This window comes from Tursiops truncatus, chromosome X (assembly GCF_011762595.2).
Source record: "Tursiops truncatus isolate mTurTru1 chromosome X, mTurTru1.mat.Y, whole genome shotgun sequence".
Classification (NCBI taxonomy): Eukaryota; Metazoa; Chordata; class Mammalia; order Artiodactyla; family Delphinidae; genus Tursiops; species Tursiops truncatus.
This window is the reverse complement of record NC_047055.1, coordinates 73365039-73620368: the sequence shown is the minus strand read 5'-3', so window position 1 is coordinate 73620368 and position 255330 is coordinate 73365039. Positions and strand designations below refer to the sequence as shown.

Genomic DNA, 255330 nt, shown 5'->3' with positions numbered 1-255330 from the left:
CGGAGGGAGTCCGGGAAAAGTTCCGGAGCTGCCGAAGAGGCAAGAGACATTTTCTTCCCTACGGTCTTGTTTCCTGGTGCGAGAGGAGAGGGGTTAAAGCGCGGCTTAAAGGAGATCCCAGAGACGGGCGCGAGCCTCGCTAAAAGCGGGCCCCAAGACCACCTGAGATTCTAAGGCCTGCTGCTGCCACAAAACGGAGCCTGTGTGCAGCACCGTCACTATCCACACCCCCTTCCGGGAAGCTGTGCAGCCCGCCATGCCAGGGTCCGGGATGCCAGGGTCAAACTCCTCTGGGATAACGAATGGTGTCCTCAGGCTGGTGCAAACTCATCTGGCCTCTGGCCGCCGCAGGCTCACCCCGCTCCATGCTCCTCCCTCCCCCCAGCTTGAGTGAGCCGAGCCCCCCGAAGCAGCTGCTCCTTTAAAAAACCCCGTCCTGTCTGAGCGAATAAGACTTTGCCCTCCGGCGACATACCCTCCAAGAGGTAGGAGCAAATTCCCAAGTGCCCCTGTGGCTTGTGAGTACAAAGAAGAGACAGGGATATCTTTCCCGCAGCTTCAGAATCCGTGGATTTAAAGCCTCCACAATCAACTGATGTTACCCTGCATCTGTGGAGTCTGAATTACCAACTAATTCCCAAATTGAGGTGTGAACTTCGCGAACAGGTCTATGATTTTTTCCTCTTCTCCTCTTTTTGTGAGTGTGTATTGTATATCCTTCTCTGTGAGATTTTGTTCATGGAACGCTTTGCTTCCACACATTGATCCTAGAGTCTATCCTGTCTGTTTTTTTAAAAAAAATATTTTTCTTAATAATAATTTTAATTTTCATAATTTATTATAATTTACCTTCTTCTTTCTTCTTTCCTTCCTTCCTTCCTACTTCCTTCCCTTCCTTAGCTCCTTTAGACAATGAATCACCCCAAATTGAGGAGGTGGAATTTGAAGAGCACGATTTATCCCCCTTTACCTTCTTTTTGTGAGGGTTTATGTGTATGCTTCTGTGTAGATTTTGTCTGCACTAAGCTTTTTTTTTTGGCTTCCACCATTTGTCCTAAGGTCTATCCGTCCCTTTTATTTTTTCCTACTGATTATATTTTTTACTTTAAATACTTTATTATGACTTTTTTTATTTTACTATCTTCTTTCTTTCTTTCTATTTTCCTTCCTTCCCTCGTTCCTGCCTTCCTCCTCCCTCGTCCCTCCCTGCTTCCTTTACTTCTTTCCTTCTTTCTTTCTTTCTTCTCCTTCCTTCCCTCCTTCCTTCTTTCTTTTCTTCCTACTTGCTACTACTTCTATCTCGCTACTTTTTCTCCATTTTATTCTTAGCCATGTTGTGAAAGTGCATCTTGGTGCTGCAGCTATGCTCAGTGCTGTGGTCCCTCTGAGGTGGGAGAGCCAAATTCAGGACACTATTCAACAGAACAATCCCAGCTCCACATAATATCAACGGCAAAAAACTCCCAGACATCTCCATCATCAACACCAGGCCCAGCTTCACTCAACGACCAGCAAATCTACAGTGTCAGGCAACCTATGCCAACAACTAGCAAAACAGGAAACCGACACCCCCATTAGCAGAGAGTGCTGCCTAAAATCATAATAAGTCCACAGACACCCCAAAACACACCACCGAGAACTTGGACCTGCCCACTAGAGAACAAATCCACTAATCCAGCAGAACACAGGCCCTAGTCCCCTCCACAGAGCCTACACAACCCACTGAAACAAACCTTAGCCACTGGGTACAGACATCAAAAACAACGGAACTACGGACCTGCCAGCCTGCAAAAGGAGACCCCCAAACACAGTAAGATAAGCAAAATGAAAGACAGCCAAACCACCAGCAGATGAAGGAGCAAGATAAAAATACCCAGACCTAACAAATGAAGATGAAATAGGCAGTCTACCTGAAAAAGAATTCCGAATAATGATAGTAAAGATGATCCAAAATCTTGGAATAGAATGGAATAAATGCAAGAAACATTTACAGGGAACTATAAGACAACTAAAGATGAAACAAACAATGATGAACAACAAATAATGAAATGCAAAATACCTAGATGGATCATAGCAGAATACTGAAGCAGAAGAATGGATAAGTGACCTGGAAGATAAATAGTGTGGAAATAATACTGCAGAGCAGAATAACGATAAAGAATGACAAGAACTGAGGACAGTCTCAGAGACCTCTGGGACAACATTAAACACACCAACATTCGAATTATAGGGGTTCCAGATGAAGAATAGAAAAAGAAAGGGACGAAGAAATAATTGAAGAGATTATAGTGGAAAACTTCACTAATATGGAAAAGGAAATAGTTAATCAAGTACAGCAAGCACAGAGAGTCCCATACAAGAAATCAAAGAAAAAAAAATAGAAATATGCAAGACACATTTTAATCAAACTGTCAAAAATTAAATACAAAGAAAGCATATTAAAAGCAGCAAGGGAAAAACAACAAATAACACACACATGAAATTCACCCATAAGGTTAACAACCGATCTCTCAGCAGAAACTCTGCAAGCAGAATGGAGTGGCAGGACATACTGAAAGTGATGAAGGAGAAAACCTGCAACCAGATACTCTACACATCAAGGATATCATTTCAGATTTGATGGAGAAATTAAAATCTTTACAGACAAGCAAAAGCTGAGCGAGTTCATCACCACAAAACCGCTTTACAACAAATGCTAAAGAACTCTCTAGACAAGAACACAAGAGAAGAAAAGACCTATAATAATGACCCAAATAATTTAGAAAATGGAATAGGAACATACATATCGATAATTCCTTAAATGGAAATGGAAATATGCTCCACCAAAAGATACAGATTGGCTGAATGGATACAAAAAACAAGACCCATATTATTCTTGCTACAAGAGACCCACTTCAGACCTAGAGACACATACAGACTGAAAGTAAGGGGGATGGATAAAGATATTCATGCAAATGGAAACCCAAAAGAAAGCTGGAGTAGCAATTCTCATATCAACCAATAGACTTTAAATAACACTATTACAAGAGACAAGAAGGACACTACATAATGATCAAGGATCGATCCAAGAAGAAGATAGAACAATTGTAAAATATTATGCACCCACCATAGGAGCACCTCAATACATATGGCAAAAATAACAGCCAACGAAGGGGAAATCGGCAGTAACACATTCATAGTAGGGGACTTTAACACCCCCTCTTTCACAATGGACAGATCAATCCAAATTGAAAATAATAAGAAACACAGCTTTAAATGATACATTAAACAAGATGGACTAATTGATATTTATAGGACACTCCCTCCAAAAACAACAGAATACACATTTTTCTCAAGGGCTTATGAACATTCTCCAGGATAATCATATCTTGGGTCACAAATCAAGCCTTGGTAAATTTAAGAAAATGAAATTGTATCAAGTATCTTTTCCGACCACAACGCCATGAGACTAGATATCAATTACAGGAAAAGATCTGTAAAAAATACAAACACATGGAGGCTAAAAATACCACTTAATAACAAATGATCACTGAATAAATCAAGGAGGAAATCAAAAAAATACCTAGAACAAATGACAATGGAGACACAACGACCCAAAACTTATTGGATTCAGAAAAGCAGTTCCAAGAGGGAAGTTTATAGCAGTACAATCCCACCTTAAGAAGTAGGAAACATCTCGAATAAACAACCTAAGCTTGCGCCTAAAGCAATTAGAGGAGAAGAACAAAAAAAACCCCCAAAGTTAACAGAAGGAAAGAAATCATAACAATACGATCAGAAATAAAGAAAGAAGGAAAGATAGCAAAGATTAATAACACTAAAAGCTGGTTCTTTGAGAAATAAACAAAATAGATAAACCATTAGCCAGACTCATCAAGAAAACAGGGAGAAGACTCAAATCAATAGAATTAGAAATGAAAAAAGAAGTAACAACTGAACTGGAGAAATAAAAAGATCATGAGAGATTACTACAAGCATTGTATGCCATAAACTGGACAAACTGGAAGAATGGACAAATTCTTGAAAATGCACACTGCAGGACTGAATCAGAAAAAATGGAAATATGAACAGACCAATCACAAGCACTGAAATTGAGATTAAAAATCTTCTAACAAACAAAAGCCCAGGACAAGATGGCTTCACAGGCGAAATCTATCAAACATTTAGAGAAGAGCTAATACCTATCCTTCTCAAACTCTTCCAAATACAGCAGAGGGAGGAACACTCCCAAATTCCTTCTATGAAGCACCCTTCACCTTGATAAACCAAAAACCAAACAAGATATCAACAAACAAAGAAAACTACAGACCAATATCACTGATGAACATAGATGAAAAAATCTTCAAAAAATACTAGCAAACAGAATCCACAGCACATTAAAAGAATCGTACACCATGAACAAGTGGGGAGTTATTCCTGGAATGCAAGGATTCTTCAATATACGCAAATCTGTCAATGTGATAAACCATATTAACAATTGAAGGAGAAAAACCATATGATCATCTCAATAGATGCAGAGAAAGCTTTTGACAAAATTCAACACCCATTTATGATAAAAAACCCTGCAGAAAAGTAAGCATAGAGGGAACTTTCCTCAACATAATAAAGACCATATATGACAAGCCCACAGCCAACATCATCCTCAATGGTGAAAACTGAACGCATTTCCGCTAAGATCAGGAACAAGACAAGGTTGCCCACTCTCACTACTCTTATTCAACATAGTTTTGGAAGTTTTAGCCACAGCAATCTGAGAAGAATCCAAATCGGCAAAGAAGAAGTAAAGCTGTCACTGTTTGCAGATGACATGAGACTATACACAGAGAATCCTAAAGATGCTACCAGAAAACTACTAGAGCTAATCAACGAATTTGGTAAGTAGCAGGATACAAAATTAATGCACAGAAATCTCTGGCATTTCTATACAATAATGCTGAAAAATCTGAAAATGAAATCAGGAAAACACTCCCATTAACCATTGTAACCTAAAAGAATAAATATCTACGAATAAACCTACCTAAGAAGACAAAAGACCTGTACGCAGAAAATTATAAGACACTGATGAAGAAATTAAAGATGATACAAATAGATGGAGAGATATAGAATGTTCTTGTATTGGAACAATCAACATGTCAAAATGACTGTACTACCCAAAGCAATCTATAGATTCAATGCAATCCCTATCAAACTATCACTGGCATTTTTCACAGAACTAGAACAAAAAATTTCACAATTTGTATGGAAACACAAAGACCCCGAATAGCCAAAGCAATCTTGAGAACGAAAAACGGAGCTGGAGGAATCAGGCTCCTGACTTCAGACTATACTACAAAGGTACAGTAATTAAGACAGTATGGTACTGGCACATAAAGAGAAGACAGATGAATGGAACAGGATAGAAAGCCCAGAGATAAACCCACGCACATATGGACACCTTATCTTTGATAAAGTGGCAGGAATGTACAGTGGAGAAAGGACAGCCTCTTCAATAAGTGGTGCTGGGAAAACTGGACAGATACATGTAAAAGTATGAGATTAGATCAGTCTCCTAACACCATACACAAAAATAAACTCAAAATGGATTAATGACCTAAATGTAAGGCTAGAAACTATCAACTCTTAGAGGAAAACATAGGCAGAACACGCTATGACATAAATCACAGCAAGATCCTTTTGACCCACCTCCTAGGGATATGGAAATAAAAACAGAAATAAACAAATGGGACCTAATGAAACTTCAAAGCTTTTGCACAGCAAAGGAAACCATAAACAAGACCAAAGACAACCCTCAGAATGGGAGAAAATATTTGCAAATGAAGCAACTGACAAAGTATTAATCTCCAAAATTTACAAGCAGCTCATGCAGCTCAATAACAAAAAATCAAAAACCCAATCCAAAATGGGCGGAAGACCTAAATAGACTTTCTTCCAAAGAAGATATACAGACTGCCAACAAACACATGAAAGAATGCTCGACATCATTAATCAGTAGAGAAATGCAAATCAAAACTACAATGAGATATCATCTCACACCGGTCAGAATGGCCGTCATCCGAAAAATCTAGAAACAATAAATGCTGGAGGAGGGTGGGTAGAAAAGGGAACACTCTTTCACTGCTGTGGGAATGTGAAATGGTTCAGCCACTGTGGAGAACAGTATGGAGGTTCCTTAAAAAACTACAAATAGAACTACCATATGACCCAGCAATCCCACTACTGGGCATATACCCTGAGAAAACCAAAATTCAAAAGAGTCATGTACCAAAATGTTCATTGCAGCTCTATTTACAATAGCCCGGAGACGGAAAGAACCTAAGTGCCCATCATCGTATGAATGGATAAAGAAGATGTGGCATGTATATACAATGGAATATTACTCAGCCATATAAAATAATGACATTGAGCTATTTGTAATGAGGTGGATAGACCTCGAGTCTGTCATACAGAGTGAAGTAAGTCAGAAAGAGAAAGACAAATACCGTATGCTAACACATATATATGGAATTTAAGGGAAAAATGTCATGAAGAACCTGGGATAAGACAGGAATAAAGACACAGACCTACTGGAGAACGGACTTGAGGGTATGGGGAGGGCAAGGGTGAGCTTTGACAGGGCCAGAGAGAGGCATGGACATATATACACTAACAAACGTAAGGTAGATAGCTAGTGGGAAGCAGCCCCATGGCACAGGGATATCGGCTCAGTGCTTTGTGACCGCCTGGAGAGGTGGGATAGGGAGGGTGGGAGGGAGGGTGATGCAAGAGGGAGGAGATATGGGAACATATGTGTATGTATAACTGATTCACTTTGTTATAAATCAGAAACTAACACACCATTGTAAAGCAATTATACCCCAATAAAGATGTTAAAAAATAAATAAATAAAGACTGTTACAAGACAGGAAGGACACTGCATAATGATCAAGGGATCAATTCACGAAGATATGACACTTGTAAATATTTATGCACCCAACGTAGGAGTACCTGAATATATGAGGAAACTTCTGACACCCATAAAAAATGGAAATTGACAATAACACAATAATAGTGGGGAACTTTAACACCCCATTTACAACAATGGGCAGATCATCCAGACAGAAAAATTATCAAGGAAACACAATACTTTAGTGGAACATTAGACCAGATAGATTTAATTGATATTTATAGGACATTCCATGCGAAAACAGCATAATAAATTTTCTTTTCAAATGCACACAGAACATTCTCCTGGATATATCATATAGTGGGTCACAAATCAAGCCTCCGTAAATTGAAGAAAATTGAAAGAGTACCAAGCATCTTTTCTGACCACAATGCAATCAGATGAGAAATTAGTTACAGGAAAAAAGCTAAAAAAACAAAAGCACATGGAGGCTAAACAATATGATACTTAACAACCAACAGATCACTGAAAAAAATCAAAAAGGAAATCAAAAAATACCTAGAAACATGTCAATGATAACACGACTACCCAAAATCTATTGGATTCAGCAAACAGTTCTAAGAGGGAAGTTTACAGCAATATAATCCTACCTCAAGAAACAAAAGAAGTCTCAAATAGCAACCTAATTTTACCACTAAAGCAAATAGAGAAAGAACAACAAAAAACAATAACAAAAAAGTTAGTAAAAGGAGAGAAATCGTAAAGATCAGAGCAGAAATAAATAAAATAATAATTCATTTATATTTCAAATAAATTATATATACATAAACAAACAAAAAGATCAATTGAGCAAAGATCAAAAAAACTAAAAGCTAGTTCTTTGAGAAGATAAACAGAACTGATAAAACTTTAGCCAGACTCATCAAGATAAAAAAGGAGAGGATTCAAATCAATAAAATTAGAAATGAAAAAGGAGATATTAAAACTGACATTGCAGAAATACAATAGGTTATAATAGACTACTACAAGCAGCTCTATACCAATAAAATGGACAAACTGGAGGAAATGGGCAAATTCTTAGAAAAGTACAACCTGCCAAGACTGAGCCAGAAAGAAGTAGAAATATAAATAGACCAATCACAAGTAATGAAATTCAAACTATGATTAAAAATCTTCCAAAAAAATAAAAAGTAGAGGAACAGATGGCTTTACAGGCGAATTCTGTCAAACATTAGAGAAGAGCTAACACCTATCCTTCTCAAACTCTTCCAAAAAACTGCAGAGGAAGGAACACTTCCAAACTCGTTCTATGGGTCCATCATCAGGCTGATACCAAAACCAGACAAAAATATCACAAAAAAAGAAAATTGCAGTCCAATATCACTGATGAACACAGACACAAAAATCCTCAACAAGACACTAGCAATCCGAATCCAACAACACATTAAAAGCATCATACACCATGATCAAGTGGGATTTATCCCAGGCATGAAAGCATCCTTCAATAAATGCAAATCAATCATTGTGATACACCATATTAATAAATTGAAGAAAAAAAACACATGATCATCTCAATAGATGCAGAAGAAGCTTTTGACAAAATTCAAAACCCATTTATGATAAAAACTCTCCAGATAGTGAGCATAGAGGGAACCTAACTCATCATAATAAAGGTAATATAAAACAAACCCACAACAAACATTCTCAGTGGTGAAAAAATGAAAGCATTTCCTCTAAGATCAGAAAGAAGCAACGGTGTTCACTCTCACCACTATTATTCAACATAGTATTGTAAGTCCTACCCACAGAAATCAGAGAATAAAAAGAAATAAAAGGAATCCAAATTGGAAAAGAAAATTACAACTGCCACTGTTTGCAGATGACATGATACTATACATAGCAATCCTAAGTTGCCACCAGAAAACTACTAGAGCTAATCAATGAATTTGGTAAAGTTACAGGATACAAAATTAATACACCGAAATCACTTGCATTCCTATACACTAACAACGAAAGATCAGAAAGAGAAAATAAGGAAACAATCCATTCACCATTGCAACAAAAGAATAAAATACTTAGGAATAAAACTACCTAAGGAGGCAAAAGACCTGTATGCAGAAAACTATAAGAGGCTGATGAAATAAATCAAAGATGATACAATCAGATGGAGAGACATACCATGTTCTTGGATTGGAAGAATCAACATTGTGAAAATAACTATACTACCCAAAGCAATCGACAGATTCAATGAAATCCCTATCAAAATATCAATGACATTTTTCACAGAACTAGAAAAGGAAATTTTACAATTTGTATGGAAACACTAAAGACCACAAAGAGACAAAGCAATTTTGAGAAAGAAAAATGGAGCTGATGGAATCAAGCTCCCTGGTTTAAGATTATACTACAAAGCTACTGTAATCAAGACAGTACAGTACTGGCACAAAGAAACAGAAATATAGACCAATGGATCAGGATAAAAAACCCCAGAGATAAACCCACGCTCATATGATCACCTAATCTATGGCAAAGGAAGGAGTATACAATGGAGAAAAGACAGTAACTTCAATTAATGGTGCTGAGAAAACTGGACTGCTACATGTAAAAGAATGAAATTAGAACACTTGTTAACACCATACACAAAACTAAACTCAAAATGGATTAAGGACCTGGATGTACAGCCAGACTCTATAAACACTTAGAGAAAAACATAGGCAGAACACTCTTTGTCATAAATTGCAGCAGGATCCTTTTTGACCTACCTCCTAGAGTAATGAAAATAAAAACAAAAATAAACAACTGGAACCTAAGTAAACTTAAATGTTTTTCACAGCAAGGAAAAGCATAAACAAGTGGAAAAGACAACCCTCAGACAGAATGGGAGAAAATATTTACAAAGGATTAATCTCCAATTATAGAAACAGCTCATGCAACTCAATATCAAAAAAACAGACAACCCAATCCAAAAATGGACAGAAGGGGCTTCCCTGGTGGCGCAGTGGTTGAGAGTCCGCCTGCCGATGCAGGGGACACGGGTTCACGCCCCGGTCCAGGAAGATCCCACATACCACGGAGCGGCTAGGCCCGTGAGCCATGGCCGCTGAGCCTGTGCGTCCGGAGCCTGTGCTGCGCAACAGGAGAGGCCACAACAGTGAGAGGCCCGCGTACCGCAAAAAAAAAAAAAAAAAAAAAAAAAAAAAAAAAAAAAAAAAAAATTGCAGCTATAAAAAAAAAAAAAAAAAAAAAAAAAAAAAAAAAAAAAAAAAAAAAAATGGACAGAAGACCTAAATACACATTTCTCCAAAGAAGATATACAGATGGCCAAAAAACACATGAAAGGATGCTCAACATCACTAACCATTAGAGAAATGCAAATCAAAACTACAATGAGGTATCACCTCACACCTGTCAGAATGGCCATCATTAAAATCTACAACTGTTAATGTGCTGTTGGATTCTGTTTACTATTATTTTGTTGAGGATTTTTGCATCTATGTTCATCAGTGATATTGGCCTGTGCTTTTCTTTCCTTGTGACATCTTTGCCTGGTTTTGGTATCAGGGTGATGGTGGCCTCGTTGAATGAGTTTGGGAGTGTTCCTCCCTCTGCTATATTTTGGAAGAGTTTGAGAAGGATAGGTGTTAGCTCCTCTCTAAATGTTTGATAGAATTCACCTGTGAAGCCATCTGGTCCTGGGCTTTTTTTTCGTTAGTAAAATTTTTAATCACAGTTTCAATTTCAGTGCTGGTGACTGGCTTCTTTAGGCTTCCTGGTGGAGGGGACTGGTGCCTGTGTTTTGGTGGGTGGGGCTGTATCTTGTCTTTCTGCTGGGCAGGGCCATATCCAGTTGTGTGTTTTTGGGTGTCCTATGAACTTAGTATGATTTTATTTTTTTAAATTTATTTTTCAGGTTGTAAATTTATTTCCTTTTTTTTAACATCTTTATTGGGGGTGTAATTGCTTTACAATTGTGTGTTAGTTTCTGCTTTACAGCAAAGTGAATCAGTTATACATATACATATGTTCCCATATCTCTTCCCTCTTGTGTCTCCCTCCCTCCCACCCTCCCTATCCCACCACTCCAGGCGGTCACAAGCACCGAGCCGATATCCCTGTGCCATGCAGCTGCTTCCCACTAGCTATCTACCTTACGTTTGTTAGTGTATATATGTCCATGCCTCTCTCTCACCCTTTCACAGCTCACCCTTCCCCCTCCCCATATCCTCAAGTCCATTCTCCAGTAGGTCTGTGTCTTTATTCCTGTCTTACCCCTAGGTTCTTCATAACATTTTTTTCCTTAAGTTCCACATATATGTGTGAGTATACGGTATTTGTCTTTCTCTTTCTGACTGCACTCTATGACAGACTCTAGGTCTATCCACCTCATTACAAATAGCTAAATTTCATTTCTTTTTATGGCTCAGTAACATTCCACTGTATATATGTGCCACATCTTTATCCATTCATCTGATGATGGGCACTTAGGTTGTTTCCATCTCGGGGCTCTTGTAAATAGAGCTACAATGAACATTTTGGTACATGACTCTTTTTGAATTTTGGTTTTCTCAGGGTATATGCCCAGTAGTGGAATTGCTGGGTCATATGGTAGTTCTATTTGTAGTTTTTTAAGGAACCTCCATACTGTTCTCCATAGTGGCTAAACCAATTCACATTCCCACAAGCAGTGAAAGAGTGTTCCCTTTTCTCCACATGCTCTCCAGCATTTATTGTTTCTAGATTTTTTGATGATGGCCATTCTGACTTGTGTGAGATGATATCTCATTGTAGTTTTGATTTGCATTTCTCTACTGATTAATGATGTTGAGCATTCTTTCATGTGTTTGTTGCCAGTCTGTATATCTTCTTTGGAGAAAGGTCTACTTAGGTCTTCTGCCCATTTTTGGATTGGGCTGTTTGTTTTTTGTTATTGAGCTGCATGAGCTGCTTGTAAATTTTGGAAATTAATACTTTGTCAGTGCTTCATTTGCAAATATTTTCTCCCATTCTGAGGGTTGTCTTTTGGTCTTGTTTATGGTTTCCTTTGCTGTGCAAAAGCTTTGAAGTTTCATTAGGTCCCATTTGTTTATTTTTGTTTTTATTTCCATTTCTCTAGGAGGTGGGGCAAAAAGGATCTTCTTGTGATTTATGTAATAGAGTGTTCTGCCTATGTTTCCCTCTAAGAGTTTGATAGTTTCTAGCCTTACATTTACGTCATTAATCCATTTTGAGCTTATTTTTGTGTATGGTGTTAGGGAGTGATCTAATCTCATACTTTTACATGTACCTGTCCAGTTTTCCCAGCACCACTTATTGAAGAGGCTGTCCTTTCTCCACTGTACATTCCTGCCACCTTATCAAAGATAAGGAGTCCATATGTGCGTGGGTTTACCTCTGCGCTTTCTATCCTGTTCCATTGATCTATCTTTCTGTTTTGTGCCAGTGCCATACTGCCTTGATTACTGTAGCTTTGTAGTATAGTCTGAAGTCAGGGAGCCTGATTCCTACAGCTCCATTTTTCGTTCTCAAGATTGCATTGGCTATTCGGGGTCTTTTGTGTTTCCATACAAATTGTGAAATTTTTTGTTCTAGTTCTGTGAAAAATGCCAGTGGTATTTTGATAGAGATTGCATTGAATCTATAGATTGCTTTGGGTAGTACAGTCATTTTCAGAATGTTGATTCTTCCAATCCAAGAACATGGTATATCTCTCCATCTATTTGTATCATCTTTAATTTCTTTCATCAGTGTCTTATAATTTTCTGCGTACAGCTCTTTTGTCTCCTTAGGTAGGTTTATTCGTAGATATTTTATTCTTTTAGTTGCAATGGTTAATGGGAGTGTTTTCCTGATTTCACTTTCAGATTTTTCATCATTAGTATATAGGAATGCCAAAGATTTCTGTGCATTAATTTTGTATCCTGTTACTTTACCAAATTCATTGATTAGCTCTAGTAGTTTTCTGGTAGTATCTTTAGGATTCTCTATGTATATTATCATGTCATCTGCAAACAGTGACAGCTTTACTTCATCTTTTCCGATTTGGATTCATTTTATTTCCTTTTCTTCTCTGATTGCTGTGGCTAAAACTTCCAAAACTATGTTGAATAATAGTGGTGAGAGTGGGCAACCTTGTCTTGTTCCTGATCTTAGTGGAAATGCGTTCAGTTTTTCACCATTGAGGATGATGTTGGCTGTCGGCTTGTCATATATGGCCTTTATTATGTTGAGGAAAGTTCCCTCTGTGCCTACTTTCTGCAGGGTTTTTATCATAAATGGGTGTTGAATTTTGTCAAAAGCTTTCTCTGCATCTATTGAGATGATCATATGGTTTTTCTCCTTCAATTTGTTAATATGGTTTATCACATTGATAGATTTGCGTATAGTGAAGAATCCTTGCATTCCTGGAATAAACCCCACTTGATCATGGTGTATGGTCCTTTTAATGTGCTGTTGGATTCTGTTTGCTAGTATTTTGTTGAGGATTTTTGCATCTATGTTCATCAGTGATATTGGCCTGTAGTTTTCTTTCTTTGTGACATCCTTGTCTGGTTTTGGTATCAAGGTGATGGGTGCTTCATAGAAGGAATTTGGGAGTGTTCCTCCCTCTGCTATATTTTGGAAGGGTTTGAGAAGGATAGGTGTTAGCTCTTCTCTAAATGTTTGAAAGAATTCGCCTATGAAACCATCTGGTCCTGAGCTTTTGTTTGTTGGAAGAATTTTAATCACAGTTTCAATTTCAGTGCTTGTGATTGGTCTGTTCATATTTTCCATTTCTTCCTGATTCAGTCTTGGCAGGTGGTGCATTTCTAAGAATTTGTCCATTTCTTCCAGATTGTCCAGTTTATTGGCATACAGTTGCTTGTAGTAATCTCTCATGATCTTTTTTATTTCTGCAGTGTCAGTTGTTACTTCTCCTTTTTCATGTCTAATTCTATTGATTTTAGTCTTCTCCCTTTTTTTCTTGATGAGTCTGGCTAATGGTTTATCTATTTTGTTTATCTTCTCAAAGAAACAGCTTTTAGTTTTATTGATCTTTGCTATTGTTTCCTTCATTTCTTTTTCATTTATTTCTGTTTTGATTTTTATGATTTCTTTCCTTCTGGTAACTTTGGGGTTTTTTTTGTTCTTCTTCCTCTAATTGCTTAAGTTGCAAAGTTAGGTTGTTTATTCGAGATGTTTCCTTCTTCTTAAGGTGGGCCTGTATTGCTATAAACTTTCCCTTTAGAACTGCTTTTGCTTCATCCCATAGGTTTTGGGTCGTTGTGTCTCCATTGTCATTTGTTTCTAGGTAGTTTTTTATTTCCTCTTTGATTTCTTCAGTGATCACTTTATTATTAAGTAGTGTATTTTTTAGCCTCCATGTGTTTGTATTTTTTTACAGATCTTTTCCTGTAATTGATATCTAGTCTCATGGCGTTGTGGTCGGAAAAGATACTTGATACAATTTCAATTTTCTTATATTTACCAAGGCTTGATTTGTGACCCAAGATATGATCTATCCTGGAGAATGTTCCATGAGCCCTTGAGAAAAATGTGTATTCTGTTGTTTTTGGATGGAGTGTCCTATAAATATCAATTAAGTCCATCTTGTTTAATGTATCATTTAAAGCTTGTGTTTCCTTATTTATTTTCATTTTGGAAGATCTGTCCATTGGTGAAAGTGGGGTGTTAAAGTCCCCTACTATGAATGTGTTACTGTTGATTTCCCCTTTTATGGCTGATATTTTTTGCCATATATATTGAGGTGCTCCTATGGTGGGTGCATAAATATTTACAGTTGTTATATCTTCTTCTTGGATCAATCCCTTGATCATTATGTAGTGTCCTTCTTCTTGTGATAGTGTTTATTTTAAAGTCTATTTTGTCTGATATGAGAATCGCTACTCCAGCTTTCTTTTGATTTCCATTTGCATGGAATATCATTTTCCATCCCCTTACCTTTAGTCTGTATGTGTCTCTAGGTCTGAAGTGGGTCTCTTGTAGGCAGCATATATATGGGTCTTGTTTTTGTATCCATTCAGCCAATCTGTGTCTTTTGGTGGGAGCATTTAGTCCATTTATATTTAAGGTAATTATCGATATGTATGTTCCTATTCCTATTTTCTAAATTGTTTTGGGTTCGTTATTATAGGTCGTTTCCTTCTCTTGTGTTTCTTGTCTAGAGAAGTTCCTTTAGCATTTGTTGTAAAGCTGGTTTTGTGGTGCTGAACTCTCTCAGCTTTTGCTTGCCTGTTAAGGTTTTAATTTCTCCATCAAATCTGAATGATATCCTTGCTGGGTAGAGTAGTCTTGGCTGCAGGTTTTTCTCCTTCATCACTTTCAGTATGTCCTGCCACTCCCTTCTGGCTTGCAGAGTTTCTACTGAGAGATCAGCTGTTAACCTTATGGGGATTCCCTTGTGTGTTATTTTTCCCTTGCTGCTTTTAATATGCTTTCTTTGTATTTAATTTTTGACAGTTTGATTAAAATGTGTCTTGGCATATTTCTACTTTGATTTATCCTGTATGGGACTCTCTGTGCTTGCTGTACTTGATTAACTATTTCCTTTTCCATATTAGGGAAGTTTTCAACTATAATTTCTTCAAATATTTTCTCAGTCCCTTTCTTTTTCTCTTCTTCTTCTGAAACCCCTATAATTTGAATGTTGGTGCGTTTAGTGTTGTTCCAGCGGTCTCTGAGACTGTCCTCAGTTCTTTTCATTCTTTTTTCTTTATTCTGCTCTGCACTAGTTATTTCCACTATTTTATATTCCAGGTCACTTATCCGTTCTTCTGCCTCAGTTATTCTGCTATTGATCCCATCTAGAGTATTGTTAATTTCATTTATTGTGTTGTTCATCATTGCTTGTTTCATCTTTATTTCTTCTAGGTCCTTGTTAAATGTTTCTTGCATTTTATCCATTCTATTTCCAAGATTTTGGATCGTCTGTACTATCATTATTCTGAATTCTTTTTCAGGTAGACTGCCTATTTCCTCTTCCTTTGTTAGGTCTGGTGCATTTTTATCTTGCTCCTTCATCTGCTGTGTGTTTTTCTGTCTTCGCATTTTGCTTTTCTTACTGTGTTTGGGGTCTCCTTTTTGCAGGCTGCAGGTTCATAGTTCGCGTTGTTTTTGATGTCTGTCTCTAGTGGCTAAGGTTGGTTCAGTGGGTTGTGTAGGCTTCCTCGTTGAGGGGACTAGTGCCTGTGTTCTGGTGGATGAGGCTGGATCTTGTCTTTCTGGTGGGCGGGTCCACGTCTGGTGGTGTGTTTTGGGGTGTCTGTGGACTTGTTATGATTTTAGGCAGCCTCTCTGTTAATGGGTGTGGTTGTGTTCTTTTTTCGCTAGTTATTTGGAAAATGTTGTCCTGCACTGTAGCTTGCTGGTCGTTGAGTGAAGCTGGGTGCTGGTGTTAAGATGCAGGTCTCTGGGAGATTTTCGCCATTTGATATTATGTGGAGCTGGGAGGTCTCTTGTTGACCAGTGTCCTGAATTTGGCTCTCCCACCTCAGAGGCAGAGCACTGACTCCTGGCTGGAACACCAAGAGCATTTCATCCTCACAGCTCAGAATAAAAGGGAGAAATAGTAGAGAGAATTACTAGAAGTAGGAAGAAAGAAAGAAAGAAAGGAAGGAGGGAAGGAAGGAAGGAAGAGGAGAGAAAGAAAGAAAGAAAGAAAGAAAGAAAGAAAGAAGAAAAGAAGGAAAGAAGGCAAGAAGGAAAGAAAGGAGGGAGGGAGGGAGGGAGGAAGGAAGGAAGAATGAAAGGAGGGAAGGAAGGAAAAAAGACAAAGAAAGAAGATACAGTAAAATAAAATAAAGTATAATAAATTTATTGAATTAAAAAATAATTATTTAGGAAAAAAAGGGACTTATAGAACCTTAGGACAAATGGTGGAAGTAAAGCGATACAGACAAAATCTTACACAGAATCATACTCATACACCCTCACAAAAAGAGGTAAAGGGGTAAAAATCATAAATCTTGCTCTCAAATTCCACCTCCTCAATTTGGGATGATTCATTGTCTAAAGGAGGGAAGGAAGGAAGGAAAGAAAGAAAAAAAAAGAAAGAAACAAAGAAACAAAGAAAGAAAGAAAGTATAATAAAGTTAATAAAATTAAAATTAATTATTAAGAAAAAAATTAAAAAAAAACAACAATGGATGGATAGAACCTTAGGACAAATGGTGGAAGCAAAGCTATACAGACAAGATCGTACACAGAAGCATACACATATACATTCCCAAAAAGAGGAAAAGGGGAAAAAATCATAGATCTTGCTCTCAAAGTCCACCTCCTCAATTTGGGATGATTCGTTGTCTATTCATGTATTCCACAGATGCAGGGTACATCAAGTTGACTGTGGAGCTTTAATCCGCTGTTTCTGAGGCTGCTGGGAGAGATTTCCCTTTCTCTTCCTTGTTCTCACAGCTCACAGGGGCTCAGCTTTGGATTTGGCCCTGCCTCTGCATGTAGGTCGCTGGAGGGCGTCTGTTTTTTGCTCAGACAGGATGGGGTTAAAGGAACCGCTGATTCAGGGGCTCTGGCGCACTCAGCCCGGGGGGGAGGGAGGGGCATGATGTGCGGGGCGGGCCTCGGGGGCAGAGGCTGGCGTGACGTTGCACCAGCCTGAGGCCTGCCGTGCGTTGTCCCGGGGAAGTTGTCCCTGGATCCCGGGAACCTGGCAGTGGCGGGCTGCACAGGCTCCCCAGAAGAGTGGTGTGAATAGTGACCTGTGCTCTCACACAGGCCCCTTGGTGGCGGCAGCAGCAGCCTTAGCATCTCCCACCCGTCTCTGGGGTCTGCGCTTTTAGCCGCGGCTCGCGCCCGTCTCTGGAGTTCCTTTTAGCACCACTCTTAAACCCCTCTCCTCGCGCACCAGGAAAAAAAGAGGGAAGAAGAAGTCTCTTGCCTCTTTGGCAGGTGCAGACTTTTCCCCGAACTCCCTCCCGGCTAGCTGTGGTGCACTAACCCCTTCAGGCTGTGTTCAAGCTGCCAACCCCAGTCCTCTCCCTGTGCTCCGACCGACGCCCAAGCCTCAGCTCCCAGCCCTGCCCGCCTCGGCGGGTGAGCAGACAAGCATCTCGGCCTGGTGAGTGCCGGTCGGCACTGATCCTCTGTGCAGGAATCTCCCCGCTTTGCCCTCCGCATCCCTGTTGCTGTGCTCTCCTCCGTGGCTCCGAAGCTCCCCCCTCCACCTCCCGCAGTCTCTGCCCGCGAAGGGGCTTCCTAGTGTGTGGAAACCTTTCCTGCTTCACAGCTCCCTCCCACTGGTGCAGGTGCCATCCCTATTCTTTTGTCTCTGTTTTTTCTTTGTTTTCTTTTGCCCTACCCAGGTACGTGGGGAGTTTCTTGCCTTTTGGGAGGTCTGAGGTCTTCTGCCGGCATTCAATAGGTGTCCTGTAGGAGTTGTTCCACGTGTAGATGTATTTCTGTTGTATCTTGGGGAGGAAGGTGATCTCCACGTCTTACTCTTCCGCCATCTTCCCAGCACTCCAGTGAGGGTTTTATTGTTATTATTATTTGTTATTTTATTTTTCAGTTCTTTATTTGCCATGTGGACCTTTTTAATAATGATTATTTCTTTGCCATATTTTCTAGTTTGAAAATTTGATTCAGATATTTTGAAGTGGTTTGTTGAAGCACTGTTGTGATGGCTGCTGTAAAATATGTGTCAGACAGTCCCAGTTCTGATTCTTCTCAGTGTTAGCATCTGTTGTCTTTTCTCATTCATGTTGTGATTTTCCTGGTTCCTGGTATGATGAGTGATTTTCTGTTGTATCCTGCATATTTTGGATATTGTATTATTACACTTAGAAACCTATTTCATTCTGTTTTTTAGTAAGACATCCTTTTTTTGAGGTAGTATGAGATCTGGGTTGGTTTGTATGGTTAGCTTCCTGCTTGACCTTACTGACACCAACCCAGAAAACGTGGGGTGCTGATTTACACTGTCTTTGCAGATGGGTAGAGTGGATGCTCAGTTACTCCTGTAACCCTGATGACATTTTCTTGCTGAAAGTGGGGCTCCATCTAACAGTTTCTCATTGCCTCCATGTGGAGGTGTAAGATCAGCTTCTTTTTAGGCAACACTGCCAGCAGGGAAAGGGGAAGTTGAGGACTGATTCATACTGCTTTGTTGCTACAGGACAGATGTGGAAACTCAGCTCCTTACTGGACTCTGATGATATAAGAATAGGCAAGAATGCCTCACCATGCACCTCCAGGTTTATTCATATTGCTTCCAGCTGAGCTCCATCCTCAGCTCCCCACTGGGCCCCACTGACATGGAGATGGGCATGAAGTCTAGCGGTAATTAGCTTTGACTCATATTACCTCATTAATTCATATTACTGTTGGATGGGGATACAGATCCAGCTTTCTGCTGGATCCAACTGACTCTACCTTGGCAAGGGAAACAGAACATCACCTGATTTTTCTGGGTGAGGGTAGATCAGCTCCCCACTCAGCTTCACTGACACTACCCTGGTTCAAGAATTGGAGCACTGTCTAATTCTGGTGGGAGGGAGATATAAAATCAATTGCCTGCTCCATCCCCAAAACCACCCAATGAGGGACTCAGTGTACTACTGACTTCTGCAGGTGAGGGGTTTAGAAGATCAATTTCTCGCCTGTCTCTACTGAAACTGTGGAGGTGGTGGGCATGTAATTTTCCATAGGTGTTTGGCTGGAGTAGGATGAGTATTGCTCAAAACAGTTTCTGTTGTTAGGGCACATTTTCCCCTGTCCTTTCTAGGAGAAATAATCTCTTTCTGGAGTTTTCTGTCTGTGACCGTTAGCAGTTCCAGGTTGGATTTTTCTGCAGCACCATGTCTGGTATATATAAGAGACAACAAGGGAACTCACTAACATGTTGTTCTTCAAATCTCAAATTCTCTAGGCAGCCAGGCTTTATCTTTCCACCTTTAAGAGATTTTCTATGCTTGATTTTTGGATTATATCCAGGGTATTTTAGTTGTAAGGGGTAAACCTGAGGGGAATGAGGCTCTTGCATCTTGGCAGAACTGTAAATCTCTGCAGTTATTTTTAATTCAGGTATTCATTTACTAATTCAAAAACATTTATTGGGCTTCCCTGGTGGCGCAGTGGTTGAGAGTCCATCTGCCGATGCAGGGGACACAGGTTTGTGCCCCGGTCCGGGAAGATCCCACATGCCACAGAGCGGCTGGGCCCGTGAGCCATGGCTGCTGGGCCTGCACGTCCGGAGCCTGTGCTCCACAACAGGAGAGGCCACAACAGTGAGAGGCCTGCATACCACACAAAAAAAATTATTATTTACTATCTACTACACAAACTGTTAGATACTGGGGACTGGTATCATTTCTGCTCTCATGAATAAAACATCTTAATGGGGAAGAGAAAGACAATAAATACATAAACAAATACATTAAAAATAGTATTTCAAATAGTTTTATGTGCTATGAATAAATTAAGAGAAGGTATAGGGATAGTAATTTCATTGGGGATGTGTGAATGCATATGTGGCCTTGCTAGACAAGACTTCTATGAGAATATAACATTTTAGTTTGGGTTTGAGTAACAGGAAGCTATGCCAGCTATGCCAATATCTGGAATAAGGGTGTTTCAGGCAGAGCAAACATCACCTACAAAGACCTTGAGAAGAAAATAAGCTTACCAAGTGTGAAGAATAGAAAGAAGGTCAGTGGGGTTGTAAGACTGTTGGGAAATAAGTCAATGTGATAGGCAGGAGCCAGTTGATATACAGTTTTAGAGGGCAGTGTAAGAAGTTTCAATTTTATTATAACTATGATGAGGAGTTTTAAGAATGGGAGTGATATTACCCACTCTATCTATCTTTCTATCTAACTATCTATCTGTCTATCTATCTATCTATCTATCTATCTATCTATCTATCTATCTATCATCTATCTATCTGTATATGTATCTTAACATCATTATTGGAGTATAATTGCTTTAAAATGGTGTGTTAGTTTCTGCTTTATAACAAAGTGAATCAGTTATACATATACATATGTCCCCATATCTCTTCCCACTTGCGTCTCCCTCCTTCCCACCCTCCCTTTCCCACCCCTCTAGGTGGCCACAAATCACCAAGCTGATCACCCTGTGCTATGCGGCTGCTCCCCACTAGCTATTTTATGTTTGGTAGTGTATATATGTCCATGCCACTCTCTGACTTTGTCCCAGCTTACCCTTAGCCTTCCCCGTATCCTCAAGTCCATTCTCTAGAAGTTCTGAGTCTTTTTTCCCGTCTTGCCCCTAGGCTCTTCATGACCATATTTTATATATATATATATATATATATATATATATATATATATGGTCTACAATCTACAGATTCAGTGCAATACCTATCAAATTACCACTGGCATTTTTCTCATTTTATTTATCCTCTATGGGACTCTGTACTTCCTGGACTTTATTACTTATTTCCTTTCCCATATTAGGCAAATTTTTAACTATAATCTCTTCAAATATTTCTCAGTTCCTTTCTTTTTCTCTTCTTCTTCTGGGAGCCCTATAGTTCAAATGTTGGTGCATTTAATGTTGTCCCTGGAGGTCTCTGAGACTGTCCTCAATTCTGTTCTTTCTTTTTTCTTTATTCTGCTCTGCAGTAGTTATTTCCACTATTTTATCTTCCAGGTCACTCATCCGTTCTGCTGCCTTATTTATTCTGCTATTTACCCTTTCTAGAGAATTTTTAATTTCAGTTGTTGTGTTTTTCATCACTGTTTGTTTGCTCTTTAGTTCTTCTAGGTCCATGTTAAACGTTTCTTGTATTTTCTCTATTCTATTTCCAAGATTTTTGATCATCTTTACTATCATTATGCTGAATTGCTTTTCAGGTAGACTGCCTACTTCCTCTTCATTTGTTAGGTCTGGATGGTTTTTGCCTTGCTTCTTCATCTGTTGTGTGTTTCTCTGTCTTCTCATTTTGCTTAACTTACTGGGTTTGGTGTCTCCTTTTCGCAGGCTGCATGTTCGTAGTTCCCATTTTTTTTTTGTTTTCTGTCCCCAGTGCCTAAGGTTGGTTCAGTGGGTTCTGTAGGATCCCTGGTGGAGGGGACCAGTGCCTGTTTTCTGGTGGTGGAGGCTGGATCTTGTCTTTCTTGTGGGCAGGTCCACTTCTGGTGTTGTGTTTTGTGGTGTCTGTTGCCTTATTATAATTTTAGGCAGCCTCACTTCTAATGGATGGTGTTGTGTTCCTGTCTTGCTAGTTGTTTGGCCTAGGGTGTCCAGCACTGTAGCTTGCTGGTTGTTGAGTGGAACTGGGTCTTGATGTTGAGATTGAGATCTCTGGGAGATTTTTGCCGTTTGAAAATCCATGCAGCTGGGATGTCTGTTGTGGACCAGTGTTCTGAACTTGGCTCTCCCACCTCAGAGGCACAGCCCTGACGCCTGGTTGGAGCACCAAGAGCCTGTCATCCACACAGCTCACAATAAAAGGGACAAGAACAATAAAGAAAGGAATAAGACAATAAAATAAAATAAAAGAATGTTATTAAAATAAAAATTAATAATTAAAAAATGTTTAAGTAATAAAAAGAGAAAGAAAGAAGAGAGCAACGAAACCAAAAGACAAATTCACCGATGATAACAAGTGCAAAAAACTATACTAAAAAAAAACGGAGAGACAGAACCCTATGACAAATGGTAAAAGCAAAGCTATACAGACAAATTCATACACAGAAGTGTACACATACACACTCACAAAAAGAGAGAAAAGGAAAAATTATATATATATATATATATATCATTGCTCCCAAAGTCCACCTCCTCAATTTGGGATGATTCATTGTCTATTCAGGTATTCTACAGATTCAGGGTACATCAAGTTGATTGTGGCGATTTAATCTGCTGCTCCTGTGGTTGCTGGGTGGGATTTCCCTTTCTCTCCTTTGTTTGCATAGCTCCTGGGGTTCAGCATTGGATTTGGCCCCTCCTCTGCATGTATGTCCCCTGAGGGCGTCTTTTCTTTGCTCAGACAGGTTGGGGTTAAACGATCAGCTGATTCAGGGACTCTGGCTCACTCAAGCTGGGGTGAGGGAGTTGCACACAATGCAGGGCGAGCCTGCGGCGGCAGAGGCCAGTGTGAAATTGCACCAGCCTGAAGCACGCCGTGTGTTCTCCCTGGGAAGTTGTCCCTGGATAATGGGACCTTGGCTCTGGCGGGCTACACAGGCTCTTGGGAGCGGAGGTGTGGAGAGTGACCTGTGCTTGCAGACAGGCTTCTTGGTGGCTGCAGCAGCAGCCTTAGCATCTCATTCCCGTCTCTGGGGTCTGCACTGATAGCCGCGGCTCGCACCCGTCCCTGGACCTCCTTTAAGCGGCACTCTTAATCCTCTCCCCTCATGCACCAGGAAACAAAGAGGAAAGAAAAAGTCTCTTGCCACTGTGGCAGCTCCAGACTTTTTCCCGGACTCCCTCCCAGCTAGCCGTGGCGCACTAACCCCCTTCAGGCTGTGTTCAGGTAACCAACCCCAGTCCTCTCCCTGGGATCCAACCTCCGAAGCCCGGGCCTCAACTCCCAGCCCCCGCCTGCCCCGGCGGGTGATCAGAGAAGCCTCTCTGGCTGGTGAGTGCTGGTCAGCACCGATCCGCTGTGCAGGAATCTCTCCGCTTTGCCCTCCACACCCCTGTTGCTGCACTCTCCTCCATGGCTCTGAAGCTTCCCCCCTCTGCCACACAGTCTGCACCCACAAAGGGGCTTCTCATGTGTGGAAACATTTCCTCCTTCACAGCTCTCTCCCGCTGGTGCAGGTCCTATCCCTATTCCTTTGTCTCTGTTTTTTCTTTTTTCTCTTTTGCCCTACCCAGGTACGGGGGAGTTTCTTGCCTTTTGGGAGGTCTGAGGTCTTCTGCCAGCGTTCAGTATGTATTCTATAAGAGTTGTTCCACATGTAGATGTATTTCTGATGTATTTTTGGGGAGGAAGGTGATCTCCACGTCTTACTATTCTGCCATCTTGAAGCTCCTCTCCCAATCTATGTTTTTAAAAGTTCTCACAATTTGCAGTGGAAAGGATGTGTAGTGGGAAGGCAAGGGTAAAAGTATGAACAGGGAGGAGGTTATTGCTTTTGTTGAGTTGAAAGTTGATAGTGGCCTGTACTTGGCTGGGGGTGTACAAATGTTAAAAATAGATTGATTTTGGATACATTTTGAATATACTACTGGTAGAAATTATGGTTGTATTGGAAGTTAGGGGTGAGGGAAAGGGAGGGCTGAAGGATGACTCTTACGTTTCCATCTTGAATAGCTTAACAGATGGTGATACCATTTGCTGAAATGGGCTAGAATGGAGGAGCAGCACATTTAGTGGGAAAAAGCAATATTTCTCCATTAGACATATTAAAATATGAATTTCCTTTTCTACATCCTAAAGACACAATACATTCTCAAGCTCCCTGCTGTCATATATGCTGTTAGTCTGGCATAGAATGTTTTTTCACCTATCTACCAAGTTTCTCCTCATCCTTCAAGGTTCAGCTGAAGTATACTCTCTTTGTTATTCCTCCTGATCCCTCCCAGTTATCTGGTTCTTCCATCTGCTTTCAGAGCACTTTACTTATAACTGTCTTCTGCACTGGAAAATGAGCTTGAACAGTTTATCCCTGTATCCTTAGTGTCTAACATAATGTCTGAATTTTATTTTTTAATTGTAACATGAGACTGGATGTAGGTATGGACAAGACGGCTGACTAGGTAGACCCTGAACTCACCTCCTCCCATGGGCACAATGAAACTGCAACTATTCAAAGAGCAACTATCCATGACAGCAACCTGAAGACTAGCAGAAATGACATGCTACAGCTAAAGATATAAATAAGGAATCACAAGATGAGTAGGAGAGACAGAGCTTCCGTATAGTTGAGACCCATATTCCCTGGTATATGACCACAAAGGGAGAATAATCCCAATTGCACTGGTTCTTCCCACATTGGGCTCTCCAGCCGTGTGGTCCTGCACCAGTAAGATGAGCCTCCAGAACATTTGACATTGAAGGCCAATGGGGCTTTTTGGAGAGACAGAAGACTGTGGGAAACAGAGACTCCACCCTTAAAAGGCACACACAAAATTTAACATGCTCTGAGACTCAGAGCAGAATCAGTAATTTAAAAGAAACCTGGGTCAGACCTGCTTACTGATTTTGGAGAACCTCCTGGAGAGGCAGGAGGCAATTGAAACTCACCCTGGGGACACAGACACTGGCAGTAGCCATTTGTGGGAGCTCATCCCACCAAGAGTACACTGGTGCTGGTAAGCACCATTGTTGCTTATTAGTGCTGGAACCTGGCCCCACCCATCAGCCATTTGGCACCAGTTCTGGGATGCTCCATGTCAGTCAGCTAGCAGAGCAGGGACACAGCCCTACTCACCAGCAGGCCAGCTTCTGTAGGACCCCCCACCCCGAGACCCAAGCCCTCCCGGGATTGGACCCGCCCACCAGAGGACCCAGGAACCAACCCCACCCACTAGTGGATCGTTACTAACCCTGGAACCCAGCATCGCCCACCAGGGCATGGGCAAGAGCCCCAGGATCCCCTGAGCCTAGTTCCTACCCACCCTTGTACTGACAACATCTCTGGGACCACCAAGGTCATGCAGCCAAAGATGCTGGGACCCAGCTCCACCCACCAGTGGGCTCTCATTAGCCCCAGGACTTCCTGGGCCCTGGCACCACCCACCAGTAGGACAACTTCAGATCCAGAAACTCTGGGTCCCATAGCCAGAGACCCTAAGACCTGGCTTTGCCATCCTGTTGGCTGGCACTAGCTCTGGCACCAGGCCTCACCCACCAGCAGGCAGACTCCAGCCCCAGGATCATCAAGGCCCTGTAGGCAGCTGTGTCAACACACAGTGTAAACACCAGCAGCCTGGCACCAGCCCCAGGATTCCCTTGTCTCTTGCCCTATCCACCTACCTATACCAACTCTAGGGTACCCAGGGTCCTGCAGAGACCCACCAGTGTGTTGGCATTAGCCCTGGGTCATCCTTGGCCCTGGAGCTGGACACCAGTGGGCCAACACCAGCTCTGGGAACCCGTGCCCCACAGCCAGGTACCCCAGGACCTAACTCTTCAAGTCAGTTGACACCCAGGACTAAGTTTCAGCTGCTTCTGTGTGAGCACCAGCCCTGGGACCACGGCAGCCTTGCATCCAGCTGTGGCAAGAACCAGCCTGTCCTCTAGCAGGCCAACACCACCCCAGGACGTCCTGGGGCCCCACCCAACAGCAGGTCGACACTTGCTCTGAGATCCCTGGCACCAGAGCCAGCCACCATGGGACCTGGCTATACGCACTGGTGGACCAGCACTAGCCCTGAGATCCCTCTGGGCTCAGTAGCCAGTCAACCTATGACATGGCCACAACCATCTGTGGCTTGGCACCAGGACCTGGAATCCCCTGACTGTGAAAGCAGCCATACCAGGACATGGTCTTGATCACCTGTGGCTCACAGCCTCTGCACAAGGCAGTGTCTGGCAGCCAACTGGACAGGGGTACAGTCCCACCTACCAGTGTCCTCACAGTAATCAGCCCACCACAACAGAAGGACCCACACAGCCCACATAGAGGGAACCCAGAAAGTATACTGTCTTTTCTCATTCAAGTTGTGATTTTACTGATTCTTGGTATGATGGAACTCTGAATCATATTAAAACAATCTATTTTAGGAGGCAGTAACCCTGTTTATGTTTAGCATAAGTCCTGGCATAACTTTGTGTTCCAATGGCAATGTAACTTTCAGAGACTTTGCTGTGCTCTTCAGTTTTGCTTGGTCTCTCTGGTGTCACTGAGGTTCCTGTTGACCTCTGCCAGAACTATTATTGTCTCTGGGTAGGAAAAGGGATTCTCCAGCTTACAGGCACAAAGAGTGCTTCTTGGGCTGCAGCTTACTATGTTGGGATTCTCCTTGCAGTTGCTTCCTAATGTCTAACTGGGGGAGGAGAGTCTCTGGTCAACAGAGATGAAGAGCAGCTTCCATGGTTACTTGATGTAAGCAAGGTTCCTCCCCAGTCCCTCGTTCCAGAGTCCCAGGCCCATCTGGGCTGTCCCTAGGACTCCTTTTTGACTTTGGGCTGCATTCTTCTAGGTTAGGTGTTAGGAAGATGATTTGTTGCTATGTTTCTCTATTCTTCTTCAGGCTGCCTTCCTCTTCTCTATCTTTTTGAGCCCTTCTATTGTTGTCTTTTTTAAATTATTTCCAAGGTTTATTTATCTCCAGAGAGAGGTGAACCTATGGCATCTCATCTAAACTGGAAGTCCAATTTATGTTTTTCAAACATCACTTTTCTGCATGGAGAATCAATTGTAGGAGGCTGGAGTGAATGTAAGGTTATAAGCAGGAGGCTACCACACAAATCCTGGTAACAGATGGTTGTGCTTTAGTCTGGGGTGGTAGCAATGAAGATAGAAACAGATGAATAAATTAAAGATATTTTGGAGGAAAAGCAAACAAGGCTTACTTTGCGATTTCTGACTTGAGCAATTGAATGGATGGAAGTGCCACTTAATTGTCAAAAACATCTCCTACATCCCCACAGGGAGAACACCCACTACAAAAATGCATACTTTTCTGTAATACATGGGCTTGAGCTTACATTCCCCAACCAGGAGCAGAGTTACACATTCAGAAAAAACGTATCCCCATCCCACCTACTTCTCCTTGTCTCAGATTCGTGACTGAGACCACCTTCCATTTGCATACAGATTACAATAATTGAGTAGAGTCCCCAGAGTGCACTGAGTTTTCAATAACCTTCACGTTAACAATACACCAACAGAGTTCTGCTGTTAAGTGCATTGATTATGCAATGGTTTAAATACTCTCATTTGATTTTATCACTAAAAATCCAAATCTTCTCCCTACTCCACACCCTGTTATGTTTCTGAGACTTCCAGTAAAGCTCTCCACAGAGCCATTGACCACAGTAAACCAAGATGAATGATGGGCTCTGGCCTGTGTTTTACCCTCCAACTTTCAACATTATTTAGCACCTGAACACCAGCTTTGTGGGTTTCTACAGTTAATCTGCAAAGTGTTGCTAACTAGGCAGACAGTTTTGCTGGAAAGACAGGAAAAGGAAAGTTGGATTCAATATGGGTAACAAATGATGGAGATTAGTGGAGTTTCCATGATATAGAAGGATGAAGCAGGTATTTGGAGTCGAATAGATGAGGGCTTGAATCCCTACTCAATTTTTAGCTGAATGACCTGGGGTAAAATCACTTACTCTCTATAATAATTTGTTTACTAAAAGGTAAAACAAAGTATCACCCTGATAGAACTAAGGGAAGTAAAATGCAATCAGGTATTAGATGCTTTGTAAAGTGTAAAGCACTATGCATTTCAGTTATTATTTTAACTGTCCCTGATGCCTCTTCCATTTTCCACTTGCCATGTAAAATGGTATTATGGATACTATAGTAAGAATGGGCCATCTTATCCCATCCCTAATCTGTGTCTTGTCTGTGCTCTCTGACCAAGGTTTTAGAGAGGCTTGAACTTGTAAGTGACAAAGGAATATTGCTTTAAATTACCAGAGGAAGGACTCTACCCTATAAAGAGGCCCCCAAAATTGCAAGTAGACCTCTCATACCCCCAACTACCAAAAGAGCCCATTAGATCTGTGCCCACCTCTCCTTGCCCAGTGTAAAGGTTTGAGCTTAGTTTCAGCCCTTTATTTCCCTCTGGCAACTTTTCTTTGCATTCAGAATACTTTTGGCACTTATGGGTCAAAAGATGGTACCTACCACTCTGATTCTGAGGCTTCCTCTTGGGCAGCTTCTTCACTTCCAAAACACAAACCTGCAGGGTCCACAAAGGATAGGCAGACCCATTCTATGACCAACACTAGTCACCCCCACCAGTCTCGCTGAGTGCTCTCTTTTTCAATAACAGTCACAACTTCCCAGAGGCCACAGAGACAATCAAATTCACCAAGTTCACTCTTATGGTGTTCTAACAAGCACTTTAATGTGTAGGATTTTCTGACTAAAACATGGAGAGGACACTCAACATTCCCTTCAGTGCAAATGCACCAAGAACTTGGAGTACTGCCTTCCTGAGGAGCTTTTGCCTCCAAAGGTTGTAGTTGCTCATGACAACAATATTCCATCTACCCACTTAACCAAAACAGTCCACTGCCAAGAAGAATCAAAATACAAGTTGGATCTTAAAATCCCACCCCACCCATTCCCCATCAAGACTATGTTCTTAGTCCTAGTTTAGATTTGGATTATCATCACAGCTCACTTAGCCTCAGTTCAAACTGAACTTGCCTAAGTCCTGGAAAGCAGTAGAAACCTAATCAGTGAACCTTACTCTTGGTATCTACTTTGTGAGAGGAGTCAGTTTTTAGAAATTTCCAGACCTTCCAAGTGTCAGTGGGTGATATAATATAGCTGTTGAAATTTGTGATATTAGATACTAGGGGACTCAGCCCCAGGTGCCCAAGTGGAGTAAAGAAACTAAAGAAAAAGAAAGCATATCATTTCCATGTAAATAAATTAGTGAAGAAATACTCTTTTGAGTTTGATTCCCTCCTCTGCCTCATTAAAACCCATTCCCCTTTGACAATGACAATGAGGTCAGCTGCTAGTCCATGACCTGCTGGGAGTGTGTCCCAGATGTGCAGTTCCAGGATCCAGCTGTTATTGCTTGAGAGACAGAAGCTTGAAGCTGTCATCCAGGATGGACCTCCTGTTGCGCCGTAGCTTTCTCTGCCGATGCTGGTACCACACCACACCACCAAGAGCCAGAGCAATGAGCAGGAGAGTGACACCCATGGCAATCAAGACAGAAGTCAGTATCTCGATATCCTTTACAGGGATCTGCATGCCCAGCATCCTCACATTGCTTTCTCCAATGTCTCTGGGAATTGCTACTGAAATGGAACAAGAGGCAAGTGGGAACCCTGCGATGGAGAATATTCTAAAATGTCTTATTTTATAGTCAACTCTGGGAGAGGAGAAATAAGGTCATCCAAATAGGACAGAGGAACTATCCTTAGCCCTCAAAAGATCAGCCAATGATGACAGATACGGAGGTTACAGAGAACCAGCGTAACAAAATGTCATAGCTGAGAAAATTATTAGGAAGCATTGAGGCACCAGTCCCCCCATGGAAAGAGCTAACACTCAGAGTGAGAAGGGCCTTGACATATTTCTTTAAATATATAAAAACCTGTGATGTAGAAAAAAAAAAAAAGAATTGAATTTGGTTTGCGTGGTTCCAGAGGGTAGAACTGGGAGCAGTAAGTAGAAACTCCTGAGAAGCAGTTTGACTCAATTATCTAGCTTATCAATACTCACTTTGACCATTGGACCATGACAAGAGCCTGTCTCTGTGCTGTCTGGTCTCTCACATCTTTGCGTCATTATAACACTGATGTCACATTGATCTTTCTAGGTGAAATATCTAATTTTCTTAGTTCCTGGCATACAAACTTTTGATGATCTCCAATCAGCCTATGGAATAAAGCTCAGACTCAAGTCAGACATTGCAACTCTCACGATCAGGTTCTAACTTAGCCTACTCTTATTTACTATCTTCAGGGATAGCAACTCATTCTTTGTTCTACAGAATGGGTGAGCCTCTTCAGGCTTCCAAGACTTTCTCATGCTGCTCCCATTGCCTGAACACCCTTTCTTCTTCCTCACCATTCTATCCCTAGCTTAAACATTATATGTCTCAGCAAAGCTTTCTTCAATTCAGCTGTATAACTAACAATGGTCGTTTCTTTTGTGTGCCCAAAGTACCTGTACTGTTTGTACTCCCACAATTTACTTCCTTGGGCTAAGTGACCTAATCCACCCTCACTTCTGGATTTCAGTCTCCTCTTTTATAAAATGGGGATAATAACCATACTTAATTCAGTGGTTTATTGTGAGGCTTGAGTGAGTTGATATTTATAAAATATTTAACATAGCTACTGGAAGACATCAAATGCACAATAATTGATCCGTTGTTATTATTGTTTCCCCACTTTAAAAAAATAACATAGTATCCAGCACTGCAATTATTGTCTCTGTGTCTCATTCCACTTTTAGACATGAATCTCTTGGAAAATAGTGACTATGTCTTACTTTTTTGGTGTCTCTGGCAGTTAGTATGTGTTTGATGAATGTATAACTGGATGAATCAATATTCTTACAGAACTGAGAGAAGATGAAATATAATGAGTTCAAATGGAAGCTGGGAAACATTCTGGTTTTGAGTTTACATTCTACCACTTACTTCCCTTGTGACCTTGGAAAAATCACTTTCCATCTCTCAGAAAATATTGGGCTTTAGTAGACCACCAGTTTTGAGGGGTTTTCCTCACTGTTTAACGTTTTTAACAAACAAGAGCTTATGAGGATGTATGTATGTATGTACACACTGATATGTAAAAATGCATATACAAATGTATGCACAAAATATGTATATATAAAAATATATGTGTGTATATATATATATGTATATATATATACAAATACATATACATATATGTATGTCACTCTGCTCTCTCTGCTTCACCTTACCTCTCCCTAATCCTCCAGGACATACCCTAGTCCCCTGGTTGACTGTTTATAAGATACTTAGATCATTAGGACCTTTCCAAACAGAGCTGAAAAACCTCCAGACTAAACTGAAAATCTCTAACATCTATTCTAGCCTCTCACAACTTTATGAATCTTTCTCAGTTCAGGTACAAATGAGGTAGAGAGTGAAAGCATTATTTGAACCCAGCCTGGATAGAACAAGAAACTCTATTTTCTGGAAGTACAGAAATGGATGGTTCTAAAGTGTCAACTATTTAGTATTCTATAGATGAAAGATTAATTACCTGGTGCAGACTGAATGGCATTTGTCCTAGTTTCACACTGTCCTTGTGGGGAATTCATATCTGTACTATAGCACCTTCATTCACAACTCAGCAAGACCTTGAATTTTATTTCCCCTCATACATTAGTAAGAGGATAAGATAGCAGCCTTCACTGAGGATGAAGCAATTTTCCTCAACTCAGGAGGTTGGGCATGGGGGTCAGAGAGAATAAACCTGCTGAGGGAAGCTTAACTGGAAGCTTAACCTTAGATTCCTGGCTTCTGAAATCTTAAATAAATCTCAGGATGTTTTCTGCTAGTATTGAGGTCCACATTTCAGCCATATGAAACTCATCTTCTAGAGGCACTGAACTTTTCCCCAAATGCACAACATATATAACTACCCAATCTGTGTATCCTTCTCCCTACCTTTTCCAGTCTCTTCAGAGATGATGGTGGTAGTGCTTAAGTGTTCTGGAGGAAAAAGAGAAAAGAAGTTAGTCCTATTATTCTTCCTACTTATCCGCAGGCTTGTTGTAGGAGGTTAGCAATGGTTGGAGGACTCTCTGTGATATAGTAAGCAAAATGGAGGTGACTGGAATTAACTGTCTTGTGATCAAAGTCAGTATTGGTATGTGGATTTGATTTTGAGCAGTGACACAAAATATAAGCAAGAGCATAGTCTTAGGAGTCCAAAAGGTAAGTCACCCCTCTGCCAAAATTTACATATTTATTGACACTTTATCCTCATTATTGCTCTTTTTGCCACCTTTTCCCAGCCTTCCTTCAGGAAGCCCCTGTTCTTTGTCAAACCTGCATCCCTACATATTCAACCTTTTTAGAATACTTCTTCCTCTTCTTGCTTTAATGAGGCTGAGCTCTTTTCTGAGAACTATACTTCCTTTATATCTTCTCAATACTGTTTTGAGATTATTTATTATTCCTCCCCTTTTTGCAAAGATCCATCTCTTTTGGGGCTTATATTACTTGGCTAAAAAATCACAACCACTTCTTGTCACTGTTACCTAGCAGTTTTCATTCATGGAAGTCTTTGGTACGTGGCTCAGTCTTTCTTGTCTTCAATTCCCATCATAAGTGTCGACCTATCCAACACTTAAGCCTCACAGTTTTTAGACCTCTTAACTCTTAACAAATTTCAAATATACTCCAACTCTATCAACCACTCTTATGGTTACATTGGGCTAATTATGCAGACTTGCTCCATCTCATAAGTCTAAAATCTAACAACAGCCTCCTATTCTCTCCATGTTCTAATGCTATTTATTCTATTTCACCTGTTATTTTCTCCTCTCATGAAGACCTCTAGCTCCTGGACACTTCCATTTTTCTCACCTCACCAGTTTCATCCTGTTTTTTTTCTTCCATTCCTGGCCAGGCTGGACTCCATTGTCTATCACTTCAACTACTAACTTACCAGGAATATTATAATCATTTGCTGAAACCCCAGTAACTATACTTTCATTGTATTTTTTTCTGGTATTATGATGAATGCTGGTGGAGAAACATCACACAATTGTAAAGATCAGTATTCTTTGGGTCCAACTTCAACTAAGTCCTCAGTGCTGCTTGGCAATAATTAATTTATTTCCCATCACTCAGAGTAACTTTTCCCCCACCACCCAGAGTGGTTATTTCATAACCACTTTGCCCACTCTTCTAAAGCCCCTTACACTACCATCTATCTTTCATTCTTAGTAGATGACTCTGTCTCCTCCATCACAGATGAAACACAGACCATCAGACAGAAATATCTACCTTTTTGTCAAGCCTCTCACCCAAACCTACACATTGGTCTTTTCTGTTTTCTTTCTTCTTTTAGTAGAAAAAAATGACCTTACCCCACTCTAATATTTTTTTGTAGCTCTGACTTTCATCCCCTGCTTCTTCCCTGGGAAGCCCTTTCCAACAATTAGTCTTTTATTCCCTATCTGTCTTCAACTCTTCCCTCTGGTTGGCCTGTTAGCTTATATGTGATTGGAACAATATCAAATTAGACCATAGTCTGTCAAACAAACAAAAGGTAAATAGGTAAAATTTATGGACTGGCTCATTATTATAGAGAGAGGTAAGTTATTCTTATTCATGGAAGTTCCTTGATGATATGTATTGATGCAGTCTCTTATCTATTAGATGGTCCATATTTGACATGACCCGTTACTACACATGGAGAAAATCTATTGCTTTGGATCTATAGCATCTTGATGATATATCAATTCACCACTAGAGTTTGATTCTAAGGACTGACAGGATACAACAAAGAATTATGTGTGCCTGTCTGGGTGGTAGGGAATAGTACCACAGTAGTAACTGGAAGACACATTCTAGCAGTATGTGTTACCAGAGAACAAAGTTTTCCAAAGATATAGGAAATCATAATGTACAATTATTCGTCTTCCTCCCTGGGGGTAAATAACAGAGTTGTATTTTCTACCCTGGTTTGCTAGCCCTGTTTAAATGTCTAAAGACATTTTCCCACTTTCTATTCCTGCTGACAGAATGTCAATGGCTGGGAATCCCAGAATACCTACCTCAATATAACCAGTTTTCAAAACAGCATGACTTAAAAAAAAAAAAAGAACAGGAGAAAAAATACCTCTCTGGATTCATGTGGGTCCCTAGAGTTTCTATTGAGCCTCTTGCAAGGGGGATAATGATGAGTACTGGATTCAGGTTAAGAGACTTAAGAAGTGAGACTCAATGCTTTGATGACCCAAGGACACAAAATTCAACACAGCCTACTCTTCTATGTTATTGGTGGTGAACAAAGATTTATTGGTAAAGAAAATACCCTGGCTATTACGTCTCCATATAACAAATACAAGGAAAAAGTTTTTTCCATCCTTGTTAGCATCTGTCTGGGATTAGTTGTAATTGAAGGCTAATATCTCTTTCCAGCCTTAGACAATCCCCACAAAACAAACTAATTAAGGGGTGACTGTTGGAATTATATTTTTCCTTTTTATAAAAAAAGAACTCATTAATAAGATTCCTTTGAAATAGTTAATACCTCTAATAAACTCTAAAATAATAAATTTACATACAAATTAAATGTATTCAAAGGAAGCAAATCTACACTAAGCATCAATGCATACAGCCCAGCCAGGCTGAGTCAATTCATGTGAGCTCAACAAGTATCAAAGAAATTAGGAGGGGGCATGAGCAGGGGAGCAACAGGGAATGAGAAATATTGGTTGGGAGAACACTAGAAGGGGTCTGTTCTGTCTTCTTGGGATCAGAAGATGGATGCAAGTCACTTCTTGGATTATCTGGTTCTTACAGGCTAGATACAGTGCCAGAAGATATCCTAATTAGGCTTTACCTCTTTGGGACAAAACCATAAAGACAGTCTCCATGCCAGCATGGACATGGTCTGTAACATGACAGTGAAGCAGCCATGTCCCAGGGTTGCTGGTCACCATCTCCACAACCTCAAAGGTCCCTGGGAACAGATCCACCACGTCTGCCCGGTAACTCTCTCCACTCTGCAAGAGAGATTGTGGGTGAGAGAGAGAAAGTGAAGGGTAGAGATAGTCTCAGAACTTATAGGAATTAAAAGGCTTGGGTATCCACACCAGAGACATGGAATTTCAAGATTCACAGACCAGAGAACAGCTTAAAGATTCCATCTTATCCATCTCTTCTGTGAACCCACCCATACAAACTGACTCAACAGAGGAGACTCTCTCTCCTCCTACTTTTTCTTAAAGTGTCCCAAAGTAAAGTTCATTTAGTCTTTCATTAGGGGGATAAAAACTAGTATATCCATACATTTTAGCAGGCTTAAGCCTTGACCCCTAGGAAGGATCCACATATTTACTTTAGAAATGAAACTCAATTTAGTTTCTCCTCTATGCCACCACCTTTATCAGGACTTCTAAGTCTTTAAGTCCACATTAATGCCTACAACTCTGACCCCTTTTCCTAAGACAAAATTTCTTCTTCAAAACCCACATGTAGTCCCATGTAGGTCCTGAATTGAAGTTCAGGAATGGATTAAGGACTTTCAGAGATTGTGAGACACTACTCTGAAATTTCTTACTCAGGATGACTGCTTACGGGACCTCAAGTCCCTGACTGAGACCCAATTACATTTATTCCTTCAATCTCCTTATCACATAAATGAGCCATTCATTTCTTCTATATCATAGGGGAAAGCTAAGGCCTGGAGGGCAATGACTGACCTTGGGATACAAAGCCAAACTAGAATTCCCTGATCAATACTCCATGTACAAGACCTTTCTTCTTTTAACTGATTATTATCATGTTTCTTTTTATTCTCTTCTTTCTTAATGGATATCAAAGCACTCTGAGGGACTCAGCCTCTTTTCCAGCTCACCCGATAGAGAAAGCTTTCTGCATGGAAATGGACAGTGTGTAGGTCAATATCTTGTCCCATGGCCAGCATGTACCAAGCCACTCGTTCTCCTTGGTACATGGTAAGGCCCCTGAGGTTGGCATAGAGTTTTCCATTAATGGCTGTAAGAGAAGAAAACTATTTTATATCTCTCATTTTGACTTACCACTGCCACTACCCTAGAGCTAATCCCTATCATCTCTGATGATAGCAATACCCTCCTAAATTCTCTCATTTTTATTCCATTTGTCCCTCTCCAGTCTATCTTCCACATTGGTGTTACAAGAGTGGTCTTTCTAAATAACTAATATGATCATGTTATTCTGCTGCTTAAAATACTTTAATAGCTCCCTCCTGCCAAAAATATCAAGTCCATGACTCCTTAGCTCAGCCAACAAGGTCCTTCAAAATACAGCCCCAAACTACCTTCCCAAACTCATCTACCATTATCTAACATATTTATTTCAATTAAGGTGATTTTTTCACCATCCCCCCATATGGTCCCATATTCATGTTCTCTGTGTTCTTGCTTATGTTTCTGATCTTCCCTCCCAGAAATTTTCCCTACTTTTATCCATCTTTTCAAAGCCCAGTCATACCTTCACCTCTTCTAATAATACTTCCCTGATCTAGCGCCTCTCAGCACCTCTCATTGCCTGCATTCCTTTCCACAACTAAACTCCTCCAGTACTGTCTGTACCACCCTTTGGAACTCACTAGAAACTGCCTTATACATTTACCTATCTTTTAATTTGTGGAATTTTATATCCCCAACTAGGTTGTAGGTTTCTATTAGGCAGGACATAAATGTATATACTATATTCCTTGTATTCTTCAGAACACCCAGCAGACACCTGAGCCTACAATAAATGTTTAAAAAAATACCTGTCACATTCTTGGAATTTATAATGATATTAACACATGGGACTCATCATCTGCCTCTTCCCAGGCCACATCCTATGCTTTAAAAACAACAAACCACTCATCACCATGTTAATTCACACTGTCAAGACTATGCCCAGGATACACACCCCAACTTTTCATGTTCTCACAGAGGGAAGATGATTTATACTCTACATCCCAAGAGAGGAAATAATGGAAGGAACATTTATAGCCTATTTACTCTGGCCAAATTTTGTATTTGAGAGAAGGGACTAAATACGCTTAACTCAGTCTGACCATAGAAAGTGGTGCAGATGGATTTGTTATTCCATCATGGGGAAGATTTTATCCCTGTGAAGGAGGAGGGTATTGTTGTCCCTCTACGTCAATGACAGGATGAAAAATCTATCCATTGTTGGGGTAGTATTAGTAAGCCCATTTTGTTGCAGAACTAAATTCAGTTTGCAAATTAGCTTTCTCAGTAAGTTCACATTTGATCTTAAGCATCTCTGCCTCTTGCTCAATTGGTTCAGGAATCTGGAAGTGAGAGAAAGGGTATTATTTGTTTGCCCTCAGACACCAACATTATTTTTTTTCTCTAGTGTCAGCACTCAGAGAGTTTTCAACAAATATTTGATAGGTAGATAGATTGATACCTGAAGAGTTTGGATGAATAAACACATAAACAAAAAGATGGAAATGAGCATTATCTAAACCCCTGCACTAGCAAGATCTGTGTCCTCTTTTCATTTTGGTTTTGGGCAATTTATTTCTCTGATTTGAAAGGAGCTAAAAAAATTCATTTTGTAAAGTTTGTGAATCACTGGATTCAATGTGAATCACTCATATTTCCATCAAGGGGAAATAGCTAGAATCTGTGTGACTATGAGATACTACTTTTGAGTTCCAGTAGAGTCACTATAAAAGCTGCAACTTATCCTCAAATCAAAGAAATACTACACTAGAAGAGATAGTGAGAAATCACTTCATACATTCTGCTGCACTTAAATTCTCCCTCTTCTTTGAGATTTTCTCTATTTTTTTTAAAGATACACAAATCTCTAGAACAAAGGAAGGCTTGAGTGCACAATTTACCTCCAAAATCCATTTGAGCATCAAGAAGCTCTTATTTGTATGTAATATAACCCAGTATGCTGCTCTCTGAATGTCTCTCTCCAATCCTTCCATCTGTAAATTGAACCTTTGTTTTAAAAATAGATTAAAAGATAAGCTGTCCTTCATTTGACTATATTAGGATATATTGAGAAAACAGATCTCAGATCCAGAGTGGTAAGGAAATAAGATAATATTGAGAAACTAAACTCAGAATTTTTAAGTAGAGAGGCCCTAATCAGCCAGTGCACCAGGTACATTGAGGGTCATAAATGTCCATCTTGCCTTCTCTAATATGTTAAAATGTGCTAGTATCACCACAGCAACTTTACAGAGTCAGCTTCCTGCTTTCTGGGCACTTGAACTAACGTAGACCACATTACCTATTTTATGTATGAAATATATAATACTGTAGTAGGAGACATTTCTTTTAATTTGTCCCCATTCCACTTTCCTATCCTTTCAGAAAATATGCTCCCTTGGGTTGTGATGGGCCTATCAGATACCCCCATGCAGCCAGTAGGGACTTCTTTGGAAGAGGGTTAGGTTCTTTTCTACAGACCATGCATTTTATTGCTCTCCAAGAAAGTCTCATCCTGTAGGTTAACATGGCCTGGATCCTGGGGCCCATAAGTTTCCACATTCTCTTCCAGATACCAAGACTGGTTCTCATCAAAAATCAAGAATAACAAGGCAAATTCTCGGTCCATGTCATGCCGTCCTCCATTGGGCTCTAGGATGCCCTTTCGGCAGATAGCCAAGGGTCCCACCAGGCCACTGTACATGTCCTAAGGATAGGAGGAAGAGGGAGAGAGTGAACTAGATGGAGTTGTTTCTGGGTGGTAGTGCTCTACAGAGAGACAGGCTAACATCCAAGCCCATTGTGCCCTCAGCACTTCATCATAATGTCTTGTATTTATAAGTACCTCATCTATATTATCTGAATTCATCCTCACAACAATCTTGGGACATAGGAAAGATATGCTATCTCACTTATGATTTACCTCTGCTGGACTATTCGTTGATCTCCAAACTCACCAATCATTTTCACAACACAATGCCTTTTCTCAGGCTGTTTCTTCTTCCTGTAATGCCCCCCCACCACCATATCCCTATCTTTTATCATACTGCTATTCAGCTTTCAAGGCTCAATGTATGTCTACCTACCATTATGTTGCCTTCTCCAGTTTCCCCCTCATTCATCCTCTCCTCCAAGCAGAAGTAATCACTCTCTCATGGACCCCCACAGCAGTTTCTATTAAATGGTTTTATAGAGCTGCTAATACTATGCTATATTTAAATTTTATTCTGTGTATATATATATATATATAGTTATATTTTATATATTTAATGTCAATGTTATGTTTATATTCATCTGTCTCCCACAACTAGATCATACTCTTTGAAAATGGGAACTGTATCTTACATTTGTATCATCCAAAGCACCAGGTAAAATGTAGTAGGCTCTCAATAAATGATAGCTGACATCTGCCTGTGGATGGGTGGCTACATAGATAAGCCCATTTTCCAGGAAACAGAGGCAGAATGACTTGCCTAAAGTCACTTCAAAAGCAAGACAGAACAAAATTTGGGCTAGAAACCCAATCTCTTGACAACAAATTCTAGGCTTCTTGAATGATAACATACTGCCTTATATTATCCAAGAAGAAGAAATAAGGAAGAAAATCTTCAGAACTAACATGTGATGCTACCTATTCCTTTCATCCCTCCTCCTAACTACTAGAATAAGCCCAGCATTTGAGGAATTTCACCTGAACCCTGGACTTTAGTGCTGGGCTTCTTACTACATCTGTTTAATAACTTCTTTTTACTAGGCAGCCTGCCCAATTCTGAGACAACTCCAGGAAGCCAATATTGTCTTTACCTTGATGGGATCCACTGCAGAATAATAGATCCAGGAAACACAAGTAGAATCATTGGGCCCAGGGCCAGATCTCTCTGGGATGTTCCACTGGTAAGTGAGAACCTCACCTAGAAGTGGTAACAGGAGTCTCCAGTTAGACCAGATCAGAAATTTCTCCCAGTTCCCGGGTATCCCTAAGAGGCTGTGGCAGGTGAGTCCCAGGACCTTTAAGATATTTCTCCATCATTTCCATATCATTCTTCATTTTATTTTTGTGACTTTATTCTTATCCCTCCTGGGACACCCTCAACATCTCTTCTACTGTCCCTATCTTTAAATATTCAGGTCCAATACTCTAGTAAGGCAGTTCTGCTACTATTCTCCCTGCTTATAATGACCTTCCTTCTTTGGCTCTGTTTTGGTCTCCCTATCCTGCTGCTGCCTCCTAAATGCAGCTGTTTCTTCAAGGCTCTGTCTCTAGTCCTCTTCTCCTCTTTTTCCATACTGTCTCCATGGAAGATTTAAGCCATCTTTCTGATGTCAATTAATCTGCGTGTATTGATGCCTCAAATACTTAGCCAGACTTTCCTTGTCATTAAGCTCCAATCCAAAATGGGCATAGAGAGAACGTACCTCAACATAATAAAGGCTATATATGACAAATCCACAGTAGGCATCACACTCAATGGTGAAAACCTAAAGCATTTCCTCTAAGATCAGGAACAAGACAAGGATGTCCACTCTCACCACTATTATTCATCATAGTTTTGGAAGTTCTAGCCATGGCAATCAGAGAATAAAAAGAAATAAAAGGAATACAAGTTGGAAAAGAAGAAGTAAAACTGTCACTCTTTGCAGATGACATGATACTATACATAGAGAATCCTAAAAATGCTACCAGGAAACTACTAGATCTAATCAATGAATTTGGGAAAGTTGCAGGATACAAAATTAATGCACAGAAATCTCTTGCATTCCTATACATTAATGATGAAAAATCTGAAAGAGAAATTAAGGAAACACTGCCATTTACCATTGCAACAAAAAGAATAAAATACCTAGGAATAAACCTACCTCAGGACACAAAAGAATTGTATGCAGAAAACTATAAGACACTGATGAAAGAAATTTAAGATGATAACAACAGATGGAGAGATATACCATGTTTTTTTTTGGAAGAGTCAATATTGTGCAAATGACTCTATTACCCAAAGCAATCTACAGGTTCAATGCAATCCCTATCAAATTACCAATGGCATTTTTTACAGAACTAGAACAAACAATCTTAAAATTTGTACTGAGACACAAAAGACCCCGAATAGCCAAAGCAGTCTTGAGGGAAAAAAACGGAGCTGGAGGAATCAGACTCCCTGACTTCAGACTATTTATTTGTTTGTTTGTTTGTTTGTTTGATGGGATTAACAGAAACAAACTACTTTATATAAAATAGATATGCAAAGAGGATATACTGTATAGTACAGGGAATTATAGCAATTATCTTAAAATATCTTATAATGGAGTGTAATCTGCAAAAATATTGAATCATGATGCTGTATAACTAAAATTAACATAATATTGTAAATCAATGACTGAACATTGGGGACAGAGTCAAGATGGCAGAATAGGAGGATGTGGAGTTTGCATCTCCTCACAAATACATCAAGAATACATTGGAACAATTCTCAGAGAGCACCTACTGAACACTAGTGGAGGACCTCGGACACCTAAGGGGACAAAAAAATCCCCGAGCAACCAGGTAGGATGAAGGAAAGGGGGAAGAAAAGTGGAAACAGGATGAGACCAGTGCCCCTGAGGGGTAGCTAAAGGAGAGCAGAGGTTCCTACACTCAGAAAAGCTCACTTACAGCAAGGGGAACAGTGGTGACAGAGAGGGACTTTCAGGGGATTGGGAGATTGGAGGGGAATGCAGCAACCAGTATGTGTAAGGCAGGACAGAGTAATACCTATTCACATAGTCTGTGCCACAGCCCTGCACACCCCAGCCTGAGTTGTGTGTAGGAGGGCTGGGTGCTGGAGAGTGAGGTTTGGAGAGTGGACCCAGGGAGGGGGTAGCTGTTGGTTGTGAGGAGACAGCCTGAGGCAGCATGAGGGAAGGGCTCCATGGCCAGAAAAGTTTGCAGAGGAAGCCCAGGCCACTATGGAGGTGAGATGCAATTGTTGAGTGGTGTGCAAAGAGCAGGACTGCCATTGGAATGCCCTTTCCCACCCGTTTGGCTGGCCTCCTTGGGCAACGTAAGTTGTGCATGCCTGAGCAGGCTCACCCACCCTGAAAACCAGGGTTCCCCTCACCTGCTCAGGCCTTGGCAAGCCTGCTAGGGACCCAGGCCTGAGCCCTACCCCTGCCAAAACCTCCTCTGGCCACATGGGTTCAGGTGGACCTGAGCACAACTCCCCCAAAGCATCCATGGGCTGTGTGGGTCTTGGCAGCCTGCCACCACCCCTGACAAATCTTCCTTTGTCCACGGAGGTCCTGGCAGACTGAGCGCCACCTTTCTCCAAAGCCTCCTCCATCTGTGCCAGCCCCTGAAGCCATGCCCATGGAAGTCTGCACCCTGGCTGGCCTATGCAAGCATGTGTGCTCCAGGCCAGCTTCAGGAGCAGATGCTGGTGAGAGGAACACAAGCAGAGGTGGGGATGACACAGCTGGTCCAGAGACCTACCAAGAGGTCTTGGAGGAACTCCTGGGGAGGTGGGGGTTGGCTGTAGCTCACCGTGGGTGCAGGGACATTGATAGTGGAGGCATCACAGAAGTTTCCATTTTTAAATTTTTTATATTTTTATCTTTAACTTTATTTTTTAAACTTTTAAAATTATTTTATTTTATTTTATCTTTTTGCTGTTGTTCTATTTTGCTTTGTTATTTCATTTTTATTTTTTCTAAAATATTTTTTATTTTTCTAATTTTATTTTTCTTTTTATTCTTTGTTACTGTCCTGCTCTTTGTTATTTGTTGTCCCTTTCTTCCTGTTGGTTTGTTATTTTGATATTTTTGTTTAGTTTTGTTTTGCTTTGTTTATTATTTTCTTTTGTTTTTATCCTTTTTTTCTAGTTTTGATTTTTTGTGTGTGTGTCATTTTTGTGTGTTTGTCTTTTGTTCACTCAGCTTTTCTTTTAGTTTGTTTTTTGATTTTCTTTTGTTTTCAGTTTTCTGTTTGGGTTAGTTTTGTTTTTATTATTGGTTTTGGTTTGGGGGCTCTCTTGTTCATTTTGGTGTCTTCTTGTTTTTTTGCTTTCCTTGGGTTTTTTTCGTTGTTGTTGTTTGTTTGTTGTTTTGTCTTTCGTTTATTTTGATTTTTTTTGTTGTCTTTGGTTTTATTTGTCTGTTTGTTTTCTTTTGTTTGTGTGATTGTTACTTCTTATTTTTGTTGGTTCGGTTTTGTTTTTATTATTTGCCTTGGACTTTGTTTGTCTGCTTTTTGTTTGTTTATTTGTTTTTGTCACATTGTGCAACTTGCAGGATCTTGTTTCCCAGGCCAGGGGTTAGGCCTGAGCCCCTGTGGTGGGAGCACCAAATTCAAACTGCTGGGCTATCAGAGAACTACAGGTCCCAGGAAATATTCATTACTGTGAGGTCTCGAAGAAGTCCTCATCTCAGCACCAAGACCTGGCTCCACCTAACTGCCTGCAAGCTCCAGTGCTGGACGCCTCAGGCCAAACAACCAGCAAGAGAGGAAAACAGCTCCACACATCAACAAAAATGAGATGACAGAGAAATATGTTACAGATGAAGGAGCAAGGTAAAAACCTACAAGACCAAATAAATGAAGAGGAAATAGGCAACCTACCTGAAAAAGAATTCAGAGTAATGATAGTAAATATGATCCAAAATCTCGGAAATAGAATGGAGACACAGAACAAGACAAGGATACCCACTCTCACCATTTCTGTTCAGCACAGTATTGGAAATCCTAGCCACAGAAATCAGGTAAGAAAAAGAAACAAAATGTATCCAAGTTAGAAGAGAAGAGGTAAAATTCTCACTATTTCTAGTTGACATAATACTCTATATAGAGAACTCTATAGTCTCCACACAAAAACTATTAGAACTAATAAAGAAATTCAGCAAGGTTGCATGGTACAAGGTTAATATACAGAAATTTGTTGCATTTCTTTACACTAACAATGAAATATCAGAAAGAGAAAGTAAAAAGTAATCCTGTTTAAAATGGTGTCAAAAAATACCTAGGAATAAACTTAACCAAGGAAGCGAAAGACCTATACACTAAAAGTTATAAAACATTGAAAACAGTAATTGGAGATAATTCAAGGAAATTGAAAGATATCCCATGCTTTTAGATTGGAAGAATTAATATTGTTAAAATGGCCATACTACCCAAAGCAATCTACAGATTTAATGCAATCCCTATCAAAACACCCATGATATTTTTCACAGAACTAGAACAAATAATCTTAAAATTTATATGGAACGAAAAAAGACCCAAAAATTTCAAAACAATCCTAATAAAAAAGAACAAAGCTATACTTCCAGACTTCAGACAATACTACAAAGCTACAGTTATCAAAACAGCATGGTATTGGCACAAAAACAGACATATGGATCGATGGAACAGAATAGAGAGTCAAGAAATAAACCCACACACCTACAGTCAATTAATCTTTAACAAAGGAATCAAGACTGTACAATGGAAAGAAAGAAGTCTCTTCAACTAGTGGTGTTGGGAAAGCCAGATGGCCACATGTAAATCAATGAAAATAGAACACTCGAACACTTCCTCATACCATATTCAAAAATTACTCAAACTGGTTTAAAGACTTAGATCTAAGACATGAAAGCATAAAACTCCTAGAAGAGAACAGAGACAAAACATTCTCTGACATAAATCATAGCAATATTTTCTTAGTTCGGTCTCCCCAGGCAAAAGTAATAAAAGCAAAAATAAACAAATGGTACCTAATAAAATCTAAAAGCTTTTGCACAGCAAAGGAAACCATCAATAAAACAATAAGACAACCTGTGGAATGGGAGGAAATATTTGCAAACAATGGAACAAACAAGAGATTAATATCCAAAATATATAAACAGTTCATACAATGCAATATTGAAAAAAGAAAGAACACAATCAAAAAATGGGCAGAAGACCCAAATAGACATTTCTCCAAAGTAGACATACAGATGGCCAACAGTCACATGAAAAGATGCTCAACATCGTTAATCATTACTGAAGTGCAAATCAAAATCACAATGAGGTATCACCACACACTGGTCAGAATGGCTACCATCAAAAAGTCTACAAACAACCAATGCTGGAGAGGGTGCAGAGAAAAGGGAACCCTTGTACACTGTTGGTGGCAATGTAAATTGGTTCTCTCTCTATGGAAAACAGTAGTTTCCTTAGAAAACTAAAAATGGAGCTACAACATGATGCTGGGCATATATTCAGAAAAGGTGAAAATTCTACTTCAAAAGATATGTTCACCCCAACGTTCATAGTAGCATTATTTATAGTAGCCAAGACATAGAAAACACCAAATTGCCCATCACAGATGATTGGTTTAAGAAGATGTGGTATAGATATACAATGGAATATTACTCAGCCATAAAAAAGAATGAAATATTGTCATTTGGAAAAACATGGATGGACTAGAGAATATTACACTCAGTGAAGTAAGTCAGACAGAGAAAGACAAATACTATATGATGTCATTTATATGTGGAATCTAAAATATAATACAAATGAATCTATATACAAAACAGAAATAGACTCACAGATATAGAAAACAAACTTATGGTTACCAAAGGGGAAAGGGAGAAGGGAAGTGATAAATTTGGAGTATGGTATTAACAGATGCAAGCTACTGTACATAAAATAGATTATGAACAAGGGTTTACTGTATAGCACAGGGAAATATATCTATAGCTATCTATCTATATATAACTGAATCACTTTTCTGTACAATATTGTAAATCAATTATACTTCAATAAAAAAATCAGAAATAAAAAAACTAAAATCACAAGTGAATGTAGGGATATTTTACCAACCTCACAGAAATAAAAAGGATTATAAGAAAACACCAAAACAATTATATATCCACCAATTATATAACCTAGATGAAATACACAAATTCCTAGAAATATACAAATTACCTTTCAATACTATCAGTTTTTGATTTCATGTATGTTGGAGTTCTGTTGTTCAATGTGTGCATATTTAGGACAGTTTTTATTTTATTTTTGAGAATTGATCTCTTTATTATATTGTAATATCTTTCTTATCCTTGGTAGATTCCTTAGTCTAAAGTGTACTTTCCCTGACAGTAGTATTAGCCATGTTAGAGTTTACATGGTACATCTTTGTCCATTCTTTCACTTTTATCCTATTTTTGCCTTTACGTTTACAGTGAATTTATTTTATATAACATATAGTTGGGTAATCTTCTAAAATCCAGTATCACAATATACATCTGTTTTTATTGGTGTATTTATATTTGTTTAAATTTAAAATTATTATTGCTATTGTTGAAATAAAATCTATCATATTGGTAGATTTTTTTTTCTAGTTTTCTATTTCTTTTTGTTTTTTCCTTCTTTCTTGCTTTCTTTTGCATTAATTGAGCATTTTATGTGATTCCATTTTTTCTCTATTATTAATTCACTCTACCCCTTTAAAAATGATTTTACTTATTGCTCTAGAATTTATAACATATATTAGAATCTATCTTCAAATAATATTATATTGGTTACTATCTAGAAAGAGATCTTTGCAACTGTATATTCCCAATACATCACTTCCAATCATTGTGGCATTTTTTGTCATATATTTTATATTTGCATATACAAAAATACACTACATTGATAAAGTTTTCTTTTAGACAGTCTTTTGAGCACTAAAAATGAAAAAAAATTATCTTTATTTATTCTATTTCCAGCACTCTTTATTTCACTGTATAGTTACCACTTGCTTTCTGGTGTCATGTCAGTTCTTCCTGAAGTGCTTTCTTTAAAATTTCTTGTAATATAGATATACTAGCAATGAATTCTTATAGCCTTTTTTTCTGAGAATGTTTTTATTTTTCCTTATTAGTTTCACAGAATATATAATTCTTCATTGATAGCATTTTTATTTCAGCACTTTAAAAATGTTTCATTACTCTTTCTTGCTTTTATAGTTTCTGATGAGAAATCTGCCATAAGTTTTATCTTTGTTCCTTTGTATGTAATGTGCTTTTGTTCTATTTTTCTGGCTGTTTTCAAGATTTTTCTGATTGTCTTTGGTTTTAGTAGACTTTACATGGCATGACTAAGGGTGTTTGCAAGTGTGTGTGTGTGCATGTGTGTGTATGTGTGTGTATTTATTTGTTTGCTTTTGGTAATTATCCCCGTTGGTCTTCTCAGAGCTTCTTGATTCTGTAGTTCTATGTCTATGGTTGATTTTGGAAAAGTTTCAGCTATTATTTCTTTAAATCTTTTGCTTGTCCTATCTCTCTTTCTTCTCTTATGATTTCAATTTCATTTATGTTAGAGTGTCTGATATTATCACGCAGATCTTACATGCTTCATTCTGTTTCTTTTTCCTCTTTTTTGTCTCCTAGTGTTTCAGTTTTGGTAATTTTTACTGACCTATCTTCAAGGTCAGTAGTCATTTTCTCAGTTGTGTGAAGTCTACTGAAGAGACCAGAGAAGCCTCTCTCTCTCTCTATTTTTCATTTCTAGCATTTTCATTTGATTCTCTCTTATAGTTTTTAATTTCTCCACTGAAATTATCATCCCATTTTGCATGTTTGTCACCTTTTCCATTAGGGCCTTTAACATATTAATTGTAGATATTTAAAAATTCCTGTCAGGCAGTTCCAACATCTATGTTATATTTGAATTTGGTTTGTTGTTTTCTTTGTTTCTTAGAAGTATGGGCTGTCAAGGAACAGGAAGCTGGTGTTCCCTAATCTGCAAATTTTGCTATCCTCCAAATTCTTTTTTTAAGTGAAAAGAATCTAGAAGTCAAAAGCTAAACTGTATGATTCAACTTTTATGACATTGTACAACGGAAAACCATAGGGATGTAGAACATAAGGAAAGTGGTTGACAAAAGTGGTGGGATTGGGGGAAAGGCTTGACTACAAAGAGGCAGCCTGAAGAAGTTGTTTTGGGGTAATGGAACTGTTCTGTATCTCGGTTATGGTGGTGAATACACAACTGTATGCATTTTCAAAATCCATGAAATTCTACAGTATGAGTGAATTTTACTAAATATAAAGTTATTTTTAATTAAAAAAATTCTAAAACAGAAGTATTAGTCCTTCCCTCTGTTAGAACCATGGGTTGATTAGGCCATGATCTGTGTGGTCAGGCCTTAAACTCTGATGGGTAACATATTTTTCTTTGGCTGAGAGTCATGCAAGTTATCAGATGATGAAGTACAACACATGTATGGCTGAACAATTAAAATATCTGGGGCCCCTAAAATATTTATATTTGAAATGATTGTCACTTATACACAGAATTCTGCTCCAAGTATGGACAAGATCCTTAGTTATTTAAAAACATGGATTAATGGACCTCATCTACAATCATGATTGCTGAATTCTGAAAGTCAGGATTTTGGTGCATCATGGAAATTTGATAAAGGCCTTGATTTCCATTTTAGGCTTTTTAAAAGAGTATGATTTCAATTTAATTTCACTGTAAAATATATTCATTAATGTATAATATATACTTTCTTTAAAAAGCTAAAAAAATTCTTATAGCATGGAAAACAGATCACTTCAGTCACTGTTGAAGAAGCAATTTTTTCCCTGAGCTACTGAAGCTTTTTAATGCTGATGGGAGTGACAGTGAAGGATACAGAAGTAGCCTAAGAGTTGAACATTGGCCAAAAGAAAATGGATTGCCCAAAAAGAATTCTCAACAACTAGATCACTTATATCTGCTGTTGGAAAACTGCTTGCAAACATCTGGCTATTAAAGCAGACACAAAAAGCGACTCTCTTTACCAGAGGGTAAAGAAGCCTCATCATCACAGGGTTCTCAGGAGGCAGTCTAAGACACAATGTAGGAATATTCTGAACACAGTTCCTTTCAGGAAAACACCAAATCTAAATCTACTTATGGGAAAATTTCCTCTGAAAAGAGACCTGAAAACTGGCTGAGTGGTTCCTTCATATTGGCAAATGAGAAAAGGATCACATCGAGGCAGTAGGAGGGGCTGAGACATGGTCTTACCATAAATCCCACCCCAGCTCAACAATCCAGAATTAGGAGGGAACTCACACAACCGAAGCTTCTCCCTGAGGAGCAAAGTGTTCATACCTCATATCAGCACCCTCCCCCTTTAATACCTGAACCTGAAATATGAAGCTGTAAAATATCTGGCTTTTTAAACCAATGGGGCTCATGTTCATGAGATCCAAAGCGATGTAGTGAACTAAGAAATACCTTCTAAATGGCTCATATGCAGACTCACTCGCCCCAGGGCCCAGCACAGACGTAACCATTCGAAAAGCACTCAGACTTTATGTCAAAGCAATTCATTGCTAATCTTAAAGCACTGACCTGAGGAGCAGGGGCATGTTTGGATAATCTCCATGGATGAAGATGCTGGTGGACACCATTTTCACACTCTCGCTCTAAAATGCTAAAGCTGACAAGAGCTATTTTTTCTCAATGGGTGCCACCTCTACCCACCAATTGGTGGGCACCATCTCTGTGCTCCCTCTCTCTCTCTCTCTCTCTGCCTTGATAAAGCTGGCAGGCACTAAGTCTTTTTTCCCTCAGTAAGTGCCACCTTCACTGTTGCCCTCTGCTACTGTCCAGAATGCCAGTATCTCCCAGAGGGAAGCTTTTATACATGTCTGGTGCCCCAGTTTTTATATCTGGTGCCGTGGTTTATGTGGCTGCAGCCCAGGAGTTTCCCCTTAAATGCCTGGCTCTGGTGACTAGGGGGGGCTTGTGTTCCTGGGTCACATGGGATTGTCACAATTGGAGAGACAGTTCCTGGAAGGCTACCATCCCTGGGGTACTGCACACAGAGCAGACTGAAACAAACCCCCAGTCTTTCCTTGAAAGAGGCCTCTTTGTTTGTCCTGGAGTTTTAGCTTTGTGTGTGGAGGGGAGGGCTGTCTTCAGGTAAGATAAAGAGTTTTCCAGACAAGCAAAAATCTTAAGAAGTTCATCAGTACTAAACAAGAAAACTAGTATGGTAGATAAAAGACAAAAGTAGTTAAAATAACAATAACTACAATAATTAGTTAAGGGATATGCAAAATAAAAAGATATAAAATGTGACATCAAAAACATATAATTTGGGGGGGAAGAGTAAAAATGTAGAGTTTGAGAATGCATTCAAACATAAGTTGTTATCAACTTAAAATAGATGGTTATAAATAGAGGTTGTTATATGTGTTGTAGTAACTACAAAGGAAGACCTATAGTAAACACACAAAAGATAATGAGAAAGGAATCCAAGCATATCACTAAAGAAAGTCACCAAACCACAAAAGTGAGCATGAGAAGAAGAAACAGAGGAACTACAAAACAGCCAGAAAATAAACAAAATGGCAATAAGTACATGATAAACATAGGTTTATCATGAACATAGATGCAAAAATCCTCAACAAAATATTAGCAAACCAACATCAACAATACATTAAAAGGATCATACACCATGATAAAGTGAGATTTATTCCAGGGATGCAAGAATGGTTCAGTATCCACAAATCAGTCAACATAATTATACACCACATTAACACAATGAAAGATAAAAATCATATAATCATCTCAATAAATGCAGAAAAAGCGTTTGCAAAATTCAACATCCATTCCTGATAAAAAAAGCTCAACAAACTGAGAAGAGACGGAATATAAGTCAACATAATAAAGGCCATATATGACAAGCCCACATATAACATCATATTCAACGATGAAAAGCTGAAAGTTTTTCCTTTATGATCAGGAACAAAACAAGGATGCCCACTCTCACAATTTTTATTCAACATAGCATTGAGTCCTACCCAGGGCAATTAGGCAAGAAGAAAAAATAAAAGGTACTCAAACTATAAAGGAAAAAGTAAAACGGCCACTATTTGAGGATGACATGATCTTATATATAGAATACTCTAAAGACGCCACCAAAAAACTTTTAGAACTAATAAACAAACTCAGCAAAGTTGCAGGACACAAAATCAACATACAGAAATCCGTTGTGTTTCCATACACTAATAACAAACTGTCAGAAAGAAAAATTAATAAAATAATTCCCAGTTATAATTCCATCAATAAGAATAAAATACTTAGGAATAAAATTAACCAAGGAGATGAACGACCTGAAAAATAAAAACCATAAGACAATGAGGAAAAAAATTGAAGAATACACAAATAAATGGAAAGATCTTCACAGATTGGGAAGAATTAATATTGTTATAATGCTCATACTACCCAAAGCAATATGCAGATTTAATGCAATTGCTATCAAAATTTCAATGGCATTTTTCACAGAAATAGAACAATTCTAAAATTTGTTCAGAATCACAAAAGAATCTGAATAGCCAAAGCAATCTTAAGAAAGAAAAACAAAGCTGGAGGCATCATGCTCCCTGGTTTCAAATTATATTACACAACTACAGTAATCAAAACATTATGGTACTGGCATAAAAACAGATACATAGATCAATGAAATAGAATAGACAGCCCAGAAATAAATCCACACTTATATGGGCAATTGATCTACAACAAAGGAGACAAGAATATACAATGGTGAAAAGACAGCCTCTTCAATAAACGGTGTTGGGAGAACTGGACAGCTACATGTAAAAGAATCTAACTAAACTACTTTTCACACCATATACAAAAATAAACTCAAAATGGATATAGACTTAAATGTAAGACCTGAAACCATAAAAATCCTAGAAGAAAACATAGGTACTACACTCTTTGATGTTGGTCTTAACATTTTTTGGATCTGTTTCATCAGGCAAAAGCAACAACAAAAAAATAAGCAAATGGGACTACATAAAACTAAAAAGCTTTTGAATAAAAAACCCATTTTTTGAAAAGGCCACCTACTGAATAGGAGAATATATTTGCAAACAGTAGATTCAATAAGGGATTAATATACAACATATACAAAGAACTCATACAACTCAACATTCAGAAAAATGAACAACCTGACTAAAAAATGGGCAGAGGATCTGAATAGTCATTTTTCCAAAGAAGACATCAAAATGGCCAACAGGTACCTGAAAAGATGCTCAACATCATTAATTATTAGGGAAATGCAAATCAAAACCATGTTAGCAACTCATATCCATTAGAATGGCTATTATCAAAAAGGCAAGAAATAAGTGTTGGCAAGGATGTGGGAAAAAGGGAACCCTTGTGCATTGTTGATGGAAATGTAAATTGGTGCAGCCATATGGAAAATAGTATGGCAGTTCCTCAAAAAATTAAAAATAGAACTACCATATGATCAAGCAATTCCAATTCTGGGTGTTTATCCAGAGAAAACAAAACCCCTAATTCAAAAAGATATATGCACTCCCACATTTATTTCAGCATTATTTACAATATCCAAGACATGGGAACAACCTGAGTGTCCTTCAGTGGATAAAGTTGATGTGATATATACATGTGTGTGTATACACACACACACACACACACACACACACACACAAAAATGGAATTCTATTCAGCCATAAAAAAATAAAATCCTTCCATTTGTGACAAATGAATGGACCGTTAGGGCATTATGCTAAGTGAAATAAGTCAGAAAAAGTTCAATACCATATGTTCTCACTTATATCTTAAATTAGAAAAAAACAAGCAAAAAATAAACAACAAAAAACCCAAGATACAGAGAGCAGATTGGTGGTTGCCAGAGGCATGGGTTAGGAGTTGGGCAAAATGGGTAAAGGCAGTCAAAAGGTACAAACTTCCAGTTGTAAAATAAATGTCATGGGGATGCAATGTAAAACATGGTGACTATAGTTTATAATACTGTATTGCATATTTGAAAGTTGTTATGAGAGTAGACGTTCAAAGTTCTCATCACAAGAAAAAAATTGTAACTATGCATGGTGACGGATATTAACTACACTTATTATGGTGATCATTTCATAATGTATACAATTATTGAATTATTATATTGTACATCTGAAATGAATATAATGTCAAATGGCAATTATACTTCAATAAAAAAGAAGCCTCATCATGCAAATCCAAGATTGCTGTTGTCATTACCGTAGATGAACAGTGTCTCTGGGAAATCTGTTGTCTGGGGCTTCAAAACAGACTTGAGGTTCTGTAATGCAGTGATGGGTACCTTTCAGGAGCCTGGTGAAGCAGACCTGATGGTTGTTTTTTTCTCAAAATCCTAACTTGTGTGCATATTCAATAAGAAGTCTCTATCATATCCAGATATATCCAGTTGACCAATCTGTTACAGAGTTTTACTGAAGACAGTTTTTATGATGTTTTGTGATCAACTTTGTAAAGTGTTCCGGTTTTAACTTGAGATCTTTTTGTAATGAATTGTTCATAATATGTTGTAGCTGTACTTAACTCAGCCCATCTTTCACTTAAGATAGTTGTTTACAGACATAAGTATGTGAGCATTGTTGATTTGGAGTTGACCACCTGTTAATATGCGGAAGAGATAGATGATAGTTCTTGATTCTTGTGATGAATGTCTCTATATGTTAATGATTTGTTGGTGAGCACTCAAGGTAATAGAATTGATATACATGTAATATAGCATGCTTCTGAAATACAATTTATTATTTAATCTAGATGTTTAACACTATTAGAATATAAGCTTTTCCAAGGGTGTAATTTTTCCATGTATAATTTACAGTCTCTTTAAAAAATATATATGGTGTCTGTAGAATGTGCTATGTGTATTTATAACAACTATTTATATATTATGGTGTAAGTATTTTTAAATTACATGTTTTACATAGATATGTGGGAAAACATTTTTAAGGTGTGTGTACATTTACAACTCTAACTACATGATACTTGTTTTTATAGTAGTAAAATATTATGCTGCATTATTACTTGCATAATCCTCATTTCACCACAAGTTAACCAACACTCTAACTTATAATACAGACACTAAACTAGGATTTAATAAAGATTTTAGGTTAAAATACAAGTTGTTCATGCCAGTATTCTGAAGTAGTAAGTACAGTTTTTCAACAGTGGTGTGATTGGTCTCATAATTGGGTTAGGTTTTTCCTCTCTACTAAGAAGAAATTTACTGAATACAGGAAAATTTGTACGCCATGTGGGAGTATGTATTATAAAACCTTTAAATTTATTTGGGGAAGAGGGGGAGGTGTACAAATTCCAAGCTTATCAGAACCTATATCATTTAATATGGTTTGGGGATTAGGGCATGTCTGGTATAACCATCTTGGAAAGTGGTTTTAAAATGATCCTTCAAAGTGGTTTTAAAATGATCCTTCTATTAAAGGTTTTAGTCATTTACATTGACTAAAATTTAAATAAATTTATCATCTTCCTCCAAAAAAGATCCATAGCAAAGGGTGAGAAAAGTTAGTTGTATCCCCCTTGAGATTAGGAAAAAGCTAAAGGTTACCACCACTATCACTAATATTAGAGATCCTGGCAAACACATATGTCAAAAAGGAAATAATGAGTAGAAGGATAAAATACTCATTTTTTGCAGAATCAACAAACTACAGAATTAATAAGGAAATTCAGGAAGCCTACCAGATAAAAGATTAAATTATAAAAATCAATAGCATTTAACTACATTAGCAATAATCAATTAGAAATATAATTTAAAATTAGCAACAAAAGCAATAAAACATCTACAGATTAACTTAATTAGGCATATGTAAAACCTTAATGGGGAAAATTTCATAACACTATGAAAAAAGTGTTATGTGTCTTCACAGAGAAGACTATCTGAATAAACGGAAAGTTATTCCAACAAGTGAATAATATAAAAATGCCAATTTTCTCTAAAATAATCTATAAATTCAACACAATACAAATCAAAATCATAGTTGGATTTTGTTGTTGAACTTGATAAACTTACTCTAAAATTTATATGAAAAAATAACACATACTTCAGTCAATCTTGAACAAAGGAGGCCTATCCTCCAAATATTAAGACAAATTTCAAACTTATAATAATAAAAATAGTATGATATTTTTGCAATAACATAATAACATACAAATACAGCAGAATAAAAACTTGGAGTCAGATCTATTTATTTAAAGAAAGTAAACAATGAATGTCCATCAACAGAGGAATGGATAAAGAAGATGTGGTACCTATATACAATGGAATATTACTCAGCCATAGAAAGGAATGAAATTGGGTCATTTGTAGAGATGTGGATGGACCTAGAGAGTGCCATACAGAGTGAAGTAAGTCAGAAAGAGGAAAGCAAATATCATATAATAATATGTGATATATGCTTGCATATATGTGGAATCTAGAAAAATGGTATAGATGATATTATTTGCAAAGCAGAAATAGAGACACAGACGTAGAGAACAAATGTATGGATACCAAGGGGGAAAGGGGTGGGGTGGGAGGAATTGGAAGACTGGGACTGACACATATACGTTATTGATATTATGTATAAAAAAGACAACTGATGGGAACATACAATATAGCACAGGGAACTCTATCTAATGCACTGTAGTAACCTAAATGGGAGGGAAGGCTAAAAGGGAGGGGATATCTGTATGTGTATGGCTGATTCATTTTGTTGTGCAGTGGAGGCGAACACAACGTTGTAAAGCAACCATACTCCAATAAAAATTCATAAAAAAAGAAAGTAAACTATAAAGGTGGCAAAAACAAGTAAAATGGGGAAGAGCTGAGTTTTTTAAGACATGGTATTGAGAAAACTTGCTCGCTATATGGAGAAAAAAATTAAATGGATCCCTAGCTAATGGCACATAGAAAGGTAGATTCTGGCATTATTAAATATCTGAATGTGACAAAATTATAAATAGAAGATAATATAGCCCAATATCCTTATGACCAGAGGTGAAAAGGACTTTATAAACAAAACTTAAAAAGCACAAATCATGAGGCCAAAATTTGATTACAAATGATGTTCTGTTCAACAAACAACACCATGAACAAAATGAACAGATGAATGACAAATTGGGAAAAGATACCTGCAATGTATAAAACAGACAAGGAACTAATAAGTAAAATATAGAAACTCTTGAAAATCAGAAAGAAAAATCTATCTAGAAACCCCAATCTATCTAGAAACCCCAGAATCAGAACACTTCTTACTCCTTTCACTGTATTTGGCTGGCCTGAGCTGCCATCATTTCATACCTGGATTAATCTAATTATCTCGGTCACTCTTTATTGTCTAACTCACTCCCTAAGTGATCTCATGCATATTATATCTTTAAATATCATCTACATGCTGATGACTCTTAAATTTCTATCTCGAGTTCACACCTCTTCTCTAATTTGGCTACACGTGTAGCCAAATACCTACTTGATATTTCCACATCTTAAACTTTATTTCAAACTTCTCCATTTCATTGAATGACAACTATTTCCATTGGTCCAGACCAAAAACCTTGAAATCATCTTTTTCTGCTTTCCCCCTCCCATCTCACATCTAGACCATCAAAATATCTCATTGGATCTACCTTAAAAACCCATCCTAAGTATGACCACTGCTCATCACTTCCAAGCTACCATCATCTCATCATCTCTAAACAGAATTACTGCATTGCTTCCTAGATCATCTCCCTAATTCCTCCCTTGCCTACTTATAATCTCTCCTCAACACAGCAATCGGATTGATCCTGTTAAAATGTAAGTCAGATCATGTCGCTCCTCTGCTTAAAATCTTCCAATGGTTTCCCAATCCACTCAAAGTTCCTATTATGGCCTGTAAGACCCAACATAATCTGCTTCCTGCTCTTCTTCCACTTTTAACTTTCTGACCTTTTCGCCTACCCTTCTCCCTGTGGCCTACTCAATTCCAGAATACTAGCAGTCTTGCTCTTCTTGATCAGAACGAATACACTCTTGCTTCAGGGTCCTTACCCTTGCTGTTCCTTTTTCTTGGAATTTTCTCTCCTTCCTCAAATACTCTTTTCATAGTTGTCTCCCTATCTCCTTATATCCATCAGGTCTCAAATTAAACGTCATGGCCTCAGGAAGATTTATACACTTCTCCCTCCACCCTGTCACATTATCTTCTTCTGCTTCCTTCATAGAACTTACCAAATTTTGTAAATATGTATGTATCTATTGGTTTCTCACTTACTACCTGCTTTCTCCCCTAGACTGTAAAATTTATGAAGGCAGAGGTCACATTGGTTTTACTAACCAATTTGCACTGCAATATTTATTAGTGACCCCCCAATTTTTTTCATTAGACATTTGTATTTCTTCCTTCATAAATTTCCTGTCTATATACTCATTTTTCTTTTGCTACTCTTTAAAAAAAATAAGTTTCCTACCTGTAGTAACAATATCTTATGTGTTAAACATCTTTTTAGGGTCTCAAACTTAGAAAAATCTATCTCCACCCAGAATTCAGATATATTTTCTTTTAATTCTTTTATTTTTAAACTATTTTACCTTTAATCTGTTTGTAATTTATTTTAGCATATGGTAATAAACAGAGATCTAATTTTGTTTTTGGCAAGAGACAACTTGTCCTAAAGCCATATAGTCCTCTCTCGGTATCCATGGGGGATTGGTTCCAGGAACCACCATAGATACAAAAATCCATGCTTAAGTCTCTTATATAAATGGTACACTATTTGCATATAATCTACACACATCCTCTCATATACATTAAATCATCTCTAGATTACTTTTAATATCTAATACAATGTAAATACTATGTAAATAGTTGTAAATACAATGTAAATGCTATGTAAATAGTTCCTGGCCCATGGCAAATTAAAGTTTTGGTTTTTGAAACTTTCTGGAATTTTTTTCTGAATACAGTTGACCCATGAACAACACAGGGTTAAGGATGCCAACCTTCCACACAACTGAAAATCCACATATAAGGACTTCCCTGGTGGTGCAATGGTTAAGACTCTGTGCTCTCAATGCAGGGGGCCCAGGTTTGATCCGTCGTCAAGGAACTAGATCCCACATGCATGCTGCAAATAAGAGTATGCATGCCACAACTAAGGAGCCCACAATCCACAACTAAGGAGCCCGCTTGCTGCAACTAAGACCTGGTGCAACCAAATAAATAAATAAATATGTTTTAAAAATTATATAAAAAATGAAAATCCACATATAACTTTATGGTTGGCTCTCCATATTCATGGTTCCTCATCTGTGGATTCAACCAACCACAGACTGGGTAGTACTTTAGTACATATTTATTGAAAAAATCTGTATATAAGAGGACCTGTGCAGTTCAAATCCATGTTGTTCAAGGATCAACTATATTTTCAGTCTGTAGTTGGTTGAATCCATGGATGTAGTTCGTTGAACCAGTGGATATGGAGGGCTGACTGTATTGATCAATTTTTCCTTTCTGCCACTGAAATGCTAGATTTTTCTAATATTAAACTTTTATATACACTCAGCATTAGAGGCAAGAGGCAAGATTTCTATGCGCTTGTGATAATATTAATACAGGACCACAAGAATGTCTGACTTTTATTAATTACTCCTCTCCTTGAGGCTTCTGAAAAACTTTGACTTAAAGTCCTAAACAAAGCTTCCTCATTCCAGCCCCTTGAAACAGATAGCTTGATCTGCAGTGCAGGCATAACACAGAAAACCAGTTATATGAGTCTTAACTCATATAACCAGTTTACCCATTTGCAGGCACAGATCAACTTACCACATGGAAGAGTGAAATAGAGAGTGCTGAGATGAGAGAAAGAGTAACCCTGCCCACTAGTAAGGCATTGTCCAACAAATGTCCTGGGTTCTGACTAATCAGGTTAATAACATTTCCTTAGTGAGGAGACCTAAGGAGGGAGGTAGAAAGAAGACATGTGGGCTAGTATTGGAATAATTGTATTCCCACAGCTGTTGACAAAGGTAGAACTTTGAGTCTGTTTCAGGGATTTTTTTGTCCTATTAATTATTTTTTAACAGTACCATGCTGCTTTAATTATTGTACCTTTATAATATGCTGTAATATTGGGTTGTGCTAGTCTTCTCTCATTAATCTTTTTTATTAAAGAGTAGTTGATTTACAATATTGTGTTAGTTTCAGGTGTACAGCATAATGATTCAGGTTTTTTTCTGATTATATTCCATTATAGGTTATCACAGATATTGAATATAAATCCCTGTGTTATGCAGTATATCTTTGTTGTTTATCTATTTTATGTATAGTAGTTTGTATCTGTTAATTCCATACTCCTAATTTGTCCCTTCTTCCTTTCCTCTCCCCTTTGGTAACCATAAGTTTGTTTTCTATGTCTGTGAGTCTGATTCTGCTTTGTATATAGACTCATTTTATATTATTGTATTATTTTTTTAATTTCCACATATAAGTGTTATCATATAGTATTTGTCTTTCTCTGTCTGACTGACTTCACTATGTATTATATTCTCTAGGTCCATTCATCTCATTCATCTTTTAAAATACTTCTTGGATCTTCTTGTCCAGGCATTCCTTATTCTTCCAAATGAACTTTATATACAATCATTTCATTTAAGTATAAAAATGTCCAATTGTGCTTTTGATTAGAACTGCTTCAAATCTATAAATTATTTAAGGTATATCACCTCCTATTAAATAATGGTATTTGCAAAGTTCCATTCTCAGCTCAATGTTATTGTCGCTTTACACACTATCTCACTAGGTGATCTCACATATGACCATGATTTCAACTATCATTTATTGTAGTTACTGGTGACTGTTAAAGCTCCACATTTTTACAGATATTTCTTCCAAATTACAAACCCATACTCAAATTGAGTACAGCCTCCTATTTTTTTTTTTTTTTTTTTTTGCGGTATGCAGGCCTCTCACTGTTGTGGCCTCTCCCATTGTGGAGCACAAGCTCCGGACGCACAGGCTCAGCAGCCATGGCTCACGGGCCCAGCTGCTCCGCGGCATGTGGGATCTTCCCGGACCAGGGCGCAAACCTGCATCCCCTGCATCGGCAGGCGGACTCTCAACCACTGCACCACCAGGGAAGCCCAACCTCCTATTCTTTTCAGTGCTGTCTTTTCCACCTGGATGTCTTACAGGTACCTTATATTCAAGACAATCAAAAAAAAAAAACTTAATGGGCTTCTCTGGTGACACAGTAGTTGAGAGTCCGCCTGCTGATGCAGGGGACACACGTTCGTGCCCCAGTCCAGGAAGATCCCACATGCTGTTGAGCAGCTGGGCCCGTGAGCCATGGCCGCTGAATCTACGCATCCAGAGCCTGTGCTCCACAACAGGAGAGGCCACAACAGTGAGAGGTCTGTGTACTGCAAAAAAATAATAATAAAATAAATAAATAAACTTAATATCTTCCCCCTCTAAATAAACAAACAAAAACACCCCATACTTCGTGCTTTTTTATCTTCTTTTGTGAGTGGTACCACCATCTAGGTGCTTAATCCAAAAAATCAGTTTGTAATCCTTAACTCTCTCTTATCCCCTAACACCTGTACAATCATCGTGTCCTATTGATTATCCATTAACATCCCTCAAACCCAACTAATTCTCTCAATCCTCATTTCCTACCATTTTTGTTAAAGTCATCATCATCACTTGTATGTACAACAACCTTCTAAATGTTTTCCCTGCTTCCAATGTATCTCCTTTCTCCTTTTACTCATTTATTGATGATTTTAGTACCTGGATCACCATCTTCCTTTCCACCCCAATCTCTACCACTCTTCTGAGTAACTTTGAAGTCTATATGTATGACTCATCCAACACTCTAGCCTTTCAGTCCCTTGATCTCAATTCCATTAACTTTCACTTCCACTTTACTTTAGCCCCTGGTCAAACCCCAGACCATCTCGTCACCTGAAATTGCTCTTCTTAAGTCTTAAAATCAATCCACACTCACTGTTTCTACTCCCAACTCTCCCAATTACTCTTTATTCCATTATAATCTGGCTTCTTTTCCCACCAATTTATGAAAAGCACCAGCCATTCCTCTGTTGCTATATCCAATGGGAAATTTTATGTTATCTCATTTAATCCCTCTGAGGAAGCTGAAACTGTTGACCTCTTCATTTTTGAAATGATCTTTTAAACATTTTCGATACAATCTTATCATGGTTTTTCTTCTAACATCTTGCTCACTTTTTCTCACGCTTACCTTTCAATTAGTACCTCCCTTAAAAGTTGGTTTTCCTCAGGGTATCATTCTAGGATTCCTACTGTCCCAATGAATATACTCTTCCAGGGTGACTGTGCTTATTTCTTTGCCTTCAATTACTACTTAAATGTTGATGTCTTTCACACCTATTCCTTCAGATCCTACATTTCTTTTGAGCTTTGGACCTTTATGTCTATTAGATATCTCTATTTCGTTGTCTTACAGACATCACAAATTCAAGAAATTCCAATGTGAACTCACCATCATCCATTCTTCCCCATCCCAAATCAGTTTCTGCCCATGTTCCCTATAGTGGTGAATGACATTACCATATGTCTGGTTGTCCAGGCCAAAAATGTGGGAATCATTCCAGGATTTTCCTCCAAATATCTGGCTGTCATTCAAGAATCCTCCTTCTCACCTTCCATATCCAATTAATCAAATCCTGTTGATTCTACTTACTTGATCTTTTTAGAACCCATTCCTCAACATCAAATTTCTTCTTTTCTTCCACACTATCAATTTACCAATTTACCTGTATACTTACTTCTCATTTTTTAGATTAGTGGTTCTTAAGGTGTAGATCCTGATCCAGCAACATCAGAATCACCTAGGAAATTGTTTGAATAAGAAAATTCTTGAACCCTATCCCAGACCTACTGAATCAGAGGATCTGGGGATATTCCCAGAAATCTATGATTTAACAGACTTTCCAGGTGATTCTGATGCATGCTAAAGTTTGAGAACTACTGATTTAGATCTCAGCTATCACCTACTCTGGGAAACAATCCTTGACCATCCAAACTTTAGATTAGGTACCCTATTCTACACTTCCATGGTACATTTTTAAAGCCCCGATTTAACAGTTAAAACTGGGATTATAATTACTGGTTTACTTATCTATCCTACTAGCCCAAGTTTTTTTTTTAGGGTATGAAAAAGTATTATTCCCCACTCTTTCTATAATTTCTAAAATTTCTCCTGCACCCAGTAAGGCTCCAGTAAGTGTTAATTCAATGAATGAATGCATGGAAGATAATGTGGTCAGGAATATGGTAACACTACATTTAGCATTAGAAGTTTAGTATATGACTGAAGTTAGGATTTAGTCTGTACTAAGAGGACAAGAACTTTATCTATGGCTGGGTTTAAGGATCAGTTTGTGGTCTGGTACAGGTCACTCTCTAGTCATGATTAGGAGCTCAGACTATAGCCAAGTTCAACTTCAGATCTAGAGAGGGTTAGAAGCTCAATCTGTACTCAGTGCTAATGACAGTATAAGGCTCCATGTGTGGCAAGTGTTGAGCATGTCTTTGATTAAACAAAAGACCTAAGGTGGTGGAAGATGGCAGAAGAGTAAGATGCGGAGATCACATTCCTCCCCACAGATATATCAGAAAAACATCTACACGTGGAACTGCTCCTATAGAACACCCACTGAATGCTATCAAAAGACTTCAGACCTCCCAAAAGGCAAGAAACTCCCCACGTACCTGGGTAGGACAAAAGAAAAAAGAAAAAACAGAGACAAAAGAATAGGGATGGTACCTGCACCAGTGGGAGGGAGCTGTGAAGGAGGAAAGGTTTCCACACACTAGGAAGCCCCATCGTGGCCAGAGACTGTGGGTGGCAGAGGGGGGAAGCTTCAGATACATGTAGGAGAGCACAGCAACAGCGGTGCAGAGGGCAAAGTGGAGAGATTCCTGCACAGAGGATTGGTGCCAACCAGCACCAGCCCGAGAGGCTTGTCTGCTCACCCGCCAGGGCAGGTGGGGGCTGGGAGCTGAGGCTCGGGCTTTGGTCGGATCGCAGGGAGAGGATGAGGGTTGGCGGTGTGAACACAGCCTGAAGAGGTTAGTGCACCACAGCTAGCCAGGAGGGAGTCCAGGAAAATGTCTGGACCTGCCAAAGAGGCAAGAGACTTTTTCTTCCCTCTTTGTTTCCTGGTGCATGAGGAGAGGGGATTAAGAGCACTGCTTAAAGGAGCTCCAGAGATGGGCGCAATCCGCAGCTAACAGTGCGGACCACAGAGACGGAGATGAGATGCTAAGGCTGCTGCTGTCACCATCAAGAAGCCTGTGAGCGAGCACAGGTCACTATCCACACCACTCCTCCCGGGAGCCTGTGTAGCACGCTACTGCCAGGGTCCCGTGATCCAGGGACAACTTCCCCAGGAGAACACACAGCACGCCTCAGGCTGTTGCAACATCATGCCAGCCTCTGCGGCCACAGGTTCGCCCCGCATCTGTACCCCTCCTTTCCACCGACCTCAGTGAGCCAGAGCCCACAAATCAGTTGCTCCTTTAACCCCTTCCTGTCTGAGGGAAGAACAGACGCCCTCAGGTGACCTACATGGAGAGGCAGGGCCAAATCCAAAGCTGAAACCCGAGAGCTGTACGAAAAAAGAAGAGAAAGGGAAATTTATCCCAGCAGCCTCAGGAGCAGTGGATTAAATCTCCACAATCAACTTGATGTACCCTGCAACTGTGGAAAACCTGATTAGACAACGAATCATCCCAAATTGAGGAGATGGACTTTGAGAGCAAGATATATTATTTTTTCCCTTTTTCCACTTTTTGTAAGGGTGTACATGTATGCTTCTCTGTGAGATTTTGTCTGCAAAACTTTGCTTTCACCATTTGTCTGAGGGTTCTGTCCATCCATTTTATTTATTCATTTTTTATTTTTTTAAAAAAATTTCTTAATAATTACTTTTTATTTTAATAACTTTATTTTATTCTATTTTATCTTCTTTCTTTCTTTCTTTCTTTCTTTCTTTCTTTCTTTCTTTCTTTCTTTCTTTCTTTCTTTCTTTCTTTCTTTCTTTCTTTCTTCTTTCTTTCTATTTTTTCTCCCTTTTCTTCTGAGCCATGTGGATGAAAGGATCTTGGTGCTCCAGCCAGGAGTCAGTGCTGTGCCTCTGAGGTGGGAGAGCCAACTTTAGGACACTGATCCACAAGAGACCTCCCAGTTCCACATAATAACAAATGGTGAAAATCTCCCAGAGATCTCCATCTCAAGACCAAGACGCAGCTTCACTCAACGACCAGCAAGCTACAGTGCTGGACACCCTATGCAAAACAACTAGAAAGAAAGGAACACAACCCCACCCATAGCAGAGAGGCTGCCTAAAATCATAATAAGGCCACAGATACCACAAAATACACCACCAGACGTGGACCTGCCCACCAGAAAGACAAGATCTTACCTCAGCCAAGAGAACACAGGCACTAGTCCCCTCCAACAGAAAGTCTACACAACACATTGAACAAACCTTAGCCACTGGGGACAGACACCAAAAACAATGGGAACTACGAACCTGCAGAATGAAAACAGGAGACCCCAAACACAGTGGGATAAGCAAAATGAGAGGACAGAAAAATACACAGCAGATGAAGGAGTAAGGTAAAAACCCACCAGACGTAACAAATGAAGAGGAAATAGGCAGTCTACCTGAAAAAGAATTCAGAATAATGATAGTAAAGGTGATCCAAAATCTTGCAAACAGAAGTGAGAAAATGCAAGAAACATTTAACAAGGACCTAGAAGAACTAAAGAGGAAACAAGCAATGATGAACAACACAATAAATGAAATTAAAAATACTCTAGAAGGGATCAATAGCAGAATAAATGAGGCAAAAGAACAGATAAGTAACCTGGAAGATAAAATAGTAGAAATAATTACTGCAGAGGAGAATAAATGAAAAAGACTGTAAAGAACTGAGGACAGACTCAGAGACCACTAGGACAACATTAAACACACCAACATTCAAATTATAGGGTTGCCAGAAAAAGAAGAGAAAAAGAAAGGGACTGAGAAAATATTTGAAGAGATTATAGTTGAAAACTTCCCTAATATGGGAAAGGAAATAATCAAGTCCAGAAAACACAGAGAGACCCATACAGGATAAATCCAAGGAGAAACACGCCAAGACACATACTAAGCAAATTAACAAAAATTAAATACAAAGAAAACATATTAAAAGCAGCAAAGCAAAAACAACAAATAACACACAAGGGAATCCCCATAAGGGTAACAGCTGATCTTTCAGCAGAAACTCTGCAAGCCAGAAGGGAGTGGCAGAACATACTTAAGTGATGAAGGAGAAAAACCTACAACCAAGAATACTCTACCCAGCAATGATCTCATTCAGATTTGATGGAGAAATTAAAACACTTACAGACAAACAAAAGCTGAGAGAGTTCAGCACCAACAAATCAGCTTTACAACAAACGCTAAAGGAACTTCTCTAGGCAAGAAACACAAGAGAAGGGAAAGGCCTACAATTACAAACACAAAACAATTATAAAATGGGAATAGGAACATATATATCAATTATTACCTTAAAGGTAAATGGATTAAATACTCACACCAAAAGACAGAGACTGGGTGAAAGGATACAAAAACAAGACCCACATATATGCTGTCTACAAGAGACCGACTTCAGACTTAGGGACACATAGAAACAGAAAGTGAGGGGATGGAAAATGATATTCCATGCAAATGGAAATCAAAAGAAAGCTGGAATAGCAATTCTCATATCAGACAAAATAGACTTAAAAAAAAGACTATTAAAAGAGATAAAGAAGGACACTACATAATGATTACGGGATCGATCCAAGGAGAAGATATAACAATTGTAAATATTAATGCACCCAACATAGGAGCACCTCAATACATAAGGCAAATACTAACAGCCATAAAAGACATTAGCATAATCATAGTAGGGGACATTAACACACCACTTTCACCAATGGACAGATCATCCAAAATGAAAATAAATAAGGAAACAAAAGCTTTAAATGATACATTAAACAAGATGGACTTAATTGATATTTACAGTACATTCCATCCAAAAACAACAGAATACATATTTTTCTCAAGTGCTCATGGAACATTCTCCAGGATAGATCATATCTTGGGTCACAAATCAAGCTTTGGTAAATTTAAGAAAATTGAAATTGTATCAATTATCTTTTCTGACTACAACACTATGAGATTAGATATCAATTACAGGAAAAGATCTGTAAAAAATACAAACACAAGGAGGCTAAAAAATACACTACTTAATAACAAAGTGATCACTGAAGAAATCAAAGAGGCAATCAAAAAATACCTAGAAGCAAATAACAATGGAGACCCAACGACCCAAAACCTATGGGATGCAGCAAAAGTAGTTCTAAGAGTGAAGATTATAGCAATACAGTCCTACCTTAAGAAACAGGAAACATCTCAAATAAACAACCTAACCTTGCACCTAAAGCAATTAGAGAAAGAAGAACAAAAAAAACCAAAAGTTAGCAGAAGGAAAGAAATCATAAAGATCAGATCAGAAATAAATGAGAAAGAAATGAAGGAAACGATATCAAAAATCAATAAAACTAAAAACTGGTTCTTTGTGAAGATAAACAAAATTGATAAACCATTAGCCAGACTCATCAAGAAAAACAGGGAGAAGACTCAAATCAATAGAATTAGAAATGAAAAAGGAGAAGGAACAACTGACGCTGCAGAAATACAAAGGATCATGAGAGATTACTACTAGCAACTCTATGACAATAAAATGGACAACCTGGAAAAAATGGACAAATTCTTAGATATGCACAACCTGCTGAGACTGAACCTGGAAGAAATAGAAAATATGAACAGACCAATCACAAGCCCTGAAATTGAAACTGTGATTAAAAATCTTCCAACAAACAAAAGCCCAGGATCAGAGGGCTTCACAGGCGAATACTAACAAACATTTAGAGAAGAGCTAACACCTATCCTTCTCAAACTCTTCCAAAATATAGCAGAGGGAGGAACACTCCCAAACACATTCTACGAGACCACCATCACCCTGATACCAAAACCACACAAGGATGTCACAAAGAAAGAAAACTACAGGTCAATATCACTGATGAATATGGATGCAAAAATCCTCAACAAAATACTAGCAAACAGAATCCAGCAGCACATTAAAAGGATCATACAGCATGGTCAAGTGGGGTTTATTCCAGGAATGCAAGGATTCTTCAATATACACAGATCAATCAATGTGATACACCATATTAACAAAAAGAGGAGAAAAACCATATGATCATCTCAATAGACGCAGAGAAAGCTTTTGACAAAATTCAACCCCCATTTATGATAAAAGCCCTGCTTTCCTCAGGGAAAGCAGGGAAAATTTCCTCAACATAATAAAGGCCATATATGACAAACCCACAGCCAACTTCGTCCTCAATGGTGAAAAACTGAAACCATTTTCACTAAGTTCAAGAACAAGACAAGGTTGCCCACTCTCACCACTATTATTCAACATAGTTTTGGAAGTTTTAGCCACAGCTCTCAGAGGAGAAAAAGAAATAAAAGGAATTCAAAACGGAAAAGAAGAAGTAAAGCTGTCACTGTTTGAATATCACATGATAGTATACATAGAGAATCCTAAAGATGCTAGCAGAAAACTAGTAGAGCTAATCAATGAATTTGGTAAAGTAGCAGGATACAAAATTAATGCACAGAAATCTCTAGCATTCCTATACACTAATGATGAAAAATCTGAAAGTGAAATTAAGAAATCAATCCCATTTACCATTGCAACAAAAAGAATAAAATATCTAGGAATAAACCTACGTAAGGAGTCAAAATACCTGTACACAGAAAATTATAACACACTGAATAAAGAAATTAAAGATGATACAAACAGATGGAGAGATATACAATGTTCTTGGATTAGAAGAATCAATATTGTGGAAATGACTATACTACCCAAAGCAATCTACAGATTTAATGCAATCCCTATCAAACTACCACTGGCATTTTTCACAGAACTAGAACAAAAAATTTCACAATTTACATGGGAACACAAAGAACCTGAATACCAAAGCAATCTTGAGAAAGAAAAAAAAAATGGAGCTGGAGGAATCAGCCTCCCTGTCTTCAGACTATACTACAAATCTACATTCATCAAGACAGTATGGTACTGGCACAAAAACAGAAATATAGACAAATGGAACAGGGTAGAAAGCCCAGAGATAAACCCACGCACATATAGCCTCCTTATCTTTGATAAAGGATGCAAGAATATATAGTGGAGAAAAGACAGCCTCTTCAATAAGTGGTGCTGGGAAAACTGGACAGGTACATGTAAAAGTATGAAATTAGAACACTCCCTAACACCTTACACAAAAATATACTCAAAATGGATTAAAGACCTAAATGTAAGACCAGGCACTATCATAATCTTAGAGGAAAACATAGGCAGAATACTCTATGACATAAATCACAGCAAGATCCTTTTGACCCACCTCCTAGAGAAAAGAAAATAAAAACAAATATAAACAAATGAGACCTAATGCAACATAAAACTTTTACACAGCAAAGGAAACCATAAAGAAGACCAAAAGACAACCCTCAGAATGGGATAAATATTTGCAAATGCAGTCCCTGACAAAGGATTCATCTCCAAAATGTACAAGCCGCTCATGCAGCTCAATATCAAAAATACAAACAACCCAATCCACAAATGGGCAAAAGACCTAAATAGACATTTCTCCAAAGAAGATATACAGACTGCCAACAAACACATGAAAGAATCCTCACCATCTTTAATCATTAGAGAAATGCAAATCAAAACTACAATGAGATATCATCTCACACTGGTCAGAATGGCCATCAACAAAAAATCTAGAAACAATTAATTCTGGAGAGGGTGTGGAGAAATGGGAACACTCTTGCACTGCTGGTGGGAATGTGAATTGGTTCAGCCACTATGGAGAACAGTATGGAAGTTCCTTAAAAAACTACAAATAGAACTACCATATGACCCAGCAATCCCACTACTGGGCATATACCCTGAGAAAACCATAATTCTAAAAGAGTCATGTACCAAAATGTTCATTGCAGCTCTATTTACAATAGCCCAGAGATGGAAACAACCTAAGTGTCCATCATCAGATGAATGGATAAAGAAGATGTGGCACATATATACAATGGAATATTAGTCAGCCATGAAAAGAAACGAAATTGAGCTATTTGTAATGAGGTGGATAGACCTCGAGTCTGTCATACAGAGTGAAGTAAGTCAGAAAGAGAAAGACAAATACTGTATGCTAACATATATATATATATATGGAATTTAAGAAAAAATATGTCATGAAGAACCTATGGGTAAGACAGGAATAAAGACACAGACCTACTAGAGAATGGACTTGAGGATATAGGGAGGGGGAAGTGTAAGCTGTGACAAAGCGAGAGAGAGGCATGGACATATATACACTACCAAACGTAAGGTATATAGCTAGTGGGAAGCAGCCGCATAGCACAGGGAGATCAGGTCGGCGCTTTGTCACCGCATGGAGGGGTGGGATAGGGAGGGTGGGAGGGAGGGAGACCCAAGAGGGAAGAGGTATGGGAACATATGTATATGTATAACTGATTCACTTTATTATAAAGCAGAAACTAACACACCATTGTAAAGCAATTATACTCCAATAAAGATGTAAAAAAAAAAAAACTAAAAATAGAATTACCATACGACCCAGCAATCCCACTACTGGGCATATACCCTTAGAAAACCGTAATTCAAAAAGATTCATGGGGCTTCCCTGGTGGCACAGTGGTTGAGAGTCCGCCTGCCGATGCAGGGTCCACGGGTTCGTGCCTCGGTCCGGGAGGATCCCGCATGTAGCGGAGCGGCTGGGCCCGTGAGCCATGGCCGCTGGCCCTGCGCGTCCGGAGCCTGTGCTCCGCAGCAGTGAGAGGCCCGCGTACCGAAAAAAAAAAAAAAGATTCATGTACCAAAATGTTCATTGCAGCTCTATTTACAATAGCCAAGACATGGAAGCAACCTGTGTCCATCATCAGATGAATAGATAAAGAAGTTGTGGCACATATATACAATGGAATAATACTCAGCCATAAAAAGAAATGAAATTGAGCTTTTTGTAGTGAGGTGGATGGACCTCCAATCTGTCATACAGAGTGAAGTACGTTAGAAAGAGAAAAAAAATACCGTATGCTAACACATATATATGCAATCTAAGAAAAAAAATAAATAAAAAGGCCATGAAGTACCTATGGGTAAGCTGGGAATAAAGACACAGACCTACTACAGCATGTAGTTGAGGATATGGGGAGACGGATGGTAAGCTGTGACAAAGTGAGAGTGTGGCATGGACATATATACACTACCAAACGTAAAATAGATAGCTAGTGGGAAGCAGCTGTATAGCCCAGGGAGATCAGCTCGGTGGTTTGTGACCACCTAGAGGGGTGGGATAGGGAGTGTGGGGGGAGCGAGACACAAGAGGAAGAGGTATGGGAACATATGTATATGTATAACTGATTCACTTTGTTTTAAAGCAGAAACTAACACACCATTGTAAAGCAATTATACTCCAATAAAGATGTTAAAAAAAAGAATAAAAAAATAAAATAAAATTTACATACCTTAAAAAACAATGTTTTGTGTATATATATATATATATATACACACATATATATGTGGGGTATATATATAGTGTAATATTATTCAGCCTTAAAAAGGAAGGAAACCCTGTCACAAAATACAACATGGATGAACCATGAGAACATTATGCCAAGTGAAGTTATCTAGTCAGAAAAGGTCAAGTACTGTATGATTTTACTTACATGAGCTACCTAGGTCAAATCCATAAAGACAAGAAAGTAGAATGTTGGTTGCCATGAGCTGGGGAAGGAGGAATGGCAAGTTACTATTTAATGGGTATAGAGTTTCAGTTTTGCAAGATGAAAACAGTTCTATGGCTGGATGACAGTGATGGCTGCACAACAATGTGAATGTACTTAATGCCACTGAACTGTACACTTAAAATGGTTATGATAGCAAATTTTATGTTTGTTTTGCCACAAATATTTTAAATGGAAAAAGCAGGCAGAAAATCAGTGTTATAGTGACACAATGTGAAAAAGATTCATCCCACTGCTGCTGGCTTGAAGCTGGGGGAATCGGGTGTGAGCCAAGGAATGTGGGTGACCTCTAGAAGCTGGAAAGGACAAGGAAATGGATTCTCCCCTAGATTCTCTAGAAAAAACACAGGCCCTGCCAAAACCTTGATTCTAGTCCAGGAAGACCCATGTCAGACCTCTGACCTACAGAACCAGAAGATAATAAATTTGTATTATTTTAAGCCACACACACACACACACACACAAGACCTTAGGTGAACAGTCTGTTCTGAGATTGAAAAAATGAGTGTTTCATAGGGACAGATTCAGACTGGGGCTTAGTTCTGGTTAATATTCCTGTTTCTGTTCGCTAAGGACATATATATATATGTATATATATATATATATATATATATAGTTTTTAAAGGAACAAGCCAGAGAGCTGAAACAGAGATGCTTCACGTGTTCCTTCACTAAGTGTTCCCACTCACCAGGCTCAGCAGCCAGTGGCCAGCCGGTGCTAGATTCTAGCACTCCATGGGCATGCACAGAGTAGGGCCGGCTGGCATTGTTCTTGAATACCACAGTTAGAATATCACCAACCTCTCCTCTGATAAGTGGACCTAGTATACACAAAAGAAGAAAAAGTCTCATTAGTAGAATAGTGGAACAGGGACATTAAAGACATTAAAAAAGGGATATACATAGGAGCTCCCTAGATTTAGGAGTTTGCCTGGAGAAAGGGTCCCAAAACTGAAAGTCATGACTGACTCCATTTTTAAATTCAGAAGTCCTTGAGTTGATACTGCTACCCACAGGATAAAGGTACTTCAACAAGATTATGCCTCCAATTATCCCTACTTTTCCCACTCCAACTCTGTATAACAGCCCAAGTTTCTAGATATTCAGGGCTCTGTGGAATAATTGTTGGTAAGGAGTGAGAGTTTGACACAGAGTACAGAATTGCTGGGTTCCCTTCAAGGACCAGTGGGTCCCTTCTGTGTGAAGATAAGAATGATGAAACTCATTGGCTCCTATGAAAGTGAAAAAACTACAGCAATAATTGCAAGGGTGTAAGTGTCATACTAGTTCCCTGTACCATTTTTCCTACTCTTCGATGTTCCTAAGTTCCCTTGCTTTTAGCATTGAAAAAAAAACATCACCCTTACAGATCCCTAGATATAGAGGCCTGGAAATACCTGGTTTAGGTTGCAGCAGAATTCATGAATTACCCCCATATGATTGCTTATTTTCATGGATGATTTATAAAATATGACCATAGTTCCACTATAAGGAAAACTGATAATGGGGAATGGAGAGGCCTTCCTGATATGACATGACCTCCCTAAGAGCATAACAGGTTTCTAGACACTAGGAGGGAAGTGGAATTCCCTTACCTAAGATTCCCAAGTGTTCCTCTGATCCAGTCCTTGGCCGTCGGACCCTGAATGTACCATCAGTGTATTCCCTGAATACAGCTTTCTTGTATCTGGAACCCAGGAGTCCATCTTTGTTGCTCAGGAAGATGTGACCATAACTAGAGGAATCCAAAGAGTGGCATCAGCACCTTGCCCTTAACCCCTCATTTTCAAGTATGGGAAATCTATGTCAGACCCAACCTCATGTCACAGGTATAAGAAGGTGAGGCCTATTCATTCTAATATCAGATTACACACTTTGGATGCATATCTGCAGTTAAGGATGGCATATTTCAATATTTATTTATATTTCCTTGTTTGCCATCATCCAGTTATGAATTTATAGTAAAATTAATCTGGTAAGAATCAGAGCCCTGAACTCTAGCTCAAGCCTTAATGATGTATTAGATGGAATTAGTCTGACAAAGAACAAGGTACAGGTGGTAGGAGAATGGAGAATACTAACTGCTTCTGTTGTTGGTGGATAAGGGGTAGGGAGAGGTAGGAAGAAAATGAAATCTTACAGATTTCTCATTATGGGATGTTTTCCTGTTTACAGAGAACTTTACTATTCATTTTATCATTTGATCGTCCCAATAGGCTGATGAGGTATGTATGTCCTAGAGGTGGAATCCAGTGATCTAGAGGTGACAGGGCTTATCTTCATTGATACTATCAGCCAGAAAGGGAGCCAGGGCTTGGATTAAAGGCTGCTCAAGTTCTTTCAACTATACCACATCACTTTAAAGATGAGTAAGCCAGAGTCCAGAAAAGGGACTTAATTTTTTCTAGCTTGCAGTACAAGTTAGCAAGAAGGCTTCAACCTTCAAAAACCAACAGAAAGATTGGCAAAGGGTAGTGAGAACACCAAAAATAAACTATAGTTGAAATTGCTAAACTGTACCATAATTTCCATTCTCCACTCCTTCCTTTTTAGTAATAGAATCACCTAGGTTTTAGCTGAGCACATGGCTGCCTAACCAGAGATTACACTTCCTGGACTTTCTTGCAGCTAGGTATGGCCATATGAATAAGTTCAGGATAATGGGGTTTCAGAGAAAGTAATGTATTACAGCTTCAGGTCATTGCCTCACAGACAATGCTGCTTGCCATGGATTTAGTGTCCATTTCTTGATAGCTGGGAGTGACTACAACTGGAAGAGATGTCTTAGTTCCAGAGATGAAAGCAAGTGTTATGGGTAACTAGTTAACCTATTGGTCCCGAACTGCTCATATTTGTACTTAAGCAAGAAATAAAATTCTAACATATTTAAGCCACTCTATTTTGGCCTTTTTCTTCTATACAGCTTAGCCTCTATCTTAATGACATTTTGTCAAGGGACATCTGAGCTTGGGGACATTCAGTCCCTTGAGTAAATTCCCTATAAAGTTTAAGTCCCAATATCAGTGCTTCTGGCTAACCAGAGGAAAGGATGCCAAGACTGAGAGCATGAGGATGTGGGCAAGGTTTTACTTCAGCTCTACAGTATAACAACATAGACAAAGCACTGAGTACCAGCTTACCTGTGTTCTAGTCCTTCCTCTAGATTTGTTGGTATCTTATTAGTTGACTTCAGATAAGTGCCTCCACAGCTCAGAATTTCAGTATCCTCCTCCATTTCAGTAAAATGGTCCAGAGTCTTTGAAAGTGTGATCACTTCTTTTCTGAAGCCTTACCTGTCCTTCTCAGACTGGTTGTGCCATTCTAGTTCCCAGCTCCTATCAGGGCAATAGTCCCACTCCATCTCTTCTGCCATGATGTAGTAGATCCTTGCAGCTTGGTAATGTTGACGAGAGTTGGCTTGGTGGCCAGGACACTGGGAGACATTATAGATTGCCCTCATTCCTGCTTCTCTATGGCTGCCTGCCTGGCAGTAAATTTCAAATGTCCCTGAGGTAGGAACAGAGAGAAAAACCTGAATCAAAACACCCCTGTATAGTGTCTGAGGGAGTTCCTACTTCTCTCTAGGCATATTGCAGAGAGTGGGTAGTTTTAGATAAGGTTTTTCCATGCATTAGATAAAAGATTATTACAAGTTTATTGAGAGCAATGAGCACAGAGTTTAAGAGCTCTGGTGCCAAAGCTACATTGTCTGGGTTTAAAACTAAACCTGCCACTAGGATGACCAGCTCCTCCCTGTTTACCAAGGGCTTCTCTAGTTTTAGCACTGAAAGTCCCATGCCCCTGGAAACTCCTCAGTTCTGAGCAAACCGGGATGGTCAGTCACCCTATTTGACACTTATTTTCTATATAACCTTCAGGAAAATTTTAAGCCTCTGTATGTTTCAGTTTCCTCATGGTAAAGTGGGGAGCATTTTACTTAATAGGACTTTTTTAGAATTAAACACAATAATATGTAGATATTGCTTGGCACATTATAGAGTAAATGTTCAATAAGTGAAACTATAAGTAAGTAAATAAAGCTGTAATTATTATTTAAAGGAAGAAATTGACCAATTTTCTCCCTTCCTACCAAGTCTCAAAGAAATAAATGTGGACTTATATATATATATGAATTTCTTGATCACAAGAATTCTTACATCAGAGAGCTTTGGAATGGCTTCCCCTAGGTTTTTTACAATGAAATATTTGGATATCAGTCTTAAATGTCTGAATTGTAGAGCTGCCTGGATCTAATCTCAAGATCCAGATTTCTATGTCAAGGACACATAGGCTCATAGACTATTGATCAGGAGAAACTAACTTTTTTACATTTTCCCCAGTATTACTTCCTTTACTGCTGACTGCCTATACCACCACTACAAATTCCTCCTAGCTTTTAAAGGCCTCTATGAGCTAGCTGAAAACTATTGATGCAATCCCACTTACCACTCTGTCCCAAACTCATCAGTGCTTTAACTAAATCTGTCCCTGATTGCCCCTCTCACATATCTCATTCTTATCTTGGAATTTTCACTCATGTTATTTTTACTTTTCTGGAATAGACCTGCCCATCCCCTTCCCCATAAATATCTATAAGTGTTCACTCATTCTCCAAGACCCAATTCATGCTTCATCTCTTCCAGAAAGTCCTCGCTGACTACTCTGGCCCACATTGGACTTTATGTTCTTGACCTCTCTACTCTTAAAACACTTTACATATAAATCACATGGTTAAGGACTAAGTGCTCCTCTCTTTAAAAAACAGTCCTTTCCACTAGTTTATAGACTTCTTGAAAAAATCTAATATTTTCTTTCCATATCTACTTTCTGACTTTTCAATTTCCCTTATACCCCAAATCTATTCCATCAATAAATCCTATCATCTCTTCCCTCACAGTCATCCTTCTGTTTCCACTCTCACTTCCTTAGTCAAAGCCACTATCGTCTCTCACCTGGAAAACTTCAGTGGTCTCACAACTGTCTTCTCTGTTTCTCCCTCCCACCTCAAACATTCTCCAAACAAGATACAGGGTCCTCTTTAACAAATATGATCCAGAGCACATTGCTGCCTTGTTTAAATGCTCCATTCATACTCAGAATACAATTCAAGTTCCTGACTGTGGTCTATAAGGCCCTATATAATATGACTCTTGCCAACCTCTATGATTTCATATGATGTCAGGCTTCTCCTTGCTCACTACACTCCAACCATACTGGCCTTCTTTCTGACCCTTGAACAAACCACGTTTATTCCCACCTTGAGACATTTACACTTGCTTGTCCCTCTGCTCGGAATATTCTGCTCAGAGATCTTCATATAGCTCCTTCCTCCCCATTACTTAGATCTTAAATGTCACAATCTCAGAGTGGTCTTCCCTAAATAACTTCTCTAAAGCTCCAATCAGTTCATCACACCATTGTATTTTATTTCCTTCATGACATATATCATGATCTGAAATTATCTTATTATTTTATGTGTGTGTGTTTGTTGTAGATCTCCCCTGGGAGTAAGTATCATGTCTATCTATATCTTTTCACCTCTCTATCCCAGTCTTAGCACATGGAATGTGTGCAATAAATATGTGTTGAGTGAATGAATTTCTGTGCAAATGAATGACTGCATACACTGTCCAAACATCATAGCTTAGGGGTTGGTATGGAGAAGAAAGTCTGATGATCACTGGAGGGACTGGGAAAAGATAGAAGCCTTTTTGGGAGAATCATATGACCTAGGACTATCACATCATCTCATATGGACATTGTTGTCCAAGGTGATTCATTTTTTAAAAAAAATTTATTTATTAATTTGGCTTCACCAGGTCTTAGTTGTAGCACATGGGATCTTTAGTTGCACCATGTGGGTTCTAGTTCCCTGACCAGGGATTGAACCCGGGCCCCCTGCATTGAGAGTGTTGAGTCTTAGTCACTGGACCGTGAGGGAAGTCCCCAAGTTGCTTCTTTTTCAATGCTTTTCTGCCTTTGGCATATGAGTCTCCTCCTACCTCTGTGACCAATTTTTTTCTGTCTCCTTAACCTGGTTTGTCTTCTCCCTTCTACCACTTAAATGTTGATTTTTGCTTTAAGTTTTATTTCCTATAACTTTACATGCTAAAGGACTTCAACTATGAAAATACTCAAATCTCTCTCTCTAGCCTGGACTTTTCCTCCAATGTTTATATTTCTACCCACAGCTATCTGCTGTAAAGTCCACACCACTTGGACTTCACAAGAAATGTGAAGTAATAATGTGAAGTAATAAATGTTCTCTTTGCTGCTGAGAAATCTAACATGAAGTTGGTGGAAAATAGCACATTACAAGCTCTAGCCTCTTTTTCTGCCACTTTCCCTGGATATCAAAGCTCTAGTATCAGTGGTTCTTTCGGAAAAGCTGAGGTGTATTATTCGGGACATTTTTAAGTGCAAAATCATCATTTCTATTAAAGGTAATTAATATTTGAAATTAAAATATTATTAGAATTTAAAGCAAAGCAAAAACAGGATTAAAAATGTCACCGATAAACCCACAACACTCACACTCCTAGCATTTTGCTGCATTTTTTTCTGGGAATTTATTCTTCTGTTTTGTTAAACATAATTGTAAGCATCCAGCAAACAACATGTTGAATCTCCATGGTAATGCTTTAAGTCATCTGCAAAGCTGCTTAATTGCATATTTATATTTACCAATCTTCATTGCTACCCCTTTTTCTAGAATTCCAAAGCCAGATTCTGGTTCTGGCTTTTCCATTAACTTGGAAATTTTGTCCTGTCTTTGGGGAACTACTTACAATGGCCTCTCTCAGTCTTAATCAGAGACTAAACTCTCAAGGTAGAATGAAGGAGACTTCAGATTAAAGAGATTACCTAGGAGTAAGAATCAACAGGGGTTGATGAAGAAGGGGCAAGAGGAAAAAAATTTAGAGCTGACGTTCCTAACATGAGAAAATCATTTTCCCCCCTCCAGATCTCTGTCTCTTCCACCCATTAGCAAAATAAGTGAAAGATGATCTCGAAGGGGCTGTACCAGTTCAAACATTCTATGACTCGAGGATTGTTCAGAAAGAGGAGAGTTTGAAAGGACTGGAAAATGCAAAGGTAAAAAGAGCCTGGGCTTTTTCTAATAAGAAAACTCAGAAATCTTGACCAAGATTAACCTTTTAAGCCTTTACTGTTATAAACCCATTCACTGCCTCTCTTCCCATGTTTTTAAGCCATCTACAGTCACTCTCCTTGGGCCTTAGTGTGGCACAAAAATAATTTCACTCATCCAGAGTAAGAATGAGGCATATAAACCTGGCTGGGTAGCCTGGCTAATTTCATAGGAAGGATATTAAACCTAGGATTTGACTTTGGGACCAAGGCTAGAGAGATGGGTCTTTCTTTCTCAGAAGTTCCCCACCCTAGCACTCACTACAAGCACTTAATTCTATTGTCCCTTTCAGCCCCATTAATGGTTATTTCTAATTTGCTAACAACAACTCTTCTTGACCAAGAAAGTATCCGAGGTAGATGGGGAGAAATGAGGACCCAAGTGATGTTTTTTGTCAAGTTTTTGTCAAACCCAGTGCCAGGCTGAAATTGTTAATTTGTCAAGGAAACTTCCTTTGTTTAAGGATTTTTTTCTCAAATATGAATGGAATTTACAGAACTAAAATAAAACTTTCGTGGGAACTGCATTTAACTGACAGATTTTTCTTACCAACACTATTGCCACCTACTGCCTGGACAAAAGAATATACCTCAGGCACTGCAAAGAGAAATTACTATATTTCTGTTTTTAGTATAGATCAATGAGACAGGATAGAAACCCCAGAGATAAACCCATGCACATATGGTCACCTTATCTTTGATAAAGGAGGCAAGAATATACAATGGAGAAAAGAGAGCCTCTTCAATAAGTGGTGCTGGGAAAACTGGACAGCCACATGTAAAAGAATGAAATTAGAACACTTCCTAACACCATACACAAAAATAAACTCAAAATGGGTTAAAGACCTAAATGTAAGACTAGACACTATAAAACTCTTAGAAGAAAACAGGCAGAACACTCTATGACATAAATCACAGCAAGATCCTTTTTGACCAACCTCCTAGAGAAATGGAAATAAAAACAAAACAAAATTAAAAAAATGGGACCTAATAAACTTAAAAGCTTTTTCACAGCAAAGGAAACCATAAACAAGATGAAAAGACAACCCTCAGAATGGAAGAAAATATTTGCAAATGAAGCAACTGACAAGGGTTAATCTCCAAAATATACAAGCAGCTTATGCAGCTCAATAGCAAAAGAACAACAACCCAATCCAAAAATGGGCAGAAGACCTAAATATACATTTCTCCAAAGATATATAGATTGCCAAGAAACACATGAAAAGATGTTCAACATCACTAATTATTAGAGAAATGCAAGTCAAAACTACAATGAGGTATCACCTCACACTGGTCAGATGGCCTTCATCAAAAAATCTAGAAACAATAAATGCTGAAGAGGGTGTGGAGAAAAGGGAACACTCTTGCACTGCTGGTGGGAATGTGAATTGGTTCAGCCACTATGGAGAACAGTATGGAGGTTCCTTAAAAAACTACAAATAGAACTACCATATGACCCAGCAATCCCACTACTGGGCATATACCCTGAGAAAACCATAATTCAAAAAGAGTCATGTACCAAAATGTTCATTGCAGCTCTATTTACAATAGCCCGGAGATGGAAACAACCTAAGTGCCCGTCATCGGATGAATGGATAAAGAAGATGTGGCACATATATACAATGGAATATTACTCAGCCATAAAAAGAAACGAAATTGAGCTATTTGTAATGAGGTGGATAGACCTAGAGTCTGTCATACAGAGTGAAGTAAGTCAGAAAGAAAAAGACAAATACCATATGCTAACACATATATATGGAATTTAAGAAAAAAAAAAATGTCATGAAGAACCTAGGGGTAAAGCAGGAATAAAGACGCAGACCTCCTAGAGAACGGACTTGAGGTTATGGGGAGGGGGAAGGGTGAGCTGTGACAGGGCGAGAGAGAGTCATGGGCATATACACACTAACAAACGCAGTAAGGTAGATAGCTAGTGGGAAGCAGCACATGGCACAGGGATATTGGCTCGGTGCTTTGTGACAGCCTGGAGGGGTGGGATAGGGAGGGTGGGAGGGAGGGAGACGCAACAGGGAAGACATATGGGAACATATGTTTATGTATGACTGATTCACTTTGTTATAAAGCAGAAACTAACACACATTGTAAAGCAATTATACCCCAATAAAGATGTTAAAAAAAAATCTAGAAACAATAAATGCTGGAGAGGGTATGGAGTAAAGGGAACACTCTTGAACTGTTGGTGGGAATGTAAATTGATACTACCACTATGGATAACAGTATGGAGGTTTCTTAAAAAACTAAAAATAGAACTACCATACGACCCAGCAATCCCACTACTGGGTATATACCGTGTGAAAACCGTAATTCAAAAATAATCGTGTACCACAATGTTCACTGCAGCACTATTTACAATAGCCAGGACATGGAAGCAAACTAAGTGTCCATCGACAGATGAATGGATAAAGAAGATGTGGCACATATATACAATGGAATATTACTCAGCCATAAAACGAAACGAAATTGGGTTATTTGTAGTGAGGTGCATGGACCTAGATTTTGTCATACAGAGTGAAGTAAGTCATAAAGAGAAAAAAATTACCACATGCTAACGCATATATATGGAATCTAAAAAGAAAAAAAAAAGGTTCTGATTATCCTAGGGACAGGACAGGAATAAAGACACAGACGTTGAGAATCGACTTGAGGACACGGGGAGGGGGGAAGGTTAAGCTGGGACGAAGTGAGAGAGTAGCATTGACATATCTACACTACCGAGTGTAAAACAGATAGCTAGTGGGAAGCAGCTGCATAGTACAGGGAGATCAGCTCGGTGTTTTGTGACCACGTAGAGGCGTGGGAGAGAGTCTCAAGAGGGAGGGATTTTGGGGATATGTGTACACATATAGCTGACTCACTTTGTTACACAGAAGAAACTAACAGAGTATTGTAACCCAATTAAACTCCAATAAAGATGCTAAAAACATAATCAAAATATACAAAAAAGAGAAATGACTGCTACGTTATGAAATATCAGACACAGATGGAATCTGGAGAAACATTCTAGTCAAATTTCATCATAAAAGAAGGATAGGGAGAGGGAAAGGGAGGAGGAGAGGGAAGGAAGGAGGGACAGAGGAAGAAAGAGAAGAAAGGAAGAGAGGGAGAGAGGGGGAAGAATGAACAAAAAATAAAAAGAAGGAAGAAATCTAGCCACAGAGAGGGGAAGTAATTAGACAAAAATTGGACAGCAAGTTAATGAAAGAGCCTGGACTAGAAGTTCCTGTGTTCTGATCCCTAGGCTGCAAATGTTACAGCACACTTCGCCCCCCACTCCCACCAGAAGTTTGCAAAACTCCTCACAGAATATCAGAGTTGGAAGCACTTATAGGTACATCTCATGGACCTCTTTTCCAGTGCAAGAGTTAAATCTATAGAATCTCTACATGGCCAAGGGTCTATGCAACCAAGTCTACCCTCTGCCTATACAAGAATTGCCCTGATACTGGGCAGCATCCCTACTTCTCTCCTGTTGTTTCAGAAAAGAGCTTCCTCAGCTCTTTATTCTGCCTGCAACTGAGAAGAGAATCCAAATAACCAAAACATGGAGTACACATTGAGGAAGGAGAAGACACAACTGTTTTGAAAATTCACAAGTACCCTCAACATGACTTTCCTTTTCTCTTCACCAGCCCCCCACCTCACCCAGTCCAATGACCAATAAAGTTTCTCAGCCTAGGGCCAGCTGCTAAAGCACTTACCAGGGTTGTCAGGCTGCATGATGGCCATAACAAAAGTGTGAGGAAAGAGCATGGCTGCACTCTTTCTCATGCCCTGAAGCTGCACAGTGTTGCCCTGGAACGTGACCCCATGCACATCAGTCTCTGTGCCCAGGCCAACCAGGTGCCAGGCCACTGTGTCACCCTTGCACATGTCCAGCCTGGGCAAGTTAGAGAACAGAAACCCGTTAATGGCTGGAAAACAAAAACACAAGACAGGATGGGGAGGTGAGACCAGACTACTTGGGCACCAGCCAGCAGCATGGCATCAGCTCTGTACTAAGTTTTCCCACAACTTGAAATTTCTGAGTCATTCTCAACTCCTCTGCCTTCTTCCCTAAGCCACTTTAGTTCTACTTATGAAGATCTGCCTCTTGGGACGAGGGCCCTATTGTCCTTTCTGGCTTTACCTGCTGCCCCTCCTCCACCATACTTCACATCCTGGCAAAACTGAACTACTCTCCACTCCCACAACTCTTTCACACACTTACACACACACACACACACACACACACACACACACACACACACACACACACACACACACACACACACACACACACACACGTATTAATCTTTCCTATTCCCACTTTCTTGAAACTCTTCTCCTTTGGATTCTATAGCACCAAATGTCCCTGGGTCTCTTATAACTTTTCTGAATGTTCCTCCTCCATCTTATACTCATTCTCCATGCCTCTGTAAAGTGTTGGAGTTCCCCAAGGTTCCTTCCTCAGCTTTCAATCTGTTTCCTCCTTTTCATCTTCACTCCCACTGCCTTATTTCTGGCTCTCAACATCTCTGGTCTGAACTCCCACACGAAAGCCTCCTCCCTGGTACTCCTACCTATATCCTATCCTCTCACTCTCTTTCACACACACATACACACCTTTATCCTGTGAGCTCTATTTGCCTCTGTATTCCCAGGACCTTAAACATGGTAGGCACGTAGAAAATACTTGTTGATTTTTCACAGGCTGTTCCCTTTGCCTGGAATAAACTTTCCCTCTGGTTTCTCTCTACAGCAAATTACTACATATCCATCATGCACTAGCTCAAATATCATCTACCCTGTAAAGCAGTTTCTGCACTCTTTCTGGCTTCCTTGAAACTTTTCTCCCCACAAAATTCTGAAATGTCACTTACCACAGAGTCCAGTGATTTAAGTACAAATTTATCTCCCACACTAGATTGACCTAGCATGAAGCACATCATTTTTTCCAAGCACCTCGCATGTTACCTAGTACTTATCAGTTGTCAAATAAATTCATACTGGAATAAACTTGGTTTGTAGACTGTATTACTTTTTCCAACTGATGTAACTGACTGGTAATGAGAAGCAAGAGATAGAGCCAAAAGACAACACACTCGTTCTTGACCCTCTCCCACCCTGCATACTCCGCTCAAAAATACAGGGAGACCTGCTTGAAGCTGATCCCTTTTCAATGTTCCTACATCCACTGGAACCAGCTTTAATGAGTAACTTTATTTGATAATCCCCTGGGATGCTGATGGAACCATCGCTAACTGCTTGATTCTGCTTCCCCTACCTATAATGTTTGATTGCAAAGTTATTCAGACTTCAAGGCTCAGTCAAGCACTTCCTTCTTCCAGGAATCCTTTAACTGGATTGTTCCTCATTAATGTTCTCCTTTTCTGAATGCTATGTCACTTAAAAGCTGTTCCACACAATTTAGCACTTAATTATAGTCTGTCTTGAATATTCTATAATTGTTTCATGGGTGTTAGTTTCATTTCATTGCAAAATGCTGAGAGTTCCTTACAAGCTTGGACCATGACTCCCCATTAATTCACTCACCCACCCACCTATTCATTAATTTAGTAGTTCACTAGTTCAATAACTACTTACTATATATTAGACCATGTAAAAGATACACAGATAAACAACAAACAATACTCACCTTTAAGGAGACTACACTCTAGCAGAAGTCAAAAGGCACGTAACAAATAACTACAATATTTTGGAGTGTATGGAACTTGCTATTGAAAGAGTCTGATAAAAATACAATAGTAGTTAGTAAGAGGGTATCATCATCCTGGGACTTGGTAATAAGAAATGAGGAGGAGGTAGCTTTTGAGTAGGGCCTTAGAAAGTAGGGCCTTAGAAGAATTTCCACTGGCTAAGAGCAAAAATGTAAGGAGGGGTATTTCAAGTGGAGGACAAATCATTACAAAAGCATGGACTCAGAAGAGTACAAGGTATGTCTATATAGAGAAAATATCCCTATTTGGCTGGAGTATGGGGTTGGGAAGCAAGAATAGCGGGTGATAAGAAAGAAGAAGGTAAGACTGGAAAGGTATCATCCCAGCTTACTCTCCTCATTCTCTAGCGGATTCTTTGTGTGCAGTCCTCATTTTACAGTATCTTTTTCTAGTGTCTCCCATACTGTGTAACACAGAACAAAGCACAAGAAAGGACTAAGTATAAGATATGTTATCTTAGGTTTAATACCTTGATGTAGCTTGTCTCTTGGGAAGAGATGACCGATAGGATCAATGTTTTCAGGAATGGATCATGATTAAATCTAGGCTAGATTTTACTTATAATCTCTCAGTTGTAGCTTAGGGTAAAAGCACTCCCCATACCATGCATCCGATTAGAGTCTTGGAAACCCTTGAAATCCTCTGAGATCAGTCGGGAATCCAACATAGCAGCTGCTTGATTGGCATTGCTGTACCAGCTCTTGTTCTCATCCAACACAGTGAAAAGGAGAAAGAATTCTTTATCCACTCCTTTCTGTAGTCCCAGTGGAAGAAAACAGAGTGGGAATAACCACAGTTTCAGCAGTTGTGGACTGTGCAGCTCCAGAGCCCAATGATCCCTGATTATTTTCCATTTCCTTTTCCAAACACAGATCCAAGCCCATATCTCCTGCCTAGAGCTGCAGTTGCTTGCTGTAAAGTTTTTCCTCAGGTAACTTCAAATTGCAGGTGGGTGAAGGGGGTTAGAATAAAGTGATAAGACTGGAGGGGAGGGATGTATGAAAGAGGGCAGGGAAGAGGCACAAGATTGTGCACAAGATTGATGAAGAGGTACAGAGTGTGATAGAAGAGAGCCTGGAATCAATTAAGGGAAGGAGTGGGGAAAGACGGCTGGGAGATCGGGGAGGGGGTGGCAGAGGATTCTATGGGAATGGAGAAGCTAGAAAATAAAGAAAAAATAATTATACTAATTACTAACTTACTATTATTTTATTATTAATTTTAGTAATATTATTATTATTACTGCTAACATTTACTGAGTCTTTACTAGGTATCAGACACTGTGCCAAGCACTTTATATGGATTATTTTAATTAGTGTTCACAGAAACTCAAGATACCTTCTTCTATTGTTAACCCTTTACTGTAGATGAGGAAACTGAGACAAAGAGAGGTTAAGTAATTTGCTCAAGGTTTAAACAGCTAAGATTTATGGGCTGGTTATGAAAGAAGGCAAGAAAATAGTAGGGCAGAGTTAGGAATTAGGAGCAAGGTTTAAGGGCCACTGAGGTTAAAACAATGAGGAGATGTTGGGAGAATATAAAATAGAAAGGAATAGAGACTAAGGAAGATATGTGTTTGTGAATAAAAGAATAGCATGCAAGATAGCATGAAGTCACCAACTATTAATTTCTGATTCAATAACTTTTGTTTTTATTCCTTCACTACTAGAACCCAGTTCCATGCTTAACTCCTATTCAGCAACCCAACCTCATCATCTTCCCAGCAGGCTTTCCAGCCAGAAACCATGGCAATACCTGCTTGCCATCTGCACCCAAGGCACCAGCCTTGCACACAAGCAGGGGGCCCACCAGACCAGAATTTGTATCTCTTATGGGATCAGCAGCAGAGAAGTACATCCAGGTGAGACAGGCAGGATCCTGAGCAGTGGGGCCAGCATTGGGAGGGACTGTCCAGCGGTATGTTACTTTCTCAAAGGGCTTAGCCACCAACCCAGGGTGGGATGAGCCTATAGGAAAAGACATAGAATTCATTACTCACATTGGCTAGAGTGAGTATCATCATCTCCAAACAGTGAAGTAAAGATCATAATCTACAAATGCATTTTGGAGTAGCAGTAGGAGAAGCAGCAACATAAAATATAGAATATTAAAAAAAGGTTCTGAGTAGGAGTCAAGAGACTAGAGTTTGGTTTCTGGTTCTGCCACTACTTGTGATATGAACTGGGGAAATTTAAATTTCCCTAGGTTTCAGTTTTTCCAAACTCATAGGACCCAAGGATTGGAAAGAACTTTTTAAAACTTATTTGGAATATCCCTCACTTAAAAACATACATTCATCTCCTCTTGTAGTCCTACCTCTGCTTAAAAGTATCCAGAGATAGAAGACTCACTACCTACCATCATAGCCTGTTTAATCTTTGAATGGTTCTAACTGTTGAACATATTTTCCTCTCTATGTGTATTCATGTATGTATGGATGTGTATATGTTTTGTATGTATGTGTGTGCGTGTGTGTGTATATATGATACTAAGGCTGTAATTCCTTAATAGACACAAGTCATGGTCAGGCAATTCACAGAAATTTTCTTTTATATGTTCAAACCTATTAGTAATCAAATTAGTACAAGTGAAAATATAATTTTTTTGCCTGTCAAATTAACAAATTTTACAAATTATAATAATCAGTTCTGGTGATAAGTGGTTCAAATGGCACTTACTCCTCTCACTCACCTATTAAAAGGGTAAGTGTAAATAAAAATAACCATTTTAGAAAAAATGTTGACAGAATGTATCAAAAGCCTTAAAAAGTTTATGTCCACAAAAAAAGTAAGATACAAAATAAATACTGAAAAGAATGTTCAACCTAATGCAAATAGAAATAACAGTGAGTTTTGTTGTTTGCTTACAAGACTGACATTTTGACAATGATTAAAATGGCTGCCCTCTGCTGGTGAGGTTGTAAGAAAATGTGTCCTCCCTCTTGGTAACTGTTGATGGAATTCCAAATTGATGTGACTGCAAATTTTTCCAGAGAGCAATTTGGACATAGGTATCAGAAATTTTCATGTGTGCACCCTCTGATATTATTCCACATCTTAAATATATATTCTGATGAAATAATCATAAAAGTAGGCAAAGAAGCATACATAAGGATATTTGTAGTATAATTTATCATATGGTGGTATAATTTAGGATAGCTTTAACTTATTTTTTCTTATTCATTCATTGTTCCTAACTCTTTAAATTTTTAAACATACAAAAAACCTTAAAAGATAGTGCGATAATTACCCTACCACTTGGAGTTGATTGTTAACATTTGGCCACCTTTTTTCTCTTTGTATTTTTTTAAATTTATTTATTTATTTATTTATTTTTACAGTAGGTCCTTGTTGGTTATCTATTTTATCACAGACTTGGCCATCTTTAATTTATCTAAATCTATGTGTATGCTTACTTTTTCTAAATCATTTGGAAGTGAAATGCAAACATAATGACATTTTACTTCTAAATACATCAGTAAGTATCTGCTATATTACCATAATAACATTACCAGACCTAAGAAAATACCCTAATATCATCTAACATCCAGACAAGGTTTGCACATTGCCCTTGGTGTTGTCTCTTTAATTCTTTTCCCTATGGCATTGATTTCTTGAAGATACTAGACCAGATGCATTGTAGAATGTTCTTTTATTCCAGATTTGTCTGTAAGTTTGCCCTTTATGCTTTCAGTATTTTTTGGTATTTTTGGCTTGAGGTTAGCAGGTGTTAATATTATTCTCAGGGAAAACAAGAAATTAACTACCCAATAATCCCACTTCTTGGATTTTTTCCTAAGCTAGTAGTCCAAACCAAATATATATATTCATTCATTGCAACATGATTTACAATATTAAAAAATAATGAAAGCAACCTACATGTCCAAATAATAGAAGATAAGGTAAAATCTATGTGTTAGAGTATTATATAGTCATTAAAATGTTTGTAAAATTATAATGACATAGAAAATGGACACAATATAATGGTAAGTGAAAATAGTAAGACACCAAACTATACAAAATATATCATCACAAATTTTTAAATATATAAATTTGTATAAACACAGAAAAATGTTAAAAGGTATATAAAATATATTGGCAATTTACTTATGAATGAACTTTATTTATTTTATAATTTTCCATGTTTATCAAAATTCCATAATACATGTACTTTCATAATCAGAATATATTTAAATATATTTAAAAGTAGTTGTCTCTTATTGATCCCAGCTCTGTCTCACTAAAATATCATACATTCATTCAACAACATCCATCCATGGCAGTTAATTCTGCCTTCTTTTCTCTCTTTCACTCCTTTATTTATTTGTACTCTATAGGTACCTGTTATTATCTGTAGCCCACATTACTTGAAACCCTGCCTGCTCACCATCATTGTACACAGTTCCCTCGGAGTCTTTCTCATAAAAGACCCCATGAGGCTGTATGCTGAATGGCTGGGAGGCACGGTTGTAGAAGATCACCTGGATGGTGTCACCCACCTCAGCCCGGATCCACTGGCCCTGGAAAATGGGAAGGAGAGACAATGGTAATGTAAACAGGATGATCAGGTAGGATGGAAGTAGGAGAGGGAAGAAAAGTAAAAAAGAAGTGAAAAAGATAGAGAAGTTTTTCCTCTGCAATAAGAAGAATAATCTTTTCAAGTATATTGCAATTTACAGTTATAAAAAGCACTTTAAAGTCCACCACCTCATTTGATCTTCAATCACCATTCAAAGGTATAAAAAAACAGATGATATCATCATTTTTCAGATGAGGAAACCTGCAGCTCAGAGAGTTGGAACTGATCTGCCCAAATTCAAATGACTGATTAGGAAGAGAACCAGGTCCTGAAGTCAGGGTTTTCTCCTACTCCACTGTCAGGTCCAATCCCATTTCCCCAGTTCCCACAATTGCATTTCCTGGTAGAACTCAACTAAAAATCTGAGCTTGCCTCAATCCTAAACTGAATTGAAACAGATGAAATTATTATAACTTCTAGTCAGGTCCTGGACTAGGTAGTCTAGCCATCACTTCTACACTTACCTTTCTTCCATTACCTACCACATCTAACCTAGCCTGGAACAACTTTGAGATCAACAAGAAATACCAAGACAATACCTTGAGTACTTATGGTGGCTCTAACCCTAGTTCAGGGTTTCTGGCTTAGTTTTTACTCAATTGCTACTCCTAATGTTGCACTTCTGTTCAAAGACTAGGAACCTATACCCCACTTACAATAATGGAAAAAACAACTATACAAAAGATAAGCAATGAAATGAAGACAAAACACACGATAGACCAACTAGATATAATTTATACAGAACACTCTACCCAACAAGAACAGAATACACATTCTTCTCAAGTGCACAGAGGACACATTCCAAGATAAACCATAAGTTAGGTCACAGATTAATCTCAATAGACTTAAAAATATATCATACAAAGTATTGTCTCCATCCACAATGGGATAAAGTAAGAAAACAATAACAGAAGGAAAACTGGAAAATTCACAAAGTTGTGGAAATTAAGCAACACACTTTTAAACAACCATAATATCAGAAAAGAGATCATAAGGGAAATTACAAAATATGTAGAGGAAAATGAAAATGACCACACAACATACCAAAAGATGAGAGGTAGTAAAAGCAGTGCTAAGCTGGAAACTTATACCTATAAACACATTTAAGAAACAAGAAAGTTCACAAACCAACAACCCAACTTTACAACTTAAGGAACTAGGAAAATAAAAGCTAACAAAACCCAAAGCTAGCAGAAGAAAGGAAATTATAAAGATTAGAGCAGAAATAAATAAAATAGAGAATAGAAAAACAATTTTAAAAGTCAATGAAAATGAATATCGAGAACATTCAAGATGGTGAAGGAGTAAGACGTGGAGATCACCTTCCTTCCCACAAAACATCAAAAATACATCTACATGTAGAACAACTCCTACAGAACACCTACTGAATGCTGGCAGAAGACCTCAGACCTCCCAAAAGGCAAGAAACTACCCATGTGCCTGGGTAGGGCAAAAGAGAAAAGTGGAAAAAAAGACAAAAGAATAGGGATGGGACCTGCACTTCTGGGAGGGAGCTGTGAAGGAGGGAAAGCTTCCACACACTAGGAAGCCCCTTCACTGGCAGAGATGGTGGGTGGACAGTGGGGAAGATTTGGATCCATGGAGGAGAGCACAACAACAGGGGCACAGAGGGCAAAGCAGAGAAATTCCCACACAAGGATCAGTGCTGACCAGCACTCACCAGCCAGAGAGGCTTGTCTGCTCACCCACTGGAGCAGGAGGGGGCTGGGAGCTGAGGCTCTGGCTTTGGAGATCAGATCCCAGGGAGAGGACTGAGGTTGGCTGCATGAACACAGCCTGAAGGAGGCTAATGCACCACAGATAGCCAGAAAGGAGTTGGGAAAAAGTCTGGAACTGCCTAAGAGGCAAGAGACCATTGATTCGGGGTGTGCGAGGATAGGAGATTCAGAGCACTGCCTAGACGAACTCCAGAGATGGGCGCGAGCTGCAGCTATCAGTGTGGACAGCAGAGGCGGGTATGAAACACTAAGGGTTGCTGCTACAGGAGATCAGCTCGGTGCTTTGTGACCACCTGGAGGGGTGGGATAGGGAGGGTGGGAGGGAGGGAGACACAAGAGGGAAGAGATATGGGAGCATATGTATATGTATAACTGATTCACTTTGTTATAAAACAGAAACTAACACACCATTGTAAAGCAATTATACCCCAATAAAAATGTTAAAAAAAAGAAGCATGTGTGCAAGCACAGGTCACTATCCATACACACACACCTCTCCCCCCAGGAGCCTGTGCAGCCCGCCACTTCCAGGGTCCCGAGATCCAGGGACAACTTCCCTGGGAGAACAAACAGTGTGCCTCAGGCTGTTGCAACATCACACCAACCTCTGCCGCCTCAGGCTCACCCTGCATTCCAGACCCCTCCCTCCCCCTGGCCTGAGTGAGCCAGAGCCCCCTAATCAGCCACTCCTTTAACCCCATTCTGTCTGGGTGGGGAACAGATGGCCACAGGAGACCTACATACAGAGACAAGGCCAAAACGAAAGCTGGAGCTGTGCGAACAAATAAGAGAAAGGGAAATCTTTCCCAGCAGCTTCATGAGCAGTGGATTAAATCTCCATAATCACCTTAATGTACCCTGCATCTGCAGAATACCTGAATAGACAATTAATCATGCCAAAACTGAGGTAGTGGACTTTGGGAGCAACTGTAGACTTGGGGTTTCCTTTCTGTATCTAATTTTTTTCTGGTTTTATGCTTATTTTAGTTTAGTATTTAGAGCTTATTATCATTGGTAGATTTGTTTATTGATTTGGTTGCTCTCTTCCTTTTTTTAACATATATATTTTTTCCTTTTTCTCTTTCTGTGAGTGTGTATGTGTATGCTTTTTTGTGTGTGTTTGTCTGTATAGCTTTGCTTTTACCATGTGTCCTAAGGTTCTTCTCTCTGTCCGTTTCTCTTTTTCTTTTTGTATAGTTTTTAGCGGTTGTTATCATTGGTGGATTAGTTTTTGGGTTTGGTTGCTCTCTTCTTTCCCTCTTTTTTAAAAATATTTTTTACTTTTTATTTTTAATATTTTTTTCTTTTAAATATTTTATTTTTCTTTATTTTATTTTTTTCTCCCTTTTTTTGAGCTGACTGGCTGAGAGGGTCTTGGAGTTCCAGCGTGAGCCTCTGAGGCAGAAGAGCTGAGTTCAGGATATGAGTCTACCAGAGACTTCCCGGCCGCACCTAATATCAAAAGGCGAAAGCTCTCACATAGATCTCCACCTCAATGTTAAGACCCAGCTCCACTCAAAAAAACAGCAAGCTGCAGTGCTGGAAACCATAGGCCAAATAATTAACAGGACAGAAACACAACCCCACCCATTAGCAGAGAGGTCACCTAAAATCATAATAAGTTCACAGACACCCCAAAACACACCACTGGATGTGGTCTTGCCCAGCAGAAAGACAAGATCCTGTCTCATCCACCAGAACACAGGCACCAGTGCCCTCCACCAGGAATCCTACACAACCCACTGAAACAACCTTACCCACTGAAGGCAGACACCAAAAACAATGGGAACTACGAACCTGCAGCCAGTGAAATGGAGACCCCAAACACAGTAAGTTAAGCAAAATGAGAAGACAGAGAAATACACAGCACATGAAAGAGCAAGATAGAAACCAATCATCAGACCAAACAAATGAAGAGGAAATAAGCACTCAGCCTGAAAAACAACTCACAGTAATGATAGTAGATGATCCAAAATCTTGGAAATACAATGGAGAAAATACAACAAACGTTTAACAAGGACCTAGAATACTAAAGAGCAAACAAACAATGATTAACAGCACAATAAATGAAATTAAAAGTAATGTAGAAGGAATCAATAGCAGAATAACTGAGACAGAAGAATAGATAAGTGGCCTGCAAGATAAAATAATGGAAATAACTACCATAGAGCAGAATAAAGAAAAAAGAACAAAAAGAATTAAAGACAGTCTCAGAGACTTCTGGGACAATACTAAACACATCAACATTCAAATGATAGGGGTCCCAGAAGAACAAGAGAAAAAGAAAGGCACTGAGAAAATATTTGAAGAATTATAGTTGAAAACTTTCCTAATATGGAAAAGAAAAGAGTCAATAAATTCCAGGAAGTACAGAGAGTCCCATACAGGATAAATCCAAGGAGAAACATGCCAAAACATATATTAATCAAACTATCGAAAATTAAATACACAGAAAAAATATTAAAAGCAGCAAGGGAAAAGCAACAAAAAACATACAATAAAATCCCCATAAGGTTAACAACTGATCTTTCAGCAACAACTCTGCAGGCCTGAAGGGAGTGACAGGATATATTAAAAGTGATGAAAGGGAAAATACTACAACCAAGATTCCTCTACCCAGAAAGGATCTCATTCAGGTTCGATGGAGAAATTAAAAGCTTTACAGACAATAAAAGTTAAGAGAACCCAGCACAACCTACCAGATTTACAACAAATGCTAAAGAAACTTCTCTAGGCTGGAAACACAGGAAAAGGAAGAAACTTGCAAAAACAAACCCAACACAATTAAGAAAATCATAATAGGGACATACATATCAATAATTACATTAAATGTAGATGGATTAAATGCTCCAACCAAAAGACTGGCTACATGAATACAAAAACAAGACCCATATACATGCTGTTTACAAGAAACCCACTTCAGACCTAGGCACACGTACAGACTAAAAGCGAGGGGATGGAAAAATATATTACATGAAAATGGAAATCAAAAGGAAGTTGGAGTACTGATAGTCATATCAGACAAAATACACTCTAAAATAAAGACTACTACAAGAGACAAGGAAGGACACTATATAATGATCAAGGGATCAATCCAAGAAGAAGATATAACAATTGGAAATATTTATACACCCAACATAGGAACAGCTCAATACATAAGGGAAATGCTAATAACCATAAAAGGGGAAATTGACAGTAACCCAATAATAGTAGGGGACTTTAACACCCCACTTTCACCAATGGACAGATCAACCAAAATGAAAATAAATAAGGAATCACAAGCTTTAAATGATACATTTAACAAGATGGACTTCATTGATATTTATAGGACATTTCATCCAAAAACAACAGAATACACTTTCTTCTCAACTGCTCATTGAACATTCTCCAGGATGGATCATATCTTGGGACACAAATCAAGCTTTGTCAAATTTCAGAAAACTGAACACATATTAAGTATCTTTTATGACCACAACTCTATGAGGCTAGATATAAATTACAGGAAAAATGGCTAAAAATTAAAAACACATGGAGGTTAAACAATACACTACTTAATAACAAAGAGATCACTGAAAAAATCAAAGAGGAAATCAAAAGATACCTAGAAGCAAATGACAATGAAAACAAACCGACCCAAAACCTATGGTATGCAGCACAAGCAGTTCTAAGAGGGAAGTTTATAGCAATACAATGCTACCTTAAGAAACAAGAAAAATAAACAACCTAACCTTACACCTAAAGCAATTAGAGAAAGGAGAACAAAAAAAAAAAACCCAAAATTAGCAGAAGGAAAGAAATCATAAAGATCAGATCAGAAATAAATGAAAAATAAATGAAGGAAACGATAGCAAAGATCAATAAAACTAAAAGCTGGTTCTTTGGGAAGATAAACAAAATTGATAAACCATTAGCCAGACTCATCAAGAAAAAAAGGGAGAGGACTCAAATCAATAGAAGTAGAAAAGAAAAAGGACAAGAAAAAACTGACACTGCAGAAATACAAAGGATCATGAGAGATTACGAAAAGCAACTATATGCCAATAAAATGGACAATCTGGAAGAAATGGAGAAATTCTGAGAAAAGCACAACCTTCCAAGACTAAACCAGAAAGAAATAGAAAATATAAACAGACCAATCACAAGCACTGAAATTGAAACCATGATTTAAAATCTTCCAACAAAGTCCAAGACCAGATAGCTTCAAAGGCGAATTCTATCAAATATTTAGAGAAGAACTAACCTATCCTTCTCAAATTCTTCCAAGATATAGCAGAGGGAGGAACACTCCCAAACTAATTCTACAAAGCCACCATCACCCTGATACAAAACCTGACAAAGATGCCACACACACACACACACAAACAAAAACTACAGGCCAATATTGCTGATGAACATAGATGCAAAAATCCTCAACAAAATACTAGCAAACAGAATCCAACCGCACATTAAAGGGATCACACACCATGATCAAGTGGGGTTTATCCTGGAAATGCAGAATTCTTCAATATATGCAAATCAATCAATGAGATACACCATATTAACAAACTGAAGGATAAAAATCATATGATCATCACCATAGATGCAGAAAAATCTTTGACTAAGATCAACATGCATTTATGATAAAAACCCTCTGGAAAGTAGGCATACAGGGAACTTACCTCACCAAAATAAAGGCCATATATGACATACGCACAGCCAACATTATTCACAATGGTGAAAAACTGAAACAATTTTGACTAAGATCAGGAACGAGACAAGTTTGCCCACTCTCACCACTATTATTTAACATAGTTTTTCAAAGTTTTAGCTACAGCAATCAGAGAGGAAAAAGAAATAAAACGAATCCAAATCGGAAAAGAAGAGGTAAAACTGTCACTGTTTTGCAGATGACATAATACTGTACATAGAGTATCCTAAAAATGCCGCCAGAAAACTACTAGAGCTGATCAATGATTTGGTAAAGTAGTAGGATGTAAAATGGAGAGATATACCACATTCTTGGATTGGAAGAATCAACACTGTGAAAATGACTCTACTGCCCAAAGCAATCTACAGATTCAATGTAATCCCTATCAAACTACCAATGACATTTTTCACAGAAGTAGAACTTTTTTTTCACAATTTGTATGGAAACACACAAGACCACGAATAGCCAAAGCAATATTGAGAAAGAAAAACCAAGCTGGAGGAATCTGACTCCCTGACTTCAGACTATATTACAAAGCTACAGTAATCAAGACAGTATGGTACGGGCATAAAAGCAGAAATATAGATAAATGGAAGAGGATAGAAAGCCCAGAGATAAACCAATGGACTATGGTCACCTTATCTTTGACAAAGGAGGCAAGAATATACAATGGAGAAAAGACAGCCTCTTCAATAAGTGGTGCTGGGAAAACTGGACAGCTACATGTAAAAGAATCAAATTAGAACACTCCTTATCACCATACACAAAAATAAACTCAAAATGGATTAAAGACCTCAATGTAAGGCCAGACACTATAAAAGCCTCAGAGGAAAACACAGGCATAACACTCTGTGACATACATTGCAGCAGATCCTTTTTGATCCACTTCCTAGAGAAATGGAAATAAAAATAAATATAAACAAATGGGACCTAATGAAACTTAAAAGCTTTTGCACAGCAAAGGAAACTATAAACAAGATGAAAAGACAACCCTCAGAATGGGAGAAAATATTTGCAAATGAAGCAACTGACAAAGGATGAATCTCCAAAATATACAAGCAACTCATGCAGCTCAACAGCAAAAAAAAAAAAAAGCAATCCAATATAAAAATGTGTAGAAGACCTAAATAGACATTTCTCCAAAGAAGAGATACAGATTGCCAACAAACACATGAAAGGATGCTCAACATCACTAATCATTAGAGAAATGCAAATCAAAACTACAGTGAGATATCACCTCACAACAGTCAGAAAGGCCATCATCAAAAATCTACAAACAATAAATGCTGAAGAGGGTGTGGAGAAAAGGGAACCCTCTTGCACTGTTGGGGGGAATGTAAGTTGATACAGCCACTATGGTGAACAGTATGGAGGTTCCTTAAAGAAACTAAAACTAGAACTATCATATGACCCAGCCATCCCACTACTGAGCATATACCCTGAGAAAACCATAATTCAAAAATTGTCATATACCACAATGTTCATTGCAGCACTATTTACAAAAGCCAGGACATGGTATCAACCTAAATATCCATTGATAGATAAATAGATAAAGACGATGTGGCACATATATACAATAGAATAATGCTCAGCCATAAAAATAATTGAAATTGAGATATTTGCAGTGAGGTGGATGGACATAGAGACTGTCATACAGTGTGAAATAAGTCAGAAAGAGAAAAACAAATACCGTATGCTAACAAATATATATGTAATTAACGAAAATGGTTCTGAACAACTTAGGGGCAGGAGAGGAATAAAGACACAGACCTAGATAATTGGCTTGAGGACATGGGGAGGTGGATGGGTAAGCTGGGTGAAGTGAGAGAGTAGCATGGACATCTATACACTATCAAATGTAAAATATATAGCTAGTGGGAAGCAGCTGCAGAGCACAGGGATATCAGCTCTGTGCTTTGTGTCACTGTAGAGCGGTTGGATAGGGAGGGTGGGAGGGAGATGCAATAGCGAATGGATATGGGGATGTATGTATACATATAGCTGATTCAATTTGTTATACAGCAGCAACTAACACAACATTGTAAAGCAATTATACTCCAATAAACATATTTAAAAAAATCAATGAAACCACAAGTGGTTCTTCAAAATGGTCAACAAAATTGAAAAATCTTTAGTTAGATGGAGTAAGAAAAAAGTATAGGAGATTCAAATTACTAAAATCAGAAATGAAATTGGGGACATTACTACTGATTCTACAGAAGTAAAGAAAAAAATGTTTATAAGAGATTATATAAAAAGATTATAAGAAATATTATTTAAAAGATTATAAAAAGATTATAATTTGTTTGTAAACCAACAAATTGGAAAACCTAGATAAAATAGACAATTCCTAAAACAGAAAACCAACCAAGAATTAATCATAATGTAATAGAAAATCTGAAAGACCTATAAAGAGATTGAATCTGCCATCAAAAATCTGGGAATTAAGAAAAGCCCTGGACCTGATGGCTTTACTCGTGAATTCTACTAAACATTTAAAGAAGTAATACCAATTCTCAAATATTCCCAAAAAAATTGTAGAGGAGGGAATACTTCCTAAATCATTCTATGAGGTCAGCATTACACTGATATCAAAGCCAGGCAAAGATATTACAAGAACACCACGCACCAATATTACTTATGAACACTGATGCAAAAATCCTCAATGAAATACTAGCAAAACAAACTCAGCCACATATTAAAAATATTACACTGTAAAGCAATTATACTGCAGTAAAGATGTTAAAAAATAAAAATACATTCAATTCTAAAAAAAGCAAAAAAAAAAAAAAAAAAAAAACAAAAACATTACACACCATGACTAAGTCGGTTTTATTCCTGGAATGCAGGAATGTTTCAACTTACAAAAATTAATCAATGTAATATATTATGTTAAAAATGAAGGGAAATAATGATCATGTTAATTGATGCAGAAAAAACACTTGACAAAATTCAACACCTTTTAATAATTAAAAAAAAATCCAGAAACTAGAAATAGAAGGAGTCTACTTCTATATAATAAAAGCCATATATGAAAAACCCACAGCAAACATCATACTCAATGTTGAAAGACTGAAAAGTTTTCCTCTGAGATCAGGAAAGAACAAGGATGCCTGCTTTTACCACTTGTATTCAACATATTACTGGGGCTTCTAGCCAGATCAATTAGTCAAGAAAAAGAAATAAAAGATATCCAAATTGGAAATGAAGAAGTAAAATTATCTGTTTGCAGATGATAAGATCTTTATCATACTTATTTAGAAAATCCTAAAGTGCCCACAAAAAACTGTTAGAATCAATGAATTAGGCAAAGTAGTGAGATACAAAATCAACACACAAAAGTCAGTTGCACTAACATTGAAAAATCTGAAAAAGAAATTACAAAAGGAATTCCATTTATAATAACATGAAAAGAATAAAATACTTAGAATTTATTTAACCAAGGTTGTGAAAAACTTGTAGAATGAAAACTACAAAACATTGCTGAAATAAAATAGATATAAAAAATGGAAACAGGGCTTCCCTGGTGGCACAGTGGTTGAGAGTCCGCCTGCCGATGCAGGGGACGCGGGTTCGTGCACTGGTCTGGGAAGATCCCACGTGCCATGGAGTGGCTAGGCCCGTGAGCCATGGCCGCTAAGCCTGCGCATCCAGAGCCTGTGCTCCGCAACGGAAGCGGCCACAACAGTGAGAGGCCCGCATACCACACACACAAAAAAAGGAAACACATTGCATGTTCATAGATCAAAAGACTTAATATTGTTAAAATGTCAATACTACCTATAGATTCAGTGAAATTTCTATCAAAATCTCAATGATGATTTTGAAGAAGTGGAAAAAACCCTTTCTAAAATTCATATGTAATCTCAAGGGACTCCAAATAGCAAAATAATCTTGGGGAAAAAAGAACAAACTAGAAGACATCACATTTCCTGATTTTAAAACTTACTACAGAGCTATGGTAATCAAAACAGTGTGATATTGGCATAAAGACAGACATAGAGACCAAAGGAATAGTATAGAGAGCCCAGAAATAAACCCTTGCACATATGAGGATAGTCTTTTAAACAAATGGTGCTGGGAAAACTGGATTTCGATATGCAAAAGAATGAAGTTGAACCCTTACCTAACACCATATGCAAAAATTAAATAAAAGTAGATCAAAGATCTAAATGTACCTAAAACAATAAAACTCTTGGCAGTAAACATAGGGCAAAATATTCAGGATACTGGATTGGGCAATGATTTCTTGGCTATGACACCAAAGACACAGGTAACTAAAAAAATAAACATATTGTATTTCATGAAAAAAAATTTTAAGTGTGCATCAAAAGACACTACCAGCAGAGTGAAAAGGCAGCCCACAGAATGGGAGAAAATATTTGCAAATCATACATCTGACAGGAGATTAATATCCAGAATATATAGAGAACTCCTAAAACTCAACAACAAAAAAATAATCCAACTAAAGTTGCGCAAAGGACTTGAATAGACATTTTTCCAAAGCAGATATACAAACGGCCAATGGGCACATGGAAAGATGCTCAACGTCACTAATCATCAGGGAAATGCAAATCAAAACTACAATAAGCCAACTCCTCACACCCATTAGGATGGATACTATGAAAAAAATCAGAAAATAAGTGTTGTCAAGGATGTGTAGAAATTGGAACACTTATGCACTGTTGGTGGGATTGTAAAATGGTGCAGTCACTGTGGAAAACAGCATGGTGGTTCCTCAAAAAATTAAAACTAGAATTACCATAAGACCCAGAAATTCCACTTCTGTGTATATACCCAAAGTAATTGAAAGCATGTCTCAAAGAGACATTTGTACACCCATATTCATAGCAACATTATTCTAAACAGCTAAAACGTGGAAGCAAACCAAGTGTCCATTAATAGATGAGTGGATAAGCAAAACTACAATGGAAATTCTGCAATATACTACAACATGGATGGACCTTGAGGACATTATTCTAAGTGAAATGTTAGTCACAAAAGACAAATATTGTAAAATTCCACTTATATGAGGTGCTTAAGGTAGTCAAAATCATAGAGACAGAAAGTAGAATGGTGGTTGCCAAGCGCTGGGGGGAGGGAAGAATGGGTAGTTATTTTTTAATGAGTATAGTGATTCAGTTTTACAAGATGAAAAGAGTTATGGAGATGGATGGTGGTGATGGCTGTGCAATGCTATGAATGCATTTACTACCATTGAACAGTGTACTTTAAAATGGTTAAGATGGTAAATTTTATGTTATGCATATTTTACCACAATAAAATATTGAAGAAAAACAAGGACTGGGGACCAACACTGAATACCAGCTAATGATAGCTCCTTACTACTCGCCACCCACCCTCTTTCCCAAACCCAGGTGGGTTTCTTCTCCTTATATCTCCCTATCCAGCTAATGAAACAGCAATTGTCCATGTTCAGGTCTCCTAAAATCAACTGGCACAAACCTATCCCCAGAATATGGTCCATTACTTTATTTCATTTTCAAAGTTTTTTCCCATCTGATCTATCTTATTTCCTGCTCTACCAAGTGACTAAGCCACACCAAACCTTCCTATAGTAATTCAGTGCTATACTGTGATTTAGGCCTTCTAGATACCTTCTCTAAGGTCAGGCCCTAAGCTTTGTTCCACATCCCTCACCATAGCAAGCATGTCTGCATGTCATGCCAATCTGCTCCTGGTCCCGTATTGCCAAGAACATGAACTGTCTTACTGCCTTATATAGCCCTTCAGAAATACACCTAGAGAATAACGTTTAAAAGTGTGATATGGGGCTTCCCTGGTGGCGCAGTGGTTGAGAGTCTGCCTGCCGATGCAGGGGACATGTGTTCGTGCCCCCGTCCAGGAAGATCCCACATGCCGCGGAGTGGCTGGGCCCGTGAGCCATGGCCACTGAGCCTGCGCGTCCGGAGCCTGTGCTCCGCAACGGGAGGGGCCACAGTAGTGAGAGGCCCGCGTACCGCAAAATAAAAAAAAATAAAAATAAAAAAGTGTGATATGTACAACACTGCTATCAGAAGATGTTCAATGAAAAAAGGTTTCAGTAGCAAAGCAAATATAGAAATGCTATATACTCTACTCCCATCTTGGAGATTCATGATGAACAAAAATAAATCCAAGGCTCTGGGAAGCCCTGCATCAAAGAACACTATTTGACTGTTTAACTTAGTGTTTTGCAGACAAATTCAGACCTATAACACTTTCTCACAAAACACTCATCTCTTGGGACTCACTTTGGGAAATGTTGGTCTAGAGTGTGTTTCTGAGCTGTCATCAGCCTCCAGTTTCTAAGCCCTTCCCAATTCTCTGGCTCTAGTCAATTAAATTCACAAGTTAAGGATTCCTCACCCAGGATTCCAAGATGCTTATCTTCCTCCAGCTGCACCTTTTCCTGGAATGTCTCATCTTGGAAGGCTTCATATCGAACTTTCCAGTAAGTACCCCCGATTCGGCTGGAGCTCTTCTGGAAGAATTTATCTGAGCCACTGGCATACAAGGAGGCAAATTTCAAATTATTTAGCCATGTGTCAAATAGGTTTCCATCTCACCCTTTTTCTCATCAAGTTATGGATCTTTGTGATTAGGAAGGACCTCAGAGATCATCCAGGTTAACTTCCACCCACTGAAGGTATTTCCTCTGGTGACAACACAAATTAACAATACACAGCTTCTGCTTGAGCCTTTCCAAGATCAGGGAACTTATTTTCAGAGAAAGCAATTCCTTTTACTGTTGTATAGAAATAGGCTGAAATCTTCTTGCTTGTAAGTTCTAGACACTGGGATCAGTTTTGTTCTCCAGAGTTAAGTAGTCTTACATCTGTCCTTAATCATCCTCAGGTACTCAAGATCCTTTCTTCCCTTAATCAATAATATCTTTCTTTCAAAAATGAAAACCCACTAACTTAACAAGATGAGCTGCAGATTCTTAGAAGCCATGCTGACACCCAAGTGCCTACTTTCCTATGTTTTCTGCAGATTCATTCCATTATGTCCTACTGGAAGAATAAACATGATTGGGTGTCCTAGGATATTTCTCCATAAACTCTCTTAGTCATCTATCAAGTGCCTCTTTTGAAAAACCTTGAATCACTGATAGACCAGTGAGTAAGTATAACTTAAGGCTTAGCAACTGATTAGGGCACTAACCTTCTACTCTATCTTGCCCACATCTGAGTCATGGATGAGGCATGAGAATTTGGAGAAATTCCTCCAAAAGGATGAGCATGGAATGGCCACAGGCAGGTTGCTTCCCCTCTTCCTACACTTCTCAGAGTGCATTTTACACTTCAGCTTAAATGTCTCCTTCAGACTATGGTAAAGAAAGGAAGGAGCAAAGACGTAAATAATTAGTAAATTATTTTAAATGATCCGGTCCCACCTGGACCTTCTTTTCTGCTTGGACTCTTTGCTGGGAATATGACTCTTTGCTTGGACTCTTTGCTGGGAATATGACATAACCATACATAAAAGTTTTATAGCTCCCCAAGAGCAAGCACTTCTGGGGGCTACAAGAATTTGGCTATCAGTTGTGCCATGTAACTTCAGACAAACAATGATTGTGATCCCCAAGTGAAGTGAGAGATTTCTGAGAGGGAATAATAGGTGTGTGTTGTTGGGCCCAGGAGTAGGGAGAGGGAATACACTACCTCTTACCTGCCTGGCTCCCTCAAATTCTTCCCCGTACTCCCATCATGCCCCATTGGGCCGTAGTCCCATTGAATCTCATGGGCCTCAATGAAGTACTGCCGGACTTTGCCTGTGAGTAGGTTCATGGGAGGTGCCATGGAGCAAGACTTGATCTTGTAGAGTGCTTGCATGCCATCTGCAGGAAGAACATCATGGCTAGCTCCATTCCACCCAAAACATCTTCTACCCAGGTGACTCAGCTTTCTCCTTCTCCTAATGTTTCCCCCCTTCCACCTTCCACTAGGCTCTTTACCCCTGCCTCCAAATGGGCTACTTTCTCTCACTCCTAAAGAGCCTAGCTGGGAGAGAGAAAGCCTATGTGGGAATTCAAATATCTCCACCTGCTCACCACCATTGACTCATTTACCAGACCCTTGCTCTTGCCTCTGCAAAATGCTTACATTGTAGCAACATCACAGAGCTTGAAGTCAAAATACTTGAGTTCAAGTCCAAGACTTATCCTTATCTATAGGACCTTAGGCAAGTCACTTCCTAGACCTGAGCTTAACCCCTGATTTGTAAATGGGAGAATAGGGAAATCTACCACACTAGGCCCATGGGAGCATCAAATTTTAAAAAGAGGAGTAAGTTATTTGTAAAGTGGGAAGCTCCCAAAGTAATGGAACATCATCTACACATGAAGATGAAGCTTCACACTTGGGACTGTCAGGAAAATTCAGATTCTAAGTAGTGTTTCCAAATGTGGAAGATGTTACATTGAGGCATAATGGTAATGGATGATGCTGTGTTATATTTGCTTGGCTAATTATAGAGGTCATTCAGGTACATTATCTCATCTGAGTCTCACAACATCCCAAGGAGATTTGAAATTTGAAATCAGAAATCAGAGGTATGAAGAAGGAGGAGGTAAGGATATTCATTTTTGTTGAATGTGTACTATATGCCAGGCCCTGTGTCAGGTGATTTACATATGTTATCTCCTTCAGTCCTCATAACTAGCCTATGAAGCAGACTTTTAATGTCCCTTTTTTGAAGATTAAGAAATTTAAGGATCAGAGAGGTTAAGTAAATTGCCCAAGATTACATAGCTAGTCAGAGGTACAGTTGAGATTTAAGTGCCTATCTTTTAACTGCAAATTTGAGTACTCATTTTCTTCTCTTGTATCCAGGATCTTGGTCTCATCATTCCCCCATCGCTAAGATTCAAAATCCCATTATCTCTCTGAAACCTCATTACAACTTTATATGGTAGGAATCATTATTGCAATCCTCATGAGGAAACATAGACTCAAAAAAGTGATATGTCTTATCAAAGGTAACTAACTGGTGGAACCAGGTTTTGAATCCAGGCTTGTCTGGCTCTAAGGCTTATGTTTGTTTCACTATTGCACTGCATCCCTAACCTCCATCCACATTCATACTCTCTTATCCAGGTACATCTGGTACTGAGGGCAGACCCTGGACAATGGAACATGAATACCTGGCTCCTATTGGGTCAAACTTACCATTCCAGAATCAATATCCCACCAGTCTATAATTCCTCACCTACTCAAATCGACTTTCACATACTCACATATCATTTTCATGACTTTCACTTGATTTACCATACTTCAAATAATTCTAGAAAGTGAGAGCTGAAGATCTTAGAAACTATTTAAAACCCAATCCCGCATTATATATATATATATATATATATATATATATATATATATATATATATATATATAGCAAATGAAGCATAGAAGTGGGAAGGGATTTTTCCAAAATCACATAGAGATTTCTTCAGTTTTCCACAGAGCTGAGACAACTTGAACCTTCTAATCACCTACCTAATGCTCTTTCCATTGTCTCATAGGTTCCTCTGGTCCTCTGATGTTTCTCACTGCACAGGGCCATTACCTCAACCATTCTTCTTCTAAAAACCAAACCTTCTAAACCTATTGCTGTTGGATTCTAACTAGAGTGTCACTACTTGCCCACAATACTCCATGATCTCCTGAAAAAGCCTTACTCTTCTTTAACTAATTACTCCTTCACTCCCTGTTCAATCAGCAGCAAATACTATCAGCTCTTAATTCCTTAGAATTCTGAGCAAAAAAAAGGCAGCTTAAAAGTTCACTCATCCATTCCTATACCACCTTATGTTAGAGATGGGGAAGATGAAACTCAGAGAGTAATGCCCCAGGTCAACTTGCAATTTAATGGCTGAGCCAGGAAAGAACCTGGAATCCCAGAATTCTAGTCTAATGTTTCATCATTTATATCCAGCTATCTCACCTGAAAGACCAATTTTATGTCTCCAGGTCAGAAACCCAGCCTCCTGATAATCATCACTGCCACCTATGTCCTGTATCTGAAAGATCAGAGATGTTGGATCTCACCTTGCAAGTGACTATTCACTTGACAGCTAATTAACCAGGTGCCAGGTTCCCGGGGTACCATCTCAGCAGTCACAAAAGTGGCTGGAAAGATATGAGCCACATCAGTACGGTGGCCTCGGATGGTCAGCATCTGTCCATGGAAGAAAGCTGTGTGGACATCTACCTCGTTGCCCATGCCAAACAAGTGCCAGGCCACACGCTTCTGTGCACACATGCTCAGATCTGGTAAGTTTCCAAAGACAAAGCCATTGATTGCTGCAAAAGAAAATATCAGAGTTAGGAAAGGACAGCCCAATGAGAGAGGCCTTACCATCAGACAATAATAATAGATAACATTTAGATGAGGATTCAAAGAGCACACTGTGCTGACCATATGTATTATCTTATATAAATCTCACAAACATCCCTGGGAAAGAGGCAGAATTCACTGTTATTATGTAAAAAAATGTGAAAATCAAAGCTCAGAGAGCTAAAGTTACTTCTCTCCCAAGACCACAAATCTATTATGTGGTAGAGCCAGGATTCCAACCCAGAAATCTGAGGAAGCTTTCTAAGAAATGGAGTTTATTTTACAAACTTTCTGTCCATCTAAACCAATTTCCTTCTGAAATTTCCACAGGACAGCTGTCAAGTTAGCTAACTAATTATCATAGTTATTACAAGCAATTGGTTTAAAACTAAGGGAAATTTGAGCTGTCCAAGCCATACTTTGCATCTTCCCTCTGAGTTTTCACCTCCCCTTGGGACTCTCTCATTTTGCGCCCACCTCTGTCACCAAGTAAATCACTCCCAAAAATAAATGAAAGCAAAATCACTTACTTTCATTTCTAAACTCAGTTCTCTGTCCATGCCCCAGGCTTTCGTGCCTTTAGTTTGTTTTAAATTTAATTAAGATGGTCAACTCCCTTATGGGAAATCATTTATTTTCTCTACAAAATGTGTAATTTTAACAGTTTGCATCCTTTTTAGAACAAAGAAATGTTCACTAATTATATCAGTAGGCAATCCTCACCAAAGTGACCTGAGCATATAGTATATGATTTTGGAGTCCACAACCTGGGCTATTCCACTTTAGAAAGCAGGATACCTAATGGCAAGAGCATAGCCTACGCAGTCAGACATATCAGGGTTGGAATTTTAGCTGTGCCATTTATTTTCTGTGTAATCCTAGAGCCTCGGTTTCCTCATGAGTGAAACGGGAAAACCATCTAATACTCACGGTCTTTGTGAGAATTAAAAGGAACAAGGTATGTGAAAACATCCACCAAATGCTAGGCCCAGTGGAGACCCTCCATCAATGTTCACTGTCATAGTGTGGCCACATACTCCCACCTTACCATGCATCCTATTGCTCTCCTGAAAGGTCTCATCTTCTATGTCAACTGAGGCAGGGTCTGAGCAATAAGTGGCAATGTTCTCATTGATATGCCAGCTAAGGTTCTCATCTATCACACTAAAGAGGAGGAAGAAATCATTGTCCACATCCTGCCGCTGAGGAGGGAAATTCCCATCCAGGGTTCCTAGGGAAAGTAAGAAAAGAGCCTTTAAGAACCTTCTTTCTTGGAAGCGGAGGAAGATGGTAGAAGAGTAAAACGTGGAGATCACCTTCCTCCCCACAGATAAGTCAGAAATACATCTACACGTGGAACTGCTCCTATAGACCACCCACTGAACGCTGGCAGAAGACCTCAGACCTACCAAATGGCAAGAAACTCCCCATGTACCTAGGTGGGTTTAAAAAAAAGAAAAAACAGAAACAAAAGAATAGGGACGGGACCTGCACCAGTGTGAGGGAGCTGTGAAGGAGGAAAGGTTTCCACACACTAGGAAGCCCCTTCGTGGGCAGAGACTGTGGGTGGCTGAGGGGGAAAGCTTTGGAGCCACGGAGGAGAGCACAGCAACAGTGGTGTGAAGGGCAAAGTGGAGAGATTCACGCAGAGAGAATCATTGCCAACCGGCACTCACCAGCCCCAGAGGTTTGTCTGCTCACACGCCGGGGAGGGCGGAGGCTGGGAGCTGAGGATCGGGCTTCGGTCAGATCACAGGGACAGGACTGGGGTTGGCGGCGTGAACACAGCCTGGAGGGGTTAGTGCACAACGGCTAGCCGGGAGGGAGTCCGGGAAAAAGTCTGGATCTGCCGAAGAGGCAAGAGACTTTCTCTTCCCTCTTTGTTTCCTGGTACGCGAGGAGAGGGGATTAAGAACGCTGCTTAAAGGAGCTCCAGAGACAGGCGTGAGCCGCGGCTATCAACGCTGACCCCAGAGACGGGCATGAGACGCTAGGGCTGCTGCTACCACCACCGAGAAGCCTGTGTGCAAGCACAGGTCACTAACTACACCTCCCCTCCTGGGAGCCTGTGAAGCCCGTCACTGCCAGGGTCCGGTGATCCAGGGACAAGTTCCCCAGGAGAATGCACGGAGCGCCTCAGGCTGCTGCAACGTCATGCTGGCCTCTGCCGCCGCAGGCTCACGCCACAGCCGTACCCCTCCCTTGCCCCGGCCTGAGTGAGCCAGAGCCCCCGTATCAGCTGCTCCCTTAACCCCATCCTGTCTAAGCACAGAACAGATGCCCTCAGGCGACCTACACGCAGAGGCGGGACCAAATCCAAAGCTGAACCCCAGGAGCTGTGCAAACAAAGAAAAGAAAGGGAAATCCCTCCCAGCAGCCTCAGGAGCAGCGGATTAAACTGCCACAATCAACTTCATGTACCCTGCATCTGAGGAATATGTGAATAGACAACGAATCATCCCATATCGAGAAAGTGGACTTTCAAAGCAAGTTACATTATGTTTTCGCGTTTTCCTCTTTTTGTGAGTGTGTATGCGTATGCTTCAGTGTGAGATTTTGTCTGTATAGTTTTGCTTTCACCATTTATCCTAGGATTTCATCCTTCCATATGATATTTTTTTTACTTTTTAAAAAAAATATTTCCCTTAATAATTAGTTTTTTTAATAAATTTACTTTATTTTATCTTATTTTATTTTATCCTCCTTCTTTCTTTCTACTTTTTCTCACTTTTATTCTGAGCCATGTGGATGAAGGGCTCTTGGTGCTCCAGCCAGGAGTCAGTGCTGTGCCTCTGAGGTGGGAGAGCCAGCTTCAGGACACTGGTCCACAAGACACCTCCCATCTCCATGTAATCTCAAATGGCGAAAATCTCCCAGAGATCTCCATCTCAACACCAAGACCAAGCTTCCCTCAAGGACCAGCGAATTACAGAGCTAGACATCCTATGCCAAACAACTAGAAAGACAGGAACGCTACCCCATCCATTAACGGAGAAGCTGCCTAAAATCATAATAAGGCCACAGACATCCCCAAACACACTACCAGACACGGACATGCCCAACAGAAAGAAAAGATCCAGCCTCATCCACCAGAACACAGGCACTATTCCCCTCCATCAGGAAGCCTACACAACCCACTGAACCAACCTTAGCCATGGGGGACAGACACCAAAAACAACAGGAACTACGAACCTTCAGCCTGTGAAAAGGAGACCCCAAACACAGTAAGATAAGCAAAATGAGAAGACAGAAAAACACACAGCAGATGAAGGAGCAAGGTAAAAGCCCACCAGACATAAAAATTGAAGAGGAAATAAGCAGTCTACCTGAAAAAAATTCAGAATATTGATAGTAAAGATGATCCAAAATCTTGGAAATAGAATAGACAAAATGCAAGAAACATTTAACAGGACCTAGAAGAACTAAAGAGGAAAAAAGCAACGATGAACAATGGAATAAATGAAATTAAAAATACTCTACAAGGGATCAATAGCAGAATAACTGAGGCAGAAGAACGGATAAGTGACCTGGAAGATAAAATAGTGGAAATGACTACTGCAGAGCAGAATAAAGAAAAAAGAATGAAAAGAACTGAGGACAGTCTCAGAGACCGCTGGAACAACACTAAACGCACCAACATTCAAATTATAGGGGTTTCAGAAGAAGAAGAGAAAAAGAAAGGGACTGAGAAAATATTTGAAGAGATTATAGTTGAAAATTTCCATAACATGGGAAAGGAAATAGTTAATCAAGTCCAGGAAGCACAGAGAGTCCCATACAGGAAAAATCCAAGGAGAAACCCGCCAACACACATATTAATCAAACTATCAAAAATTAAATACACAGAAAACATATTAAATTCAGCAAGGGAAAAACAACAAATAACACACAAGGGAATCCCCATAAGGTTAACAGCTGATCTTTCAGCAGAAACACTGCAAGCCAGAAGGGAATGGCAGGACATATTTACAGTGATGAAGGAGAAAACCTGCACCCAAGATTACTCTACCAAGAAAGGATCTCATTCAGATTTGATGGAGAAATTAAAAGCTTTACAAGCAAGCAAAAGCTGAGAGAGTGCAGCACCAACAAACCAGCTTTAGAACAAATGCTAAAGGAACTTCTCTAGGCAAGAAACACAAGACAAGGAAAAGACCTACAATAACAAACTCAAAACAATTAAGAAAATGGGAATAGGAACATACATATTGATAATTACCTTAAATGTAAATGGACTAAATGCTCCCACTAAAAGACACAGACTGGCTGAATGGATACAGAAACATGACCCATATATATGCTGTCTACAAGAGACCCACTTCAGACCTAGGGACACATACATACTGAAAATGAGGGGATGGAAAAAGATATTCCATGCAAATGGAAATCAAAAGAAAGCTGGAGTAGCAATTCTCATATCAGACAAAATAGAGTTTAAAATAAAGACTATTACAAGAGACAAAGAAAGACAGTACATAATGATCAAGGGATTGATCCAAGAAGAAGATATAACAATTGTAAATATTTATGCACCCAACATGGGTGGACCTCAATACATAATTCAAATACTAACAGCCATAAAAGAGGAAATCGACAGTTAACAATCATAGTAGGGGACTTTAACACCCCACTGTCACCAATGGATAGATCATCCAAACTGAAAATAAATAAGGAAACACAAGCTTTAAATGATATATTAAAAAGATGGACTTAAGCGATATTTATAGGACATTCATTCAAAAAGCAACCAAATACACACTTTTCTCAAGTGCTCATGGAACATTCTCCAGGAGAGATCATATCTTGGGTCACAAATCAAGCCTTGGTAAATTTAAGAAATTTGAAATCGTATGAAGAATCTTTTCTGATCCCAATTCTATGAGACTAGATATAAATTACTGGAAAAGATCTGTAAAAAATACAAGTGCATGGAGGCTAAATGAAACACTACTTAATAACCAAGAGATCACTGAAGAAATCAAAGAGGAAATCAAAAACAATTGACAATGCAGACACAACGACCCAAAACCTATGTGATGCAGCAAAAGCAGTTCTAAGAGGGAAGTTTATAGCAATACATTCCTACCTTAAGAAACAGGAAGCATCTCAAAGAAACAACCTAACCTTACACCTAAAGAAATTAGAGAAAGAAGAAGAAGAACAACAACAAAAAAAAAATTAGCAGAGGGAAAGAAATCATAAAGATCAGATCAGAAATAAATGAAAAAGAAATGAAGGAAATGATAGCAAAGATCAATAAAACTAAAAGCTGGGTCTTTGAGAAGATAAACAAAATTGATAAACCATTAGCAGACTCATCAAGAAAAACAGGGAGAAGACACAGAGAAATAGAAATGAAAAAGGAGTAGTAACAACTGACACTGCAGAAATACAAAGGATCATGAGAGATTACTACAAGCAACTGTATGCCAATGAACTGGATGACCTGGAAGAAATGAACAAATTCTTAGAAACACACAACCTACTGAGAGTGAACCAGGAAGAAATATACAATATGAACATATCAATCACAAGCACTGAAATTGAAACTGTGATTAAAAATCTTCCAACAAACAAAAGCCCAGTACCAGATGGCTTCATAGACGAATTCTATCAAACATTTATAGAAGAGCTAACACCTATCCTTCTCAAATTCTTCTAAAATATTGCAGATGTAGGAACAGTCCCAAACCCATTCTATGAGGCCACCATCACACTGATACCAAAACCAGACAAAGATGTCACAAACAAAAAAATCTACAGGCCAGTATCACTGATGAACATAGATGCAAAAATCCTCAACAAAATACTAGCAAACAGAATCCAACAGCACATTAAAATGATCATACACCATGATCAAGTGGGATTTATTCCAGGAATGCAAGGAGTTTTCAACATACACATAACAATCAACGTGATACACCATATTAACAAGTGAAGGAAAACAACCATATGATCATCTCAATAGATGCAGAGAAAGCTTTTGAGAAAATTCAACACCAATTTATGATAAAAACCCTGCAAAAGTAGGAACAGAGAGAACTTTCCTCAACATAATAAAGGCCAAATATGACAAACCCACAGCCAACTTCGTCCTCAATGTTGAAAAACTGAAACCATTTCCACTAAGATCAGGAACAAGGCAAGACTGCTCACTCTCACCACTCTTATTCAACATAGTTTTGGAAATTTTAGCCACAGCAATCAGAGAAGAAAAAGAAATACAATGAATCCAAATCAGGATAGAAGAAGTAAAGCTGTCACTGTTTGCAGCTGACATGATACTCTACATAGAGAATCCTAAAGATGCTACCAGAAAACTACTAGAGCTAATCAATGAATTTGGTAAAGTAGCAGGATAAAAAATTAATGCACAGAAATCTCTTGCATTCCTATACACTAATGATGATATATCTGAAAGTGAAATTAAGAAAACACTCCTATTTTCCACTGCAACAAATAGAATAAAATATCTAGGAATAAACCTACGTCAGGAGACAAAAGACCTTTATGCAGAAAATTATAAGACACTGATGAAAGAAATTAAAGATGATACAAAGATATGGAGAGATATACCATGTTCTTGGATTGGAAGAATCGACATTGTGAAAATGACTCTACTACCCAAAGCAATCTACAGATTCAATGCAATCCGTATCAAACTACCACTGGCATTTGTCACAGAACTAGAACAAAAAATTTCACAATTTGTAGGGAAACAGAAAAGACCCCATATAGCCAAAGCAATCTTGAGAATGAAAAATGCTGGAATCAGGCTCCCTGACTTCATACTATACTACAAAGCTACAGTAATCAAGACAGTATGGTACTGTCACATAAACAGAAATACAGATCAATGGAACAAGATAGAAAACCCAGAGATAAACCCATGCACATATGGTCACCTTATCTTTGATAAAGGAAGCAAGAATATACAGTGGATAATAGACAGCCTCTTCCCGTGAGCCATGGCCGCTGAGCCTGCGCGTCCGGAGCCTGTGCTCCACAGCAGGAGAGGCCACAACGGTGAGAGGCCCGCATACAGCAAAAAAAAAAAAAAAAAAAAAGACAGCCTCTTCAATAAGTGGTGCTGGGAAAACTGGACAGGTACATGTAAAAGTATGAAATTAGAACACTCCCTAACACCATACACAAAAATTAACTAAAAATGGATTCAAGACCTAAATATAAGGCCAGAAAACTATCAGACTCTTACAGGAAACATAGGCAGAACACTCTATGGCATAAATCACAGCAAGATCCTTTTTGACCCACCTCCTAGAGAAATGGAAATAAAAACAAAAATAAAAAAATGGGATATAATGAAACTTACAAGCTTTTGCACAGCAAAGGAAATGGTAAACAAGACCAAAAGACAACCCTCAGAATGGGAGAAATATTTGCTAATGAAGCAACTGACAAAGGATTAATCTCCACAATTTACAAGCAGCTCATGCAGCTCAATAACAACAACAACAAAAAACCCAATACAAAATGGCAGAAGACCTAAACAGACATTTCTTCAAAGAAGATATACAGATTGCCAACAAACACATGAAAGAATGCTCAACATCATTAATCATTAGAGAAATGCAAATCAAAACTACAATGAGATATCATCTCACACCAGTCAGAATGGCCATCATCAAAAAATCTAGAAACAATAAATGCTGGAGAGGGTGTGGAGAAAAGGGAACACTCTTGCACTGCTTGTGGGAATGTGAATTGGTTTAGCCACTATGGAGAACAGTATGGAGGTTCCTTATAAAACTACAAATAGCACTACCATATGACCCAGCAATCCCACTACTGGGCATATACCCTGAGAAAACCAAAATTCAAAAAGAGTGATGTACCAAAATGTTCATTGCAGCTCTATTTACAACAGCCCAGAGATGCAAACAACCTAAGTGCTCATCAACAGATGAATGGATAAAGAAGATGTGTTACATATACACAATGGAATATTACTCAGCCATAAAAAGAAATGAAATTGAGCTATTTGTAATGAGGTGGATAGACCTAGAGTCTGTCATACAGAGTGAAGTAAGTCAGAAAGAGAAATACAAATACTGTATGCTAACACATATATATGGAATCTAAGAAAAAAAAAAGTCATGAAGAACCTAGATGTAAGTTGGGAATAAAGACCCAGACCTACTAGAGAATGGACTTGAGGATATGGGGAAGGGGAAGTGTAAGCTGTGACAAAGTAAGAGAATGGCATGGACATATATACACTACGGGACATAAAATAGATAGCTAGTGGGAAGCCGCCACATAGCTCAGGGAGATCAGCTCGGTCGTTTGTGACAACCTAGAGGGGTAGGATAGGGAGGGTGGAGGGAGGGAGTTGCAAGAGGGACGAGATATGTGAACATATATATATGTATAACTGATTCACTTTGTTATAAAGCAGAAAGTAAACACACCATTGTAAAGCAATTATACCCCAGTAAATATGTTAAAAAAAAAAAAGAAGATGTGGCACATATATACAATGGAATATTACTCTGCCATAAAAAGAAACGAAATTGAGTTATTTGTAGTGAGGTGGATGGACCTGGAGTCTCTCATACAGAGTGAAGTAAGTCAGAAAGAGAAAAACAAATATCATGTGCTAACACATATATATGGAATATAAGAAAAAAAAAGTCATGAAGAACCTAGGTGTAAGTTGGGAATAAAGACCCAGACCTACTAGAGAATGGACTTGAGGATATGGGGAAGGGGAAGGGGAAGCTGTGACAAAGTAAGAGAATGGCATGGACATATATACACTACCAGACGTAAAATAGATAGCTAGTGGGAAGCCGCCACATAGCTCAGGGAGATCAGCTCGGTCGTTGGTGACAACCTAGAGGGGTAGGATAGGGAGGGTGGGAGGGAGGGAGTTGCAAGAGGGAAGAGATATGTGAACATATATATATGTATAACTGATTAACTTTGTTATGAAGCAGAAACTAACACACCACTGTAAAGCAGTTATACTAGAATAAAGATGTTAAAAAAACCTTTATTTAGCAACAGTTAGCTGTAAGGGGTACTCATAAGTAAAGGATAGAAAGAGAGGGGCCTTAAGAGTCTATCAGCAACAGAAAAGTAGGTAGAGACTTCTGCTGCTAATTTGTATTTCTGAATTCTCCACATGAAACCACCAATTCAGTTGAGCCTGTGACTTGAAGATGAGGTACATAGGATCTAGAATAATTCCTTCCCACCATCCCTGCCTATGTCTTCAACTCAGGGCCTTGATCTAACCACACTCCTGTAACACACAGGTCTTCAGGCCTGACTACACCTTAAACATACCATATTTCAAACGAAACCCACAATCCTCCCCAAATTCTGATGACTACACTTTCAATCCTATCCAACAGGCTATTAACACATACCTTAGTCTTATGTAACTTGACATCCATCATTACTAATTCGAGTTTTTTAAGTAAAATAAGAAAAAAAGAAAGTAGCAAAGTGTTTTTAAGTATTTTGTTTCTGTTTTTTGTTTGTTTTTAGAAAAAAAGTAGTGAAATAGAAAAAACAGTGAAAAAGGGAGTTTGGCAGGATTTATTCCTGTTAATAAACTAGGGTGCTAAATTAACACTCCCCAGCCTGCTGCTTAATATGTAGGTGAGTCAACAATATCACTGCTTCCCCTAGATATCCCAAACTGTATCTCACAGCTCACATTTGGGGCTTATACCTCTTTTACAGGTTATAAGGGGTCCAATAAGGCCAGTAGCAATGTCTCGTGGAGCATCTACGTGAGAATGATAGATCCAGGTGAGGCACGCTGGGTCAGCATCAGTGGGTGCATGGCCTTCTGGAATGGTCCAGTTGTAGATGTGGCTGCCTCCCGGGGGAACAGAGTCATCAGCTTTCAGCCAACCAGAGGAACCATCTGGATATAAGGATCCTAGAAAATGAAATTGCATATGTTTAGTCCCAGGGTGAGTGAGAAGGAGCCTGGCAGATGTAGAAGCCAGGAGAGGGACGTATGGAATACCTAGTTCCAGTCTTGTGGAAGGTAGAGTTCTAAAGTTCAGCACAGTGTTCCTCACAACCTAAGGAAGGCACAGATTCAGGTAATATCTAGCCAAGAAACCTAGACCTCAAATCAACAGTGGGTAGAATGCTAGCAGCCCTTGGGGAAGGAGCTATGACCATAGAAAGTGCTATACAGCCTAACCTAGTAAGGCTCTAGTGCAAAGCCAATGGAGGCAAGAGAGAAGAAAATATTCCCTTCCTTCAAGCACTCACTTTGAAAAACAGAAAGCAGACAATCACAGAATTTCCATTTAAAAGCAACTTAGTGATCAATTGATCTATTCCCATGTTATGAAAAAGAAAACAGAGGAAAAATAACTTGTCCACAGGGAGTTAATGGTCAAGTCAAGACCTTCTGAGTTTGCTCTCTATTCCCCTCACTCACCGTTGTGTCAGTACTATAGGCCATTGGGCCTGGGATAGTAGGAGATACAGATGAGTAAACTGATCTCCCTCTTAAGAAAAACAATGGGCCTTTTGGAAGACTGTGGCACAAGAATAATGCTCCCTTACATTCACAGAACACCCCTCTCTTTTCAAAACACAGTCAAATATTTTACGGAAATGCCATTCAAGTAATTCTTTGTGATAAAAGGTAAATTGAATCTCTACATTCTTAATGAAGAATTTGAGGTTCAGAGAGGGACAGTGACTTGCCCAAAGTGACAGTGTGTGAATAGCAGAACTGATAACAGTACCCAGCCATATTTTCTCTGAGGAGAGTCCCTGCCACTTCAGATCAAAAAGGAACACTATCTTCATTCCCAGCTCCTCTCCCATGGCAGCAAAGAAAAAGCGATATTTGTTGTAGGTAGGAGAAAAAGGATGGGCTGATTTACCTTCTGAGTCTTTCTCATAGAAAACACCATGGGGGTGGATTGTGTAGGGACGAGTGGCAAAATTCTTCAGGTGGATAAGAATAATATCTCCCACCTCAGCCTTCAACACTGGCCCCAGGAAGCCCAGCCAGGCTGGCTGAACCATTTCATCCATGTATGAACCATCCCTGTATTCCTTGTAGATGGTCTTCTTGTAGCTGCTCCCTATTCGGTTCTTGTCAGACTTCAGGAAGTTGGAAGCTACTCTGGGAAGGAAGGAAAGGGAAAGTCACAATTTTGCCTTTTTCCAGAGGTGGCTGACCAAAATGTGTCCATCTTTGTTTAGGGCAAAACAAGAGGAAATGGGATTGTACTGATCAAAACATGAAATCTTTACGTTAGAATCTAATTGTTAGACAATGAGAAGTATTAAGTTAAACCATATGAATTTGCTGATATTTGAGCAATTTTAACCTACAAAATAGACAATTTCACTCAGTAAATCCTAATATATAATAATGTGGAGGCAACCAACTATGGACAGACTCTTTTTAAGTGATCAACTCCCTATCCAGGTGGCCTAACTTAGTGCTGCCCTTCTGTATATGGGAAGTCTTATAACATAGTGGTTAAGTTCACAAACTCTGGAGCCAGGGAGTTTCAATTAAATGCCAATATTGCCATTTCCAAATCTGTAGGACTTTGAGCAGGTTACTTAACTTCTCTATGCATATTTTCTCCATCTGTAAAAGGAGATAACCATGGTACCACTTATTACTGGTGACTAAAATAATTAAAATACATAAAGAATTTAGAAAAGTACCTGGAAAATAGTAAAATCTTAATAAATGTTAACTATTACTTCAAGGTATTGGAGAAGGGGATAACAAAGTTATCCCTCAAAGATACTTTTAATACAGACTCTGTGACGCCAAAACTAGATGAGTAGAAAAATGGTTTGTTAAAAAAGAGAGCTGTTTTTCTTACTCTAATTCTTCCTAGAGAGCTCTGAGATGTTACAGTCAACTTTGGAAAACTTTGAGGCTTTGGAGAGACAAATCAATTCATGATCACAAAAGATTTTTTAATACATAAATTCGATTTTTTTTCAATGGGCATTTGTGGAACACCTGCAAAGCTCTAAAATCAAGAAAGGTTAATCCTGGGCTTCCCTGGTGGCTCAGTGGTTGAGAGTCTGCCTGCCGATGCAGGGGATACCGGTTCGTGCCCCAGTCCGGGAAGATCCCACATGTTGTGGAGCGGCTGGGCCCGTGAGCCATGGCTGCTGAGCCTGCGCGTCCAGAGCCTGTGCTCTGCAACGGGAGAGGCCACAACAGTGAGAGGCCCGCGTACCGCAAAAAAAAAAAAAAAAAGAAAGGGTAATCCTGTAGGATCTGTGAGAGGCAGAATGGTGAGAAGAGTACCAGCTTTGCATCCACATTACCCAGGTTCAAATCCTAGCTGTCTGTTTACTAGCTCTTGGACTTGAGCAAGTCATTTGATCTCCCTGAGCCTCAGTTTTTTCATCTATAAGATGAGAATATTCATACTCACCTCCTAAAGTTTCTGTAAGAATTAGGTGGGACAAAGTATATAAATTTCTAGTACAGTACCTGTCACAAAGTGTTACATAAGTGATAGCTATTGCTGTTATTTCCTTGATTGTAAGGCTGATCTTATTTTTTCTCATTTTTACATATCTTAAATCAGTATAGTTCCACTGAACTATGGCAGCATACATATACTACACACATCTTACAAACACTGTATATATATCATGTTTTTTCTTGCTTAAAAGCTAAATACCTATTATTAAAAGAGCATTGTGGATATCACCTTAGAATCAAGGCAATGTGGAATGACCTTTAGGACCCTAAAAATACTTAGGCATCTCACTGTGGAAAAGCGAACTCCATATGGGATACTGGCTCCTGAGTCAACTAGTTGTCTTCTCAGGAAATGTATCACTGGGCTTATGGCCCAGAGAGATCAGGAGCTGGCTGCAACCACACCCTGGGGAAAGGTCTTCAAGAGCTACCTATTGACCTCAAGAGTGCCCCTCCCTAACTCCATCTTTAATTCCACAAGAGATTAAACCTACGTGTCACTGTCCAGAGGCTGGTTCGTGATGACATTCCTTCCCTTAGGAGCATAGTTCCACTGCACGTCCTGGATGCCCAGATAGTAGACTCTAGTGGCCCCATCAGTCAGTCGGGGCCACAAGGGTTGCACGAACAGCAGAGACCATAGAAGATGGCCTGGCTCCATGGCCCACATTACTCTGGGAAACAGGCAAATGAATAGCTGTCGGTATAGAAGAAAGAGAACAAAGGGGCTTTGCATGTGTCTCGAAAAGTAAAGAGGCAAGAGCCAGACTGAGTGACTGAGAAAACAAAAACCGATTAGCCTAGAATCTCTGCCTTACCTTTTTCCTTTCAACAAGTGTTCAAGGATCTCTACACATTGGACTTTGGAGGGCAAAGTTAAAAATCACTTGTACTGACAATTGTGTATCACTTTCTTCAGAAGAGAAATCTGGATCCATTTTCTTCAGCAATGTAGAAAGAAGAATATACTCTAGCCCAAAAATTAGGAAACAGGCATCAGTAGCCCGAATGAGCCACTGACTCACTCGGTACCCAAATCAGGTCACTAATTCTCCCTGTGTCTCTGTTTTCACCATTGTCACTTTCCATCCTCTATGAACTGTGTTTAAAAACAAATGAGAATTCACCAAAATACATTTATTAGGATGTTCATAGACCCAAACTGGAAACAGTCAATATGTCCATGAACACTATAATGGATGAGTAGATGATATTTTATTCATATAATGGAATTCTATATAAATGGTAATGAGCAAACTAACACTATACATGAAAATATGGATGCCTCTCACAAATACAATGGTGCAGAAAGAAACGAGACACAAAGGGTACATATTGTATGATTTCATTTATATAAAGTACAAAATCAGGCAAAACTAATCTATGCTGTTAGAAGCCAGGATAATGTTTTCTCTTAAGGTAGGGATCAGTGACTAGTAAGGCAGAGGAGGAAGGCTTCTAGGAAATGTTCTGTTTCTTGATTTACTTACTGGTTACATGGGTACGTTCAGTTTGTGAAAATACACTGAGCTGTGAACTTAGCACATTTATCAGAAGAAATGTTCTCTGCTGGTTCTCTGCCATGCACAAATCCATTTAATGTGTCCAATCTTGAGTCAGAGTTAGAACTAAGCTTCTAACCTTTCATTCTGATACATCAGCCAGGCAGTTAGACTTTTGGGGGCTGATATGAAGCACTCAGTCATACTATACACAGCCACAGTCAATCCCAGAAACACAGGTGACATAACATAAACACAAATATACATACACTTGCATGCATATACATAGACACATGCAGTCTTATCTAAAAGCAGAGATGCAGACACTTTCATCCACACTAGAACCACAGTGTCACACAGAACCTTAGTCACTTTCAAAATAATAATAACCTACAATGGAAAAGAATCTGAAAACGTATATATATATATATATATATATATATATATATATATATATATATATAACTGAATCTCTTTACTGTACACCAGAAACACAACATTGTAAATCAACTATGCTTCAATTAAAAAATAATAAAAATAAATATTTATAGTGTGTGCATGACATGTCAGACATTGTTCTAAGTGCTTTACAGATTAAATCATTCAATCTTCACAGCAACACTATGAAGCAGATGCCATTATTATCCCCATATTATAGAAGGAGAAACCGCAGAACAGCAGTATAAGATAATTTGTCCAAGTTTACCTAGTTAACAATCAGTAGAGTTGGGTTGTGAGCTCAGGGAAGTATAGGTCCAGTGTCTATGCTTTTTTTTTTTTAATTGAAGTATAGGTGACTTACTATATTATGTTAGTTTCAGGTATACATGTTCGTAATTACCATACTATACTACTTTTCACAAAATATACTTGCACACACAGAAAACATGTACAGACATATCTTGCTTTATTGTGCTTCACTTTATTTCACTTCACAGACATTGTGTTTTTTACAAATTGAAGGTTTGTGGCAATTCTGTATTGTCAGATGATGTTTAGCATGTTTTAGCAGTAAAATATTTTAAAATTCAGGTATGTACATTTTTAAAGATGTAATACTATTACACACTTAATAGGCTACATTATAATATAAAGATAACTTTTACATGCACTAGGAAACCAAATAATTGTGTGAAGATTTATTATGGTATTAACTTTATTGCTGTAGTTTGGAACCAAACCCACAATATCTCCAAGATATGCTTGTATATGCCTATAGCTATAGTTATATCTGAGAAAACCCCATACATTCTGAAACATGCAATCATATGTAGTTGTGATCACTTCCAGAAACAGACACATATATTCATATGGGCAGAGATACATCTAATCAATATAATTCATGATGATGATAATAATGATGGTAACTATCATTCATGCAGAAATTACTACACACTAAATGTGATGCTCACTTTTTTATATATAAATTATTTCACTAAATCCTCAACCTAAGCACATGATATTAGGGACAATTAATCAAAAATAGAAAATCAAAAATATGCACAGACTCACACGTGGATAGGAAATCCCCAGATATTTACCCTGATTGATAAACAGAACTACAGATTTCCCTACATATTCTCAGACCCCTCCACACAAAGTAGTGGCCCAAGTGTGTAATCCCCAGTCTTCATATGACATTTGGAAGAAAGCCCTTGATATGTGGGAGGACCTGTTTTTGGATTCCTCTTCCTAAAACCTGGCTTTCCTACTGACCAATTGTGTAGCCTTGGATGATATTTAGCCACTCTGGACCTGTTTTCTTATCTATAAAATATATCTAATAATATAAGCCTTGGAGAAGTAAATTAGAAAATTACATGTAAATTCCCCAGTACAATTAGTGCTTAGAACATAACAGACAGTAAATGTTGGTTTTCTTCCTCTTCCTTCTCCATCCTGGTGACAGTTTGTTAATTTATCCTTACTGTCTCCCACACATCTTATGTTCTATATTTCAACTCTAAGGGCTAACTTAAATCCTAACTGCTCCAGAAGACCCACTCTAGCCTCTCCATATCACTGTTCTCTGAAGAACTATTTACTCTCTATAACACCCAAATACATGAAGTGAAACTTTGTATTATTATTTTCTTTGTCTCATAAGCTGCCTCATGAACTGTCTTTATTTACCAGATTGGACTATAAACTCCTTGAGCGTGGATGTCACATCTTAGAGGTCTTTGTGTAACTACTGGCAGATATGGTGATGGGGGCCCTGTAGGTGTAACATAAACAGCTACTGCTAAAGTGACATAAAACAACATAGACATACATTTTCCCACCAGTTGACTTTAGTCAAGTTCGCCACTGGTTCAAAGAGTAACCTTAGTGAGCCCCAGTTTTCTCATCTATAATATAATAGAGCTGGACTATAACTTACTTTTGGGGGGTCATGGATCTTCGGGAATATAATGAAATGCAAAAACACAGAACTACAAAAATGTTTTATATAAAGAGCTCTCAAAGAGTCTTTCTAGCTCTCACATTCACTGATGAAATACAGGTGCATTCACATGCACCAACATATAGTACCACATATGGATACACAAATATCATGTCCTCAGCAAGGAGGGAGTGTCCTTGATTCAATGAGAATCTGAATGCAACATGCACCTCTTTCAAGCTTCCTTATCAAAGAGGTGTCAGCAAGGCTGTTGTGCCTTAAACTAACGTAGAGAGAAAACTGTCCCAGGTAAGAGTTCCACAATTGAAGAAGCACATTGTTAACTTGGAAATATTCCCAGAAAAGACTGGTATAGAACTTCAGCAATAAATGAAAAATCATTCAAAGGGTGACTAATGACCAAAAGGACTAGATAATAGAACCTGGGAAAAAATGCAACTTAGCATTTGCCTAGCACTTTCCACTGTACAGTATGTTTTTCATATCTTCCATATTATTTAATTCTCACATTCTTGTGAGATAAGGATTTTCTTCCCCATTTTGCATTGAGGACACAGGCTTTGGAATCAGATTGCCTAAACAAATCCTGGCTTCGCTTTTCCTAGCTCTGTGACTTGATAAACTGCTTCACTTCTTAAGCCATAGTGTCTTGATCTTTGAAATAGAATTTATATTATTTGCTACATCTCAGAGTAGTTGTGAGGATTAAATGAATTAAGATCTGTAAATGAATAGAACACAAATAAGTACTCAAGTGCACAAGAGATCAAAAAGTATTAGTGGCTATGATTATTACAGACAAGGAAATAGCTTTAGAAATGAAAATTGCCAGATTCACAAAGCTTTAACATTTTATGGATAGCCATAGCACATACACACTCATAGTTCCTATATACAATAGCACATTGTAAGCATATAGGCACATGTATATGGCTGAGATTAATTTCTTTGGAAGGAAAATGATATATGAAAAGAACCAGAACTTTTGAGTCAGATAAACTTAGGTTTGAGTGCTGTTTTCAGCTGCGTTTGAAAGAAATAGCACCAAGGACTTAGTAGGTATCTGATAAGTATAAGTTTTCACTTCTTCTAGTCACTAACTTCCCTTTTTATTCCCAAAGATGCATTTGTTGTTGCTACTTTTATTGTTGTTTTTTTAAACTTGGTTTATCATTATAAAACAGAAGAAAGGGAAAGCCCATAACATTCTTTTAGAATCACTTGGATATTTCATGGTAAAATTGAAAGTCTTTAGACTCTAGGAAAATAGATTCTAGTTATGAATTCATCATTTATTAGTTGTATGACATGGAAAAAGTCACCTAGTTTCTTGAGCCTTGATTTCATCATCTCTTAAATGGAAATAATCTCTGCTTCAGACTCCCTATTAGTTTGCTATGAAGATAAAATGAGATGAAGGATTTGAAAGCCCTATATAAACTTTTCACTTGGACAGGGCTATTTTTTTTCAGCTGAGCCCACAGGAGGAGGTCTTATAGAAAGGCCAGACTGAGGAGGAAAAATAAAAGGGAAAGGTAAAAGGAGAAATGAAATAAAGTGAGCAAGAATCCTGGAGGAAAGTGAAAAAAGAGGGCAAAAGGAGGAGGTGCTCAAAGGAGGAGAGAGAAAGAGAGAGAGAGAGAGAGAGAGAGAGAGAGAGAGAGAGAGAGAGAAGGGATTTCTGGGATACTTCTAATTAGACATAGTTTAGTCAGTGTACACTGAGACTAGTCAAAACTTCCTTTCCTGGCATCCCAATGTTACCTGGGCCTGGTCTCCATCATCCATGATAGTTTTCATCACTGTTTTCCCTAGAATTTGCAAGTTGATCCTTTAATGAGACAATGCTCTTCACTCTGAGTTTGAATAGACTGGTCTGGACACTCTCATCCTAGACAAAGGATCACTCAGCTGGACACAGAAATGCTGAGCTATCCTTGAGGTTTCATCTCCAATTTCAGAAGTCTTACTAATAGAACCCTCCATCAAGATTGACCTTTTGGTCCTCCACTTTCTTAATGCTGTGTGGTTTTTTATTTACCTTGTGACTCAAAATAGGGGATTTTCTCACCTTCAGAGGGTATGGGACTTTACTGGAAGGGAAAATGGGGAGAGTGTTTAAAGTCTCAAAAGAGTAGTACAAGTACAATTTATATTATTTTTTAATCATTGTCACTGTATCTTAGTATGTCAGAGATGGGAAAATGGAGACCCACAGAGGAAGAGACTCACCTGAAATCCTGAGAGCTAGTACTAGAACCTAAGATCCTCTAGCCTGGCAATCATGTCCAGTATATTATCACCATACTGTTCCTGGGACAATATGATTTCACTACATATTTGCATTTGTATTAAGGAGGTTTCTTTATTTCCTCACACCCCAGTTGTGGTATAATAGAAAGTATACTGATTTGAAACTAGAAAGGCTGGATTCAAATTCTCTTTCTTGCCTGTAATAGCTATGTGACCTTTCAACAAGTCACTTTCACCTATTTGAGCCTCAGTTTTCTCATCCAGTTGGGGGTAATATTTATTTCACAAGATTGTTTTGAGGCTCAAACAAAATAATGGATATATGAGCCCCTAGCAAAGGGCTTAGAATACAGTAGATGCTCAGTAAAAAACTGAATGTATTTTAGATACATACATCCACAAAGACCTTTAGAAACTATATTTTTTCAATCCCTGATGTGACATATAGAAAACTGAGACCAGAGAGATGAAGGGGCTTGCTCAAAGTCAAGCAGCCAGTTACTGGCAAAGCCAGAATTTGAACCCATATTTTCTAAAATATTTCTTCTACTTAGGCACTAAGTGTGAGAAATAATTCAGATTTTAAGCTGATAGCTTAGTTCAGCTATAATTTACTGCCTTACTTTGTGCCAATCTGGATCTCAAAGTATGAAACTAAATGATCATTTTTAAGTGCTTGAGCTTCCCATTTATGTAGTCCTCAGATCCATTACTTCAATAAACCCCACAAACTGTGAGACAGAAAATGAGCACACTATTTCAACAGGAAAATTAACTACTCTCTACAACTCCAGGATCGTCTCTGAAACAGCTGAGCCAGTGTGGTCCTGGCCATTTTGGTGAGAGGAACAAAGAGAGCGTATTGTCCACTTTAACTTTCCTGCACACCAAGCCATGCTTCCTCCAACTTCTCAGCCACTGACTTTCTCTTCTAGTGGCCCAGGATTCCCCTAAACCAAGCTGAATAAAGGTTTTCTTCAAAGAAAGGGAGGCAAGGTAGGGTTTGGAAAGAGAGGGGGAAAAAGCTTACCTTTGCTGCAGAAAACACTTCCATATTCATGTCAGTGGCCTAGTGATGCTAAGCTGCAGACCCCAGCATGAGTCTGCCAGCCCTGCTCAGTCTGTATCCTGGGTTACAGAGCCTTTCTCATAAATAAAGTCCGGGGCTCCAATTTGGCTGGTATTACTGGAGAGGGGTGAATGGAGGCTGGGGCAGTTCTAGGTGACCTCTTTTCCAGAAACTAAACTGCTGGAATGTCTTGTTCTGGGCCTGGTTTGGTACAAAACCCGGGACGGTTCTTTGACCATATCCGGTGTTTTCCAAATCCCGGTTAGGATCTCCAGAGGAATTACAAGAGGGTGGGCTGCACTTCTCTTATCTCAGCTTGCTAGTTGGTATTTGCTGAGAGGGGGAAGGAAATGCACTGTCACTGTAGCCAGTCAAAACTCACAGGATTCCAACAGCCTCATTTAAGGAATAGGGCCCTCTGCAAGGGTTACAAGATGTGAAAAGAGCCCCCATCCCCATCAACATTTTCCCTTGTTGTGAAGTACAGTTATCAGCCCTCCTAATATTCTGAGGCCATGGTTGCTTGGTAATAGAGAAAAATAAAACTGGTAATAAAACAAAGAGCTTTCTACATGCCAGTCCCTATGTTAACCACTTTTCATGCATTCTCTCATTTAAGTTTCACAATTATTCTGTGAAATGAATATGCTAATTCTCCTTATTTTACAGCTGAAGGAAAGCAGGCTCCGAGAGAGAAAGTAACAGTTCAAAGTCAAACAATTAAGAAGTAAAAGGCGGGGTGGGGTGGGGTGGGGGATGGGGGGTGGGGGGGTGGGGGGTGAATTTTACTGGGTCTGTCTAGACTCTTAGCCACCACACGACCACACTGTGCTACTTCAGGGAGAATCACAGAGAGCCCTTTTGCAAGGAAGGAAGTGACTTCACAGTTATTGAGTGCCTGCAGTCCACCAGTCACTGCTAGATTTTTTAAAATGTACATTAACTCTGCCTCTGCCGTTTTTATCAGCTGCTAGGGTGAAACCCCAGGGCTGTATTACTCACATTTTCCATCGAGGAGACCGGATGTAGCTACAAGATAGCCTGGATTAACATAAGTCAACATCCTAAAAACTAAGAAGACCCAGAAGAATTGGAAATATTAAATTTAATAAAAAAGGAACTAATAAAAATAGCAAAACGGGGCCCAAAATTTCTGGGTGAAGCTGGAGTCTGGATTTGTTTAAAACCAGAGTCCATCTTTGTTCCTGTTAGAAAGAGACAGTAATGAAAAATCACTGGTCTGAGTCAAGTGACCTAGGTTCCAACCCCCGCTTGCTCTTGCAGTAATCAGATATGTGGCATTGGCTCAGGCCCTTCTCTTCTTTGGACCTCAGTCTTTCCATTTGTACAATGAGGACCTTAAACTAGGTAAGGACCCTCTCAGCTCTATAAATTTACATATCTAGGATTCCATGAAGAAGGCACATTCTTTTTTTTTTTTTTTTTTTTTTTTTTTTTTTTTGCGGTACGCGGGCCTCTCACTGTTGTGGCCTCTCCCGTTGTGGAGCACAGGCTCCGGACGCGCAGGCTCAGCGGCCATGGCTCACGGGCCCAGCCGCTCCGCGGCACGTGGGATCTTCCCGGTCCGGGGCATGAACCCGTGTCCCCTGCATCGGCAGGCGGACTCTCAGCCACTGCGCCACCAGGGAAGCCCAGAAGGCACATTCTTGATATTAAGAGTAGAAGAAAAAGAGATTTTAAAGATGCAAAGTGTAAGAAAAGAATGGGTGCAGAGTAATTCGTGGAGAAAAGGTAGAGAACTCCATGCCTCTTTAGAAAGGACTGCATCTACCCACCAGAACCAGGTATAGGAAGGAGAAAGGTATGATGGCAGTTCCACCACCTAGTATCCTTACTTTGTGATGGGGTAATCTTGGCTAGGAGCAGATGTTGTTCCCCAGGCAGTCTCAACACATTTTTCTCTCCTGGATTTAAAGTGTCTGGAGCAGGGTCCAGGGAGGAGGAGTTTCAAAGACTGAGCCAGTGGGGCAAAGTCTGGGTCATAAACCAATGAAGGTGCTTAAAGGTGCCTAGACATTTAGGAGCTGCCCCCACAGACTGCACCCCAGGCTAACCCAAGTAGAAGCACCAATAGGGAGAAGGCAGGAAGCACATTTCTTCAGCTCCTTCAGAAGTTATCAGTGATCAAGGGAAGCTGGATCAGGCCACAGCAGCCCGATCTGTCTCTCCCCCAACTTAGCACAGATGTAGACCTTGAAGCTAGAGTGGGAATGTGGAGACCAAACCCATTAAGCTGGGATCCAAGTCCAGGCTTAAAGGCATTTATGACAGGGAGGGGTAGGGATAAGGCCTGTGTTCTGACTCACAAAAGACAACAATAAACAGGTCTTATGGACACACTTGAGTCAACATAGTGAAGACTGCAGGAGGCCAGCTAGGCTAGGTTTCTGAGCCTGTATTATTCATTCAGCAATTCACTGAAAGGGCACAGAGTACCTACTTCTGCAAATCCTGGGCATATTTCTAGTGCCTTTCCTCAAGGATCACCTAAAAATGGTTTAAGTTGATACCTATAGACTAGGATGGTAAACTATTTCTGTCAAAGGCCAGTTAGTAAATATCTTATGTGCAGAACATACAGTCTCTGTCTGTCATAACTATTAAAATAGGCCATTGTAGCATGCGGGGTATATCTATATTCCAATAAAAGCTAATTTACAAAAACAAGCAGCAGACCAGATTTGGCCCATGAGTTGTAGTTTGAAAACCACTGTAATATAGACATTTACAATAAGACAACATTATTAAGAGTGCGGAAACTAGAATCAGACATCCTAGATTGAAATCCCAATTCTGACACTTCCTGATTCTGTGACCTTGGAAAAGTCATCTAATTCTTCTAAACTTCAGTTTTACATCTGTAAAATAGGGATAATAGTACCTATTTTATAGGGCTGTTATAAGGACTGAAATAAAAGTTTACATGTGAACTATTTAACAGAGTGACTGGTACATAGTAAATGCTCAAAAATGAGTTATCATTTTAAAATGTTTAATAAAGAAATCTAAATTCTTCTGTCCTGATTCTTAGAAAATAAGTTGTATTAATTCAGGGAGAAAAGGAAGAGTGTTTCAAGAATCCTAGTTTTAAGTTTTAGTTATGCTACAAAAGAAAACACAGTGATCTTGGATAAGTCACTTTGCCTTTATGGGACTCAGTTCCATCACCTGTAAAATGGAGAAGATAGTCTTGACTTGTCATTTTTCAAAATTATTTTTGGTGGCAAAACTATTTCCCCAAAGAGAATCTTATAGTAAACCTCCACTATCTATGGAAGTCTCATCTTTCCTGTGGAGCACTACAGGCAAGTTAGGAGGGAGAAAGGAAATGGGCAGGGATGAGGATACCCAGGGACCTACTCATTTGTATGCCTGCCCATGCAGACAATGTGGTTAACCCTGGAGCACAAGTAAGGACCTTCATTAACACTAAAAGCATGTTTGAGTAGCACAAGACCAGAATGTGCTTAAGCATTCTTCAAGTCTTAAATTCTGTCACTAACCCATCTCTTCATTTTTTCATTTACTCAGTCAATATTTCCATGTTATCTGTGTATGGACAATCACAAGGGCATGGCCCTGGGATGTCTACAAAGATGAGAAGATCACAGGGAACTTCATGCTAGGGAAAGGCTATCCAGTGTGAGAAGCATGGGGTTTGGAGTCAAAAACACCAGGATTGGTATCCTGGCTGGCTCCTTCTGAGTTGTGTGACATTGGGCAAGTCACTTAACCTTTCCGGCTCTCTGGTACCTCATCTGTAAAACTGGAACAATAACACTTCCATGACTGAAACATTGTGAGGATTAAATAAGCTGCAATTTGCATGAACCCTTGGAACAGTGCTCAATAACTTAGGGACTGTCAATAGATATTCCTTTTCTTCCCATCTTCCCCACAGTGAAATTTAGTGGCAGCATTAGTTGCCTTGTGAAAATAAAAAGCCCTGAGCAGTGCCCTGGCATAGCCAGTCTACCATTTTATCTCAGGACTCTGATGAACTTGCCCTTAGCAGTTTTTAAAAACAGGGACTCTGGGAAAAGACTGAGGGATGCAGGGAGGAAGAGAGGAAGGGGTTTTCCCCTAGAGACCACACCTCTGAAGACACCATTCTCCCTTTTCATTACCCACCACCACTTCTCACCAGCAGGCTCTATCATGCTTTGAAAGGATTGATCTACACTGCTGTGATGTGTTTCCTGGGCTCCCTCAGGGCACACTGTCTAGTTCTTGAGCTGTGGTTCTTGAATTCGACTTGTTGCTTTCTTAAGTCTTCTAAGGCAGTGGATCTCACACTTGGGCATGCACCAGAATCCCTTGGAGTGTTTGTTAAGAAACTGAATTTCTGCTTCAGTAAATCTGGGGTGAGGACCAATAATTTGCATTTCTAACAAGTTCCCAGGTGATTCTGATGCTGTTCATCTGAAGACCACACTTTAAGAACCACTGCTCAGGGCTAAGGGACTCTGGCTCTGAAGCTTACCCCCCTGCCAGCTAACTTGCACTTGTAGACTGATTTCGACAGCTCTCAACAGCCTTGGTACTCAGGTATCCAATATTTGGCTCTAGGTCAAAAAGTATATTTCCTTTAGCTTTCTGGTACCTCATTCATCTGCAGTCTCCCTGAGTGTCCTTCCAACACCTATTTGCCCACTCCCTTTACCTCAGACCCTTCTTGCCTGCCTGAGTAAACTTCCCTTTCTCCTCCACACTCAGTTAATATGTCTTGTTTTCTGGCTGCCATCTTTGAACAGCTCTATAAATGGCCTCAGCTTCTCCTTCCACCTCTCCTCTATATTCTCATGTGGCTTCCTGATTGTGGGCTATGGGCACAGACAGTGAATCTGTGAATCTTGGCTCTGCCTCTCCCTGAAGTATGTGATCGTGGGAAGGTACCTGAGTTCCACAAGCCTCAGTTTGTCATCTGTAAAATCAGGCTGTGAAAATAAAATGCAAAAATGTCTATAAAAAGGCCTAGTGCAACACCTGTCACATAGTAAGATATCAGTAAATGTTAGTCTCTTTTTCCTTACTTTCTCTACTTTTCTCACTCCAGCCTACCACCTCTGCTACTAAGGAGCTGGCAACAAGTAAGAAGGATAAAACAATGAAGGAATAAAAAGCCTTTAATTAGTATAAAATAACATAGTAAGTGAGAGAAGGGGGGCCTATACAAAGTGTTACAACAATTAAGAGAAGGAAGAAGTCATTTTTTTTTCTTTTTTTTTTGTGGTACACGGACCTCTCACTGTTGCGGCCTCTCCCGTTGCGGAGCACAGGCCCCGGACACTCAGGCTCAGTGGCCATGGCTCATGGGCCCAGCCGCTCAGCGGCATGTGGGATCTTCCTGGACCGGGACACAAACCCGTGTCCCCTGCATCGGCAGGTGGACTCTCAACCACTGCGCCACCAGGGAATCTCAGGAAGAAGTCATTTTCAATAGGTGTGTGTCAGGATAAGCTTCATAAATGACTGAATGATATCATTTTCCCTCCCACTTCCATTTCTCAAGCCAGAAATCTGAATGTCATCCAAGATTCCTGCCTTCTCCATCACTATCCACACCCATTTCATTGACAAATCTTGACATATTTATATTTTAAATATCTTTTGAATCCACCCACTTTTCTCCATCTCCACTGCCATAGCCGTGATCTGAGCCATGCTCATCTCTTAATTGAATCACTGTAATGACCTCTTCATTGTTCTTTTTGTTTTCATTCTTGCCTCCCAAAATCTGCTCTTCAAATAACAACCAAAGCTATTTTGTCCAAAACACAAATGTATATTTTCCCCTTACTTAAAATCCTCCAAAGTGCTTGCCTTATTGATTGAAGTTAGAGTAATATGGAGATTAACAGGGCTCTCGGGTAAGGATAACATTTAAACTGGTGAAATGTTCCTCACGTGTGTGTGTGTGTGTGTGTGTGTGTGTGTGTGTATGCGCACATATGGAAATATCTCCAAGATATATCATCAAGTAAAAGATAAGGTACAGAACAATGAGCATTTTGTGTTTCCTTCATTCACACACACACATACTTCTATGTATATACTTATATAGGAGAATAAGGAATTTTTCTTCTGGAAATCATCACAAAAATATTTTTAACAGTGGTTTTCCTTCAGGGAGAGTGACCTAGTTGGGGAGGAGCATGAATTTCATTTTTTACTTTGAACTGTTTGAATTTTCAAACCTCATACATTAATTGTTTTTTTAAAGATTATCTAGAAAGTGAATATATACTGACTTTTGTTTCTTTCTTTGTATTCCTATGTATAAGAAAATTATAACTGTTATATTGAGAAAATTAATGACTTCTCATTTTCTCTAGGATAAAGGTCAAACTCTTTAGCATGGCTTATATGGCCCTTTGTAATTTAGCTCCTCCTACCTAATCTTTCTAGCTCACTGTTTGTCGTTCCTCACCTCATACTCTGTGTTCCACCCATACTGGAGTTCTATCAGTTTGTCCGTTTTCCAAGGTACTACATGCTTTCTCTTACCTCCAGACTTTATATGTTGTTCTATCTGGCTCAAACACTCTTCACTCTATTATTCTTACCACTCATCTTTTGGGTCTCAGTTTAGAATTCCCTTCCTCCAAGTGGTTTTCCCTGACTTCCTGTGTTTCTCAGTTAGGTGGCCCTTCCATGTGCTCCCAAAACACAATGTGTATTTAACCAGAGTTTATTCAAATTCCTTGTTTAACTGCCTGTCTTCACAGCTTATAATAGAAACCCTCTGAATTCAGGGATCACATCTTTCTTGCTTCCCATTGTAGCCTCAGAGCCTAGCACAACACTTCATATAGACTTGGTGCTCAATAAACATTTGCTAGATGAATGAATGATGAACAAAGTAATCAATAAGACACTCTTTGGGCATGGTCAGCAAAATCTTAAGAGAAAACAGCTGCATTCATAACCTTCATTTGGGAAGATGACTTAGGTGGGACTTTTCCAGTTTTAAGGTTGGCTTAGTTGTACTTGATAGTTTCACTATTTGACCAACAAGTCTGTTACCAAAACGTCCTGTGTGTCTGTCACTGCCAGTCCCTATGCTTTTCGAATTGACCCATTGTAATGAGCCTGGCCCAGTTCCTCTAAGCACCTAACCCCCAAATCCACCTGGGGTACCTCGGGTTAGAAGAATAGTGAGCAAAAAAGGCCTCAGAAGGCATGGATGGTGTTTACTTCCATATTAGGTTGCTTCCCAGGGCTCTTAAAGGAGCTGCATTTACCTGTTTTATATTCTGGGTTAAGCAGCCATGTAGACCTTCATTCAAAGAAACTGTTCTTAGCAAAATAAATCAGAAAACTCCCAATACAACAATCTTTCCTTATGACTATACAAACTCTGTTTGGATGCCTCCAATAATTGAGAGCTCACGATCTCCCAAGACAACTCATTCAACTTCCCAGTTATTTTCCTTATATTAAATAGCTAAATATTTGCCTTCCTCTACCTTCTGTTTATTGGTTCATTTTTCTACTGAATTTAGGACTCCTGAGCAAAAATTCTAGTCAATGTCATCTAACCTCTTTTTAACAGCAAAAAACTAGCTGTCTTGTGGACAATATTTCCTCTCTTGGGCATGTACAATGCAGTGCTGACTCCCAGGTCTCATCTTTTCTTTGTTCTCATGTCAATATTTTCTTCATTCCCAGAGAATTATGGTAGGAAATGCCACATTCAGGAGACCTTCAAGATGGCGAAGTAGTAAGACATGGAGATCATCTTCCTCCTGACAAATATATCAGAAATACATCTACATGTGGAACAGCTCCTACAGAACACATACTGAATGCTGGCAGAAAACCTCAGACTTCCCAAAAGGCAAAAAACTCCCCACATACCTGGGTAGGGAAGAAGAAAAAAGGAAAAACAGAGACATAAGAATAGGGACAGGACCTGCACCTCATGGAGGGAGCTGTGAAAGAGGAAAAGTTTCCACACACTAGGAAGCTCCTTCACTGGCAGAGATGGGGGTGGGGAAGCTTCAGAGCCACAGAGGAGAGCACAAGAGCAGGGGTACATAGGGAAAAGCGGAGACATTCCCGCACAGAGGATCTGTGCCGACCAGCACTCACCAGCCTGAGACGCTTGTCTCTCACCTGCCAGGGCGGGTGGGACTGGAAGCTGAGGCTCAGGCTTCAGAGGTCAGATCCCAAGGAGAGGACTGGGGTTGGCTGCATGAACACAGCCTGAAGGGGGCTAGTGTGCCACAGCTAGCCAGGAGGTTGTCCAGGAAAATGCCTGGAGATTCCTAAGAGGCAAGAGATCATTGTTTTGGGGGTGTATGAAGAGAGGGGATTCAGAGAACCGCCTAAACGAGCTCCAGAGACTGGCTTGAGCTGCGGCTATCAGTGAGGAACACAGAGACAGACATTAAATGTTAAGGCTGCTGCTGCAGCCACCAAGAAGCCTGTGTGCAAGCACAGGTCTCTAACCACACTTCCCTGCCCAGGAGCCTGTGCAGTCTGCCACTGCCAGGGTCCTGGGATGCAAGGACAATTTCCCTGGGAGAACACATGGCACGCTTCAGGTTGTTGCAACATCTTGATGGGCTCTGCCGCCGCAGGCTCGCCCTACCTTCTGTACCCCTCCCTCCCCCCGTCCTGAGTGAGCCAGAGCCCCCTAATCAGCTGCTACTTTAACACCGTCCTGTCTGAGCAAAGAACAGATGGTCTCAGGCAACCTACATGCAGAGGTGGGGCCAAATCCAAAGCTGAACCACAGGAGCTGTGCAAACAAAACAGAGAAAGGGAAATATTTCCCAGCAGCCTCAGGAGCAGTGGATTAAGTCTCCACAGTCAACTTGATGTATCCTGCATCTCTGGAATACCTGGAAAGAAAACGAATCATCCCAAAATTGATTCGGTCAATTTTGGGAGCTACTGTAGGCTTAGGGTTTGCTTTCTGCCTCTAATTTTTTTCTGGTTTTAGTTTATCTTAGTTTAGTATTTAGAGTTCATTGTCATTGGTAGATTTGTTTATTGATTTCATTGCTCTCTTCCTTTTTTTTTTACACATAGATATGCATATATATTTTTCCTTTTTCTCTTTTTGTGTGTATGTGTATGCTTCTTTGTGTGAGTTTGTCTGTATAGCATTGCTTTTACCATTTGTCCTAGGGTTCCCTCCATCCGTTCTTTTTGTTTGTTTTGTTGGTTTTAGTATAGGTTTTAGTGCTTGTTATCATTGGTGGATTTGTTTTTTGGTTTCTTTGCTCTCGTCTTTCTTTCTTTTTTTATTACTTTTAATTTTTTATTTTAATAGTTTTATTTTTCTTCTTCCTTTCTTTCTTTTTTTCTCCCTTTTCTTCTGAGCTATGTGGCTGACAGGGTCCTGGTGCTCCAGCTGTGTGTCAGGCATGTGCCTCTGAAGAGGGAGAGTGAAGTTCAGGAAATTGGTCCACCAGAGAAATCCCAGCTCCAAGTAATATCAAACGGCAAAAGCTCTCACAGAGATCTGCATCTCAATGCTAGGACAAAGCTCCATTCAACAACCATCAAGCTACACTGCTGGAAACCCTATGCCAAACAACTAGCAAGACAGGAATGCAAACACACCCATTAGCAGAGAGGCTGCCTAAAATCATTATAAGGTCACAGACACCCCAAAACACACCACCAGACATGGTCCTGACCACCAGAAAGAAAAGATCCAGCCTCATCCTCCAGAAAGGAGGCAGCAGTGCCCGCCACCAGGAAGGCTAGACAACCCACTGAACCAACTATAGCCACTGGGAGCAGACACCAAAAATAATTGGAACTACGAACCTGCAGACTGAAAAATGGAGAACCCAAACACAGTAACTTAAGCAAAATGAGAATACAGACAAACACACAGCAGATTAAGGAGAAAGGCTAAAACCCACCAGACCAAACAAATGAAGAGGAAATAGGCAGTCTACCTGAAAAAAAAATCATAATAATGATAGTAAAGATGATCCAAACTCTTGGAAATAGAATGGAGAAAATACAAAAAGGTTCAACAAGGACCTAGAAGAAATAAGAGCAAACAAAAAATGATGAAGAATACAATAAACGAAATTTAAAATTCTCTAGAAGGAATCAATAGCAGAATAACTGAGGTAGAAGAATGGATAAGTAACCTGGAAGATAAAATAGAGGAAATAACTACTGCAGAGCAGAATAAAGAAAAAAAGAATGAAAAGAATTGAGGACAGTATCAGAGACTTCTAGGACAAAATTAAACAAACCAATATTCGAATTATAGAGGTCCCAGAAGAGAAGAGAAAAGAAAGGGTCTGAGAAAATATTTGAAGATTAAAGATGAAAACTTCCTTAATATGGGCAAGACAATAGTCAGTCAAGTCCAGGAAGCACAGAGAGTCCCATACAAGATAGAAACAAGGAGAAACAAACAAAGACACATATTAATCAAACTATCAAACATTAAATACAAAGAAAAAAATTTAAAAGCAGCAAGGGGAAAGCAAGAAATAGCATACAAGGGAATCCCCATAAAGTTAACAGCTGATCTTTCAGCAGAAATTCTGAAAGCCAGAAGGGAGTGGCAGGACATATTTAAAGTGATGAAAAGGAAAACCCTACAAGATTACTCTAACCAGCAAGGATCTCATTCAGATTCATCAGAGAAATTAAAACCTATACAGACAAGGAAAAGCTAAGAGAATTCAGCACCACCAAACAAGCTTTACAACAAAAGCTAAAGGAACTTCTCTAGGCAGGAAACAGAAGAGAAGGAAAAGACCTACAATAACAAACCCCAAACAACTAAGAATGGTAATAGGAAAATACATATTGATAATTACCTTAAATGTAAATGGATTAACTGCTCCAACCAAAAGACATAGACTGGCTGAATGGATACAACAACTAAACCCGTATATATATGCAGCTTACAATAGACCCACATCAGACCTAGGGACACATACAGACTGAAAGTCAGGGGATGGAAAAAGATATTCCATGCAAGTGGAAATCAAAAGAAAGCTGGAGTAGCAATTCTCATACCAGACAAAATAGACTTCAAAATAAAGACTATTAAAAGAGACAAAGAAGGACACTACATAATGATCAAGGGATCAAACCAAGAAGAAGATAGAACAATTGTAAATATTTATACACCCAACATAGGACCACCACAATACAAAGGCAAATGATAACAGCCATAAAAGGGGAACTCGATAGTAACACAATCATAGTAGGGAACTTTAACACCTCACTTTAACCAAAGGGCAGATCATCCAAAATGAAAATAAATAAGGAAACACAAGCTTTATATGATACATTTAACAAGATAGACAATTGATATTTATAGGACATTCCACCCAAAAAAAGCAGAATAAAATTTCTTCTCAAGTGCTCATGGAACATTCTCCAGGAGGAGTCATATCGTGGGTCACAAATCAGGCCTTGGTAAATTTAAGAAAATTGAAATCATATCAAGTATCTTTTCTGACCACAACACTACAAGAGTGGATATCAATTACAGGAAAATATCTATAAAAATTAAAAATACATGGAGGCTAAAATATACACTGCTAAATAACCAACAGATCACTGAAGAAATCAAAGAGGAAATCAAATCATTGTGTAAACACAATGACCCAAAACATATGGGATGCAACAAAAGCAGTTCAAATAAGGAAGTTTATAGCAATACAATCCTACCTCAATAAACAAGAAACATCTCAAATAAAAAACTTAACCTTGTAACTAAAGCAGTTAGAGAAAGAACAAAAAAAAAAAGCAAAAGTTAACAGAAGGAAAGAAATCATAATGATCAGAGCAGAAATAAATGAAAATGAAATTAAGGAAGCAATAGCAAAGAGCAATAAAACTAAAAGTTGGTTACTTGAGAAGAAAGACAAAATTGATAAACCATTAGCCAGACTCATCAAGAAAAAAAGGGAGAGGACTCAAATCAATAGAATTCGAAATGAAAAAGGAGAAGTAAAAACTGACACTGAAGAAATACAAAGGATCATGAGAGATTAGTAAAAGCAACTATATGCCAATAAAATGGACAACCTGGAAGAAATGGACAAATTCTTATAAAAGCACAACCTTCCGAGACTGAACCAGGAAGAAAGATAAAATATAAACAGACAAATCACAAGCACTGAAATTGAGACTGTGATTAAAAATCTTCCAACAAACAAAAGCCCAGGACCAGATGGCTTCACAGGTGAATTCTATCAAACATTTAGAGAAGAGCTAACACCAATCCTACTCAAACTCCTACAAAATATAGCAGAGGGAGTAACACTCGCAAACACATTCTACAAGGTCACCATCACCCTGATACCAAAACCAGACAAAGATATCACAAAAAAAGAAAACTACAGGCCAGTATCACTGATGAACATAGATGCAAAATTCCACAACAAAATACTATCAAACAGAATCCGACAGCACAGTAAAAGGATCATACAACATGGTGAAGTGGGGCTTATCCCAGGAATGCAAGGATTCTTCAATATATGCAAATCAATCAATGTGATACACCATATTAACAAACTGAAGGATAAAATCCATATGATCATCTCAATAGATGCAGAAAAAGCTTTCAACAAAATTTAACACCCATTTATGATAAAAACCGTACAGAAAGTAGGCATACGGGGAACAGACCTCATCATGATAAAGGTCGTATATAACTAACCCACAGCCAATATCGTTTTCAAAGGTGAAAAACTGAAACCATTTCCACTAAGATAAGGAGCAAGACAAGGTTGCCCACTCTCACCACTCTTATTCAACATAAGTTTTGGAAGTTTTAGCCACAGCAGTCAGAGAAGAAAAAGAAATAAACGGAATCCAAATCCGAAAAGAAGAAATAAAGCTGTCACTGTTTACTGATGACATGATACTATACACACAGAATCCTAAAGATGCTACCAGAAAACTAATAGAGCTAGTCACTGAATTTGGTAAAGTAGCAGGATACAAAATTAATGCACAGAAATCTCTGGCATTCCTATACACTAGTGATGAAAAATCTGAAAGAGAAATTAAGGAAACACTCCCATTTACCACCGCATCAAAAAGAATAAAATACCTAGGAATAAACCTACCTAAGGAGACAAAAGATCTGTATGCTGAAAACTATAAGAAACTGATGAAAGAAATGAAAGATGATACAAATAGATGGAGAGATATACCATGTTCTTGGATTGGAAGAATCAACATTGTGAAAATAACTATACTACACAAAGCAATCTACAGATTCAATGCAAACCTTATCAAAGTACCAATGGCTTTTTTCACAGAACTAGAACAAAATATTTCACAATTTGTATGGAAATGGAAAAGACTCCTGTTAGCAATCTTGACAAAGAAAAATGGCGTTGGAGGAATCAGGCTCCCTGAGTTCAACTATACAACAAAGCTACAGTAATGAAGAAAGTATGGTATTGGCACAAAAGCAGAACTATAGATCAATGGAACAGGATAGAAAACCCAGAGATAAACCCAGGCACATATGGTCACATTATCTTTGATAAAGGAGGCAAAATATACAATGGAGAAAAGACAGACTCTTCAATATCTGGTGCTGGGAAAACTGGACAGCTACTGTAATAGAATGAAATTAGAACACTCCTTTACACCATACAGAAAAATAAACTCAAAATTGATTAAAGAACTAAATGTAAGGCCAGACACTATAAAACGCTTAGAGGAAAACATAGGCAGAACACTCTATGACATAAATCACAGCAAGATCCTTTTTGACCCACCTCCTAGAGAAATGGAAATAAAAACAAAAATAAAAAAATGGGACCTAATGAAATCTAAAAGCTTTTGCACAGCAAAGGAGATGATAAACAAGGCAAAAAGAAACCCCTCAGAATGGAAGAAAATATTTGCAAGTGAAGCAACTGACAAAGGATTAATCTCTAAAATTTACAAGTAGCTCATGCAGCTCAATAACAAAAAAACAAACAACCCAATCAAAAAATGGGCAGAAGACCTAAATAGACATTTCTCCAAAGAAGGCATACAGATAGCCAGGAAACACATGAAAGGATGCTCAACAGCACTAATCATCAGAGAATTGCAAATCAAAACTACAGTGAGGTATCACCTCACACCAGTCAGAATGGCCATCATTAAAATATCTACAAACAATAAACGCTGGAGAGGGTACGGAAAAAATGGATCCCTCTTGTACTGTTGGTGGGACTGTAAATTGGTACAGCCTCTATGGAGAACAGTATGGAGGTTTCTTCAAAACTAAAAATAGAACTACTATACGACCCAGCAATCCCACTCCTGGGATATATCTGAGAAAACCATAATTCAAAAAGAGTCATGTACTACAATGTTCATTGCAGCTCTATTTACAATATCCAGGACATGGAAGCAACCTAAGTGTCCATCGGCAAATGAATGGATAAAGAAGATGTGGCACATATACACAATCTAATATTACTCGGCCATAAAAAAGATGAAATTGAATTATTTTTAGTGAGGTTGATGGACCTAGCATCTGTCACACAGATTGAAGTAAGTCAGAAGATAAAAACAAATACCATATTCTAATACATATATATCAATCTAAAATAAGGTTTTGAAGAACTTAGGTGCAGGACAAGAATAAAGACCCAGACTTAGAAATTGGACTTGAGGATATGGGGAGGGGGAATGATAAGCTGGGACGAAGAGAGTGGCATCGACATATATATACTACCAAATTTAAAATAGATAGCTAGTCGTAAGCAGCTGCAAAGCACAGGGAGATCATCTCGGTGCTTTTTGACCACCTAGAGGGGTGGGATAGGGAGAGTGGCAGGGAGATGCAAGAGGGAGGAGATATTGGGATATATTTATGGCTGATTCACTTCATTAAAAAGCCAAAACTAACACATCATTGTAGAGCAATTATACTCCAATAAAACTGTTAAAAATATATATATGGTAACTTCTGAATGTATTGATTTTAGCAGTATTGCATTAATAATTAATTTCCAATATTTTTTTCTTTTAATTATTATTTATTCAAATTTGAAATACAAAAAAGAAAAAGAAAAGAAAATGCCACATTGGTGGCTGGCTTAACCACTGACAAGAGGAAGCAGTCATCTCCATGATATCATTTAAGGGACTCAAAAGCACTTGCACTGCCTCTAAACATGACATCTTTGTTCCGAGTAATTGGACCTAGTAGTGAGAAATATATTCTAGTACTCTCTATGCCACAATCTTATGTGTTACCTGGGGTGGCCTATTTTCCTTCTTTGGTCTTAGTCTTGTCACTTGTACAAGGAGAGCCTTGTATTAGCTGGTCTTTGAGGTCTCTTTCAGTTCTCACATCCTATATGTCCATGATCCAGTCTTTTGAATTAGAGCCCACCAGCATCCAGAAAGCTTATGCAAATGTCTGAATACTATTTATACGCCCTCTGTGTTTGCCTGAGTAAGTTTATGGGAAGTTCACCATTTGGGGAAATGAATCATGTACAGTTTCAAAACCTGAATCTTTATTCACATTCATTAAATGCAGACACTCTCACAATCCAGCATCTCTTCCAGGAAATGTGAACACAATCTAATCTCAGGATATAACCCAGGTTATAGTAGATGGGTCCCTTCTCAGCCTTATTTTCAAAAACATTTGATCTATTCCTTTGGCTACCTGTTACTCTTTTGCAGTGTATTAGGGAGTGAGGTAGGCAAAATAATGCCTCTCCCAAAGATGTTCATATCTTAATCCCCAGAACCTATGAATATGTTACATGAACAAGAGGAATTAAGGTTGCAGATGGAATTATGGTTGCTTATCAGCTGACAACCCACCTGCAACTGAATATTTTAATTTCACTTTAATTCTCTGCCACTTCCTTATTGTGAAATTCAGGCAAGTTTCTTAAACCTCATTGTGCTTCAGTTCCCTCATCTATAAGATGGAGATAGTAATACCTCACAAGATTGTTTTGACGAATACCTCACAAGATTGTTTTGATGATTACATGAATAAATACATGGTAAGTATATAAATAGCTCCTAGCACATACAAGATACTCAATAAATATTAGTATTACTCGTGAAATCTTCATAAATTTTACTAATAGGTTTGACTGCTATGTTTTAGTCAAAGGAATCCATAATTTCTGCTTCTCTGATTCACTTAAATTTTATAAGAACTATAAGGAGACTTTTCTTTCTGAGGCAGTGTTTAGATATAAAAATAGTGTGAGGCAAAAAAATTATAGATGCCAAAAGGAAATATCAGTTTATAAACAGAGCCTAATTTTGGAGTGTAAACATGTTCCATCTCTCCCCCCACACCTTACTTGAAATGTTTTTCCTTTCACTAATCCAAATCCTTCCTGTCCTAGAAGGATGAGTTTAAATTCCATCTTCTCCAGAAATTCTTCTCTGACTCTAGTCTTCATGAATTGCTTTCACTTCTTAGGTTCTAGAGCAGTTTTAGTTGGTACCAAGTAACATTGTTTTTAGTTCAATAATGTCTCATATCACGTTCTAGTAACTCAGTGTAGGAATTTTGTCTTATAAAGAGGGCAAGATATCTATCATCTCCCTAATCACCAGGACTGATTCACATGACTCACATGGTTACCTTTTCTTCTTTAGTACACTCCTGGTGATGAAAGGAGTGCAATGGGCATTGCAGACACATAGTAGTCTGACTGCCAATCCCAATGTGAAGGAAAATGTGTGAGCATTGTTTAAAAGCGGGTTTACTGGGTTCATTATTTGGATCTCTTAGAGTCAGGCATACTGTTCTGCACATAATATCTGTTGGATGGATGCACAAAGGAATACAATGCTGGCACATACTAACAAAGTACAAAGTAGATTCACCAAAATCTAATGAGCTAATGAATACTTAGATTAAAATTGTTATTCTGGCAAAAAGTATGGTTTTGGGGAAGGCAAATACTTTCCTTCAATATTTTTAAAAACAAAAACATTTTTAATTGGGGTATAGTTGTTTTACAATGTTGCGTTAGTTTCTACCATACAGTGAAGTGGAATTCCCTGTGCTATAGAGGAGGCTCTATGAGTTATCTGTTTTATACATATTAGTGTGTATATGTTAATCCCAATCTCCCAATTCATCTCACCCTGCCTATCAACCCTTGGTGTCCATACTTTTGTTCTCTACATCTGTGTCTCTATTTCTTCCTTGCAAACCAGCTCATCTGTACCATTTTTCTAGATTCCACAAATATGCCTTAATGTACAATATTTGTTTTTCTCTTTCTGACTTACTTCACTCTGTATGACAGTCTCTAGGTCCATCCAGGTCTCTACAAATGACCCAGTTTTGTTCCTTTATATGGCTGAGGAATATTCCATTGTATAAAGTACCACATCTTTATTCATCTGTTGATGGACATTTAGGTTGCTTCCATGACCTGGTTATTGTAAATAGTGTGGCAATGAACATTGGAGTGCATGTGTCTTTTTGAATTATGGTTTCTCTGGATACATTCCCAGTAGTGGGATTGCTGTGTCATATGATAATTCTATTTTTAGTTTTATAAGGAAGCTCCATACTGTTCTCCATAGTGGCTGTATCAATTTACATTGCCAATAGTGCAAGAAGGTTCCCTGTTCTCAACACCCTCTCGAGAATTTATTGTTTGTAGATTTTCTGATGATACCCATTCTAACTGTGTGAGGTGATACCTCATTGTAGTTTTGATTTGCATTTACCCAATAATTAGTGATGTTGAGAATCTTTTCATGTGCTGCTTGGATATCTGTATTTTTTCTTTGCAGAAATGCCTATTTAGGTCTTCCACCCATTTTTGCATTGGGCTGTTTGTTTTTTTGATATTGAGCTGCATGAGCAGTTTGTATAATTTGGAGATTAATGCTTTGTCCATTGATACACTTGCAAATATTTTCTCCCATTCTGAGGGTTGTCTTTTCGTCTTGTTTATGTTTTCCTTTCCCGGGCAAAAGCTTTATAAGTTTCATTAGGTCCCATTTATTTTGTTTTTATCCCCATTACACTAGTAGGTGCATCAAAAAGATCTTGTTGTGATTTATGTCCATGAGTGTTCTTCCTATGTTTTCCTCTAAGAGTTTTATAGTGTCCTCTGGTCTTACATTTAGGTCTTTAATCCATTTTGAGTTTATTTTTGTGTATGGTGTTAGGGAATGTCCTAATTTTATTCTTTTACATGTAGCTGTCCAATTTTCCCAGAACCACTTACTGAAGAGACTGTCTTTTCTCCATTGTATATCCTTGTCTAGTTTGTCATAGATTAGTTGACCATAGGTGCTTGGGTTTATCTCTGGGTTTTCTATCCTGTTCCATTGATCTGTATTTCTGTTTTTGTGCCAGTACCACACTGTCTTGATTACTGTAGCTTTGTAGTATACTCTGAAGACAGAGAGCCTGATTCCTCCAGCTCCGTTTGTCTTTCTCAAGATTGCTTTAGCTATTCGGGGTCTTTTGTGTTTCCATACAAATTGTGAAATTTTTTTGTTCTAATTCTGTGAAAAATGCCATTGGCAATTTGATAGGGATTGTATTTAATCTGTAGATTGCTTTGGGTAGCACAGTGATTTTCACAATATTGATTTTTTCCAATCCAAGAACATGGTATATCTCTATATCCATTTGTGTCGTCTTTGATTTCTTTCATCACTGTCTTATAGTTTTCTGCATACAGGTCTTTTGTCTCCGTAGATAGGTTTATTCCTAGGTATTTTATTCTTTTTGTTGCAATGGTGCATGGGATGGTTTCCTTAATTTCTTTTTCTGATCTTTTGTTGTTAGTGTATAGGAATGCAAGAGATTTCTGTGCATTAATTTTGTATCTTGCAACTTTACCAAATTCACTGATTGGCTCTAGTAGTTTTCTGGTGGCATCCTTAGGATTTTGTATATATAGTATCATGTCATCTGCAAATAGTGACAGTTTTAATTCTTCTTTTCCAGTTTGAATTACTTTTATTTCTTTTTCTTCTCTGATTGCTGTGGCTAGGACTTCCAAAACTATGTTGAATAATAGTGGCAAGTTCCTGATCTTACAGGAAATGTTTTCAGTTTTTCACCATTGAGAATGATGTTTGCTATGGATTTGTCATATATGGCCTTTATTATGTTGAGGAAGGTTCCCTCTGTGCCAATTTTCTGGAATGTTTTTTATCATAAATGGGTGTTGAATTTTGTCAAAATCTTTTTCTGCATCTATTGAGATTATCATATGGTTTTTATTCTTCAATTTTTTAATATGGTGTATCACACTGATTGATTTGCATATATTAAAGAATCCTTGAATCCCTGGGATAAATCCCAATTGATCATGGTGTACAATCCTTTTAATGTGTTGTTGGATTCTGTTTGCTAGTATTTTGTTGAGGATTTTTGCATGTATATTCATCAGTGATTTTGGTCTGTAATTTTCTTTTTTTGTAATATTTTTGTTTGTTTTTGGTATCAGGGTGATGGTGGCCTTCTAGAATGAGTTTGGGAGTGTTCCTTCCTCTACAATTTTTTAGAAGAGTTTGAGGAAGATGGGTGTTAGCTTTTCTCTTAATATGTAATAGAATTCATGTGTGAAGCCATCTGGTCCTGGGCTTTATATGTTGGAAAATATTTAATCACAATTTCAATTTCATTACTTGTGATTTGTCTGTTCATATTTTCTATTTCTTCCTGGTTCAGCCTTGGAAAGTTATAACTTTCTAAGAATTTGTCCATTTCTTTGAGGTTGTCCATTTTATTGGCATGGAGTTGCTTGTAGTAGTCTCCTATCATGTTTTGTATTTCTGTGGTGTCCATTGTAACTTTTCCTTTTCCATTTCTAATTTTATTGATTTAAGTCCTCTCCCTCATTTTCTTGATGAATCTGGTTAAAAATTATCAATTTTATTTACCTTCTCAGAGAACCAGCTTTTAGTTTTATTGATCTTTGCTATTGTTTTCTTTGTTTCTACTTCATTTATTTCTGGTCTGATTCTTACGATTTCTTTCATTCTATTAACTTTGGGTTTTCTTTGTTCTTCTTTCTCTTGTTTATTTAGGTGTAAGCTTTGACTGTTTATTTGAGATTTTACTTGTTTCTTGAGGTAGGATATTATTGCTATAAACTTCCCTCTCAGAATTTCTTTTGCTGCATCCCATAGGTTTTGGGTTCTTGTGTTTTTGTTGCCATTTGTCTCTAGGTATTTTTTGATTTCCTCTTTGATTTCTTCAGTGTCTTTGGTTATTTAGTATCATATTTTTTAGCCCCTGTGTGTTTCTGTTTTTACAGTTCTCTTTTCCTGTAATTGATTTGTAATCTTATAGCATTGTGCTCGGAAAAGAGGTTTGATATGGTTTCAATTTTCTTAAATTTACTGAGGCTTGAATTGTGACCAAAGATATGATCTATCCTGCAGAGTGTTCTGTTTGCACTTGAGAAGAAAGTGTAGTCTGTTGGTTTCAGTTGGAATGTCCTATAAATATTGATTAAATCTATCTGGTCTCTTGTGTCATTTAAAGCAGCCGTCCCCAACATTTTTGGCACCAGGGACCAGTTTCGTGGAAGACAATTTTTCCACTGATGCAGGGGGGATGATTCATCCGGTAATGCAAGTGATGGGGAGTGATGAGGAATGGTAGATGAAGCTTTGCTCACTCTCCCACTGCTCACCTCCTGATGTGTGGCCTGGTTCCTAACAGGCCAGGGACTGGCACTGGTCCAGAGCCTGGGTGTTGGGGACCCCTGATTTAAAGCTTGTGTTTCCTTATTAATTTTCTGTCCATTGGTTTAAGTGAGGTGTTGAAGTCCCCCACTATTATTTTGTTACTGTTGATTTCCACTTTTACAGTTGTTAGCAATTGCCTTATGTACTGTGGTGTTCTTATGCTTTGGGTGCATACATATTTATAATTATTATATCTTCTTCTCAGATTTAACACTTGATCATTTTGTAGTGTCCTTCCTTATCTCATGTAACAATCTTTATTTTAAAGTCTATTTTGTCTAATATGTGTATTTCTACTCCAGGTTTCTTTTGATTTCCATTTGCATGAAATATATTTTTCCATCCCCTCACTTTCAGTCTTTATGTGTCCCTAGGTCTGAAATTGGTCTCTTGTAGACAACGTATATATGGATCTTGTTTTTGTATGCATTCAGCAAGTCTGTCTGTTTTAGTTGGCACATTTAATCCATTCACATTTAAGGTAATTATCAATATGAATATTCCTATTACCATTTTCTTAATTGTTTGGATTTGTTTTTGTAGGTCATTTTCTTCTCCTGTGTTTCCCAGTTAGAGAAGTTCCTTTAGCATTTGTTGTAGAGCTAGTTTGGTGCTGCTGAATTCTGTTAACTTTTGCTTGTCCATAAAGCTTTTGATATTTCTGTTCAATGTGAATTAGATCCTTGCTGGGCAGAGTAATCTTGGTTGTAAGTTTTTCCCTTTCATCACTTTAAATATATCCTGCCACTCCCTTCTGGACTCCAGAATTTCTGCTGAAAAATAATCTGATATCCTTATGGGGATTCCCTTGTGTGTTAATTGTTGTTTTTCTCTTGATGCTTTTTAATATTTTTTCTTTGTATTTAATTTTTGTTAGTTTGACTAATTTTGTCTCAACATGTTTCTCCTTGGGTTTATCCTGTGTGGGACTCTCTGGGCTTCCTGGACTTGATTAGCTATTTCCTTTCCCATGTTAGGGAAGTTTTCAACTATTGTGTCTCCAAATACTTTCTCAGACCCTTTCTCTTTCTCTTCTTCTTCTGGGACCCCAATAATTCGAATGTTGGTGTATTTAATGTTGTCCCAGTAACCTCTGAGATTGTCCTCATATCTTTTCATTCTTGTTTCTTTATTCTGATCCACAGCAGTTATTTCTACCATTCTATCTTCTGGCTCACTTATCCGTTCTTCTGCCTCAGTTATTCTGGTATCTATTTCTTTTAGAGTATTTTTAATTTCACTTATTGTGTTGTTCATCACTGTTTGCCCTTTAATTTTTCTAAGTCCTTGTTAAACATTTCTTGTATTCTCTCTCCTCTATTTATGAGTTTTTAGATCATTTTTACTATCATTACTCTGAATTCTTTTTCAGGTAGACTTCCTATTTTCTCTTCATTTGTTTGGTCTTGTGGATTTTTACCTTGCTCCTTCACCTGCTTCATATTTCTCTGCCTTCTCATTTTGACTTACTGCCTTTGGATTCCCCTTTCCACAGACTGCAGTATCGTAGTTCTTCTTACTTCTGGTGTCTGTCCCCAGTGGGTGAGGTTGGTACAGTAGCTTGTGTAGACTTCTTTGTGGGTAGACTGCTACCTGTGTTCTGGTGGTTGGAGCTGGATCTTGTCCCTCTGATGGGGAGGGTCACATCTGGTGGTGTGTTTTGGGGCTTCTGTGAGATTACTATGACTTTAGGCAGCCTGTCTGCTAAGGTGTGGGGTTGTGTTCATTTCTTGTTAGTTGTTTGACATGAGGCGTCCAGCACTGGAGCTTGCAGGACTTTGGGTGGAGTCATGTCATAGTGTTGAGATGGAGACTTCTGGGAGAACTCTCACCAATTAATATTCCATGGGATCAAGAGTTCTCAGGTGGTCCAATGTCCTGGATTTAGCTCTCTCACCTCGGAGGCTTAGGCCCAATCCCTGGCTGGAACACCAGGACCCCAGAAGCCACATGGCATGGAAGAAAAGGAAAAAAAAAAAAGCAAACAGACAAACAAATATCTGAGAAAAATGGTAAAAGCAAAACTGAGCAGACAAAAACAGGAAAAGAAACACACACACACTCACAAAAAGAAGACAAAAAAGAGAGCAAGCAAACCAATAAACAAACCCAAAAATGAAAACAAAGACTAAAAACTAAACTGACAAAACCAAAATATCAAAAATGGATCAAACACAGAAAGCATGCTAAAATAAGGCAAAGAGAGTTGAGGAAGATGGTGGAAGAGTAAAACACGGAGATCCCCTACTTCCACACAAATACATCAGAAATACATCTACACGTGGAACTGCTCCGATAGAACACCCACTGAACACTGGAAGAAGATCTCAGACCTCCAAAAAGGCAAGAAATTCCCCAAGTACCTGGGTAGGGCAAAGAAAAAAGAAAAAACAGAGACAAAAGAATAGGGATGAGACCTGTACCAGTGGGGGGGAGCTGTGAAGGAGAAAAGGTTTCAACACACTAGGAAGCCACTTCATGGGCAAAGACTGTACGTGGCAGCGAGGGGAAGCTTTGGAGCCACGGAGGAGAGCACATCAACAGGGATGTGGAGGGAAAAGTGGAGAGATTCCCGCACGGAGTATCAGTGCCGACCAGCACTCACCAGCCCGAGAGACTTGTCTGCTCACCCACTGGGGAGGGTGGAGGCTGGGAGCTGAGGCTCGGGCTTCACTCGGATCGCAGGGAGAGGACTGGGGTTGGTGGCGAGAACACAGCCTGAAGAGGTTAGTGCACCACGGCTAGCTGGGAGGGAATCCGGGAAAAAGTCTGGACCTGGCAAAGAGGCAAGAGAGTTTTTCTTCCCTCTTTGTTTCCTGGTGCATGAGGAGAGGGGATTAAGAGCGCTTCTTAAAGGGGTTCCAGAGACAGGTGCGAGCCACGGTTAAGAGTGCGGATCCCAGAGATGGGCATGAGATGCTAAGGCTGCTGCTGCTGCTACCAAGAAGCCTGTGTGCAAGCACAGGTCACTATCCACACCTTCCCTTCTGGGAGCCTGTGCAGTCCACCACTGCCAGGGTCCCGGGATCCAGGGACAACTTCCCCGGGAGAATGCATGGCATCCCTCAGCCTGCTGCAATGTCACGCCGGCCTCTGCTGCCGCAGCCTAGCCTCACATTCGTACCCCTCCCTGCCCCCGGCCTGAGAGAACCAGAGCCCACGATTCAGGTGCTCATTTAACACTGTCCTGTCTGAGCGAAGAAGAGATGCCGTCAGGCATGCTACAGGCAGAGGCAGGGCTAAATCCAAAGCTGAATCCTGGGAGCAGTGCGAACAAAGAAGAGAAAGGGAAATAACTCTCAGCAGCCTCAGGAGCAGAGGATTAAATCTCCACAATCAACTTGATGTACCCTGCATCTGAGGAAAACCTGAATAGACAACGAATCATCCGAAATTGAGGAGGTGAAGTTTGGGAGCAAGATATATTATTTTTTCCCCTTTTCCACTTTATGTGAGTCTGTATGTGTACGCTTCTGTGAGATTTTGTCTGTATAGCTTTGATTTCACCATTTGTCCTAGGGTTCTGTATGTCCGTTTTTGTGGTTTTTTTTACCTTTGAAAAAAATTTTCTTAAAAATTATTTTTATTTTAATAACTTTGTTTTATTTTATTTTATCTTCTCTCTCTCTCTCTCTCTTTCTTTCTTTCTTTCTTTCTTTCTTTCTTTCTTTCTTTCTATGTTGTTTCCCTTTATACTGAGCCATGTGGATGAAAGGCTCTTGGTGCTCCAGCAAGGAGTCAGTACTGTGCCTCTGAGGTGAGAGAGCCAACTTCAGGACACTGGTCCACAAGAGACCTCACAGATCCACATGATACCAAATGGCGAAAATCTCCCAAAGATCCCCATCTCAACACCAAGACCCAGGTACACTCAACGACCTGCAAGCTACAGTGCCTGACACCTTATGCCAAACAACTAGCAAGACAGGAACACTGCCCCATTCATTAGCAGAGAGGCTGCCTAAAATCATAATAAGACCACAGACACCCCAAAACACACCACCAGACATGGACCTGCCCACCAGAAAGACAAGATCCATCCTCATCCACCAGAACACAGGCACTAGTCCCCTCCACCAGGAAGCCTACACAACCCACTGAACCAACTTTAGCCACTGGGGACAGACACCAAAAACAACGGGAACTACGAACCTGCAGCCTGCAAAAAGGACACTGCAAACACAGTAAGATAAGCAAAATCAGAAGACAGAAAAACACACAGCAGATGAAGGAGCAAGATAAAAACCCACCAGACCTAACAAATGAAGAGGAAATAGGCAGTCTACCTGAAAAAGAATTCAGAATAATGATAGTAAAGATGATCCAAAATCTTGGCAATAGAACAGACAAAATGCAAGAAACATTTAACAAGGAACTAGAAGAACTAAAGAGGAAACAAGCAATGATGAACAACAGAATAAATGAAATTAAAAATACTCTAGAAGGGATCAATAGCAGAATAACTGAAGCAGAAGAATGGACAAGTGACTTGGAAGATAAAATAATGGAAATAACTACTGGAGAGCAGAATAAAGAAAAAAGAATGAAAAGAACTGAGGACAGTCTCAGAGACAACTGAGACAACATTAAACACACCAGAATTCGAATTATAGGGGTCCCAGAAGAAGAAGAGAAAAAGAAAGGGACTGAGAAAATATTTGAAGAGATTATAGTTGAAAACTTCCCTAATATGGGAAAGGAAATAGTTAATCAAGTCCAGGAATCACAGAGAGTCCTATGCAGGATAAATCCAAGGAGAAACACACCAAGACACATATTAATCAAACTGTCAAAAATTAAATACAAAGAAAACATATTAAAAGCAGCAAGGGAAAAACAACAAATAACACAAAAGGGAATCCCCATATGGTTAACAGCTGATCTTTCAGCAGAAACTCTGAAAGCCAGAAAGGAGTGGCAGGACATATTTAAAATGATGAAGGAGCAAAATATACAACCGAGATTACTCTACCCAGCAAGGATCTCATTCAGATTTGATGGAGAAATTAAAATCTTCACAGACAAGCAAAAGCAGACAGGTCAGCACCACCAAACCAGCTTTACAACAAATGCTGAAGGAAGTTTTCTGGGCAAGAAACACAAGAGAAGGAAAAGACCTACAATAACAAACCCAAAACAATTAAGAAAATGGGAATAGGAACATACATGTCGATAATTACTTTAAATATAAAAAGATTAAATGTTCCTACCAAAAAACACAGACTTTCTGAATGGATAAAAAAACAGGACCCATATATATACTGACTACAAGAGACACACTTCTGACCTAGGGATACATACAGACTGAAAGTAAGGGGATGGAAAAAGATATTCCATGCAAATGGAAATCAGAAGAAAGCTGGAATAGCAGTTCTCATATCAGAAAGAATAGACTTTAATGTAAAGACTATTACAAGAGATAAAGAAGGATACTACATAATGATCAAGAGATTGATCAAAGAAGAAGATATAACAATTGTAAATATTTATGCACCCAACATAGGAACACCTCAATAATTAAGGCAAAAGCTAACAGCATTTGGGGAAATCGACAGTAACACAGTCATAGTAGGGAATTTTAACACCCCACTTGCACCAATGGGCAGATCATCCAAAATGAAAATAAATAAGGAAACACAAGCTTTAAATGATACATTGAACAAGATGGACTTAATTGATATTTATAGGACTTTCCATCCAAAAACAACAGAGTACACATTTTTCTCAAGTGCTCATGGAACATTCTCCAGGATAGATCATATCTTGGGTGACAAATCAAGCCTTGGTAAATTTAAGAAAATTGAAATTGTATCAAGTATCTTTTCTGACGACAAAGCTATGAGACTAGATACCAATTACAGGAAATGATCTGTAGAAAATACAAACCCATGGAGGCTAAACAATACAGTACTTGATAACCAAGTGATCACTGAAGAAATCAAGGAGGAAATTAAAAAATAAGTACAAAAAATGACAATGGAGACACAACGACCCAAAACCTATTGGATGCACCAAAAGCAATTCTAAGGGGAAGTTTATAGCAATAAAATTCTACGTGAAGGAAAAGGAAACATCTCGAATAAACAACCTAACCTTGCACCTCAAGTAATTAGAGAAAGAAGAAAAAAAGGCCCAAAATTAGCAGAAGGAAAAAAATCATAAAGAACAGATCAGAAATAAATGAAAATGAAGTGAAGGAACGATAGCAAAAATCAATAAAACTAAAAGCTTGCTCTTTGAGAAGACAGAGAAAATTGAAAAACCATTAGCCATAATCATGAAGAAAAAAGGGAGAAGACTCAAATCAATAGAATTAGAAATGAAAAAGGAAAAGTAACAACTGACACTGCAGAAATAGAAAGGATCATGAGAGATTACTACAAGCAACTATATGTGAATAAAATGGACAACTTGGAAAAAAGGGGTAAATTCTTAGAAATGCACAACCTGCTGAGACTGAACCAGGAAGAAATAGAGTATATTTACAGACCAATCACAAGAACTGAAATTGAAACTGGGATTAAAAATCGTCCAACAAACAAAAGCCCAGGATCAGATGGCTTCGCAGGAGAATTCTATCAAGCATTTACAGAAGAGCTAACACCTATCTTCTCAAGCTGTTACAAAATATAGCAGAGGGAGGAACACTCCCAAACTCATTCTACGAGGCCAGCATCACCCTGATACCAATACCAGACAAAGACGTCACAAAGAAAGAAAACTACAGGCCAAGATCACTGATGAACATGGATGCAAAAACCTCGACAAAATACTAGCAAACAGAATACAACAGCAAATAAAAAGGATCATACAACATGATCAAGTGGGGTTTATTCCAGGAATGCAAGAAGTCTTCAATATACGAAAATCAATCAACGTGATACACCATGTTAACAAAGTGAAGGAGAAAAAACACATGATCATCTCAATAGATGTAGAGAAAGCCTTCGACAAAAATCAACAACGATTTATGATAAAAACCCTGCAGAAAGTAGGCATAAAGGGAACGTTCCTCAACATAATAAAGGCCATATATGACAAACCCACAGCCAACATCATCCTCAATGGTGAAAAACTGAAACCATTTCCACTAAGTTCAGGGACAGGACAAGGTTGCGCACTCTCACTACAATTATTCAACATAGTTTTGGAAGTTTTAGCCACAGCAATCAGAGAAGAAAAAGAAATACAATGAATCCAAATCATGATAGAAGAAGTAAAGCTGTTACTGTTTGCAGATGACATGTTACTCTACATAGAGAATCCTAAAGATGCTACCAGAAATCTGCTAGAGCTAATCAATGAATTTGGTAATGTAGCAGGATACAAAATTAATGCACAGAAATCTCTTGCATTCCTATACACTAATGATGATAAATCTGAAAGTGAAATTAAGCAAACAGTCCCATTTACCACTGCAACAAAAGGAATAAAATATCTAGGAATAAACCTACCTAAGGAGACAAAAGACCTGTATGCCGAAAATTATAACACACTACTGAAAGAAATTAATGATGATACAAAGAGATGGAGAGATATACCATGTTCTTGGATTGGAAAAATCAACATTGTGAAAGTGACTATTCTACCCAAAGCAATCTACAGATTCAATGCAATCCCTATCAAACTACCACTGGCATTTTTCACAGAACTAGAACAAAAAATTTCACAATTTTATGGAAACACAAAAGACCCCGAATAGCCAAACAATCTTGAGAACAAAAAATGCAGCTGGAGGAATCAGGCTCCCTGCCTTCAGACTATACTACAAAGCTAAGTAATCACGACAGCATGGTACTGGCACAAAAACAGAAATATAGATCAATGGAACAGGATAGAAACCCAGAGATAAACCCACGCACATATGGTCACCTTATCTTTGATAAAGGAGTCAAGAATATACAGTGGATAAAGACAGCCTCTTCAATAAGTGGTGCTGGGAAAACTGGACAGGTACATGTAAAAGTATGAAATTAGAACACTACCTAACACCATATACAAAAATAAAATCAAAGTGGATTAAAGACCTAAATATAAGGCCAGACACTATCAACCTCTTAGAGGAAAACATAGGCTGAACACTCTATGGCATAAATCACAGGAAGATCCTTTTTGACCCACCTCCTAGAGAAATGGAAATAAAAACAAAAATAAACAAATGGGACCTAATGAAACTTAAATGCTTTTGCACAGCAGAGGCAACCATAAACAAGATGAAAAGACAACCCTCAGAATGGGAGAGAATATTTGCAAATGAAACAACCGACAAAGGTTTAATCTCCAAAATATACAAGCAGCTCATGCAGTTCAATAACAGAAAAAGAAAGAACCTAATCCAAACATGGGCAGAAGACCTAAATAGACATTTCTCCAAAGAAGATATACAGATTGCCAACAAACACATGAAAGAATGCTCAACATCACTAATCATTAGAGAAATGCAATCAAAACTACATTGAGGTATCACCTCACACCAGGCAAAATGACCACCATTAGAAAAGCTGCAAACAATAAATGCTGGCGAGGGTGTGGAGAAAAGGCAAGCCTCTTGCACAGTTGGTTGGAATGTAAATTGATACAGCCACTATGTAGAACAGTATGGGGGTTCCTTAAAAAGTAAAAATAGAACTCCCATTGGAGCCAGCAACCCCACTACTGGACATATACCCTGAGAAAACCATAATTTAAAAAGAGAGGCATGGATATATATACACTACCAAATGTAAGGTAGATAGCTATTGCGAAGCAGCCGCATAGCACAGGGAGATCAGCTCGGTGCTTTGTGACCACCTGGAGGGGTGGGATAGGGAGGGTGTGAGGGAGGGAGATGCAAGATGGAAGAGATATGGGAACATATGTGTATGTATAAATGATTCACATTGTTATAAAGCAGAAACTAACACACCATTGTAAAGCAATTATTCTCCAATACAGATGTTAAAAAATTCATTTATTCATGCTCTAATCTTTACTATTTCTTTCCTTCTGCTAAGTGAAATAAGCCAGACAGAAAAAGAAAAATATTGTATGGTATTAATTATATGTGGAATATGAAAAGGAAGGAAAGGTAAATTTTATAGAAACAGAGAACTAGAATGGTGGTTGTTACCAGGAACTGAGGGAAGAGGGAAATGAGATTATGTAGGTCAAATATTTTCAGTTAAAAGAATAAGTTCTGAGTATCTACTGTACAGTACGTTGACTATAACTAATAATACAGTATTGTATACTTGAAAGCTGTTGAGAGTAGATCTTAAGCATTGTTACCAGCAGAGAAAAAAAAAAGTTAACGATGTTAACTATGTGAGGTGATGAATGGATGTGATAATTATCTCGATCTTGGTAATGTTGTAATTCTCCAATGTATATGTATATCAAATCATATACATTGTAAACTTTATACACTTTAAATATATACAATTATATTTGTCAACTGTTCATTAATAAAGTTTAAAAACAACAATCTGTAAAACAGAGAAATATATATATTTTTATCAATAGAGGGAAGTTTCTGGAACTAAGGCTGAGCCCCTGTTATGTGATAGTTTTGAATAAAAAAAAAATTTATGGAAAGAAACTCCTGTCCTGTGATCAGAAATAGGAAGAGTTATCAGTGTATAATACAAAATCCAAATTCCCATAAATCACAGAAATGATTTAGTACTAAACAAAACACTTTATTGCATTTGGAAACTTGAGAGAAAAACAGTGATGTAGTATTTAAATACATGTAACTATGAATTGCATTTTAAAACCAGTTTCCTTACAAGAACCCTGTAAGTTCACTTTTTATTTTCAGAGGCTCAGCTGGAAAAGAAAAAGGGAAAGGGTTATAAATTCTGGGTACCCTAAGTGAGTCATTTCTATGAGATATGTGTTTGAGGGGCTTTGTAAATTTTAAAGTGATAAATAAACAAGGGAATTTTGTTAGTATTCCTCCACTGTTCACCACTCCCAGTCACCTATACACCATGATTATGACTACAATTCAGTGCCTGATTACACAGCTCTAAGTCTGAAATGCATTTTAAAAATGAAAATAAAAAAGAGCAAGATGATCTCTTTTCTTATGTCTAATAGATCTCTTACTTTTTTGTTTGTTTGTTGTTTTGTTTTTTGCGGTATGTGGGCCTCTCACTGCTGTGGCCTCTCCCATTGCGGAGCACAGGCTCTGGATGCACAGGCTCAGCGGCCATGGCTCACGGGCCCAGCCGCTCCGTGGCACGTGGGATCTTCCCGGACTGGGGCATGAACCCGTGTCCCCTGCATCAGCAGGCGGACTCTCAACCACTGCGTCACCAGTGAAGCCCAGATCTCTTACTTTGAAAAAATATTTTCCTCCTCCTTCTCCATCTTTCCTGTTTCTTACATACTCCTTTTCCCTGTTAGTTCCACTTCCTTGCAACCCTTTCTTCCAACATTTTTTCTCACCATCTCTTTTTCTTCCTCTTCACTCATTCTTATTTTCTCTCTGTTCTTCAGCATTGTTTGCTGTCTTAATTACTCCTTTCTTTGACATATTTCACAACTCTCTGCTTTTTCTGTCCCTAGCTTCTGTATGTGTCTCTGCCTTTGTTTCTCTATATCTCTGTTGGTCTCTCAGTCTCTGTCTCTCTTTATCTTTTGCTGACTTTTTCTTTAATACACCGCAACTGAGCTCAAATCCCTCAAGTGCTAGATTACTAGTTACTAGGAACTGTAATCTAAAATTTTTGATGTGAACTTTTCATCAGTTGGTAGTGTTTCATGGCAATCTCTACCCTCAAAGAATGACTTGCTGTTATTTATAGTAATTTTAAAGGGTATCTTCGTTAAAATATTGACTAGTTTTTTGCAATGTTGATGACACTTCAAATGGATTTGCTCTAGCTCTCACAATAGCAAGACAGGAAATAATTGTCCAGGCTGAACCAAGTCACTCAGAAAGACTGTTTCAGAAGATTAGGTAAACACTAAGAAATTAAGATTCTGGGCATGTCTGCTTCACTTTCTCTCTCTCTTTTTTTTTTTTTTTTTTTTTGCGGGACGTGGGCCTCTCACTATTGTGGCCTCTCCCGTTGCAGAGCACAGGCTCCGGACGCGCAGGCTCAGCGGCCATGGCTCACGGGCCCAGCCGCTCCGCGGCATGTGGGATATTCCCAGACCGGGGCACGATCCCATGTCCCCTGCATCAGCAGGTGGACTCTCAACCACTGTGCCACCAGGGAAGCCCCACTTTCTCTTTTATATGACATCAAACTGCAGTGAAAAGTCAGGTGGCTAAAATTTAGTTCCAGCTTTGACACTAACATTTTTCTTCTCTTTATGACCTCAGAACTTTCACTTAATAGAAATAACCTTACAATCCCCATCTGATATATAAAAAATAAAAGTCCCTCTCCACCAGACTCACATCCAGTCTCTCAAGATCAAGTGAGGTAATGAATATGAAAATATTATGGGAAAGCATAAAGACTTTTATGTAAGAGTTCAAGATTCTTATGATCTCTAAGAAAGGGTCTCATCTCTGATCTCATCTTAGAAAGGGTCTAGAATCCTCACCTAAAAAAATAAAGCTCACCATCATAAAGACTAAATGAAAGGATTCTGAAATGTGGACAGTAGTGAACTCTGAGCTGAACATAAACAAGGCTGGAATGCTGGAATTCTCCCTGATGACTTTGGTTTTGATGAATCGCCTGATGATTAGTAAATGGCTTTCTTAAACTGATATTGGAAAGGAAATAAGGCTTTGTACTTCTTTCTTCCTTTCTCCTGAATGTGTCTCTTTCATCATCATCAAAATAGCAATGATTATGCACATTCTTCTTCCTGGTGCCATGTCAAGCCTGATTCAAATATAAGTGCCCTCTGATCACTTACAACCTAAGACAAACAACACAAATGAGGGTTTTTTTTATTGACATTCAAAGGTAATAAGGAACTTAGATGAGAGTGGCAATGTGGCTTAATGAAAAGGGCTTAGATGCCTAGTTTCTACTGTTCTGGTACAATAGTTCTAGTTTCAATAGTTCTGGTACAATTTCTTATTTTCTGTGTGATTTAGAGCCATCCTTATCAACTTTCTGAGCCTTGGTTTTCCCACTGTGAAATGAGACTAGATTATCTAAGAACCCCTTCAGTCCTGGAGTTCTATGAGTTAACAGTCAGATGAGGCATTTTAGTAAAAAAATATTTTCCCCCTTTCTGGTCCTGATGCCTACCAATAGTGAAGTTGTAATTAAATGTTTTCTCCTAGAAAATGGAAGAGATAACTTCCTATTCCACCAATATGGTGTCATTCCATTCCCCTAGGTTCTGCCACTTACAACAAAAAGTCCTGAACATAACAACTATAAGCACAAGAAGAGTCTGGGAAGTGTAAAGAAAGCAGGCTTCCTAAGGACCATGAGACTTGAGGAACACCACAGGACATGGTAGTGTATTCCTTGAGTTTGCTGATTGCCCCCCATATATCCTACACAAGACTCTCCAGAATTCTTCAACCTAGAACCAGCAACAATAGAAAAAAAAACCCTCCATGAAAAGTCTGTTTCTCATAGCCAAAGGATGTGGAAAAGGGTGGACTAACTTTACTCTAGCTAAACAACAATGGAAAGAAAACACAGCCATATACCCAGCTGATATTCAAACCCACCTCACTCCCTCCACCCTCATCCTAAAAAAAGCAAGTGAAACTATCTTGCAGTGGGTGAAGTCAGCAGGGCCAAGCAGGGAGCTAATCTTACATCCTCTAAGCAGAAAGCTAATCTTTCATTTCTCACCAGGCAGAGGTAGAGGAGATGAGATTCTCTCACTTTGTGGTGCCAGTGGGACCCAGCAGGAAACTTAACTTCCACCCCTGCCTGAAGAAATTAAGCAGGCAGTGCTCTGACTCCTCCACGAGGATACTGTCAATGGGTCCATCCAGAAACTGAGTCAGCTAAGCAGAAGCATGCAGACATGAAGTAAACCTCCACCTCTACCCAGCAGCAATAAGGATTAAAGAGGTCATCATTAGCCTTTACCCTCAACCCCACCCCAGAGGTGGAGAGCTGAGCCTCCACACCCACTCAATATCAACAAGGCAGAACAAAGTGTACAAACTAGGGCTAGTAAGCACTCCTCTTTCTTCCTAATCTGATGTCAGTGAAGCCCCATGAAAAGCTGAATCTCCACTGCCACATAGCACCAAGGAGGCAGAATGAGGTGGAGGAAGATTGGGTGGTAATAAACAAGTAGAAAATGAAAATTTAAAATAATTCCATTTATAATATAATCAAAAAGAAAAATACCCAGGAATGAATTTAACAAAAAAAAAGCAAAACTTATATTCTGAAACAAAATTTATTGAAAAAAATTAAAAGACTGAAATAAATAGAAAGACACCTCATACTCATTGATCACAATATTTAATATTATAAGATGGCAATACTTGTTCCAAATAAACCTATAGGTTCAACACAATCCCTTTTAAAATCTGAGCTTGCTTCTCTGCAGTAACTGAAAGCTGATTATAAAACTTATATGGAAATTGAAGGGACACAGAAAAAAACAAAACAATCTTGAAAGAAAAGAACAAAGTTGATAAACTTATACTTCACGTTTCAAAATTTACTACAAAGCTACAATAATCAAGAGGTACTGGTCTAAGGATAGACATATAGATCAATAAAATAGAATTAAGAGTCCCACATACCTATGGCCAGTTGATTTTCAACTGGGTGCCAAGAAGATTCAATGGGGAAAGAATTAATTTTTATAATAAAAGCAGAAACAAATGGATATTAAAATGCAAAATAATAAATTTGGACCCCTACCTTGCACCATATACAAAAATTTACCCAAAATGAATCAAAGACTTACATGTAACAGCTAACATCATTAAACTCTTGGAAGAAAATATGGGCTGAAATCTTGGATTAGTCAATAATTTCTTACATATGACACCAAAAGCACAAGAGCCAAAAGAAAAAATAATAGATAAATTTGACTTTATTGAAATAAAAACATTTTGTGTTTTTCAAAGGACATCATCAAGAAAGTGAAAAGATAACCTATAGAATGAAAGAAAATATTTTTCAGCTTATATATCTGATAAAGAATTTTTATCTAGAATATACAAAGAACTATTACAACTCAATCATAAACATACAAAAAGACAATGCAATAAAATATGGGCAAGAAATATGGATAGACCTTTCTCCAAAGAAGATATACAAATGGCCAATAAGCACATGAAAAACTCTCAGCATTGTTAATCATCAGGGAAATGAAATTTAATGCCTCAGTACACTGAGATACTACTTCACACCTTCTAGAATGACTATAAATTTTAAAAGTCACATAAGTGTTGGCAAGGAGGTGGAGAAATTTGAATACTAATGGTGCAGCCATTGTGGAAAACAGTTTGGGAGTTACCAAATGTTTAGACTGAGTTACCAATAACCCTGAAATTCCATTCCTAGGTATATATCCAAGAGAAAAGAAAACATATGTCCACACAAAAAGTTGTACATAAATGTTTATAGTAGCATTATTATTATTAATAGTAAAAAGTAGAAATAACCTAAATATATATCAACTGATGAATGAGTAAAAAAATGTGGTATATACACAAAATGAAATATTAGTCAGCTATAATGAAGTACTGGTACATGTTACCACATGGATGAACTTTAAAAGCATTATGCAAAGTGAAAGAAACAAAAGTCAAAGTATCACATATTGTATGATTCCATTTATGTGAAATGTCCAGAAAAGGAAATTCATAGAAATAGCAAGTAGATTAGTAGTTTCTTAGGCCTTGTGGGTTGGGGGTAAGCACAGAGTGACTGTTAATGGGTACAGGGTTTATTTTTATGGTAATGGAAATGCTCTAAAATTGATTGTGTTGATATTCAGATATTCTATAATATACTAAGAAACATTAAAATTTACACTTTAAATAGGTGAATTATATGGTATCTAAATTATATCTCAATAAAGCTATTATTTAAATTTTTAAAAATGCCTTGAGCAAAATGAAAATAAAAATCACCATATCAAAACATGTGGAATATAGCTAAGGGAGTGATAAAGATAAATTTATAGCAATAATGCTAACATTAGAAAAGAGGAAAGGTTAAGAGTGTGGTCAAGATGGCAGAGGAGGAAGACCCTGAGCTCACCTCCTCCCATGGGCACACTAAAATTACAACTATTTGCAGAGTGACTATTAATGAGAAACACTGGAAAACTAGCAGAAAAATTCTTCTATAATGAAAATATAAAGAGGGAACCACAATGAGATGGGTAGGAGGGGCAGGGACACAGTATAGTCAAGACCCATATGCCCAGATTTGTGACTCACAAATGGGATGATAATTACAATTGCAGAGGTTTTCCCCAAGGATAAAAAGGTCTGAGCCCCACATCAGGCTTCATAGCCCAGGTGTTCTGTACTGGGAAGACAAACCTCCAGAACATTTTTCTTTGAAGGCCAGTGGGGCTTACTTTTGGGAGAGCCAGGGGGCTCTGGGAAATAGACACCACTCAAAATGCACACACAAAATTTCACATGCTCTGGCACCCAGGGCAGAAACAATAATTTCAAAGGAGCTTGGATCAGACCCACCTACTGATCTTGGAGAGCCTTCCAGAGAGGCAGGAAGCAAGAGTTCTCCCGGGGGACATAGAGCCTAGTGGCAGGGACCATTTTCTATCATGAAGATACTGGTGCTGACAAGCACCATTTCAGAATCCTCCCTCTAGGTTATCAGTATTGGGACCCAGCCTCAAACACCAGTGTGTAGGCACCAGAACTGGGATTCCTCAGGCCATGCCAAGCAACTAGGTGGGTGAGGCCACAGCTTCACCCACCAGCAGGCCAGCTTCCTTAAGGACCCTGGGCCCACAGCCTCCCTATGACATGACTGTCCACCAGAGGGCCCAGGATCCAGCCCCACATACCAGTGTGTTAGCAGTACCTTTAGGACCCCAAGGGACCTGCAGCCAGAGATCCCAGGATGTGGATCTGCCCAACAATGGGCCAGCACTGGCTGTGGGACCAGCTTCACCCACCAGTGGGAAGACACCAGGGACAGGACCACATGTCCCTGGCCCTACTTAGTAGTAGGCCAACATACAAACTCTTTGACTTCCAGGGCCCTGCAGCCAGAGACCCTTAGATGCAGCTCCACCTACCAATGAGCCTGCAGTAGCACCAGGACTTGGCCTCGCCCACCAGTGAGGAGGCACCCAACCCAGGTCGACCACAACTACTCATCCTGCTGTTTCAACAACCAGCCCACCTACGATCATGTCTGCAACAGCCCAAGAAAACACTGGACCCCAGCCCCACCCACTAGCAGAGCAACACCAACTCTGGGAAACATGGGCACCTCAGTCAGCTGCCCTGTGATTTGGAGACACCTACCAGTGAGCCAACATGAGCTTCAGGACACCCCAGACAACAAAGTCAGCTGTGTCAGGATATGGCACCACCCACCAGTAGGTCAACACTAGACTTGGAACCATCAGCCCCACAACCACACATCCCAGAATCCAGTTCCAACCACCTTGGGCCAGTAATAGTCCTGGGACTCCTGGGGCTTTGAAGTCAACTGCCTTCTGATGAGGCCTCACCCACCAATGGCCAGCAACCTCTGCACAAGTTAGGGCCTGGCAACAAACCAGTCTAGGGAACATCCACACCTACCAGACCACCCATGGTAGTCAACCCACCACAACAGAGAAAACCATGCAGACCATATAAGGGAACCCCTAAAACACATAGCTCTGGTGACCAAATGGGACCACACCCCTGAGATGCATAGGACATCTACAAAAAGTCACTTCTCCAAGGTCAAGAAAGGTAAACAGGTTACAAAATACATAGAAATTAAAACAACAAAGTAAGCAAAATGAGATGACAGAGAAATATGTTCCAAAAGAAAGAACAAGATAAAACCTCAGAAGAAGAACTAAATAATGGGGAGGTAATCTACCCAGTAAAGAGTTCAAAGTAATAACTATAAAGATGCTCAAAGAATTCAAAGAAGATTGGATGAACAGAGTGAGAAGTTAGAAGTTTTTAATAAGGTTAGAAAATATAAAGGAGAAACAAACAGAGTGGAAGAATACAATAAATGAAATAAAAAAATATACCAGAAGAAATCAACAGTAGGGTAGATGATACAGGGGAATGAATCAGTGAACTGGAAGATAGAATAGTGAAAGTCACTGAAGTTGAAGAGAAAAAAAAAAAAAAGATTTGAAGACAGTTGATGAGATTGCTGGGACAGCATCAAGCATACTAACATTATGGGGTCCTAGAAGGTGAAGACACATAGAAAGGGGCAGAGAACATTTTGAAGATGTAATAGATGAAAACTTCCCTAACCTGGGAAAGAAAACAGACATCTAGGTCTTAATAGATACAAATATAACATTCCATCCAAAAGCAGCAGAATACATGTTCTTTTCAAGTGCACATGGAACATTCTCCAGGATAGATCACATGCTAGGCCACAAAACAAGTCTGAGAAAATTTATGCAAATTGAAATCATACCAAGCACCTTTTCCAACCACAAAACTGTGAGACTAGAAATCAATCACAAGAAAAAAACTGCAAATGCCACAAACACATGGACGCTAAACAATATAATACTGATCAAACAATGAATCACTGAAGAAATCAAAGAGGGAATCAAAAAAACCTATAGATAAATGAAAACAAAAACAAGACAATCCAAAACCTATGGGATGCAGCAAAAGCAGTTCTAAGAGGGAAGTTTATCAAGATATAAGCTCACTGGGCTTCTCTGGTGGCACAGTGGTTAAGAATCTGCCTGCCAATGCAAGGAACACGGGTTCGAGCCTGGACCCAGGGAGATCCCACATGCGGTGGGGCAACTAAGCCTGTTTGCCACAGCTACTGAAACCTGCGTGCCTAGAGCCCATGCTCCACAACAAGAGAAGCCACAACAATGAGAAACCCGCACACTGCAACAAAGAATAGCCCCCACTCACTGCAACTAGAGAAAACCAGTGCACAGCAACGAAGACCCAACACAGCCAAAAATAAATTAATTAATTGTAAATAAAAGAGATATAAGCTCACCTCAGGCAACAAGAAAAATAACAAATAAACAACCTAACCTTACACCTAACTGAATGAGAAGAAGGACAGACAAAACCCAAAGTTAGTGGAAAGAATGTAATCATAAAGATCAGAGCACCTTCTCTACCACTGAGCTATACCCACTCATCATAAATTTGGTAAAGTTGCAGGATACAAAATTAATATACAGAAATCTGCTGCATTTCTATACACTAACAACAAACTATCAGAAAGAGAAATTAATGAAACAATCTCATTTACTATCACATCCAAAAGAATAAAATATCTAGGAATAAATCTACCTAAGAAGCTAAAAGACCTGTACTCAGAAAACTGTAAGACATTGGTGAAAGAAACTGAAGAGGACACAAACAGATGGAAAGATATACCATGTTCTTAGATTGGAAGGATTAATATTGTTAAAATGACCATACTACCCAAGGCAATCATATCCTACTGATAAACCTTTAGCTAGACCACTCAAGAAAAAAAAAAGAGAGGGACCAAATAAATAAAATAAAAAATGAAAATGGAGGGCTTCCCTGGTGGCGCAGTGGTTGAGAGCCTGCCTGCCGATGCAGGGGACATGGGTTTGTGCCCCAGTGCACGAAGATCCCACATGCCGTGGAGCGGCTGGGCCCATGAGCCATGGCTGCTGAGCCTGTGCGTCCGGAGCCTGTGCTCCGCAACGGGAGAGGCCGCAACGGGAGAGGCCTCAACAGTGAGAGGCCTGTGTACCGCAAAAAAAAAAAAAAAAAGAAAGAAAATGGAGAATTTATAACAGAAACCACGGAAATATGATGGATCAGAAGAGATCCCTACAAATGACTATAAACCAATAAGGTGGACAATGTAGAAGAAATGGACAAATTCCTAGCATAATTTGTCCTAGTATAATCTCCCAAAAGTGAACCAGAAGAAATAGAAAACATGAACAAGCCAATTACCAGTAATAAAATTGAATCTGTAATAATAAAAAATTATTCCCAACAAACAAAAGTCCAGGACCATCTGGATTTAGAGGTGAATTCTAACAAATATTTAGAGTAAACCCCTTTCATTCTCAAACTATTCCAAAAACTTGCCTAGGAAGGAAAATTTATGAAGTCATTCTATGAGGGTAGCATCACCTTGATACCCAAACCAGACAAAGATATTACACACACACACACAAAAAATCATTTATAATACCTTTTTAACTGTTTTGTTATGTTAATTAGTGTCGATTTACTTCTATTCAAACAACTCCTTTTAGCATTTCTCAAAAAGCAGGTCTAGTGGTAAGAATTCCCTCAGGTTTTCTTCTTTTTTAAATTGAAATATAGCTGACTTATAATATCATATTAGTTTCAGATGTTCAGATGAACAAAATAATGATTCAGTATTTTTACAGATTATACTCCATTAAAAGCTATTACAAGATAATGGCTACACTTCCCTGTTCTATACAATTAATCCTTGTTTCTTATCATTTTATACATAATAGTTTGCATCCCTTGATCCCATACCCCTAATTTGCCCCTCCCCCTTCCCTTTCCTCTCTGGTACCACTAATTTTTTTTCTATATCTGTCAGTCTCTTTGTGTTTTGCATATACACTCATTGGTATTATTTTTTTTTAGATTCCACAAGTGATATCATACAGTATTTGTCTTTGTCTGACTTATTTCACTAAGCATAATATTTTCTAGGTCCACCCACATTGCTGCAAAGAGCAGAATATCATTCTTTTATTTTTTTATTTAAAAATTTTATTTTATTCTTTATTTTTATTTTTTATGGCTAGATTACCTGGTCAAGCTTACTAAATGGTTGGGACTTGGTAGTATATTTAGTAGTAGATGGAGCTGAATTAGATTTTCTGCCTTGGCAGAGCATGAGGGTGGGACCCAGGCCTTGAAAGACTTATTGTTTGGGGAGCTGAATCAGGTAAGAATGTGCACTGAAATTTCTGGTCACGTGAGGCCACACATTTTACTCTCCAGATGGGAATAGCCAAGCGTTGTTCTCTCTGTTCAAGCGTCATTATAGGTTTTGCTGTTGGATGAACTAAGCTGCATCCAGTGTTCTCTGTTTAGGTTCCCTGGTCAGGCAAGCTGAAAGTTATATTCAGCAATGAACAGGCTACAGATTAGTTTTCCTGCCGGGGTGCAATGGGAAAAGCAGCTCTAACACCAACTATTTGTTGTCTCAACTCAAGCCAACTTGTGCCCCAAGTTCCCTGGCTAAACAGATCCACTGGTTTTGCTCTGCAAACTATTAGCTCTCTCTACCCTTCTCTTGCCTCAATCACCATTTGATGGCACAGCTTCCACGTGTTATCAGCCCTTCTGGTCAGATGAGGTTGGAGCCACAAGTGGGTGGGGCTATTTTTCAACCCTTTTACATGGGCAGGGAGGGGTGGGACCACTCCAGGTATCTCTTAATTTTCCAAACAGGCTCTCTGGTTGGGAGGTTCTGGAAACCATCTTCAGCCTTTGGTATGAATTAATCCCCTTGCCTGTCTGTAGCACAGGGACCCAGTATACCTAGTATTGGCTTTGCTCTGGCTGGAGCACTGCTAGGACATACAGCTTCTAAGTGTTCTTCCCAAGCACTCCTGATCAGATAAGGGTGGGAAACATAGCCAGTGGGGCTATGTCTCAGCACCCTTTCCTGGGCAGGAATGGAAGAGGCCACTCCAGGGTACCCTCCATTTCCCAAAAATCTTCCTGGTTGGGTGGGAGCTAACCTCAGCCTTGGCTATAATTTAATTACCCTGTCTATTTGTAGCAGGAGAACTCTTCACATCTGTCATTGGTTTTGCTCTGGGGGCAATCTGCTGTGCCCACCCAACTCTTGGTTCAAATGTTACTGGACTACACAACTTCCAGCTATTCTTGCTAGCCTCTCTGGTCAGATGTGGCTGGGAGACACTCTCCACAGTGATTGGGGCTGTGACTCAGCTCCTGGCCTGGACATGGGGAAACTAGACTCTAGGGCAGTCAAAACTTCCTCATTTGAGGTTCTGAATCAAGGCAATCTGCACCCTGCTAAGTTCTCTGGTCATATTGTACCACAAACTTTGTTCAGCAAATAAGTAAAGCCACTGATTAGGATTACTACTTGGGCACTTCAGGTATGACTCAGTCTGCCAAGATCCATGTTCTTGGTTGTTTCAAGCCTCTATTCCTTTCTCCAACACAGATTTCTCAGATTCCCCTGCAATCCTGATGTGGCAAGATCACTCTCACAAAGTGACCAAAATGCTAGAGGGTGCTAGTTGTTCCACTAGGTTCTCTTTTTCCACTAGAGGAACAGTAGTCTCAGAGGAGACCTCTTAGTGTGATGTTGCAGTGGTCTGAGGGAGGGGCAATGCAGTTAGTGTGTAGTTCTTCCTCTTACCCTTCTAATGTGATCTGTCTCAGTCTCTGTTGTGAAAGGGGGATGTTTCAGCTTCATCCCTCTCTTCTAGGATTTTCTCAATAGTTTCTTGCCCATGAAGAGTTGTCAGTTGCTCTTCTTGTGGGGGTGCATGAAATAGGGAATTAATTATGTTGTCATCTTGATGACATCACTCTCACAATCAGTCTTTCACTGTTAAGTATGATGCTAGCTGTAGCCTTTTTGTAGATACACTTTATCAAGTTGAGAACATGCTCTGAAACTATTCCTAATTTGCTCAGAGGTTTTATCAGAAATGGAGATTCGATTTTCTTGAAAGACTTTTCAATGTGAATTGAGTTGATCATATGATTTTTATATTTAATCTATTGATATGGTGGATTACACTGATTGATTTTCTAATGTTAAATCAGCTTTGAATACCTGAAATGGATCCCACATGATCATGCTGTAATTTTTTTCTTATATATTGCTGGACTCAATGTGCTAATATTTTGAGTATAAGAACATGAGAAATTGCTCTGTAGTTTTCTTTTATTCCTTCCTTTCTTCCTTCCTTCCTTCCTCCCTCCCTTCCTTCCATTCTTCCATTCTTTCATTCTCTCTTTCTGTACTGTTTTCTTCTGGCTAAGTATCAAGGTAATACTAGGATCATAAAATGAGTTGGGAAATGTCCCTATTTTCAATTTTTTGGAAGAAATTTTGCATCATTTGTGATAATTATTCTTTAAGTATTTGTAAGAATTCTCCAGTTAAATAATTTGGATGGGGAGCTTTGATTCCAGGAGACTTTTATTAGAAATTCAGCTTTCTTAATGATTACAAGACTATTCAGGGGCTCTATTTCATCCTGAGTTTTAGTAGTTTGTATTTATCAATAAATTCATCCATTTAATCTAAGTGGTCAAATTTACACGTGTAGAGTTGTTTTTAATATTCCCTTATTATCATATTTATGTCTGTAGAATCTGTAGAATATCCCTTTCATGCCTTATGCTGCTTATTTCTTCTCTTTTAAAATTTTTGTCAGTCTTGCTAAAGGTATAAAATTTCATTAATATTTTGAACAACCAGCTCTTTGCTTAACTGTTTTTCTCTATTATTTTTATTTAAATTGCATTTATTTGGCCCTTATCTTTATGAGTTCCTTCCTTCTGCTTCTGTTGGGTTTATTTTGCAGTTCTTCTAGTGTTATGAGGTAGGAACTTAGATTATTAACTAGAGACCTTTCCTCTTTTCTTTTTTATTCTTCCAGTTATATTGAGATATAACTGACATACAGCACTGTATAAGTTTAAGGTATACAGCATAACGATTTGACTTACATACATCATTAAAAGAATATCACAAAAGTTTAATGAACGTCAATCATCTCAAATACATACAACATCAAAGAAATAGAAAAAAAATTCCTTGTGATGAGAACTCTTGGGATTTAATCCTTAACAACTTTCATATATAACATACAGCAGTGTTAATTATATCTATAATGTGGAACATTATATCCAGAGTACTTATTCATTTCATAACTGTGTTTGTACCTTTTCACTACCTTCCTCCAGTTCAACCTCCCACAAACCCCCCCACCTCTGGTAACCATATATCTGATCTCTAAGTTTGTTTTATAATTTTTGAAGTATAATTGACCTGAAACACTGTTAGTTTCTGTGACACAATATATTGATTCAATATTTCTCTAGATTTCAAAATTATCACCACAATAAATATAGTCATGATATGTCACCATACAAAAATGTTACGGTATTTGTCTTTCTCTTTCTGGCTTACTTCACTCTGTATGACAGATTCTAGGTCTATCCACCTCATTACAAATAGCTCAATTTTGTTTCTTTTTATGGCTGAGTAATATTCAATTGTATACATGAGCCACAACTTCTTTATCCATACATCCAATGATGGGCACTTAGGTTGTTTCCATCTATGGGCTATTGTAAATAGAGCTGCAGTGAACATTTTGGTACATGACACTTTTTGAATTATGGTTCTCTCAGGGTATATGCCCAGTAGTGGGATTGCTGGGTCATATGGTAGTTTTACTTGTAGTTTTTTAAGGAACCTCCATACTGTTCTCCATAGTGGCTGAACCAATTCACATTCCCACCAGCAGTGCAGGAGTGTTCCCTTTTCTCCACATGCTCTACAGCATTTATTGTTTCTAGATATTTTGATGATGGCCATTCTGACTGGTGTGAGATGATATCTCATTGTAGTTTTGATTTGCATTTCCCTAATGATTAATGATGTTGAGCATTCTTTCATGTGTTTGTTGGCAGTCTGTATATCTTCTTCGGAGAAATGTGTATTAAGATCTTCTGCCCAGTTTTGGATTGGGTTGTTTGATTTTTGTTATTGAGCTGCATGAGCTGCTTGTAAATTTTGGAAATTAATCCTTTGTCAGTTACTTCATTGGCAAATATTTTCTCCCATTCTGAGGGTTGTCTTTTGGTCTTGTTTATGGTTTCCCTTGCTGTGCAAAAGCTTTGAAGTTTCATTAGGTCCCATTTGTTTATTTTTGTTTTTATTTCCATTACTCTAGGAGGTGGGTCAAAAAGGATCTTGCTGTGATTTATGTCACAGAGTGTTCTAAGTTTTCCTCTAACACTTTTATAGTTTCTAGCCTTACATTAAGGTTTTTAATCCATTTTGAGCTTATTTTTGTGTATGGTGTTAGGGAGTGATCTAATCTCATACATTTACATGTACCTGTCCGGTTTTCCCAGCACCACTTATTGAAGAGGCTGTCCTTCTCCACTGTACATTCCTGCCTCCATTATCAAAGGTAAGGTGACCATATGTGTGTGGGTTTATATCTGAGCTTTCTATCCTGTTCCATTGATCTATCTTTCTGTTTTTGTGCCAGTACCATACTGTCTTGATTACTGTAGCTTTGTAGTATAGTCTGAAGTCAGGGAGCCTGATTCCTACAGCTCCATTTTTCGTTCGCAAGACTGCTTTGGCTATTCAGTATCTTTTGTGTTTCCATACAAATTGTGAAAATTTTTGCTGTATTTCTGTGAAAAATGACAGTGGTAGTTTGATAGGGATTGCACTGAATCTGTAGATTGCTTTGGGTAGTAGAGTCATTTTCGCAATGTTGATTCTTCCAATCCAAGAACATGGTATATCTCTCCATCTATTTGTATCATCTTTAATTTCTATCATCAGTGTCTTATAATTTTCTGGCATACAGGTCTTTTGTCTCCTTAGGTAGGTTATTTCCTAGATATTTTATTCTTTTTGTTGCAATGGTAAATGGGAGTGTTTTCTTCATTTCTCTTTCAGATTTTTCATCATTAGTGTATAGGACTGCCAGAGATTTCTGTGCATTAATTTTGTATCCTGCAACTTTACCAAATTCATTGATTAGCTCTAGCAGTTTTCTGGTAGCATCTTTAGGATTCTCTATGTATAGTATCATGTCATCTGCAAACAGTGACAGCTTTACTTCTTCTTTTCTGATTTGGATTCATTTTATTTGCTTTTCTTCTCTGTTTGCTGTGGCTAAAACTTCCAAAACTATGTTGAATAAGAGTGGTGAGAGTGGGAAACCTTGTCTTTTCCTGATCTTAGTGGACATGCTTTCAGTATTTCACCATTGAGGATGATGTTGGCTGTGGGCTTGTCATATATGGCCTTTATTATGTTGAGGAAAGTTCCCTCTATGCCTACTTTTTGCAGGGTTTTTTTTTTTTTTGGATGGTATGCGGGCCTCTCACTATTGCGGCCTCTCCCATCGTGGAGCACAGGCTCCGGACGTGCAGGCTCAGGCCATGGCTCATGGGCCCAGCCGCTCCGCGGCACGTGGGATCCTCCCGAACCAGGGCACGAACCCGCGTCCCCTGCATCAGCAGGCGGACTCCCAACCACTACGCCACGAGGGAAGCCCTCTGCAGGGTTTTTATCATAAATCGGTTTTGAATTTTGTCAAAAGGTTTCTCTGCATCTATTTAGATGATCATATGGTTTTTCTCCTTCAATTTGTTAATATGGTTTATCACATTGATTGATTTGCGTATATTGAAGAATCCTTCCATTCCTGGAATAAACCCCACTTGATCATGGTGCATCATCCTTTTAATGTGCTGTTAGACTCTGTTTGCTAGTATTTTGTTGAGGATTTTTGCATCTTTGTTCATCTGTGATATTGGCCTGTAGTTTTCTTTCTTTGTGACATCCTATTTTGGTTTTGGTATCAAGGTGATGGTGGCCTCGTAGAATGAGTTTGGGAGTGTTCCTCCCTCTGCTATATTTTGGTAGAGTTTGAGAAGGATAAGTGTTAGCTCTTCTCTAAATGTTTGATAGAATTCGCCTGTGAAGCCATCTAGTCTTGAACTTTTGTTTGTTGGAAGATTTTAAATCACAGTTTCAATTTCAGTGCTTGTGATTGGTCTGCTCATATTTTCTATTTCTTCGAGATTCAGTCTTGGCAGATTGCGCCTTTCTAAGAATTTCTCCATTTCTTCCAGGTTGTCAGTTTTATTGGCATAGAGTTGCTTGTAGTCATCACTCACGATCTTTTGTATTTCTGCAGTGTCCGTTGTTACTTCTCCTTTTTCATTTCTAATTCTAATGGTTTGTGTCTTCTCCCTTTGTTTCTTTTCTTTTAATTTTTTTAAACATCTTTATTGGGGTATAATTGCTTTACAATGGTGTGTTAGTTTCTGCTTTATAACAAAGTGAATCAGTTATACATATACATATGTTCCCATATGTCTTCCTTCCTGCGTCTCCCTCCCTCCCACACTCTCTATCCCACCCCTCCAGGCTGTCAAAAAGCACGGAGCCAATATCCCTGTGCCATGCGGCTGCTTCCCACTAGCTATCTACCTTACGTTTGTTAGTGTGTATATGTCCATGACTCTCTCTCACCTGTCACAGCTCACACTTCCCCCTCCCCATATCCTCAAGTCCGTTCTCCAATAGGTCTGCGTCTTTATTCCTGCCTTACCCCTAGGTTCTTCATGACATTTTTTCCCCTTAACTTCCATATATATGTGTTAGCATACGGTATTTGTCTTTCTCTTTCTGACGTACTTCACTCTGTATGACAGACTCGAGGTCTATCCACCTCATTACAAATAGCTCAATTTCGTTTCTTTTTATGGCTGAGTAATGTTCCATTGTATATATGTGCCACATCTTCTTTATCCATTCATCCGATGATGGGCACTTAGGTTGATTCCATCTCCGGGCTATTGTAAACAGAGCTGCAATTAACATTTTGGTACATGACTCTTTTTGAATTTTGGTTTTCTCAGGGTATATGCCCAGTAGTGGGATTGCTGGGTCATATGGTAGTTCTATTTGCAGTTTTTAAAGGAACCTCCATACTGTTCTCCATAGTGGCTAAACCAATTCACATTCCCACCAGCAGTGCAAGAGTGTTCCCTTTTCTCCACACCCTCTCCAGCATTTATTGTTTCTAGATTTTTTGATAATGGCCATTTCTGACTGGTGTGAAATGATATCTCATTGTAGTTTTGATTTGCATTTTCCTAATGATTAATGATGTTGAGCATTCTTTCATGTGTTTGTTGGCAGTCTGTATATCTTCTTTGGAGAAATGTCTATTTAGGTCTTCTGCCCAGTTTTTGATTGGGTTGTTTGTTTTTTTGTTATTGAGCTGCATGAGCTGCTTGTAAATTTTGGAGATTAATCGTCTGTCAGTTGCTTCATTTGCAAATATTTTCTCTCATTCTGAGGGTTGTCTTTTGGTCTTGTTTATGGTTTCCTTTGCTGTGCAAAAACTTTTAAGTTTCATTAGGTCCCTTTTGTTTTTATTTTCATTACTCTAGGAGGTGGGTCAGAAAGGACCTTGCTGTGATTTATGTCATAGAGTGTTCTTCCAATGTTTTCCTCTAAGAGTTTGATAGTTTCTGGCCTTACATTTAGGTCTTTCATCCATTTTGAGGTTATTTTTGTTTATGGTGTTAGGGACTGATCTAATCTCATACTTTTATATGTACCTGTCCAGTTTTCCCAGCACCACTTATTGAAGAGGCTGTCTTTTCTCCACTGTACATTCCTGCCACCTTATTCAAAGATATGGTGTCCAAATGTGCCTGGGTTTATCTCTGGGCTTTCTATCCTGTTCCATTGATCTGTCTTTCTGTTTTTATGCCAGTATCATACTGTCTTGATTACTGTAGCTTTGTTGTATGGTCTGAAGTCAGGGAGCCTGATTCCTCCAACTCCTTTTTTCGATCTCAAGATTGCTTTGGCTATTCGGGGTCTTTTGTGTTTCCATACAAATTGTGAAATTTTTTGTTCTAGTTCTGTGAAAAATGCCAGTGGTAGTTTGATAGGGATTGCATTGAATCTATAGATTGCTTTGGGTAGTAGAGTCATTTTCACAATGTTGATTCTTCCAATCCAAGAACACAGTATATCTCTCCATCTATTTGTATCATCTTTAATTTCTTTCATCAGTGTCTTATAATTTTCTGCATACAGGTCTTTTTTCTCCTTAGGTAGGTTTATTCCTAGATATTTTATTCTTTTGTTGCAATGGTAAATGGGAGTGTTTTATTGACTTCACTTTCAGATTTTTCATCATTAGTGTATAGGAATGTCAGAGATTTCTGCATTACTTTTGTATCCTGCTACTTTACCAAGTTCATTGATTAGCTCTAGTAGTTTTCTGGTAGCATCTTTAGGATTCTCTATGTATAGGATCATGTCATCTGCAAACAGTGACAGCTTTACTTCTTCTTTTCCGATTTGGATTCCTTTTCTTCTCTGATTGCTGTGGCTAAAACTTCCAAACTGTGTTGAATAACAGTGGTGAGAGTGGGCAAACTTGTCTTGTTCCTGATCTTAGTGGAAATGCTTTCAGTTTCTCACCATTGAGGCTGATGTTGGCTGTGGGCTTGTCATATATGGCCTTTATTATGTTGAGGAAAGTTCCCTCTATGCCTACTTTCTGCAGTGTTTTTATCATAAATGTGGTGTTGAATTTTGTCAAAAGCTTTCTCTGCATCTATTGAGATAATCGTATGGTTTTTCTCCTTCAATTTGTTAATATGGTTTATCACATCGATAGATTTGCATATATTGAAGAATCCTTGCATTCCTGGAATAAACCCCACTTGATCATGGTGTATGATCCTTTTAATGTGCTGTTGGATTCTGTTTGCTAGTATTTTGTTGAGGATTTTTGCATCTATGTTCATCAGTGATATTGGCCTGTAGTTTTCTTTCTTTGTGACATCCTTGTCTGGTTTTGGTATCAAGGTGATGGTGGCCTCGTAGAAGGAATTTTGGTGTGTTCCTCCCTCTGCTATATTTTGGAAGAGTTTGAGAAGGATACGTGTTAGCTCTTCTCTAAATGTTTGATAGAATTCGCCTGTGAAGCCATCTGGTCCTGGGCTTTTGTTTGTTGGAAGATTTTTAATCACAGTTTCAATTTCAGTGCTTGTGATTGGTCTGTTCATATATTCTATTTCTTCCTGATTCAGTCTTGGCAGGTTGTGCATTTCTAAGAATTTGTCCATTTCTTCCAGATTGTCCATTTTATTGGCATAGAGTTGCTTGTCGTAATCTCTCTTGATCTTTTTTATTTTTGCAGTGTCAGTTGTTACTTCTCCTTTTTCATTTCTAATTCTATTGATTTGAGTCTTCTCCCTTTTCTTCTTGATGAGTTTGGCTAGTGGCTTACCTATTTGTTTACCTTTTAAAGAACCAGCTTTTAATTTTATTGATCTTTGCTATTGTTTCCTTCATTTCTTTTTCATTTATTTCTGATCTGATTTTTATGATTTTTTTCCTTCTGGTAGCTTTGGGGGTTTTTGTTCTTCTTTCTCTAATTGCTTGAGGTGCAAGGTTAGGCTGCTTATTCAAGATGTTTCCTGCTTCTTAAGGTGGGCTTGTATTGTTATAAACTTCCCCCTTAGAACTGCTTTTGCTGCATCCCATAGGTTTTGGGTCGTTTTGTCTCCATTGTCATTTGTTTCTAGGTATTTTTTAATTTCCTCTTTGATTTCTTCAGTGATCACTTCATTATTAAGTAGTGTATTGTTTAGCCTCCATGTGTTTGTATTTTTTACAGATTTTTTCCCATAATTCATATCTAGTCTCATGGCACTGTGGTCAGAAAAGATACTTGATATAATTTCAATTTTCTTAAATTGACCGAGGCTTGATCTGTGACCCAAGATATGATCTATCCTGGAGAATGTTCCATGAGCACTTGAGAAAAATGTGTATTCTGTTGTTTTTGGATGGAGTGTCCTATAAATATCAATTAAGTCCATCTTGTTTAATGTATCATTTAAAGCTTGTGTTTCCTTATTTATTTTCATTTTGGATGATCTGTCCATTGGTGAAAGTGGGGTGTTAAAGTCTCCTACTATGAATGTGTTACTGTCGACTTCCCCTTTTATGGCTGTTAATGTTTGCCTTATGTATGGGGGTGCTCCTATGTTGGGTGCATAAATATTTACAATAGTTATATCCTCTTCTTGGATTGATCCCTTGATCATTATGTAGTGTCCTTCTTTGTCTCTTGTAATAGTCTTTATTTTAAAGTCTATTTTGTCTATATGAGAATTGCTACTCCAGCTTTCTTTTGATTTCCGTTTGCATGGAATATCTTTCTCCATCCCCTTACTTTCAGTCTGTATGTGTCTCTAGGTCTGAAGTGGGTCTCTTGTAGATAGCATATATATGGGTCTTGTTTTTGTATCCATTCAGCCAATCTGTGTCTTTTGGTGGGAGCATTTAGTCCATTTACATTTAATGTAATTATTGATATGCATATTCCTATTCCCATTTTCTAGATTGTTTTGGGTTCGTTTTTGTAGGTCTTTTCCTTCTCTTGTGTTTCTTGCCTAGAGAAGTTCCTTTAGGTTTGTTGTAAAGCTGGTTTGGTGGTGCTGAACTCTCTCAGCTTTTGTTTGTCTGTAATGGTTTTAATTTCTCCATCAAATCTGAATGAGATACTTGCTGAGTAGAATAATCTTGGTTGCAGGTTTTTCTCCTTCATCACTTTCAGTATGTCCTGTCACTCCCTTCTGGCTTGCAGAGTTTCTGCTGAGAGATCAGCTGTTAACCTTATGGGGATTCCCTTGTGTGTTATTTGTTGTTTTTCTGTTGCTGCTTTTAATATGATTTCTTTGTATTTAATTTTCGACAGTTTGATTAATATGTGTCTTGGCATATTGCTCTTTGGATTTATACTGTGTGGGACTCTCTGTGCTTCCTGGACTTGATTAACTATTTCCTTCCCCATATTAGGGAAGTTTTCAACTATAATCTCTTCAAATATTTTCTCAGTCCCTTTCTTTTTCTCTTCTTCTGGAACCCTTATAATTCGAATGTTGGTGTGTTTAATGTTGTCCCAGAGGTCTCTGAGACTGTCCTCAGTTCTTTCAATTCTTTTCTCTTCATTCTTCTCTGCTGTAGTTATTTCCACTCTTTTATCTTCCAGGTCACTTATACGTTCTTCTACCTCAGTTATTCTGCTATTGATCCCATCTAGAGTAGTTTTCATTTCATTTATTGTGTTGTTCATCATTGTTTGTTTCATTTTTGGTTCCTTTAGGTCCTTGTTAAATGTTTCTTGCATTTTGTCCATTCTATTTCCAAGATTTTGGATCATCTTTACTGTCATTATTCTGAATTCTTTTTCAGGTAGACTGCCTATTTCCTCTTCATTTGTTAGGTCTGGTGTGGTTTTATCTTGCTCCTTCATCTGCTGTGTGTTTTTCTGTCTTCTCATTTTGCTTATCTTACTGTGTTTGGGGTCTCCTTTTTGCAGGTTGCATGTTCATAGTTCCCGTTGTTTTTGATGTCTGTCCCCAGTGGCTAAGGTTGGTTCAGTGGATTGTGTAGGCTTCCTGGTGGAGGGGACTAGTGCCTGTGTTCTGGTGAATGAGGCTGGATCTTGCCTCTCTCGTGGACAGGTCCATGTTTGGTGGTGTGTTTTGGGGTGTCTGTGGAGTTATCAAGATTTTAGGCAGCCCCTCTGCTAATGGGTTTTGTTGTGTTCCTGTCTTGCTAGTTGTTTGGCATAGGGTGTCCAGCACTGTATCTTGCTGGTCATTGAGTGAAGCTGGGTGCTGGTGTTGAGATGGAGATCTCTGGGAGATTTTTGCCATTTGATATTATGTGGAGGTGGGAGGTCTCTTGTGGGCCAATGTCCTGAATTTGGCTCTCCCCTCTCAGAGCATAGCACTGACTCCTGGCTGCAGCACCAAGAGACTTTCATCTACATGGCTCAGAATAAAAGGGAGAAAATGTAGAGAGAAAGAATTAGTAGAAGTAGGAAGAAAGAAAGAAGGAAAGAAGGAAAGAAAGGAGGGAAGGAAGGAAGGAAGGATGAAGGAAAGAAAGAAAGAAAGAAGAAAAGAAGGAAAGAAGGAAAGAAGATAAAGTGAAATAAAATAAAGTAATTAAAATTAATTATTAAGAAAAAAAATTTTAAAAAAAGGACGGATAGAACCCTATGACAAATGGTGGAAGCAAAGCTATACAGACAAAATCTCATGCAGAAGCATACGCATACAGACTCACAAAAAGAAGAAAAGGCCAAAAAATCATAAATCTTGCCCTCAAAGTCCACCTCCTCAATTTGGGATGATTCGTTGTCTATTCATGTATTCCACAGATGTAGGGTACATCAAGTTGATTGTGGAGCTTTAATCAGCTGCTTCTGAGGCTGCTGGGAGAGATTTCCCTTTCTCTTCTTTGTTCTCACAGCTCCCAGGGGCTCAGGTTTGGATTTGGCCCTGCCTCTGTGTGTAGGTTGCTGGAGGGAGTCTGTTTTTTGCTCAGAGAGGGTGGGGTTAAAGGAACAGTTGATTCGGAAGCTCTGTCTCACTGAGACCAGGGAGAGGGAGGGGTGTGGAGTGCGGGGCGAGCCTGTAGCGTTAGAGGCCGGCGTGCCATTGCACCAGACTGAGGCCCGCCCTGCATTCTCCTGGGGAAGTTTTCCCTGGATCCCAGGAACCTGGCAGTGGCAGGCTGCACAGGCTCCCTGGAAGAAGGGTGTGGATAGTGACCTGTGCTCACACACAGGTCCCTTGGTGGTGGCAGCAGCAGCCTTAGTGTCTCCCACCCGTCTCTGGGTTCCGCGCTTTTAGCCATGGCTCATGCCCGTCTCTGGAGTTCCTTTAAGGAGCACTCCGAATCCCCTCTCCTCGCGCACCAGGAAACAAAGAGGGAAGAAAAAGTCTCTTGCCTCTTCGGCAGCTCCAGACCTTTTCCCGGACTCCCTTCTGGCTAGTCGTGGTGCACTAACCCCTTCAGGCTGTGTTCACGCAGCCAACCCCAGTCCTCTCCCTGCGCTCCGACCAAAGCCCGAGCCTCAGCTCGCAGCCCCGCCTGCCCCGGCGGGTGAGCAGACAAGCCTCTCGGGCTGGTGCATACCTGTTGGCACCGATCCTCTGTGTGGGAATCTCTCCGGTTTGCCCTCCTCACCCCTGTTGTTGTGTTCTCTTCCACGGCCCCAAAGCTCCCGCCTTCTGCCACCCACAGTCTCTGCCCATGGAGGGGCTTCCTAGTGTGTGGAAACCTTTCCTCCTTCACAGTTCCCCCCCACTGGTGCATGTCCCGTCCCTATTCTTTTGTCTCTGCTTTTTCTTTTTTTTCTTTTGCCCTACCCAGGTACATGGGGAGTTTCTTGCCTTTTGGGAGGTGTGAGGTCTTCTGCCAGCCTTCAGTAGGTGTTCTGTAAGAGTTGCTCCACGTGTAGATGTATTTCTGGTGTATCTGTGGGGAGGAAGGTGATCTCCGCATCTTACTCTTGTGCCATCTTCCCAAGCTCCTCTAATCTGTATTTTATGTACTTGTGCTCTCATCTTTATGATTTCTTTCCTTCTACTAATGTTGGATTTTAATTGTTCTTGCTTTTTGTTCCTTTAGGTGTAAGGTTACATTGATTTCTTGTTTCTTGTTTCTTGTTTCCTATCATAGGCTTGTATCACTAAACTTCACTCATAGAACTGCCTTTGCTGCATCCCATGAATTTTGGATCAGTGTTTTGTTTCATTTGTTTCCAGGTATTTGATTTCCTCTTTTATTTCCTCAGTGATTCATTGGTTATTTAGTAACATACTGTTTAGCCTCCACGTGTTTGTGGATTTTGCAGTTTTTTTCTTCTGGTTGATTGCTAGTCTCATAGCATTGTGATCAGAAGAAAATCGTTTGATTTAATTTCAGTTTTCTTAAAGTTACTGAGACTTGTTTGTGACCTTGTACATGATCTACCCTAGAGAATGTTCCATGTGCACTTGAAACAAATATATATTCTGCTGCTTTTTGATGGAATGTTCTATATTTATCTATTAAGTTCATTTGGTCTAATATGTCATTTATGGACAGGGTTTCCTTAGTGATTTTCATTCTGGATAATCTATCTATTGATGTAAGTGGGGTGTTAAACTCCCCTACTATTTTTTTTTCTGTTAATTTCTCTCTTTATGTCTGTTAGTGTTTGCTTTACGTATTTAGGTTCTCCCATGTTGGTGCATGTATATTTATAATTGTTATATCTTTTTGGAATGATCTTTGTCTTTTTGGTGGTTGTTACACTCCCGTTTTAAAGTATATTTTGTCTGATATAAGTATTTCAACCCTGGATATCTTTGACTTCCATTTGTGTGGAATACCTTTCTCCATTCTCTCACTTTCTGTCTGTGTGTCTTTAAATCTGAAGTGCATCTTTTGTAGGCAGCATATATATGGATCTTATTTTTATATCCTTTTAGCCACTTTGTGTATTTTAATTGGAATGTTTATTCAATTTTATAAAGTAATTATAGATAGGTATGTACTTTTGACATTGAAAAAGATTGTTTGGGGGTTGTTTTTGCAGTTTCTTTTTGTTCCTTTCTTCTTTTCCTCTCTCTTCCTTTGTGATTTGATGACTATCTTTACTGTTTTGTTTGGATTCCTTTCTGGTTTTGTGTGTGTATCTATTATAGAGTTTTTATTGGCAATAAAGATATATATGTCTCTCTCTATATATGTAGTTTATATATACTCAATATATATGTATGATTATTTTAAGTTCCTGATCTCTTAATTTTAAATGCATTTAAGAACCCTGCATTTTTCTCCTCATCCCCCTCTGTTACTGTTTTTGACATCATATTTTACGTCATTTTGTAAAAGGTCAATATCACCAATGAACATAGATGCAAACATTATTAGCAAAATAGAAATAAACAATACATTAAGGATGATGCATCATGATCAAATGTGATTTATTCCAGGCATGCAATGATGGTTCAATATCCACCAATCAATCAATGTGATACACCAAATTTACAAAATGAAAAATAAAAATCATATAATCTTCTCAATAGATGCAGAAAATGCTTTTGACAAAATTCAACACACTTTTATAATAAAAATTCTCTGGAAAGTGAGTATAGAGGGAACAAACGTCAACATAATAAAAGCCATATGTTATAAGCACAAATCTAACATCATATTCAATTGTGAAAATCTGAAAGCATTTCCTCTAAGATCAGAAGGAAGACAAGGATGCCTACTCTCTCCACTTTTATTCAACATAGTATTGGAAATCCTAGCCAAACAATCAGACAATAAAAAGAGAAATAAAAATAATTCAAATTGGAAAGGAAGAATTAAATCTGTCACTCTTTTCAAATGATAGGATACTATAGAAAGAAAATCCTAAAGATTCCACCAGAAACCTCCTAGAACTCATCATGAATTTGGTTATATTTCAGGATACAAAATTAATATATAGATATCTGTTGTATTTCTATATACTAACAACAAACTATCAGAATTAAAAATTTAAAAATCAATCCCACTTACAATCACCTCAACAAGAATAAAATACCTAGGAATAAACTAACCTAAGGAAGTAAGACATCTGTACTTGGAAACTATAAGACACAGATGAATGAAGTTGAAGAAGACACAAACAGATGAAAATATATGCTGTGTTCATTGATTGAAAGAATTAATATTGCTAAAATGACTGTACTACTCAAGGCAATCTACAGATCCAATGGAATCCATATCAAAATACCCAGGACATTTTTCACAGAACCAGAAGAAATAATTTTAAAATATGTATAGAAACACGAATGATCCTGAATAGCCAAAGCAATCTTGACAAAGAGGAATAGAACTGGAGTTACCACACTTCCTAACTTCAGAATATACTACAAAGATACAAAAATGAAAACAGCATGGTACTGACCCAAAAACAGATACATAGAAGAATGGAACAGAATAGAGAGCTCAGAAATAAACCCAAGCACTTTTGGTCAATTAACCTAAGACAAAAGAAACAAGACTATACAAAGGAGAAAAGGCAGTCTCTTCAATAAGTGGTGCTGGGAAAACTGAACATCTACATATAAAAGAATAAAAATAGAACATTTCCTCACACCATATACAATAATAAACTCAAAATGGATTAAAAACCCAAATGAATATAAGACCTAATATTATAAATCTCCTGGAAGAAAACATAGGAGAAGACCTCCTTGACATTGGTCTTGACAATGACATTTTGCATATGACACCTAAAACACAGGCAGAAAAATCAAAAATAAACAAGTGGGACTATACGAAATTTAAAAGCTTCTGAACAACAGAGGAAACCATGAACAAAATGAAAAGACAACCTACGAAATGAGAGAAAACATTTGCAAACAATCTGTCTGATCAGAGAATAATATCCAAATTATGTAAAGAACTCATACAACTGAATAGCAAAAACAAGTACTAATCCAATTGAAAAATGGTCCAATGACCTGAGTAGACATCTTTCCAAAAAGATATATAAAAGACCAACAAAGATATGAAAAGGTGCTCAACATCTCTAGTCATTAAGGAAATGCATACTCAAACCATAATGAGATATCACCTGTTAAAATGGTTATAATGAAAAGAAATAACAAATGCTGACAAGGATTTAGAGGAAAGTGATCCCCTGTACACAGTTTCTGGGATAGTAAATTAATACAGCTACTATGTAAAACAGTATGAACATTCCTCAAACACTTAAGAATAGAACTATCATATGATCCAACAATTCTTCTTCTGGGTATAAATAAGAAGGAAATGAAAACAGTGTGTTGAAGAGATATCTGTATCTCAATGTTTATCCAGCATTATATATAACAGCCAAAATATAGAAATAACCTAAGTGTTCACCAATAGATGAATGGATAATGAGGTTGTGTCATATAGAGACAATGGAACATTATTCAGCCATAAAAATGAGGAAATCTGTCATTTTCAATAACATGGATGGACCTTGAGAACATTATGCTAAGTGAAATGTCAGCCAGAGAAAACGTATACTGTATGATCTCACTTATATGTAGAATCTAAACAACAACAACATTAATAAAATTCTCATAGAAAAAGAGATCAAATTTTGTGGTTACCAGACGCAGGGTATAGGGGTTTGGCAGTTGGATGAATGTGGTCACAAAGTAAAAACTTCCAGTTATAAGACAAATAAGTTCTGGGGACATAATGTACAACACGATGACTATAGTTAACACTGCTGTATGCTATATTTGCTTATATGCTTTCACTTATATGCTATAAGTGAAAGGTGTTACCATTGGGGGAACTGAGTTTAAAAAAACCAGATCTCTCTGTATTATTTCTTACAACTTCATGTGATTCTATGATCTTAAATTAAAAGGTTAATTTTTTTTTAAAAAAAATGGCCCATAAGTTTTGGATCATCATGCTTTCATTTTCATTCGTTTCTAGATATTTTTTGATTTCCTCTTTGATTTCTTCAGTGATCCATTGGGTATTTAGTAGGGTATTGTTTATCATCCACTTGTTAGTTCTTTTTTTCTTGTAGTTGATTTCTAATCTCATAGCATTTTGGTCAGAAAAGATGCTAGGTATGATTTCAGTTTTCTTAAATTTACTGAGGCTCACTTTTTGGCCCAGCACGTGATCAGTCCTGGAGAATGTTCCATGTGCACTTGAAAAGATTGTGTATTCTGCTGCTTTTGGATGGAATGCTATATAAATATCAATTAAGTCCATCTTGTCTAATGTGCCATTTAAACTCTGTGTTTCCTTATTGATCTTCTGTCTGGATGATCTGTCCATTGGTGAAAGTGGGATGTAAAGTCTCCCACTATTATTGTGTTACTGTTGATTTCTTCTTTTATGCCTGTTAGTATTTGCCTTACAAACTGGAGTGCTCTCATGTTGGGTGTGTATATATTTATAATTGTTATATCTTCTTCTTGTATTGATCCCTTGATCATTATGTAGTGTCCTTCTTTGTCTCTTGTAACAGTCTTTATTTTAAAGTCTATTTTGTCTGATATGAATATTGATACTGCAGCTTTCTTTTGATTTCCATTTGCATGGAATACCTTTTTCCATCCCCTACACTTTCAGTCTGTATGTGTCCCTACATGTGAATTGGGTCTCTTGTAGGAGCATGTATATGGGTCTTGTATTTGTATCCATTCAGTCAATGTCGCTTGATTGGATCCTATATTCTATTTACGTTTAAGGTAATTATCGATATATGTTCCTATTGCCATGTCCTTAATTGTTTTGGGTTTGTTTTTGTAGGCCTTTTTTCTTCCCTTCCTATTTTGTTCTCTTCTTTTGTGATTTGATGATTAACTTTAGTGTTGTGTTTGGATTCCTTTTCCTTTTTTTGTGTGTGTATCTATTGCACATTATCAGTTTGTGGTTACCATGAGGTTTCAATGTAGCAGTCTATATATAAACGAGATTGTTTTAAGTTGCTGTTCTTTTCATTTCAAATGTGTTTCCGATCTCCTGAATTTGTGCTCTCCTCTTCTCATAATTGCTGGTTTTGATATCATATTTGTGTGCAGATGATTTCCTACATTTACTGTATGTTTGTCTTTAATGGTGAGTGTTTCCATTAGTAATTTTTTTGTTTCTAGTTGTGGACTTTTCTTTTCCACTTACTGAAATTCCTTTAACATTTGTTGCAAAGCTGATCTGCTGGTACTTAATTCTCATAGCTTTTGCTTGTCTGTAACTCTTTTGATTCTCCATTGAATGTGAAAGAGAGAACAGTATTCTTGGCTGTTTGTTCTTCCCTTTCATCATGTTAAATATATCATGCCACCCCCTTCTGGCTTGCAGAGTTTCTGCTGAGAAATCAGCTGATAACATTATGGGAATTCCCTTGTACATTATGCTGCTTTTCACTTGTTGCTTTAGTATTTTTTTCTTTGTCTTTAATATTGTTAATTTGATTCCTATGTGTATCAGCGAGTTCCTTCTTGGAGTGGCCTGCCTGTGACTCTCTGCCCTTCCTGGACTTGAGTAAGAGATTCCTTTCCCATGTTAGGGAAGTTTTCAGCTATTATCTCTTCAAATATTTTCTCAGGTCCCTTCTCCCTCTTTTCTCCTTCTGGGACCCCATAGTGCAAATGTTGGTGTGTTTAATGTTGTCCCAGAGGTCTCTGAGACTGTGCTCATTTCTTTTCATTCTTGTTTCTTTATTCTGTTTCACAGCAATGATTTCCACCATTCTGTCTTCCAGCTCACTTATTCATTCTTCTGCCTCAGTTGCTCTGCTATTGGTTCCTTCTAGTGTATTTTTCATTTCAGTTATTGTATTGCTCAGCTCAGTTTGTTTTTCTTTAATTCTTCTAGGTCTTTGTTAAGCATTTCTTGCATCTTCTTGATCTGTGCCCCCATTCTTTTTTTCTGAGTTCTTGGACCATCTTCACTATCATTACTCTGAATTCTTTTTCCTGTACATTGCCTATCTCCACTTCACTAAGTTGTTCCTCTGGGGTTTTATTTTGTTCCTTCAACTAGGATATATTATTCTGCTGTCTCATTTTTTTCTAACTTTCTGTGATTGTGGTTTCTGTTTCACAGGCTACAGGACTGTAGTTCTTCTTGTTTCTGCTGTCTGCTTTCTAGTGGATGAGGCTGTCTAAGAGGCTTGTGCAGGCTTCCCGGTGGGAGGGTCTGGCTTCTGCCCACTGGTGGGTGGAGCTGAGTCCTGTCCCTCTGGTGGGCAGGGCCATGCTCAAGAAGATTTTAAGCAACTTTCTGCTAATGGGTGGGGCTGTGTTCCTGCCTTGTTGGTTGTTTGGCCTGAGATATCACAGCACTGGAGCCTATAGGCTGTTGGGTGGCACTAGGACTTGGGTAGAAAATGGTAGCCTCCAGGGTGACTCATGCGAATGATTACTCACCAGAAATGCCACTGCCAGTGTTTTTGTCCCCACAGTGAGCCATAGCCACCCTCTGCCTCCGGAGGAGACCCTCCAATATTAGCAGGTGGGTCTGGCCCAGTCTTTTATGAGGTCACTGCTTTTTTCACTGGGTCCTGGTGAACACGGGATCTTGTGTGCACCCTCCAAGAGTGGAGTTTCTGTTTCCTCCAGTCCTGTGATATTCCTGTGTTCAAACCTCACTGGCCTTCAAAGCCAGAATCTCTGGGAGCTCCTCCTCCATTTTCCAGACCCCCAGGGTGGGAAACCTGATGTCGGGCTCAGGACTTTCATTCCTATGGGATAATTTCTGTGGTATAATTATCTTCCAGTTTATAGGTTGCCCATCCATTGGGTATAGGATTTGATTTTATTGTGATTGTGCTCCTCCAACCATCTCACTGTGGCTTCTTCTTTGACTTTGGATGTAGGGTACCACTTTTGGTAATTTCCAAGTTTTTTTTCTAGATGGTTGTTCAGTAGTTAGTTGTGATTCTGGCATTGTTGTGAAAAGGAATGAGCTCACATTTTTCTACTCTGCTTTCTTGCTGTCCCTCTGTCTCTTTCTCTGTCTGATTTATTTTACTAAATATAATACCCTCTAGATCCATCCATATTTATATATGTATATATGTGTGTGTATATGTGTATATATATATATATGTATATATATGTATATATATATATATATACAGGACTTCTGACCATCTTTTAATTGAGTTGTTTGTATTTTTATTATTGAGCTGTTTATATATATTTGACATTAACCCTTATTGGTCATATTATTTGCAAATATTTTCTCCCCTTCAGTAGTCTTTTCGTTTCCCCCATGGTTTTCTTTGCTGTGCAAAAGCTTTTGAGTTTCATTAGGTCCCATTTGCTTCTTTTTCTTTTTTTATTTAAATTTTTACCCTCACCTTTAATAAGGAGTGGAAATTGGATTGTCAAAACCACAAATCAGGGAGCCTGGTATCACATCTTTACAAAATACTAGACTAGAATCTTGAAGAGCATGAGCTTTCAGAAGCCACTGTGATGATTATTAGCAGTTATGTGGGCTCTCGCAGAGCAAATCAGGCCATTTCCACTTGCATGTGTGTGCATGTGGTGCAGACATGGTATATCTAGATTTCAGGAAGGTGTTTGACAGAGATTCCTATGATCATTTTATTGTTTGTTTAAGAAACATTTTTCTGGCCACACTGCATGGCTTGTGGGATCCTACTTCTCCAACCAAGGATTGAACCTGGGCTCTTGGCAGTGAAAGCACAGATTCCTAACAAGTGGAATGCCATGGAATTCCAAAAAATTTATTTTATATAGGAGTATAGTTGATTAACTATATTGTATTATTGTCAGGTGTACAGCAAAGTGATTCAGTTATACATATACATGTATCTATGTTTTTTCAAATTCTTTTCCCATTTAGGTTATTAAAGAGTATTGAGCAGAGTTCCTTGTATTATAAAGTAGGTCCTTGTGGGTTATATATATATATTTTTACTTTTATTTTTTAAAATTTTATTGGAGTATAGCTGTAGGAGGGTTCCTTTTTCTCCACACCCTCTCCAGCACTTATTGATTGTAGATTTTTTGATAATGGCCATTATGACCTGTGTGAGGTGATACCTTATTGTGGTTTTGATTTGCATTTCTCTAATAATTAGTGATGTTGTGCATCTTTTCATTTGTTTTTTCGTCATCTGTATGTCTTCTCTTGAGAAATGTATATTTAGATCTTCCACCGATTTTTTGCCTGGGTTGTGTGCGGTTTTGATATTGAGCTGCATGGGCTGTTTGTATAGTTTGGAGATTAATCCCTTGTCAGTTGCTTCATTAACAAATATTTTCTCCCATTCTGAGGATTGTCTTTTTGTTTCATTCATGGTTTCCTTTACTGTGCAAAAACTTTTAAGTTTAATCAGGCTGCATTTGTTTATTTTTGTTTTTATTTTCATTATTCTCAGAGGTGTATCAAAAAAGATCTTCCTGCAATTGATGTCAGAGAGTGTTCTCCCTATGTTTTTCTCTGAGAGTTTTATAGTATCTTGTCTTACATTTAGGCGTTTAATCCATTTTTAGTTTATTTTTTTGTGTATGGTGTTAGGGAGTGTTCTAATATCATTCTTTTACATGTACCTGCCCAGTTTTCCTAGCATCACTTATTGAAGAGACTTTCTTTCCCCCATAGTATATCCTTGCCACCTTTGTCATAGATTAGGCGATTGGATTTGCATGGGTTTGCCTCTGGACTTTCTATCCTGTTCCATTGAGCTATATTTCTGATTTTGTGCCAGTACCATACTGTTTTGATCACTGTAGCATTGTACTATAGTTTGAAATCAGGGAGCCTGATTCCTCCTGAAATTGGGCATAGAGGGAACCTACCTCAGCATAATAAAAGCCATATATGACAAGCCTACAGCAAACATTATTCTCAATGGTGAAAAACTGAAGGCATTTCCTCTATGATCAGGAATAAGGCAAGGATATCCACTCTTGCCACTTTTATTCAACATAGCTTTGGAAGTTAAAGCCATGTCAATCAGAGAAGAAAAAGAAATAAAAAGAAACCAAATTGGAAAACACGTAGTAAAACCAACACTGTTTGCCAATGCCATGATACTATACATAGAAAATCCTAAAGATGCTACCAGACAACTACTAGAGCTCCTCAATGAATTTCGTAAAATTTCAGGATACAAAATTAATACACAGAAATCTCTTACATTCTTATACACTAACAACAAAATATCAGAAAGAGAAATTAAGGAAACGATCCCCTTTACCATCACATCAAAAAGAATTATATATCTAGGAATAAACCTACCTAAGGAGTCAAAAAACATGTAGTCAGAAAACAATAAGGTACTGATGAAAGAAATCATAGATGACAGAAACAGCTGGAGATATATACTATGGTTTTGGATTGGAAGAATCAATATTGTTAAAATGACTATATTACAAAGAGCAATCTACAGATTCAATGGAATCCCTGTCAAATTACCAATGGCATTTTCCACAGAATTAGAACAAAAAAAACTAAAATTTGTATGGAAACACCAACGACCTTGAATAGCCAAAGCAATCTTGAGAATGGTTATCTCTTTTAAGTATAGCAGTGTGTACATGTCAATCCCAACCTCCAAATCTATCCCTCGCCCCCACCCTTCCTCCCTGGTAACCATGAGTTCATTCTCTATATCTGTGAGTCTATTTCTAAAACAGAAATATATATCAGTTGAACAGGATAAAAAGCCCAGAAATAAACCTATGCACCTATGTCCATTATTCTACAACAAAGGAGTCAAGATTATACAATGGAAGAAATGCAGTCTTTTCAATAAATAGTGCTGGGAAAACTGGACAGCAACATGAAAAAGAATGAAATTATAACATTATCTAACACCATACGCAAAAATAAACTCAAAATGGAATAACGATCTAAATGTAAGACCGGCTACAATAATACTCTTGGAGAAAAACATAGGCAGAATACTCTTTGACATAAGTCAGTGAAATATCTTTTTTGATCCATCTCCTAGAGTAATGGAAATTAAAAAAAGATAAATTGAACATAACAAAACTCAAAAGCTTTTGTGCACAGCAAAGGAAGCCATAAATGAAACAAAAAGACAACCCACAAAATGGGAGGAAATATTTATAAATAATCCTACAGATAAAGGGTTAATCTCCGAAATTTACAAACAACACATGCAGGTCAATATCAAAAATACAAACAAGGCAATCAAAAAATGGGCAGAAGGGCTTCCCTGGTGGTGCAGTGGTTGAGAGTCCACCTGCCAATGCAGGGGACACGGGTTCGTGCCGCAATCCGGGAAGATCCCACATGCCGCAGAGCGGCTGGGCCCGTGAGCCATGGTCGCTGAGCCTGCACGTCCAGAGCCTGTACTCCGCAGTGGGAGAGGCCACAACAGTGAGAGGCCTGCATACCGCAAAAAAAAAAAAAAAAAAAAAATTGGGCAGAACACCTAAATAGACATTTCTCCAAAGAAGACATACAGGTAACCAAGAGGCATATGAAAAGATGCACAACATCGCTAATTATTAGAGGAATGCAAACCAAAACTATTTAGAAATATCAACTCACACCTGTCAGAATGGCTATCATCAAAAATCTACAAAAAATAAATCCTGGAGAGGCTGTGGAAAAAAGGGAACCCTCCTAAAATGTTGATGGGAATGTAAATTGGTACAAACACGATGGACAACAATATGGATGTTCCTTAAGAAACTTAAAAAAAAGAGCTGCCATATGATGCAGCAATCCCACTCCTGAGCATATATGTGGAGAAAAACATGGTTTGAAGGGGTACATGCACCTCAGTGCTCATTACAGCACTGTATACAGTAAAGAAGACATGGAAGCAACCTAAATGTCCATCAACAAAGGAATGGATAAAGAAGCTGTGGTACATATATATACAATGGAATTTTACTCAGTCATTAATAAGAATGAAATAATGCCATTTGCAGCAACATGGATGGACCTAAAGATTATCATAAGTGAAGTTAGTCAGACAAAGAAAGACAACTATTATATGATGTATCTTATATGTGGAATCTTAAAAAAAATCATACAAAGGAACTTATTTACAAAACAGGTCCTGTTTTTTTCTTTTTGCTTTTGTTTCCTTTGCTTTTGGAGACAGATCCATAAAAGTATTGCTATGATTATGTCAAGGAGTATTTTGACTATGTTTTATTCAATGAGTTTTATGGTTTCTGGTCTTACGTTTAGGTATTTGATTAATTTTGAGTTTCTTTTTGTATATGAGTGTGAGAAAATGTTCTAATTTCATTCTTTTACATGTAGGTGTCCAGTTTCCCAGCACCACTTATTGAAGAGGCTGTCTATTCTCCACTGTATATTCTTGCCTCCTTAATCAAAGATAAGGTGTCCATATGTGCGTGGGTTTATCTCTGGGCTTTCTATCCTGTTCCATTCATCTGTCTTTCTCTTTATGTGCCAGTACCATACTGTCTTAATTACTGTACCTTTGTAGTATAGTCTGAAGTCAGGGAGCCTGATTCCTCCAGCTCCGTTTTTCGTTCTCAAGATTGCTTTGGCTATTCGGGGTCTTTTGTGTTTCCATACAAATTGTGAAATTTTTTGTTCTAGTTCTGTGAAAAATGCCAGTGATAGTTTGATAGGGATTGCATTGAATCCATAGATTGCTTTGGGTAGTAGAGTCATTTTGACATGTTGATTGTTCCAATACAAGAACATTCTATATCTCTCCATCTATTTGTATCATCTTTAATTTCTTTCATCAGTGTCTTATAATTTTCTGCGTACAGGTCTTTTGTCTCCTTAGGTAGGTTTATTCGTAGATATTTTATTCTTTTAGTTGCATTTCTCTACTGATTAATGATGTTGAGCATTCTTTCATGTGTTTGTTGGCAGTCTGTATATCTTCTTTGGAGAAAGGTCTACTTAGGTCTTCTGCCCATTTTTGGATTGGGCTGTTTGTTTTTTGTTATTGAGCTGCATGAGCTGCTTGTAAATTTTGGAGATTAATACTTTGTCAGTTGCTTCATTTGCAAATATTTTCTCCCATTCTGAGGGTTGTCTTTTAGTCTTGTTTATGGTTTCCTTTGCTGTGCAAAAGCTTTGAAGTTTCATTAGCTCCCATTTGTTTATTTTTATTTCCATTTCTCTAGGAGGTTGGTCAAAAAGGATCTTGCTGTGATTTATGTCATAGAGTGTTCTGCCTATGTTTTCCTCTAAGAGTTTGATAGTTTCTGGCCTTACATTTAGGTCTTTAATCCATTTTGAGCTTATTTTTGTGTATGGTGGTAGGGAGTAATTATCCATTTTGAGCTTATTTTTGTGTATGGTGTTAGAGAGTAATCTAATCTCATACTTTTACATGTACCTGTCCACTTTTCCCAGCACTACTTATTGAACACGCTGTCCTTTCTCCACTGTACATTCCTGCCTCCTTTATCAAAGATAAGATGACCATATGTGCGTGGGTATGTCTCTGGGCTTTCTATCCTGTTCCATTGATCTATCTTTCTGTTGTTGTGCCAGTACCATACTGCCTTGATTACTGTAGCTTTGTAGTATATTCTGAAGTCAGAGAGCCTGTTTCCTCCAGCTCGATTTTTCGTTCTCAAGATTGCTTTGGCTATTCAGTGTCTTTTGTGTTTCCATACAAATTGTGAATTTTTTTGTTCTAGTTCTGTGAAAAATGCCAGTGGTATTTGGATAGGGATTGCATTGAATCTGTAGATTGCTTGGGTAGTAAAGTCATTTTCACAATGTTGAGTCTTCCAATCCAAGAACATGGTATATCTCTCCATCGATTTGCATCATCTTTAATTTCTTTCATCAGTGTCTTATAATTTTCTGCATACAGTTCTTTTGTCTCCTTAGGTAAGTTTATTCCTAGATATTTTATTATTTTGTTGCAATGGTAAATGGGAGTGTTTTTTTTTAATTTCACTTTCAGATTTTTTAGCATTAGTGTATAGGAATGCCAGAGATTTCTCTGCATTAAGTTTGTATCCTGCAACTTTACCAAATTCATTAACTCTAGTAGTTTTCTGGTAGCATCATTAGGATTCTCTATATATAGTATCATGTCATCTGCAAACAGTGACAGCTTTAGTTCTTTTCCGATGCGGATTCCTTTTATTTGCTTTACTTCTCTGATTGCTGTGGCTAAAACTTCCAAAACTATGTTGAATAAGAGGGGTGAGAGTGGGCAACCTTGTCTTCTTCCTGATCTTAGTGGAAATGCTTTCAGTTTTTCACCAAGGAGGACGATATTGGCTGTGGGTTTGTCATATATGGCCTTTATCATGTTGAGGAAAGTTCCCTCTATGCCTACTTTCTACAGGGTTTTTATCAGAAATCGCTGTTGAAGACTGTCAAAAGCTTTCTCTGCATCTATTGAGATGACCATATGGTTTTCCTCCTTCAATTTGTTAATTTGGTGTATCAGGTTGATTGATTTGCATATAATGAAGAATCCTTGCATTTCTGGAATAAACCTCACTTGATCATGGTGTATGATCCTTTTAATGTGCTGTTGGATTCTGTTTGCTAGTATTTTGTTGAGGATTTTTGCATCTATGTTCATCAGTTATATTGACCTGTACTTTTCTTTCTTTGTGACATCCTATTTTGGTTTTGGTATCAAAAGGTGATGGTGACCTCGTAGAATGAGTTTGGGAGTGTTACTCCTTCTGCTATGTTTTGGAAGCGTTTGAGAAAGATAGGTGTTAGCTGTTCTCTAAATGTTTGATAGAATTCGCCTGTGAAGCCATCTGGTCCTGGGCTTTTGTTTGTTGGAAGATTTTTAATCATAGTTTCAATATCAGTGCTTGTGATTGGTCTGTTCATATTTTCTATTTCTTCCTGATTAAGTCTTGGCATGTTGTGCATTTCTAAGAATTTGTCCTTTTCTTCAAGGTTGTCCATTTTATTGGCATAGAGTTGCTTGTAGTAATCTCTCATGATCTTTTCTATTTCTGCAGTGTCAGTTGTTACTTCTCCTCTTTCATTTCTAATTCTATTGATTTGTCTTCTCCCTTTTTTTCTTAATGAGTCTGGCTAATGGTTTACCAATTTTGTTTATCTTCTCAAAGAACCAGCTTTTAGTTTTATTGATCTTTGCTATTGTTTCCTTCATTTCTTTTTCATTTATTTCTGATCTGATTTTTATGGTTTCTTTCCTTCTGCTATCTTTGGGGTTTTTCTGTTCTTCTCTCTCTAATCGCTCTCGGTGCAGGGTTAGGTTGGTTGTAGAGATGTTTCCTGTTTCTTAAGGTTGGATTTTATTGCTATAAACTTCCCTCTTAGAACTGCTTTTGCTGCATCCCATAGGTTTTGGGTTGTCATGTATCCATTGTCATTTGTTTCTAGGTATTATTTGATTTTCTGTTTGATTTCTTCAGTGATAACTTCGTTATTAAAGCAGTGTATTGTTTAGCCTCTATGTGTTTGTATTTTTTACGGATCTTTTCCTGTAATTGATATCTAGTCTCATAGTGTTGTGATCGGAAGAGATACTTGATACAATTTCAATTTTCTTAAATTTACCAAGGCTCGATTTGTCACCCAAGATATGATCTATCCTGGAGAATGTTCTATGAGCACTTGAAAAATTGTGTATTCTGTTGTTTTTGATGGAATGTCCTATAAATATCAATTAGGTCCATCTTGTTTAAAGTGTCATTTAAAGCTTGTGTTTCCTTATTTATTTTCAATTTGGATGATCTGTCCATTGGTGACAGTGGGGTGTTAAATTCCCCTACTATAAATGTGTTACTGTCGATTTCCCCTTTTATTGCTGTTAGTATTTGCCTCATGTATGGAGGTGCTCCTATGTTGGGTGCATGAATATTTACAATTGTTATATATTTTTCTTGGATCGATCCCTTGATCAGTATGTAATGTCCTTCTTTGTGACTTCTAATAGTCTTTATTTTAAAGTCTATTTTGTCTGTTATGAGAATTGCTACTCCAGCTTTCCTTTGGTTTCCATTTGCATGGAATATCTTTTTCCATCCCGTAACTTTCAGTCTGTATGTGTCTCTAGGTCTGAAGTGGGTCTCTTGTAGACAGCCTATATATGGGTCTTGTTTTTGTATCCATTTAGCCAATCTGTGTCTTTTGGTGGGAGCATGTCGTCCATTTACATTTAAAGTAATTATCAATATGTATGTTCTTATTCCCATTTTCCTAATTGTTTTGGGTTTATTATTGTAGGTCTTTTCCTTCTCTTGTGTTTCTTGCCTAGAGAATTTCCTTTAGCATTTGTTGTAAAGCTGGTTTGGTGGAGCTGAACTCTCTCAGCTTTTGCTTGTCTGTAAAGGTTTTGATTTCTCCATCAAAGCTGAATGAGATCCTTGCTGGGTAGAGTAATCTTGGTTGCACGTTTTTCTCCTTCATCACTTTAAATATGTCCTGCCAGTCCCTTCTGGCTTGCAGAGTTTCTGCTGAAAGATAGGCTTTTAACCTTTTGGAGATTCCCTTGTGTGTTATTTGTTGTTTTTCCCTTGTGGCTTTTAATATGTTTTCTTTGCATTTAATTTTTGACAGTTTGATTAATATTTGTCTTGGCATGTTTCTCCTTGGATTTATCCTATATGGAACTCTCTGTGCTTCCTGGACTTGATTAACTCTTTCCTTTCCCATATTAGGGAAATTTTCAACTACAATCTCTTCAAATGTGTTCTCAGTCCCTTTCTTTTTCTTTTCTTCTTCTGGAACGCTTATAATTCGAATGTCAGTGAGTTTAATGTTGTCCCAGAGGTCTCTGTGACTGTCCTCATTTCTTTTCATTCTTTTTTCTTTCTTCTGCTCTGCAGTAGTTATTTCCACTCTTTTATCTTCCAGGTCACTTATCCGTTCTTCTGCCTCAGTTATTCTGCTATTGATCCCTTCTAGAGTATACACATACACACTCACAAAAAGAGGAAAAGGGGTAAAAATAATAAATCTTGCTCTCAAAGTCCACCTCCTCAATTTGGGATGATTCGTTGTGTATTCATGTATTCCACAGATGCAGGGTACATCAAGTTGATTGTGGAGTTTTAATCTTCTGCTTCTGAGGCTACTGGGAGAGATTTCCCTTTCTCTTGTTTGTTTGCACATCTCCTCGTGTTCAGCTTTGTATTTGTCCCCGCCTATGCATGTATGTCGCCAGAGGGCATCTGTTCTTTGCTCAGACAGGAGGGGGCTAAAGGAGCAGCTGCTTCAGGGACTCTGGCTCACTCAGGCCTGTGGGAGGGAGGGACGTGGATGCGGGGCGATCCTGCAGCGGCAGAGGCCGGCGTGACCTTGTACCAGCCTGAGGCATGTCATGAGTTCTCCCTGGGAATTTGTCCCTGGATTCTGGGACCCTGGCAGTGGCGGGCTGCACAGTCTCCCCAGAAGGGAGGTGTGGATAGTGACCTGTGCTTGCACACAGGCTTCTTGGTGGTTGCAGCAGTGGTCTTAGCATCTCATGCCCATCTCTGGGGTCCGCGCTTTTAGCTGCGGCTTACGCCCTTCTCTGGAACTCCTTTAAGCAGCGCTCTTAATCCCCTCTCCTCGTGCACCAGGAAACAAAGAGGAAAGAAAAAGTCTCTCGCCTCTTCGGCAGGTCCAGACTTTTCCCCAGACTCCCTCCCAGCTAGCCGTGGTGCACTAATCCCCTGCAGGCTGTGTTCTTGCCACCAACCCGTCCTCTCCCTGTGCTCTGACGGAAGCCTGAGCCTCAGCTCCCAGCCCCTCCCGCCTCAGCGGGTTAGCAGACAAGTCTCTCGGGCTGGTGAGTGCCAGTAGGCACTGATGCTGTGTGTGGGAATCCCTCCACTTTGCTCTCTGCAGCCCTGTGGCTGCCCTCTCCTACACAGCTCTGAAGCTCCGCCCCTCTGCCACCCACAGTCTGCACCCGCGAAGGGGCTTCCTTTTTCTTTTTTTTTGCCTTCCTTCCTTTTTTCTTTTGCCCTACCCAGGTACGTGGGGGAGTTTCTTACCTTTTGGGAGGTCTGAGGTCTTCTGCCAGCATTCAGTAGGTGTTCTGTAGGAGTTGTTCCACGTGTAGATATATTTCTGGTGTATCTGTGGGGAGGACGTGATCTCCGCGTCTTACTCTTCCGCCATCTTCCCCTCATCCCTTGATATGATTTTAAACTGGATTTTTTTAGCTTTCTCTTTCTGATAATTTATTATTAATGTATAGACAAGCAAGAGATTTCTGTATATTAATCTTATATTCTACAACTTTACTGAATTATTAGTTCTAAGAGTTTATTTTGATACTTTAGGGTTTTCTATATAAAATATCATGTCATCTCCAAATAGTGATAGTTTTACTGTTCACTTCAAATTTGGATGCCTTTTATTTCTTTTTATTTTCTGATTGCTGTGGCTAACCACACTTGGTTCTTTTTCTTTTCATATTCACTATGTAGTCTTAACCCTAGCCAATTCCAGCTTTTTATGTACTCTATGCCTTTCCCTACACTGCTGAATGTGACTGAATTAAAATATACAGTCATGGGAACTGATTTCACTTCAAAATTATGACTACATTAACACGTGGGCTGTTACTGCTGCTTGGCAATCATAATACATTTTCCATTAGTTCATTTGCTAAATTTCATAAACTGTGTTTGCATGTCTTCTCTTTCTGTAGTCTCCAGCACCTTCACCCCCAGCCTTTAGTCTTATCTGATTACTTTGGCTGCTATTTTACTGAGAAAATAAATGCACAAAGAGAACTTTTATAATCTCCCACATTTTATCTACCCATTTATTATCAGTACCCATTTACTAGGCCTTACCTCCTATTACTATTGATGACTTGCTGTTCTCTAGATAAGTACAACCCATCCACATGTACATTCAATCTCACTGTTTCTCCTTCTCAAGGACACATTTCCAGAAAGTTTTCTCTCTTCTCCTATATCATTAATTTTTCCTTCTCTATTATATATTCTCCCATCAATATACTAACATGCTGTTATTTCTCACCTTAATATTTTTCTGTTGACTACTCCTTTCCCTTCATCTACCAACATATTTTCCTTCTCTTTAGAGTAAAAGTCCTCAAAACTAATCCTGATCTTTCCCCCCAAACTTGCTTATCCCACAGTCATCTTCAATTGAGTTAAGATTATGTAAGATTACCTCCATATTTCCAATATTTTAGACCCAATCCTTGGAGTTACTCTTTCTTTGTTTTTTTTTTTTTTTTAACAAACTGCATCCATTCTCAGGAAGTTCAGGAAACTCTGTTCAGTTATACTTTCAAAATATATGAACTAAGTCGAAATAATCTCTCATGTGAATCATTGCAATAACCTCTTATCTCTTCTCTGGGCTTCTGTTCATGTTCCATCACAGTCTATTACAGCTAATATCCAAAGTGATCCTGTTAAAATATTAACCAGTTCATGTCACCCTTTTGCCCCAAAGTTCCAGGGCTTTCCATATCAATAAAAGTAAAAGGTTAGGGATTTCCCTGGCTGTCCAGTTGTTAGGACTCCATGCTTCCACTTCAGGGGCATGGGTTTGGTCCCTGGTCAAGGAAGTAGGATCCCGCATTCTGTGCATAGGTGGACCAAAAAAAATAACTAAATAAAATTAAATAGATGCATATATGAACAAGAGAAAACCTTAAAAAAAGTAAAAGCTTACATACTTAAAATCCATGTATTACAATCTTGTAATCTATGTAATCTTTCCCCTCCAATACACACACACACACACACACACACACACACACACACACACAATTGCCTGTATAATATCACTTTTAATCATTGTCCCTTTGTATCTCTCACTTCAGCTACATTGACCATATTGATATCCCCTGAAAATATCAGTCATGTTTCTGCCTGATCACTTTTGTGCTTGCAGTTTTCTTTGCCGGTTCTTTCTCTAGTAAATCTTCCTGTCTCTTGTGGTGATTACTTTCTAGTGGAGGGATATGGAGAGAGAAAAATAAATAAATAATACATATACTATGTCAGATTTGAAGTGTTATTATCTCTTTAGTTAAATCTTCTTCATTCTGCCTATTATTGCCTCCTGGAAGTATGGTTATGTATATTAAACCCTCCCTCTGTCTTCCATATCTCTTGACCTATCTCTTCAGTTTTCCATCACTTCGTTTCTGCACTTCATTCTGAATAATTTTTTCAGATTTATTTTAAGTTCATATATTCTTTCTTCAGCTATGTCTAATCTTATGTTTTTTGCATTCAGTTTAATTATTAGAATTAATGTTAAGTTTTCAATTCTAGATGTTCTAATTTGGTTCTTTTTCAACATGCATGGATATTTTAAGAGTTTTATTTCTGGTTCATGATTTGAGGTTTTTCTTTAATGTCTTTAAACATTTTAACAAATTTCATTTATATCCCTTGATAATTCTAATATTTGAAGTCTTTGTTTTCTGCTTCTGCTGTTTCTTTGTAAGTTTTGTGATTTTTAAAATTATTTTGAAGTGCTCATTTTCCTGTTCACTATTTGAGAAAAGGTTTATATTGTGTTTTGTCAAAGAGGAATATTCTATATGAAACAAAAGCCATTAACGGGTGTAAACTAAGGATGTTTTATGTTTCTAAAAGATCACTCTGAATGATTTGTAGAGAAAGGTGGGGGACAGACAAGAGTGGAAGCAAATAACGTTAATTAGTAAGCTGTTGCCATAGTCTTGGAACATATGAAAGTGGCTTAGATTAAAGTGGTAGCATGTTATCATTTCTTTGTGAGTCCTCCCAGAGATATTTTACACACACACACACACACACACACACACACACACACAGACACATGGTGAGAGAGAGATGATTTTTGAGATGGTAGAAACTAGAGTATGCATGTGTGATGATGATAATGATCCAGGGGAGAGAGGCAGAGACAGAAAGAGATGTATTGGAAGGAAAAAATAAATACATTGCAAGGGGGAATTTATTTAGAAGAAAATGAATGAAGTCCTGAGAATAAGTGGAAAGTTTGGCTTTAAATAGGAGGTGGAGTAACCATCCTTTTAGTAAAGCGGTAAGAAAAAGTATGAGTACAGATGCAAGTAAGTTGGCAAATTTGGTGGTGGAAAAAGGGAAGAATTCCAATCTAATACGTAGTTTCCATTCTTGAAATCCTGTTGTGTAAAAGCTGGTTTTAAAGCCAAATGATAAGTTCTATATTTCATTAAAAGGAATCCAATGGGAATTTGTCAAGGTTACAAATGTCAGACCCATGAATTTGATAGGCCCCAATATGTCTATCATATACAGGATTTTAAACCAACACTAGTTGCTTCACTTCCTGACTAATGCTATTAATAGCTATCATTTATTGGGCATTTGCTTTGTACCAGACACTACTCTCAGCATATATACATAGAGAGAGAGTAGAAGCAGATTATGTACTTCCTTGACATCATCTTGTATCATTTTTTGATTGTTGCCCATTTTCCTTTATCAGACTTGTAAGCTCCTTGAGAAGCAAACACTTGAATTTCATCCACATGTTTATGCATGTAACTTCTTATGTATTTCTTTTTTATTTTTATTAAATGAGAACTGGGTCCTGGTTTCCCTGACCACCTTTGATGACATTGCTTAGCTTAATTCTATTGGGATTCAGCTACAGAAATGAATCTCTTTCCTTTAGTCTTATTTTATCATCAACACTGTAGCAGAAAGAACACTGAATCAGGAGTAGAAGACCTAGTTCTTACACTGAGTTATGTGACCTTGGGCAAGTCACTGCCCTCGTCTGAACCTCAGTTTTCCCATATGTAAAAAAGGTCTTTGATTTGATTATCTATTTGACTACCTGTTGTAGCATTCTGTAATTTCTATTCTGTTTTTATCTACTTGAAATTTCTCACCCTGACACTCAAAGTCCTCTGTGTTATTGTGTCATCTTATTTTCTTCACTTTACTACATGTGTTTTATCTTCTAGACAAGTTAGATTACTTGCTGTTCTATGAATATATCTATACTTTCCTTGTTGAAATATTAACCAACTTCTAAATTTCCTCAAAGCCCACCACCTCAGTAGGAAAAGTGTGATTTCCCAAATTATATAATAGATTTCTTCTTTTTAAATAATTTCTACTTTTTTTCTGTACCTCACTAATTTTATCCACCTATGTATTGTGAATTGTTCTTACAACTTCTATAACACTAAAAGATGTTGGAAGGCATAAATTAACTTTTGAACCCTCTTTACCCCATCACACACATACCCTTAGCTTGGGACTTCAATCAACCTTTTTTTTTTTTTTTTTAGTTTATCTATAAGGTAAACCCAGACAAGGTTTATTGTGCCTCTAAATCAAGCTATTAGGTGAGTTTACTAGAGGTTTTCCTTACATATTACTTCATGCTTTTAGTTATTTTTTGTTTTCTCTTTTTCTTTTTTTTTTTTTTTCTTTTTTGGACTTGGATATCCCATGGGTGAGGAGGGACTATTGATTTCTGGCATAATGCTTGTGGATGTCATAATACTCTCTATTTTTATTACCATGCAAGGGACTTTGAACCCAGTCCTAGCCCCATGAAAAACTAAAATCTACTGTTATTCCAGTGTGTTATAAGCACTCTCTGCATCTGAATAATTGAATTTGGATATATATAGTTAGTTCTGTTGCTACACTTGAAGTGGAGACATTTTTAGAAGGTGGTGTTGGAGGTGTGGGATGAGAGAGTACCATTTATTGCATTTCTGAGATACGAACTATTGCTTTTGAATCTGGGTTTTCCTAGTAAGCAAGTTATTATGATAGTTTAAAACTGTTACTCTTTGGGTGTGTTCACAAAACCCATATCACCTTAAAAATTATTTATTTTTCAGATACCATGAATGAGAGTACTGAAGTTTGAACAACTACACGTGTGTCTGTATTCACAAATTTGGAAAATAAAAATACAGAAAGAGAAAACAGATAACCTTTAATAATACTGCTCAAAGATAACCAAATTTTGTATAATATCCTCCATGTTGATCTATGTATTTATATATACACATATTTATCTATAAGTATATTTATATTTTGTCTGTGTATTATAGATATATGGGTACAATTATATATTTATGAATATATATTTATTTAGTAAATTGAAATCACACTATGAAATATTGTGATTTATTTCATGAGTATTGTAAGCATTTTCTCCATGGTATTAAATGTTCAAATATATTATTTTAATGGCCTTATAAAAATCCATTTGGATATACCATAATTTAATTAACCAGTCTATTTTAAGGATTTAGATGATTTTATATTTTCTGCTATTAAAAATAATTCCATGATGAATCCATTTGTATAGAAATATGTATTATAGTTACTTCTTCTATGGAATAAATTCCTAAAATGTGATTTACTAAGTCAAAGGATTTAAGCATTTTTAAAACAATTACTATTACAAACTTACTTTCCAGAAAAACTTTACAGATTTACATAATGACCAGTAGTGATATAGAATTGGCACTCGTTTTACTAAAAAACGAGTTGCTCTTAGGACAATATATCTGCCTACCCTGCTAAAATACATTCTTCCCAAGCTAAGTTAGGACCAATTAGAAGCCAACTTTCTGTTTGTGACACTGTCAGCAGTATTTTGACTATTAACTGGGGCTGAAATGGGAAGATGTAGTTTACAAAAAGTAATGTAGGGGACCTTCAAGATGACAGAGGAGTAAGGCATGGAGATCACCTTCCTCCCCAAAAATACATCTACATGTGGAACTATTCCTACAGAACACCTACTGAAGGCTGGCAGAAGACCTCAGATTTCCCTGAAGGCAAGAAACTCCCCCACATACCTGGGTATGACAAAAGAAAAACAAGACACTAAAGAGTAGGATGGGACCCGCACCTCTGGTAGGGAGTTGTGAAGAAGGAAAAGTTTCCACACAATAGGAATCCCCTTCACTGGTGGAGGTGGGGGTGGCAGGGGGAAGCTTCAGAGCCAAGGAGGAGAGCACAATAACAGGGGTGCAGAGGGCAAAGCAGAGAGATTCCCACACAGAGGATCAGTGCTGACCAGTACTCACCAGCCTGAGAAGCTTGTCTGTTCACCCACCGGGGTGGGTGGGGGTTGAGAGCTGAGGCTCAGGCTTCAGAGGTCAGAACCTAGGGAGAGGACTGGGATGGGATGAGTGAACACAGCCTGAAGGGGGCTAGTGTGCCACAGCTAGCCGGGAGGGAGTCCAGGAAAATGTATGGACCTGCCAGAGAGGCAGGAGACCATTGTTTTGGGGTGCATGGTGAGAGGGGATTCAGAGCACCGACTAAACGAGCTCCAGAGATGGGCGTGAGCCATGGCTATCAGTGCAAACATGAGAGACAGGCATGAAACGCTAATGCTGCTGCTGGAGTCACCAAGAACCCTGTGTGAAAACACAGGTCACTGTCCACACCTGCCCTCCTGGGAGCCTTTACAGCCTGCCATTGCCAGGGTCCCATGATCAAGGGACAACTTCCCCAGGAGAACACATGGCATGCCTCAGGCTGTTGCAATGTCAAATCGACGTCTGCTGCCACAGGCTCATGCTGCATTCTGTACCCCTCCCTTCCCCGAACCTGAGTAAGCCAAAGCTCCCTAATCAGCTGCTATATTAACCTCACCCAGTTTGGGCAGGGAAGAGACGCCCTCAGGTGACTTACACACAGAGGCGAGGCCAAATCCAAAGCAGAACAAAGAAGAGAAAGGGAAATTACTCCCAGCAGCCTCAGGAGCAACAGATTAAACCTCCACAATCAAGTTGATTAACCCTGCCTCTGTGGAATACCTGAATAGACAATGAATCATCCCAAAATTTAGGTGGTGGACTTTGGGAGCAACTGTAGACTTGGGGTTTGCTTTCTGCAGCTAATTTTTCTTTGGTTTTTGGTTTACCTTAGCTTAGTATTTAGAGCTTATTATCATTGGTAGATTTGCTTACTGATTTGTTTGTGATCTTCCTTTTTTTAATTTGTTTTTCCTTTTTCTTTTTTTTGTGAGGGTCTATCTGTATGCTTTTTCATGTGATTTTGTCTGTATAGCTTTGCATTTACCATTTATCCTAGGATACAGTTTGTCTTGTTTTTTTGGTATCTTTGTATAGACTTTAGCATTTTTTATCAGTGGTGGATTTGTTTTTGGCATTGCTCTCAACTTCCTTTCTCTCTTTTATAATTATATTTTATTTTTATTAATTTTTAAAATTTAATAATTTTATTTATAATATTTTATTTCAGTTTATTGTTTCTTCCTTCCTTCTTTTATTTTCTTTCTTTCCTTCTTTCTTCCTTCCTTCCTTTCTTTCTTTCTTTCTTTCTTTCTTTCTTTCTTTCTTTCTTTCTTTATTTCTTTCTTTATTTCTTTCTTTCTTTCTTTCTTTCTTTCTTTCTTCTATGCCTTTTATTCTGAGCCGTATGGCTGACAGGGTATTTGTGCTCAGGCCGGGTATCAGGCCTGAGACTCTGAGGTGGGAGAGCCGACTTCAGGACATTGGTCCACCAGGGACCTCCAAGCCCCATGTAATATAAAACAGTGAAAACTCTCCCAGAGATCTCCATCTCAATGCTAAGACCCAGCTCCATTCAGTGACCAGCAAGCTACAGTGCTGGACACCCTATGCCAACAACTAGCAAGATAGGAACACAAACCCACCCATTAGTATAGAGGCTGTCTAAAATCATAATAAATTCAATGACACCCCAAATCACAACACCAGAGGTGGTCCTGCCCATCAGAAAGGCAAGATCCAGCCTCATCCACCAGAACACAGACACCACTCCCCTCCACCAAGAAGCCTACAAAGCTCATTAAATCAAGCTTACCCACTGGGGGCAGACACCAAAAACAATGGGAACTACAAACATGCAGGCTGCAAAAAAGAGAACCTAAACACAGTAACGTAAGGAAAATGAGAAGACAAAGAAACAGCAGATGAAGGAGAAAGGTAAAAACCAGCCAGACCAAACAAATGAAGTGTAAATAGGCACTCTACCTGAAAAATAATTCAGAGTAATGATAGTAAAGATGATCCAAAATCTTGGGAAAAAAATTGAGAAAATACAAGAAATGTTTAACAAGGACATAGAAGAACTAAAGAGCTAACAAACAGTAATGAACAACACAATAAATGAAATTTAGAATTCTCTAGAAGGAATCAACAGCAGAATAAATGAGAGAGAAGAAAGGATAAGTGACCTGGAAGATAAAATAGTGGAAATAACTACCACAGGGAAGAATAGAGGAAAAAGAAAGAAAAGAATGGAGGACAGTCTCAGGGACCTCTGGAACAACATTAAAAACACAAACACTTGAATTATAGGGGTCTCAGAAGAAGAAGAGAAAAAGAACAGGACTGAGAAAATATTTGAAGAGATTAGAGTTGAAAAATTCCCTAATATGGGAAAGGAAATTGTCAATCAAATCCAAGAAATGCAGAGAGTCCCATACAGGGTAACTCAAAGGAGAAACATGCCAAGACACATATTAATGAAACTAACAAAAATTAAGTACAAAGAAAAAATATTAAAAGCAGCAAAGGAAAAAGAACAAATTACATACAAGGGAATTCCCATAATGTTAACAACTGTTCTTTCAGCAGAAACTGCAAGCCAGAAGGGAGTGGCAGGAAATATTCAAGGTGATGAAAAGGAGAAATCTACAACCAAGATTACTCTACCCAGCAAGGATCTCATTCAGATTCGAAAGAGAAGTTAAAACCGTTACAGCCAAGTAAAAGCTAAGAGAATTCACCACCAACAAACCAGATTTACAAAAAAAGGCTAAAGGAACTTCTCTAAGCAAAAAGCACAAGAGAAAGAAAAGATCTACAATAACAAACTAAAAACAATTAAGAAAATGGTAATAGGAACATATTTATTGATAATTATCTTAAAGGTAAATGTATTAAATGCTCCAACTTAAGACATAACCTGGCTTAATGGATAACACAACAACACCCATATATATGCTGTTTACAAGAGACCCACTTCAGACCTCGGGACACATACAGACTGAAAGTGAGGGGATGGAAAAAGATACTCCATGCAAATGGAAGTCAAAAGAAAGCTGTAGTAGCAGTTCTCGTATCAGACAAAATAGACTTTAAAACAAAGACTGTTACAAGTAATCAATAATGACACTACATAATGATCAAGAGATAAATCCAAGAAGAAGATGTAACAACTGTAAATATTTATGCACCCAAAATAGGAGCACCTCAACATATAACGCAAATGTTAACAGCAATAAAAGGGGAAATCAACAGTAACATAATAATGGTAGGGGACTTTAACACCCCACTTTCACCAGTGGACAGATCATCCAAAATGAAAATAAATAAGGAAACACAAGCTTTAAATGATACATTAAACATTATGGACTTACTTGATATTTATAGGACAGTCCATGCAAAAACAACAGAATACACATTCTTCTCAAGCACTCATGGAACATTCTCCAGGATAGATCATATCTTGGGTCACAAATCAAGCCTTTATAAATTTAAGAAAATCAAAATCATATTAAGTATATTTTCTGACCACAACACTATGAGACTAGTTACCAAATACAGGAAAAGATCTGTAAAAAATACAAACACATGGAGGCTAAACAATACACTACTAAATAATCAAGAGACAACTGAAGAAATCGAAGAGGAAATTTAAAAATTCCTAGAAAAAAATGACAATGAAAACACAATGACCCAAAACCTATGGGATGCAGCAAAAGCATTTCTAAGAGGGAAGTTTATAGCAATACAACTCTACCTCAAGAAACAAGAAACATCTCAAATGAACAACCTAAGCTTACACCTAAAGCAATTAGAGAAAGAACAAAAACCCACCAAACTTAGCAGAAGGAAATAAATCATAAAGATCCAATCAGAAATAAATGAAAAAGAAAGAAACAGTAGCTAAGATCAATAAAACTAAAAGCTGGTTCTTTGAGAAGATAAACAAAATTGATAAACAATTAGCCAGACTCATCAAGAAAAAAAGGCAGAAGACAATACAATAGAATTAGAAATGAAAAATAAGAAGTAACACTGCAGAAATACAAAGGATCATGAGAGATCACTGCAAGCAACTATATGCCGATAAAATGGACAACGTGGAAGAAATGGAAAAATTCTTAGAAAAGCACAACCTTCTCAAACTGAACCAGGAAGAAATAGAAAATATAAACAGACAAATCACAGCATTGAAATTGAGAGTGTGATTAAAAATCTTCCAACAAACAAAAGCCCAGGACCAGATGGCTTCCCAGGCGAATTCTATCAAACAATTAGAGAAGAGGTAAAACCTATCCTTCTCAAACACTTCCAAAATACAGCAGAGGGAGGAACACTCCTAAACACATTTTATGCGGCCAACATCAACCTGATACCAAAACAACACAAAGATATCACAAAAAAGGAAAACCATAGGCTAATATCACTGATGAACATAGATGCAAAAATCCTCAACAAAATACTAGCAAACAGAATCCAATAGCATATTAAAGGGATCATACAACATGATCAAGTGGGGTTTCTCACAAGAATGCAAGGATTCTTCAATATACACGAATCAATCAATGCAATATGCCATATTAACAAACTGAAGGTTAAAAGCCATATGATAATCACAATTGATGCAGAAAAAGCTTTTGACAAAATTCAACACCCATTTATGATAAAAACCCTCCAAAAAGTAGACATGGACTGAAATTTCCTCAACATAATAAAGGCCATATATTAAAAACACACAACCAATATCGTTCTCAATGGTGAAAAACAGAAATCATTTCCACTAATATCAGGAACAAGACAAGCTTACCCACTCGTAACACTATTTTTGAACATAGTTTTGGGAGTTTTAACCACAGCAATCAGAGACAAAAAAGAAATAAAAGGAATTCAAATCCGAAAAGAAGAAGTAAAACTGTCACTGTTTGTAGAATACATGATGCTATACAAAGAGAATCCTCATGATGCTACCAGAAATCTACTATAGCTAATCAATGAATTTGGTAAAGTAGCGGGATACAAAGTTAATACACAGAAATCTCTTGCATTACTATACACCAAAGATGAAACATCTGAAGGAAAAGTAAGGAAACACTCCCATTTACTATTGCAACAAAAAGAATAAAATGCCTAGAAATAAACCTACCTTAGACGGCAAAAGACCTGTATGCACAAAATTGTAAGACACTGATGAAAGAAATGAAAGATGATACAAAGGGATGGAGAGATATACCATGTTCTTGGACTGGAAGAATCAACACTGTGAAAGTGACTCTACTACCCAAAGCAATCTACAGATTCAATGCAATACCTATCAAACTACGACTGGCATTTTTCACAGAACTAGAACAAAAAATTTCACAATTTGTATGGAAACACAAAAGGCCCTGAATAGCCAAAGCAATAATGTGAAAGAAAAACTGAGCTGGGGGAATCAGGCTCCTGGATTTCAGAGTATACTACAAATCTACAGTAATCAAGACAGTATGGTACTGGCACAAAAACATAAATATAGAGCAATGGAACAAGATAGAAAGCCCAGAGATAAACCCACACACATATGGTCACCTTATTTTTGATAAAGTTGGCAAGAATACACAATGGAGAAAAGATAGCCTCTTCAATAAGTGGTGCTGGGAAAACTGGACAGCTACATGTTAAAGAATGAAATTAGAACACTTCCTAACACCATACACAAAAATAAATTCAAAATGGATTAAAGGCCTAAATGTAAGGCCAGACACTATAAAACTCTTAGAGGAAATCATAGGCAGAACACTCTATTACATAAATCACAGCAACATCCTTTTTGACTTACCTCATGGAGAAATGGAAATAAAAACAAAAATAAATAAATGGGACCTAATGAAACTTAAAAGCTTTAGCACAGCAAAGGAAACCATAAACAAGATGAAAAAGCAACCCTCAGAATGGGAGAAAATATTTGCAAATGAAGCAACTGACAAAGGATTAATCTCCAAAATTTACAAGCAGCTCATGCAGCTCAAGAGCAAAATAACAACCCAATCCAAAAATAGGCAGAAGACCTAAGTAGACATTTCTACAAGGGTATGCTGATAGCCAACAAACACATGAAAGAATGCTCAACATCACTAATCATTAGAGAAATGCAAATCAAAACTACAATGAGGTATCACCTCACACCAGTCAGCATGACTATCATCAAAAAATCTACAAACAGGCCTTCCCTGGTGGCGCAGTGGTTGAGTGTCCGCCTGCCGATGCAGGGCACACTGGTTCATGCCCCAGTTCTGGAGGATCCCACATGCCACGGAGTGGTTGGGCCCGTGAGCCATGGCCGCTGAGCCTGCGTGTCTGGAGCCTGTGCTCTGCAACGGGAGAGGCCACAGCAGTGAGAGGCCTGCATACCACAAAAAAAAAAAAAAGAAAGAAAGAAAATCTACAAACAATAAATGCTGGAGAGGCTGTGGAGAAAAGGGAAACCTCTTGCACTCTTGGTGGGAATATAAATTGATGCAGCCACTATGGATAACAGTATGGAGGTTCCTTAAAAAATTAAAAATAGAAGTACCATACGTCCCAGCAATCCTATACTGGGTATATTCCCTGAGACAACCATAATTCAAAAATAATCATGTACCACAATGTTCATTGTGACACTATATACAATAGCCAGGACATGGAAGCAACCTAAGTGTCCATTGACAGATGAATGGATAAAGAAGATGTAGCACATATATACAGTGGAATATTATTCAGCCATAAAAAGAAATGAAATTGAGCTATTTGTAATGAGGTGGAGGGACCTAGAGTCTGTCATACAGAGTGAAGTAAGTCAGAAAGAGAAATACAAATACCGTATGCTAACACATACATATGGAATCTAAAAAAAAAAGTTTCTGAAGAACCTATGGGCAGGACAGGAGTAAAGACGCAGATGTAGAGAATGGATTTGAGGACACAGGCAGGGGGAAGTGTAAGCTGCGATGAAGTGAGAGAGTGGCAGGGACATATATACACTATCAAATGCAAAATAGATAGCTAGTGGGATGCAGCCACAGAGCACAGGGAGATCAGCTCAGTGCTTTGTGTCCCCCTAGATGGGTGGGATAAGAAGGGTGGGAGGCAGATGCAAGAGGGAGAAAATATGGGGATATATGTATACATAGAGCTGATTTGCTTTGTTATACAGCAGTAACTAACACAACATTGTAAAGCAATTATTCTCCAATAAAGATATTAAAAAGAAATAACGTAAGGTAATAAGGCCTTTTTTAAGTTTGTTTTTTTTTTTTTGCTGGAAACAGATATAATCATACAGATAACAATTTCTTTTGCTGTCGTTGAGTTTCTGAAAAGGAGCGTGTGTGTGTGTGTGTGTGTGTGTGTGTGTGTGTGTGTGTGTAATATTAAGAAATATTTTTAAATGTTTTAAAATTCTAAATGTATGCTTATTATTGAAATTTATAAAGTTCAAACTTTAAGTAAATATAAAAAATGTTAATGGTTATTCTGGGAGATGGCATTGTGGGTAATAATTTCATTTTCTTTATACATTTCATACTTTTGCATAGAAATAAGACTTACAGAACAATATAATTAGCTTGATCCTACTTAAGTAAAATGTCTTTTCTGTTTGTGTTTACTTATAAATTTCAGTGTATACATTTTTATATTATTTAATTAGTTTACACTGAAAATGTGTCATTTTTCCAATCATAATAAGTCCAATTTTCTTTTAGAGAAGAAAACACTTAGGGGATTATATAATGCATACAATTTTGTATCTTTTGACACAGTATTGTTTTGTAGGCATTTTCACGACATTATTTTTTAAGGGCATTTTAAATATTTATATAATATTCTGTTATGTGAATAGAACATAGGTGACTTAATCATTTTTGAACATCTGGGTTCCGTCAAATAATGTTTTAAACAAATGAAGAAAAATGTACTCTTAAAGTTACACTATGCTGTCATGCTTTTTGTAAAATGTATAATCACTTTATTTCTAATTCATGTGTTTGATTATTTTCTTTTTCAATATGCACTGTTTAATTTTATAAAATGAAGCATGACCAAAATAAACAAAGTGATTAAGATCGAACTGTATATGGTCATATTTTTCTTTCACTTTTTTATACATTATTTCAAACCATTAATTAATCAGATACCATGAATCCATGTAACAGATAATTGACTCTAGGGCGTTTCTCACTTCCTGATTGCTTTTAATTAAGTCATAATTTATATCTTCAAGGAAGGTTACTCATGGGAAATGATAGATTAATCTGACATTATGCATATTTTTACTGGTATCCTTTCTTTTTTTCCTACATCTTTACTGGTGTATAATTGGTTTGCAAAGGTGTGTTAGTTTCTGCTTTATAACAAAGTGAATCAGTTATACATGTACATATGTTCCCATATCTCTTCCCTCTTGTGTCACCCTCCCCCCTCACCCTCCCGATCGCACCGCTATAGGTGGTCACAAAGTACCAAGCTGATATCCCTGTTCTATGTGGTTGCTGCCCACTAGCTATCTATTTTACGTATGGTAGTGTATATATGTCGATGCCACTCGCTTGCTTTGTCACAGCTTACACTTTCCCCTCCCCATATCCTCAAGTCCGTTCTCTAGTAGGTCTGTGTCTTTATTCCAGTCTTACCCCTAGGTTCTTCATGACATTTTTTTTCTTAAATTTCATATAAATGTGTTAGCATACGGTATTTGTCTTTTTATTTCTGACTTACTTCACTCTGTATGACAGACTCTAGGTCTATCCACCTCATTACAAATAGCTCAATTTCGTTTCTTTTCATGGCTGACTAATATTCCATTGTATATATGTGCCACATCTTCTTTATCCATTCATCCAATGATGGGCACTTAGGTTGTTTCCATCTCCGGGCTATTGTAAATAGAGCTGCAATGAACATTTTGGTACATGACTCTTTTTGAATTATGGTTTTCTCAGGGTATATGCCCAGTAGTGGGATTGCTGGGTCATATAGTAGTTCTATTTGTAGTTTTTTAAGGAATCTACATGCTGATCTCCATAGTGGCTGTACCAATTCACATTCCCACCAGCAGCGCAAGAGTGTTCCCTTTTCTCCACACCCTCTCAAGTATTTATTCTTCAAGATTTTTTGATGATGGCCATTGTCACTGGTGTGAGATGATATCTCATTGTAGTTTTGATTTGCATTTCTCTAATGATTAATGATGTTGAGCATTCTTTCATGTGTTTGTTGGCAGTCTATATATCTTCTTTGGAGAAATGTATATTTAGGTCTTCTGCCCATTTTTGCATTGGGTTGTTTGTTTTTTAGTTATTGAGCTGTATGAGCTGCTTATAAATTTTCGAGATTAATCCTTTGTCAGTTGCTTCATTTACAAATATTTTCTCCCATTGTGAGGGTTGTCTTTTGGTTTTGTTCATAGTTTCCTTTGCTGTGCAAAGGCTTTGAAGTTTCATTAGTTCCCATTGGTTTATTTTTGTTTTTATTTCTGTTTCTCTAGGAGGTGGGTCAAAAAGGATCTTGCTGTGATTTATGTCATATAGTGTTCTGCCTATGTTTTCCTCTAAGAGTTTGATAGTTTCTGGCCTTACATTTAGGTCTTTAATCCAATTTGAGCTCATTTTTGTGTATGGTGTTAGGGAGTGATCTAATCTCATACTTTGACATGTACCTGTCCAGATTGCCCAGCACCAATTATTGAGGAGGCTGTCCTTTCTACACTGTACATTCCTGCCTCTTTTATCAAAGATAAGATGACTATATGTGCATGGGTTTAACTATGGGCTTTCTATCCTGTTCAATTGATCTATTTTTGTGTTTTTGTGCCAGTACCATCCTCTCTTGATTACTGTAGCTTTGTAGTATAGTCTGAAGTCAGGGTGCCTGACTCCTCCAGATCCGTTTTTCATTCTCAAGATTGTTTTGGCTATTCAGAGTCTTTTGTGTTTCCAAACAAATTTTGAAATTTTTTGTTCTAGTTTTGTGAAAAATGCCAGTGGTAGTTGGATACGGATTGCATTGAATCTGTAGATTGCTTTGGGTAGTAGAGTCATTTTCACAATGTTGATTCTTCCAATCCAAGAAAATGGTATATCTCTCCATCTATTTGTATCATCTTTAATTTCTTTCATCAGTGTCTTATAGTTTTCTGCATAGATGTCTTTTGTCTCCTTAGGTAGGTTTATTCCTAGATATTTTCTTCTTTTTGTTGAAATGGTAAATGGGAGTGTTTCCTTGATTTCACTTTCAGGTTTTTCATCATCAGTGTATAGGAATTCCAGAGATTTCTGTGCATTAATTTTGTATCCTGCTACTTTACTAAATTCATTGATTAGCTCTAATAGTTTCCTTGTAGCATCTTTAGGATTCTCTATTTATAGTATCATGTCATCTGCAAGCAGTGAAAGCTTTACTTCTTCTTTTCCAATTTGGATTCCTTTTACTTCTTTTTCTTCTCTGATTGCTGTGGCTAAAACTTCCAAAACTATGTTGAATAATAGTGGTGAGAGTGGGCAACCTTGTCTTGTCCTGATCTTAGTGGAAATACTTTCAGTTTTTCACCATGGAGGGCAATGTTGGCTGTGGGTTTGTCATATATGGCCGGTATTATGTTGAGGAAAGTTCCCTCTATGCCTACTTTCTGCAGGGTTTTTATCATAAATGGGTGTTGAATTTTGTCAAAAGCTTTCTCTGCATCTATTGAGATGATCATATGATTTTTCTCCTTCAATTTGTTAATATGGTGTATCACGTTGATTGATTTGCGTATATTGAAGAATCCTTGCATTCCTGGAATAAACCCCACTTGATCATGGTGTATGATCCTTTTAATGTGCTGTTGGATTCTGTTTGCTAGTATTTTGTTGAGGTTTTGCATCCATGTTCATCAGTGATCTTGGCCTGTAGTTTTCTTTCTTTGTGACATCCTTGTCTGGTTTTGGTAGCAATGTGATGGTGGCCTCGTAGAAGGAGTTTGGGAGTGTTCCTCCATCTGGTATATTTTGGAAGAGTTTGAGAAAGATTGGTGTTAGTTCTTCTCTAAATGTTTGATAGAATTCGCCTGTGAAGCCATCTGGTCCTGGGCCTTTGTTTGTTGGAAGATTTTTAATCACAGTTTCAATTTCAGTGCTTGTGATTGGTCTGTTCATATTTTCTACTTCTTCCTGATTCAATCTTGGCAGGTTATGCATTTCTCAGAATTTGTCTATTTCTTCCAGGTTGTCTATTTTATTGGCATAGAGTTGCTTGTAGTAATCTCTCATGATCTCTTCTATTTCTGCAGTGTCAGTTGTTACTTCTCCTTTTTCATTGCTAATTCTATTGATTTGAGTCTTCTCGCTTTTTTTCCTGACGAGTCTGGCTAATGGTTTATCAATTTTGTTAATCTTCTCAAGGAACCAGCTTTAATTATATTGATCTTTGCTATCATTTCCTTCATTTCTTTTTCATTTATTTCTGATCTGATTTTTATGATTTCTTTCCCTCTGCTAACTTTGGGGTTTTTTTTGTTCTTCTTTCTCTAATTGCTTTAGGAGGAAGTTTAGGTTGTTTATTTGAGATGTATCCTGTTTCTTAAGGTAGGATTGTATTACTATAAACTTCCCTCTTGTAACTGCTTTTGCTGCATCCCATAGGTTTTGGGTTGTCTTGTCTCCATTGTCATTTGTTTCTATGTATTTTTTTATTTCCTCTTTCTTTTCTTCAGTGATGACTTCGTTATTAGGTAGTGTATTGTTTAACCTCCATGTGGTTGTTTTTTTTACACATCTTTTCCTGTAATTGATATGTAGTCTCATAGAATTGTGTTTGGAAAAGATACTTGATACAATTTCAATTTTCTTAAATTTACCAAGACTTGATTTGTGACCCAAGTTATGATCTATCCTGGAGAATGTTCCATGAGCCCTTGAGAAAAATGTGTATTCTGTTGTTTTTGGATGGAATGTCGTATAAATATCAATTATGTCCATCTTGTATCATTTAAAGCTTGTGTTTCCTTATTTATTTTCATTTTGGATGATCTATTCATTGGTGAAAGTGGGGTGTTAATATCCCCTGCTATGAATGTGTTACTGTCGATTTCCCCTTTTATTGCTGTTAGTATTTGCCTTATGTATTGAGGTGCTCCTATGTTGGGTGTGTAAATATTTACAATTGTTTTATCTTCTTCTTGGATTGATCCCTTGATCATTATGTAGTGTCCTTCTTTGTCTCTTCTAATAGTCTTATTTTAAAGTCTATTTTGTCTGATATGAGAATTGCTAATCCAGCTTTCTTTTGTTTTCCATTTGCATGGAATATCTTTTTCCATCCCCTAACTTTCAGTCTGTATGTGTCTCTAGGTCTGAAGTGAGTCTCTTGTAGACAGCGTGTATATGGGTTTTGTTTTTATATCCATTCAGCCAATCTGTGTCTTTTGGTGGGAGCATTTATTCCATTTACCTTTAAGGTAATTATCAATATGTATGTTCCTATTCCCATTTTCTTAATTGTTTTGTGTTCGGGTTCGTTATTGTATGTCATTTTCTTCTATTGTGTTTCGTGCCTAGAGAAGTTCCTTAACATTTTTTGTAAAGCTGCATTGGTGGCGCTGAACTCTCTCAGCATTTGCTTGTCTGTAAAAGTATTAGTTTCTCCATCAAATCTGAATGAGATCCTTGCTGGGTAGAGTAATCTTGGTTGCAGGTTTTTCTCATTCATCACCTTAAATATGTCCTGCCAGTCCCTGTGTCCCTGTCTTGCTAGTTTTTTGGCATAGGATGTCCAGCACTGTAGCTTGCTGGTCATTGAGTGAAGCTGGGTGCTGGTGTTGAGATAGAGATCTCTGGGAGATTTTCACCATTTGATATTATGTGAAGCTGGGAGGTCTCTTGTGGACCAGTGTCCTGAAGTTGGCTCTCCCACCTCAGAGATACAGCACTGACTCCTGGCTGCAGCACCAAGAGTGTTTCATCCACATGGCTCAGAATAAAATTGAGAAAAATTAGAAAGAATGAAAGAAAGAAAGAAAGAAAGAAAGAAAGAAAGAAAGAAGAAAGAAAGAAAGAAAGAAAGAAAGAAAGAAAGAAAGAAAGAAGAAAGAAAGAAAGAAAGAAAGAAAGAAAGAGAAAGAAAGAAAGAAAGAAAGAAAGAAAGAAGGAAAGAAGGAAAGAAAGAGAAAGAATGAAAGAAAGGAAGAAAGAAAGAAAGAAGGGAGGGAGGAAGGGAGGGAGGGAGGCTGGAAGGAAGGAAGGAGGAAAGGAAAGGAAAGGAAAGGAAAGGAAAGAAAGAAAGAAAGAAAGAAAGAAAGAAAGAAAGAAGGTAAAATAAAGTTATTAAAATAATTATTAAGAAAAAAATGTTTTAAGGAAAAAAACAACAACAAAAAACAGATGGATAGAACCCTAGGAAAAATGGTGGATGCAAAGCTATACAGACAAAATCTCACACAGAAGCATACAGATACACACTCACAAAAAAAGCAAAAGGGGAAAAATTATAAATCTTGCTCTCAAAGTCCACCTCCTCAATTTGGGATGATTTGTTGTCTATTCATGTATTCCACAGATGCAGGGTACATCAAGTTGATTGTGGAGCATTCATCCACTGCTTCTGAGACTTCTGGGAGGGATTTCCCTTTCTCTTCTTTGTTCTCACAGCTCCTGGGGCTCAGCTTTGGATTTGGCCCCGCCTCTGCATGTAGGTCTCTGGAGGGCATCTGTTCTTTGCCCAGACAGGACAGGGTTAAAGGAACAGCTTTGGGGACTCTGGCTCACTCAGGCTAGGGGGAGGGAGGGGTATGGTGTGCGCGGCAAGCCTGCGGTGGCAGAGGCTGGCGTGATATTGCACCAGCCTGAGACGTGCTGTGGGTTCTCCCGGGGAAGTTGTCCCTGGATCCCGGGACCCTGGCAGTGGCGGGCTGCACAGGCTCCCCAGAAGGGAGGTGTAGATAGTGACCTGTCCTCACACACAGGCTTCTTGGTGGCACCATCAACAGACTTAGCATCTGTTGCCCATCTCTGTGGTCTCTGCTTTTAGCTGTGACTCGCACCCATCTCCGGAGCTACTTTAAGCAGCACTCTTAATCCCCTCTCCTCGTGCACCAGGAGACAAAGAGGGAAGAAAACGTCTCTTGCCTCTTCAGCAGGTCCAGAATTTTCCCCGGAGTCCCTCCCGGCTAGCCGTGGTGCACTAACCCCCTGCAGGCTGTGTTCACGCTGCCAACCCCAGTCCTCTCCCTTCGCTCTGACTGAAGCCCGAGCCTCAGCTCCCAGCCCCGCCTGCCCCAGCGGGTGATCAGACAAGCCTCTTGGGCTGGTGAGTGCCTGTTGGCACTGATCCTCTTTGCGGGAATCTCTCCACTTTGCCCTCTGTACCCCTGTTGCTGTGCTCTCCTGTGCAGCTCCGAAGATCCCCCCCTTCTGCCACCCACAGTCTCCCCCCGCGAAGGGTCTTCCTCGTGTGTGGAAACCTTTCCTCCTTCACAGCTCCCTCCCACTGGTGCAGGTCCCGTCCCTATGCTTTTGTCTCTGTTTATTCTTTTTTCTTTTGCCCTACCCAGGTATGTGGGGAATTTCTTGCCTTTTGGGAGGTCTGAGGTCTTCTACCTGCGTTCAGTAGGTGTTCTGTAGATGTTCCACGTGTAGATGTATTTCTGCTGTATCTCTGGGGAGGAAGGTGATCACTGTGTCTTACTTTTCCGCCATGTTCCCCAATCTCCCTTGGTATCGTTTCTTATTTATGAAAGCTAGTCAATTTTGGAAAAAGCATAAACTGAGCTGGATTTTGGGGATTCTGGTCCCACAATAATTTAATTTGTTTCATAAACAGTCCCAAGGGCTCTTGAAAGGCAAAGTCAATGAAAGGCAACTCCTTCCCCAAGCACGCACGCATGTGCACACACACACACACACACACACACACACACACACAGTAGTTCATTAATAATGTTAGGTATTCTGAGGAAATTACTGATAGCAGTTTTTTTCTAAATCTTAATCCAAGTGGATGATTAAATTTAAGAAAAATAGTACTGACTTTATTTTGTTATAATTTCATTAAAACTATTAAATTTATAATTTAAGAAATAAAGTGATATATATATATGTATATGTATTTTATCACCTTTTAAAAAAAACTTTAAAATATCCAAGTAATATATATTTGTAGAAATTTTAGAAGGTAAAAAATAAGCACAAAATATTAAATCTCTTATACCAGCAACCAGTGTTAACCACTGGTAAAATTTACAGTATGTTACTTTTTGTATGTGGGTATACTTTTTATAAAATAATGTATTTTATTTTATACTGTTTAGAAATTTGCTTTTTTCACTTAGATAAATATCATGAATCTTTCCATTCAATTAAATATTCTTCTACAGTTTCTTTTTGATGAATGTAAAACATTCATTTGCATTCATGTGCATTTATGTTGTTTCCAATTTTTGAACATTATGTTCAACAATTTAAGTAATAGATTGTAACTAAATCTTTACATATATCCATAATTATTTCCTGTACATTCTATAATTGAAATTTCTAAGTCAAAGACTGAATAGTTTACGTCTTTAAATACATATCATTAGAGATTTTAAGACAATTTTAATTTCCACTAATGATATATGATTGCCTGTTTATCTGAACTCTTGCCAACTTGTCAATACTAGATATTAACAGTTTTAAATAAATCTGTACCAATTTCACAGTCAAAGCATTTTATTTCATTGACATTTTAATTTCTATTTTGTACTGTTTTTTCAAACCTTAATTGTCTAATTTTAAAAATTACCTCTTCAAATCTTTGTCCAATTTTTTTCTAATGGAGTTCTTATCTTTCAATAATTTATGAGAGCTCAATATATGCTAATAAGAGTAGTTTCTAGTTGTATATTCTGAAACTATATATTTTCCCCATTTTGTATTTGCCTTTTCATTTTATTTTTTTTTTACCTTTTTAAATTATGGAATTTTATGTTTATGTTTTCATTTTTATTGGTCAAATCCATTATATTTTTCTTTATGCTTTCTCTCTTTAGAGTTATATGTTTTTTGTTGGAGAATATTTTGGTAATAACTTTTGGCTTTATATTTTCTCAAGTCTTTTAAGTTTTTGATTCTTGATGCATTGTTGAATTGTTGCTTTGCTGAAACTTCATTTCTTGGTGAATGACTGTTTTTTGGTTTTCCCTTATTTCTAGAAATGTTCAGAGCTTTTGCACTGTGAATGAGCAAACATTTTCTAAAGAACTACTTCTCAAATACTTCAAACATCATAACAATATATCGAGCTTCATATAACAGCTTAATGTGTATAAGTATGATTGTTTCATTTCTGCAAGCATTGTTAGAATTGGGATATCACAGAAAAGTTAACTCTTTTATTTAAAACATATGAATACCACTCTGTGTTGGGTAAGGACGTTTAATACAGTCTATCAGTAAGACTTTACTAGTTTATTTTACTGATTGTGGTTTCAAACATAACAATTTCCTTTCTGGAAAGCCCTGCTTTAATCTTTGTGAGTTATAGACTCTTAGAAGTGAACATTGCATAAAAGTTTATCAAGTTTAAACCTATTACATTATAGCTAAGGAATGGAACTTAAAGAGATTAAGTGGATTTGCCTCATATCATACAGCTAGTCAACTCAGGTCTGGACACCATTACTCTGATTAAAAATAGATATTTTTACTGTCTCTAATCTTTAGAAATCAATGTTTGACATAGCAGTGATGTGAGCCATACTGCTGCCTTAAAGCCTCTTTTTTCTACAGAAATATTTGTGTAACCATTATGAAAAAGTTGAGAAATACATAAAACTATATATATATAAATACACTCTTTTGTAAAATTTGTTTGTTGCATATTTTAACCTAGCGTTGTGTCGTAAATGTTTCCTCACACTTACCATAATATTTTTTTATGTTATGTAATACCATGATCATTATTAAGGCCACTCTTATTTTTACATGCTTTTAAAAATGTACTTCTGTTATTCTGTTTTTCCTTATTTTAGCTAAATGTTCATAATGAACATGTATTTTTATAGTAAAAAGGAAACATTATTTATATAAAATATCTTTGAAATAATACTTTCAGGACCTCAAAGTGGTGGTGAGATTGTACAATGAACTGCTTTAAATCATTCAGGTTTAGAAGCACAGAAGATTTTAAAATTTATTAACAACATAAAATAGTTTAATTTTAAATATCTGAGATATACCAACCAAAGTCATACTTATTCTTATATGTTTCGTTAAAGGATTTATTCATGAACTCTTAAGTTTAGTTAGTTTTTCCCATTCTTCCTCTTTTAATCTTCCACTTTATCCCTTTACTATTGAATCTATCTCTTGATCATGTCTAGAGTCATGATCTGTTTACCTAATTACTTTGAAGAATAGAAAGCTATCTGTCCACTTTCCCATACCATCCCAATTTTGGTTTTTTAGCACTTTAGGGTTTTTTTTAGATTTAATTAAACATTCTACAATGTGATTGGCATATATCCAATTAATAGGAATTTCCAATAGAAAAAGTTCATTGAATTATTGCTTTTCAATAATATTTCATATTTCTAAACTGAGTTTTAAATTTAGTGTTTATTATTGTGGGTTATAGACAGGTCAATAATACTACATATTTCTAAACTGAGTTTTAAATTTAATGTTTATTATTGTGGGTTATAGGCAGGAAAATAATATTCTTTACTATTGTTAGAATGAGAAATTACAGTAAATTATTTTTGGTCCATTGTAGGAAAGCAGTCACGCAAGACAAAATAATTATAGTTTAGCCATAAAACCTGGGCAAGAAATTAAAGAACCCTAATAAATACACTGATGCTCTCATAAAAGTTTACCAAATGTTTGTCTCCCTTTCAAAATGGAAAGAAAATTCTCTAATAAAGATGTCACAGAATATAACTACTCATGACATGTATCACTGCTTATTTTAAGTCTTCTGCTAGAAGTACATGTATAAATTTTGGTGGCAATATGGTATAATTGATAAAATGTGTAGCTTATATGTTTCTCCATCAGCATACCTCTGTCCTTATTTGTTATGTCTGATTAGTAAGTAGGCAAATATATATAAACACAAAAAGAAGCCTAGTACCAAGGGACATGGAGGACCCAGGACAGGAAGCAACCACCCTGGCATGAAGGGACAAATATTTTGAACCTAAATGCTTTCTATCAAAAGATAGAGAGGGAAAAATGATGGAGGAAATTTTCGCATATTGAGGTATGACAAGTCATTCTGGCTTATACATGATTTAACTTAAACCAGAACAGCAAATTTCATGGCCTATTAAACATATATTATACACCTGCTTTAACCTTAAAGAAAAGAATACATTAAAAAATCAAAATGGAGTAACTGTGGTTCAGGCACACAAAATAAACTAGGTAGCCATTGTGGGCATGATATTAGACATGTTCCTGTATTACTGAGAACTTGAATTTTCTGAACTGTATCAAAATTAAGGACACCACCAGCTGTTCTCAAAACAATATCTACTAACAACTGCCAACTACAATCTTATGGTCTCAAGGTCTCCTCTTATAACTATGAAACCTTTCTCTCAGTTTAGGAATAGTAGTCAGAAATGAGACAGTCAAGCAGTAGCCTCCCAGAAGAAGGCACTAGATTCTTTAGCCAGAATAATTCTAGACAATAAAATGGCTTTAAATTATATTTAAGCTGAAAAAAAAATGGAGACATATGCAAAGTGGTCAATAGCTCCTGTTATGTATGTTAACATCCCTGGAAAAGTTGAAACCAAAATAAATAGAATAATTCAAAAGGTGACTTGATTAGAGAATGTACATAAAGAGGACCCACTCCAAAATTTATTTTTCTGGTTGCCATTTGGAATAGGAGAACTCTTTCAGAGAATACTACAAGGGTACATTTTAATCATTATCCTCATTGTAATATGTCTACTAATTTTCAAATGTTTGTCCAGGTGCTATGATGAAGCAATCAAAGTGAGAGGTAATGTTTTCATAATTGAAAATATTGATGGTAAGCCTGGGACTCAGAATTCTTTAAAATGAAAGTCAATGACTTTCTCTTTTCTAATCCTCATGTACTGTTGGTGTGAATGTAAATTGGTGCAACCACTAATGAAAACAGTATGGAGATTCCTCAGAAAGTTAAAAATAGAAGTACCATATGATCCAGAAATTTCACTCCTGGGTATTTATATGAAGAAAATGAAAACAATAATTATAAAAGATACATGTACCCCTGTGTTTATTACAGAATTATTTACAATAGCAAAGATATATATGGAAGCAACCTAAGTATCCATCAACAGATGAATTGTAAAAAAAAACCCCACAGCTACAAACACACATCCTGTACTATATTAATTTTAAAAAATATCCTATGAGAAACTGTATGTTTTTAAAGGTTATTAAATGTATTCAGAAGTTTCCCAATCAGAAAATGCTGGTATGACAAACAGTGCATACTATGATAATAATTATTTATAAAAACATTACATTTCCTAATGGTTGAATAATTTTCTGTTTTATAGTCAATTTATAAACAAATTATTCAGCTGATGTTATATACAAGTTTCAGAAATCTCTACTTTAGAAATGCATTTGGTGAACAGCATTTATTTCTCACAGTTTTGTTTCCTGATAATTCACAGTTGTTAAGGAAAACTGCATCTGCTTATGATCAGCTACTCTCAACTGACTTAGCTTTTTCTTTATATATTCTTTTTCATTTTCTGTGTTCAACATGTCAATAGGGTTTTTAAAAGTAAGGCAATATATATTGTATTTATCAAATGTCCTAATGTAGGTTTTCTCCTTCTGGAATTCTATGGGAGCATTTTTATTCCCATGGCAGTTTAGTTTCCTAGACAGACAAGTTTGAATTTCCTTGTTTTGTGTTTTTATTTTTTTCTAAAGACACTTCATATAATCCCACCCACCCTGAGAATAAGTCATTGTTCCCTACGACATGCTCCCAAGCACTTGTCCATGCCATTATTCTGGTATTCAGCCTTGTTATATTAGTTATGAATTTATTTTCTCTCCATGCTAAATTGTTAGCTTCTTACAGACAGAAATTTCATCTTATTGGCCTGTACCTTCTTCATCAATCTTAGCCAACTACCTGAGATGGATTGAGTGTTCCATAAATGTTGGTTAAGTAGATGAATAATAGGAAAAGTCAAAATTTTAAAGAGGAGTGGCCTTTGGGGTACGTGAGCTTGTTTGATTCTGAATATATTCTAAGTAAGAAGTAAATACATCTTTCTTTTAAAAATATGAGTTCTCAACCTACAAATGGCCAACAGGTACATGAAAAGATGCTCAAGGTCACTCATCTGCAGCAAAATGCAAATCAAAACCACAATGAGATATTGTCTCACACCTGTTAGAATGCCATTATCAAAAAGACAAGAGATGTCAAGTGTTGGTGAGGATGTGGAGAAAAGGGACCCCTTTGTACAATGTTGATGGAAATGTAAATTAGAGCAACCACTTTGGAAAACAGTATGGTTGTTCCTCAAAAAATTAAAAATATAACTACCACATGATCCAGCAATCCTAGGTCTGGGTTTATACTCAAAGAAAATGAAAACAGTATCTCAAAGAGATATTTGAACTCCTATTTGTACATAGGAGTGCAGCATTATTCACAAGAGCCAAAATATGGAAGAAAAACCCGTGTCCCTCAATGATGAATGAATAAAAAAGATGTTACTTATATATATATATGTTATATGTTTTATATATATATATATAATATATATATATAATATATATATATATATATATATATATATATATATATCATGAGAAAGAAAGACATCCTGCACAACATGGACAGACTTTGAAGGCATTATGATAAGTGAAATAAGTCAGATATAGAAAGACAAATAGTTGCATATCACTTACATGAGAAATCTAAAAAAGTCAAACTCATAGAAACAGAGATTAGAATGGGGGTTACCAGGGGCTGGGGGATAAGGGAAAATGGAAGACGTTGATCAAAGAGTACAAACTTCCAGTTATAAGATGAATAGTTCTGGGGATCTAATGTATAGCATAGTGATTATAGTTAATAATACCGTATTATACACTTGAATGTTGCTAAGAGAGTAAATCTTAAAAGTTCTCAATACAAAAAAATAGTAATTATGTGACGTGATGGGAGTCTTAGCTAACATTATGGTGGTAATCTTTTTGCAATATGTGTTTCAAATCAACACGATGTACACATTAAACTTACACACTGTTATATGTCAATTATATCTCAATAGAGTTGGAAAAAATAAAAATATGGGTTCTCAATGTGAAAAATAAGAACCCCAAGTTATTAATTTTTATGCTATCCATTCCAGTAGAGGGTGCTATAATTGGAAATGAAATGTTAAATTTCTCATCACATGATGGAGAACTTATTTCAGAAAGTAATTCCTGAAATATGTCTCTCTTTAAAATACATTCTGACAACGCCCCCCTATTAATTGGATATAGACTTGCAGCTCTCCATGTTTAACCACTTTCCTCCTAAAATAGGAGGTCAGATTCAGTTTACCTTAATTATATTTTTTGCTTTGGATATATATGCCAAGAAAACCTCAGGGATGATTCTCATTTCAAAGCTAATGGTGATTTTCCTATACCAGAAAATTATCATTAAATTTATTATTTATCTTAGTAAACACCAGCAGGGTCCCTGGACTATGAATACATGCCTTGCATGGGGGACAGATACCATCTAGAAAATGCCCTTTGGGTATTAGTCAGGAAAATATACTTAGGTAGGCTATGCATATAATCATAAAAGGAAAAGTGTAAGGTCTACTCAAGAGGATCCTGACTACCCTTTAGAAGGATAGGATGCAAAAGAAAGGAGACTATAATATATCTTTTTTTCCATGGCAAAATGTTTTCTTTTTGGAAGGTGTGGAAAATTCAAGATTTTAAAAGCTTTGATGAGTGCCGAGAAGATAGTGGGGCCCATGGTTAAGGGTAAAAATAGGGAAACCACTAAAAAGTGGGGAAAATATAGTGATCAGCACCTAAAAAATGATAAGGGAAAAGATTCTGTTTTCTTCCCATATCCAATTTAAGTCAGTAAAGGGATTTGAAGATGGTATAATATGGTCTATTTTCTAGCTTTTTTATAGGAAGAAGACTTTATTGTTCCAGGTTAACCAAGAAATAGAAGCTGATTAAGTCCCAGAAGACAGTTGTCACTACTCAGATAAATTGACATGTGAATGTTCAAAGGCTAATATTCCAAAGAAAGTATTATAAAAATGAGGTTGCTTTTCATTAAAATACAGCTGTAGTTTTTTCCTAGCAATGTAAGAAATTCTGAAAGCTAGGAAGATGACACAAAAGCCTAAATATCAGTCATTCTTCAGACTTGTGTTTCAGTATAGGATAAGAAGTTCCCTTATGCTACCTAACAAAACAGTGATGAGTGATATTTTAAGCCCAAGAAGAGGCTTACTATATACCAAGTATTGCTGCTAGACTACAATTATGTAAGGGATGAGCTTCAAATCCCAATCAGGGCGTTTAAAAGCAGTGTTCAAAAACAGAAATAAGACAGAATCTCTCTCGATGTCTTTGGAAACAACTACCTTCCCGAGGGAAGACACAAAAGGAAAACTAAGCTTCTTAACACATGAGGAAACAGAAATGCTTCAGAAATAGCATTTTTATGTATACATATTCTAGCTGACAACTATGGGTATACTTTTATCCTTTACTTGCTTAGTTTCTGTGAACTAAAAATCTGTGTTTGTGTTCGTGAATCCAGATTCCTACATGAGCTTAAAGAAATAGGATTGGTAAACCATATATATTTTCCACAAATAATTCAATACCCCACATTATACTCCTATTGCCATCTTTTTTCTGACTCCCTATTGATCAGTCTGCTAGACTGCATCTGGAAAGTAGCATTTCTGTTCTTTTCAAATAGTGTATGTTACTGATTGTTATTTTGGCACCTCTGAATTAGTTATGCAGTAACAGTTGTGATTTTTCTTACATTAAAAATACATACATAGACATAATACATCCAATTCTTGATTATTCAGGAGGAGATGATCTAGTTGGTCATATCTCAAAGTCCCTTTGTTTCTCTTTCTTTCCCATACTGCTTGCCTCAAAGTCTTTTCCAGAGTTAGCAGGACACGAAAAGGAGATGAAACTCAAATCAGATAATTTTACTCCCACTCAATAATCCTCGGAAAAGATATAGTGGATATAGAAGAAATCTGAAATTATTGGTTAAAGGCTTGAGGATTACATATAGATTTAAATTGTCCATGCTTTCCCACTTGTACCCTAGAGTAACTTATAAGTTCTATAAAAATAAAGTAAAATAAGCTATTGAGATCTAAGTTCCCAAATTTGAAGATTAGGCTGACTATTATTATGCACCAATTTAATACTTTGTAGCAGTCAAATATTTTGCTTTATTGCTTATTTATTCTGGTGATTTTCAACTCTCTTTTCAGAGGTTATTTTAATACCTTTGGGGCTTTTGGTCTTGCTTTGCTTTTTTTTTTTTTTTTGAGTTTTTATTTTCTAATAGATGGTCTCTGAAAGATGATTGCATTGGAGAATGGGATGACTGACCAGGAGAAGAAAGTACGGAATTTCAACATTCATTCTTCAGCAAGGGGTAAGCCAACCTTCTGGAAAATATTAAGCATAAGGTATGGGAACTGTTACCACAAGTTTTTTATAGGATTTTGAACTACAAGAAGTCTTTCCTTGATCTACACATTTTACAATTGTTATAAGTTTTAGGGGTCAAGTTTGTTTAGGGGGCACTTGGGATTGGCCATCTGGAAAACTCATTTGCTAGGTACTTCTTCTAGTTATCTGGAAAGATGACTTTTTGATATCAATTTATCCAAAGACTTATGACCACCTTACCTGAGGCATATTTTATTATCTTTGCTAATTTTACCATGCAGATGAGGATATAACATTTTAGGAAGTGGATAGAAGAGATAGGATACATTATGAAGTAATGAATTGTATTTTGATATTTTTCTTAATGAGCAAAATATCTTCTGAACCTGACTGTTCACACCCAGAGCTGTTGATTAGTCAAGAAAGAACATAAAAGAGTAACACAGTTTTTCACTTATAAGACATCTATTTACTTTGATATTTTGCATGAAGCTTATATACAGATGAAGTCTGTGTTCTGGAACTTCAAGACAAAAGGCAAAATCAAGAAGATTTGGAATATTATTTAGACCAAAGTATGTTTTAGTTTTCAAAGCATGAGTTGTGAACCCCCTAGGAGTCTCCAAAACATTTTCAGGGGATCTGTGAGATCAGAACTATTTTCATAATAACACCAAGCATTATTATTATTTTAAATATTTATTTATTTATTTGGCTGTGCTGGGTCTGAGTTGTGGCATGCAGGATCTTTGTTGCCACGTGCAGGATCCTTTAGTTGCATCATGTGGGTTCCTTTAGTTGCGGCATGCATGCTCTTAGTAGCAGCATATGGGCTCTTAGTTGTGGCATGCAGGATCTAGTTCCCTGACCAGGGATCAAACCTGGGTGCCCTGGATTAAGAGTGCAGAGTCTTAACCACTGGACCACCAGGGAAGTCCCCCAAGACATTATTAATAGCCGTTTTTACTCTCATTCTCTCATAAGCACAGTGGAATTTTCCCAAAGATACATGATGTCTGATGATGTCATCATTCTAATTTAATATATAATGGGTATATAATTGTAATTTGTAAAACAATTTATAAATATTTAATATGTTAGTTTTAAACTGTTATATGGTAAATACTGATAGATATAACCCATATAGACAAAAGCTCTTTGGGATCCTATAATTTTTTAAAAGTGTAAAATTGTACTAAGTCTAAAGAGTTTGAGAAGCACTGACATAGACCAAACTTGATTCACAAAGCATTATTTTTCATAATACAAAAACACCATGGTCTTTGTTTTAGCTGTGATGACCATGGAATGGCCTTCTCCATTATGTGAGGTAGGAGAACGAAGAAGAAAGCTAAACTAAGATGAACCAGTATCCAATGCCATTGAAAAAAGAGCCATGCACAGATACATCTGAGTCTACTTTACATCTTGTTTGGCTCATTCAGAGTAATATTCAGAGTAGTATTTAGACATATGAACTGACCAATATTTACTTTGAATTTTCAGCTTCCACATAGATAATAATGGCTCTTATATCCTGTTAGTATAAGTGATGATCTTAGTAGTTTAAAGGGGATATCATATTTTTCTTCTAATTTTTAGGGAAGAAAACAAAATCTTCAGCTGCTTTTTCTACTATGGTGTCACCTTTTTAGTTTTGCATCCATTGGCTCAGCAAACATTGAGGAAAATGGTACATACCACCCATAAAAGAAATGATCAGATCTGGTTTAAAAGATGACAGACAATTTCATCATTATCACAGAATCAAAATAGGCATCTGGCTTATTCCAAATGTGATTGATCCCTCTTCTGGATCCTGATACAATTTATTTTCTCTGCTGCTCATTTGTGATTTATAACATACTGCTTTTCACAGCTAGTTATTTTTTTAAATATATAAATATTTAAACTTCTCTCCTGATCTGTTAACCACATGAGGGATTTTTGACAGGTAGTTCATTCTTTAAGCACTTTTAGAGAAGATGAAAACAAGTTGGAAGTTCCAATTTCCATTTCTCAAATTTCAACTTGAGTGACATAAAATCTGTAGTTCCTTGCTTGCTAGAACCAAAGTTTATTCACTTTAGTGACACTACATAAAGCATCAATTTAGAGTCACTGATAATGTGGTGTGTTGCTTTTTCTCTTATCTGTATTACATTTTTAATTAAAGGTTTTACTGTGCTTATACTGTGAGATTCTGAGAGAATAACTCATTTTTTTAGATCTATTAAATATAGTGGTAATGGACCTTAAAGTCATGCCCAAACGATGCAGATCCAAATAATTAAAGCCAGTTTAGTCACCAACTATGAAAATAATTACAACATTGCTTTTATTTACATTTTTTGGTTTTTTTCTTTTTAAATTTTTTTATTGAAATATAATTGATTTGCAATATTATATTAGTTTTGGGTGCACAGCACAGCAATTCAGTATTTTTACAGATTATACTCTATTAAAAGTAAGTAAAAGATAATGGCTATAATTCCCTGTGCTATATGATATATCCTTGTTAATTACCTATTTTATACATAGTAGTTTATAGCTCTTAATCCCATATCCCTAACTTGACCATCCCCCTTTCCATCTCCCATCTGCTAACAACTAGTTTGTTTTCTATAAATGTGAATCTGTTTCTTGCTTTCTATATACATTTGTTTGTATTATTTTTAAAATTCCATATGTAAGTGATATTATACAGTATTTCTCTATCTGACTTATGACACTGAGCATAATATTCTCTACATCCATCCATGTTGATGCAAATGACAGAATTTCATTGTTTTTTATGGCTGAGTAATATTCCATTGTGTATATACACCATATTTTCTTTATCCATTAATTTGCTGATGGAAATTGTGTTGCTTCAATATGTTTCCAATTGTAAATCAATTTTGGGGTGCATGTATGTTTTTGAATTAGTGTTTTCATTTCTTTTGAATCCATACACAGGAGTGAAATTTCTGGATCATATGATAGACAGGAGTGAAACTTCTGGATCATATGATAGTTCTATTTTTAGTTTTTTGAGAAATTTCCATACTGTTCTCCATAGTGGCTGCACCAATTTACGTTCTCACCAATGGTGTACATGTGTTCCCTTTTCTCCACATGCTTACCAATATTTGTTATTTGTGGACTTTGAAACTAGCCATTCTGACAGATGTGAGGGGATATCTCATTGTTGTTCTGATCTACATTTCTTTAATGCTTAGTGGTGTTGAGCATCTTTAATGTGCCTGTTAGCCATCTTTACATCTTCTTTGGGAAAAATGTCTATTCAGGTGTTCTGCTCATTTTTAATTGGATTGTTTGTTGTTTTGCTATGGAGATGTATCAGTAGTTTATATAATTTGGACATTGACCCCTTATCGGTCATAGCATTTACAAATATTTCCCCCCCGCCATTCAGTAAGTTGTCTTTTCATTATCTTGATGGTTTCATTTGCCGTGCAAAATCTTTTAAATTTAATTAGATCCACTTTGTTTATTTTCCTTTTATTTATTTATCTTTTTCGCCTTAGAAGACAGAACCAAAAAATATTTCTATGATTTATGTCAAAGAGTGTCCTGCCTATGAGCTCTTCTAGGAACTTTTTTTGGTTTCAGGTCATACATTTCAGTCGTTAATCCATTGTGAGTTTATTTTTGTATATGATGTGAGGAATTTCTAATTGCATTCTTTTACAGGCGCTGTCCAGTTTTCCCAGCACCATTTATTGAAGCAACTGTCTTTTCTTCATTGTGTATTCTTGCCTCCTTTGCCATAGATTAACTGACCACAGGCATGTGGGTTTATTTCTTGGTTCTCTATTCAGTTCCAGCGATATATGTGGGGTTTTATTTTGTTTTTCTTTTTTTGCCAGTACAGTGCTGTTTTATCTTTTCAAATTTCTTTATTGGAGTATAATTGCTTACAAAGTTGTTAGTTTCTGTTGTACAACAAAGTGAATAAGCTATAACTATACATATATAACCATATCCACTCTTTATTGAGCTTCCTTCCCATCCTCCCTATCCCACCCATCTACGTCGTCACAAAGCATCGAGCTGATCACCCTGTGCTATGCAGCAGGTTCCCACTAACCACCCATTGTACATTTGGTAGTGTATATATGTCAATGCTACTCTCTCACTTTGTCCCAGCTTCCCCTTCACCCACTGTATCCTCAAGTCCGTTCTCTACATCTGAGCCTTTATTCCTGCCCTGCCGCTAAGTTCATCAGTACCGTTTTCTTAGATTCCATATATGTGCATTAGCATAAGGTATTTGTTTTTCTCTTTCTGACTTACTTCACTCTGTATAACAGACACTAGGTCCATCACCCTCACTACAAATAACTCAATTTCATTCCTTTTTATGGCTGAGTAATATTCCATTGTATATATGTGCCACACCTTCTTCATCCATTCAACTCTCGATGGACTTTTAGGTTGCTTCCATGTCCTGGAAATTGTAAATAGTGCTACAACGAACATTGTGGTACGTGTATTTTTTGAATTATGGTTTTCTCAGTGTATATGCCCAGTAGTGGAATGGCTGGGTCATATGGTAGCCCTATTTTTAGTTTTCTAAGGAACCTCCATAATGTTCTCCATAGTGGCTGTATCAATTTATATTCCAACCAACAGTGCAAGAGGGTTCCCTTTTCTCCACACCCTCTCCAGTATTTATTGTTTGTAGATTTTTTGATGATGGCCATCCTGACTGGTGTGAAGTGATACCTCATTGTGGTTTTGACTTGCATTTCTCTAAAGATTAATGATGTTAATCATCTTTTCATGTGTTTGTTGGCAATCTGTATATCTTCTTTGCCTGTTTGTTTTGTCTATTTAGGTCTTCCACCCAGTTTTGGATTGGGTTTTTTGTGGGGTTTTTTTGATATTGAGCTGCGTGAGCTGCTTGTATATTTTGGAGATTTATCCTTTGTCAGTTGCTTCATTTGCAAATATTTTCTCCCATTCTGAGGGTTATATTTTTGTCTTGTTTATGGTTTCCTTAGCTGTGCAAAAACTTTTAAGTTTCATTAGGTCGCATTTGCTTATTCTTGGGACCATTACTCTACGAGGTGGCTCAAAAAAGATTTTGCTGTGATTTATGTCAGAGTGTTCCACTTATGTTTTCCTCTAAGAGTTTTATGGTGTCTGGCTTTACATTTAGGTCTTTAATCTATTTTTAGTTTATTTTTGTGTATGGTGTTAGGGAGTGTTCTAATTTCATTCTTTTACAGGTAGCTACCCAGTTTTCCCAGCTCCACTTATTGAAGAGGCTCTCTTTTCTCCATTGTATGTTCTTGTCTCCTTTGCCAAAGATAAGCTGACCATATATGCCTGGGTTTATCTCTGGGCTTTCTATCCTGTTCCACAGATATACATTTCTCTTTTTGTGCCAGTACCTTACTCTCTTGATTACTGTGGGTTTGTAGTATAGTCTGAAGTCAGGGAGCCTGATTCTTCCAGCTCCATTTCTCTTTCTCAAGACAGTTTTGTTTATTCAGGGTCTTTTGTGTTTCCATACAAATTGTGAAATGTTTTGTTCTAGTTCTGTGAAAAATGCCATTGGTAGTTTGATAGGGATTGCACTGAATCTGTAGATTTATTTGAGTAGTATAGTCATTTTCACAATGTTTATTCTTCCACTTCAAGAACATGGTATATCTTTCCATCTGTTTGTACCGTCTTTGATTTCTTTTATGAGTGACTTAAAATTTTCTTCATATAGGACTTTTGCCTCCTGAGGTAAGTTTATTCCTAGGTATTTGATTCTTTCTCTTGCAGTGGTAAATGTGAGTATTTCCTTGATTTCTCTTTCTGATTTTTTGTTGTTAGTGTATAGGAAGGCAGGAGATTTCTGTGCATTAATTATGTATCATGCTACTTTACCAAATTCATTTATTAGCTCTAGTAGTTTTCTGGTGACATCTTTAGGGTTTTCTACGTATAGTATCATGTAATCTACAAACAGTGGGAGATTTATTTCTTCTTTTCCAATTTGGATTCCTTTTTTCTTTTTCTTCTCTGATTACTGTGACTAAAACTTCCAAAACTATGTTGAATAATAGTGGTGAGAGTGGGCACTCTTTTCTTGTTCCTGATCTTAGAGGAAATGCTTTCATATTTTCACCATTGAGAATGATGTTGGCTGTGGGTTTGTCATATATGGCTTTTATTATGTTGATGTAGGTTCCCTCTATGCCCACTTTCTGAAGAGTTATTTTATCATAGATGGGTGTTGAATTTTGTTGAAAGCTTTTTCTGTATCTATTGAGATTATCATAAGGTTTTATACTTCAGTTTGTTAATATGGTGTATCACATTGGTTGATTTTCATATATTGAAGAATACTTGCATTACTTGGATTAACCTCAGTTGATCATGGTGTATGATCCTTTTAATGTGCTGTTGGATTCTGTTTGCTAATATTTAGTTGACGATTTTGTATCTATATTCATCACTGATATTGGCCTCTAATTTTATTTTCTTGTGACATTTTTGTCCTATTTTGCTATCAGGGTGATAGTGGGCTCATAGAATGAGTTTGGGAGTGTTCCTCCCTCTGCTATATTTTGGAAGAGTTTGAGGGGGATAGGTGTTATCAATTCTCTAAATGCTTGATAGAATTCACCTGCGAAGCCATCTGGCCCTGGGCTTTTCTTTTTTGGAAGATTTTTAATCATAGTTTCAATTTCAGTGCTTGTGATTGTTCTGCTCTTATTTTCTATTTCTTCCTGGTTCAGTCTCGGAAGGTTGTGTATTTCTAAGAATTTGTCCATTTCTTCCAGGTTGTCCATTTTATTGGCATATAGTTGCTTGTAGTAATCTCTCATGATCTGTTGTATTTCTGCAGTGTCAGTTTTTACCTCTTCTTTTTCATTTCTAATTCTGTTGCTTTGTGTCTTTGCCCTTTTTTTCCTGATGAGTCTGGCTAATGCTCAATCAATCTTGTTTATCTTCTCAAAGAGCAACCTTTTAGTTTTATTGATCTATGGTATTGTTTCCTTCATTTCTGTTTCATTATTTCTGATCTGATCTTTATGATTTCTTTCCTTCTTCTAACATTGAGGGGTATTTTTTCTTCCTGTTTGCTTTCAGTACAAGGTTAGGTTGTTTATTTGAGATGTTTCTTGTTTCTTGAGGTAGTATTGTATTGCTATAAACTTTCTTCTTAGAATGCTTTTGCTGCTTCCCATAGGTTTTGGGTCCTCGTGTTTTCATTGTCATTGTTTTCTAGGTATTTTTTTGATTTCCTGTTTGATTTCTTCATGATCTCTTGCTTGTTTAGTAGTGTATTGTTTAGCCTCCATATGTTTGTAATTTTTACAGCTTTTTTTCCCTGTAATTGATATCTAGTCTCTTAGTGTTGTGGTTGTAAAAGATGCTTGATATGATTTCAGTTTTCTTAAATTTACTGAGGCTTGATGTGTGACACAAAATATGATCTATCCTGGAGAATATTCCATGAACACTTGAGATGAAAGTGTATTCTGTTGTTTTTGGATGGAATGTCTTATAAATACCAATTAAGTCCATCTGGTCTAATGTGTCATTTAAAGCTTGTATTTTCTTATTTATTTTCTGTTTGGATAATCTGTCCATTGGTATAAGTGGGGTGTTAAATTTCCCTACTATTACTGTGTTACTGTTGATTTCCCCTTTTATGGCTGTTAGTATTTGCCTTATGTATTGAGGTGCTCCTATGTTGGGTGCATAGATATTTACAACTGTTATATCTTCTTCTTGGATTGATCCCCTGATCATTTTGTAGTGTCCTTCCTTGTCTCTTGTTACAGTCTTCATTTTAAATTATTTTTATATCTGTTATGAGTATTGTTATTCTAGCTTTCCTTTGAGTTCCATTTGTGTGGAATATCATTTTCCATCCCCTCACCTTCATATGTATGTGCCCCTAAGTCTGAAATGGTTCTCTTGTGGACAGCATATATACGGGTCTTGTTTTTGTATCCAATCAGCCAGCCTGTAGCTTTTGGTTGGGGCAATTAATCCATTTTCCTTTAAGGTAATTATTGATATTTATATTCCTATTACCATTTTCTTAGTTGTTTTGAGTTTGTTTTTATAAGTCTTTTCCTTCTCTTGTATTTCCTGCCTAGAGAAATTCCTTTAGCATTTGTTGTAAATCCAGTTTGGTGGTGCTGAATTCTCTTACTTTTGCTTCTTTGTAAAGCTTTTTTTTTTCTTGACTGTCTTTGGAATTCTTCGTTTCATTAAGGTTCTCACAAAATACAAAGCTCAAATGTAACCATCTACGTCCACCAAAAAACAGAATCAAGGAAGTGGTTAGCACACAAACAATGATCTTTTTCATTTTTAAAAATATAAATAACAACGTTCAAGGTTTGACAGTTTTCTCCTGTGTGTGTTTCTCTTTAAGGCTTTATGATGCAGACCCTTAAGTATGCATACCTGTCATCAGGATACACTGCCCACAAGCAGGGAAGGCCACCGTGGGTACATTCCTGAGGGTGACACGCACTTATCCATGTTGCCTCAAGCCTGTGGAAAACTAAAAATCAGACACCCTCCAATCAGTTCGCACAGTTTCATTAATTTTCTTTCTACCACGAAGTGACAATAGAAAGGGGTAAGTTCCCAGCAGCATTCAAGCTCTCAGAAGATCAATCATGAAGGGCGAGAAGGAAAAGACAGGCTTTTTCCTGGATGGAATTTTTTCCTTTTATCCAGAAAAAAACCCATAACCCATGGAGTTTAAAGGCTGGCTTGTACTGAAATGTTTTTCAGATTAAATAGTGTTGAGTAAAGCTTTTGATTTCTCTGTCGTACCTGAATGAGATCCTTGCTGGGTAGAGTAATCTTTGTTGTGAGTTTTTCCCTTTCATCACTTTAAATATATCCTGCCACTCCCTTCAGGCCTGCAGAGTTGGTTCTGAAAAATCAGCTGTTACCTTTGTGGGGATTCCCTTGCATGTTATTTGTTGCTTTTCCTTTGCTGTTTTTAATAATTTTTCTTTGTGTGTATTTTTTGTCAGTTTGGTTAATATGTGTGTCGGCATGTTTCTCCTTCGGTTTATCTTGTGTGGGACTCTTTGTGCTTCCTGGACTTGATTGAGTATTTCCTTTCCCATGTTCAGGAAGTTTTCTACTATAATCTCTTCAAATATTTTGTCAGACCCCTTTTATTTTTCTTCTTCTTCTGGGACCCCAATAATTCGAATGTTGTTGTGCTTAGTGTTGTCCCAGAGGTCTCTGAGACTGTCCTCCATTCTTTTTTTTTTTTTTTTTTTTTTGCTGTACGCAGGCCTCTCACTGTGTGGCCTCTCCCGTTGCGGAGCACAGGCTCTAGACGCGCAGGCTCAGCTGCCATGGCTCACAGGCCCAGCTGCTCCACAGCATGTGGGATCTTCCTGGACCGGGGCACAAACCCATGTCCCCTGCATTGGCAGGTGGACTCTCAACCACTGCGCCATCAGGGAAGCCCTGTCTTCCATTCTTTTCCTTTATTTTTCTTTATTCTGCTCTGCAGCAATTATTTCCATCTTTCTTTCTTCCAGGTCACATATCCATTCTTCTGACTCTGTTATTCTTCCTTTGATTCCTTCTAGAATAATTTTAATTTCAGTTATTTGTTGCTCATTACTGTTTGTTTGTTCTTTAGTTCTTCTAGATCCTTGTTAAACTTTTCTTGTATTTTCTCCATTCTGTTTCCAAGATTTTGGATCATGTTTCTTTTCATTACTCTGAATTCTTTTTCAGGTATTTTGTTTATTCACTCTTCATTTATTTGTTCTTGTGGGTATTTATCTTGCCCCTTCGCCTGTAAGATATTTCTGTGTCTTCTAATTTTGTCTAATTTACAGTATTTGAGGTCTCCTTTCCCTAGGCTGTAGGGTCGTATTTCCTCTTGCTTCTGTTCGATGACCCCAGTAGTGGGGTTTGTCCACTGTCTTGTGTAGGCTTCCTTATGGGAGGGACTGGTGCCTACGTTCTGGTGCCTGGATCTGAGTCTTTTCCTCTAATGAGCAGGGCTATGTCAGGTGATGTGTTTTGGGCTGTCTGTGAGCTTAGTATGACTTTATGTCATCTGTGTGCTGATGGGTGAATTTGTGTTCCTGTCTTGTTTGTTTTTTGGTGTGAGACATCTAGTGCTGGAAGCAGTAGGGTGGAGCTGGGTCTTGGATTCAGATAGAGGCCTCATTGAGAGTTCTCAATGATTAATCTTCCCTGGCGCCAGGAATTCTCTAGTGGTACAGCATCCTGGATTCAGCGCTCTCACTCCAGAGTCTCAGGCATGACTTCTGGTCAAGGGACAGAGATCCCCAAATCACTCATCTGACATTAAATGGTTTAAAAGAAAAGACTAACAAAACCCCAGAAAAATGGTAAAAGTAAAATCAAACAAACAGAAAGAGAAACAAGGAAACTTGCACACACAAAAGAGACAAAAACAGAACCAAGTAAATCAGATAGCAAGAGAACCACCAGACAAACAAAAGAACCCAAGAAGGAAATCAAACAATTAAGAAAAAAGCTGACAAAATCCCAAAACATAAAACAACACCAAAGCAAAGTGTCAACTGAAGAATGAAGCAAAGAAACAAAACAAACAGAGAAAAATTATATAAAAAGGAAAAAGAGAATGGGGAAAGAAGACAGAACAACAGAAATCAATGTAGAAACAGAAATATAAAAAAAATAGAATAGAAAATATATTAAAGCAAAAAAAAAAAAGACAAACAAAACCCCAGCAAATGGTAAAAACAAAATCAAACAAACAAAAACAGAAATAAGGAAACACACACACACACCTAAAAGAAACAAAAACAGAGCCAAATACAACAAAAAGCAAGAGAAAAACAGACAAATAGAATAACTCAAAAATGGAATCAAACAGTTAGGATTAAAACTAACAAAACACATAACCTAAAAAAAAAATCAAACAGTGTGCCAACTGAAGAATAATGTGAGGAAGCAAAACAAACTGATAAAAATGATTTAAAAATTATAAGAATAAAATAAAATACAAAGGGAAAAATCACAGGACAACAGAAAAACAAAGTAGAAATGGAAATATTTTTAAAAAGACAAATATATTAAAGAAAAAGAGGAAGAAAGAAATAAGGGAAAAGAACACAGAACAGCAGAAAAGCAAAGTAAAAATAGAAATGTATAAAAAATAAAAGTATGTTATAAAACATGGAGATCCCAAAAGACTAAAAAAATTTATAAAAAAACTAAAACAACAACAACAAACAAACAAAAATGGAAAGAAAAAGAAACCAAAAACACCCAAAAAAATCTAGAACCAACAACAGAATGAATCAAAACATAATAAAATTAATAATAATAATTATGTTTCCCTGGGGTCTCTGCTGTAAGTTTCCTTGCACACACCATGAGCCACAGTCTACCTCTGCCTCCCCAAGGGGACCTCCTTTGCCTCTGTACTGGTCTCTAGGCCTGCTGTGGGCCCTGTGGAGACCACTCAGACTCTGATCTGGCCCAATTCCTGTGTGTGCTGCCCCCAAAATCCACAGCTGCCAGAGCTAGACCATTTTCATTTGTGGGAACACTCATTGTCTATTCAGATATTCCATAGATGCATGGTCTACCTAGCTGAACATGGGGACTTAATCTGCAGCTTGTGCAGCTGATGTAAAGATTTTTATCTTCCTTAGTCACCCTGTCCCTGGGGTTCAGCTTTGGTTTTATCCTCACGTCTGGTGTGGTCCACCCACAGGAGTCTTGTCCTGAGGCTTCCTTGGAGATCTTGGGCCTGCTCCTGTGAGTACTGGGCACAGAGGTGGTATGACTGCTTGGATCATGGGAGCACCAGTGCTGCTACATGCACAGGGAAGCAGGCAGCCATGGGCACAAGATATATGGCCCTAGTGAGGGCCTTTTCTGGTGCCCAGCATAAGGCACATGAGGGCCAGCCATGGCCAGGGTTTTTCTGGCACCCAGCAGCAGGCATGCAAGGGTCAGCCCTGAGAGGACATTTTTTTTAATTGCCCTTTAGCTGGCACATGAGGGCCTGCTCTGCGGGGGCTTTTATTATTTCTTGGCAGCTGGCATGCAAGATGCAGCCCACAGAAGGCTTCTTTTATTGTCATCGGCAGGCACCAGTGTGTGGATGAAAGAGGTTACAATAGTGGCTCCTCACCCTGCATGTTACTCAGCAGTAGTGCCCTGCTTCCATGGCAGTCCAGTCTTCCTCCATAGGCATTTCCTGCTGCAGATTTCCTCCATCCTGTCCCCTCAATCCGTCTCCCCACAGCCAAAAGCACTTCTCGCTCTGGGCCTGTTTCTCCAATCCCCATGCACCAGCTCCCAACCTCTTTGCACAACTGTGAACATATGTCCCAGTCTGGGGCACGTAGGGCCACAGTATGGACCATCTGTGTATTTCTCAATCTGTCCCATCTGCTATAGATAGGCCACTTCACCCTCTTCTGACAGCCTCAAATGCTACCCCTCTGTCCCAATCGATTTTCCCATCAGAGAGGGGGTTTCCCCATTGGAGAGAGGGTTTCCCTGAATTCGGAAATCTCTCCTCTGCTTCAGGTCCCCCACCCCAGTGTGCAGGTCCCATCCAACTTCCTCTCCTCCTCCTTCTCCCTTCATATTTTCCATGCTACCCAGTTATACAGGGATCTTTATAGTCCTTTCTGGTGTCCAATGTCTTCTGCTAGTGTTCAGCCAGTGTTCTGTGAGAATTGTTGCATCTATAGATATATTCCTGATGCATCCGTGGAGAGAGATGAACTCCACTTCCACCTACTTTTCTGCTATCTTGAATCTCTCTCTCTACAGTGCTGTTTTAATTACTAGAGTTTGTATTATAATCTGAAGTCTATAAGAGTGATACTTCCAGCTTTGTTCTTCTTTTTCAAGATTACTTTGGCAATTTGAGGTCTTTTGTTGTTCCATATAAATTTTAGGATTATTTGTTCTAGTTCTGTGAAAAATGTCACAGGTATTTTTATAGGGATTGCATTAACTCTCTATTTATTTGGGTAGTATGGCCATTTCAACAATATTAATTCTTCCAATCCAAGAGCAGGGCATAACTTTCCTTTTCTTTGTATTATCTTCAATTTCCTTCATCAATGTTTTATAGTTTTCAGTGTATAGGTCTTTCACTTCCTTGGTTATGTTTATTCTAGGTACTTTATAATTTTTGATGTGATTTTAAACAGAATTTTTTTTTGCTTTCTAGTTCTGTTATTTCATTATTAGTGTATAGAAAAGGAACAGATTTTTGTATATTAATCTTGTATGCTGCAACATTGCTGAATTTATTCTAACAGGTTTTTTGGTAAAGATTTTAGGGTTTTCTATATACAAATCATGTAATCTGCAAGTAGTGACAGTATAAATTCTTCTCACCAGAAGACTGCCAGTAGATCCACGACCCACAGCCCTGAAACCACACTCCCAGGAAACTGGCTCTGCCAACCAGTGGGAAAGCCACAGGACAACCCAGGGCTCTGCAGTCAGCCATGTTTTAACCTGGGCCTACCTACACATGGCAGAAGCCTCCACACAAGGCAAGACCTGGCAACCAACAAGACTGGAGGCCAGCCACACCTACCAGAACACCCACAGTAGTCAGCCCACCAAAAGAGAAGGACCCATGCAGCCCACAATAGAGGACATCCCTAGAGCATATAGCTGTGGTGACCAGAGAGGAGTGTGCTGCTGTGACACATAGGACATCACCTACAAAAGGCCACATTCAAAAGTCAAGAAATGTAACCAACTTACCAAATACATAGAAATAAAAACAGCAAATTAGAAACAATAAGGCAACCGAAGAATATGTCCCAAGCAAAGGAACAAGATAAAACACCAGAATAAGAATTAAATAAAGTAAAAATAAGCAATCTACTTGAAAAAGAGTTCAAGGTAATGATAGTAAAGACATTCAAAGAACAGAAGGAAAGATTGGATGAACTAAGTGAGAAGTTAAACGTTTCCCAAGATGGCAGAATAAGAGGACCAGAGTTTACCTCTCCCCACAAGTACATCAAGAACACATCTACAAATAGAAGAATTCTCACTGAGCACTTGCTGAACACTAACAGAGGACCTGAGACACCTATAAGGATAAGAAAAGGTCCCCGAATAACTGGGTAGGACAAAAGAGAGAAAATAAAAATAAAGAAAACAGGAAATGGGATGGGACCTGGGCCCCTGGTGGGGAGCTGAAGGAGAGGAAATGTTCTCACAATCAGAGAAGACTCCTCACTGGCGAGATCAGCTGAGATAAAAGGGGAGATTTGGGGGCTGTCAGAGGAAAGAGCAGCAATTGGTCTATGGCAGGGAGGAAAGAGTGAGACTTACACAGATAGTCAATGTCACAGCCCTGTCCACCCCAGCCTGAGACGGGTGTCTGCCAGTGCTGACAGGGTCTGGGTGCTGGAATGTGGTGTTTGGAGAGCAGACCCAGGGAGAGAATTGCTGTTGGCTGCACAGAGACAGCCTGAGGGAACAGGAGTGAGGAAATCCATAACCAGGAATGCTCCTGGAGGAAGCCCGGGCTACCATAGAAATGAAGCGCCATTGCAGAGTGATGCATAAAGGGCAGGGTCACCATCAAAATTCTCTCCCCACATGCCAGCCCCCGCCTCCACAGGCACTAGGAGGGACTCCTGCCAGAGAAAATGCACGCACCCCAATCGTTGCCAACGTCTCCCCCTCCCACCTGAAAGAGTATGCACACTCCAGTCAGCCACCACCCCCAATTCCTCCTTCTGAAACTGGCCTGTGAACCTGGGGTCGCTGTATCTGATCCCTCTTGCTTGGGCAGGGAGCAGATGGCTGTGGGTGACCCATACAGAGAGGTGGGGCTGAAACCAAACCTGAACTCCAGGAGATGTGTGACTAAGGAAGCAGAGCTGAAATCTCTCCTTGAAGCAGTGCAAACCATGGATTAAGACACTGTGATTGGAATGGTTAATTCAGCACATGCAGAACATCTGAATGGACACCAAATGCTCCTACAGCCAAGACAGGTCTAACTTCAGCAGCTATAGACTTTGTGGGGACATAAACGTGGGGGTTGGGACAGGTCAGAGAGTAAGCTGCCCCCATAGCACCCAAAGCAGGTCCGGATCCATAATTACTGCAATCCTTGGACCTGACTTCAGTGGATCTACATTGGGGCTTGGGGTAAACAACATCTGAGAGACAATAGGGCCAGCCACTGGCATATCCACAGGTAAGGTGGGACAGAGAGCAGTGCCTACAACAGTGTAAGCTGAGAGCTTGCACAACAGGTAAAAGGTGACACCACAGAGCACAGACACAGGTGAACTCCTCCAGAGGAGGAAGACTCAGTGGCTTCCGTCCAAGTGGGAGTGGTCCAATCCCACCTATATCACACTGCAGAACAAAAACAAAGCTAAGAAACAGATCTGGGGGCCTCTAACCCAAGAATTAGGGAGCAGACCTCACTTCTGACAGGGCAGTGAACATCACAGAGCAAAGGGGAAGCCCTGCTCAATATTCAGTGCAGGCTTTGGTCATCACAACATCAGTCACACCTCCTATAAAGAGGATAGCAGCCAGTATACATTGAGGAAAGAGGTGGCAGATATCTATATTAAAAACAACCCTCAGGAGGAGCTTCAAGATGGCGAAAGAGTAAAACGTGGAGATCACCTTCCTCCCCACAAATACATCAGAAATACAACTACATGTGGAATAATTCCTACAGAACACCTACTGAACGCTGGCAGAAGACAGACATCTGAAAAGGTGAGAAACTCCCCACGAACCTGGGTATGGCAAAAGAAAAAAGAGAAAACAGAGGCAAAAGAATAGGGACGGGACCTGCACCAGTGGGAGGGAGCTGTGAAGGAGGAAAGGAAGACTTTCCACTCACGGAGACTGCGGGTGGTGGAGGGGGCAAGCTTCGGAGCCACAGAGGAGAGTGCAGCAACAGGGGTACGGAGGGCAAAGCAGAGACATTCCCGCAAAGAGGATCGGTGCCGACCAGCACTCACCAGCCCTAGAGGCTTGTTTGCTCACCCGCCAGGGCGGGCGGGTGATGGGAGCTGAGGCTCCGGATTCGGTTATATTTCAGGGAGAGGACTGGGTTTGGTTGTTTGAACACAGCCTGAAGGGGGTTAGTGCACCACAGGTAGCTGGGAGGGAGTCTGGGAAAATGTCTGGAGCTGTCGAAGAGGCAAGAGATTTTTCTTTTTTCTTATTTTTTATAGTTTAATGTATTTTAATAGCAAACTTACAGGAACAGCACAGAAGACAGACAACATCAAAAAACATGTACTTGCATATAGGACAACTCAGTTAGAAAAGTATAGTGAATGGATGGAATCTACTGTATGATAAAAATGCTACAAACACCATTTAGTTGCAGTCAATAAGAATTTTACTTGTTTTAAAAAAATCCAAATGATGGCATTGTCCAGAAAAATTTAACATGTTTATTTATAATTGTTATAAAGTTGAACTGCTGAAACTTGTTCACTGAGACATTTTGACTTGCATTAATGCTTTATGTCCCCGCATTTATATTAAAAATTCACACACAAATGAAAATGGTAAAACTGCCAATACCTGATTTTTGTCCCCCATTTTTCCACCTGCAATCATATACTTAGGTACCTTTTGACCCCACGGGGGGGGGGGGGAATCTAACGTTCAGAACTACCAATAACAGGAAGAGAATTTTTTTTTTAAATAATGAAATGTTTCCCATCATAGTGGATTCTTAAGCACGTTCTCCATGTATGCAGCATGCTAGCTGGATGTCTTTTGGCATAATCGTTACACGTTTGGCATGGATAGCACACAGGTTGGTGTCTTCAAAAAGGCCAACCAGATAGACCTCACTTGTCTCCTGCAAAGCACCAATAGCTGCACTCTGGAAGCACAGATCTGTTATGAAGTCCTGAGCAATTTCCCGCACCGGACTCTGGAAGGGAAGTTTGCGAATCAGAAGTTCAGTGGACTTCTGATAACGTCTAATTTCACGGAGTGTCACGGTACCAGGCCTGTAACGATGAGGTTTCTTCACCCCTCCAGTAGAGGGCGCACTCTTGCGAGCGGCTTTTGTAGCCAGTTGCTTCCTCGGTGCTTTACTACCGGTCAATTTGCGGGCAGTCTCCTTTGTACGAGCCATGGTATAAAGACCTCCTTACTTACCTCCCTTCTCCTTCGGCAGAAGCTCAGCGAGCTAGAGGCGGCGCTGGCATCAGAGAGCGACAGTGGCGTGGCGGCGGCAGTGAACACAATTAAGAGACTTTTTCTTGCCTCTTTGTTTCACGATGCGGGAGGAGAAGGGATTAAGATCGCCGCTTAAACAAGCTCCAGAGATAGGCACGAGCCACAGCTATCAGCATGGACCACAGAGATGGGCACGAGATGCCAAGGCTGCTGCTGCAGTCACCAAGAAGTCTGTGAGCAAGCACAGGTCACTATCCACTCCTCCCTCCCGGGAGCCTGTGCAACCGGCCACTGCCAGGGTCACATGATTCAGGGAAAGTTTCCCCGGGAGAACACAGGGCATGCCTCACATTGGTGCAACGTCACACCAGCCTCTACCATCGCAGGCTCGCCCCTGATTCCATAACACTCCCTCACCCCGGCCTCAGTGAGCCAGAGCCACCGAAGTAGCTTCTCCTTTTACCCCGTCCTGCCTGAGTTAAGAACAGATGCTGTCAGGCGACCTACATGGTGAGGCGGGGCCAGGTACAAAGATGAAAACTGGGACCTGTGCGAATAAAGAAGAGAAAGGAAAATTTCTCCCAGGAGCCTCAGGAGCAGCGGATTAAATCTCCACATACAACTTGATGTACCCTGCATCTTTGGAATACCTGAATAGACAATGAATCATCCCAAATTAAGGAGGTGGATTTGGGAGCAACAATATACAATTTTTCCCTTTTTCTCTTTCTGTGAGTGTGTATGTGTATGTTTCTGTGTGTGATTTTGTCTGTATGGCTTTGTTTTTACCATTTGTCTTAGGGTTCTGTCTGTCTGTTTGTTTTTTTTAGTATAGTTTTTAGCACTTGTTATTATTGGTGGATTTGTTTTTTGGTTTGGTTCCTCTCTTCTTTCTTTCCATATTATTTTTTATTACTTAAATTTTTTTTACTAATTAAATTTATTTTTATAACTTTATTTTATTTTCCCTTCTTCTTTCTTTCTTTCTTTTTTTCCTCCCTTTTATTCTGAGCTGTGTGGATGACAGGCTTTTGGTGCTCCAGCCAGGCATCAGGACTGTGCCTCTGAGGTGGGAGAGTCAAGTACAAGAGACTGGTCCATAAAAGACCTCCCAGCTCCACATAATATCTCCATCTAAACACCAAGACCCATCCCCACTCAACGAGCAGCAAGCTACAGTGCTGTACACCCTGTGCCAAACAACAACAAGACAGGAATAAACCCCATCCATAAGCAGAGAGGCTGCCGAAAACCATGATAAGGCCACAGAAACCCCAAAACACACCACCAGAAGTGGACCTGCCCTCCAGAAAGACAAAATCCAGCCTCATACACCAGAACACAGGCAGTAGTCCCCTCCACTATGAAGCATAGGCAACCTACTGAACGAACCTTAGCCACTGGGGACAGACACGAAAAACAGCAGGATCTACGAACCTGCAGCCTGCAAAAAGGAGAGCCACAAACACAGTAATTTAAGAAAAAAGAGAAGACAGAGAAACACTCAGCAGATGAAGGAGCAAGGCAAAAATTTTAATTTCTTTCATCAGTGTCTTATAATTTTCTGCATACAGGTGTTTTGTATCCATAGGAAGGTTTATTCCTAGATATTTTATTCTTTTTGTTGCAATGGTAAATGGGAGTGTTTTCTTGATTTCATTTTCAGATTTTTCATCATTAGGGCATAGGACTGCCAGAGATTTCTGTGCATTAATTTTGTATCCTGCTACTTTACCAAATTCATTGTTTAGCTGTAGTAGTTTTCTAGTCGCATCTTTAGGATTCTCTATGTATAGGATCATGTCATCTGCAAACAGTGACAGCTTTCTTTCTTCTTTTCTGATTTGGATTCCTTTTATTTCCTTTTCTTCTCTGATTGATGTGGCTAAAACTTCCAAAACTATGTTGATTAAGAGTGGTGAGAGTGGGCAACCTTGTCTTGTTCCTTATCTTAGTGGAACTGCTTTTACTTTTTCACCATTGAGGACGATGTAAGTTGTGCGTTTGTCATATATGGCCTTTATTATGTTGAGGAAATTTCCCTCTATGCCTACTTTCTGCAGGGTTTTTATCATAAATGGGAGTTGAATTTTCTCGAAAGCTTTCTCTGCATCTATTGAGATGATCATATGGTTTTTCTCCTTCAATTTGTTAATATGGTGTATCACGTTGATTAATTTGTGAATATTGAAGAATCCTTGCATTCCTGGAATAAACCCCACTTGATCATGGTTTCTGATCCTCTTAATGTGCTGTTGGATTCTGTTTGCTAGTATTTTGTTGAGGTTTTTGCATCTATGTTCATCAGTGATATTGGCCTGTATGTTTCTTTCTTTGTGACATCCTTGTCTGGTTTTGGTATCAAGGTGATGGTGGCCTCGTAGAAAGAGTTTGGGAGTATTCCTCCCTCTGCTATGTTTTGGAAGAGTTTGAGCAGGATAGGTGTTAACTCTTCTCTAATTGTTTGATAGAATTCGCCTGTGAAGAAATCTGGTCCTGGGCTTTTGTTTGTTGGAAGATTTTTAATCACAGTTTCAATTTCAGTGCTTGTGATGGGTCTGTTCATATTTTCTACTTCTTCCTGATTCAGTGTTGTCAGGTTGTGCATTTCTAAGAATTTGTCCATTTCTTCCAGGTTGTCCATTTTATTGGCAGAGAGTTGCTTGTAGTAATCTCTCGTGATCTTCTGTATTTCTGCAGTGTCAGTTGTTACTTCTCATTTTTCATTTCTAATTCTATTGATTTGAGTCTTCTCCCTCTTTTTCTTAATGAGTCTGGCTAATGTTTTATCAATTTTGTTTATCTTCTCAAAGAACCAGCTTTTAGTTTTATTGATCCTTGCTACTGTTTCCTTCATTTCTTTTTCATTTATTTCTGATCTGATTTTTATGATTTCTTTCCTTCTGCTAACTTTGGGTTTTTTTGGTTCTTCTTTCTCTAATTTCTTTTGGTGCAAGGTTAGGTTGTTTATTCAAGATGTTTCCTGTTGCTTAAGGTAGGATTGTATTGCTATAAACTTCCCTCTTAGAACAACCAGATCTAACAAATGAAGAGGAAATAGGCAGTCTACCTGAAAAAGAATTCAGAAAAATGATAGCAAAGATGATTGAAAATCTTCGAAATAGAAAGGAGAAAATATAAGAAACGTTTAACAAGGACCTAGCAGAAGTAAAGAACAAACAGTCATAAACAACAAAATAAATGAAATTAAAAATCCTCTAGAAGGGATCAATAGCAGAATAACAGAGGCAGAAGAACAGATAAGTGGCCTGAAAGATAAAATAGTGGAAATAACTACGGCAGAGCACAATAAAGAAAAAAAGAATGAAAAGAATTGAGGACAGCTTCAGACACCTCTGGGACAACATTAAATGCACCAACATTCGAATTATAGGGGTCCCAGAAGAAGAAGAGAAAAGAAGGGAACTAAGATATATCTGAAGAGATTATAGTTGAAAAATTCCCTAATGTGGGAAAGGAAATAGTTAATCAAGTCCAGGAAGCACAGAGAGTCCCACACAGGATAAATTCAAGAAGACACACACCAAGACACATATTAATCAAACAGTCAAAAATTAAATACAAAGAAAACATATTAAAGGCAGCAAGGGAAAAACAACAAATAACAACAAGGGAATCCCCATAAGGTTAACAGATGATCTTTCAGCAGAAACTCTGCAAGGCAGAAAGGAGTGGCAGGACATATTTAAAGTGATGAAGAAGAAAAACATGCAACAAAGGTTACTCTACCCAGCAAGGATCTCATTCAGGTTTGATGGAGAAATTAAAACCTTTAAAACAAGCAAAAGCTAAGAGAATTCAGCAGCACAAAACCAGCTTTACAAGAAATGCTAAAGGCAACTCTCTAGGCCGGAAACACAAGAGAAGGAAAAGACTTAAAACAGCAAACCTAAAACAATTAAGAAAATGGTAATAGGAGCATACATATTGATCCTTACCTTAAATGTAAATGGATTAAAGGATCAAACAAGGGGGGACCTTGAAGATGGTGGAAGAGTAAGATGCGGAGATCACCTTCCTCCCCACAGATACACCAGAAATACATCTACACGTGGAACAACTCCTACAGAACACCTACTGAAGGCTGGCAGAAGACCTCAGACCTCCCAAAAGGCAAGAAACTCCCCACGTACCTGGGTAGGGCAAAAGAAAAAAAAGAAAAAACAGAGACAAAAGAATAGGGATGGCACCTGCACCAGTGGGAGGGAGCTGTGAAGGAGGAAAAGTTTCCACACACTAGGAAGCCCCTTCGCGGGCGGAGACTGCGGGAGGCGGAGGGGGGAGCTTCGAAGTCGCGGAGGAGTGCACAGCAACGGGTGCGGAGGGCAAAGCGGGGAGATTCCCGCACAGAGGATCGGTGCCGACTGGCACTCACCAGCCCGAGAGGCTTGTTTGCTCACCCGCCGGGGAGGGCGGGGCTGCGAGCTGAGGCTCTGAGGCTCGGGTTTCGGTTTCGGACGGAGCACAGGGAGAGGACTGGGGTTGGCGGCTTGAACATAGCCTGAAGTGGTTAGTGCACCATGGCTAGCCGGGAGGGAGTCCGGGGAAAAGTCTGCACCTGCCGAAGAGGCAAGAGACTTTTTCTTCCCTCTTTGTTTCCTGGTGCGTGAGGAGAGGGGTTTAAGAACGCTGCTTAAAGGAACTCCAGAGACGGGCGCGAGCCGCGGCTAAAAGCGCGGGCCCCAGAGACGGGCGCAAGCCGTGGCTAAAAGCACGGACCCCAGAGACGGGCGGGAGACGCTAAGGCTGCTGCTGCCGCCACCAAGGGGCCTGTGTGCGAGCACAGGTCACTCTCCACACCCCTCTTCCGCGGAGCCTGTGCAGCCCACCACTGCCAGGTTCCCGGGATCCAGGGACAACTTCCCCGGGAGAACGCATGGTGGGCCTCAGGCTGGTGCAAAGTCACGCCGGACTTTGCCGCCGCAGGCCCGCCCCGCACTCCGTGCCCCTCCCTCCCCGCCGGCCTGAGTGCGCCAGAGCCCCCGAATCAGCGGCTCCTTTAACCCCGTCCTGTCTGAGCAAAAACCAGACGCCCTCCAGCGACCTACACGCAGAGGCAGGGCCAAATCCAAAGCTGAGCCCCTGTGAGCTGTGAGAACAAAGAAGAGAAAGGGAAATCTCTCCCAGCAGCCTCAGAAGCAGCGGATTAAAGCTCCACAATCAACTTGATACACCCTGCATCTGTGGAATACCTGAATAGACAACCAATCATCCCAAATTAAGGAAGTGGACTTTAGGAGCAAGATCTATGATTTTTTTCCCTATTCCTCTTTTTGTGAATGTGTATGTGTATGCTTCTGTGTGAGATCTTGTCTGTATAGTCTTGCTTCCACCATTTGTCCTAGGGTTCTATCCGTCCATGTTTTTTTTTTAATTATTTTCTTAATAATTAATTTTAATAACGTTATTATACTTTACCTTCGTTCTTTCTTTCTGTCTTTCTTTCCTTCCTTCCTTCCCTCCTTTAGACAACGAATCATCCCAAATTGAGGAGGTGGTCTCTGACAGCAAGATTTATGATTTTTCCCCATTTACCTCTTTTAGTGAGGGTGTATGTGTATGCTTCTGTGTAAGATTTTGTCTGTATAGCTTTGCTTCCAACATTTGTCCTAAGGTTCTATCCGCCCCCTTTTTTATTCTAAATAAGAATTTTTTAATTCAATAACTTTATTATACTTTATTTTATTTTTACTGTATCTTCTTTCTTTCTGTCTTTTTTCCTTCTTTCCCTCCTTCCTTCCTTCCTCCCTCCCTCCCTCCCTCCTTTCTTTCCTTCTTGCCTTCTTTCCTTCTTTGCTTCTTTCTTTCTTTCTTCCTTCCTTCCTACCCTCCTTTCCTTCTTTCTTTCCTCATACTTCTACTAATTCCCTCTACTTTTTCTCCCTTTTATACTGAGCCGTGTGGATGAAAGGCTCTTGGTGCTCCAGCCAGGAGTCAGGGCTCTGCCTCTGAGGTAGGAGAGCGAACTTCAGGACACTGGTCCACAAGAGACCTCCCAGCTCCACATAATATCAAATGGTGAAAATCTCCCAGAGACCTCCATCTTAACACCACCATCCAGCTTCACTCAATGACCAGCAAGCTACAGTGCTGGACAACATATGCCAAACAACTAGCAAAACAGGAACACAACCCCACCCATTAGCAGAGAGGCTGCCTAAAATCATAATAAGGCCACAGACACCCCAGAACAAACCACCAGACGTGAACCTGCCCACTACAGAGACAAGATCCAGCCTCATCCACCACAACACAGGCACTAGTCCCCTCCACCAGGAAGCCTACACAACCCACTGAACCAACCTTAGCCACTGGAGACAGACATCAAAAACAGCAGGAATTACGAACCTGCAGTCTGCAAAAAGGAGACCCAAAACACAGTAAGATAAGCAAAATGAGACGACAGAAAAACACACAGCAGATAAAGGAGCAAGATAAAAATGCACCAGACCTAACAAATGAAGAGGAAAGAGGGAGTCTACCTGAAAAAGAATTCAGAATAATGATAGTAAGGATGATCGGAAATCTTGGAAATAGAATGGACAAAATGCAAGAATCAGTTAACAAGGACCTAGAGGAAGTAAAGATGAAACAAGCAACGATGAACAACACAATAAATGAAATTCAAAGTACTCTAGATGGGATCAATAGCAGAATAACTGAGGCAGAAGAACGGATAAGTGACCTGGAAGATAAAATAGTGGAAATAACTACTGCAGAGCAGAATAAAGAAAAAAGAACGAAAAGAACTGAGGACAGTCTGAGAGACCTCTGGGACAACATTAAATGCACCAACATTCGAATTATAGGGGTTTCAGAAGAAGAAGAGAAAAAGAAAGGGACTGAGAAAATATTTGAAGAGATTATAGTTGAAAACTTCCCTAATATGGGAAAGGAAATAGTTAATCAAGTCCAGGAAGCATGGAGAGTCCCATACAGGATAAATACAAGAAGAAATACGCCAAGACACATATTAATCAAACTGTCAAAAATTAAATACAAAGAAAGTATATTAAAAGCAGCAAGGGAAAAACAACAAATAACACATAGGGGAATCCCCATAAGGTTAACAGCTGATCTCTCAGCAGAAACCCTACAAGCCAGAAGGGAGTGGCAGGACATACTGAAAGTGATGAAGGAGAAAAACCTGCAGCCAAGACTACTCTACCCAGCAAGGATCTCATTCAGATTTGATGGAGAAATTAAAACCTTTACAGACAAGCAAAAGCTGAGAGAGTTCAGCACCACCCAACCAGCTTTACAACAAATGCTAAAGGAACTTCTCTAGGCAAGAAACACAAGAGAAGGGAAAGACATACAATAACGAACCCAAAACAATTTAGAAAATGGGAATAGGAACATACATATCGATAATTATCTTAAATGTAAATGGAGTAAATGCTCCCACCAAAAGACACAGATTGGCTGAATGGATACGAAAACAAGACACATATATTTGCTATCTACAAGAGACCCACTTCAGACCCAGAGACACATACAGACTGAAAGTAAGGGGATGGAAATAGATATTTCATGCAAATGGAAACCAACAGAAAGCTGGGGTAGCAATTCTCATATCAGACAAAATAGAATTTAAAATAAAGACTATTAGAAGACACAAAGAAGGACACTGCATACTGATCAAGGGATCTATCCTAGAAGAACATATAACAATTGTAAATATTTATGCACCCAACATAGGAGCACCTTAATACATAAGGCAAATACTAACAGCCATAAAAGGGGAAATCGACAGTAACATATTCATAGTAGGGGACTTAAACACCCCACTTTCACCCATGGACAGATCATCCAAAATGAAAATAAATAAGGAGACACACACTTTAAATGATACATTAAACAAGATGGACTTAATTGATATTTATAGGACACTCCATCCAAAAACAGCAGAATACACATTTTTCTCAAGTGCTCTTGGAACATTCTCCAGGATAGATCGTATCTTGCATCACAAATCAAGCCTTAGTAAATTTAAGAAAACTGAAATTGTATCAAGTATCTTTTCTGACCCCAAGGCTATGAGACTACATATCAATTACAAGAAAAGATCTGTAAAAAATATAAACACATGGAGGCTAAACAAAACACTCCTTAATAATTAAATGATCACTGAAGAAATCAAAAAGGAAATAAAAAATACCTAGAAACAAATGAAAATGGAGACATGACGACATAAAATCTATGGGATGCAGAAAAAGCAGTTCTAAGAGGGAAGTTTATAGCAATACAATCCTACCTTTAAAACAGGAAACATCTCGAATAAACAACCTAACCTTGCACCTAAAGCAATTAGAGAAAGAAGAACAAAAAAAGCCCAAATTTAGCAGAAGGAAAGAAATCATAAAAATCAGTTCAGAAGATATGCAGACTGCCAACAAACACATGAAAGAGTGCTCAACATCATTAATCATTAGAGAATTGCAAATCAAAACTACAATGAGATATCATCTCACACCAGTCAGAATGGCCATCATCAAAAAGTCTAGAAACAATAAATGCTGGAGAGGGTGTGGAGAAGAGGGAACCCTCTTGCACTGTTGGTGGGAATGTAAATTGATACAGCCACTGTGGAGAACAGTATGGAGGTTCCTTAAAAAACTACAACTAGAACTACCATATCACCCAGCAATCCCACTACTGGGCATATACCCTGAGAAAACCATAATTCTAAAAGAGTCATGTACCAAAATATTCATTGCAGCTCTATTTACAATAGCCCAGAGATGGAAACATCCTAACTGTCCATCATTGGATGAATGGATATAGAAGATGTGGCACATATATAAAATGGAATATTACTCAGCCATAAATAGAAACGACATTGAGCTATTTGTAATGAGGTGGATAGACCTAGAGTCTGTCATACAGAGTGAAGTAAGTCAGAAAGAGAAAGACAAATACTGTATGCTAACACATATATATGGAATATAAGAAAAAAAATGTCATGAAGAACCTAGGGGTAAGACAGAAATAAAGACACAGACCTACTAGAGAATGGACTTGAGGACATTGGGAGGGGGAAGGGTAAGCTGTGACAAAGTGAGAGAGAGGCATGGACATATATACACTACCAAACGTAAGGTAGATAGCTAGTGGGAAGCAGCCTCATAGCACTAGGAGATCTTGGTGCTTTGTGACTGCCTGGAGGGGTTAGCTAGGGAGGGTGGGAGGGAGGGAGACACAAGAGGAAAGAGATATGGGAACATATGTTTATGTATAACTGATTCACTTTGTTATAAAGCAGAAACTAACACACCATTGTAAAGCAATTATACTCCAATAAAGATGTAAAAAAAAATTAAAAAGTAAAAAATAAATTTATTTTTAAAAAGTCCTACTATTCAAATATCAATTAAAAATTATATCATAGGAAAAAAATCTGAAACAATAAAAACTACTCTAAATGATTTATTCATTCAACACAAGAAGCTGCTTCCCAAACAAAGGAACAGAGTAAGTCCAATATATACATAAAATAATAACGATTTGAGTAGATAGAGATGAAATAAACAACACCATTTAAATATAAAGTAACAAAATCAAAACTTGGTGTTCTGATAAAATTTATTTTAAAAGTCATTCCTTTAACAAGACTGCACAGGAAAAAAAGAGAGAAAATGCAAATAAAGAAAACATAGAGAAAGGCAAATAACTATTGAAAACAACAGAGACTGAGAAAACAGAACTTAATTATGAACAGTGTGCTAATAAATGTATCCAAAATAAAATGGATACACTTTCTAGAAAAATATAACTTACCACACTTGGTGAAGAAAAATAGAAAATTTAGACCAATAATATTAAAGAAATTGAAATGGTATTCCAATACCTCCCCCCACCTCCACCCCCACAACCACTGGCAATATCTAGTTCCAGACAACTAGAGGTAAGTTCAACTAATGATTAAGGAACAGTTAATTTATATTTTATAAAATTGCTCCAGAAAATAGAAAAAGAGTTAAAGCTTCCCAGCTTTCTTACAAGGCCCAAGAGATCTTGATTCTAAAATCAGATAAGGATGGCTCTCTCACTCCCATGGCCAGGCACTAAGAAGGGCGCTGATGAAGGCAGGCTCTCTCGCACTGTTCAGCTCCCCCTTGTGCTGCATAACCACCCAGGGCCAGCTGTCTTGCATACATGGCTGCCAGCTACCCCACATGCTCCATTTCCACTGGGGTTCCTGCAAACCTCTCTGCTGCTGCCTCCCTGCCCCCTCCTTACTGGGGTGGACTCATGTGCTCTGGGGCAGCCTGGAGAGCAGAACCTTGTGTGTGGCCCACATGCAGAGGTGGGGAAGAAAGCACAGCTGATTCCCAGGGGATCTAAAGAAGAAAAGCTGAAATCTATCCTCGTAGATGTGCAAATCATGAATTGACACCCCCGTGACCTGCTTTGTAAACTCAGCACCTACAGAACATATGAATGGACAAGAAGTACTCCCACAGCCAAGACAGGTCTAGCTTTAGCAGCTGTAGACTTTGTGGGGACACACAAGTGGGGGTTGATCCAGGCCAGAGTAGAAGCTGCTCCTATGGCACCCACCATGGGTCCAGATCCATGATTACTGAAATCCTGGGGCCTGACCTTAGAGGATCTATGCTGGTAGCCTGGTGAAAATAATGCCTGAGAGAAACCAGGGCCAATGCCGTCATACCAATGGTTAAGGTGGGGCTGAGAGCCGTGCCAACAACAGAGTAATTTGTGAGCTTGCACAACAGGTGAAAGGTGACACAAAAGAACACACTGACAGGTGCAGAGCTTCAGAGGAGGAATACTCAGTGGCTTCTCTCCCAGTGGGTGTGCTCCAATCCCACATCCCTTGCACCACAGATCAGGAACATAGCAAAGAAACTAATCTAGGAGGCTCTACTCCATCAACTAGAGAGCAGACTCCACCCCTGACAGGGCAGTGACAACCACACAGCAAAACAGAGTCACCACTCAATATCTAGGTATTTTCTGGTCACCACAACACCAGTCAAACCACCTATCAGGGTGATAATAGCCAGCATACACTGAGGAAAGAGGTGGCAGACATCCATATTTCAACAGCCCTTGCACAAAAAACAAACAAAAAAATAGACCCATGCAGGCTACACAGGGACGTTCCCACATTAAAATGTCCCTCCAAGACAGTCTGAGGGTCTGGCCTTGGGAGGAAGAACCCCCAGAGCATTTAGTCCAGAAGCCCAGTGGGTTTTGACTGTAAGAGCCCACAGGGCTAGGAGAAACAGACTCCAATCTTGGAGGGTGCACACAAGGTCTCACACACCCTGGGACACAGCACAAAGAAGTACTTCCAAGGAACTTGGGCTAGACCTACCTAGAGGTCATAGAGGGTCTCCTGGGTAGGCAGGAGGTGGCTGTAGCACAGTGTGCGGGCAAGGATGCTGGTAGCAGAGGCCCCAGGGAATTTTGTTATTGTTGTGGTTGTTTATTTTTTAATTTATTTTTTATTTCTTTATTTTATTTAAATTTTTGTTTTTTAGGTTTCTTTTTGCATTTGTTCATTGATTTTTGTTGTTGTTTCATTTTGTCTTTTATTGCTTGTTTCATTTTTATTATTTGTTTTCTTTTTTGGTGTTTTTTGTTTGTTTTCTTTTGGCTGCACTGTGCAGCTTGTGGGATCTTCGTTCCTGACCAGGTGTAGAACCACACCCCCATGGTGTGAGTGCTGAATCCTGTCCCCTGGAATCCCAGGGAATTCCCAGCCCTCAAGAATATTAATTGCTGTGAGCTCTCCCAGAGGTCATGACCTTGGCACCAAGACCTGGCCCCATCCAACAGATTGCAGGATCCAGTGTTGGAATGCCTCTGTCCAAATGACCAGAAAGACAGAAACACAGCCCCACCCTTCAGCAGACAGGCTGCCTAAAGTAGTACTAAGTTCACAGACACACCAAAAAACACTACTTGAGAAACCCCTGCCCAACAGAGGGACAAGAACCAGCTCCAACCACCAGAGGACATGCACCAGTCCCTCCTACCAGGAAGCCTGCACAAGATCCTGACCAAACTCACCTACCAGGGGGCAGACACCAGAAGCTATAGGAACTATGATCCTTCAGCCTGCAAAAAGGATATCACAAAAACAGTAGGTTAGACAAAATGAGACGACAGAGAAATATTTTGCAGATGAAGGAGCAAGATAAAAACCTGTAAGAACAACAAAATGAAGGGGAGATAGGCAAACTGCCTGAAAAAATAATTCAGAGTAATGATAGTAAAGATGATCCAAGATCTTGGAAAGAGACGGAGACATGGATGAAGAAGATAAAAGAAATGTTTAACAAGGACCTAGAAGAACTACAGAACAAACAAACAATGATGAACAATATGATAACTGAAATGAAAAATACACTAGAAGGATCAATAGAGGAATAAGCTGAGACAGAAGAGGGGATAAGTGAGCTGGAAGATAGAATGGTCAAAATCACTGACACAAAACAAAAAAAATGGAAACAAATGAGGACACTATCAGAGACCTCTGGGACAAGATTAAATGCACTAACATTCAAATCATAGGGGTCCCAGAAGAAGAGAAAGAGAAAGGGAGGAGAAAATATTTGAATTTATTATAGTCAAAAAATTCCCTAACATGGGAAAGGAAATATTCATTCAAGTCCAGGAAGTGCAGAGTCCCATACAGGATAAACCCAAGGAGGAACACACTGAGACACATATTAATCAAACTAACAAAAATTAAATACGAAGAAAAAATATTAAAAGCAACAAAAGAAAAAGTAGCATACAAGGGAATCCCCATTAGGTT

General features: G+C 38.4%; 2 protein-coding genes and 1 non-coding gene across 3 annotated transcripts; all 3 read right to left on the bottom strand.

Annotated features, from left to right (window-relative positions):
* Positions 1-26523: 26523 nt before the first annotated feature.
* On the bottom strand, positions 26524-124996 carry HEPH (hephaestin). The gene is made up of 22 exons (XM_033849728.2): positions 124762-124996; positions 118064-118266; positions 115984-116228; positions 114801-115013; positions 106146-106328; positions 104809-105063; positions 102434-102602; positions 101129-101265; positions 97904-97908; positions 88142-88268; positions 85511-85722; positions 84359-84509; positions 81737-81949; positions 74162-74375; positions 72464-72603; positions 71558-71689; positions 39928-40034; positions 38605-38830; positions 36030-36169; positions 35013-35175; positions 32102-32146; positions 26524-29750 (listed from the first exon to the last, which is right to left on the bottom strand). Exons 1-22 carry the CDS (start codon positions 124789-124791, stop codon positions 29518-29520), a joined length of 3543 nt encoding a protein of 1180 aa, XP_033705619.1. The 5' UTR covers positions 124792-124996; the 3' UTR covers positions 26524-29517.
* Positions 124997-226201: 101205 nt separating this feature from the next.
* On the bottom strand, positions 226202-226274 carry TRNAK-CUU (transfer RNA lysine (anticodon CUU)). The gene has a single exon. It is a non-coding gene; the product is annotated as a tRNA-Lys (tRNA).
* A 15774-nt stretch (positions 226275-242048) lies between these two features.
* Positions 242049-242530, bottom strand: LOC101318745 (histone H3.3A-like). Its single transcript, XM_033849160.2, has one exon. It carries the CDS (start codon positions 242470-242472, stop codon positions 242062-242064), a length of 411 nt encoding a protein of 136 aa, XP_033705051.1. The 5' UTR covers positions 242473-242530; the 3' UTR covers positions 242049-242061.
* Between the last annotated feature and the right edge of the window lie 12800 nt (positions 242531-255330).

Bases quoted from the DNA above. Each gene is read 5' to 3' on its own strand.
- HEPH (XM_033849728.2), bottom strand. From the start codon at position 124,791: ATGAATATGGAAGTGTTTTCTGCAGCAAAG. The intron at 116,229-118,063 runs GTAGGTTTAATC...CTTCCTTCCCAG, and splicing joins CAGCCTCTGGACAGTGACAC to AGTAGCTTCCAACTTCCTGA. The intron at 71,690-72,463 runs GTAAGGGAATTC...TGTGTATACTAG, and splicing joins GGAACACTTGGGAATCTTAG to GTCCACTTATCAGAGGAGAG.
- LOC101318745 (XM_033849160.2), bottom strand. From the start codon at position 242,472: ATGGCTCGTACAAAGGAGACTGCCCGCAAATTGACCGGTAGTAAAGCA.